The 287,660-nt window shown below is 49.2% G+C and overlaps 1 protein-coding gene, 1 long non-coding RNA gene and 1 pseudogene across 6 annotated transcripts; 2 read left to right on the top strand and 1 right to left on the bottom strand.

The window, feature by feature from the left end:
- The first annotated feature begins 9,431 nt into the window (after window positions 1-9,431).
- LOC114710571 lies at window positions 9,432-9,803 on the top strand (annotated as a pseudogene).
- Window positions 9,804-45,212: 35,409 nt separating this feature from the next.
- On the top strand, window positions 45,213-237,697 carry Pax5 (paired box 5). 5 transcript variants are annotated; one of them, XM_037202570.1, is made up of 12 exons: window positions 45,213-45,361; window positions 52,023-52,219; window positions 67,121-67,318; window positions 78,216-78,280; window positions 81,294-81,422; window positions 114,722-114,897; window positions 149,050-149,106; window positions 154,755-154,884; window positions 193,701-193,802; window positions 226,481-226,567; window positions 232,359-232,481; window positions 232,591-237,697. In XM_037202570.1, exons 3-11 carry the CDS (start codon window positions 67,233-67,235, stop codon window positions 232,433-232,435), a joined length of 909 nt encoding a protein of 302 aa, XP_037058465.1. In that variant the 5' UTR covers window positions 45,213-45,361; window positions 52,023-52,219; window positions 67,121-67,232; the 3' UTR covers window positions 232,436-232,481; window positions 232,591-237,697. The 5 variants fall into 5 exon arrangements, with proteins under 5 accessions (XP_037058465.1, XP_037058464.1, XP_037058466.1 ...); XM_037202569.1 differs by having other exon boundaries at window positions 232,359-237,697; XM_037202571.1 differs by lacking the exon at window positions 149,050-149,106 and having other exon boundaries at window positions 232,359-237,697.
- On the bottom strand, window positions 93,219-97,096 carry LOC119087396. Its single transcript, XR_005090825.1, has 2 exons — window positions 96,878-97,096; window positions 93,219-94,950 (listed from the first exon to the last, which is right to left on the bottom strand). It is a non-coding gene; the product is annotated as an uncharacterized LOC119087396 (long non-coding RNA).
- Window positions 237,698-287,660: the final 49,963 nt, after the last annotated feature.

Genomic DNA, 287,660 nt, shown 5'->3' with positions numbered 1-287,660 from the left:
ACTAAACTTTTGTTGACCATATAAAAACAAATCTTACCTTGTGCTGCCCACTAACGCATGGTTGTACCTTCACAGCTGTTCTCTTCTGCAACACACATCAAAAACCACACCAAGGCCTCATTTAAGCCTCTCAGCAACTCTGAGACATAGCTTCAGAACCCACCACACTCTTGGGTGTGTTCTGTCCGTTTCCTAAGTGCCTCTCTAATAACCCCATGCTTACTTACATCTATATTTAAATCTCTTCTTAGTAAGCTCCAATTCTGCTTGTAAAACAAAAGAATGGCAGGAGTTCATGGAGAGATTTCTAAGAGAGTAATGTATATGTGTATTTATGTACATAAACACACATTCTTTATATAGAGCAAGTTCTCATTTAGAAGATCTTCAGAAATCATGAGCTCCAGCTCTACTGCAGTGATTTAGAAACTGAGCCAAGAAAGAAGAAATTTGCCAAGAGTTGGTAGAGGCAGAGCTAGGTCTGAATCCAGTTCTTGGTTAATCTAAGTCTGCTACAGCTATACACATATGTGCATGTGTGATACACACACATAGTACATTTCTCTTTCCACTTCAGGCTGACTCTAGTCCCTACTTAAAATCATAAGTGGTAGGCCAGACATGATGGTGCACACCTTTAACCTTAGAACTTGGGAGGCTGAGGCTGGCCAATCTCTGTGAGTTCAAGGCCAGTCTGGTCTACATAATGAGTTCCAGAACAGCTGGAACTATCTATATAGTGAGATTCTGTTTCAAAAGGAGGAGGAGGAGGATGAAGAGGAGGAGGAGAAGGAGGAGGAGGAGGGAAGGAAGGAAGGAAGGAAGGAAGGAAGGAAGGAAGGAAGGAAGGAAGGAAGGAAAAGGAAATCGTAAGTGGTAGTATGTATAAGTATCCTTGAAGCGTCTCTTGAGAAGAACATTCTAAAGAGACCGTTTATTTGAAGAAGCACCAGTTTTCTCCCCAGAGCAATGATAACCTTACATCAGAGAGCAACTGAATGTGATAAGGAACTGAGACAAAGAGAGCTGCTGCAGAGGAGTAGGTGGGGGTATGCATTATTCAGCCTTATCCTTCTCAGTGCGGAGGGTACAACCTCCTTTCCTCCCCACCCCAGTTTGTTAGCAGATCCTGGGAATAATTATTTAGGCCACATTAAAATGTCTTCTTAGAGCCAGGCATTGGTGGCACATGCCTTTAATCCCAGCACTCGGGAGGCAGAGCCAGGAAGATTTCTGTGAGTTTGAGGCCAGCCTGGTCTACAGAGCAAGATCCAGGACAGGCACCAAAACTACACAGAGAAACCCTGTCTTGAAAAAAACAAAACAAAACAAACAAACAAACAAACAAAGAGAACTTATGCTATCTTCTGTACTGTAAAGTGCATTTTAAAACTAAACTCCTTAGCTGTGATGATGATAATGACCTGCTTCTGTATCTCCACCAACACCTAACCTAAGGCCAGGCACACACTGAGTTCACGGCTGACGCTTGTGAAATAACTGAGCTCATGTGATGGTTGGTAAATGAAGCATTGGCACAGTGGAAGCAAAGCTCTGGGGGGTCAGAGGAGGGCACAGCTGGCTGCCTCGGGAAGGTGGGAAAGCTTCACAGAGGTGGGCAACTGAATGAGCTCTGAACAAATAAGTAGTCAGTCAGTAAAGGAAAACTGATCATTTCAACAGCAAAGAGCATTGGCTGGCAACTCACGAAACACGAAATCCAAAAGATCATGGTGCATGTATGATAAGAGGTATTCAGCATCACTAACCATCAGAAAAGTGAAATTTATATCGTAGGCAGTGCATGGGAATACAAACTGAAAGTGTGTTTTGGGAAATGCTATTCGATAATATGTATCTAAATGATAAGTGAGCTATTTTCTTGATTTTTTTCTATTTATGCTATGGGAGTAAAAGACATATCTTTATTTTTCCTGAATAATGTGTTTGTGACTCTATCACAAAATATTGTGATTTTAGGCTGGACATAGTGGTACATGCCTTTAATCCCAGCACTTGGAAGGCAGAGGCAGGCAGATCTCTGAGTTTGAGGCCAGCCTGGTCTACAAAGTGAGTTCCAGGACAGGCTCCAAAGCTACACAGAGAAACCCTGTCTCGAAAAAACAACCAACCAACCAAACAAACAAACAAAAAGCAAAACAAAAATAAAGTGTGTGGCTGGGCAGTGGTTGAGCACCCCTTAGTCCCCAGCACTCAGGAGGGAAAGACAAGAGGATCTCTGTAAATTCAAGGTCAGCCTGGACTACAAAGGAAGTTCCAGGACAGCCAGTGCTGTTACACAGAGAAACCCTGTCTTTAAAAAAAAAAAAAAAAAAAAAAAAAAAAAAAAAAAAAAGTGTGTGCCTGCATATAGGCTTGCATGTATATAACTGCATGGAGAAAATGCACTGTAGATTCCGTGAATCACAGTGATCATCTTTCTCTTAGTGGGAGGAAGAGTAGGAATGAGGAATAAAGGATTTCACTAAAAAAAAGAAAAAATAAAGAAAAGAAAAAAGAGAGATGAGACCCAATAATTTCCTTCGTCCCTCTGTGGTAGTCCCACCAAAAGTGCATCATTTAAATATAACCTGAGAAGATGGTCAAAGATTGTGCAAAACATTCACCAGTCTTTTCATAAGGAGCAGGGTCAGGCTGGGATGTAGCCCACTCAGTATTGGCGCAGCATGTGTGAGACCCTGAGAAGGAGGAGGGGGGAGGGATGGAAGGAAGAGAACGGAGGAGATGGGAAGAAGAGTAAAGTGTCTGGTGTCATGAGGCAGAGACTAACAGAAGAGCTACGCCACGCTAAAGCACCTCAAGAGACGTGATAAATAAACTGTATTGAGTGATCTGGGATTTTCCTTTGCTATACACAGGATATTAGGGCAGTTAGAGCATTCAAGATGGCAGTACTGAATGCATGCTGCTCTCCTGGTTTCCACATTGTGCTATGAGGTGTAAGATGCCTTTGCTGTTTTCTCCCATTGGATATGCATGCTGAAGTACTTGAGATAAATGGGCATCATGTCTGAAACAAGATTGTTAAGGCTTGGAGTGGGAGGAGAACCAGTAAGGAAATTGATATTTGGGTGACTATAGGTAAAGGGGATGTAAGAATTTTTCTTCTGCTTTTGTAATTCTTCATTCTAAGTCTGAAATTATATGGAAATATAAAATTAAAAGGGGAAACAAAGAATGGGTGAGAGGGGGAAGGCAGGAGACTCTTCTGGCAATGAAACAGTGAGTAAAGGAAACCTGATAAGCACGAGTCTTCGTCTGTGGAGAAATGGTGGGTGGCTCTGAACGTCCCGACAAGACGGTGGTGTCGGGGAGGAGGGATAAGAAGCAGCTGACTCAAGGTGGACACACTTGCTCGCCATCTAGACGCGCTAGTTGAGATAGGATACGGTCTCTGTAGCTGCCCTCAAGCCCTGCACGAAATGGCCAGAGGGCTTACCATGGCTCTGGTATTTCATTGTCAGTTTCATCCAGTGAGCCTGGAGTGCAATCAGAAACCTTGGTGTCACGGATGAAAGGGACATCTAATCCAGCACTCCCACCCCGTGCCCATGGTGCAAAAGGGGCAACGAAGATCCCAAACGCAGAAGGGATTTGCAAGTTCCTGGCTAGACTTAAGTCCTGTTCAAACTGGCTTCCAGTTTGCAATCCTCTAGCTTCTGCCACACCGTGATCTCAAGGATACAGCGGACAATGAAGGCTAGCAAGCGAGCGACAGCGTGTTACCTTTAAGTTTTGGTGTTTCTCATTTGCCCAAAATACAGACTTATTGTTTGTACCATTTTAAAAGTAAATGTAGGTGCCAATGTGATAGCAGCAGCAGTTATCACTTAAAGTCAATACGCTGCAACTGGTAAGTGATAATCAATTTAGGCTCCTACATCTGAAGCAGCAATCAAGGTGATTCTTAGGAATTCTCAATGACATTGGTACCCATCTGGATTTGCTGAAAAAGTTTAACGCGCTTTTTTATTATTCATGATTTTGCAGTTCTTCAAATTGCAAGGTGATGGAGAGAGCATGCAATTTTCAACCAGACTATGAAATCTTCCTTGAAAATTTGGACATTCATATAGATAGATGGCTTTTAATTTTTCTTGGAGACTGAAATGTAAAAAATGCATATACCATAAATTAAGCTATATATATGATAATATTTTCATTACTACAAAATCCTAGGGATAAGGAACTAGTATGTCATGGACTCCATTCCTACTTGTTATTATTCCTAGTTGGAACTGTTTCCCTCAAAACGTAGGTCTGAAGAATTCAGTAATAAACATGAACTCATGAAACATCTGCCATTCTAGTATATGCAAGAATGATTAAGCTAGGGACACAGCTCAGTGGGAGAGTATTTTTGCTTATCTTACCCAAGGTGCTGGATTCAATGCTCAGCACCCCTCTCCCAAAATAAGAATCATTAGAATAAGTAATCTTGGAGCATGTCATCAGTAGTATATTGCAAAACTGAATATGTCATACACAGTCTCTTATTTTAAACAAAATGGGAAGAGATCTTCACCAACCCTACATCTGACAGAGGGCTGATGTCCAAAATATATAAAGAATTCAAGAAGCTAGACATTAAAATAATGAACAATCCAATTTAACAAATGGGTTACAGAGCTAAACAGAATTTTCAACAGAAGAATCTCAAATGACTGAAAGACATTTAAAGAATTGCTCAACATCCTTAGTCATCAGGGAGATGCAAATCAAAACGACTCTGAGATACCACCTTACACATGTCAGAATGTCTAAGATCAAAAGCACTGCAGACAGCTTGTGTTGAAGAGGATGTGGAGCAAGGGGAACACTCCTCCACTGTTGGTGGGAGTGCAAACTTGTACAGCCACTTTGGAAATCAATATGGTGGCTTCTCAGAAAATTGGGAATCAATCTTGCTCAAGACCCAGCTATACCACTCTTGGACATATACCCAAGGAATGCTCAATCACACCACAAGGACACATGCTCAATTATGTTCACAGCAGCATTATTCATAATAGCCAGAACCTGGAAACAATCTAGATGCTCCTCAACTAAAGAATGGATTAAGAAAATGTGATACATATACACAATGGAGTACTACTCAGCAGAGAAAAACAATGACATCATGAAATTTGCAGGCAAATGGATGGAACTAGAAAATATCATCCTGAGTAAGGTAACCCAGACTCAGAAGGACAAACATGGTATGTACCCACTCATAAGTGGATACTAGAAGTAAAGCAAAGAATAAACAGACTAAAACCCACAGCTCCAGAGAAACTAGCTAACAAGGAAGACCCAAAGAGGGACACGTGGATTGCCCTGGGAAGGGGAAATAGATGAGATCTCCCTGAAATATTCTTATATTTGTGGATAGTTTTATGTCAACATGACACAAGCTAAAGTCAGCTGAGAAGAGGGACCCTCAATTAAGAAAATGCCTTCATAGAATCCATAGGATGGGCTATAGGCAAACCTGCACAGCATTTTCTTAAATAATGATTGAGGGAGGAGGGCCCAGCCCACTGTGGGTGGTGTCATCCCTGGGCTGGTGGTCCTGGGTTCTATAAGAAAGCAGGCTGAGCAAGCCATGGGGGAGCAAGCCAGTAAGCAGCACCCCTCCATGGCCTCTGCATCAGCTCCTGCCTCCAGGTTCCTGCCCTGTTTGAGTTCCTACCCTCACTGCTTTTGAGGATGAACTGTTATATGGAACTCTGAGTGAATGAACCCTTTCCTTCCTAAGTTGGTTTTGGTCATGGTGTTTCATCACAATAGTGACCCTAACTAAGATATATATGATATTTAAATCACCACTGTCATACATTTAATGAACATACCACTTTTTATCATTTTGCTTTTGACCTGTATTTAGATAAAAGCCATAAGCTTAATGACAGATGATTCTGCAGTCCTTAAAAATAAAGATAACACTGGTTGAGGGGAAATCCACCAGCATGCATACAGCGCGTCACTCTATAGTGTATAGTTCAGCGGCTCTCACTGCTTTCCGACTGCCGTGAACCACGGCCACCACTGCTTTTCACCTTTCTGCCAGCCTCTCCCTCTCCTCCCACAGGACAGTCCATATTTTACTTAACATTATTATCTCCAGTTCCATCTATGTTGCTGCAAAAGACAGAATTTTGTCCTTTTTGTGGCTAAATACAGTTTTTCTGTGTATTTATACACCATTTTCTACATTTTTTAGATTTTCTTCACCCCCTGTAGGGATTCAACAGGATATAGCCATCTGGTCATAAGCAGCATCTTGCCCATGAGGTGACTGGCTCTCATTCTAAACCTTACGGGATAAAGCAAGCCGCTAGTACAGTCAGATGAACATTTGGTGCTGTTGACCAACACCTGGATTGTTCCTTATATGGCTCTTGACATGTTAATAATTTTCTGACACAGCCTAGATACAGGGGCTAGAGAGATGGCGTAGCAGCTAAGAGCACTTAGTTCCTGCGGAGAATCCAAGACCAGTCTCCAGCACCCACACAGCAGCTCACAATTGCCCATAGTTCCAGCTCTAGGGGATGTGAAGACTTTTTTTGGCCTCCAATGAAACTGCATGCATTTGGTACACATACATGCTCTGGAATAATCCCCTTGTCCACTGTAAAGATTTGTCACTCTAATTGATTCCACCTCCTTTGGGATTGTGGGTTATATGGAACTTCTGTATTTATTTACTTACTTACTTATTTATTTATTTACATGACTGATTGATTGATTGATTGATTGAGACAAGGTCTTGGTAAGTAGTCCAGGCCAGATTGGAACTTGCAATGTAGCCCAGACTGGCCTTGAATTTGTGATTCCCCTGCCTCAGCCTCCCTTGAGATTACAAGTGTGTGCCTGCCACTATTCTTAATTTTTTGAGGAATCTCTGCATTTTTCTATAATAGCTATTTTAATGTATGTGCCTCCCCTCCCTGGGATTGTGCATTGTCTCCTAAGTGCTGGGATTGGGAGTGTTAGTCACCACACTTGGCCCTTAAATATTTTTAAATTATTTTTATGTATATAGGCATTTCCCTGCAGGTATGTCTGTGTACCACATACATATCTGATGCCCACACAAGCTGAAATGGGCATCAGATGTGCCATTGCTGGAGGTACAGATGGTTGTGAGACACCATATGGATCTAGGAACTGAATCTAGGCTCTGTGGGAGAGCAGCCAGTGCTCTTAACTGCTAAGCCATCTCTCCGGGCCCCAATTCACCTGATTTTTAAAGACAGTCTCTCAATGAACCTAGAACTCACTGTTCTGCTAGACTGGCTGTTCAGTAAGCCTAGGGATCCTCCTGTCTTCCTCCCCTCCCTGGGATTGTGCATTGTTATATGTGGCTTTTCTGTGTGTTGGGGGTCAAACTAAGGACTTCATGATTGTGTAGCAATCACCTTTCCCACTGAGCTATCTCCCAGCTCCAAAGGTTCTTCTTTCTATACATCTTTGCTGGAATCTGTCAGATTTTGTCTTTTTAATTGCCATTCTAACTAGGAGCAAACACCACTTTTTGAAGAGACTATTCTTACCCCATTGACTCGGCATGATACCATTGCTGAAAATTAATTAATCCTATGTGTATAGGTTTACTTCTCTACTCTCAATTCTATTCTGTTAAATGTATGTCTATATTTATTTGTGTATCCTATGACAGTACCATGCTGTTTTGAGTACTATAGGTTTTGTAGTAAGTTTTATCAGGAAATAGGAGTCCATCAACTTAGAATTTCTTTTTTAATATTGCTTTGGCTTTTTTGGAGCTCTATTCAATTTCATGGGAATTTGAGCATCCATCTTTGAATTTGAGTTCCATCTGTGTAGATTTTAATGAAATTTACTCTAGATAACATTAAGGTTTTTTTTTTTTTGAAAAAAAATATATAATTTCCACATAGTTAGATCCTCTTTAAATTCCCTCAGCAGTTTTGTAGTTTTCAGTATATACAATTTTCTTAGTCTTTATTCCTAGGGATGGAGGGTTTATATCAATATTACAGTGCATGCTTAGCAAATGCAAGACCCTAAGTCTGTGCCCGTGGTGTATGTGTGTGTGTGTGTGTGTGTGTGTGTGTGTGTGTGTGTGTGTTAAAATTCTTTTGGTTGCCATTTTAAGTGGAAAATTTTAAATTTTCCTTTTTTGTTGGTCCTTAATGGTGTATAGAAACACAGTGGTGCTAGTGTGTTGGCCTCATTCCCTGCAATTTTGGTTAGTTCACATATTCACTCTAGTGTATTTATAACATGTCCCTTGGGAATCTCTCACTATATATACAAAATCCTGTCACCTGCAACTATAGATAGTTTACTTTTCCTTGAAAATTTGGGTGACAGGGTTTTTTTTTTTTTCTTGCCAAATTGCTCTGGCTAGGACTTCCAGTAAAATGCTAAGCAGTGGAGATGACAGCGGCCACCCTTGACTTGTTCTGCTCCTGGGGAAATGCTCTCCATCGTTCACTATTGAGTATGATGTTAGCCATGGGTTCCTCATGAATGCTCATTGTTATGCTAACAAAATTCCTTTGATGCCTAGTTTGCTGAAAAAAATTTTTTTTTATCATGAAAGGATAATGTAATGAATTTTGTTAAATGCCTTCCCGGGTCTATTGAGATGGTACCGTGGCTTTCCCTCCTTCTATTAATATTGTGTATTACATCAATTGTTTCCCATGGTGAACCACTCTTCCCTCCCTAGCATAAATCCCATTAGTCATGGCGTATAATCCTTTTAGTTTGCTGTGGGATTTGGTTTTCTAGTATTTTGTTCAGGATTTTCCTGTCTATATTCATAAAGAATATTGGTCTGTCATCTTCTTTTCATTCAGTATATTAGTTTTGGGCCTTAGAATCAAAGAATGCTCATAAAATACATCTTCAATATTTTGGCAAGACTTGAGTAGGGCTGGTTTTAATTCTTCTCCAAGTGTTAGACTTCACCAGTGGAATCGACTGGTCTTGGAGCTTTACTTATTGGAAGATTAGTTTTTAAATTAGTAATTCAGTGGGTTTAGTTGTTATAGACTTTCAATAGTTTCCTTTTTTTCTTGTGTCAGTCTTGATAATTTTTGTTTCTAAGAATTTATCCATTTTATCTATGTTAGTTTATCTATCACTGTGCAATTAATTGTCTAGAGTACTTTCCTATAATCCTTTAATTTATATAAATTCAATAGTAATTTCTCCACTTTTGTTTCAGATTTTAGTTATTTACCTCTTCTTTCTTTTCTTCTAGGTCAGTTTCAATTTTTGTCAATTTCGTTGGAAGTGCAAGGTTGGGAAAATTCATTTCACACAAATAGTAACAAAAAGAGAGCTGGTTGGCTGCATTAATATCAGACAAAATCAACTTAAAATAAAAACTTGTGCCTCTCACCCTCTTTCCACCATCTTTCTGTGCCCTTACCATGGTGCAAATGAATGTCCTAGCAGATGCACTCAAGAGCATCAGCAATGCCAAGAAGAGAGGCAAACTCCAGGTCTTCATCAGGCCCTGCTCCAAAGTCATCATTCAATTCCTGGTGATATTAGTGAATTTGAAATCATTGATGATCACAGAGCTGGTAAAATTGCTGTGAACCTCAGAGGCGGGTTGAACAAGTGTGAAGTGACCAGCCCTAGATTCGATGTGCAACTCAAAGACCTAGAAAATGGCAGAACAATCTGTTCCCATCCTGTTAGTTTGGCTTCACGTACTGACAACCTCAGCTGGCTTCACAGACCATGAAGAAGCAAGACGAAAACACACAGGAGGGGAAATCCCTGGATTCTTTTTCTAGAGATATAAACACATAAATAAAAAGCCTATGTGGACTGTTAAAATAAAAATAAGAGCCAGGCATGGCAGTACAAGCCTCTAATCCCAGCACTCAAAAGGCAGGCAGATCTCTGTGAGTTCCAGGCCAGCCTGGTCTACAAAGCAAGTTCCAGGACGGTTAGGGTTGTTACACAGAGAAACCCTGTCTCAAAAAACCCTAAATAAATAAATAAATAAATAAATAAATAAATAAATAAATAAATAAGATTTAAAAATAAAAATTAAAACTTGCTACTATGAATAAGGACATGACATATTGCTAAAAGAGCCAACTGAGCCGGACGGTGGTGGCGCACGCCTTTAATCCCAGCACTCGGGAGGCAGAGCCAGGTGGATCTCTGTGAGTTCGAGGCCAGCCTGGGCTACCAAGTGAGTTCCAGGAAAAGGCGCAAAGCAACACAGAGAAACCCTGTCTCAAAAAAACCAAAAAAAAAAAAAAAAAAAGGCCAACTGACAAAAATGAGACAACAATTATATCCACCAAACAGTGGAGCCCTCAAAAGCATGAGGCAAATGTTGACGTGTTTAAAGAGAAACATTCTATAACACTCCATGATGATAATTAGTTTATATAGCAATTCGACTAAGCTGTAGGCATCCACATATTTGGTCAGTGATCCTGGATGCATCTACAATGATGTTCTGGGGAGAGATTAACTTTGAATTGGGAGAAGAGGAAAAGCAGGTTGTATTCCCTAACATGTGTGGTCCTCATCCAGCAGGCCACATGTGAACAGTGCCTCTGTGAAGAGCATGTCATATTTTCCTCCATCCTGCCAATCTTTCTTTGAATTTCTGAGTCTAATCACTTATGTTTAAAATGATCACTGACAATGCAGAATCTTCTGCCATTCTAAGTTTGTTTTCTCTGCTGACTTTTTTGTTTCTCCATTCCTGCAACACTTGTTTTGTTTTGTAAAGAGTACCATTTTTTGACTCCTGTTTAGTTCGTGCCGTGCATACAGAGGCCCTGGGTCGATGTCATGTGTCTTCCCTGATTGCAATCCACCTGATACATGGAGGCCGAGTCTCTTGCTGAACCAGAGCTTCTATTTCTGCTGGTCTTGCCAGTCAGCTTGCTGACCCCTCTCTTTGTTTTTGTTTGTTTAGGAATGTCTTATTCTTCCTCCATGGATTTTGAAGAATAGTCGTGCTAGGTATAGAATTCTTGGTTAATAGTTTGTGGTTTCTTTTGTTTTCTTGTCACCTTAAATATATTGTCTGATATAAATATATAATCCCTTCTGGGCCTCAGTGGTTTCTGATAAGTAATCAGCTATGAACCACACTGAAGATCCTTTGTATGTGATAAATTAGTTCTCAATTGGTCCTTTCAGATTCTCTTTGTCTTTGACAATCTTATAATTGCCTTGGTATAGGGCCCTTTGAATTTACCTTGTTGAACTTGAACTTCTTAGATATGTATGTTAATGTCTTTCACCAAATCTAGGACTATTTTGATGATCATTTATGTATTCTTTATCTTTCTCTTTCTCTTCTTTTGGAGCTCCTTTAATGTCTACATTAGTATAGTAGATGCTGGGTTGGAGAGATGGCTCAGAGATTAAGAGCACTGACTGCTCTTCCAGAGGTCCTGAGTTCAATTCTCAGCAACCACATGGTGGCTCACAACCATCTGTAATGGGATCTGGTGCCCTCTTCTGGCCTGCAGTCATACATGCTGCATACATAATAGATAAATAAATCTTTTTTTAAAAAAATGTAGTAGATGCTGTCCCCTATGGTCTTGTTCATTTTCTTTACTTCTTTTCTTTCTGCTCCTCAGATTGGGTGATTTTAGTAACCTACCTTCAACTTCCCTAATTATGTCTCCTGCCTTCTAACATCAGCCGCTGGACTCCCTCTAGGGCTATACTTTTCAGCACCAGATTTTCTATTTTGTTCTCTCTATGCACTTCCTGCCCTTTTATTGACTCCCTTTCTAGTTCCTACATTGTTTCCCTGGCTACCCTTAGCATGATGTGATTTTCCAATAGGTTCTTTGAGCACATTAAGACAGTTCAGCTCAAGTCTTGGCCTAGTGTTGTATGTTGAATTATATGCCCCACCCCCAGTCTCCAAGGCCTCAGCATGTGACTTTATTAGGATATAAGATTTGAGGAATGTAACTAGTTGAGTTGAATTCCTTAGGACAGGCCATAATCAATCCAAGATGAGTAGAATTCTTGTAAAAAGGAGAACTTGGACACAGAGGCACATACAGGGGGACACCTTGTAAAGATGAAGGCAAACATTGGAATGATGAATCTATGCCATGGATTGCTAGCAATGTGGTAAAAAGACACCGATTCTCTCTTAAAGCTCCTAAGAGAAACCCAGCCTGCTGACAGTTAGACCTGACAGTGACAATGTTGGGAAAACTGAGCTACCCTTGATATCTCTATGTAAGTCAGGCTGGCCCTGTACTTCTGACCCACTTCTCTCCAGCTCCAGCTGACCTGACTGTCTCCATCACTAATGTAATGAAATTGTAGGCCACTGCATCTAGTTCCTTGCTACAAATATGTATTCATGCTTTAACTGGAAAAAAAAAAAAGTCTAATCAGAGTCCAGTAAGATGACTCAGTAGATAAAGGTACTTGTCACCAGGACTGATGACCTGAGTTTCATCCTCTGGACCCATATGGTAGGAGAAAACTGACTCCCTCAATTTGACCTCAGACTTCCTCCACATGTGTCCCACAGTACACACAGACACAGACACAGACACACACACAGACACACACACAGACACACACACACACACACACACCAATCAATGCAATAAAATACTGATTGACACTTAAATGTTGGAGATATATATATATATATGTATATATATATATATATATATATATATATATATATATAGAGAGAGAGAGAGAGAGAGAGAGAGAGAGAAATCAGAGGAAAACTTAAAAAAATCTATTTAAATTAACTGTTATTGGTATTGCTGTACTCTGGGGCCCACAATGTTTGTTAAAATGTTAGAAAACTTGAGTTTCAATCCTGGGCTTTGTGTTTTCTCTACCTCTCCAGATCCACTCTCTTTTATCTATGAGGGCTTATTTCTTTTTTCTTTTCTTTTTTTCTTTTTTCTTTTTGGTTTTTTGAGACAAGGTTTCTCTGTATAGCTTTGGAGCCTCTCCTGGACCTCACTCTGTAGATCAGGCTGGCCTGGAACTCAGAGATCCACCTGGCTCTTCCTCCTGAGCGCTGGGATTAAAGGCGTGCGCCACTACCGCCCAAGGGCTTATTTCTATAGATTGCATCAAGAGCTTTATTGTCTTCCATTTTTTGGTTGTTGTTGGCCAACAGGAGGCATGGGCTGGATTTACGTGATTAGGAAGGGAGTGAAGTTGGGTTCTTAGTCCATTGACTCCCCCTCTGGTGAGTTTTCATGAGTTGATTGTACTCGTTTATGACCACTGCTCCTATGAGATACCTTTTGCATACAACCACTCTTTTTCTTCCTAGAGTTGGTAAAGTTTCCCTGCAACCACTAGCCTTGAATTACACCATCATGTTGTCTCCTCCTGAACCCTACACACTGCTTCATACCTTTGTTAAACTCTCTTCAGTCAGTCATTTAGAGTATATCATCTCTTTCCTGCTGGTACTCCAATGAATAGGTCTACCACTTAGGGTGAGCATATCTCTCTGGACTGAAGCTAGTCAGCAGCAGTCCAGTTAGCCTCCAAAGTCAAGAAGTTTATCAGTCACTTTGCAAGGTTTTTTTTTTTTTTCCTTGGCTTTTAAACATCCAGAAGTCCTTTGATGGTTGTAGGGAAATGTCTTAGTCAGTGTTCTATTGCTGTGAAAAGAAATCATGATAATTTTTTTTTCTTATAAAGGAAAGCATTTAATTGGGACTTACTTACAGTTTCGGAGGCTTAGTCCATTGTCAGCATGGTGGGAAGCGTGGTGGAAGCATGGCTCAGGCAGACATGCTGCAGGAGTAGCAGCTGAGAGGTCTACATCAGGATCTGCAGGCAGCAGAAAGAGAGAGAGCCCCTGGGCCTGGCTTGGGCTTTTGAAACCTCAAAGCCCATTCCTTGTGACATATTTCCTCCAACAAGACCACACCTACTCCAAAAATAATGCCACTCCCTAAGTATTTAAATATATGAGCCAATGGGAGCCGTTCTTATTCAAATGACCACATGGTAGGAGGAGTTTGGTGAGAGACTGGACCTGCCCAAACCATCAGTCTTTCTTTTTGTTTTTCGAGACAGGGTTTCTCTGTGTAGCTTTGTGCCTTTCCTGGAACTCACTTGGTAGCCCGGGCTGGCCTCGAACTCACAGAATCTGCCTGGCTCTGCTTCCCGAGTGCTGGGATTAAAGGCGTGCGACATCACCGCCTGGCTTTTTTTTTTTTTTTAATCCAAATCAGAATCACTGAATTAAAGATTTTGAATTGAATTTCACATGGAAAATTGAAAAAAAAAAAACCCTCCATATCTTTTTTTCTGACTCATTGCCAATATTCTGGTTCTTGGTCATCTTCTTGTTAATAAATGAAGTCCCTGGACACAGGCTACTAAAAAAAGAAAAAACAAAACAAACAAAAGAACAACCAGAGGTTTATATTAGTTCTGGAGGTTTGGAGGCTTGAAATGGTGATGAGTGTCTCACTGGCAGAATTTCAGGCATTCAATGGTATCACATGGCAATAGAGAGGGACCTTCATATACCTGTATGATCCTCTCCTTCTTCTCATAAGACTACCAGGAGTTATAATTCAGTGGAAGAACACTTGCTTAGCATGTGTGGCACACACCCACACCCACGCACCACGCACGCACCCACACACGCACGCACGCACGCACGCACCTAATCTAAGGGGTAGACATATTATCTGGGTAGAATGCCCACTTAACACGCAGAAAGCAATGGGTTAGATTCCTCTTGCACATAAAACCCTGTATTGGGCTACATGCCTATATTCTCAGCACTCAGGAAGAGGATGTAGGAGGATGAGCTCAAGGCTATCTTTATCCACATAATGAGCTCAGAACTAGCCTAGAATTCATGAGACCCTGCCTCGGGAGGCAGAATTGGGAAGATTCAGTCAGAAACTAAATGCCACAGTCAGACTAAGTATTCTACCTTCTTTATACTATTAACACAAAGACTACTAGGATTCAGTTTCCTGCCCCCAAGTTCTGCAGGACAGACTCAGACTCTGGTACCAGAGTTTGCTCCTGGCAATGACATCTATACTCTGGGGCTTAAGGCTACTGAGAATTTGATCCCACCCCAACTCTTGGCCTGTAATACCTCTACCCTAAAGCCTTCATGGACTCAGCTTCTCTTGACCTGGGGAAATATAGGCATGAGCAACATTTCCATATTTGTTCCCTAGGGTTGCTGAAGCAAATTACCCAAAACTAGGTGACTTTCAAATAATGTGCTTTCTTGTCGTTCTGGAGTCTGGAAGTCCACATCAAGATGCTGGCAGGTCCACACTCTCTTTAATGGGCTCTAGGGAAGAGTCCTTCCTCGCAGCATGCATGCAGAAGTCAGAGGACAACTTGCAGGAGTCAGTTCTCTCGATCTACCACGTGGGTCTTGCAGCTAACCTCAGGCCGGCAGGCTTGGCAGCAGGTGCCCTTACCTGCCCAGCCTCCTCCATCATTTTCTAGAACATCTCTACTTCCTGATTGATTGCAAACCTGGGAAGAAATACTTCCTACCATAAGAAGACATTTAGGAGCCAGTGAGGGGACTTAGCAGTAAGGTCACTTGCCTCACAAGCCTGACAACTGGAGACTCATGACAGGAGAGAAGGGACTCCTGAAACTTGTCCTCTGACCACCACATGCACACACATAACACATTTTTAAAATGTTTTAAGACCATAGATCATCCTTTTCCCCAAGAAAGCAATAAATAAGAGGTTAAGTAGAGGCCTAAGACATGAGCCAGAACTCCAAGGACAGGACTATGGAGCTCGGTGTGACTAGATTTTGTGTGTGTGTAAATGTCCAGGCCACTTCATCTCTATGAACATCAATTTCCTCATCTATAAAATGAGGATCTAGATTTAATAGTTGTTGAGGCAGTTCCCACCGAGCTTTCAAATTCTTTTAAAAATTACATTTATTTAATGGTGTGTGTGTGTGTGTGTGTGTGTGTGTGTGTGTGTGTGTGTGTGGTGTACCTGTGGTTACACACATGACATTGCATAGGTGTGGAGATCAGAGGACAACCCTTGGAAGCTGGTTCCTTCCCTCTACCATGTGAGTCTCAGGGATTGAACACAGGTTATGAGGCTTGGTGGTAAGTGCCTCTACCTGCTCAGCCATCTTGCTGGCCCAGAGCTCCCAGATTCTAAGGTTCTTCAACACATGCATCCAGTGCTAATACATCTCTCGGTTGCTTAGTTAACCTGCTTCCTCCGACTACTTATGCTTGAGATCCATCCCGGCTCCTTCTCAGTTGTTCTGCTCTTTGTAAGCTGCTTTGCTTATTTGAAGGCACCAGGAGGATCTCCCGGCCTTAATTCCAAGTGTCAAGTGTAAAAACTCCATAGTTGGAGCCAGCTGTTTCTCTTAACTGCATCCGACTTTCTTATCTATCCTTGATTCAAAGAATATCGCAGTGTTTCCTCTCAGAGAGGAACAAGTTACCGTGGTCAGAGGGAGGAAGAAGAACTTGAGGCTTAGAATCCTGCTCTGGACCACCTCCATCACCCCACCTGTGAACTCGGCTGCGTTCCACCCCTCTGATCCACAGGAGGAGTCCATAGCAGTGACCCCTCCAGGGCTGGCATTCTGTCCTCTTAGTCTCTGAATGCACACACGCAGTTTCCCTGGAAACTGGCCCCGGCACAGAGCTGGTGTTGGATGGTAAAGAGATCAGTCATAACACCAGTTTCAGCACCCACCTGCCTGCCACCCTCCTCTGATCTCAGGTCTAGTAACTGATGTTTTTAATTGTGGTAAAAGACACACAACATGAATTTTTTAAACCAGATTTTTAAAGTACATTTACATTGTTGTGTAATCATGACTGCACTTCATCTCCAGAACTTTTTCATCCAGACTAAAATTCTGTTCCCATTAAACAATAAAGCCCCATCTGTCTGGTCACCAGCCCCTTGTAGTAGCCCCCTTCTACTTTAATCTACCTATCTTAGTATCTCATACCTGTGTAATTATTCAACATGTGGCCATTTGTGTGTGGCTTACTTCGTTCAGCATGTCGTCAAGGTTCATCTATGATATGGTGTGCATTAGAATTAGAAAGGGACTCTTCTTGAGATAGCAGAGCCTCTAAATTCCCTCCAGTACTGAAATCCTCCACCTTTGGAGGAAGACATGTCTTCTTTGGTTCATTAAGAGTGAGAATAGTCCTCTTAGGACTGGGAAGTGAGTGTGGTCGTGTGCATTATGTGAAACTTCCAAATAATCAATAAAAATATTATGTTGAGGAAAAAAAGTGAGAACAAGATTTTCCAGCTTCTGTCTTTGTCCTCAGTCCCTTGTGATGTGACCTTTAGCGTTTCCTTGACCCTCTTCCATGGTTTTTCACTTAATAGGCACCTACTTGAGTTTCTATTCTGTTATGGTCTTTAACTGAGTTTGATATCTGAAAGAATGAAACAGAGCTACACGTACCCATGAAAAAGGTGCTGAAACAAAAGTACTGTGGAGTTCGTGGGGTCACAAGAATGGCAAGTTTGGAAAGCACCAGAAGTGACTATCTGCATCTTGATGGGTGAGTGGGTGTTCTCTGTGGTGGAGCCAGATCAGGTGTGAAGCATCCTAGGCTTTGCCAGGGCAGTGGCACAGAGGCACAATCAGCCTTGTGTGTTGGGAAATGATGAGAGTGAGCTGTTCTGACTGGAGCCCAGTCTGCCTGCAGGAGGAGAGGGAAAGCACCTGAAAGAACAGCTACAGGAGATGCCGGAGGCAAAGACTGGGTAAGGCTGGGTAAGGAAGCTGGTTTTCTCCTCAGGACAATCCAGATCCATGGAAGGTTTTAAGAAGGGCACACGGTCAATCTCTGTATTGTGCGTCTCTCTGCTGGCTCATGTGAGGAGCGGAGTAAGAAGCCAGTTAGGAGAGTCTTGCCTTAGTCTTCTTTAGAGGTAACACAGCAAGGGATGAATGAGAGCAGTCATGTGACTGAGCCAGCTATTCCTAGTTCGTGAAACCTGCTTTTCACATTTTTAGGAACTTTGAAAGCTGACTTCTAAACACAGCCATTGTTCACAATCAAATCATATAAACTTACTATCTAATAAATAGCGTTTTTCAAGTGGTAGTAAATATTCAAAACTCATCTTTTCCTAATATCATACTATTATTTCTTCTCTATGTTGTATTACTGAGGATCTGATGTGACTTGATTTTTGATTTTTAAACGTTCCCCACAGGTTCATATTTCAAATACTTGTTCCCCGGATGGTGGCACTGTCTTGGGAGGCTGGGATCTCTCACTGAGCCCGGAGCTCACCATGCTGGCTAGACGGGTTGGCTGGATCCACCCGTGCCAACCTTCAGGGCTGGGGTTGCAGGTGGGTGTTGAGGATCCAAACTCAAATCCTCGGGCTTATGTAATAAGTACTCTACCTGCTGAATCATCTCACTAGCTCCAAGAGCTGCTAAAAGTCGTAGCATTACACACACACACACACACACTCACACACACACACACACACACACACACACACGAGCACTGAGAGTCCGCTATCAGTGCATGGGTTCACCACAACCTGAATGTAGTATGATCTGGACAGGTGGTGTGATAGTTTAAAAAAACAACCAAACAATAGAAAACCTGCTTTCAGGAGCCCTCCTCCACGGGAGTGCTGTGCTAACTCCAGCAAAGACCAGCAGTAGGAACAGGTAGTCTTTCAATTCCCAAGAACATTGCTGCATGTTATTTATTTTGGTAATTCACAACTAAAAAGAGAGGAATCACCAAAATTCCCTGTCTTCACCTTCCTTCCCCAAGATTTTGATTCATGGGTCTGAATATTCTTGGACAGGTATATTAATAGTGACAACATGGGTAAAATAGGGATATTTGCACATTATAAATAACACCAGCACTTGACTTTGGAGGATTCAGTAAGGAGAATTGAAGCAGGGTCAGGAAACGACTAAGCACTGTGACTGTCATCCTGGGGAGAGGTGACAATAACTGAACCAAAAAATGGCAACAGGGTATGGACCCCAAGGATGAGATAGGAAGAACCAATAATACAGGTTGACTGTGTGAAGGGAAATGAGAGTCACTGGGTGATTGGTGGGAACATTAATTAAGATAGAAGCCAGAGAAAGAAAATAATTTTTGTGGTAATATATTGTATCACCCAATATATTGTGTTCTCTAATAAAACTTTTATGGGGTCAGAGAACAGAACAGCCACTAGATTAGACATAGAGGCCAGACAGTGGTGGCACACACCCTTAATCCTAGCATTCTGGAGGCAGAGATCCATCCCTATCTCTGTGAGTTCAAGGCCACACTGGAAACAGCCAGGCATGGTGACACACACCTTTAATCCCAGTACTGGGAAGCACACACGCCTTTAATCCCAGCACTTAAAATCTCTTATGTCTTGCTTGGGAAAGACACACACCTTTAATCCCAGGAAGTGATGGCAGGAAGCAGAAAGGTATACAAGGTATGAGGATCAGGAACTAGAGGCTTTTAAGCTTTTAGGCTTTTAGCATCAGTTCAGTTGAGATCCATTCGGGTGAGGACTCAGAAGCTTTCAGTCTGAGGATTCATGGAAACAGGATCCGATGAGGCGTTGTCGAGGTGAGGTTGACTGTGGTTTGTTCTTCTCTAATCTTTCAGAATTCACCCCAATATCTGGCTCTGGGTTTGTTTTTTGTATTAATAAGACCTTTTAAGATTTGTGATTTAAGAATTCTGGCTGGCCTAGAACCCTATATGTAGACCAGATTGGTCTCAAACTCAGAGAGAGCCACCTACCTCTGCCTCCTGAGTGCTATTAAAGGTGTATGCCACCATGCCTGGCAGCCAAGAGACTCCCAGAGTCATCTTTAGAGCCATCTGAGTAACCAGCTATGAGCTGATGCCCAAGGGCTCTGGTGAAAGGAGGCGGCTGGAGATGGGTGCTGGTGGGAGTCTTCTTATGAGGACCACTGGAGTGAGGGACCCATCCTTGGGGACTTCTTGGTCTGTGCGTATGTTTGTGGTTGTGGGAAAGATAGGAAAGCTGAGGAACTATCAGTCAACTGACTTGCTAAAGTAGACAGGGGTGGGTGGAATTGATAGGATCTTGCTGTGGGATGGTCTTTCTGTATGCTGTGAATAGATGTTGCAACCATTGGTTAATAAATATGCTGCTTTGGCCTATGGCAAGGCAGCTTAGAGGCAGGTGAGAAATCCAAGCAGAGATAGAGGGAGGAAAAAGGCAGGGTCAGTGGAGACATCATCCAGCCTCCCAAGGAGCAACAAAATGCCAGCAGACTGGTAATGTCATAGCCAAGTGGCAATACACAGGTTAATAGAAATGGGTTAATTTAAGATGTAATAGCTATCAATAAGCCTGAGCCATGGACCAAACAGTTTGTAATTAATACAAGCCTCTGTATGCTTATTTGGGACCAAGTGGCTGCTGGACACAGGAAAACTTCCAGCTACAGATTCTCCCAAACTTTTACTGTATGCATGAATCCCTCAGGGATCCTGCTAACATTCAGGTGATGATTTAGTAGGTCTAAATGAGTGGGGCAGAGTACACGGTACAGGGGAGAGAAAGCTAAGTGTTTTTGTTTGCTTTTTGTAACTGTGATAAAACACCGACCAAAACTAAGTTGGGGAGAAAATTATTTATTTGGCTTACATATCCCAGGTCAAAGTCTATCAATGAGAAAAACCAAGGCAGAAATTCAAGTAAGGCAGGAACCTGGAGGCAGGGCCTAGAGCAGGGGCCACAGAGGAGTGCTGCTTACTGGCTGGCTACCTGGGCTCACTCAGCCTGCTTTCTTCTACAACCCAGGACTACCTGTCCAGCCAGGGCTTGCACCACCCACACTGGACTGGCCCTCCTACATCTATCACTAATCAAGAAACTTCCCACAGGGGCTAAAGGGATAGCTCAATGGTTAAGAGCACTGACTGCTCTACCAGAGGACCTAGGTTCAATTCCCAGCACCCACATGGCAGCTCACAACTGTCTATAATGCCAATTCCAGGGGACCTGACATTCATGGCAAAACACCATGCACATAAAATAAAAATAAATATTTTTTTTTTTTAAAAAAGAAGCCCCCTACAGACTTGCCTATAGGACAATCTAACAGACACATTCCTCTGCTGAGATTTCCTCTTCCCATATATGGCTAGGCTTGTGTCAAGCTGACAAAATCTAACCAGTCAGTACACTAAGCTAAGTGAATTACAGTACAAGTATATCTAGAAATATTCCTAAGTCTTTAAAGCAGATGTCGTTATGAGGTCCCTGTGATAATGTGGGGAAAGTGATATTTTAGAACTAGAAATAGAATTTTGGAAACTGTGTGACTTTACTTGTTCTGGCCACTCTCTGAAGTTATGCCTTTGAGTAAGTACTGGCACAGAGCAGGAAAACGGAGCTACATTGATTTGTTCAGCAAAGACGCATGTGTGGCGTTTACACCTAGATTTCTGTGGATGTTATAAAGATTCAAACAGAAGGATTTGGAAAGATGATTCAGTGGTTAAGAGCACTGCTGCTCTTCTCGAGGGCCGCGGTTCAGTTTCCAGTCCCCACATGGTGGCTCACGGCTATGTGCAGCAGTTACAGGGGATGTGATGTCGCTGACCTCCTCAAGCACCAGGCGAGTGTGTGGTGCACAGACACACATCCAGGCAAAACACTAAGCTAAGCACACTAAGCTAAGTATATGTTGTGCAATATACTCATACAAATAAATAAATAAAATTCAAACAACAAAAGCATTGTTGCACATATGAAAGAAAAATGAAACATGAAAGCTTCATCTTTAGGAAGCTAAACAGAGGTAAATAGCATGCGTGCGCACACATGCACGGTGGCTTGGATTGGGGATTCTAAGTACTGTTTTATGCATTGAGTTTTCTTTACACAGACGTTCTTTTATTCTGGTTTGACACTGTCTCCCTTCTCTCCTTTTCTTTCCTTGTTCCTTCCCTCTCCTCTCCCTCTTTCAAGACATCTCTCCCTTAAGGAATTCACATACCCAGCGATCTCTCGTCGCAGGAGCACATGAATAGCTGACATTATGTAATGCTTTGACATTTGGCAATCCCAAGGCATCACCCTACCCCTGATGCAGAATAAGCTGTCAGAGCATGAAATTGGTATTTTTACATATTCTTAATGTACAGATGTCAGTCTGAAAACCATTCACTAGTATTATGATTGCATTCTTTTGTCTCATTTTCTGTCTATGCCAAGATCTGTTCTTGTGATTTCTTTTCTTTGGGGAGTTCCAAAGAGGGAAGACAAAACTTTAATGATCTAGTTTGGGATTCTGCCAAAAGCTACAAGTAAACTTTCCCGTCTCCCACCACCTTTAGCCATGATGCTTCTGGTGCAGGGGCAAAGGTGTGACATGAAGGACCAGATGCAAGCTGGCAATGCAGTCAGTGTGTCCCAAGCCATGGTTGTCGTCCTTGTGTGATGATACACGTGATTAGTCTGGGTTGGAAGAGGAATAGCATATCTAGAAACAATAGCATCATAGGAAATAGCAAGGTGAGAAGGGGAAGCTTGTGGGACACTGACCAGTGCTCTATTACGCAGCCATGTCCCTATGGGACCCTTTTGTCGGTAGACATCTGGCCTCTGTTTGGACATGACCAATGATGGATGTCTTACTACTCTACAAAACAGTGCGTTTCATCCTTGTACTGTTGGAAACACTGCTCTGGCTCCTTCCTTCCTTCCAATAACGGCACCACCTCCCTCAATGGAACAGCAGCTGCTTTATCCACAGCAGGACAGCAAGAGCTCTCCGCCCCCTTGGCCACAGAGATGGTTAGAAAAGCATTCCCTGAGACAGCTTTCCTCTTCCTAGCGACTTCTCTGGGGTCAGTCTGGTCCTCGCCTCTGAACCACACTAGCTCCTCCCACTCCTTGCAATCCTTCCCACCTGCAGCTGGGACCTTCCTGTTGCTTTCTCCAGCTCCTTCCAGAAGGCTTTGCTTACTCCATCCCTAGTTCTCCCCTTTGAGGAGAGATGCTGACCAGCCAGGAACTGGCTGGAAGTGTTTTAACCCTTTCTGACACAGAGGACCTTCGTAGCTTCCTTTTCGAGGCCTCAAGATCCTAACTCAGTTAACCTACTCAGCACTCCCTCACAGGCATGGCCAGAAACTTGTCTCCTGGGTGATTCTAGATCTTGTCAAGTTGGCAATCAGTAGTCTACATCCTTAGTGGGTATTGTTATTCCCATTTATCAGATAGAGAAACTGAGACATGTGGAGAAGTTAAACAACTTACTCCAAGTCATACAGCCAGGAAGAGGTGAAGCTGAGCCTTTCAGAAATCTGGAGTGGCTGTCCCTGTTCTCTCCTCCATGACTGTCTGGCTATTTGAAACCACACAGAGTGTGCACCTCCTTCCTGCTACAAAAGCCTGGGTGTGTATTTCTCGTCAAAATACAAGAGATTCCATGCAGAGTGAATGGGGTGTTCAAGGGGATGTGTCATCAGATTTCTGCAGAGAATGGCTTTTAAAGGGGAAGGAGTGGACTCATTTGTAAAGTGTAAATCCCAAATCCTTGGCCCATGTGACTTTGGATTTGATCTACAGAGTGCACTCACCTCTGGGCATTTTTAGGAATCTCAGCAAATGAGTAAAGTCCAGGAGGAAAGGGTTTGATTGGGTTTTATAAAGTAGAGGCTGAGCCAAGAGCATACCCAGGGCCTTTGAGTGCTGACTGGAAGCTCTGCTGTTTAAGTAGAAAGGGAAGAGGCCGAGTCCTGGGCAGAGTCAACCAGTTCAGCCAATATCAGTTTCAGACACTGGTGTAACACCTCACCTCTTAGACGGATCCAGCCACCCTTGTCTCTTCTCTCTGTGCAGATCTTCAGATGTCCCACTTCAGACCCTTCAACATACTGATGGAGACAGTGAGACCAGAGAGAGGATGGGGTTTTCAAACACCTACATTTTTTTTTCTGGGCTAAACACTCTGTATTCAGTGAGCTTTCCACCTAGATAAAGGGGGGGGGGGCAAAAAAAACAAAAACAAAAACAAAAAAAAACCCAAAACAAAACAAAACAAAACAAAAACCCCAACCAACCAACCAAACAAACAAAAACAAAAACAAGTTAACTAACCAGTACAGAAGTACAGTGAGTATTGTGAAAATGTGAGCTGGTAGGTCAAAGTAACTGGGGTAGGGAAAACCTATTCCAGGAGATCAAGGAAGGTCTGTCTAAGGAGATGTTTCCCTGGAGATGAGGGTGAAAGAGAGCTGGGTGTGCGTATTTTTAAAAGCCAGGGACAGCTCTGTACAGTGTGCACACCCATATTCCCAGCACTTGAGGCTAAGACAGTAAGATCATGAGTATAAGGTGAGTCTGGGCCACAAAGAGAGCCCCTGCCTCAAAATCAATAAACAGCCAGAAGAAAGAACTCTCCAGATAGAGGAATAGCATGAGCTGAAGTTCTGAGACAATGAATCTTAACACTTATTTAACACTGTGTACCTAAATAGATCATATGTATTCGTGGTCCATGCTGCTCCTAGAAACCATGTGGAAGTTCATGATCAGTTCAAGTTCAGCTACTGGCTGCTGTGGGCAGGGAAGCAGTGGTATTGATGACTGTAGACTCAGAACTGATAATGAGAGACATTGAAGGCTTCTGTGACAAAGCCCCCTCCAAAAATAAAGGAAGGAAAGAAGGAAGAAGGAAAGGAAGGAAGGAAGGAAGGAAGAAAGAAAAAAGAAAAGAAAAGAGAAGAAAAGAGAAGAAAAGAAAACAGTCCAGGCAGAAAGCTATTGAAGAGAGTCCTTAAAAATTGTGATAAAGAGCTAGACGGTGGTGACACACACCTTTAATCCCAGCACTCGGGAGGCAGAGGCAGGCGGATCTTTGTGAGTTCGAGGCCAGCCTGGTCTACAGAGCGAGATCCAGGAAAGGCACCAAAACTACACAGAGAAACCCTGTCTCGAAAAACAAACAAAAAACAAAAACAAATAAATGTGATAAAGATGCTAAGGTGTAGCTCTTCACAGTTGATGGCTTCTGGTGGGGATGGGATGGGGAAGGAATTTGTATTCTTTAAGAGGTTGGCCACTGGAAGTTTGGCATATGGGCAACACAAATTGGTCTTCTTTTTCTTTCTTTTTCTTTCTTTCTTTTTTTTTTTTTTTTTGCAGGGGGAAGGGTACGAGGGTGGGTGAGTAGACTTGGGAGGAACAGGAAACTAGTATGATCGGGGTGCATTGTATGAAATTTCCAAATCATACATAAAAATATTATGTTGGGAGAAAAAAGGAGTGTCCGTGTGGTGGTCCTGAGGGGCTTCCCTTGAGCACTCTGTCTCTTTCATGTGGCAGAGCCCATGCTAGTGAGTGGTGATAGTCAAGGAAGTAGTGGTCTCTATGCTAGAGGAGCTCACAGTCTGTTGGGATCGGGTGGGCATGATTTAGAGACGACTTTCTGGGAGAAACAACATCAAGCAGAGCCCTTGAGGAAGAGCAATTTGGACAAAAGGAACAGCAATTGCAAAGCTACATTGATTCAAGGGAGCATGCCTCAGTTGGTTAAATGCAAAGCTTGTGTCTACATGCCTACAAAGCCCAAATGGGGATGGTGTGAGTATAAAGGGACATGGAGGAAAATCGTACTCCACCCTTATTGCCAGGTAACTGTCATGTCACCCATGGATAGGGACACAAGACTGGCAATAGAAGATGCTAACCTGAGCTTTGCCACTGGCTTAGTAGGTGACCTTGGGCACGCCCCTGCTGCTCTCTGGACTTGAGTTTGACCCTCTGTAAAAATGACGAGGGAGGATTATGATGATGTCTTAGGGGCTCTCTTCCTAGCTCTATCGCTCTGATTCTAAATCCCCTTATAACAAACTCAAGGAGAGCAGCTTTGCCCTTGCAAATGGAGTGTAAAGTTAATCCTGCCTGTGCTGAGGCTAACTAATGTGTTCGTGTGGTTTATCCTACTTCATTAAACCCTGACTCCCCACAGAGCTGAGCACAAGGCAGGTAATACCAAAGTGTTGCTGAACTGGTCTCCTAATGGAAAAGGATTTCCCCTCACTTTTCCTCTGGTTTATCAACACAAAGCCTGTAATGGTCATTTTCCACGCTGTTACCTGGTCATAGGTACAGATTCAGACCCAAGCAGGGCTCTGGCAAGCTGGGTTCCCATACTTTATGACTGTACCCTGCCCTGCCCTGAACCATGCTGCCAAGCATGCCATCATTTTACCTATGAAGGAACGGAAGCAGCTGAGGTTATTTGCTAGCAGAGGCATACATAGTCTCTGTGCTGTGTGGAGTGTAAGCAGAGCTACTGTTGACCTAAAGCTCACTGGGCCCGGGGTGGGGTAGGGAGTGATGGGGTCACCAAGGCAATGGTTTTCCCCAGTCATCTTGAAGACAAACACAGTTTGGGACTGCCTCTGTTTTTTCTTCTTTCGTTGTGATATATGACACATTCTGAAAAACCAATTCTAGGTGTGTGTGTATAGTTAAACAAATAACTAAAAACCAACACTGGCCAGGCCTTCTCTAGAAGTAGGATGAAGTGGGTGAAGGAAGTCAGACACAGAACGCTTCTGTGATCCCGCTTCTGGAACGCTGAAGGTGGATCTGGAACGGGTGGACCCACCGTGAGGATGGAAGCAGAAGAGATTCCCTGGGCCTCAGGAAGAATGAGGGGGGGCGGTTACCGATGATGAACACAGCCCACCTTTGTGACCGGGCTCTGTTCTCCAAAGTCAGCTAAAGGCTACTTTTCTACACATGTGGATAGATTAAAAAATGTCTGAATTTGGGGCTGGAGAGATGGTTCAGTGGTTTAGAGCACTGACTGCTCTTCCAGAGGAGTCAGGTTCAATTCCCAGCACCCACATGGTAGCTCACAACCATCTGTAATGAGATCTGGAGTTCTCTTCTGGTGTGCAGACATACATGTAGACAGAACACTGTATATGTAATAAATAAATAAATCTTTTTTTTTAAAAAATGTCTGAATTTAGACTCTAGAGTATGAAATTAGGGTGGTCTTGTGACATTCCTGTTCTAAAGCATTATTATTATTATTATTATTATTATTTTATTATTTTACATAAAGACTGAGGTCCAGAGTAAAGTGACTTTTCCAATGTCTCCAGGTAGCTTGAGAGGACAGATTCTAGGCTCCTGCTGCTGCATAAACAATTCTCTTCCTTGCCTCGATGTTTGGAATGGTATTTTCCAAGGTAAATGTTTACAAATCACATTTTTAAAAGGATTTATTTTTGGTGTGTCTCTGTGTGCCTGTGTACATATGCTCATGCCCTATTGGCCAGAGGGGCCATCAGATCTCTTGGAGCTGGGGTTGCAGGCAGCTGTGAGCCTCTTGACTTATGTGCTGGGAACTGAACTCTGGTTGTCTACAAGAGCACCAAGTGCTCTTAAGCACTGAAACATGTCTTCAGCCCCAAATTATGTGTTTTAATGACCACAAAATCAGAAGGAAAGAAGAACTGCACAAAATCTTAATGGAGCCAGGTATGGTGACACACATCTTTAATCCCAGCACTCGGGAGGCAGAGGCAGGTGGATCTCTGAGTTCAAGGCCAGCCTGGTCTACAGAGTGAGTTCCAAGACAGTCAGGGCTACACAGAGAAGCCTTGTTTTGAAAAACAAACAAACAAACAAACAAACCAAAAGATCTTAATGGTGATCCATTTATCTGTTCCACTGGTCTCCAAACCTAGTTGGTTACAGGTCATTTGATGAAGCTGTTTTTTAAAGAACAGATTCCAAAGCCGGGCCCAGTGGAATATTCCTTGTGGTAGTTTGAATGAAAATGGCCCATAGGCTCATAGGGCCTGGCACTATTAGGAGGTGTGGCCTTGTTAGAGGAAGCCTGTCATTGGTGGTGGACTTTGAGGTCTCATATATGCTCAAGCTACACCCAGTGTGACACACAGTCTCCTGCTGCCTACTGATCAAGGTGTAGAACTCTCCACTCCTTCTCCAGCACCATGTCTGCTGCATGCCCACCATGCTTCCCTCCATGATGATAATGGACTAAACATATGAATTGTAAGCCAGCCTCAGTTAAATGCTTTCCATTATAATTGTTGCTGTAGTCACTGGGTCTCTTCACAGCAAAAGAACCCTAACTAAGCAATAGAACCCTAACTAATCAATCCCAGCACTCCAGAAGTAGAGGCAAGAAGATCAAGATTTCAGGCCAGCTTGGGATACAGAAGACCCTGTCTCAAAAAGAAAATAAATACATGAATGAATAAATAAATAAATAAAAATAGACAGACACACAAGCAAGTAAGCAAACAGATTACAGGGCTTGCCATGATAGTGCCTGTTTGTAGTGCTAATACTTTACTTTCAAGGCAGAGGCAGGAAGATCTTTAGTTTAAGGCCAGCCTGGGCTATCCAATGGGACTCTATCTCAAAAACAGAAAAAAAAAAAGACAGTGTAGTGGCTCATGTCTGTGATCTCAGCACTATAGAAAGCTGAGGCAAAGAACAGAAAGTTCAAGGCCAGCCTGGGCTATGTAGTAACTTTGTCTCAAAATTAACAACAATAATAACAATTATGATAAGGATACTTTTTAAAAACATACTAAAGAATCTGAGACCCAGAGATGAGTGTTTGTGGGTCTAAAATGACTGGGATTGAGGAGAGCTGCCTTGTGGGTGTGAATTCTTACAACACTCACTGCCCACCCTCCAGCTGATGCTCATACAGCAGGAGGGATGTTCACAGTCCTGCACAACTCTGTTCAGCTGGTAGAGGAAGAAACTGAGGCCCAGATGCGGAGCTGGAGAATGGCTATGCAAACTCTAAACTCTTCAGTTACCCCAAGGTAGAGCTAAGCCAGGCTGCATGGCTAAGAGCCTTTCTGATATATTAATAGTGTTTTCCCCCAATATTGTTTTTGTGGTGAGCATGTTTCATTTTCTGAAGCAGCTTAAAAGATTCCCAGCCATGCTGTGAGGCACTCAGATTTGTGCAGTGTTTACAATGCTTTTGTTGTTCATTAAACAAATTTACCCAGAATAACCCAACATGAAAGAAATCATCATGTTTACAGTGAGCTCCTGACAGAAATATGCGTAGCAAAGACAGACAAACACACATAAACCTGCATTGCCGGGTGGGACATGATTTGCTGCCGAATCCAATTTTTCTCATTAGAACTTGTTTTATTTGAATATGACTCAGTACCCCGTGTAAATGCAAGGTTGTTAATCTTATTACTATATGGAAAACAAATTAATTAGTATGCATGCAACTGGAGATGAGCTGTTAGTTTGGTGTTAGAAAGATTAGGAAAATACACTCATTATTCCAAATGATATCTGATACACACGTCTGACTCTCGCTTTAAGATCAGTGCCAATATATGGGCAACAGATATAGCTAATAAAACTCAGGCTTTTGTGCTCAGCATCTAAATGTCGGTGTTGGCCAGAGCTACACAATGCTGCTACATGCTAGTTTCTTTTGTTTTAAAACAAAGGTCAGTGTGCCGAATAACTGCTTGTTGCCACACATCAACCAGAGATTCACCTACAGCAGACACCTCTTCAGGTCCCAGTTTCTACCCAAACCTGACTGAGAATAGTCTCTTTCTTCTGCTTGGCCACCACATGTCATATGCCCACCCTACCCAGCAGCTGATGCTTTTCTTTTTTTTTAATTTCTTTTTATTGTTTTTAATTACATGTATGTGTGTGGATTTGTGTATGCGAGTGCCAGTGCCTTCAGAGGCTAGAGGTGTCGGATCTCCTGGTGCTGGAGTTACAGGTGGTTGTGAACTGCCTGATGTGGATGCTGGGAGCCAAGTACAGGCCCTCTGCAAGAGTAACAATAACTTTCCACTGCTGGGCCATCTCTGTCTTCTTTTAGTTATAATGAATAACTCTCATTCTTCCAAGGGCCCATGTGTTCTGTAACATGGAGTCTATTTCTATTTGGAGAGTCAAGGCATACTGATTAGATTGCCATACTGGAATATTGAGTGTGGCATCACACACCTGTAATCCTGGTACTTGGAAGCTGAGGCCAGATGATTTTGAGTTTCAGGTCAACCTAAGGTATACAACAAGAACCTATCTCAAAAAAACATGCAAGCAAGCAAACAACAACAACAACAAAACCCACTCCTTTTTGCGATAGTGTTGAGCAATCGCTAAGATATATTGTCAGGCATACACACACACACACACACACACACACACACACACACACACACATCTTTGCACACACATAGCATACAGACAACCAAGGTAACCAGGGAGGGATACTGGGTGATTAAGAAGCAGATATTGATAAGAATAGGTTGTCTTGGTGGTAGTGGTGGTGGCGCACACCTTTAATCCCAGTATTCAGGAGGCAGAGGCAGGCTGATCTCTGAGTTCAAGGCCAGTCTGGTTTACAGATGGAGTTCCAGGACATCCAGGAAACATACAGAAAAATCTTGTCTCAAATATATATGAATAGGTTGTCTTTCAGATTCCTGCTGACCTTTTGAATTTGAGCTATATGCATTTACCCAGTAATTTCTTTTAAAAGGAAGAAATAGAACAAATGCAAAATTTAAAAATAAAACCTAATAAGTGAGAATTATTTCTCAAATTAAAACAACCAGAAATGAATACAACAAATAAAAGGAAAAAAGTCATTTGGGATATGGAACTTTGGAAATTCCATTAGTAAATAAAACTCTTGTTCACTTGTTTGCTTGTTTTTGTTTTTAAGACAAGGTCTCACATAGCTCAAGGATGGCCTTGAATGTCTTCTGATGCCATCACACTTCTAGTTCTGGGATCACAGACATGCACCAACCCACACCTACCATGTGGAGCCAGGGATCACACTCCAGTATTCATCCTGCTTGGTGGCAAGTGCCCTTACCTGCTGAGCCATCTCTCTGGCCTTCTAGTGTTTCTCAAATGTTTTTGACTAAGGTATTCTTTAAAAAAAAAAAAAAAAAAAAGAACCAAAACAACATTCATTTACTAACATAAGATGTTAGTAACTCTCTCTAGGCACTAAGCAGCATTTCTGACCTGAAGATGAATCTCAATTCTGCTGTCATCTCTGTGATGAACCTAGTCAAGCCCCTTCTGTCTTGGGCCTCAGGGGCTCCATATGCAAAATAAAACAGTGGCATGAAGTGATCCCTTTCATCCCTGCTGGGCCTGAAAGTCAGGTTTTGCAATAATGAGTCAAGGGTCTCTTCCAAAGAATGCACGTGGTAGTGAGAAGAGCCAAGAGATCTATGGTGCACAGGGTGTAGATGTATTTTCCTGCTTTTCTAACAATCCCAAGGTGATAGGGATGAGAGAGCCTAGGGATATAATTCATTGGTAGGGCACATGCTTAGCATGTACAAGGAAGGCCCTGGGTTTAATCCCTAGGACCAAAACTGCAGAGAATCTTCCAGGAGGTTGTAAGAAACCGATGGAAACATTCTTGTTCCCTATCAGAGTCTCAGCATTTGTTCACTGACAGCCTTGAGCAAAACCCTGAGTTAAGACTCAGTTTCCTCAGCTATAAAATGGGTATAACAATTATTCCCACACTTCCCCTAATTCTTAGTGTAGACATTACAGAAACAGAGCTAAGAGAAAACAACCCACAGCAGTTTTGTCAAGCTGTTTTAAATGAATTAAAACGGTTGTTTATCAAGTTTTATTTCATTTGTTAATAGATTTTTCTATGCTATTGCAAGGTCACAGTATGAGCTATGGTAACTGTCCATTACCAGAGGCAAAAATACATTCACAAAAAGACTTTCACAGAATAATTTTCCCATGTACATACACATTAAGAATCAAGCAGGAACTCAGACCCTTTGACCCAGAAAATCTTGATCTGGGGATATTAAGGAAATGACAAAAATAGAAGAAAGTGATCTGTATGAAGACACACGCTTGGGATTATCTGTGAAAGTGAAGAACTGGAGTCCTTCTAAATATGCAGTTCAAGAGGATGACAGAACCCCTCACGAGGGTATTATTAAGCAGCTATTACAATTATTATTAAAACATTTATTTTTAAATGATAATTATGAAGAGCAACATTATAGTAATAAAATGTTGTGTGAGAGAGCTGAATCCAGTGATGTACACTAATAAATCACCTCTGTAAATCCCACCTGCCACTAAGAAAGGATGGAGAAGCTATACAGGACAGTTCATTTGTTAGGATGGCAGGATTATGGATAATTTTCATTCCTTTAATTTCCTTCATTGTTCAAATGTTATAAACTAAACAAAAATCAGAGAAAATGCACCGTACACAACAGATAGGTATATTCTGTTGTAGCCTTCATAAATCCCTCCACTGGAGAAAGGGATTAGACATGGCTTACCATCCTGAGTCGTAAAAAAAAGACCCACAGATTGCATTTCCTCTAGACCCTCCTACCCTCCCAAGAATAAATTAAAATATAAACAGCAGATTTTAAAATCCAGGATTAGTTCATTATTCTACTTCAGACACATAAAGAGAAGGAATGCATCCTTTCTCTCCTTTGGGTTAAGAGTTTCCTCAGCCAAGTCTCACCATCCGCGCTTCCCCTCTCGGCAGGGACTGGGTCATCATTTCTATGTTACACGTTTCTTGACCTGCTAGAGGCTGTGGTGATAATGGTCCAGTCAGAATGAAGGGACCCAACAGCGCCTGCGCTGTGACATGAGCATCTAATTTGAGCCAGCTGAGGCCCCGTCTGCTCTCAGGATTCCTTAAGGACTTTGCAGGAAGGGATAGAGAAACTGGTTGGATCCTTGTTCTTTGAAAACTCAGTGTGGTGTGGAAGAGAAAGGTTGCAGCTCAGGGCTGAGTGCTTGTCTAGTGAGGCCCTGGGTCCTTTCTCCAACAGGATCAGGAGTTCATGACCAGCCTGGGCCAAATGAGGTCTGGTCTCAAAGAACAAATCAAAAGTCAGTGTGATGTAATGGAATCGGGCCATGTCTGAGCCTCAGATGAGGTCTCATCTGTGAACCCGTCGTTAGTAAAAGCTGCTGAGTATGGTGACGGTTGGTGATAATAAGGGTGAGGCATCCACTGAATGTTCAAGAAATACCAGTTCAGTGAGAAAGCAAGACTAAAGTACAGGCAGGCTGTGTGTCTATAGCCTCACTGCTGGAAGCCAAGGCAGGGGGATCACGACTTCAAGGGAAGGCTGGGCTACACAGTGACAGCTTAGAAAGAAAGAAAAAGAGGAAGGAGGGAAGGAAAGGAGGGGAGGGAGGGAGGGAGCGGAGGGAGGGGGGAGGGAGGGAGGGAGGGAAGGAAGGAAGGAGGAAGGAAGGGAAGGAGGAAGGGAGAGAGGAGGGAGGGAGGAAGGAAGGAAGAAGGAAGGGTAAAAAAAAAACAAACACCAAAACTCTAAATATGAACCAAAAAGAACAAAAGTAAAGCAAAAACAAACATCAGTTACTGTGGGAAGTGACAATTTTGTCTTCTCTGGGTGTCTTATGTCAACATCTGTTGAGTGAGAAGGCTGGAGTTGGTGTTCAAGGGGCTGTCTTATCGTAGGGCAAACCCACAGCTTCCCACTGCTGTAGCCACGCCCTTCCTGAGGCCTTGTCCACGATTTGCTACTGAGCCACACCCAGTCCGGCAACGCCCTGGTAAGATACATTTGTGTAGGAGTGTGTGTTCAGGAAGACACAGGCACAGGAAGGGACAAATTCTAGGGATTTTCTACAGATCCGGCTCCTGGCTCCGAATCCTGGCCACTGCTTGCCTCCTGAGTGTGCCCTTTCCAGCTGATATTTCAAGCCCCCATGATTGTTTGGAGGTTATTCATCCAATGAATGACATGGGGGAGATTTTGGAACTTCCCTCACACTCGTTGAAGAGATGCTACCAAAAGAACCCTCAGTGAATCCCTGAAGGGCAGAACTAGGAACATTGGACAGAAGGTATATGGAAGCCTTACTCTTGAGGAAAAGATGTTCTGTTAGTTATCCCACAATGCAAAGGGCTAGAGAGCTTACTGTCCTGGGAGTATTCAACTGTAGGCTGAACTTCTGTCTACTGGGATGGAGGAGAGCCCCAGCCTAGAGGCAAACGGTTAATTTAATGTGCCTCGCTAGCCCCATTCTGCTGCTGTTAATGAATGATTTATCAATTATTGCTTAATCATCAGGCCACTAATTGATAAACTGCTGGTTACAGCTTCTTGGAGGATGTCTTCATTTTTTTTTTTTTTTTTTTTTTTTTTTTTTTTTTACGTTGTTGTGACCAGATATCTGACATCAACAAGGGAGGAAAGATTTGGAGGGGTAAATAGTTTGAAAGGATATAGTTCATAATGGCAGAGAAGACATAATGGAGTTCATGGCTGTGGTAATGTAGAACTGGGTCTCCTCATGCTTCATATCTTTGAGGAGTAGGAAGCAAAGAACATAGGCTATGTGTGCCCAGGCTAGTGCCTCATTCCCTCCAGATAGGCCCCATCTCCTGAAGGTTCCAGAGCCTCCCAAACAGCATCACCATCTGGAGATCAGGAGTTCAAACACATGAGCCTGTGGGGAACATTTCAAACCGTTTACAGAGGCTCTGCCCTTTTCTAACTTCTCCCTGAAGAGAATGCCCATTGGAAGGCGGAGGATGAGACAGAATACTCATGACTCACCTACTTCAGCCTGGTTTTCCATAGTGTCAATTTTCCCCCTCAATTTCTAGGGGTGGTGGTGGTGATGGTGGTGGTGGTGGTGGTGTGTGTGTGTACATACATATACACAGTGGAGATCCCCTCATTAATGTGCTGTTGACTGCTATCATATCTTCGTTTTCCCTCCACGATCCCAGGCTTTCTTCTTCCTTCAGCTCTGCCCAGCTGTGTGTTAACCCAGCAAGTCTGCACCCGACATTGTCTTTTCAGAATTCCAGCAGCAGTATCATGACAGCTGTTAACCTCACAGCCCTCAGATGTGCTTGAGTTGAATTTCTGTGCGTTCTTCCTTCCAGTGTAAGAAAAGGATCCTTTCAGAGGAAACATACAATTTTTCAACACATGAGTCTGTCGGCCTCTTCCTGTACAAACCTTACTCTTAGCGCCTGTCAAATGCTGGCCCATAGGTTCCTGTACTAACAGAGAACTATATCTAGTCAACCAAAATAGACTTTCTTTAACAGCACCAAGGCATCTGAACCCATCCTTATTTTGTGGACGGATTAGCCAGGCATTCTGTCATTTGGTTCTCAGGACTGCACTGAAGGGCGAGGTGAGGGGAGAGCAGTTATCCCCCCATTATGAAGGTTAGCAGACGGAGAGCGGAGAGGCGAGGTTGTGTTTCCAGAGAAGGGATGGTTAGCATCTAAGGAAGCCTGAAGAGGGTTAATGAGGCCAGGGTAGAGGAGCTTTATTCATTCATGAGACTCACCAAAGCAAGTGTAGTGCTGCTCACAGGGGCTGCAGAAGTGGAGCACGCACAGTGAAGGCAAAAGATAGACAGCAAGCTATGGCGGTGTGGCAAACTCAGTACCAGAAATGTGGGCCCCAGTAGACAGCCAGGTACTTGAAATCTGTGAAAGCCAGGGAAGTGGGCAGCTCTGGATCAGCCAGGCAGGCTGTCTTGTAAAGCTCTGGCAGAGGACCTATGGATGCTACTTAGGACTGGCGGGTAAGTGGACCAAACCTTAAGATGAACACAATTCTATCTAACTGTTTCTTCAGCTGGTTCCAGTTGCTTCACCAAGGAATTTCTCCATCCCCTGCCTTGACAGTTCCAAAGCAGGCTAATATATTTGTTCTTCTTCTGCCCCACTGCTCTTACTGAAGCTTCAGGCTGTAGCAGCCTGCTCTCATCTTCTCTTTCTTCCTTCCTTTCCTTTCTTTTTTTTTTTTTTTTTTCCGAGACAGGGTTTCTCTGTGCAGCTCTGGCTGTCCTGGAACTTGCTCTGTGGACCAGGGTGACCTCAAATTAACAGAGATTCACCTGCCTCTGCCTCCCAAGTGCTAGGATCAAAGGCATGCGCCACCACCACCCCTGGGTCAGATGCTATCTCATTTTGGAAATTTTGTAAGCGAGGTGCGGTGATGCATACCTATAGTCTTAACACTTGGGGGAAGAAAGCAGAAGCACCTGGAGTTCAAGGCTAGCCTCAGCTATATAGTGAGTTTAAAGCTAACCTGGGCTACACGAGACTGTCTTAACCTACTGTGGCCCACAAATCTTCAAATCTTTATGAATCCCCGTAGCAGGAGAAAGGAAAACCCTCTCTCTCTCTCTCTCTCTCTCTCTCTCTCTCTTCTCTCTCTTTTTTCCTGTACTTAATCAAAGCCTGTTGAGTTGTCCCACATCACAGCTTATTTCTGCATTCTGACTAGGAGGGAGTGAGGGTAGGAGACTCTCGTCTCCCCGGAGCATTCGGCATTAAAGCATGTTGCTCTGTTTGCTGAAAGGAATCAAATTAAGAACAAGAAAAGGGAACACATCCATCTCCAAAGTCGGGCGTTTCTTTGGTCCTCTTGAGGCAGGGTGGAAATAAGTGTAATAAGTCTGACTGCTGGTACTTAGAGGGGTCTGCATGCCGCCATTCCAGTAAGTTCCAAGTTCTTGATGTTTGGACAGTTGCAGACCTGGTAAGTGGGGCAGAGGCAATCAATAGATACAGTCTTCCCTTGAAAAGAATTCCTTCATCTCCTCTTTAGTCCCCTCCCTCCCTCCCTCCCTCCCTTCTTCCCTCCCTTCCTTTCTGTTTTGTTTTGTTTGTTTGTTTGTTTTTGAGGCAGACTTCCACTATGTATCCCTGGCTAGCCTCAAACCCATGATCTTCCTGCCTCAACCCTCACAGTCAATGCTTGGGTTGCAGGCCTGCATTACCAGATGTGGCATCGCCCTGGAAACATTTCTAAGTCACTATCTCTCAGTGGATGGTCAGGCACTTCTGGCACCTGTCTGCTTGCTTGGGGAAGTCATAAAATACTCAGGCTCTGAGCTTCGTCCCCCTAGTGCTGATCAAAGCTCTCTGGGATCTTCAAGTGACTCTCCTCACACTGAAGTTTAGAAGCTCCTATTAGAAGGGAATTTACCAGCTAAAGAGCTGGCACCAGAAGGAGGAGTCTGGTCAGGAGCTTACAATGTAGGAGGAGGGCTGAGGATAGAACTCAAGTATTTCATCTCCAGACCCCAAGATGACGGAAACGAGAGTTCCTTCTGCCAGGCCCAGCAAGGACTAGCAGTCACAGTCTATGACTCTCACCACCTTCCTAGGATTTAGTAATGTGTGTGAAGGATATTTCAGTCTGCTTTGCTTGCTTGTTTCCCAGGCTGAAGTCTTTGGAGAATGTCTCTCCCACCCAGGAGAAGGTAAAAAGGAATAGAAATGGAGCTTTTTGTCTGACTTCCTTTTGGTCCTGAAGCCATTCCATTATCTTCATTTAGTCCATCTGGTTAAAGGAGCAGGACGCTTTGGTGGATGCCAGGGGCCTGCCCCCATGCACCCTGCTTCCTTTGCTCTGCTCTCCTGAACATGAGAATTCCTTCCCTCCAAAGCACTTACCGTCCACCCTCACACCTCTCATTTTTAACCAGCTTTTTTCCCCCCAAAGCATTTTGCTTGCACATTAATACCCAGTAGTTTTATCTGCAAAATGAGATGTTAATTATGTCCTCTGTGTCCTTATTTACCTGTGTCTTAGTTAGGGTTTCTATTGCTGTGAGAAAACACCAGGACCAAAAAGGAGGTTGGGGAGAAAAGGGTTTCTTTGACTTACACTTCCATATTGCTGTTCTTTATCAAAGGAAGTCAGGACAGGAACTCAAACTGGGCAGGAACCTGGAGGCAGGGGCTGATGCAGAGGCCATGGAGGAGAACTACTTACTGGCTTGCTTCCCCTGGCTTGCTCAGCCTGCCTTCTTACAGGACCCAGGACCACCAGCCCAGGGATGGCACCACGCACAATGGGTAGGGCCCTCCCCACATTGATCACTAATTGAGAAAATACCTCACAGCCGGATCTCATGGACACATTTCCTGAACTGAGGCTCCTTTCTCTCTAATAACTCTAGCTTGTGTCAAGTTGACACCAAACTAGCCAGTGCTCCTAGTGAAGTCTTACTAACTAACTCTTGTAGTTCACTCATCTGAAATCGTCTCCATCATGCCTTTCCAGAGTCTGGCTTGCCCACCTTGCTGTCTTGTTTACACCTAGTCTTCCACTCTTCCGGTCTGAGTTATGGCCTATCTCCCTGGACACAGCCTGAGTCTCCAATGATGCTGTTCCTTAGGTTCTGACTTGTGTGTGCAACCCTTCCACACAGCCTAAGAGGAGCCGAGGAGGCTATGCCAAGAGTACCCGAGGCCTGAGCTCTCAGCAAAGGTTTTGCTTTCCACCCTGGCTCTCTTGATAGTGAAACCCACTAGGCTGAGAGAGCAAGGATCTCTAGTACCTCCGGCTGCCTGTCTGGTTCCGGGGAAAAGAGTACATTTGGAATATGTGGTCCTTTAAAACTCGCAAGCATGCGAACACTGCCCTCCTTCCCCAGGTCACTTCCCCAGGAGTCCGGCATAGTTCTGGGTGGCCAGAAAAGCTTTAGGAGCAGTTTTCCCTGGATCTTGGAAGCTGTCCTGGCTGGTGCAGAGCATGTACCAGCCAGCACAGAGGGCCTAGGAGGTAGGAGGGACCAAAGGCTAGCTCCCTAAACAGGCTTTGGTGAAAGCAGCCAGGACAAAACCCAGCTCCAAAGCTTAATTAAAAAGAGTGCTTAATCCCTCCCCCAACAAATGCAAATCACCCACAAAGGAGAACAGGAACCCCAGTGGCCAGGAAGACCCACTGCCTTAAACACAAGCGCTTTGGCTTTGGCGGTGCCCTGTGCCGGGCAGCTCAGCTATGATCTGATACAATGACTATTGTCAGAGAAGGCTGTTTTTCCATGTTTTTTGTATCCTTTTCTTCGAATTTTCTTTTACTACCTAATTTCATGCATCAGAGGTCAAAAGACAAAAGGTTGGGCTCAGTTTAGAGGAGGCAAACTCCCCACCACCAGGAACGTGTGTCCAGAGGAGTGCTCTGAGGTCCTGCCTTGAAGGCGCTGGCAGGTTTTCATCCTTGCCTAACTCTTTTGTCGCTTCACGGGGTACATGAGTCTGTTCCAATGGCATATGAAATGAGATGCCAAACTAGGAAAAACCGGGTCCCCTTTAAGCTCACCAAAATGTTTCCCTCTCCCATTCTTTTTGTATAAGAATTTGTACGTAAAAATAAAAACCCATCTGAGTCCTAAGCCCATATGTGTAGAGAGCTAAATATAAACATGTGTATGTATATGGAGATAAGTTTATATAGTAGATAGGAATGTGTATTGTCAATATAAAAGTTGAGTGTGTGTTGCTTGGTTATTTTTTTTCCTGGGGGAATTGATAAAGATTTCTCCAGAAAATTGCCAGCACCTGTTCTAAAACTCATTCGAATGGAAGTTATGGCAGGATTTTAGCACAAATAACTTGGCGTGATTACGTTAGAAGGAATTTTCTTCCTTGCACATCAAGTCTTTTCAGTGTCCCATCTTGGTTTCTTGGGTCTAGTGGGCTGCTAGGGTTTCCTTGTGTGATGAGTAGACCCCTGGGTATTCATAAAGAGAATACCACACCATGATTTTTCAAATAGACATATATGTATATTTTTCGATTTCTTCTATGTTTACAAGCTCCTCAAACTAACCACATATTCCAAATGGCTTCCAGCTGGCTGAAAATTTATTTGGAGAGATCTTTAGTTTTCTCCCTTTTAGATAATTGTTTTAGGTTTAAATAATGTAGGGAGGTCTAGCTCCCGCCTCCACTACAACGCAAAGTTGAACATTTTGGAAGTGTCCCTGTGACCGTGGGGCTGGGTCCAGGGCTCATCTCACAGACCTTTTGAACCCCAGTTTTTCTTCTGTTTTCCATCGTACTCTAGGCTGAGTTCTGGAAGTCTGCTATCAGCAAATTGCTGTTTAAGTTGCCAAAAGCGGGTATCCACTGAAAACCGGAAAGACTTTTAGAACACTGTTTTATTTCAGGCATATCTTCAAGCCCAGACCTTATTACACTCCCCCACCCCCCGCACAATGTTCAGACCACCCCCATAAGGTATTTGCCCACAAGGAAAAAAAAAATCAGCCCACAGCTCGCCCTGAAACATTGCAGATTCCCACTTCAGGCTTCAGGAATGCACTGCTTCCTGCTGTCATCCCCTGCCATAGTTCCTAAGTTGTTCCAGGGAAACAGAATAAAGTAAGTGAGAACGTTAAAGGGCCTACTTGGGTCGAGCTTCACTTCCATCTAGCATTATTATCGGCATTAAAAAGCAAAAGAATGGTTTAGCCTGGTGTTTTCGCTTCACTCCAAACTGCCTGTGAAGTGGGTACCTTTATATTCCAGTGCTTCATGGATTCAAATTACATCACATTAATTTTTTATTAGTTTAAAACACATTGAATAAATGTAAGTCTGGGCTGGTGTATGAATATTTAAAGCTCACATGCAACAACGAAGAAAGAAGAAAAAAACGAGCAGAGAGAGCAAAAGGCTCATTTACAAACACTGACAGAAATAAAAAAGCAACGTTCTTTAGAAAAATATGATTTGTTACTGACAGTTCTGGTATGGCTACTTTTCAAAGAAAAATTACAAAGAAACCAACTGATTCACAGTTGTTTTCAATCAGAATCCCTGCAAATCTTTCAGCGCCTCGCTTTGGATTCTTAGGTTATACTGAATTGCTGGGACGTGCTGCCAAATTTTAAATACAGTTGATGGTTTTCCATATTCAAATATTGCAAGTGGAACTCTAGGAGAGTAGATTTAATCTTAGAATTCTCCAAGAGTTGTCGTCACATCGGGTCTCTGTGCATATAGACTTGCCGCCTGTCATGTGTTCCTGGGCACTGGAAACCAGTCGTGAAACTGAATTGAGCTATTAGATTTGAGTTGAAATGAACCCATCCAAACGACCCTGGTCTGCACTCTTTGAGGCTTCTCTCAATACTTTTTCATTAAAACAAGAAAAGCAGTAAAGAAAAACAATCGCGATAACCCACCATCAAGCATCAGTTCCCCGGAGCACAGTATTCCGCACTACCGGAGTATTTCCAGTGGCTGGTACATGGCACCCCAGCGAACCAGCAGCCAGAGCTCCAGAGCTCGAAGCCCCCTAGAAGCAGAAGAAGTTAACAGCAGCAGAAATGGGTGTTTTGACACAAGCCAGCTCTAAAAACCCCGCCGAGGCAAGTGACCAATGTCGTGTCCTTTTTGCACCTTGTGCCCCAAGAAGTGAAGGTGGAGGGCGACCCCATCCATCTAGGCACAGTCCCTAGGCAAGCTCCAAGCTTAATGCAGTGGCCCTACTGGTCCTGACTCCGTGTCCACTTTCCCTGTAGCCAGAGTCTGTGCCTTGGCACACGGCGCAGGGCGGGGCTGGGCTTTCCCGGCACCGCCTGCTGTAGGTGCGGTAGCACGTGCGCGCTGCGCGGACTCGGACTCCTGCAAGTCCAGCTCAGGCCACGGATCTCACTGACCTAGGGTCTGGACTTTAGGGCGGGGCCTATTCCTCGCCTCCAGCCTGGACAGCTGCTTCCACCCACCATCTTCACCAGCTCCAGAGGGAAGCCCCGGGACTAGAGTCGGTTCGGGTGACTGCCCCCCCAGGACTTGCCCAGGAGGCCCAGCGGCAGCCAATGATGACCCAAACCCTCGCTAGCACCCCCAAGATCTGGGGAGGGAGATCGGCGGGCCAGAACCGAATCTATGTCTCTCTGCTCCTGGGTAGTGTTCCCAGGCCGAGTGGAAGAGCTCGAACTTAGCCCCTCGCCTTGTGGGTCTCTGTTCCCCTTGACTCGAGCCTCCTGGCTGGGGGGAAGCTCCGGCGCGCCTCGGCCAACCCCTTCTGCGGCTCCTTTCTCTTCCTGTCACTCTCTGCTCTCGGTTTCTGTTTTCTCCCTCCTACACACTGCCGGAGCATGCCATGCGTGGTCCTTGAAGCCTCGGCACCAGCCCCTTTCCTGGGCCTCCAATCTGCCTCTGCCATTCTGTCTTTCTCTATAGATTCTACTCGCATTTCCTAGCCCGCTTAGCTAGCATGACTCTCTGCCTCTAAGTGCCCCCCACCCCCCGCCCCCGTCTCACTGCTTGGTGTAGCATTAAAACACAACATATGTTGAGGTTAGTGTGTTGTTTCGGCAATACGGCTAGAAAAAAATTGCCTTATTCTGTTCTTAGAACATTTCCGGTCACTAGAATTTGGTTTCCCCTCCAGGCGATGCCAGCACTGGTTCCACCTTGCAGGCCTCTGCTGCTGCGGAGCCCGCTGACTGTGGGTATGCAAGTGTTCAATTGTGGATACACCGACCTACGGTTGCAAACAGGGCGGGCCCTCCGAGCCGAAAGCTGAACACAGGTTTCTAGAGTTTTAGGCGAGGAACTAGGGTGCATTCAGGGATCCTGACACCTTTCTAAGCCTAGACTCCTCGCTTTCTGTATCTCTAGGGCTGCAGCATCAATTCCGTGTCCTCCGAAGTGGTTTAGTTTGTCACCTGCTCCGCAGCGGGGAGCTGCCTCTACGTTCAACGCTGCTGGCAGGGGGTTTAGGGGAGTTGAAAGTACGCTAACCGGTCGCAAGAAGGCGTCAAGCCACAGCTGGCCGAGTGAGCAAAGGAACGGTGGCTAGGCCTGGGTACCGCGGAAGGGGATTTGGAATTGCGATCCCAGCACCAGGACCGCAGGACCCGCGAGGTTGTGGCTTGCGACGACGGGCGCCCCCTCGGGAACGCACGTTTGTTCCACACTGGTCCGAGGCGCAGAGCGCAACGCCGCGTCAGCCCCCGGGTCTGCTATTTTTGGAGTCTGGCAAACCCGCCATTCCTAGTGTTTGGCCTAATCCTGGTTTCTAGCTAGATGTAGGCAGGAACGAAATAGTGGTCGGTGTGCCCTCCCTTAATCCCAAAGCCCCCACAAAATCAAAATATACATCCGAAACTCATCAAATCCTCTCACAAACACACAACTAAACCCAACACAGCAAAATAAACCCCAAACCCTCATCCAAGAGCATAGCTCATTAAAAAGAATCAAAATCGAAGAAAACAAAATAAACGCATTTACCAATGCAGCACACACAAGGCACTTACAGATACAGAGCATATCCCAGCACTGCTCAGACGAAAAGCCTGGCAAGGAGACAGTCTACAAGGGCAAAGTACAAAACCCATACGAAATCAAAGCAGGCAAGACAGACAATATCCACCCCAGAGCTAAACCTGCAAAAATCAGTTCCACAAAGGAAAAAAAAAAAAAAACAAAACAAAACACAACAACAAGCAAAACGCAAGAAACAAAAGATTCACAGATAATGGAAACTCACAGGAAACAAACAACAAAACAAAAACCCTAAATAGGAAGAAAAGAAAAGCCTACAACTCCCGCCCCAGCCCAGGGTGAACTGTCAATTCCGAAAGGGCTTTTGATCTCCCGGCGCCGGCAGGCCGCTCCTCCCCAGCGCTGCCTCCCGGCACCCGCGGCGGAAGGGCGGGAAGCCGGAGCAGAGGCCCGGAGGCGGACGAGAGTCTAAAGCTTCAGGACCGCCAAAAATCAAACCGCGGAGTAGGGACCGGGACCCACAGGCTGCAGAGAGGAGGTGGCACGGGAGGAGAGCTCAGACCACTTGGTGTGGGGGCCGCCAGGGAATCCTCAGCCACGTTTCCGATTGTGGCGAAATCTGCTCAGTGGATTCGTGATGTCCGGTTCCCACTAACCCCCTCCCCCCATCCTCGAACTCTAGGCTCTTCCCCCTAGGTTGCAGCCCAGCCTCGTGACCACCCCCTCAAAAAAAAAAAAAAAAAATCAAACAAACACTCTCTCTGAGGACGCGATTCACTTTTCGAAACTGCCATTGTCCAGCGGGCCAGGAGTGCTCCCCCGCCCTGAGAACCTTCCCCTGCGACCACCCCGCGGCGGGGCTCCCTAGGCTTCCAGTGGCCAAGAGAGCAGCTTAGATTCCAGACTGGGGAGGGGACAGTAGGGAAGGCTTGAGCTTGGGCCGCTGGGAGCTGGGTTGCATGCGCCACACCTTTGCCTACTCTCTTCGCCTCTGATTTCACCTCTGGAATCAAGTCTGGGACTCGGGATGCCACAAGGTCTCCTGGCCTGAGGGCAGTGGGATTTCATTTAGGGGCCTGGGTAAGGTGTTCAGAATTTTCGCTTGTTTCTGAACCTACTGAGATGGTTCTGCTTGGCCCGGGTGTTCCAAAGCAGAGGTCCGGGTTTTATCAACAGCCTTTCTGTTGAACCTCTTGGGCTCTGGGCAGAAAGGGACGGCGCTCTGGAGAGATCTGGGACCTAGAAGCTGAGTGGAACCTGGGGATTGTAGGGATCTGAAGTTGCCCTAGAAGCAGAGCCCAAAAGACCTACGGAGGTTGCAAATGGGTTGGGGGTGGGGTAGTTGGGAACCCGACGGCTGGCGCCGCCCTAGGGGTGAATCTGAGGATGCTAGAACGTCCCCTGTGGCTGACAATTGTGCTAGCACAGGGTTCAAAATCACCTGCTTGGCAGAATTGTTCTTTCTTTAAAATAAAAAATCGGGCCTACTGGCACCCACGAAATAAGGTTTGCATGTAGGGCGAAAGCGCACAGGGCCGCGACCCCCAGACGCAGGTTTAGAAGCAGGTGCGACCGGGTGGCTGGGGTTCAGCCTCAGTCTGCTCCTTCCCCTAGGCGCGCGACTAACGCGGGACGCAGTCTGAATCCTTCCTTCCCTCCCCCCAACCCCCTATAAAAGTCCAAGGCGGCACCGAGGCGGCACTGCTGTTCTCCGGGCCTCTCGCACGCCTTTGGCCCGGTCCGCCCCGTCTGGCACGCTGGGCAGGCCGCAAAGTCAACACCCTTTCCCGGCTCCTGGCCCGCGGTGCGGGGCGGTGCGCCGGGGGCGCGGTGTGTCTGGGGACATCTTGTGATGTTGGCGAGAACAGGACATGATCTCACATGGCGAGAAGCTCTTTAGTTCCTTAATCATTTCACGGTGCCTTCGGACGCTTTTTTTCCACCTAAAACGTTTAGTTTCAGCTCAGTGATCAGCTACCCCAGCTCGGCGGGGGAGCGGAAGGCTTGAATTATTCCGACTTGTGAGCGGCCCGGCACCAAAAAAAAAAAAAGAAAGAAAGAAAAAGAAAGAAAGTAAGAAAAAGAAAAAAGAAAAAGAAAGAGAAAAAAGAAAGAAATAAAAGGAAAAAAGAAAGGAAGGGGGAAAGGGGGTACAAAAAAGTGGAAACTTTCCCCCCTGTCCATTTCATCAAGTCCTGAAATATCAAAATGGATTTAGAGAAAAATTACCCGACTCCTCGGACCATCAGGACAGGTAGGACCACCGCGAAACGGGCATCAACCGTGCTAACTCTGGGGCACATTCTCCGGCGCTAATGTCCACCTAAAGGAGAGGGAGTTTGCTCAGGGAAAGGCCTGTCGGTCTACATCTATTTGCAGTGTTTTCACTGGTCTGTCCAGGTGTCTTCAAGGAGAACTGTTTTCTTTGGGGTTTATTTGTTTCTGTTTCTGATACTTATGTTGGTGTTAATCTGGAGGTGTGCACGTTTGGGTCTGGGTGTTTGCCTAAGAGGCCCAGGGAGTGCAGGAGTGCGAATGAGTTTGTGTGCCCCCAATTAAGTGTTTTGTTTGAGTTTGTATGCCTGCTTGTATCTTTACAAGCTTGTATCTTGCCTTGGGTGTATTATTGTGTGTGTGCGTGTTTTTTTTTTAAGCCTCCAAAACCACTGTCTGTGTAAATATTTCGTATATAATTTTGATAAGCATCTCACTCATGGTACATCTACTATTTTGAGGGTCTGTTCACCTCTCATAACCCAAGTGACTTTGGAAGTAAGAAGTGGTGACTCTGACCCCTTTATATTTTATGTCAACAGCTGTCCAATGTGTACATGCCAATACACACAAAAGTGCGTGTCTCCAGGCACACACATGGCTCTGGGGCCTACTAGGGGTACAGTGCACAAACCATGTGCTGCCAGCCCTAGGTCTTATCTTATTGAGAGATAGAATCAAAAGGGTGATGTGAATTCATGGCAATTAGGCCCTCACTGTGCACTGGGCACTGTTTCATTCTTGGGGTACTATATTGAAGGTAGCATTTGTATACAAGGGTCTCTCCTATGGCAGGCACAACTTTGGTGAGTGAGAATAGTCTGCGGGCTACTGATGACATTTTGACATTTACTCCCCACCCTCACCCCAAATCACTTGTCTTTAAGTTTCACCTAGACTAGCCTGACATTGTATGTGTCTATGTGTCACACTGTATGCTCAGTGCTATGTCCTGTGGGTCCTGCTCCAATGGAAGAGAGTTCAAGGGGGTGTATACATGTGCCTAGCCTGGTCATTTAGCTGAGGTGACTGTATGTTCATAGGTCTTCTTGGCACAATGCCCCTGTGTCTCTCAGAGGCCCAGGCACTGGGTAGCAGGGTGTGCTTATGTCTGAGTAGATGTGGCAGAGCAGTAGGCCTCTCTCTACCCTAAGGCATAGACCTGGTATGACATCCCCCTTTTCTCATTAGGCCCTTGTGCCAATGTGCACACAAATACTCTGAACTATGGCAAGAAACACACTCCTCTCCTTCCTGGGTCATCTGTGAGACCCCCAATTCTACTCCAGCTTTCGATAAAAAGTCAGAGTGCAGAGAGGAGAAAACTTATACCCCAAACCAGCATGACTTCCTGGCACAATTGTGGGTTCAGGAAAACTATGATTTTCTGATAGGAGCCAGAACATTGTTGTGATGGGTACAGATGCAGAGACCTGGAACTCCATCCCCTTTCCATTCTTAATCCCAAGACAAGCTTCCCCTCTCCAAGTGGTGGGATACCCAAAGGTACCTCTGCCTGGGTTGTTTATTGTTGGAAATGGGTTGGATGCATGTGAGTCTAGAGGGGTCTGGGTGGCTGCCTCTCCCGACAAGCTGTCTACTACGAAGAATGTAATTCATGGCGGTCGATGGGCTCTTTGATTAGTTCAATCGCCTGAATAATCATTTAATCAATAAAGCATTTCACTCTTCTGTGCGGTTAGACTGGGTGGGGTTTGTGTAGGGGGAATTCTAGGGGGGTTTGGAGCTTCAAATCCTAAGAGCCACACCCCTTACTGATGGGTTAGGGTCAAGGCCACCTGCTTTGGAAGGATCAGCAGCTCAGGTGAGAGTACCCTTCTGCCAGTCTTCCAAGTCCTGAGGCCCAGCCTAGGGAAGAGGAGGGAGAGGACTGAGGGACTGTCCAGGTACTCAAAGGCTACCTTGGTCTACTTTCTGCCCTCAACTTCTAAGCCTTTCATGGGCCACCAAACTGTTCTTTCCTTCCTCCAGAATTATACAGTATTCCTTCTCCAAGCTCAGCTTTCCCAGCTGCAGTGTCTTTAGAGCTCAAAGCCCAATACCGAGCAAGGCCAGCACCCAGCAGAGAACCACTTAAGCAGTTTCTCCCTTCCTGGGAAAAGAGGAGACACAGAGGGCAGGAACTGAGGATGCACATCAAACAGGACTAGATGTAGAAGTAGGGAGAATAGCACTTCCAGTGAATGGGACAGCATCTCCAAAGGCTCCAGGAGACATCCCAGAGGTTCATCTCTGTGTTCCAGGCACAAGAAGCTGAGGTCTTGGGAGAAAGGACTGCTAAGTCTTAAGTCTTAGGGAGAGAGACTTTGTCCAGGTACTCCAGATCTGCAAGGGCAGGCTGGTTGGGGTACTGAGCCCCAGCACAGGAGGTCTGCACTTCTCGAAAGACTTGGTTTAAGACTCTCCTTCCCAGGGATTCCTGCAACATAACCCAAGCCAAGTAGGGCAGATTCTTGATGCACTCTCAGGAACCAGACAGGCATCTCTATGGCCCGTTGCTGTGCAATCACAGACCGGTTGCTTTTCCTCTTTGATACTTTTTCAAATTAAAGGTTTAAAAGAACCCATCAGGTTAGAACAGCAGTGCCCAGGCATCTCCGATCCTTCCCAACTGAGCAACCAGTCTGAATCTTGAAAGACCTTCCTTTATTGAAAGAAAGAGCAGGCAAATGGGCTGGAATTGGACTGCAAGAGTGAACCCCAGGCCAGAACTCCATGGCAGCACCAGCGTGCTGAGAGCCTGGCTCTTCTGTAAGCTGGAGGGAATGTTGGGGAGCTGGGGAAGAGGAAGTGGGGATGGGGTGGCGGTGGTGTGTGCCCCATCAAGTAAAGTCTCCAAGTGCAGAGAGAGAGAGATAGATGTCCCCTCTCCAAAGGTGTTCTGGCTTCTGAAACATTCTCAAAATGGCCACTCTTCCAACAGGCCAACCTTTCCACAGCAATTCAATTGAAATAAGTTGTGCATTTTTGTTTGTTTTGGTTTGCCACTCCCCCTGCCCCCCCCCCCCCATGGTGGTTTTGTTTCACAGGTCTGTGCCCTCTGTCTAGCTCTCTGCTAGCCCTTCCTGGACCCAGGCTGCAGATGAAGGCAAGAGTGAGGCATGGAAGCACAGCTCTGTTAAGGAATAGCTGTGTGATCTCAGGGTGGTCATTTAACCTCTCTGTGCCATTGTTTGGCCGCTTGTAAGGATGGACTGGGTGGTCATATCAGGACTCTTCACTTCTTTGGGGATTTGAAGTTCTCAGAGCTCAGGCACTCCAGGAGTGACAAGAAAAATCACTCAGAAGGAAATTTCCTCTGGCCCAGGATCACTAAATATAAGGAGGGCTCCCTTCCTCCTTTGATTAGGCTGAGTCCCACAGAAGAGAACATAACCCAAAGCTGAACAACACCACTGTGTGAAAGGGGGAATCCGGGCTGTTCCTCTTGGAATGGTCTCTGCAGTTTCACCCTGCCCTCAGAGCGCCCTAGGGATTCTGTGCAAACAACACAGGACAAGTGACTCCTCCAGACATCATCCAGATGAATTATTTGGCTTGACGGCACCTTCCCTTCCAGCCTCCAGTCTTCCTTCTATTCCAGACTTGCTCCAGTATGACCTCAGACAAATTATATCCTGCCTCCTGCCCTCAGGTTCCACATCTGTAAAATGGGGAAAACACTGCCCCAGAACCCTTTTAGTTTTAAGATCCTAGATCTGGGTTTGGAAGTTCAAGGAGCATGATTAGGAGCGTGAGGTACCATTGACTGCTTCTCTAGATCAGCCCCAAACCTTGAACTTGCTGGTGGTGGGAATTAAGAGTCCCATAACTGTCTTGGAACTGAATTCTTGTGGAATTATAGGATAAAGCCCATGGAAACCCCATGCCACCAGAGCCATTTTCTTCTTGTAACCTTCCTGCTCTAAAGCAGAGGTGATGTGTGGGGGGGGCAGAGGTCAGGACTGGGAGGGGTTCCAGACAATGGAGAGAGAAAGCTACCACCCCACCACCTTGTACACCACAACCTTCTGAGTCCCCAGAGACCGGTCTTTCTCGGCCGGCCGTTTTCCTGCAGCTGTGCCCTAGTGGGGGTGGGGATGGTATGAGCCAGGGGAAACTTGCCTATTTGTCCTGGGCAGCTTCGATCAAGACAGCTATAGAGGAGTGGACCCAAGGATTGACCTAGTATAGAAATGTTAGAAGTGGGGCAAGGGGGAAAAAGTGAAAACTGAGGAAAATTTCAGGCAGGAAGTAAATAGAGAAAATGGACTGAGGGTCCTCTAGAAATCTGCCTGAGTTCTGTCCCCTCTGAATATCACTGAAGCAGACATCTCAGTGTTCTTATTCTGACGGATTTATGTTTTATATCAGAGGAGCATCACTTATGATTCAAAGGGGTGAGTGTTTAGTTTTACTACCACAACTACTGGGGCAGTGGTCGGGTTGGATCTTAGTACACTAGAGGGGTCACAGAACTATAGCTGCTTGGGTGAAGACACTTCATTTTTTAAAACGTCCAGCTGCTTTGACTGCGGTCTGAGAGCTTTACACTCCCGGGAAACTGAGATGGTCTGGTTAAAGAACTTTGCTGGATCAGGAGAATTCCACTAGAAGCCTGTCCATTTTGTCCTAAAATCTACAGGTACTCTGGTGAGGGAAAGTCAGCTTTTCCTGGCAGCTGGGAACTGCAGCGTTTGTAACCATGTTGGTGCCACAGGTTCTTTAAATAGAGGCAACCACACAGCCGCTGGCTTCAGGTGCAGGTGCTCTCATTAGCTCTGGATGCCAGCGGACGCCTTCCGTTTCAAAGGAGGCCTTGCACCAGATGCGGAAATCCTCTTGTTGACAGAAGCTTTGAGCTAAGAGTATCACCAGCTCCCAAGGGACCTATCAGCTCCTAGGCTGAGAATTGCAAAACGGATCTATAGCTCTGTTGCTTGAGACAATCTGGTCCAAGCTTTAGAGACTCCTCAATTTCTGGTAACCTTAAAGTAATATTCCCGCAACTCTGCCTTTGGTTAATGCAGCACTGGGGCCTCTGTGGATAGAATGAGAAGGGAGGATACAGAGGAGACGGCCGTCCGCTTAGTAGATTCTTGATAAAATTAGGAAATGTTTCCATTGGAAGGAACCAGCATCAAAGACCCCTTCACTAAACTCTGCCCATTTTACAGAGGTGCGAAGTGAGTCTGAAGCGACAGGCATACACTCGTAAATCAGCCACCTAGACTGAAAGCCGAATCTCTACTGCACTTCTTCCTCCAACATCTGTGGGTGTTTTTCTTTCTTTTTTCCTTCTGGAGACTTCGCTCCCAGTCCCCACCCTGTCTTGGTTGCCCCCAGTCTCTAAGCGCATCCCAGAATCCCAACGGCCGGCAGAAAGTTTGGCTCTGTGGGACCAAGAGCCGGGCTCTCCAGCCGCTGCGTGGACCCTGTTCTCTCTCTCCCCCTTTTCCTTCCGCGATCCACTAGGCCTTCTCCCCACGCGTTTGTCAATGAACGTGGCGCCGCCGCTTGGGCCCCGCCCCCCATTCTCTCCCATTGCCCAGGTACCGGCTAATCAGGCGGAGCCCGTGGGTTGCTTAGCCAATAGGACAGTATTTCGGGCTAGGGCCGGATGTCCCCGTTCTGATTGGCTTGATGAGGCGTGATTGGCAGGTGAGCTCCCGCCCCGCCCCCGCCCGGAGGGAGGCTGAGCCCCGGGCGGCGCTGTCCACACGCAGCGGGTCCTGAAAGCGGCTCCGGGGCGGCGCGGTGGCGCACTGTGCGCGCCGAGCAGGCGGAGGGCTAGCGCCGGCGGCGGCGGCAGCAGCGCGGGCATTCGAGCCGGCAGGGGCTTCATCTCAGCACCGACAGCCCTGGCGGCCCCAGCAGCCCCGGCGGCAGGGACCTGCATCCTCTCCTGCGCCCCTCGCTCACCGCTGGGCAGACGCGGCGGCTGTCCCGGAAGAGGCAAGCCGGGGACAGTCCCACCCGGACCCCCGAGAGCGGGCAGCGGATCTCCAAGAGTTGGTAGCGTGAGGCACAGCCAGGAGCGAAGGGGCCCGGAGCCTCGAGGCCCGCGGGAACTTTAAAGGCGGCGGGTCCCGGTCTTCGAGGGCTGCAGTTCCGGGGCGCTCTGGGCTCCCAGCCTCAGCAGCTGTAGCGTCTCAGAGTCCGCCGCGGTCCCTGCGCGGCGGGAGAAGGAGTTCTCTGCAACTTCGTTGGAGACGTCGGAGAGCCGGCGGGAGAGAGGTGGAGGGGCACGTCCAGCCCCAGAGACACCGAGCAGCGGGAGACAGGAAGGATCTGGCGGAGGCCGAGGGGTGGACAGACCCTCGTAGCAGCAAGACCGAAGCAGCCTGGCAGCCCGCGGGCCTCGCTGCCCCCAGAGTGAGACGAAGGGCCGTGTGCTCGCGGCCTCTTGCAAGCTTCTGCTCCGGCGCCGAGCGCCCCTAGTTATCCCGGAGGTGGGCCCCTGCGCTATGCCCTCGACGCTGCGGGCGCCTGGGCCTCAGCTTCTCGGGTGTGGGCCGGGAGCCGCCGCTTGAGCCCGCCGAGGAGCAAAGGCAGCTGGAGTTGGGCGCCCGCTCCCAGACCCCCGACTGGCTGAACACTGTTTCCCGCCTCTCGGCTCAGCTCTCGGTGATCTTCCGCAGGAGGCTTGGAGAGGGACCCCACGGCTGCAGAGGTGTTTTCTGAGCCCAGCTCACACGGTGCCTGGCCTGGTGGCGCGGCTCCATAGGCTCTCTGAGCAGCCCTTTGGCGCCGAGAGGCAGCGGCGCGGGCCGACCTGCAGTCTGGAGCGCCCCGATGGAAATACACTGTAAGCACGACCCGTTTGCATCCATGCATAGTAAGTAGGCGGCGAGCTCGCTTCTCTCACTCTCCGGCCGGGGTCGGGTTGGGGGTGCCGGACTGCGGGGCACGTACTAAGTTCTGGAGAGCTCGGGACCTCTGTAGCTGCGAAGACAACTTTGCAAAGTGCAGGGCTTTCAGGCAGCAGACGCGGAACGCATTTAGCCGCTAAGGCCGAAGCGCCTGGTCGGTAAATCCCGCCTCCAGCAACGAGATAGTAGTGTAGGCAGCGAGCTGCAGCCTTCCGGGTCTCCAGCAGCTAATTCTCAGAACCCTGGTTCATACTCATAGACGGTTCGAAATTGGGCCAGTTGGAAGGCAGGAAGTTTTAGCAGAGGTCAGTGAGAGTCTCAGACAGCGCCCCAAACCCCAACTCTGTTGGTGCCCCTTTCAGCCATGGGACTGACCAAGACTGATGCTTAGAATGAAAAGTGGGACCCCGATCAGTCCCTGTATGTGTGAAGAAAAGACGTGAGCGTTAAGAAAGTACACCTGGTGCAGGGTTCCAAAGGCATCCTGGGTCGAGGAGAGGGGATTTAAAAAAAATAATAATAAACGAAGTCCGGGTCCCTAAGCTACGCTTGAGTTCAGGCATCGGCCAGTACAGACAGAGACCTTTAAAGACACCATTGAGTCGTTCTCTGTAGGGTGCCTGCCTTGAGGTGGCTTCTCTCCTAGAAAGAAAAAGAGAGAGAGAGAGAAAGAAAGAAAGAAAGAAAGAAAGAAAGAAAGAAAGAAAGAAAGAAAGATAATTAGTCACATGCAGGCGCGCCTGCCTTCTGAAAGCCTGTGCGGCATAGGAGACCGGCAGGGTCATTTCGGGCACCGGCAGGGCCCTGCTGCCTGACCCGCAGGGATTCTGCCAGTTCACCCATTAACACAGCCTCCTGTGAGATGAGCGCTCTTCTCACGGTGAGTTAACGCTGGATTAGATTCGGAGATTTCAAGGAAATTCCAAGTGGAACGAATCGCGTTTCCCTTCTGTTGGCTGTAGAATCGGCCAGGGGAAGGCGCCAGGCTTTGGCAGACTGCACTCGGGTGCCCAGCTCGGGTCTCTGTGGACTGCATATCGCCGAATAACTCCGTGGCTGGCAGTCGGCTCCAAGCTCGCTTAACCTCAACCAGCCGGGATCCCTCTACTCTAGCCGTGGGTCCCCTATTTAACAAAGGCAGCAAGCAGACACCCCGCTAGAGAGAAGGCAAGCTGGGGCAAGAATCTTCGTGTCTTCCACGAAGGGCCCAGTGGCCTGGCGGCAGGGGAAGGTTTGTTTAGGCAGCGGAAGCGGGCTGCGAGCAGGTCAGCTTCTCTTTGTGTCAACATCCCAGTCGGAGGTAATCCTCCCAAGCGGCAAAAAGATTCGAACGGTGAAGCGGCTTGCTCTGGTCCCAGCCCCAACGATTCCTCCCCATTTGGGGACTGGGTTTAAGCGGCTTCCAGTCCACCTCGGCTACAGCGTCTTCCACAGCATTTTCCTGCCCAAACTGGCTCTGGAGCCTCTCTGCTCTTACTCAGAGAGAACCTGAAAACAAACGAGTTGGGGGCAACACTCTGAGAGGTGGGCAAGCTTTGGCTCAGCCAACAAGCAACTGGGAGACAAGATGGGTTGGTCTGGCTCCCGTGCTTCCTTCCTTCCTGGCGGAAATCCAAAGGCCCGCGCTGCCTCTCTCTGTCCAGAGTTCTGCTGCCCAGAGGTCATGCCCAAGCCCTTGGGGAGACAGACTTGGTGGTCTTCCGGTGCGCATCCGTGTGGAGAAGCAGCTCCTTCCAGGTGCTGGTTAACCAACTGCTAATGTCTAAGCCTTGCTGCCGGGCCTTCAATCTGCCCCCTCCTCGGGAAGTGCTCCCTCCTCCCATTCTCAATCTCCCTGGCAGCCCAGTGGGGGCTGGGCCAGCCTAGCTTCCAGAGCTAGTGGAAGCCCTTGGCTTCTCCAGAAAGACCCTCCGCTCTCATGCCCAACGCTGTTTGCTTGCACAATGTAGTCGGTCTCTGGGTCCCAATTTGCTGGTGATGGGGGCAGAGAAAACAGGCTCTGCAAGGTGGCTGGGTCTTTCCCTTCATCTTTATTTCTGGCTCGGGTCAGTTTTTCCTTGTGGCCTCCCTTCTTCCCCCACCCCACCCCCAACCAATTCTGCACAGGACAGCTTCAATTGGCAGGGACAGGCACTGCTATATCGTGGGCTTTCTGAGTTCAGAGGTGCCCCACACCCTGCTCAACTTCCATCAAGCACACTGGTACAATGACTCTCTGCTACATGCTTCCTTCCCCCGAGCATTTTACCAGTTAGTTACAAAGTACTTCTGTGGCCAATGTCACACCTAAGTGTGACCCAAACCCTCAGTTACCTCCATTTTACAGAATATGATACTGAGGCTAGAGAGATAAAAGAACTGACAGAAATCAGCTATCTGGTTTTTGGGAACAGAGGCATACTGTTAGGCTTTGGAGAATTAATGGAGAGGGGTAAGGGAAGGATTTATTCCAGAGAGGTCAGTGGACTGTTGGCGTGTATACACACGCAAGGCTCTATCTACCTCTGTGTAGTCCAACTACGTCTGTATTCACAGCATGACTGTTAGGTGTGCCAGCACCTGGCTGTCCACTCTCTGTGATCCTGTTTGCATGTCTATGTGTGCCCCTTCCTCTGCTCTGGTGCATTTAGGAAGAATTTCAATGATCCAGGCTCTGGTAGTTCAACCTTCAGCTAGCAGCAGACATCTCCTTAATTATCTGTGCCTAGCCATAGTTTTGGGGTGTGGGCAGTGTCCTTTGTGCACAATATGTCCCTAACAAGGTCTGAGGAGCATCTACAGAAGCCAGTTCCTTCCAGAGCAGAGACACAAAGGTCCTAGGGTCACCCACAATTCCATCGTTCCATCAGCCTTCAAACCCTGCTCAGATGGGGCCATTCTACTTTTGCTGTATCTGTGTTTCCCAGTTTTTATCTAATTTGTTTGTGCCCGTATCGGTGCCAGTTTCTAAATTCTGCACCCCTTAGGAATGATAGCTGAGTTCATGTCTCAGCCCAGTGCCCTCCTGGCAGATGAGCCCTCACCTTGCTGGAATCCACAGTAGAAATTGGGACTTGAGTCTTGTAGCAGATGCAGAGCTGGAGCAAGACCTGAGATGGAGGGAGAGGAAACAGATCCCCACCCATAGAGATCTGTCTTCTAGAGATCCCTTCCATTTGTTAATCTGTTTGGACTTTCCCCCCTCCTCTGCCTGCCTAAGACTCTGTGTCCTCTCTAGCCCTCCCTTCCTTGATATCTGTCTCATTCCGCCCTTCCTCTCTATGGTACAGAGAGAATAGAGAGTCAACAGCGTCTCTATCCTTTGCACATAGCTCTCCTTTCCTGTCTCACTTCCACTCTCCTTCAGACTTTGGACTTCCCATCTTGTCAGTCCCAGATTAGTTCCTTTCCTGAGGCCTGTGATAAAGTGCTCTGTTGGGTAGAATCATGAATGAGACAAGAGGACCAAGGGATCTGGGGGCCTGTCCAGAAAGTTAAGAAAAGTAAGAGTCCCCTGTGCCAAGTCTGTGTCAGCTGTGGACACTGGCCTTGGAGTCTGCAAATTCCTTAGTATCTTAGCCTTGTGGTCAAAAGGAGGTAGTCTGGGGGGGAGGTCTGCTGTGATTTAGGGAGACCCGACTCTAGGAGACTCTTGGCATTTTTTTTTCCCCTCGATGGTACAAACCTATGAATTCCCTTACAGAATTGCTCTTGTCATTGATGTCCTCTGAAGGTTGCCACTGTGTTTTGGGCTGGAAGTCTCCATTGTTAGTGGTATAGCAAACAATAATTGCAGGTTGGCTACATTAGATCATATCAAAAGTGTGCTGGGTCTTTCCCCTGCCCTTTCCTGACATTTGTCCTCTCAGTCAGCACACACCAATTTTGGGTATACTTTGTTTTACTTAAATCCAGCCTGTTCTGGGAAAATTGGTTCAACTCTTTTTCCCCCCTTAGATGATCTCTGTCTTAGAACAAAGCTCTTGATCAGGGTTACTGTAATCTTTCTGTTTTAGAGAAACTATGCAATTATGTCCCTAGCTGTAAAACTCTGTTCAGGAAAATTTTCCCTCTGTTTTTTTTTTTTCTGCTCCTGTGTGCAATGTTTCAGAACAATCAAAATTCCTTAAAGACACATTTTGAAAATCAGAGGAAATTTCAGCATAGTTTGGGACTAAGTAATGTAATTACCTAAAAAATTATGGTTTTCTTGGACATAACCTGAACCTGGAGATTTGGGGAAGTAATTTGTGAATTTGTTAGATACTTTTAAGGATAAAGGCTGTTTTTAGGAGTGTTTTATCACTCAATTTCAGATGTTGTCCATGGGCCTGGTTGTAGCTAAGTCTTGGACTAGGATGGGGTGGTGGTGGCCAAGCTGTGGTGGCTATGTTTCTGTTTTAAAGTTGGAAGGTGTGACCTTGGAGGTGCCTCGACTTCCCTTCTGGAGCCCAGTCTGTCCCAGGTTTCCCCTCCTGGGCCTCTGAGCTGTCAGGAGCATCAAATACATTCTCTTACTTGACTTTAGCTTCAATCCTCAGCAATGCCAGTTAGAGACTGCTCGCAGCTCTAGATCCAATGGTGTTGCTACATTGTATCAGTCTGTTTCCTGGCCTGGCTCTTTAGTTTGCTCAGGTCCTGTTTCCCTTCAGCTGGGCGGTGATTACCATTGCCGAGTATCAGAGCCGAAGGGGCACTTTCTCTGACTCCTTTTACTTAAAATACATGTCATGGCACTCGTAAAAATCTGGTACTCGGGAGTTTTCTTATTTCCTCCTAACCAACTTAAACCTGTTTGCAGATTGCAAAACATGCCCAAAATTTCAGGGGCACACCTAACAAATCCTGATTCAGTGGAGTGTGCTGTGTGCAGAAGACCCTGTGACCCATTTCTTTTGTGTGCTCTGAGAGGGTACAATGGTCAAGCCTGCACATCAACCTCATCGTCTTAAAGGAAGGCTTTAATTTTTTTTTCTACTTTTAAATTAAGGCAGCGGTTAGGTTTTGTCTCAGTGATCTGAAAATGCTGGTCATTAAAAAGAAAGTCTTTAGTTCTTTGAATTAGATTGCTGATTTAAAAAACACTTTTCCCCTTGAGATGTAGATATTAGAAGAACCCGTTTCACTTTTGAAGACATTTGTTACAAGAAAACGAATTCCACTAATTTTCTTCCTCCTTAAATTTGATTATTTTAAGACATAATTTTCTCCCCAGGATCTTCCTCAGATTCAGCATTGTGTAGTAAATCATGCTCCTTTCATATAGATTTCTTTTACATATTCCCTTACCGATTCCCCCAAACGAAGAGGAACATGCTAGCAACTAAAAGAAAGCCAGTGTGGGGAGCGATCAGTGGCTCAGTTGATGGCCTGCAGATGCGACACTCAATCCTGGGTAACACAGCTTAGATATGGCCAGTACTCAGCGCTCGTTCGTCGTCGAAACCGGCCCGTGCACACAGCATACAGCCCCCAACTTCCGTTTGTGCTCCCCTTACACTCATTTCGATTCTGCATTTTTAGATATATTAGAGGCTTAACTCCTTCGGCAGGATGCTTAAATGATCAGTTTTAAGTGCCATGCCCCTTAGGCTCATTTGATATTATATTTTCCGGGAGGGCCTATGGGTGACTCACCAAGAGCACAGCTGTTCATAGGACTGTCTTCCACAATTAGTAGAGTAACATCTCCAGGAGATCAGTCTCTCTGGCTCCTCTCCCACCAACGGTGGCTTCCCTTCTCACCCTTGCGACTTGTGTAGAATCCCTGGTCTTCCTCGTCATGCGTGTTTCTATGCGGCAGATGCACTATCCCTGTGGAAGCCGAGTGTTGATGCATCAGTCCCTTGTTTGATGGAGATGAAGGGTGTGCACATCATAGGTGACAACCACTGGACGAGCCAGCTCCTACGACTACTGCATGAGTAAGTTAAGTCGCGCCCAAGAAGAAGAATGAGTCCCTGAAGTTTCACAGCATTGGCGCCCACTCAAGTGTCAGGGCCTGCGACACACTCCAGGCACGCTTTCGAGGTCACACTATGGCTTTCTAGTAATCGGTGCATGCAAGAACCAGCTTTCTTTGGCAAGGTAAATTCAATGGCATCCGGCTCCAGGACTCTCCTCAATGTTATTAGATATGCAAAAAACTAGAGTCTAGATAAATAACTACACGCCCAGACAATAGCTATTCAAGGTAGCACCATGTGTTCATCCAGATGGGTAGGCTCTTCAGGGACATGCAGATATATTAGTCTCCGACCACCATTGCACAATCCAGCACTTCTTGATGAGATTGGTCGAAACGTTGTTCTGAGATGCGTTCGTCGCTCTATTCAATGCAGTCCAGCAGCATGTGGAAACCCCCGCCACTACAGTACGATCCTGTTTCGTGTGAGTGAGTCTTCTAACGGAAGATAAGGCTCCGGGCTCACACATCCAAGTCAGGTTCAGTGAGAGCTCACGGAGGCGGCTGGCACACTCACTTTGGCTGGCTCGCCTCGTTTGTCGACGCTGGACGTGCAGAACCCCTGAGTCTCTGGCAAGATTGCCACTGTCTTTGATCACTGTCTTTTTCACAGGCCATCTGCTGTGCCGCAATTGTCATCCAGTTAGGCTACCAAGTTAACACGTTTTGTTCACTTGCCATGGGAGGCACCACGTGCAGAGTTAGTGGCGGAGACGCAATTGCTTTCACTGCGATGATGTTGTTCCCTACACCCACTACCCATCTCGTGTAGGAGTATGAGCTGTGTGGGGTCGATGAGCGGAATGGGCTGCTGTCGTGTGCGCTCGCGGGGGAACCACTCGCACAGGGACGAGGTTTGTATGTTCTTCTTATTTCATTTTCCTCTTGTGTTGTCTGGCTGCTGGTCGGGACAGGATGTGTATACACCGTGTATAGTCCACCAGACTGGCAGCTACTACTGCGACCAAGCCCCTCCTTTCCATGAACACTTGTCTTCTTACCTGATTTTTCAACATGACCACTCTGCATGTATGCTTCACCGAGATGACCACCCAGGCCGCCCATGGTAACCGCTCCTGCCTCAGCCATTAGGGGTGCACCCACAAGCAGTGCTTATGGGTGGCTTACTGACACCACTAGGGATCTCTACTGCCACAGGGGACAATGTGACCCTTGTATCTGAGTCCTCCGTTGTCGAACATACGTAGGTGAAGTTTGTTATCTCATTTTGTAAAAGAGGTGACTTCAGTATCCTAAGCACCACAACAATATAAAATTAAGAAGAGGATGCAGAAAATAACGAACAAGTAACTCTAATTTTCAAGTACCTCAGATGTTTCGCAATTAGTCACATTAACCTTCTTCTAATTTCTTACTTCTCCTGCGAGTTATATCAATTAATTATAACACAGTTTGACACATACTTAGATACCCCTAAGTTCTCTCTTGCATTTTTCTTTGATGATCACATATGCTGAGAATTTTCCAAATATCGTATAATCTAACCTAAGTAATAGTGAATCTTATCAACTAGTATAGTCCAAGAATCCCAGTTCTTCTTCCCACTAAAAAAGGTCTCTAGCTCCCGCGAAAAGTGAGTTTGGATCTCTGGAGTTTGACGCCCAATCTCTCATCCCGCCTCTCCCCTAAGTCTAGATTTTCCCATTTCCTACCCTCTAGGTGACCAATTTACCTATTTTAAGACAAGTAGAAAAGCCACGGAGATAACCTGGAGTAGGCCTAATAATTAAAAGAACTCGATGCGAAGATCGTTTTGAGTGTCTCTGAAAAGCCTTTTAACTCTCCAGTAGCTAGGCTGTTATGACCTGTGTGGGGAACTTCACAACCTCTTGGTAAACCCTTGTTGCATTACACTTCAAGAGACAAATGTCATGAGCACTAGAACACCGCATCACCCCAGCCTACGATGCGGCCTGCTGGACTGCGCGCCTGGCACTCGGTTCCTACTCTACTCCCTTCTCGACGTCTGGCTGACCGTGCCCCTTGTACTGCATCATCCAATATCTCCGCACCACAAAGCAGTTATGGTGTGACTAGTCACCCACTTATAATTTTCCCTCGTCGGGCATGTCCGCAGATCCACTAGCATTGGTGTCCATGGAAAGGTCATTCCACGTAGGACCAGACCAAGGAACATTGGCCCGTCAAAGCTGTCTTGTCAGTTGGACTAATCCTTACTTTACTATTCTCTTTCCTGGAGGGTGCAGTGGTCCTACCTCTTCTTGACTGACACTAGTAGATTCTGGACCTTAATGGCTTACACATAACTGGCATCACACCTGACCCATGTAGCAAGTGTCGTGCTGTGCATTGCATGACACAGTTTTTGAACTTGACTTTCTATGAATGCTTTTCATCGGAAGTGACCACTACATTGAACTTTTTCTGGCTCTTCGTTGTTACAACCTCGCTTGGGCAGGTTTACACGCCAAGGATCTGCTACCACCACTACTTCTTTAGTCTGTTTGAATGAACCAATAGGGAGGATCTCGTGTTCGTACTTTAGTGGCAGTCAAGAGGCTAACGGAGCACTACTCATGGGTGTGGCGGCAACCAGGCTTCCATGGCAGTTCACGACGACTTCATAGGTGGCCTATACCTATGCAACTCCGTTGTTCTACTCTTTTCATCTTCTCAGCTAGCGTGAGGTCAAGCATCTATGCTTTGAGACGGAACGAGCTCAATCCACTTCTGCTTAGAACAGCTCAGCCAAGGCAAAGAATGAACGTCTCCAGCCCGATTGTTAGATAGGAGCTAAGGTAGAAACATAAACAAGAAAAAAAAAAACAAATAACAAAAATAAACAAAAAAAAAAAAAAAAAATGATAATAACAAAATAAACAACAAAATATGAAGATGAAACAAAAAAATAAGATAAAACAAAAATAAAATAGAAATAGAAAAACAAAAGAATAGAAGAAAAAGTAGAACTATCGAATATGATACTAAAGAGATGAAAATGTGATGAAGGAATAAATCAAATCAAATAAATAAAATAAAAAAAACAAAAAAATAAAAAATGAGGGAATAAATAAAATATAGGAAAGTAAGCCGGATAAAGAAAATACAGAGGGAGAACGGAGACGTCATTGACGAAGAGGAAAAAGGATCCTAAGGGCTGCGCACGGAACGGATTGGCAATACCCAGCAGAGTTAGCGTTTTCAAAGGTACAATTAGAAACTGTAGCTCGTATAAGACCTACAGAAGGGGAAGAAGGGAGCCGTTTCTATGAGATAAAGGCCAGGGTCTTAATTACAAAAACAAACATAAAAACCTTAACTATGATAAGAAAAAACTGAAACCAAATAGAGTCAGAACACAATACCTAAGTAACAGTAAGTACAAATAATAGAGCAATGAAAATATCTTCTGTGAGAAAAGCCGAAAAAAGAAGTCGAGGATGAGGGAAAGGACGACAAAAAGAAAGAGCACACTAATAAAAAAACCATAATAAGAATACTAAATAAAAAAATATTAAAACTAAGAGAAAGAAATCTCTCTAAAAAGAACATGAAAAGAACAATAAGAACAAGATTATTAAGTAAATACGAATACATAGTATAATAAAAAGAGATAAATATAACTGAAGCATAATACAAAACTAGAAGAGACCAAGTATACACAGAAAGAACTAACAATCAACAACACTAAAGAGCAGATATAAAGACATAAAAATCATAAGAACGTAAGATTACTAAAAAAGCGAAAAACAAGCACAACAAAGCGAAAAACCGTTCCCTTCCCGTACAAACCAGGGACATGGGAGATTGATGGACAAGCGACCGAAGAGGTCCCGTGCTTGTAGACTCCTTTAAAATGAAGTATCCAGCGAGCAAGCCGCTGCCACAAGCACTATCCTACATGGAAATAAGACACAAAGTCACACTTCATAGATATTTTTGTCATCACTGGGTGGTGGGCAAGCAGGACTGGCACTCGGAACGTTATGCGCAAACGCTCCGGTGCCTTGGCCGTTTAGTTGTCAAACAATAAATTGGAATTTTCGAGATAGCTCATCATCTATTTTCATATACTTATAGATGGACCACCCCAGACTCTGTGATCAGCGACAAGCACATTGAGACACAGGATGTGCAACGTCTCTTAATTATCCAGAACAATAGCATTTATAAGAAGAGAAAAACTGAATACGAACAGGAAGTTCAGCCCGCAGTTCAAACAACGGTAGTGCACCGTGAGTAGAACATATTTGTGAAGACTCGGTGCCTATCTTCTCTTTTGGAAACACACAGAGCTGCCCCCACCCCAGACTGGAAAGAATTGAATGGAAGATGCTGCACTAGAGGATAGACAGCATATAGAATAGGAGTGCTGAGTAGTGAGTAGAGTAGCACTACAGTTATTCAGAAGGCTGATAGTAAAAGCAGGCAGAGATGAAGTCCACACGCGCATAAGGAAGCGGCTCGAAGGATAGCAGAACGGATCCATCAGAGAAGAAGGAATGGTGAGAATAGTGGACTTGATTTCAGTCTCTCAGGTAGGAATTATCGCTGTCTAGTTAATTCATGGCTTTAGTAGAACTGTGATGTTTACATTTTTTGAGCCTTTAAGTCAGAGGTCACAGTACCGGGTCTGGTGCGTAGCTCAGCTGGCCTCAAAAATCACTGCCTCTCCTCATGCCGTAACCTCGCATCAAGATGCATCTTGAAAATTTTGGTGCACATCATCTACTGATATGATATAATCCACTACACAATTCCAGAGTGCGCGCGATGTTAATTCCCACAACTGCGTTCACTCTATCTATTATAGCATTCAATGTCCTCTTTACAATTTTTATATATTAAAACTCAGTCTCTCAAAGTTATCATTCTGTTATCGCTGTTGTTATAACTCGTCAATTAGGAATGCATGCCGCTAAATATCCTCCGGCCTAGGTTACAGAATGAGAGAGTGCGCGTGAAACTCCAGGAGCGATAATGAGGGCCGCTACGGCCTAAGCTGTAGTCGCGATTCTCAAGAATTCTACATCACGTGGTCTATTTTGGTGTCAGTGCTCGTCCGCCAGTGCGAGGCATGAACCGTACTTGTTACTGCCACGCGCTAGACGCTCTGGTTAGCTATGCTTATTGCCTACTGATAGGGCGTGCTGCCGGGCTCACCGTGATAGCCCGCTATACAGTTCATCTATTTCGGATCTCAGTGTAGCCAGAAAATCGAGCTCACGGCGTACATTCTTGCCTGGATCTCATCAGAGGAGTAGTAACAAAACAAGCGTCTCTGTCAGAGTTCCTAAGTTGGCAGCTGTTGATTTACGTCTGAATCCTACAACTTGACACAAAAAGCCGTCTCTGCTCGTTGTGCCCAGGTTTCCGGGCAGTTCAGTCATAGATGTTGCCTAGGCATAAGAGCTAGGCTCCCTTGTACTGAGTCCTCGGATCTCAAATAGCTAAGGACAGTGTTACATACGCCTGGTCATATGTCCAGATCTCTAGGAATTCCCTAGCAGTTGGCATATGCGATCGTCGTCCTCCTAGTCGGTGTGAGCAGGCTCGCGCGCGTCCCACACAGCGCGCTCGCTCCGCGCGCTCTCCTCTCTCGCGCCTCTCGTGACTCTCCTCTGTGTGGCTCACTAGTCGTGTGCCTATTAAGCACTCTTTGGTATATTGTAAGAACACACTGTGCGTCCTGACATACTCTGACTAGAGGCCCTAAGCTCTCCTCGAGACTGTCGCGTGCCAGCGGTTTATGAGGATGAAGGCTGATCAGGACAGCTCTCCAAGCGGCTAGTATCTCTCAATGAGATGATCGGAGTGATAGATGCCCTAGACGATACTCACGTTGTGAGCTCGAAAACCGAGTGCATTGCTCACTCTTGTAAGACATTGCCTCCTAGCTGTCATATCTTACAATCGTTATAGTTCAAAGCTCAGATAACTCTGTAAGTGTATGAGTAGAAAGTCTCCTGCCGTGAGTTGCAAGTCTCTGCCTCTCGACACGTGCTAGTGACTGACTCTCTCTCTCTGCTAGTGCCTAAGAGAGAGGATGGAGGACAAGTTGACCCTAGAGTAGTCCAAGCACCAGGGCATTCTATTATACCTGGGCTTCTATAAGCATCCTTTGCTGACATCAAACGACTGTTAGTACTCGATCGTCGCGTACATTTGAGAGAAGACTGACGTAGAAAACTCTTAGAGATGTATGTTGCCGCAGCATAGATCGTATCGTTGTATATGAGATGATGAAAAATGAACTCAGCATGTTCTCAGTCACTGGACAACCGTCTCAGGCTGACAAGTCGGCCGCTTAGCAGCGGACACTGGACTCAGTTCTGTCGGCTCGCACAGCCAACATAGAGGCCGCGTTCTCAACTAACAGCACACCACACATTCGGCCCCAGCATCATCTACAGCCTCGTCTTGCTCCAACTCCTCACAGATTCGCAGGGGACTCCTACGCACACCCTGGTCACCACCTTACTACTTCACAGAGACAAGGCCCCACCATATACCACAACGGCTGCTCCATCCACCAGACAGGCCCACACCACACTAAAGCGAACCACCCTAACCAACTCAGCAGTCTTCAAAACAAATCAATCCGGCCAATTCCATCTCTCTGTGAACGTTCACCCGGACTTAGCGTACTCTGCCCCACCAACATCCCCGTTCACCGGCCATCAGTATGCCTGCTTGGTTGGCATAGATATTTGAGAGGCGTGCTTGCTACGGACCTGTATTTTATTGCACGAAAATTACAATGTTTGTCCTTATGGTTATCACACTATAGACCCCTGTTTGTACATTGTACAACAAAACTTTTCTTAGTTCCGGAGATACCATCATGTATGTCTCCTGTCACAGAGTGCGAAACTTTTTATGTGGTGCCAAGAAATGTTAGGGACTGGTTATGCGATTCTCTCTATAGACCTCTGGGATTATAATATTTCCTCCTCAAACTGTATGTTCTGACCTCTTCATGCAATGAGCAAAAACCATTTTATAGGTATTTGGATCTACTCCAATTCTACACACCTCTGCGGGTACTGTGGATAGCTTATTTACTTACCTTGGCCTTTAGGTCTACAGCGAACTATCCAAGCATACGCCACGTAATTCAGCCAGGAACCTTAGAACAAACAGAGTTCTGGCCATACGTAGACACAGGAGCCTCCCATGCAAATGGTGGCCTTGTGGTTAACGTAAGGTTGCCGCATCCATGTCCACGCTAAGAATGCAACTGTCGAGTCTCGACTAATACTTTCGCTCTTTACTACTGCCCGACATTCCTCACCTCCATTTGCATTCTCTTCCTCCTCTTCTCTTCTCTTCTCTTCTCTTCTCTTCTCGTATCTGCTCTCTTCTCTTCATCTATCTCTTACTGCTTGCAATCTCTCTCTCTAACTCGTCTCATCTCTCAATCCAATCTAGTGCTCTCTCTCTCTCTCTCTCTCTCTCTCTCTCTCTCTCTCTCTCTCCACGCATCTAGCCAAGTCTTCTCCTTGAAATTCCTTATGCTCCTGCCTCCACTTCCCAAGTTCTAGAAATACAGATGTGTGCCAACATTCCCAGCATCCCCTTACTTCTTATAAATATTCTAGGTTTAAAACGTATCATGTCTAAAATGTCTTTTGATTTAACATTTTTTTTTCAACCACAAGATAATCTTCTTTGGAAGAGGGGATCAGAAATTCTCCGTAAACACTGAGAAAGACATCCAGTGACGTCTAGGATTCAGAGAAAGAACCAGGTCCCTTTCTCCTCCCCTGAAACGCTCTTCCATGTCACTCTTCTCCCTGGTCTCGGTTTTGCTGTGAAACCCTGACATCCTATTTGCGTTAACGAGGAAAAGCTGATAGCATGGAAATGTCCTTAGAAACAGCCATTTACCTCAGGGGAGGCCTCTGGAAGAACTGTCGAGAATCGTGGTTGGTTTTTCTGATTACTCAGGATTTGATCTCTAATACATATTTCCCATTAGCGCTGGAATCCAACACTCCCTTTAATTTTACACCAGGGTTATTGTTTTTCTCTGTTGGAGAAAAAGCTGTCGTACAGGGACAGCTTCAGAGAATGCTGCAGTGCTGGGGGTGGGGGTGGGAAACCGGTACACTGAAGGTCTGTACCGACTCTCCACGGAAATTTTAGTTCAGGAGGCTTGGCCAGGGTCCTGGCTAGGTACCTTAGTTCTTTGTGACACCAAGGAAAACATTTAACCTGAATAAAGCTGTGTTTAGTATCACAGAAGGCCACTTCACCTAACTGTCCCGTCACTTACTCGTTCACTTAAGACAGTTTATGTACTTTAGAGCTGTTAGAGAACCAAGAGGAAAATCTAACTCGCAACGTTTTTATAATCTGTAAAATGGTGGATGAATGTGAAGGCATTTTGCTAATATGTAGCTTGCTGCTAGCATTGTCCAATATAATATATGTATTTTATAATTATATTATAAAGTATAATACAAGCCATGTGAGCAATTTGAAGTTTTCTCATAGAACATTAAGAAAAGTGAAAGGAAAGTAGTATAATTTATTTTAACTATGAATTTTATTTAACCCAATGGATACAGATTGCCGTTTCAACATATAACCGACATAAAAATTATTAGTGGGCTGGCCAGATAGCTCTGGATAAAGGCGCTTGCTGCCAAGCCTGATGGCCCAGGTTCAGTCCCTGGGATTCCATGCTGGAAGGAGAGAACTGACTCCTGAATGTTGTTTTCTGAGCTTGGCACACACATGCATACATGGAGACACGCATGTACACAAAATACGATATTTTAAGAAATAAGATTTAAAAAATTATCCATCTATTTAATAGCTTTTTTACTACGTTTAAAAATCTGATTCACTGTTTACATTTCCAGCACGTCTTGACTCGCACTTTCCACTTTGCGGGCTCCTGTGTCTAACTATGGCCCTGTCTTCTCTGGTCTAGGTATTATGAGACAGGAAGCATCAAGCCAGGGGTGATTGGAGGATCCAAACCAAAGGTTGCCACTCCCAAAGTGGTGGAAAAAATCGCTGAGTATAAACGCCAAAATCCGACCATGTTTGCCTGGGAGATCAGGGACCGGCTGTTGGCAGAGCGGGTGTGTGATAACGACACAGTGCCCAGCGTCAGCTCCATCAACAGGTGAGGGCGGGGATGTGGTGGGGCCGCTGTAGTGGGGCCGTGTGGTGGGGCCGCTGTGGTGGGGCCGTGTGGTGGGGCCGCTGTGGTGGGGCCGTGTGGTGGGGCCGCTGTGGTGGGGCCGTGTGGTGGGGCCGCTGTGGTGGGGCCGCTGTAGTGGGGCCATGTGGTGGGGCCGCTGTGGTGGGGCCGCTGTGGTGGGGCCGCTGTCTTGAGGGTCTGCGCTTGCCTTCTCCGAAGGTCTGCTCTTCTCTTTTCACTCCTTGGGGATAGGAACAAAGCATGACTCCAGTGATGCTTGCTGGACTCTGTCACCTTTCTCCTCTCTAGAAGGGACAGGAGTTCTCAGTCCGGGGGGGAGGACACCATGCCAATACCCAGGACACTTGAATTCTCAGAGCCGGGGAGTGATTGGCATCACCCGGTTCACTATCTACCTATGTGGGGCACTTTGTATAAACTGTCCTGATCAGGCCTTCACAAACACCCCTGCCCCTGCCAGGGGCTCCAGGTCTGAGTGCTAGCTCATTCCAGAGGTTCCCAGGCAGACAGTCCAGCCTCCAGTTTGGACAGAGGTTGAACCACTAGGTGTGGGAAAACAAAGTTTCCTTTGGGCTGGGGACAGGGAGCTTTTTGTTTTAGCTCTGCTGCCAACTTGAAGCGAGAACTCTGCAGACGCTTGTTTGTTTTCTGAGAGCCCAGGGATTCCCTAATGATTCTAATGTGGATCTTTAGGGGTATCAGGTGCTTCAGAGCCAAGAGATGCCTGCTCCCACGCACCCTCAGATCTCACCCATGGAGAGACAAAACCAGAAATAGACCATGACACCAGGCGTAGCCTTTTCCTGGAGTTCACGTGCTATTCTTTCTTTTTTCTCCCTTAGGCTGATCCAAAGCATATTGACTGATACTGCCAGAGCTTTAAAAATAAATTTCTGACCTGGAATAGGTGTGGAAATACATATGTGTAATTCCAGCACTCTGGAGGCGGGGAGGGCAGTGATTTTGAGGCCAGCCTGAGCTATATAGTAAGACCCCAACTCAAAAAATAAAATACTACATAAAACGAAAATTACATTCTAGAAGAAAATTTCCTTTCCTTTCTTTCTTCCTTCCTTCCTTCCTTCCTTCCTTCCTTCCTTTCTTTCTTTCTTTCTTTCTTTCTTTCTTTCTTTCTTTCTTTCTTTCTTTCTTTCTTTCTTTCTTTCCTCTCTCTCTTTTTTAAGGAGACAGAGTCTCACTATGTATCTCTAGTTGGCCTGGAACTCGCTATGTTCTTGAAAAGACCCTCCTGTCTCAGCTTCCTGAATGCTGGGGTCACAAATGTACCACCACCTGAAGAAGGTGATTTTCTATTATAGATAGTGCAGTCTCTGATCCATTTAAGGCTACAAGCAGGAGCTTCGGATATAACCCAGTTGGTGGAGTGCTTGCCTTGTGCACAGGAAGCCCTGGGTTACATCCCTAGTATGACCTAACCCTGGTGTAGTGGTACATGTCTGTAATCCCAGTATCTGGAGTTACAGTAGAGTTGAAGATCATCCTTTAGCAACATGGAGATTGCTAAGTGAGAGACTTGAGATTCTGCCTCCAAAACCCAAAGAAATAAATAATTAAACAAACAAACCCACAGTCAGGGATGAAATGATGAGCTGAATATAAACAATTGTTCTCTAAAACCCACATAAGAAAAAGAAGCCAGAAGTCTTGGAATTGAAGCCTGCTGTGGCCAGTGCTGAGACTGAGCACAGAGAACGACTCACTCTCGAAAGAAAGAGGTGGTCAGACTGGCGTGTCCCTGAGGTCTCCTCTGGTCCTGATGGCAGCACGGTGGCCCAATGCACAGCATCCCCATGTGATGGATGTGTTGACTTTCTGAGTCCCACCAATTTATCAACACTCGGCCCATTTGCGTCTCTTTTTCCCTGCCATCTTGTGAGATGCTGAAGAGGGAAAGTGGGCGCAATCTTTTCAGATTTGTCCTAGAGGGTAGAGCTGAGGAGAGGAGGACGATGCCAGCAGGCCAGGGGTCAGGGGTGTGGTGTCTATTTTTTCCTTGAGTTATGAAAGGTTACAGTTGTGAGTTCTCCACACCAGGCTCACTGCAGGATTTTCAGGACACAAAACAAACATGATTTTTTTCTGGGTATCCAGGTTATTGCTTTTCTTTTTAAAAATAAATTGTATCTCAGAATGATGGAAATTCTGCTAGGGGGGAGAGAGTTGGCAAATCAGAGATCCAAACCACTTTTCCGGTGAAATTTTAGTGGAAGATGTGGATTTTGCTAATACATATCATTCTATTACTAGTAGATACAATTTGAAAATTTCTAGCAGATATTAAGAAAAGCAAAAAGAAATATGTATAATTAATTATGGTTATATTTATTTAATCCGACATAGAAAAAAGTATTTCAATGCAAAATCAGTATGAAAATTATTAATGAGCTATTTAGCATCCTCTTTTTTTGGTACTAAGCTTTAAAAATGTGATTTACGTCACAACTGGACTCATACTAGGCACATGTCCCTGTGCAGTGTCCCTGTGGTTAAGCACCATACTGCTTAGGTCCCTATGAGGCAGGAGGTGTCCAGCTGGGGGTCACTGGAGAATGCAGAGGCAGGAACAGAGGCAGTATTGGAGAAGTTGGTCCGTTCTGTAGGGTAACCTTGCACAAACACCTGGTCAGTGTTTGGGAGGCCCACCCACTTCCCAGTGTAGGGTACACACACACGGTGACATGGTCTACAGCATAACCTCGGGTGCCCCATGGCAGTCACAGACTTTATTGCCTATGGGGATGGGACAGGCAGATGGCTAGTGAAGGAAGCGGGTCAGGTGGGACTCCAGAGACTCCAGGGGCTGAGGCAGGTGAGACAGTGCAGCCCTGTGAGTGGCAGCCGCTCCTGAGTCTCAGCTGAGTGCTGCTGGGAGTGTGAGCCGGAGCCTTTTTCTCCTTAAGAGACTCTAGAAACCAGGATCTCTGTGTGGGTGTGGCTGCAGATGCACACGATTGAAAAACATCCAGACTTTCAAATGGTGACGATTCATTTGGAGTATAACACAGACAGGTCTCCAGTTTTAATCTTCTGAAATGCAGTGAATTCATGGTCACACGATTTAGAAAGATCTAAGTGCCGTACCACACCAGGGCGTTTGTGAACACTGGGAGCTTTCTCCTACCTACTTGCAGTAGGGAGGTCTAGTTGCCTATGTGCTTCATCTAAGGGACAGCAAGATGGCTCAGTAGGTGAAGGCATTTGCTGCCAAGCCTGAGGAGCCAGGTTCCATCCCTGAGGACCCACGTGGTGGGAGGAGAGAACTGACTCCTGAGAGTTGTTCTGTGATCTCCATATGTGCTGTCACCTACTCAAAATAAATAAACAAGGATCATTTAAAACTACATTTAAATCCAGAGTAAGTTATTTCAAAGTAACATGTGAAGCAAAGACGGAAGTGGTTATGGCTGTGGCACGGGCCGTGGAGGGTGGACTGGAATCAGGGGCCCAGGAATGACTGTGGCACGGGCCGTGGGGTGGACTGGAATCAGGGCCCAGGAACGACTGTGGACGGGGGGGGGTGGACTGGAATCAGGGGCCCAGGAATGACTGTGGCACAGGCCGTGGAGGGTGGACTGGAATCAGGGGCCCAGGAATGACTGTGGCACAGGCCGTGGAGGGTGGACTGGAATCAGGGGCCCAGGAATGACTGTGGCACAGGCCGTGGAGGGTGGACTGGAATCAGGGGCCAGGAATGACTGTGGCACGGGCCGTGGAGGTGGACTGGAATCAGGGGCCCAGGAATGACTGTGGCACGGGCCGTGGAGGGTGGACTGGAATCAGGGGCCCAGGAACGACTGTGGCACAGGCCGTGGAGGGTGGACTGGAATCAGGGGCCAGGAACGACTGTGACAGGCCGTGGAGGGTGGACTGGAATCAGGGGCCCAGGAATGACTGTGGCACGGGCCGTGGAGGGTGGACTGGAATCAGGGGCCCAGGAACGACTGTGGCACAGGCCGTGGAGGGTGGACTGGAATCAGGGGCCCAGGAATGGCTGGCATGTCTGATTCTGTGCATCTAGTGCTGTATGACGGGAGCTCCTGAAGCTGGGACCCGGGGCCATGGCTAGCTTCTGGGACCTCAGGGTATCTTAGATGTGGTTGGCTGGTTGAGTCCCCACATGGACTCTCTATCTGTGGCCTCCCACAGCCCTCAGGCCTGGTGCTGTCCTGTGGCAAGTGTAGAGCTGACGCCCAGATAGGAAGGCCAGGGGAAAGGTAATGGAGGCAGAAACTAGAGTCGAGTCAATGAATGGTAAGATGAGGTCTGGTGTTCTTCTACCAGTGTCCTATAGGTCTCTGCAAGCCATCTTCTGTGAGAAGGAGGCCAGGAGGAGACGCCACCGTTCTTTCCCTGTTTCAGAGCATCATGGTATGCTTTGCTGCCTCCTGATCCCTGGCATCCTTAGCTCTTTCCGGTGCATTTTCCCGGGGCTCCTCTTGGGGACTCCTCACTGCATCTTCCATGAGAGTGCCCCAAACGTGATGCAGTCTCTTACCAATGCACCCTCCCCAACCCCAATCTCCCGGGAAAGCCTATGCCATCCACTACAGAATTTCTTAATTTTTTTTTATAGTAAGGCAGAACCCATTGCGTTGAGAATGATGTACCTTCAAATAACCAGCAAGCAAGTGTCAAAAGAAAGAGAGTCCACTGCTCTCTCCTAGCTGTTCTCCCACCAAGGCAACTTCTCACTATTCCTCTATTTTAAACAGCCAGAGGGAAGGTAATGTCTGCATTTGTAGTTACTCTAGTGGCCACAGGGTCCTCTCTACTGCTCACCCCGGGAGCAGGTACCATCCTGCTGTCTTCAGGAACCAACTCTGGAAACAATGCTGATGTGGAGCTAAATATCACGGAAGCACTTGTACCAGGCTAGTGTGCTTCCTGGGGGTGCTCACGTCACCTTGCTCATTTGGGATGCTGGACAGACGGCACCGGAGAGTCCTGAAGTCCAGGCAGGGTGTCAGCTGGAGGTGGCTGTCTCAGAGCTGACTGACATGGTGGTGGAGTGTGGTCATCCCTCTTCGGTTCCAGTTCTGTGTCTCTAAACTAGTGGCCAAGTGCTGGGACAAGTGGCATTCCCAGCTGAGGGGGGCAGGCTCTGTTCAGCACCAACTGGCTGGTGTGCCTGTGAGGATGTGGGGCCAGCATTTACTGGTTCAGGTTAGGTTTTGTGGAGAAACCCAAAGCTTACACATAACTTGCTATTTACTCAATAAACAACAAAATAATCTCCCCGGGAGCTGGAGGTAGCCTGGTGAATGGTAGTTTGTTAACTACTTATTTTTGTTTTGTTTTGTTTTGTTGGAGACAGGGGCTCACCCTGTGGTTCAGACAGGTCTCCCCGTGCTGATACACCTGCCTCAGCCTCCCGAGTGCTGGGATAGCAGGCATGTGCCACCATGCCAGCCTTACTTCTGCTCTTTACCCTTAACTTTGGCAGCAAGTCTTCTGAGATGACTCCTCACTCCCCTTTCCTTCTCCATGCTGGTGGCAGGCTGTGGATCTACCCAGCTTAGTCTCAGACTTTTGGATTCTTGGTAAAGCTGATGGCCCACACATCTGTGTTGATGGTAGCTTTAGCAATGTGGTTGAAGGGACTGGTATTCGGCATAAGACAACCCACTGCCAACTAGTCCCAGCCTGCCAGAGTCATGTTGGCCATGCTCAGGCTGGCAAGAGTCCTTTCAGTGGTATTTTTCTCTTTTTAGCATTGTGTGTGTGTGTGTGTGTGTGTGTGTGTGTGTGTGTGTGTGTGGTGGGGGGGCGGGGGTTGGTGGTTTATGTATTCTCATATAGAAGCTGGAGCTTCATGTCAGGAATCATCCTCAGTCTTCTACCTTATTTACTGAGGCAGGGTCTCTCAGACAGACCCAAGTTTGCTGATGATTAGTCTAGCTAGCCATCTTGCAATGGTCATCCCCTGTTCTCTGCCTTCTGATGCTGGGATTACAGACCCAGTACCCAGCACTTACATGAGTTTCTGACATCTGAACACTGGCCCTCACGTTTGCATGGGCAAGCAATGTAATTGCTGAGCTAGCTCCTCAGCCCCTGACCCCTCTTTTGAGACAGAGTTCCATGTAGCTCAGGCTGGCCTTGAACTTACTATGCAGCCAAAGATGATCTTGAGTTTCTGACCCTCCTCCCTTTACCTTAGGGTACTGGGATCACACCCCACTCAGGTGGTTCTGGAGCCTGAATGCAGGGCCTGTATATATATGTCCTAGGCAAGCCCCACATCAGCCAGCTACACCCAGACCCCACCTTCTCACCTTTTCCAACGCATCGCAGGGATCTCTCTCAGTAAAGTTGTGGGAGAGGCGATGGGAGATGGCAGTAAGAGGACCTAGTTTTTCAAAGGGCTTGGGAATGATGCTGAAATGGAATCCTTAAATGCTTATAACGGAAAGTCCCTTAGAGTTTGAAAAATGGATTCTGAGTCTGAATAGCTTCTATGTCTCATACAGGACGCGATTAGCGGAGGATTACATTCTCCAAATGTTGCTCATGGAAAAGTGCTCACACCTGGGGGCTAGGAATCTGGACTGACCCTGTGCTGAGTAACCCTGGCTCACCACTGGAGCATGCTGGACTTTAAACCAGAGCATGTTAGCATGTTAGCCTGGGCCATGCTTATGCTCGGCAATATAGGAGGCGTCTTATTCATTTACTTTAGATATGGTCTCACTGTGAAACCAGGCTGGCCTTGAACTCAGGATCCTCCTGCCTCAGCCTCCTGGGTGCTGGTATCACAACTGTCCCGTGTGCCTTAGGCACATGTGAAGCATCTGAAGGTTTTAAAGTTGAAGCTGCTCATCCATCATTATGCAGACAGCAATGGGAAGGTGACATGTGACATTTATTGGGTGTTTGATATGGCTTAGCTGCATCTAAATAGTTTATTAATTCAGCCCTAGTAATAATAACTCCATGGCATAGGGATGATTCTTTCTCTCATTTTTCAGATGAGGAACTGAGGTATAAGGAATGTACTCCAGGTCATGGAGATGGCAAACTGAAGGCTGGGTTTGAATGCCAGGGCTTTGGTTCTGGGGTCTGTGTAGTTACTCCCTGTGCTGCAGGGGCCTCTTAATGGTTTATGGCCTTTCGTGATGCTTTGCCAGTGATTTATAGGTATTTATAAAGAAATGTGAAAAAAAATAGACTTTGTTTTGTCTCCAGACAAATTCAATGAAAAGTCGGGATTTTATGCTGGACTTAAGGAATAGGACATATCTCTAGCACATCTGAATATTCACTTAACTGCTACATTTTTGTAGACACACACACACACACACACACACACACACACACACACACATACACATTAGATCAAGGCTGGCAAGATGGCTCAGCAGGTAAAGTTACTTGCCACCGAGTCTGACAGCCTGAGTCTGATCCCTTTGATCCACATGGTGGAAGGAGACAACTTCTGCAAGTTGTCCTCTGGTGCGTGTGTGTGTGCGCGCGTGTGTGTGCATGTGTGTGCGAGGTGCGATGTGAGAGATGAGTGTGAGTGTGCGTGCGTGTGTGTGTGTGTGTGTGTGTGTGTGTGAAGAGAGAGAGAGAGAGAGAGAGAGAGAGAGAGAGAGAGAGAGAGAGAGAGAGAGATCTTAAAAACATCTTTAAAAAAAACTAGGTTGGTTAGCAACATAATTCAAGAACTTCACTCCTGGGTCTTTAGTCTATATATTCTGTGTTTGCTCAGTGGAAACAACCACTTTAAATATCGTGGCAAACAAACAAACAGATGTATGCATATGTTGTCTATGTTTGAGGAGGTGTTTAAGCTGACTCATCAGAAAAGGACAGAAGGCTTCACCCTGGTGGCCAGGATGCTGATGCTCTATGGTTAGGCCTGTAGCGTTGAATGAACAAGTCTACTCCAAGATAACAGCTAATGATGTCAAGTGCCCTGGGCGCCTAGCTCCAGGCTGTAAGGTCAGGCAGGGCAGAGCCGTCCACCCAGTGAGGTTAATGGGAGGACCTGCCACTCCTGACCCTCCCGTGCAGAGGCTGGAAACCCAGTGCAGCCTTGAAACGGACATTTAGATACAATAGTTTCGCATGTGAAGAGTTCTGGTAAATGTCATGTGAAAAGTGCAGGGTACGACACTGTGTGCACAGCTTGATTATGATTCGTTGGTGGGAAATGGTGTTTCTAAACAGCAGCAGGAAGGTGGGTATAATAATGTATCCAATGTGAGTGATTTTTTTCCCTGTTTTTTGAGATAGGGGTCAATATATATAGTTCAGACTGGCCTCAAACTTTCAATCTTGTGTCTGAGCTTCCCAAGTGCTGGGATTACAGTGCAGCGCCATGCCCAACAGATGTCTTCTTTATACTTCCCCGCGTCACCCATGAGTCCACAGTGGAGCTGGGGAGGTAGCTCAGGAGACAAAGGGTCTGCCCTGTGAAAACAGGGACCTGAGTTGGATTCCTCAGAATCCACATTTATTAAAGCTGGGTAGAGTTCTGTGAAATGGCTCAGCCAGTGATGGTGATTGCTGCCAACCTGAGGATTGTTCGGTCCTCGGAGCATACATGGTGATGGAGAGGACACACGCACATACACATGCATCCACGCACCAACTGTGGTGGCACACACTTACAGTGCCAGCTACGTTGTACCAGACACAGGCAGGTCTCTGGGGCCACTAGCCTAGCCTCAGCAACAGCATCCGGGGTTGTCTTTTGGCCTCTACACATACACACACAGGAGCATGCAGACACACATGCATACCCAGAAATGTGAATAGTAGTCTATAATGGACACACGGTATTTTAATAATGACGTAAAATTCTACCAAGTGTCTTGTTGAAAAGTTAATAGTTTGGAACAGCGCTTTTCTTGAGAAAGTCAACATTTTATTATATTATGACTCACCCATCTCCAAAATGCCAGGGAGGGAGCTCTCTTGCAGATCTCGCAGGGACTTTCGGTTGTCTCTGCTCTGTGTTCAAAGACGTGCTGTGCTCATGGTCTCCGTGTGTGAGTCCTGCTGGAAGTCTGCCACCAAGGCTCCCCAGGCTCCTGCAGAGCGTCAGCATGGTCGGGCTTTGGGTACAGGGAAGTCAGTGCTGCTCTGTCACTTAAATACAGCAAGCCTTCCTGCAAGGTTCTCACTTTTGTGAAAAGTATTTGATTACTTCAAATAAGCAGAGAACGATCTATGGGAACTCCCTGGTAGTGCTGAGCCCCATAGTGGAACGGACTTACTCAAGGTTATTGTCAGGTTCATGTTAGAACAGCAACAGCGTTCTGAAAGGTAAATCGGGACACTCCTGGCTCCCAGCTGCTTGGGTCCTTTCCAGAAAATGTGTTGGTTTGAATTTAATAAAGTTTTGTTTTTATGAATGTGCAGTCTGTTGAACCTGCTCCTGCTTCTTTGGCAGTGGCTGGGGCATCTCCATCCTTTGTGCTTCTGTTGTAAATTACTTGGGCCCTGTGCTTTGAAGTCAGTTTGATGCATCCTTTCCTAAGGTGCTCCTGAAGGCTGCTCTGGCCAGGGAACGAGAATCTTCAATCTCTCAGAGACCACAGCTGGAGTGGTATGTTCATAGTTGGAAACTCTTCCTGGGGCCTCCAGGAGACCATGAGCACAGCATGTCTTTGAACACAGAACGGAGACAACCCAAAGTCCCTGTGGGATCTGCAAGCGTTTGGCAAACAGGACGGGGTGGTTGAGTTTGTCCTGCACTTGCTCTTGGGTCACCTCTTTTGGCCTCACCTGACGGTTGTTGCTGGGTCTTTATCTCTTTGGCTAACTTTCTTTCTTTGGCCTTTTTCTTTTTGTTGTCATCTCTGGGGGACACGGAGAAACCCCGGGAGCAGTGGCAAGGGCTGCAGCTTCATTGAGACCCTCCTCCCTGTGGGGTGTGTGTGAGCTGGCTTCTTAGGAAGCCAAGCCAAGCGCTTTCCCTGGGCAGCACTTCATACCTTCAGTGACACACATCCTCTTCCTAGCAAACTTCCCTGGTGGGTGTACTAATCTTATTTGTGGAGTCTTTAGGGCACAGAAACCAGCACGAGAGCGCTGCCAGAGGGCAGACAGGTTGCCTGGTTCAGTGCTTTGGTTCCACAGGTGGAAGCCGAGCTCCAGTGAAGGGAAGGATCTCTGATGGGACTGCAGGCACACTTGAGCGTCAGCTAGGCCGACCTGGACCAACATCACATCAGCTCCGTTCTTCAGAAAAGGAGGTGCTCAGGCAGCTGTGCTGGTGCAGCCCTGTCATCCCAGCCTCTAGTAGAAGAGGCAGGAAGATCAGGAGTTCAAGGCTAGCCTTGGGTAGATAGGGAGCTTAAGGCTAGCAGGAGTTACATGAGATTGTGCCTCAGAAAAACCTAACACACCAAAACACAAAAAGTGAAAAAGTGAACAGAGAGGGTGATGCAAGCCACCCAAAGACACCCAGTGAGGAAACTCCTCAGAACTAATTCCCAGTCTGGTCCCATAGTCTCGCACCCCAGCCCTGCCCCTTTCCTGTGTCTCTGCATAACTAACTAAGGTCTCTTTCTTCTTCCTCCTTTTTCTTTTCCATTTTTTTTTTTTTAAAGATGGGGCTCATGTATGCCACACTAGGCTTGGACTTGCTATGTAGCTGGGGATAACTTTGAACTTCTGATTTCCTTACCTCCTCCTCCTGCCTAGTGCTGGGACTATGGGTGTGTACCAGCTCAGGCAGTTTCATCCTTGCTGGGGATGGAACCCAGGGCTTTGCTCATGCCGGGCAAGCACTCTACCAAGGGGGCAATGTCCCAGCCTCAGGGTCTCTTTCCTTCTCAATAGTAAATCATCATTTGTTTTCCTTTTTTCCCCCAACTGCCTACAGGATCATCCGGACAAAAGTACAGCAGCCCCCCAACCAGCCAGTCCCAGCTTCCAGTCACAGCATAGGTAAGAACTTTTCAAAAAAATTTGAAAATCTAATGGGCTCCAAATATTCTAAAGAACTTTTAATCATTCTTATGGACAGATAATTCTGCATAAAACACTTCACACGCGTCCTAATGCTCCTTCTTTGTCATTCTCCAAGGGCTGAACCTGGCAAATGAATTTTATAAATACTGCTAAAAGGTTTTGAATTTTACTGATTATTATGATAAATAGCTTTCACCATGAGACAGAAAATTGAAATCTAAGCCAAAAAAAAATCCACTAATGGGGGTCTATAGAATGTCAGATAATTAAAGTAATAAATCAAGAAAGGGATACTTATTCATAACATTTTCTGCATCATTAGTCAGTAAGTAGTTTTGAATGTGTTTTTTTCTTCTATAACCAGCCTTCTGCAATTCTTTGTGCACTTGCAGTCTTGAGTGAAGATGTAGCAAAACTTCCCAAACTTTTTTTCTCTCTTGCTCTCGCTTCGCTCTCTTGTACACTGCCAACCGTTGAGGGCTGCCTGTGGGGTTTCCGAGGTCCACAGGGGAAGTCTAAGAGTGACCATGACTCATAAGGGTGGAGTCACACTCAAAGGTCTAAACTTTTTCCTTGCTTCCTCTTCAAAGAGGAGTTGAAAATGACATCTATAATCAAGGCATATTCTTGATGTCATTTCTCCATTTAGGACAAAGGAATACTTCTGGGTTGCTGGGGAAAAGTTACTCTACTGTAAGGAAGCAGGTGGTTATTCAGCAAGCCTCTGCCAGTTTGGGTGCTACAGACCCCAAGAATTCTGCAGCACTGCGTCTCAGATGGTGCAGTATTCCAGTCCATTTATCATTGCCAGTTACATCTGTGTGTATGTGCAGTGTGCATGCGCTTACTTGAGGAGGCCAGAAGAGGGCGATGGATCCCTTGGAGCTGGGGTTACTGGTAGTCCTAAGATATTTGATATGGGTTCTGGGAACTGAACTCAGGTCCTCTGGAAGAACAGCAAGTGCTCTTAGCCCACAAGCCATCTCTCCAGCCTTCACTGCCATTCTTTCTTTAAATAAAAACCTGAACTTCTCACGGTGTTGAGGAAGAAGACTGGCAGGGGCCTGTTATAGTTTCAATTCTGGCATTATCTCACCCAGCAACCAGACAAGTATCTCATCTCTGAGCATCAATCTCCCCCTTGTTATATGGTGTCCCCTGAGTTCTCTGATCCTCTGAGGGTGACTCTTTGAAGGAAGACAAGTCCTGCCTGCTCAAGACCATTCTTCATTCTGTGCTGCCATTGGAAAGACTTTACTGTGCCCTTGCTATGTGGACCCTGGGGTTGGAAATCGATGCCAGACAAAAAAAAATCCCTGTTCTCAAGGGCTTCCAGTCCCATAGGAGAATGTGGGAAGGTAATATGAAAAACAAGCAAGCAAACAAACACCCTACAAAACAAAGCAAAAAATGAAAGCCCAGGAATCGGGTCTGCATGAGTAGCAGGAAGGGCCATTTCTTTGCTGGTGGAATGACAGGGTTGAGGAAGGTTTCCTGGGTGGGGTGAGGGGGGTGTTTGTGGCTGAGATTTCACTTGTGGCTCTAACTGTCCCAGGGTATGTAGCATGAAAAAATAAAACTATCCTTCATTAGCGTGAGAGGAATAATTCTACAGTAATTCAGCGGAGTGATATGTTTTGCCCCAGAAGTTTCTATGAAAACTTTATCTCACATGTCTACAGCCTCATATAGTTCACAAACTTATTGAGCCTGGAGGACAGCCGGAGCTCACAGGTTGGGTGACTGCCCTAAAGCCCTATGTGAAGCCAGAACAGGGCCCTGGGTCCTCTGCACCCAGTGTGTGACTGCAAAACACCTGAGCAGTTGTTGGCGACACAGCCAAGCCTGTTTTCCATGTGGCTGTTGTGTGAAGCGCCAAGTGAGCTCTCTATTCCTTTGTCCTTTGCACCTCAATACAGAAGAGGTCACGGGATTTGCATAAATCTATTTTGAGGAGCTTTTCTGGTGAAGGGAAAGAGAAGTTAGCCATTTCTGCGTTGGTGTCTCTTAAGGGAGATCTAAACTCAAGCTCAGATGTGAGCAGAAAGGTCCTGCACCCTCTAGGCCTGTAGAGCTAGGGGCTGCCTCTGCTCCAAGGAAAGTGGCTTATGGCTCCAGCCACATCCTGCTCTGCAAAGTAAAGGCTCCAGCTGCCTCTGGCTAGCTGCTCACGGAGAGGTGTGTGAGAGCAGTCTATTGGTCTTAACGAAGGGAGGAAGAACCCTCACATCTCACAAGTGGAAATCCAGCCACATAGCTAGAGCGGATCTTCACAGGGCCCCTGGACTCCAGACTGGGAGTCACTGTGAAACTTGCCGCAGGCCCTCCCCTCCTTTGGGACTTAGAGACCTGGCCCTGGCCACAATAAGTCATCACCACCTCTGTTTCCGAAAACTTGTAGGAAGGAACATTTTAGGCCTGAGGCTAACTATGAGTGCTGCTTAAGCTAGATCACTTGGAATATCTTCACCTTATGAAACTAACTTTCCTCATTTGGCAAATAGAAAAATAATCAGTAGCACCCTGGGCTGTTGCAACACCCGAGTGAAAAGCAGGATATCAGTGGGAGACATGTCTTTCTCCAGTGTTCACCAGTGAAGAGCATACTTCTTATACTTTATTTACTGTGTGTGTGTGTGTGTGTGTGTGTGTGTGTGTGTGGTGTGTGTGTGTGTGTGTGTGAGAGAGAGAGAGAGAGAGAGAGAGAGAGAGAGAGAGAGAGAGAGAGAGAATCTGTATGCACGCATGGCTGGAATGTAAGCAGAGATAAACACGGCTCAAGTATGCATCTAGGTCTTTCCCCTGCACTGCAGAGGCACCAGCTGCCCCCCTCCCACATCCTCCTGTCTCCTGCACCCTTGGGCTGGCTGAGATCTTAGCAATCCCCTTTTTTTTCCCCGCGCTTGTGTTCCTTTCTGCTCGGTTGTACCCAGCCCCGTGTTTCTAGTGAGCGCCCTGGTGACTGGCCTGCACCCCTCTCCTTCCACAGTGTCTACAGGCTCCGTGACGCAGGTGTCATCGGTGAGCACCGACTCTGCAGGCTCCTCGTACTCCATCAGTGGCATCCTGGGCATCACGTCTCCCAGTGCCGACACCAACAAGCGCAAGAGGGATGAAGGTAAGAGATGGCCGCGCATCCCGGTCCGGGGTGCACCAACCAGGGTCTACGAGGGGCACTCATAGAGGGCGGGCAAAAGTGCCAGCTCAACACCCTCACCTGCAGAGGACTGGAGTTCCCAGGGCTCTGTCCTTTCCTCCGAGACAAGGAAGACAGACAGGCACCCATCAGGACTCGTTCCCTGCTGGTCTCTACCCATGTTCACTCCTTGGGTGAGAAGAGCCACTGCGGCCCGCGCTTTGCTGCTTTTGAGAGAATCCTGAGGACAGATGGCGCCCAGGGCTGCTGTGTAGACGGTCTTAGCTCAGCGACAATGTCTCCTTTGTGGGTTTTGGAGGCAAGAGAAGGGTTGGGCAGGGCAACCACTGCTTTGCTCTGCAGTGAGGGCCACGTGTGGGGAGAAAGGGCAGGAACTGGGAACACTGCTCTGTGGGGAAAGGGGAGAGACGATGATGAAGGGCAGAGGGAAGTCAATAACCAACTCATCGCTGCCCTTGGACCTGAGATGAAGGAGTGCTGGGTCTCCTGGGGATTACAGAGATGACAGCCTTCTCCTGTGCTGTCGGGGCTATTGGAACTGGCCACCTCTGTGTAGGATACAGACTATAGTGACCAGGTCTCCTTCCACTAAATGACCCCCTGGGAGTCTGTAAAACCTTAGTCAGAAAATGTGTGTGTGTGTGTGTGTGTGTGTGTGTGTGTGTGTGTGTGTGTGTGTGTAAGCTCTGGTCTGGGGCTGGAGAGCAGAGTGACAGAAACTTTGATTCAACTGTCTGTCTGCTGGCACAATGCTTCCTCAGCGTCATGTAAGGGATGAATGTTGTCATGAATACATGCCTAACTACTTAAGATTTGTAACTAGAAAATGTAGTCAGCCCCGTGGTGGATTGGCCTGGGGTCTTGAGGGCCCCAGGCATTGGAGCTGGCCTCAGTGTGCAATGGTAGGCCAAGCTGGCATGATTCACGGCTCTCGGAGTGTGCTTCACCCCCTTCCCCTGCTCCCATACTTCGGAACAGATGTCAGAAGTCTTTAGCTCTGTGGGTGGCGGTGCCAGCTTGCTGCGGGAGGCAGTGGGCCTGCCATCTCTGTTGGTTTATGGGGTTGATGGTGTTATCTTTTTCCTCCATGTCACCTGGACTCTAAGCAGATGTACCAAGCTGGTGCCTGGCTGTGTTTGATCCCAGTGAAGGGATGGCTTAGAGGATGCGCCTTTGCAGCTGGAAAACTCAGGCAGAGAGTTTTGGAGAAAGCAAACAAACAAACAAACAAACAAAAAACTAGCTTAATGTTTATTAACGGACAGATTCTGATGGGGCATGGTGCTAGAGAATTCTATGGGTTAACTTGATCAGAAGAAGCTTTTGACCCTCCAGCCAGGCACACAGTAGGTCATAGGTGGCACATAGTAGGTGGTTGATGTCCTTGAAGGTTCTGTTTGTCAGCTTGTTTACTGAGGATGGTGGCTGCTCTGGAAATACTAATTTTAAAACATTTATGTATGTATGTATGTGTGTGTGTATGTATGTATGTATTTATTTATTTATGGGTGGGGGTGCACAGGGCCATGGTGTGCACGTGGGGATGAGAGGACAACTCTCAGGAGTTGGGATGTGGTGGTGCATGCTGTAATCCTAGCACTTGGCAGGCTGAGACCAGACTCTGAGCCCAGAGTCAGGGTGAGCGACACGGTGAGTGAGGAGGGCCTGTCTCAAAGACAACAGAAAACCGAGACCGAGGAGGGTTCAGGATGAGATGTAGGACTGGACGCTCTGCACTCCTGCCAGTTCTGAACTCTAGGAGAGTCTTGAAGCCTGGGAAGACGTTGGGTGAAATTTCTGTCTGTGGTACAGAGGCCAAGACAGGAAGACTTGGTAGTCTTGGGAGGTTCACAGGATTGAGAAGAAAGAGGACCTGAGTGAGGCCCCTCTCGGCTGCCCTGCTTCAGGAGGAGCAGAGCGGCTGGAGCCGAGAAGTGGCTCCTGTTGGGGAGATGTCTCAGGGGCGGGGGCACTGACAGGTCTCCCCGTCCTTTCTCATCCTCCCTCTGTCTTATGGATCCCTGAGTTAGCCTCAAAGAGAGGTGAAGGGGCAGAGCCAGCACCCCCACTTTATCAGGGACGGTAACCAAGGATGCAGGGTGCTCTGTGCCATGGACAGTCGCGTAGCTTGTGTAGACTGGGAAGCAGAGGAACTGAAGAACCCCGAGGCTTCACCCCCTGGTGTTATCCGGAGGCTTGTCACTGCCTGATCTTCCAGAGGGGAGCTGCGGAGGTGAAGCAGCCTGTGGCTGGGTAGAACCTTTGGTGGGCATGAAAGAGTGGCAGGCCGCAGAGCATGGTTAGTAGGCTGGATGATGTTGAGGGTGTGGTGAAGGGAGACCTTGAGGGAGCAGAGAGAGTATGATTCAGTAACCAGGGCAATACAAAGAATGGCTGGGCCCGCCAGGGGCCAGCTGGGGTGAGACTTCACACTGTGGATATGGAAGGGTGCTGATCTCCAGTATGGTAAGCAGGCTGCAGGAAGAGAATCTGCAGGAAAGGGGTATTCAAGAGTCAGGAGGAAGACAGCCAGGCACCCCATTCCACGTCTTCATGAGGTAACTAAGACTTTCCAGTGGAGTCTCCCACTCAGCTCGCTGGTGCACTATCATCTCCAGCTTGGACTCGGGTTTTGCCCTGTGGGTATTTCCTGCCCAGACCCCAGGTTTGGGGAGCCAATGATGGGACGCAATCTCATGCAGAGGGCAGGCTAGGGGGATCAAGACTGAAGGCTCCAAGTCTCTCCAAAGGGCAAAGTATGAGGTGACACTCTCCCCGGGGGTGGGATGAGCAAGGCCAAGAGGGGTCTGTTTTGATCCGAAGGGTCTTGGAAGACTCTTCTCAGGAGATGCATCAGAGGACTAAGGAGAACGTGCCGGTCAAAGGTAATGGAGAGCGTGCCCGGTCTGGGACTCCAGTGAGCAGGTACAGAGAAAGATCAGCCCCAGGACTTGGACAGGGAGAGAGGTGGCAAGCATGTCAGGTGGCTCGATACCAACTGTAGCCCCTGAAATTTTAGTTTGAAAAATTGGAGACTCAAGAAATACTGTGCTGAATGTTTGGGGGTGTTGGTGTGGTTTTGGAGGTGATTGGCCCACCAGCCCTGTTCTGTAGAAACAGAACAAAGGCCATAGGTGGCATTAACCACTCTCTGGAGACCAAATAGTAACAAGAAGGGCAAGAGTGACCGTGTCCTCCTCGCACTTGAAGGTGGGATTGAGTTCAAGGCCAGCCTAGCCACACCGCAAGACTGTCTCAAAAAAACTAAAACCAAATCTGGGTGTGTTAACACACTTGAGGATCAAGAGTTCAAGGTCAGCTTCTGACTGTTTAGTAAGTTTGAGGCTAGCTTGGGCAATGGGAGCCTAGTCTCAAGAGATAAACAAAAACAAACAAAAGATCAACCAACCAATTCCCCACCCCAACCCGATAATGAGTAAAAAGAAAAAGAAAGTAAGGAGTTAGAGGTTGAGAAGATGGCTAGGGAGGTAAAGTACTTGCCACACAAGCATGAAAGCCTGGGTTTGGACCCCCTGCACCCTAAAAAGCAGCTTCAAGCAGTGGTGTGAGCCTATAATTCTGCTCTGGGGAGACAGAGGCAGATGATCATTGTGTTCACTGGCTGACCAGCCCAGCTGAACTGCTAAGCTCCAGGTTCATTGAAAACCCTGTCTCACTGGACAGCGGTGGCGGTGGCGGTGGCGGTGGCGGTGGCGCACGCCTTTAATCCCAGCACTCAGGAGGCAGAGCCAGGCAGATCTCTGTGAGTTTGAGGCCAGCCTGGTCTACAGAGTGAGATCCAGGACAGGCACCAAAACTACACAGAGAAACTCTGTCTCAAAAAACCAAAAAAAGAAAAAAGAAAGAAAGAAAACCCTGTCTCAAAAAATAACCTGGAGGGCGATGGAGGAAGACACTCGGCGTGACTCTCTGGCCTCCCTATGCTTTTACACCCACACACACTTGTGTATGCTCATACACACACTTGCATAGAAACAAGTGGAATTAGTCTTAGTAACGTGTTTTCCTAGTCTGAACATTATCACTTCGACATATAATCAAATCTTCAGATATGCCATGCTGTCTCTTTTTGTTTGAACTAAGTTGTTGAAATATGGTGTACATTTTACATGCATAACACATCTCAGTTTGGACCCCAAACATCTGAAACCTCCAATCAGATGTTGTCAATCCTGTTTTTTCTGTGGCTTTTGTTTTTTTATTGCTATTTGTTTTAAATTTGTTAATTAGTATTACTGTTGTGTACGTGTGATGTGTATGGGTTAGGGCATTCACATGCCACAGAGTGGAGTTTAAAGGTCAACTTCGCAGACTCGGTCGGTTCTCTCCTTCCACCTTTCTATGGTTGAAGTCCTGTCAGCCAGCGTGTGCCACAAACACTTTGACCCTGAGTCACCTCGCCAGCCTAGTTTCTGTTTGAAAATTTAAGTACATTGAAATGAAATGAAAAAAAATTAGACAAACGTGGTCGGTAGACCATGCCTATAATCTCAGCACTTGGGGAAACGATGCAGGAGCATGGGTTGCTGCGGGTCTGACGGCAACCTGGATTGTTTCGTGAGTTCAAGGCCAGCCTAGGATACATAGCCAAACTGTTTTAAAACAAGAAGAAAAGCTTTAGTTCTCAGTTGTACTAGCCGTATTTCCAATGTTTGCCCATCATAGTAGGCTAATGGCTACTGTATTGAACAACGCTGAGTATGTCATAGATGTTCAGTGAATGCTTACTGGTAGAATGGGTCACTCACGTGCCTTCAGAGGGTTCAAAATTAATGAGGAGGGCAAATGAGGTCTCTGGTCTCCTCAGTCACAGGGCTTCTGTCTAGCAGGTTAAGGCCTCCACAGAAAGCCCTACTCGAGGAGAGTCCTGGAGCCACAGCAAACAACTTAGGACATTGGCAGACCAGCATATGAGCAAGGGTCCTTTCAGACTAGAAATTCCAGGTTTCTCTCCAGGATGTGTCTTGGACCATACCTGGGGATATGACCCTTATGCCCAAAGCTCAGATGAAAGCTCTGTGACCGAGGCAGCATCAGGCAGGTCCCTGTGTCCTCTGAGGGCAGAGCATGGGTGGTTAAAGGGGGCCATGGGGAGCAAGAGGCTGCTAGAGTAGTATGCATTTCCCTCACAGCAGCTAGACTGGACCAAGGATAGAAGAACTCACTATTATCAACGTAGTGAGTTCCCCGTCACTGGAGGTATGAACAGGGGCTGGACAAAAGAAAGGCAGCAGAATCAAAGAAGGCATCTGTTTTGGTTACTGTGACTTTTGGAGGCTGTGACAGCTGAGGGGTGCATCTGTGACATGCAGAGTTTGAAGTGGTCTTCCTATTCATTTCTCCCTTTGCTGTCATGCCTGGCTCCGAATCTGCTTTTCATGGATGGAACTGGGTAAGGGCCCCATCTTGGGTGGCTCCACCCCTTGCCAAACCCTTGCTCAGAGATGCCTGGGAGTCTTGGGGAATGCCTGGACCCTCAGGTTGAGTTGGACCTTGTGGAGAGGCAGCCTGGTCCCTTGGTCTCACCTGTGACCTTTCGGGGAGAAAGCTGTGGTAGTGGACCTAGGACCCTGCTGGGTTTGGGGTTCAGGGCCAGAGGTGGGACATCTGTCTCCAGAAGACCTAAGGGAACTGCTGGCAGGCTGGACTTGGGAGCACCAGGCAGGGCTGTGAATAGCAGCCATGAGTGAAAAGGTGGCCCCTCTGCTGCTTCCTGGGACTTTGATCTCCCGTGAGGCCTTCTTCTGCACTCTCCTGTTGGTCTCAAGGGCCCCATTCAGATCCCCTCGACCTTCCCTTCCTGCCCGCCCTGAGTTTGAAAAGCCTTGAATACAGGAGGTCAGTGGAGTGAGAATCCTTTCATCAGCTCAGAAAACCAAATGCTCCAGCTTCTGGTGAGGCAGCCAGGGTCGCTGCAAAGAGGCTTCTGGCTTTTTAGGGAGGACAGGAAGGACAGCCAGGACCTTGAGGTGCCAGTGTGTCTAAATAACGGCAACTTCAGTGTGACCCCATAGCGAGGTTGGGGCAGTTGGCTGGGGCTCCTCTCAGGACTGTCTGTTCTTGGTGCTGGGGGTTTTTGTATCTCTGGTGCTTGGTGCCTTTTGTGTGGGAGTGCCTCCCACATTGGGTTCTCCTAGTCCTGTGTGTTTTCTATTAGTCACCCACCCCACACTTGCCTTTCTTTGTTTATTTTTCGATCTCTCTCTCATCAATGCCGATAAGAAACTTCTGTCGTTCAGTCAGAGCCCTACCCAGCAAATCCCTGAAGGACTGTGTGGTGGAGTGATGGGCCGACAAGGCTCAGCACTCACTCTAGCCATAGGCTGGCGGGCCCTGGTCTGTCTGTCTTTCCCTGGACACATTTCCTGTGTTCTGGGGAGGGTGGAACAGAGTAGGGGAACTTCCTGTCAGATTTCCTAGAAGAAATGGAGGACGGGCAAAGCTGGGGCTCTTTTGTCAGGAGTTAGTGGCAGCCCTGGCCCGTAGATCTCAAGATTTCACAGACCTGTGACCTCTGGGGAGCCCTGCCTCCTAGAGATGCTGAGTCTGGGACACAGGTTCTGGGGCATCCTAGAGCAGGAGTAGAATGGTCTGAGGACTCCCTGTTTTGCCATTTGGAAAGGAGAGGTGGCCAGAGCCTTGTAGATATCCTGAGGTTAAAGGGAACTGGTTCCCCCAGAGGGTTTAAGTACCGGCATTATAAACAGCCCTGTGGGCTTGAGGATGTGAGGCCCATCTCAGGCGTAGGATGGCGGGCACAGTTCGAGCTGCTTGGCAACTGAAACTCACAGGTCTGCCCGCTGTTGACTTCCTGTTTATAACAGTCAGGGGTTGGGGTGGGGGGCACTGAAGGAATAGGAGGAAAGGAGGACAAGCTGGGGAGCCCATGGACCTCCAGGCTGAACAACAGCGCCCCCAGGTGTCCGCCACAAAACCCGGGGTCACTCGGCGTTCTTTTTCTTTGCCTTTGGGAGTTTACCACGCTCCTTCACAGGAGGGGAAAAAACCAGACCTGAGCAAGCCTCATTTTTCCGTGGAAAGAGATGCAGGGTGCCCGCCAGGTGGTGCCCTCCAGGGTAGAGGACAAAGGCAGGGGCTGGAGGGCTGGTGTCTCAGGTTCTTAGAGTCACCAGCTTGTGTCAAAGAAGGCAGCCAGGAGGTTAGGGCCCCCTCCTCCAAGGTCATTATGCAGATGAGAAACGAGGCCGGGATGGAAGAGGAGTCCGAGTGGATCAGAGGGTAAACCCTAGAAGACCTGGCTCCTCAGAACATCCTTGATGTCCTCTGTGGTCCTCACTGTTCAGAGCCAATGTGACCTCACCTTAAGGTGAGCGCCTCACCCACTGATCCCCAGAGGCACTTCACCCCGAGCTCTGTCTGACCTTCCTATGTCTCCTCTCACTCTTCCACTAGGGTTCTGTGAGCCCTGTGTCTCAGCCACCCTGCAGCAGCACCCTCCATCTGGCAGCCCCCCCCCCCAAGAAGTGGTTTAGCCAGCCTGTCTGGGTTGTCCATAGCCAGCTCATTCCCCTGTGTGGATGCTCAAGACTGGCCATTCCCGCTTCACAACTGGCTATGGCCGTGGATGCTCCCAGGGTGAACTTTGCCTGAAAGGAGGCATCCGTTCTCATGGTAGCTTTTAGGGGGTAGGTAGCTGGTTACTGCCATTTTGTAATGGCCCCTGTTGTGGCTTCCCTGGCCCTGGGAGGGGTGTCCTGTACACTCATCTAGATGGCCTCTTCCGAGTTCTCTTGTTGTCCAGGCAGGAACCATGACGAAGGTCCTCGCCTGCAGTCACTGTTCAGACGGTTTCATCTGCGGGCTGAAGTCAAATCTGGAACTCGGGTGATAACTCACAGGTCTGGCCGCTTTGGGTTTCTGGGTGGCTGCTCTCAGCCTGCTCTAGCACCTCAGCTGTGCTGGTTTCTAAGCCCCAAGAACCTAACGCTCTTAGAATCTGAGCCCAGACCCTAGAGAAAAGCGTTCCACACAGCCAAAGGCCGTAGGAGGCAGGTCCCAGAAGTGGCAAAGGGTGTATAAGCTTGTGTGCAAGTGTGTGCACCCTTGTGGTCAGGGTGTGGGTGGGCCAGCCCAGGCCAGAAGCAGGTGGTTTGGGAAGTCAGCGTCTTGGGGTGAGGCTAAGGAGCCATGCTGCAGATGTCCAGAACAGTGGGGCTGGGGTGACTTGTGTTATATTCCCCCGGGGCATGAAGCTCTGGAGTCACCCAGTGATTGTGTTGGGGTCCACAGACATGCTGTTCTGAATGTCTAGTTCCCAGCCTGGCTCTTCCTCGTCCTTCCTTTGAAACCGTGAGCACCCCAGCGGAGACCCAGGCAGCCAGGGTTCCTGGGCGAAGAGTCCAGGTGGTCTCTTGTGGGGCTTCATGGGCCTTTCCCTCGGGCTTGGGGCCTGTCCCAAGGGTGGGGGGCCAGGTTTCAGTTCCTCCTAGCTCTGGTCCCTCAGTTTCACTTTGATTCAGTGAGGGAAAGCCTGTGTGGGAGCCGGAGCCACTGAAACCCCTCACCCCTCTGTTTACATGCCTGCTTAGCCCAAGCCTCCCCAGTCCCCCAGACTCTAGTGCCCATTCACTGCTTTTGGGTTCAGGGGAGCCCTGGGAATATGACAAGCAGTCCTCAGAGTTTGGGTACTGGGACCCCTTTAAACTTAAAACTTATTGAGGACTAATTAAAGTATTGGGGCTAATTAAAGTGGGTAAAATTAAATGATTAGTTTATTAAAATAACAACAATCAAGAAGTAACACATATAACAACCATAAACAAAACATGTATAAGAACTGTTTTCCAAACTGAAGATTTAGTAGGAGTGATGCTGTTCTACACCTGTGCAAGTATTTTTAGGTCTGGTTTGACAGGACAGCTGGAGTCTCAGGGGTGCCTCTGAACTCACTGTCATAATGCCACACTTCCTAGGCTCTGGAAAACTCCACTGTGTGCTTGAGTGAAGGTCAATGACACTGTGACATTGTGGTGAAAATAGTTCAACCTCACAGACCCCCTGGAGGGTCTTGGGAACCCCCCGAGTCTCTGGGTTCCACCTTGGGGGTTTCTGCTCCTGACTCTGATCATGCTCATCTCATACAGACAGGGAGAGCGGATCTGTGGTTCTAGTTAAAGGAGAGGTAGCGCTGGGATCTCCCATTCTTAACCGGGAGGGAGCGGCAGGGCACACCTGGCTTTGGCCATCCTCTCACAGCGGATGTGTAGTTTCTGACTCTCAGCCTTTACTTCCACAGGGAGGCGTGACCACTGAGCATTTCGTATTCCAGCAGAATGTCTGTAGGGTCTGAGGTCTGACTTCCTTCCCTCCAGTTTTCATCCTTCTGTGCTCCCTCCGAGCAGGGGAGGGGGCCCACCCATCTCTTCACCCGGTTCAGTTCTGCACTAGCTTGCAGGCCCCACCCTGGGCATATTTTTGGTGGGAGGAAAATCCAGCTATGATATTGATTGGGAATGAAATATAATAAAATAAAATAAGAAAGTGCCTTCAGTATTTATCTTGATGCCCAGTACTAGACGAAAAACGAATCTGAAAGGAGATTTTTGAACTGATTACATAGGGGCTTCTGGGCATTTCTGGGACACTAGGGGAGAGTGACTCACACACATGTGTGTGCACTGTGCGTGTGTCTGATTTCACTTTGACCCCCCCCCCCCAGTCTTCACTTTCACTGGCGTGAGTATCATTTGCATTCATCTCTGCTTAGCTGGAGAAAGAGCCTGCCCTGAGGCAAGCTGAGATGTTCCAGGGAAAGAAGATTCACTAAAAGAAGTTGTAAAGAAGGTGATGGTGTGAGAGACATCGCTTGTAGTGAGATCAAGGGAGCTATGAGCAAACAGAGAAAGGTGTGGCCCCTTGGGGAAGGGTTAAGGGAGGAGGGGTTAGAAGTTCCCAGCACCAACCACCAGGTGGCGCCATTGACCCAGGACAGCTTAGTTGCTGTGTAGGGTACCCGGGCGGTGGGTACTGGCCATTTGTGAATTGCTATGCTTGTTCCTGGGCAGGAGTGGCATGGCTGGGTAGCCCTGACTCTCACTTCTCTGCCAGAGGGGAGGGTGGCCGTGGTTGTTGGGGTAAATTCCACCCTTTTCTCATCCTGTGGCCCCGACGTCTGGACACAAACCTTTGCAGGAATTCTTTGGTCTAGCCTGAGCTTTTACTTGGTGTGTGACCCTGGGCAAGTCACCGCTTTCTGAGGCTTGCTTCTCTGACGCTAGAACCAACAGTTGGATCTTAAGGGTCCCACACTGGGTGGTGTGTCAGGAGTGAGAGTGGTGTTGGAGCTCCATTCTGGCTCTTTCTGTTTGCTAGCTGTGTGACCTTGGGCAGGTCACTTCTCACAGGAAATATCTTTCAGTAAACCTTTCCCTGGTTTTAAATACAATATCTGATTGGAAAATGCCTTGAAATGTGTGTGTGTGTGTGTGTGTGTGTGTGTGTGTGTGTGTGTGTCTGTGTGTCTGTCTGTCTGTCTGTGTCCCTGGGGACTGACTGTTAGATAGGGTTCTTAATGTCTCTCTCCTTAGGTCTGAATCTCTGCCTGTGAACACAGAAAAAGGCCTTTTGGCAGATGTCTGCTTGAAGACACTGGGTCTCTGTCTTAAATATTTCTTCAACCTCCTTGCTGCTCTCTATCTCCACTGCCCTGGCACTGGCCAGAGATTCTCTTTGTTCCCTTTGGACTATTGCTACAGTCGCTCTGCTGGTCTCTGTCTCCTGATTTCTCCAAAGAGTCTGGCTTTCACATAGCACACTTAATGTCTCCTCTGCAATTCTGTTCTGATGCATGGCCCTCAGGAGAGTTTTAACAGTTCTCATCCACACACTGTCCTCAGAAGCCCTTTGAACTTCTTAACAAAGCTGGCTGCCTCCTGAGAGGAAGTCCCTCCCCGCTCCGTGCTCAGTCTGTCAAGATGGAAGCTCCTTCAGCAGTGCCTCGGTACCTCCTGCCCTTTCCTGCTGACATCACGCAGGTGGGCTAGAGTCAGGCAACCTGGGGCCTTCTACTTCACCCACTGCTATTCCTCTGAGAGCCACCTGTGAGCCTCAGTTTCCCCATATGTAAACAAAGGCACTGGTTGTACCTGCAGCTGAGCCACAGGGATGGACTGAGCATGTGGGGTGCTGAGGAGACTCCCAAGGCCTTCCACTGTGGTGCAGTGTCCCTTCCCTGCCCCACCATAGCCCAGGTGACATTTTATGACTTAGGATCCAGCTTGATTGCCACTTCCACAGAGAGGAAGTGCTGCCCACCTGTCCCTGCAGCACTGTTAATAAAAAGGAAACATCTGTCACTGATCCATCCCCCTCGATTCCCCAAAAACCGAGCTCCATGGGGGCAGGGTGTACATCTGTGGCAGTCACCATGTCGCCATGTGCCCAGCTCAGGGCGTATGTGTCCTGTACGGGAGACTGGATGTCTGAGGCGTGGGTTTGGCTGCCCAGTAAGGGCAGCCTGTGGAGTGGAACTCGGAGCCTTACCCGTTCGTTATAACGACTCCTCCTTCCAGCATGGCGGCTAAGCCCATAGAAGGGAGTTGGGAAGACCATTCTACAGGGCGCGGAGCACCCTCTGGCCTAAGGCACACATGCATACATGTGTGTGCCTAGGATTCTCTTGATGGCTGAGCATGAGCGTGTGCACCTAGTGTGAGTGGACTGTGGTCCTGACCAGGAACTACCGTAAGAAACAATACAATCACCAGCACTGAAAAGTTTTGACGACGTGCATTTAAATGACTGATGCAGTTAGTGCGACCAGTTTACCAACTGGGTACTCTCATCACCCTCCCTTTTACAGAGATTCAGAGAGCTCAAGGAAGTTGTCCAAGGTCACCCAGCTCAGCCCGGAGTTTGGCAGAATGGGTGGGGACCTGGTTTGCCTCCCAGTGTCACAACAGGATAGTGCTGGTGTAGGGTGGAGTGTCCTCCAGGGCGTGTCCTCAGCTGTCTCCAGTTCTGCCCTGAGGCTGGACTTGGAAAGACACAGCTCAGGTTTGTTTCACCTCTCGGGCCTCCATTCCAACACATCTCCAGCTCTGCACTCTTCCCGGCCACATTTGAGCCAGTTAGCTCCAGTATTGCCCGGCCACTCACATGGATGACGCCATGGATGCATGGGATCCCTCCCAGCAGTCATGTGTGCTTTCACAGCTGAAGGTCTCCCTTGATGCCTGGTTTCTTTATCTGTTAGAAAGGGGGCTTCCCCATCTTTCTTAGTAACTAAAAATGTTACCTATAATATCTGATTTGCGCTGGCCCAAGGGAATGATTATTATTTTTCTAATATCAGAGCAGAGTGGTTTTACCCTGAATCTAAGATTCCACATGAAAGCCTTGAGGAGACATTTCTCTATTCCCTGTTCTTTTGCCTAACCCCCTCCCCCCGCCGCCCCCGCATCATTTTTCTCTCAAGATCTCATTGTATAGCACGCTGGCCTCCAACTCACACTGAATCTCCAGCCTCAGTCTTCCAAGTGCTAGGATTGCAAGCACCATGTCTGGCTTTCCCTCTTGTTGAACATGGTATATCAGCTTGATAAGGTTATTCTGGCTAGGTTCAGAAGGAAAAGAAGAAACAATCAGAATTTATTCACTTATTGAGATAGGGGCTGGTGTTGCTCATGCTGGTCTTGAACTTGCTTTGTAGCCCAGGATGATCTTGAGCTTCTGATTTTCCCACCAGGATTACCTGGATTAGAGGTGTACCACACACTCAGTTTACAGAACGCATCAGGATCTTTCCCGGTGCTTGTGCATGCTGGGCAAGCACTCCAGACAGGTAGCATTTTAACCCCATGCTTCGGAATCTCAGCTGATTCCAGCTGTGCCTGGTGTGTGTGTGTGTGTGTGTGTGTGTGTGTGTGTGTGTGTGTGTGTGTGTGTGTGCTGTTGTAGGCTGTGAGCGCATACTCAGGTGGAGGAGCCCGAGTCCCCTTGTTTGGTTTCAGTATTGCCTTGCTGTGTGATCTTAGCTGTGGTCCTGTCCCATCTGGGCCCCATTTGGATGCGGGAAGCCTGACAAGTCCTCTAGCTCCCGGTTCCCTCTCTTCTGTCCTCCTACGCCGCCCCCCCTTCTCCATCTTCCGTTCATTTCTTTTCTCTCTGAGACACAGACTCCATCCAGTACCTCTGAATGGCACTTTTGTTCAGTGAACATTTCTTCTCTGCAAAGGACGACTGGCCAGGTTTGTAGCTTTTAAATGCTGGACATTTTATCAGTTAAGAACTCTTGTAGCTCTCTCTCAAGAGACAGCCTCAGGGAAGCAGACAGAAGAGGCAGAGGGAGAGGTACACTGGAGACAGTTGACAGGCCAACAGCCAAACCTCTCTGGGGCCCAAGGCTTCATCCTTCCAGCGAATGGCTCCTTCCTGGACCTCCTTCCTATTCTTCCTCATGGTTCAGAGAATCTTCCAAATCAATGTCACATGTCTTCCTCTCAGCTCCCTGCAGAAGGAGAGAGGGGTGAGAGCAAAGCCCAAGTCTGAGCTGTCCTTGTTCAAGGCCTCTTTGAGATAGGGCTGGAGCACTGGACTGGGAGTCCTGAGCTCTCAAGTCTTGCCTCTGCTCTCCCTTGCTGCTGATCTTGAGCAACCCTTTCTGGGCCTCAGTCTCCCCTCCCTTTCCCTCTCCCCCTTTCTTCTTTTGGGTGTGTGATTGTGGCATGTATATGGCATATATGTGTGTGGTAAATGCATGTGAATGTGTAGGTGCACACACCCATGCACACTCATGGGGAGGCTGTAGAAGGTCATTAGGAGTCTTCCTCTATTGCTCTCCATGTTTTTGCATGGAGAGACAGGTCTATTACCAATCTTGTTTGCCTAGGCTTGTAGGTCACTGAGTTATCAGGATCCACTACCTAATGCTAAGGTTACAGACACGCACAGCCATGCTCTGCTTTTTATGTGGGTGATGGGGATTCAAATTCAGAACTCTATACTTGAAGAACAAGCAACCTTACCCACTGAGACATCTCCACAGCCGTTTCTCTCCTCCCTCTGCTTTTTGAGACAAGGTCTTGACGTGTAGCCTAAGCTGGTCTTGAACTCCCAATCCTCCTGCCTGGACCTCTGAGAGCTGAGGTTTCAGGAATATGCTACCACACCCAGCCCCGTGTGCTTACCAGCAAAGAGAAAGTGCACGATTCCCTCAAAGTCCTGGCAAATTTGGTGAGCGCCAGTGCCCAGGAAAGTGCTCTGAGCACCTACTGGGCATCAGTGCAGTCCACCTTATGGGTCTGCTTTGGGATCCTGTCCAAGCAGGAGTTTTGCCACCTCTCAAGTGGGGACAAACAACCATGAAGCCACCGCTTTCTGAAGAAGGCAGGCCCGACTGGTCACTTGTCCTCTGGGAACTCTGGGACAGTTTTCCTGCCTTGTCCTCCAGGCAGTCTCTTGGAGGTGGTAGTGGTGATGGCAATACAGTCTTTTTCAGGAGTCAAGTCATGGTGGTGCTCACCTAGCATTCCAGTGGGAGAGGGTGGAGGCAGGAGGATCACTATTTCCAGGCCTACACAGAGAGATCCTGCCACAAATAAAAACAGAGCTTAACAACAACAACATAGTACCTCCCGGATGGGTAGAGCCTTTGCTTAGGGCCTGTGAAGCCCTGAGTTTCCTCCCCAGATCCACACAAAAAGGTGGTGGTGCACACCTGTAATCCCAGCTCTCAGAGAGTAGAGGCAGGAAAATTCCAAGTTCAAGGTCAGTTTCATAGTGCGTGCCAGGCCCGCCTGGGATACAAGAGACCTTGTTTCAAAGCAAGCAAATGAGCTATCCAGCCACCCACCAGCCAGCCAGCCAGCCAGCCAGCCATCCAGCCAGCCAGCCAGCCAGCCACCCAGCCACCCAGCCACCCAGCCACCCAGCCACCCATCCATCCATCCATCCATCCATCCATCCATCCATCCATCCAGCCAGCCAGCCAGCCAGCCAGCCAGCCAGCCAGCAAGCAAGCAAACAGAATCTGCTTCAGAGGGTTGTTGGGGGCTCAGGCCATGCCTTAGGACTTGGCTCTGCGAGTGCACCAGGCTACTGGCTGATGCTTCCAACCCTTGCATCCAGCACACTCAAACCCGGGCTTAGGCTAGAAGATTCCAAGCCTTCAAGTCTTTCTTAACCTTAGCAGTTGAGGAAAACCAGGCGGGAGAAGCAAGAAGGGGTTTATTAAAGGCCACGCCAAAAGTTGCATCCCAAGACCCTGCTTTGCCACCTAGCGAAGGTCCCTCCTCTCAAAGCCGGAGCTATTCCAGAATCAGGGCTGGTTCGGCGCCCCGCGGGCTTTCCTCCAATTCCCAGGCTAACCTGCGGGCTCTTGGCCCTGGAGGGCTCGGCCTTGTCGCGCGCGGTGTGGAAGGAGAAATCAAACCCACCACGGCAGCACCGGGCGCCCTCAGGAAGGGGCCGCCTGCCATCGCGCCCCGCGCTGGGCCTCCGCCGAACATTTGCAATTTAATTGACATTTGGCGGCTGGAAGCCAATCAGTATAAGTCAATTGACGTTCCGAGATAAAACTAATCGGCGACCGGGAGCTGCTCCTGCCGGCGCCGCTGCGGCTGGGCCTCGGGGCGCAGCGTGGCGGCCGCTGCGCCGCGGGCTGGCCCCGGCAGGTAACGGCGCTGGCGCGTGTCTCGGCCCGCGAGGGGGCAGCCCGCGGCCCGCTGATTGCCGCGCAGCCCACGGTGGCCGGGAGAGGCCCGTAATGAATGACTTTATTTGCTGGGGCCCTGCTGAGAACAATTGAGTTTGTTATGGTAACAACGGATGCCAGCTTTCCGCCGCCCCGGGGGGCGCGGGCGCGGGCGCAGTGGCGGCAGGAGCTGGGCAGCGGAGCAGATGATGCGCGCGCTGAGCAGAGGGGCGCCGCCGGAGCGGGGGCTGGGGACAGAGCAAGTGTTACATCCGAGCCTGGCTGATCAGGAGAGCAGCTCCGGGCCGCCTTGGACCGTGCTGGATAAGGGACACACAGTGCAGAGCTGGATGGGAATTCATCCAGTTCCCTGGTTTGTTGGACCGGCCAGTCTTCCTGGTTGTATCTGTGACCGTCCGTCCCCTTTTGCCTTGAGCTTGGAAGCAGATTCCCGTCATTTTTTGTTATTTTTGCAAAAGGGACAAAAGGCATCCCTTCCTCGAATACTGTGGCTTGAGGAGTCGAGGGACAGCATTTCAGATCCAGTATTCTCTGTCTCCTGTCTGCATCCCCATGCTTTCTGGCGTGGCGCCTGCCACGGGAAGCCTTCCTTGCCCACGCAGAGAAGGGTGCCTTCGAGCTCTTTCAGCCTTCTGCTGCCTCCTCTATCGGACCATGAATTCTGAGGGCAGGGGGTTGAAGGTGCATCCCAGAAGACTTCAGGGCTTGCCCTGAAGCTGTGAGCTAGTCGCTTCTCTGTCTCTATCTCTGTCTCTGTCTCTCTCTCTCTCTCTCTCTCTCTCTCGTCCTCAGCGTCTGAGAAAGCAGGGTGACGCACTGAGAATGCACCACAGGCTTGCAGTGTGAACCTTGTCCCTATTCTGTTCTCCTTCCAGGCCTCAGTTTCCCTATCTATAAAAAAGGAGGACTTGAAACTGACTCTCAGAGCCAGTTGAGTGGGAGACATCAGCAGGGAAATTGGGGCTGGGATCAGGTCTCTGCTTCTGCCTCAGGTGTTGCATGCAGTGTGACCACTGGAAATAACTCGTCATCCCCCCCACCCCACCCCAGCTATCTGAGGCAGACAGTGAGATTGACATGCTTTCTATGTGACAGGCATAGCTCCCTGCAGCTCTCAGAAGCACGGGGACTATTACTGTCTTTGTTTGTGTAGAGGGGAACTAAGAGCGGTTAAATAAACAGCCTAAAGTCACAGAGGCCGTAAATTGAGGGCTAGCTGCACACCCAAGCAGTTGGCATAGACAGCACATACCCTTGGCCCCTTCCCTGCCCTTCCCTGCTCACCCGAGTTCCACTCCTTTTGTTCTTGTGGCCCCCAAACTCATTGTCCACATCTGCAGGACAGCAGGTGAGTGACATTTCCAGTCGCCCTGTCTGTTTTAGAGGTAGGGTCTCATGGAAACCTATATTGCCCTGAACTCACTGTGCAGCCAAGTCTGGCTTTGACCTTCTGATCCTCCTGCCTCAGCACTCTCAGCTGGGCTTACAGGCATGTGTCACCATGCTCCGTTACCCAGTGCCATTTCTTCCTCTGGCTTTGCCCTCTGTACCTGGCTGTGGCTAGCTAAGAGTAGGCTCTGATAGTAAGGGCAGCTAAGGCGGAACCCAGGGCCCTCCTCAGCTTAGTCTAGCACGATTTTGAATTTCAGAAATCATTCTTTTTTTCTACCTCACTTCTTGTTTCTTTAGACCAGATCTCGTGTAGTTGAGGGTGACCTTGAACTGCTGCTAATCCTCCTGCCTCCACCTTCTGAGAGCTGGGATTGCAGGTGTGTGCCAACGCACTTAACTTTGAGGTTTCCTGAAAAGCAGAGTGGAGGATCCAGGCCTTGCCTTTTAGGAGCAGGCTTCCAGAACAGTTTTTGTCTTTTGTCCCGACAACAGCTTCTGGAGAACTCTTTGCATCCCTGAGATAGCCCTTTCTCAGATGGATGGACTAGGAAAATGGTCCCCAGTCGGGAGTAGTTCTAAATGGCAAGACTGGAAAGCGCTGGGAAATTGTTCATCCCAGCCAACTTTACACCCTGTCAACCCAGCATCTCCTCTTGGCAATGGATGTGATGTAGTGCCTCCTTTGCTGCCCTAAGATGAAATTCAGGTAAAAGATAACCTACCAACAGACATCATTTTAAAAAGTAATACAACGCCCAACTGTAACAAAAAAGGGAACGTACAATAAAGTGATAATGAAATGTGTATTTCATTATGCAGAGGCTCAGGCGTGACAATGTGAGGAGACACAGGGAGGTGGTTAGCGCCTGTTTTCACTGTGGAATCATCATGAATCAGCAGCTGCAAATGCAGACAGCTGTGGCTTTATGCAATATCAGCGCCTGCGGCCATCCTGCCACCAGTAAACAGAGTCTCTGAAATTGTGAACACATCCTGATAAAATTCCAGCCAGGGCAAAGCGCCATCTCCCTCTTATTTATACGGTGGTTGTTTTTTTTTGAGTCAGTAGATATTAGAACACCAAGGGTTTGTGGATATGAGTAAAAGAGAGTTAGGTTCTTGGCTCGGATGTTTATACACGGTCTCTAACAACCCGACAGCTGAATGTGTCATTCTAAAGATATCTGGGGTTCGTGACAATGTTGTTTTGAGACATGTAGGCTTGCCCAGCCTCTAGCTTGATGCACAGCTGAGGATAAACTTGATCTTTCTACCTCCCTCATCCTAGTGCTGGGACGGCGAGAATGTACCAGCAAGCCTGGCAGCACAGGGCAATCGTCCTCCAACCACATCGCGCTTCGTGGACCTCTGGTCCCTCTCATTCACTGTCCTAACTCCCCCACCTCCCTGCCAAAATGACAGTGATTCACAGGCCCCCCAAACCTCCCACCCCATCACTCTTACTAAGAGTCACTTGAGCAGGGCTGGAGAGATGGCTGTCCATAAGTACTTGCCACGTAAGCACCAAGACTTGAACTCACACCCTCAGCACCCACACAAGAAGCTGCGGGAAATCCGTCCTCCCAGTGTTGGGGAGGGGAGACTGGAGGATACCTGGGGCTTGCTAGCCAATAGGTCTAGCTGAATTCTCGAGGTCCAGGTTCAGTGAGTGACTGTCTCCAACAGAAAGGTGGTGGGCAGTAGAAGACATTGCCAACATTTCCTCTGACCTCCACATGTGACCTTATACACACAAATACCAGACCCCTCCCCCCAAATGCACACAGAGGGCTGTGGCTACAAAAGGTCTCCTCTGTGTCATCTTCCTATGGGAAGTTCTGCAAGTCTTCTTAAAAGCCAAACCCTGCAGTTGGGGATGTAGCTTAGTTGGTAGAGCGGGAGCTTGCCTAGCGTGCAGTAGGGTTTAGTCCGTTCCCTGGAACCACATAACCCGGATATGGTGGCACCTCAACACTCATAGAGCAGAAGTTCAAGGTTGTGCGCAGCTGCACAAGGTCGTGTCTCCCCAAACCAAACACACACACACACACACACACACACACACACACACACACACACACACACACATTCATATGTTGTGCAACTACTGTGTGCAAGAACTGAACTGTGAAAACAAAACCAAAACAAAACAAAAGCTTGTCACTTGATTTATATGTGAGCTGTGAGAGCTGCTGGACTCCCAGGGGATCTCAGTCAGAAAGTGCAGTCCCCTCACCTCTGTTCTCCAGGGCCCCCTTGGTCTCTTTGTTCATGCCCCCAAATCCAACACTGGCTGGAATATCGCCTTCCTCCAAGAAGTCTTCCTTGATTCCAGGACCCAACAAATGCTTGAACCAGAGGATTCAGTGTAGCCTTCCTCTCTTTGTGTATCTTGTTATTTTATTTGTTCATTTATTTAGAGACAGGGTCTCATGTAGCCCAAGCTGGTCTTGAACTTACTATGTAGCTCAGGAGGATGACCTTGAACTCTTGATCCTCCTGCCTCTGCCTTCTAAGGGCTAACATTACAGGCATGGGCTACTACACCCAGCTTTGGCATTTTAATTAATTAAAATATTTAATTACTTTTGGAGGCAGGGTCTCACTTGGTAGCCCAGGCTCGCCCTAGCTTTCATTCCTTCTCCATCCTTCAGAGCGGAGGATTGCAGGGCAGGCCTCCAGGCTCCTCTTTCCCTCTGTGCTCAGGGAAAGGCTGGTTTTCTTTGTCCTGTTCTCACTGAGTGACCCCGGGGGCCTTGCTGTGCTCCCTTGTTTGGGGTCTGCCTGTTCTGACCTGCTGTGCCTTACTCACCCCAGCGGACAGACGAGGTAAGGGACAGAAAGGTTCCACAGCTAGAGCTGGCACCTAAAAGCTAGACCTTTGCCACTTTAACATTGCCAAGGCCAGGCCTCCTGAGGAGAGAGTCACCAGTTGATCAGCTCCTCATGTGGTACCGGTCTCAGTAGTGGACAAGGCCCTTCCTTTTGGAAATTCAATGGTACCTTGAGCTGGGTGTGGAAGCCAGGAGGACACCAAGGGGCAGCTGGACTGTTTGGTTCCACTTTGATCCATCCTTTAAGTGTATGCCTGCTCTGTGCTGGCCTTCGTTCTAGGTCTAGGAGGCAGGGATGCTGCAAAGGATGAGGCAGATGGAAGTCCTTGTACACAGGAGTGGCCTTCCACTGCAGACAGGGAGAAAATAAGAATGACCGATGTTGTCTTGTTAAAACGCTTTTTTTTTTTTTTTTTTTTTTTTTTTTTAACAGAGCTAGGCATGGAACCCAGGGTCTGTACACACATGCTTGGTGGTTGTCAAGCAGGAAACAAAATTAGGAAAGAGTTAAGGGATGCAGCGACCCTGTGGGTGAGGGGCCCTGTCTTATGGAAGCTGACCTGAATGTAGAGATGACATTTGAGTAGAAATGTTAAGAAAAACAAGAATAAGCCAAACAGATATCTGAGAAAGTTCTAGAACAGCAAAGGCTGTAGTACAAAGGCAGGGTGTACTTTACAGAGCTGGGAGCAGTGAGGGGAGATGTGGGGGATCGGTGTCAGAGAGGTGGGGTGGGGTCAGGGAGGCGGGCAGGGGGATGGTGCCCTGGTTAAAGCACTTGTGGTGTGAGCGGAAGACCAGGAGTTTGGATGCCAGAACTCTTGTAAATGCCGGATGGGCGTGGCCGTTCACTGGTCACTCCAGCCACAGAAGGCAGAGACAGAGAGCAAGCTAGTTAGCCGGACAGGCAGGCTAACTCTTGTTCTCAGGGTGGTTGAGGGACCTTGCCTCAAAGATTATAAGGCATACGAACAATCAAGGAAGATACCCTTTATCAACCTTAGGCTTACATATGCGCACGTGCACACATTCATGTGCTTCTACCACATCCATTTAAACATGCACACACATACACACACACACAAAAAAAAAATAAGAAGAAAGAGGAAAAAAAAGTAAGGGAATGTGGGGCTGTGGTGGAAGCTTTCAGGCCCAGTAAGGCCACATCAGCTGTGAGCAGTTGTGGATCTTGCTGAGAGAGCAGCCAGAGCCTCCGAGGTCCTCCCACCACCTACCCCTAGACAGCCACCACTTCTAGAGACGGTCCTCGCTAACAATCTTGCACCTGCCACTTCTGTGGGTAGCCATTCCCCATCATGACCTTCTCTCTGAATAAGAAGTTCCTGCTTGCCTGGGCGATGTCTGTCCCTCCCCAGCAGGCTCCCCACACTGCTGTCACCTCAGACCATGCAGGGCCCCTCCCCAAGTGTCTGAGACAAACTGAATGTATTGATAAGGTCGGATAAGAGGCTGGCTTCCTAGGACAGAGACTGGGGAGCCTGGATGTAAGAACTAAGGCTGCTGGAAGATGGGCTGTTGTTTTTGTGCATGGCGGAGGTGTGGTGTAGAGGGTGTCCTGAAACTCTCTGTCCCACCTCCAAGCTTCAGACCTGTGCCAGCTACCTCAATGGCTTCCCTCAGAGACGCTAGCTTTTATTTGTGCTTCTTCCTCAAGCCCTCTGAGTGCAGACAGTAGTTCTCACCAGATATAAACCCTGTTTGCAAACTGCTATTGCCTTGATCACTTTGGAGACCCCATGCTGTGGCAAGAGTCTCTTCCTCCAGCTAGCCCCACTGGCTACAACCTCTTGACTTCCCGAAGCATTGTCTTGGCTTGCATTGGGAAAATGAAATTAAATGCCACAAAGAAACCATAACAGCACATTGGACCATGTGGAAAATGGAGAGTGAAGTTCTTGCTGTGGATGCAGGTGGGCACTTTTGCATAAATTAGGGAAACTTCTAGGGAAAGAAAGGAAGTCCTGAGTGGAGCGCTCAGGGCAAAGGTATCATCAGTTCCTGTGAGGCTGCTGGGTGTCTGGGTGGCTTTGGGTGACTCTGAGCTTGACTTGTTCCTCAAGTTTATAGGTTGCAGATAATCTTAGAATCCATCCTGAGTCCAGAAGTTTTCAGAAGGAAAGAGCAAAGATCCAAGAAGTCGGGATCAAAACGGCTTGCCTGAAATGCCTGGGCATTCTGAAATTGCCTATGGGGTGGCCTCTGAGGGTCAGAGGCGCTGAGGAACTGACAGACTGGGACTTTCGTCTCATCTGGCCTGGTAACATTGTGATCCTAGGCAAGCTACTTCGGCCTCAAAGAGTCCATTTCCTGTTCATCGGCACATCGGGGGCCATAATCTGTTGCTAGTATCTGAGGTCATCATTAGAATCAGATAAGCAGGTAAATGTCCCACTCAGCATGAACATGTCTGAGGTGTAGAGGTTGTTATTTTTATCATTTTCTAATGTGCCTTTCCCCTAGGCATACCACTTGACTGTCTAATATAGAAATAGGCTCCTGTTGAGTTCAGAGCCCAAACAAGTCAACTTGCTCTCATAGAGAAGAGGGAACAGGGCTTCCATGCAGAGGGAAGAGCCTTCTGGGCACGCGGGATGGCTGTCCTCCATAAACCCACCCCTCTCATTCAAGTGCTTGGTGGGAAAATATGCCAGATACACACAAAAGCCTCTTGAGTTCTTTTCAGCTGGGACGGGAGATGACACACATTGTCAGGCAGAGGCTGATCTCTGTGTATCCAAGAGAAGTCGAGCCAGTCCGAGTATATCTAACAGGTCAAGCTCTGAAATGAAGAAGCAATAAGCCAGTGAAATGGTACTATCACCGAAACATGATTGATCAATTGAATTCTATCAGAGACAGTGGACAGTGAGATTAACTCAGGCCTGATAGGTTCAATGAGTTAAAGCATGATGTTCATTTCAGCTTCATTTCACCAGTCTTTGCTTGTGAAATTGGTCAATCAATAGAGGTTGAAGATCATATATATATATATATATATCGGGGACTATCTTATGGAGAATATCATCTCTGCCGTTGGCTCCTGGCTGGGGCTGCCCGAGGCAGGTAATGGAGACAGAGCAAGGATTCCATCAGTCCCAGCAAAATGGCCTGGTATCTTCTCCAAATGAAAAGTATTTTTGGATCTCTGATGATTTATCTTTTTTTCCTCTCACTTTGATCTATGACTAAACCCATACCCATCTTGGAGGAATATAGTGATTTCTCTGGAAAGATTTGTGCAATGATCAGACAGATACACTTCAACATATGAATCTAGTTATATTGTCCTTGGATGGGGGGGAAATAAAGACAGTGATTTAAAAACTCAAATAGGGGTAATGTGAAGATTGCAGGCTGTATATGATTTTAAACTATTATTTATTTATTTATGCACAGCAGGGGGATGAGAGACAGACTGCTGTATGCTGGGGGTGGAGGTTACATTCTGCATGAGGAGGGAAGCCCTGCATGGGTTTGTGGACTTTTTTTTTTGTTTTTTGTTTTTCGAGACAGGGTTTCTCTGTGTAGCTTTGCACCTTTCCTGGAACTCACTTGGTAGCCCAGGCTGGCCTCGAACTCACAGAGATCCCCTGCCTCTGCCTCCTGAATGCTGGGATTAAAGGTGTGCGCCACCACCGCCCGGCTCGGTTTGTGGACTTTTTATAGTACCTCTCAGTCCACTCTTTCTTTGGCTAACTCTTTCCAGCTCACCTTAAGACTCAAGTTGAATTGTTTCCAAGGAGTCCTTTTGGACTATTCTGTCCCAGTGTGGATTATGTGGAGTGGGTTAGATTGGGTTCAGAACACACGCTGGAATACCTGCTTGCGTTTGGATCCTACGTCTTCTACTTTTCAGCTGTGGCGCTTGAGCAAGGAATTCAACCTCCCTGTTCCTCGCTGCCTCATTTCTGAAATAAGGACAGCAGCGCACTTGCTGTCCTTGGGGTTTGTTGAGTTAGCTGCTTGACTCCAGGGCTGTCTGCTTTGCAGGCTCCCGGCACTTCTCTCGGCACAATAGCATGAGTGTCCACTGTCCGCATCCTCCTCCCCAGGGTGGGAGTTAAGACCTGGTACTCCTGCATGATGAACTGAGAGATTTGGTGCTGGCTTCAGGGGCCTCATGGCCTGGGCTGGCAGCTTGGACCTGCTATCCGGCCCCAGACAGAGTGCTTTGCCATCCGGCCTCACTGCTACCGTCCTGGAGGGAGTGATATTTAGTCCCTTGAGTCCTTTCCATCGCCAATGCCTCTGACTCATTGCGTAATGCGCAGCACAATCAGATTCGCTCGAGTCAAACCTGAACGCATTTGCCAATTTTACAATTTCGTCTTTTCCTCCCGTGAGAAGAAAGATTGAGTGAAACTAATGGCTGAATCGTGGTGGTTCCAATGGAATTTTCCTCCATGCCACTTCAGATTTTCTCAGTCTGTGGCCCTAGTTTCAGGAGGGATGTATAAAATCATCTGGAACGTTAGTTGGGTTCTGGGCTGCCGTGGGATATTTCCTGCCCTGCCACTCTGGTGCCTAGAAAGATGTCTGGTCCCCCGTAGATGCCCTACAATGGCAGCCAGCTGGCTCTGACTGCCCCTGCCTGGATTCCCGTGGCCTTGCCTGGCTTGGTGCTTTGTGACTGTTCCCTCCTCCTGGCATCAGGTAGCCCCTCCTCAGGACCCCTTAGGTTGTTAGGCTGTCCCGGCACACCCCAAGTTACCCCAGAGGACAGACACTCTGAATTAGCTGGAGTAGAAAAACCACATGTGCGGTTAAACAGGCTCCAGACAACCGGCTGCCTTTGCCTCTCGGTGTGAACTCTCTCGGAAGTCGGAGGCTCAGCTCAGTCTGGGTCCTTTGTCTTTGTCTCAGTGTGAACATTTTGTGAACAGCTTCAGATCCTAGGTAGAAATAAACCTGTGCTTGCTGTTCCCTCCGGAATCCCTGAGACAGTGGGTGACTTTCTGAACTCGTAGTGGAGGCTGGCCATTGTGGAGTTCCCCTGGAGTGTGCAGCCCTGTGGTCCCTTGCGTCTCCTTAGGTTACGCATCTAGTCAGCAAGCACTGAGCAGAAGAGCAGCATCTCCTGTGTGAGAGAGTCCCTCAGAGCCTCTGCACAGACAGCTCATACTTCCGTGAGGGAATCAGACTGTCACGTGATCTTAGAACCAGCACCTACCACGCACCAGGTGCTCTATGGTGGTTTACAAGGACTCTTTCAGCAACCCCAGGTATTATGAGCATCCCATTTTGCAGATGAGAAAATTAAGAAATAGGGATGCTAAAGAAGTCTCCAGGCAGGACCTCATGGCACAAGCCTGGAATCTTAGCTACTCTGGGGGCTGAGGCAGAAGGATGGAAACTTCAAAGCCTGCCTGCAGAGTGAGCTCACAGTCAGACTGGCTGACCTAGTGAGACCCTGTCTTAAAATAATAGGTGAACTGGTAGGGGAGCGGAAGGAGGATGAGATGGGATGTGTGGTGGGTATGTAAAATGAGTAAAAATATTCTTAATAAAGAAAAAAATAGGTGAAAAAAGTTCAGTGGTAGAGTGCTTAGAAAGTATGTGCAAGGCTCTGGCTTCAATCTGCAATCTGAGTAAAACACACACACACACACACACACACACACACACACCAGGAGACCGGAGAAGTTGCTTAGGTACCATGGGTTTGTAAATGTGGAGTCCCCAGGCTTCCCCAGTATTCTGAAACACATCACTCCATCCTCATGCACAGTTAAGAGGCCTGGCAGTGCTCTGCTGGGCATTTACTGTGTGATCTTGAGCGAGCAAGACCTCTCAGGTTCCCTTGACTATAAATGGAGATCCCCCTCCCTGAGACCGAGCCCGCAAGAGCGGTGGGTCAACTGCAGACCATAGTTGTGACCTGTGAAGAGCCCTCTAACAGAGCCAGAAGGAAGGGTGTCTAACCCAGCCTTTGGACTTTCAGACAGCGCTTCCGCATCACTGCCAAGTCCCTTTCTTTCTTTGCTAGGGACAGATGCAGAAATGTTTTTGCTAAGGTAGCCCTGGCTAATGTAGCCAGCCTTAGCCCCTTCTGGCGGCTTACCCTTGGTGAAGCCTGTGTGACCTTGAGCTCCTCCTGTGGAGAAATTCCACAGTTGATTTTGCTCATAGCAAGGTTCTTGTGAATCCCACCCAAAACATTTAAGATGTGGATTAACATGACTGGTCTGTTTTATAGATGTTGCTTTTATTTATTTATTTTTTGTTTATTTTTGAGACAGGGTCTCATGTATCCCAGGCTAGCTTTAACCTTGCTGTGTAGCAGAGTCTGGTCTTGAACTCCTGACTTTCCTGCCTCTACTTCCCAAGTGCTGAGAATTCAGGTCTGGGCCACCATGGCTGTCTAGATTGCTTGCAGAACTGGTCATTATACTTGCAAAGATCAACTCCAAGTTTCTTAAGCTCATCTGACCCAAGTTGGAATGTCCTAGATGACATCCAAGGCCCATTAGGCTGGCTCAAGACTCCGGGGCAAATGATGGGTCTGGACTTTCTCTAGTGTTCTCACTGTGTGTTGAGGGGCATTCTGGGAGTGTAGTGGTACCACAGTTGTAGGAGGAAATGACAAACCAGTTGATCTGGAAGACCTGGGGCCAGAGTAAGGATGGGGAGTCTCTAAGCACAGTAGTGGGGTCTGAGAAGTACTGTTAGAATTGGAAAAGGCTCCAGGGAATGTTCCAGGGGAAGAAGGAGAGACCTTAGGCCTGGGTTCCATTGCAGGAAAACACACACACACACAGAGAGAGAGAGAGAGAGAGAGAAGAGAGAGAGAGAGAGAGAGAGAGAGAGAGAGACAGACAGACAGACAGACAGACAGACAGACAGACAGAGAGGTTCCTTCTTTTCTCTGACAGGAGCCTCTCTCCCTAAAGAGATCTCTTCTATACTGCTTGTCCATTTCTAAACAGAGCATTGACAATTAGATACTGGTTGGCTGAAGCAATAGCTTAGAGCATTGGTAGTGGCGTGTGTGTGTGTGTGTGTGTGTGTGTGTGTGTGTGTGTGTGTGTGTGTGTGTGTGTGTGTGTGTGTGTTATTGCCTACAAAGCAATATAGAGAGGACAGTGATCATTTGATATTACTTAGCAGATAAAATCTAAGTCAGTTTTGAAGGAGAAAGGAGTTAGAAATGGTTTATGTTTTCTCTATGTATTTTTAAGGCAGGGTCTCACTTTGTGGTCTGGGCTAGCCTCAGACTCACTATGAAGCCCTAGCTGGACTCAAACTCCTGATCCTCCTGCCTCAGCCTCCCGGGAGCTAGGATTACAGGTGTGTACCACCATAACCTATTAGAAAGGACTCACTCAGCCTCCCTCGTTTACTGATGGGGACTCTGGAGTCTGGAAAGAGAGAGAGAGAGACACTTATCCAAGCACACATAGCTAGAAACCAGGTTTGCTAGCTCTTAATGCTTTTCCCGCTGGGCCTGGCCGCTCGGCTGGGGACAAGCTGTGAGGATGAAAGAGGCTTGCATGGGGCTGGTCTGGTCCCAGCTCTGTGGAGAAACAGAACTTTGAGAAAAGCTAGAGGTTGATCCCAAGAAGCTAGCCTGGTTTCTCAGGGCTTCTCAGTGCCAAGCTGAGGCCGAGTCCCAGAGGCCATGATACCAGAAGGGGTTTTGCAGACCCCTGTTTGTCCTTATCTTTTTCCTCCCAGCAAGCACCGTCAGACATAAAATGTTCGATGATTTTTCAAAGAAACAAACCACAACCCTGCAAGAAAAATGCAAACTCCCAGAATCCGCTGTGCTTTGAAGAAAACGCAATGGCTTTATGATCTTTTAAGACACACAAGAGACAGCTTTCCCCCGACAGATGGGAATCTCAGGCCATCTTGCTTCCTCCTGCTTTGCGTGACCAGACCCAATTGTATAAAGCTTTTAGCTTCAAAGCCGGGTTCTGAATAACATTGGCTTAACCTGAAATTTGAAGCCAGAGTTGCTTTGCTTCCCGAGAAGGGGCTTCCTGCCCCTTGCTCCCCTGAAGCTAGCTTCCAGAATGTTAATTCTACGAGCCATGGCTGACTAAGCCCAGCACCGTGTCTATTACATATTATTTGATTTGGAGCAGAGAAAAAAAAGATTTAAAGATACCGTGGCCCTGTATCCTTTGCGCTTTTGCCTGTATCTGTCTATATATTTAAGCATACTATTCACAGTGTGAGTTTAGAGTTTCTCCCTGGAATAAAATGGGTCTGAATTTTTCTGTAGCCTGCCTCTGAGAGACCACAGCCTCCGATGAAGTCAATATCTCTTGAGTGCCACAGCCACACTGCCGGCCTGGAAGTTCAGACTTGCCCTCGTGCTGGGCATGATTTGTGTATTCATTTCTGTAGCTGCCTCGGAGCATGTAATCTCTTTGTGTAGCTCGTACCCACAGTGCACCCACGGTGTGCAGCATTCAGAGGCAGACTGGTATGTCCTTGCCTTCTTGGAACCAGGTACCTTTTTGCAAGAGTGCTCATCTTGGGGATACTCGCTCCTGGCCTGGCCTGATGAGTTTTCAGTTAATGCTTTCCTCGTCCATTGATGGAACTCCAGGAAGGAAGGGCTGTGTTAGCTCTTGTCTATGGCTGCATCCTCTGCATCAACACTTGCAGAACGTGGTGGAGGGAAGAGTGGATGTTTGAGTGAAGACACACGGAGGGATCCTGATTCGTCCAGACCACATTTGCTGAAGGAAGGTGTCGGTCATAAATTTATTGTATAGGTACTTTGTCTGGCAGCAACAGAGGTGAACTAGTGAATAGGCCAGTGTGAGTATGTCAGGCTGGGGCTTGCTGCAAAGATAAGGGGTGTTTAGAGCCCTAAGAAGGGGAGCTGGGAAAGTCCTGGGGCAGGACGGAGAGCATCCTGGAGGAGGAGGAGGAGGAGGCGTGTGCACTTGCAGGCTGTGTCTGTCCTGGAGAATGGGGCACGGGGCAATGAGAAGTGTAGTCTGTGTTCATGCTGGGCTGAGTGGCTAACCTGTGGCTAACAGGCTGATAGCAAATGCTGTCTTGATTGGCTCCTGGTCTCCAAAGATGCAGTTGGAAGCAGAGTTTAGGAAACAAGGCCTAGGATTGAGAAATGAAGTGGGTAATGGTTTCCCCAGCTGCTCAAGTCTGCTCAGGGATCCTTCAGCAAGACTCAAGTCTTCTGTGACCTCTGGGCCTCTCTGTAGTCTCCGGGGGTTTCGTCCCTCCCCTCTCTGTTCCTCTCCTGCCCATCCTGTACTTGTGGTTCAAACACAGCTTCCCCTTGGAAACTCTCCCCCACTCTCCCCAGGGCTGGGGCGTTCACTCTAGCTTTCCGTGGTTACACGTGCATGTTTCTGTGCGTTGTTTTATAGTTACCGCCTGTCAGTTTGTAATCACGCGTTGATTTGTTTGATTACTTCCCTGCGGTGGGCTGTCCTATCTAGATTACACCCCTCACCACTGTACCCTCTCTTCTTGTTTGCTTTTTAAAAATTCAGTTTTGGTGACTGGAGAGAGGGCTCAGTGGCTAAGAGTATATACTGCTCTTGTAGAGGACCCAGGTTCAGTTCCCAGCTCCCATATCCAGTGGCTCACAACTACCTGTAACTACAGCTCCAGGGGATCTAAGGTCTCTGGCCTCTGTGGGCACCCACATTTGTGAACACATAATCCCCCCACATACAACATATATACGTACACATAGTTAAAAATAAAATCATCTTAAGTTTTTAATATTACCTGATACAGAGTAACTTTTTAAATATTTATTAAATTGAATGTATAATTATGTGTTTAGGAGTCTCCTAAGTCTTTTTGCTATTGTTCGTTATGTTTTTTTTTTTTTTTTCTTGACAGAGGATCTTTTGACAGGCTGGCATGGAACTCTCGATCCTCCTGCCTCCGCCTTCTGAATTTTAGGGTTACAGGCATGTGCCACCACACCCAGCAATCCCATGACTTCTTAAGGAATTGTCACTTAATTCTTTCCCCACTCAAGCAAGCATGTGGATGGAGGTGCTTGCTGGGGACAAGCTGGTAGCATCTGGGTCATCGAGGCAGCCTGAGTTCCCTTGAGTGCAGCCCATGGGGACCAATACTGACCTAGAGAAAGTCACAGCTGGACGAGGCTGGTTCTTTTCCCAAAAGACTCTGCAGAAGTGAATACATGTCCCAGCTAGGCTGCTTGGACTGCAGTGTACACAGTGTTGTATTGGAGTCCAAGGACTCATTGTATGTAACTTGAGTTGGCTCCGTGCCCTGAGCCCTCCCTCTGTGCTGGGCCCTACTTGGTGACCAATGACCTTGTCCACAGGGATCCAGAGTCAAGCCACCCTCTCTGGGCTTCCTCAGGAGATGAAGCTCTACCCTTTCAGGGCTCTCAGCTGAGAGGGTCTGATTGGCTGGGAATCCTCCAGGCAAGGCAGAGTTGGATCTTCTCAGGAAACAACCAGGAGAGAAAGGGTGGAGACCTCGGTGGGAGTTGGAAAGCTGGTTTCATCTGGAGTTTGCTGGCTGCCTGGGAGGCAGCCTGCAGGCTGGAGAATTTAGCTGAAGTAGGGAGGCAGAAAACAATCCCTTAAAAACTGATGTGATCTCCATGGCAGCAAGAAACTTGCTGAGTGCTCTAGAGTGCAAAGGTCACTGTGGCAAGAGTGGCTGGGACAGGGTGACTGCACAGAGCAGTTGCTGAGTAGGAGCAAGCTGAGCAGCGTGCGTGCGTGCATGTGTGCGTGTGCGTGTGTGTGTGTGTGTGTGTGTGTGTGTGTGATGTGTGCATGTGTGTGTGATGTGTGCGTGTGCGTGTGTGTGTGTGTGTGTGTGTGTGTGATGTGTGTGCGTGTGTGTGTGTGATGTGCGTGTGTGTGTGTGTGTGTTCATATGTGTGCATGCACATGTGTGCACCTAGGTCCATTGGACCATTGATAATAAGGTTCTCTGTTGGTGCTGGCCAGCACAAGAGCATTACTGGGCAGTAAGCTTCCACATCTGCTATTCTTGGTGACCTTATAGGAATGATCTCCAAGGGGATGGGCCACGATGGAAGAAGGGGCACTAGGGAAGACATACTGTAGGCCAGAGCAGGCATCTGGCTTGTGGAAGGCCAGTGTCACTGCCAAAAGAGTGACCCAGGTTTTATGCTGAGAATGTTGTTCAGAGGGACCAGCTTCCACTTTAGGCCACACTTATCGGGTCGTGTAGGCTGTGGCCCAGCCTTGCTTTGAAACTGATGAGGCACCTGTTTTCTCAGGTAGCTTGTAAGCAGTCCCTAAAAGCCCTTCCTGTAGAACATGTGGGGTGCTCTGGGCCTGTCAGCCCTCTTGGGGATCCTGAAAGGGCAGTGCTCAGGTGAACCCCCAAAGTTGGTCTCTATTCAAATTTCAGGCTCCGCAGACAGAGGAGTGGCTGGAACTCTCTTCTGCCTGAGGTCCAGAGATACAATATCCACCACTTCAGGTTCCTTGGTTTGGTCTCATTCCTTACATGGGTAGGGGGTTGTCATGACAATGGGCAGTATGTGCTTCTTGGGGCAGAGGCTGAATGAGGCCTGGGGTATGTGGTGGGGTATGTGGTGCCTCTCAGTAGGAGAGCTGACCTTTGGTGGTGCTCTCACGGATTCAACAATACAAGCAGAAGCCCACCAGGGCCTGATTTCTACAGCCTCTCATCAGCCAGCAGGGACGACTGGTCCTTGAGAACCCTGGGCAATGATGAGCCCCAGAGGCCATGTGCTTGCAGGGACCCTCTGTTCTCGCGCTTACTTTTCTCTTGAACAGGTCAAATCCAAGACCCACAAAAGACAGTTCAACCCCATTTTTTCAAATTAATAATTCATTATATTTTCTTTGAAATATAAACACCACCCCCAGAGACAGACACAGTGGGTAGTTAACACAGCAGAATACTTTCTTAACTTACACTTCAGAATAGGCAATGCTCTCAAGTCCTGAAAGAAGACAGCTGTTTTGCATGCACTGCTCCTCCTGTGTATATTATATGCAACATTTCTATTATGTAAGACTTTACACAGTATACATATATCTGAAAATTAGAAAGAACACATCATACCACCTTTTCTTCTCTTTTGTCACCAAACATCGTGACCATCCTGCACTTCGCTCATCCTTCACCTAACCCTGGATCCTGAGATCTCGCTCATCCTTCACCTAACCCTGGGTCCTGAGATCTCGCTCATCCTTCACCTGACCCTGGGTCCTGAGATCTCGCTCATCCTTCACCTGACCCTGGATCCGGAAGATCTTGGCAAAGATCTCACTTCCTTTACACTGCTGCATGGCTTTCCATTGTCCAAGAAATGCCATGGTCTCTTTAGCCAGTTCTCTATGAATGAACTTGGGTGGTTTCCAGCCTCTTGTTCCAAGAACCTTGTGCATCCATCACTTTCCATATACACAAGCCAGCTATAAAGCACACTCCCAGAAATGCAGTCTCTCAGGGACAGTGCCCACGTGATGCTGATAGGTTTTTGTCAAGTCAACCAGCACAGGTGTGTGACTCGAATTGTACGCCGCTGCCTGCTCTCCCAGGACAGTGTGTCACAGACTGGCCACGATGGTATGACAGATGTGCAGGGTGAGGACATCAGGGAGAGGTACAGAGGGCCGATAACACCCATGACTAAGTCCTTGAGTCACTCTGAGCTGAAATCCTCAGGCAAAGAAATTGTTTCATTTCTCTAGGCCTGGAATTTTCATTTGTGATAGGGGGAAATAGTAATATCCCGAGTTAGTTCCTTTTTTTTGCTTCTGTAATGAAATTCCTCAGGGCAGGAAAGTTTATAAAGGAGCTCATGGCTCTGGAAGTTCAAACCTGTGGTGCTGGCTCAGCCTTGGTGAAGACCTTGTGTGAGTGTGCACACGCTTGTGTGAGAGAGAAGAGAACTGAGAGGAGGAGGAGGAGGAAGAGGAGGAGGAGGAGGAGGAGGAGGAAGCAGGAAGAATAGGCACCACCAGACTGGACCTCCTCCAGCTCTTAAAGGCCCCATGCCTTTTAAACAACCACTGACCATCAAACCCCCAACACCCAGCACTAGGGGCATGAATACAAACCACAGCGCTCGTGCCGGGGCCAGTGCGGAAGGTAAAGGACATAACATCTAACAAAACGGCCTTTGTGCAGTGCCTGGCATGTGACTAGGAGAGGCTGGCTCTGCGCCGGCAGCAGGTGGTCTTGTCCCGCAGCCCCTTCCCTGAGTCCCTGTCATGGGCAGGGAGCAGGGCTGGAGGGTCGGTCAGGCCCCCTTCCCAGCCTCAGGGTCTGGCCTTTCCTCCTTTGGCGTCAGAACAGCCTCCACTCACCCTTTCTCTCTCTCATGCTCACCAAAGGTATCCAGGAGTCTCCAGTGCCGAACGGCCACTCACTTCCAGGCAGAGACTTCCTCCGGAAGCAGATGCGGGGAGATCTGTTCACACAGCAGCAGCTGGAGGTGCTGGACCGCGTGTTCGAGAGGCAGCACTACTCAGACATCTTCACCACCACGGAGCCCATCAAGCCAGAGCAGGTATGCCCGTGACTCCCGCCCGCCACACCGGCAGCCACCTCGCAGGCCCGAGCCTTTCCGGGAAGCTGGGGCATCGGCACAGAAAGGGTGGGGGTCTTTGCAGAGTGGGAATTTTGTTTTTGGCCAAGCTTGGTTGGTCACAACACCCCACCAGGCCAGGAGGATTTGCTCAGGGGGGCCTCCGAGGCTTCTTGGCCTGGTGGCTCTGTTTCTGGCCAGCCACAGAGGCACGTGACTCCTCTGGTTGCTCTGCTGCTAGGGAATGGTTTGCTTTCCAAGGGCTTTTTGGACTGGGGTGTGTGTGGTGATCTTCTGGGTCACTTCAGGTGGTTTTGACATCCTGTCAATTAGGAACATGATCTAAACAGATAAAATCACTTTGTGGCGTCAGGCTTACAGCCGTGGAGTATGGGATGATATCTCATGACAATTGGCCTATGCTTGGCATTATGGGATTGCTTACAGGTGTGGATTGCCCAAGCATGGGGTCAGCCATCAGAAGGCCCTGCTCTGACAGGTAAGTCAGACAGACACCAGCCTTTCTTTCATGGCTCTCTCAGAGCTGATCCTGTGGAGACTTTTACAGACCATTTAGACAGTTTGATTTCGGACAGGGACACTGAGGCCCACAGAGACAAAGCAACTTGCCTAAGGCTGCCCAGCGAGTATTCACTTAGCAAACATTGGCAATTGTCTAGTATGGGTAAGGCATGGAACCTTACCTCACTGTGTGTCCACCAGTGAGCAGACAAGCTTGGACTTGTCCCCAAACCTACAGATTTGTAGGAGAAGCATAGCTCGGTGCTGGAAAGCTGTCTGAGGCAGAGACTGAGCCAGCTTGGAGGCTGCCATGGTAAACAACCGTAAAGGATGTGGGTGTGGAGGAATGTGCCTGGCAGAGTGAATGGCAAGTGCAAAGGCCCTGAGGCGAGAGGGAGGTAGCAGAAGTGGAAAGATCCAGTGTGCCCGGGATTCAGGGTCAGGGTGGGAGGTGATGCTGGAGGCATGAGTCTGGTCTTACGGACTGTGGGAGAATGTTGCTCATTCCCTTACAAGTTAAATGGTATCTCCCCTGCAAGTGGCATGGCCATGGGCACTGGGCGAAGCTGATCCCATTCTAGAGCCTGGGTTTTAGGGATAAGAGTTTCTTCTATCACGAACAGCTGCCTTCCACTGCTGAGTCTTTCTGAGAGATGGTAAAAGCCACACTTCATCTGAGCTGTCTTGAGGTGTGAGTAAGTGACCAAGGGTGAGGGTCCAGGGCTCCGTGCCCGGCCTGACTTTCCCACACAAGGTTGCCAGCATCTCCATTAAGGCAGGATGAATGAAGCATAGACACTGAGTGTTGTGAGTCCCTCTGTGTTTCATGGGAGTCTTGAAGAAGGCCTGAAGCTGTATTCTACTTTATCCATTTAAATGCCTGGGAAGATTGGCTCAAGACCAGTTGTTCACTGGGAGGCATCCCAGAGCTGTCCAGCACCTCCTCACCCACTCAGGAGCTCACGGGTCCAACATGTTTCCTGAGCATGGGCAGCGGGCCCAGGACAGTGCCAGGCTTGGCGGGGACAGAGGCACAGACCAGATATCATCTCTGTTCATTCTTGTGCAGAATGGTGTGATGTGAACTCAGGAGCCACAGACACACGAGAAAGCTCAACAGACGATGTGGCGTGCTGTGGGTGGGGGTGGGGGGTGGGGCATTCACTCTGATGTTTGCACTGAGGGCAACAATACTGAGGAGGGAATGTCGCACTGGATCCCAAGGCCAAGGCCATATGGACTCAGGTGGAGATGAGGCCCAGTAGGGAGGAGGCCTGTGCTGCAGGCTCCGGGAAGCTGTGTTTCTATGGTGTCCTTCAGAACGCTGTGGCCTGGTGCAGGTCTGGCTGTGAGTTCCGAGGCCGGTCTAGCAAGGCTAAACGCGGGCGGGATAATGACTGACTCAGTGTTTTCTGGTTAATCTGGTTCACCTCTCTGTGGCATGCTGTAATGAGGAGAGATGGAAGGTGAGGCTGTAAGGCTGCCCTGCGTGCATGCAGGCACTGGACTATGAATGACATGCCCCCGTGCCCTGTTCCCAATCACTATGGACAAATGACGGCCTGAGCGCGGGGCTGCTGCTGGGAAAGGCGCGTACATCAAGCGTATGAGTTCCTCAAGTCCCCTCCTGCTCACTGTCTTCTGACTGACTGACCACGGGCCCTGCCTGTGACCCTCGTGATCCCCCAGCGTGAAATGGTGGTGACACTAAGAAGTGGGCCCTGAGCTGCTGGCCATGCAGACTGGCCATCTCATCCAGCGGCCTGGCCCAGGGCTTGCTGTTACTTTCATTGAATGATCTAATGGGGGAAATAAAGGGCACCTCCTGCCTGAGGAGCTGGGGACCCTGGCTCTGAGCCCTGCCTCTGCTCTGTTGAACTCCTCACTTTTCTCTGGACCTTGGTTTCTTTATTTGTGTAATCATCGTGGACAATGGCCGCGGCTGCAGTCAGCTCACAGTAAGAGCAGAGGTTACTCACCTATGCGTGATAGTGTTCAGCTTTCCAAGGACTTAATGTAGTCCATGCTGGACCTTCCCTTTAAATGTCCTCTAAGCAGCTGGGTCACACCTGTGAGGCCCTGTTTATGGATTTGAGCTTTAAAACAGACTGTATATACCCATTTTCAGGGCCAGGATTGTTGAGGCCACAGAGCTGGAGTCTGACCTCAGGCTCTTCTCTGTCCTCATGTTGTACAAGATGGTGTCATGGGTGTTTGTGTTCCTGGAGGTTTCTGGGATCAGTCCTTGGACTGGCTAGTGTTCTGCCGGGCCTTCCTCAGACTGTAGGTCATTCCAGGACGTACATGGACCTGGACAGGTCACCCACTCCATTCCTGGGAAAAGCATTGCCAACTGAATGTCAGGGTGGTGCTGAGGCCACTGCTGGGAATGTTTCCCCGCTAAGTTCTACTCTGAGTGGGTGGCCAGCTCTGACTCTTGGCCCTTTTCATAGGGAAACTCAGAGTCCCCTTTGCCTTGGTAGAAGACGTTAACGAGACCCACTCTGGGACGATGAAACACTTCCTTCTCAAAATGGTTATTGAAAAGGCAATTTTGTTTTCTCTACATGGGGAGTGAGTAAAAATCACCCCAGAGGAACAGAAGGGGGGTGGGGAGGCAAAAAGAAACTGCTGTGTGTGCATGTGTGTGTGTGTGTGAGTGTGCATGCTCACGTGTGCGCGAACGCACATATGTGTTCAGCAGTGGAATCTGTTTCAGTAAAACTCAAGTTGATGCTGGCTGTCACTGTGGTGGGCTCCGGCTCTGGCAGAATGGGTCCCTCCTCCGGCCACCGAGAGGACGCAGCCTGCTGTATTTACCCTCGGCAGACTATTAACCAACACTAGGCTATTAATCTGGCTTTTGAGCCTTCACTAAAGCCCATAAAAGCTCACAGTTGTCAAATGGAGTTCATTTTAATTTCCTTTCAATCACAGTAAATTATTCAGGTGATAAATCAGCTGGAGCAGCCTCCTGGCTGTAATAGAAACCCTAATTCCTGGCTAATTATCCAGCCCATTGCTGCCAACAGATCAATACGGGCGCAAAATGGAACGGGCCCAGGGCCCTCCCTCCCATTGGGCCAGAGACAGAGAGACAGCTGGGGAAGGGGACGTGCTGCTGACCTCCTGGGAAGTTCAAAGGTCATGGGGGGTTAAATCAGGAGATGGCCTGTCCCTTGTCTAACAGAAAGCCACCAGAAGTGCCCCCTGTTCTCCCGAGCAGCTTTGTCCACTGCATGGTGGCTCTGCTGTCGGCCAGCAGGTGGACTGGCTTCTAAGTCTGCCTGATCCCATGAGCATCCCTGCCCTGGGAAGGGGCTGGTCTGTTGGCATCACCCAACAAGACTGATCTGGGTCTTCAGAGACAGACTCAGAAGCTACCAGGAGCCAGATAAAGGTCTGGGCTCTGTGGGGGACCCGAGGCCCTGGCTTCAGGGGGCTCATTTTCCCCCTGGTGCATGTGTGTTCTGTCATGAGGAAGTGGAGGGGGGAGAGTGAGACAGGCATGCCAGGCCAGAAGCAGAAAGGTGCCTGGAGGAGATGCCCTTGGGGATGCCTAGAGAGCTGGGCAGATCTGGGCCGGTGGAGATGGCAGCGTTGGCTGGAAGGGTGTTCTGGAGACTTGGAACTGCATGAGTCAAGGTCTGGAGGAATGCCAGCATGGAGCTGGAATGCTATCTGAGTGACAGGAAGTCAGGGACTCAAATCCCAAAAGGATGGAATGCGGAAGTAAGGACATTTGATGTTGCTTGGGGAGCAGAAAGTCTCAAAGAATCTGGGTGCCGAGGCCTGGACCATGCTGTGGGACTTCTTGCTTCTCGCCCTGCCCCTGCTTGTGGCCACTGGAACTTCCTTCCTGCAGCCCATCCCTCCACAAGAGCTGCTTGTGGCTCTCTCCCTGTTCTGTCTTCCACAGGACCTTTTCACTGCCCCGTGTCCCTTTGCTTGCCCATAGGAAGAAGCTCTTGCTCTGGCTAGGCCTCACCCCACTGCCCTCCAAGAGCTGGGCTGCTTCTGTGTCAAGAGGGTTGCTAACCATGTCTCTCAGGCTGGCATGTGCACATGTATGAGTATGTGTGTGGACACCAGGAACAGCTTGGCCAGTGCTTGACGGCAGGTACCCTAATCACAACTACTTTCTTATGTTGTTTACACTCTCAAGTGCTGGTCACTGGCTCCCTGCATGGAGCATCACCCTACAACTGCATATATATATATATCCCCTTTCCCCTGGTCCAGGCTGAGCCAGAGTCCCACCCACTCCTGTGAGTCACCCACGACCCCATAAGGCCACACCCACTGTCTCCTGTTTGAACTCAGGCTCCGAGTGCTAACGCTTGCGGCAGAGTCACGGCCAGTGTGAACTCACTGCTGACCATCTGCCCTGGAAGGTCCAGCACAGAGCCCCTTGATGCATCTTCCCCCCGGGCCACAAGAACCCCTGTCAGCCCTCCGTGCCGACAGGACAGCAAAGGTCCAGTGAGACTGCTATACAGTGACTTAGCTAAGGGACACAGCGAGCCCAGAGTCAAGATGAGAAGAGAGCACTCATCCCTTGGCAGGGGGCTGCAAGAGGGTAGAGGGAACGTCTATGGCAGGACAAGAGGAAGTGAGTCAATAAGGAGGCCTCATCCTCCAACATGAGGGGAGAGTACAGACACCCCCCCCCCACACACACACTATTTCACTTGAATGTCTCCTTGTCTTTGGAATGGCATGGTGGCATGGAGTGATCAGTAACTCTTGCTTTCTAGAGCCCTAGAGGCACCCAGTGTGCCTAGACTACCCTCTCTTCCCTTTCCATCATCATTGTGTCTAAGAGACCCGAGTGTGAAAAGGACCTGGGTCTGGAGGGCTCAACCTTCTTGACTTTGCTGTCTAGAGACTGTCTTGGAAATACCCATTTGTTCCCTGGCAGCTTGGAAAACATTTTCTAAGCCACTGGGCATTCTTTGTCTTCCTGCGGATCAAGCATAAGGGTGGATTCCCCCAAATCATATGTCTGTTTCGTGAGGCAAGGGAATTCTTGGGGGATGACCAATTGGGGTTTTACAGTATGAAAGCATGGGGCCCCTCGTCTTCAGTAATGCTTTTCCCAGGGCCTCTGCATTTGTGGTGTTGGATTAGCCTGGGTTATCCTTGAGATTCATTTAAGCTCCCGAATTCTGTAAGGCCTAAAATTAATCGGAATCCATCTCTTATTTTTATTTTGACATGTTTACATTTTCCCCCTCCTGTCTTTTCTACTCTTTTTGATGACAGGCAAATTCCGTGTCTGTGGGGTTTAAGATTACAAGGGAATTGTCACAGAGCTGCCTGCACTTGGCTGGGTTGTTCTCTCATTCATTTATTCATTCATTCATCCAGGAAATCTTACAGACATGCCGTGTCAGTGACATTGGCCACCTGTGCTATGGTGTGCGGCATAAAGAAATAATGGCTGCCACAGCCTAAGGTACTATGTGAGAACTGACTCCGGGTAGAGATGTTTCCCCTCAAACTATGCTGGCCGATATTTGCAATTTAAAAAGGAGGAAAGGTCTGGGGATGTAGCTCAGCTGCTATAGTACTTGCCTAGCATGCACAAAGCCCTTGATTCAGTCCCTGGACCATGGGAACCCGGTGTGGCAGTGCCTAGAGTTCCAGCACTTCTGAGGTAGAGGTAGGGGGCGCAGAGGATCAGGTATCTCTGGCTACGTGGTGAGTTTGAGCCATCCTGGTCCTGATGAGACCCCAGCTCAAGGAATAAAATACAAATTAAAAAGGGTGAAAGAACCAGCCATTCTTGTCCAATGGCTTCTTTAGTTTTGAAGCCACGTTGGAAGTTTGGCTTAGGGAATTTAGTATTATAAAGCTCTTCATTTAATTAAGTCTAAGAACAAACCTTTCCTGGTTTGCAAATTATATTTTAAATGCCCACAGACCATTAACATGGTCAGGTCCATATCAGGTTCCCTTCACATTTCAAAGGATAAGAGCGCTGCACCAGGAGCAACAGTAAAACACTTTTGCTGGGTCTGAGGTTGGGAGAGAGGTTAGCTCAGGGGCTGAAGCTAAGCGGGAACGCGGAGCCAGAACTCTCAGAGCTGGTGCTCAAGTCCTGGTGGCCCAGGGTGCCTGTTCTCGGTTGTTTCCAGTGAATGGGGGCGGGGGTTGGAGCCTGCTGCTCATTTTGGCAGAGGCCTGGCCTAGGTGATGTGGGAGCTGAAACCAATCTACTGGCCAACTGCCCAAGAGCTGGAAGGCCCACACTGTCTGTGAAAAAAGCCGTAGGCCAGGTTCATCCTTGTCTTGAGAGAAGGCGGCGGCACGGGACTCAGAGTAGAATAAAAGCTTCCAATAAGAAGTGGAAACCTCGAACCTGTGCTATATCCAGGTGTGGTTTCTCATGTCATAGTGTGCATAAGGAACCCAAGAGTAGCAATTCATACTAACTGAATTATGTCAGTGTGATCCCAGTGACGCCTCAGAGAAGCTCATGCAACGTGCTCCTCTTGACCCTTGACCCAGGTGTGTATCGTGCCTACAGAGTAAGCCACAGCTAGTAAAAATGATCTCACAACTTAAAAGATGTAAACCTGGCAAGGAAACGAGAGTGAGTCAGGAGAGAGCCAGAGAATCCAACTCCAAGAACCTAAGGTAACAGACGAATTGAAAGAAACTATAAAACGACTGAGGCAGTGATAGAATTGGAAACCATTATAAAATTCCAAAACATCTTTTTCAAAAAGGAGAGAGACAGAGTAGAAAATCGCATCTAGAAATAAAAGTGACTGGTACCCATTAGAATTAAAGGTTCAGTGACAGGGTAAATGCCCGCTAAGAAACAGCTGAATAGAAAATTAATGGTTTGGGAGACAAGAGTTGAGGAACTGGAACCACCGAGAAAGGTAAAGAGTGGGGGAGATAATGTCATAAAATACCTAAGTTCACCCTAAGCACCACCTGTGCAAGGCGGGACTGAGGGTGTAGCTCAGTGGTGCAGCGTTTGCCTGAGGTCTTAGGGTCGGTCACCAGCACAACACACACACACACACACACACACACACACACAAAGCCCTGAAATGTATTGTCACGTGTGCATAGAACCCCAGGGCTGGGGAGGTGGAGACAGGCAGATCTCTGCGGCTCACTGGCCATCCAGGTCACACCAACTTGGGGACCCCCAAGACCCAACGAAAGACCCTGTCTCCACAAGGTGGGTGGAGGAACGGCATTTGAGGCTGACTTCTGGCCTGCACGTGCACCTGCACACGTGTATGTACTTGCACACACATGGCCATGAGCACACACCCGCATATACCCTGAGCCCCCAAGAGAGAGTCACAATTGACTTATAATTAAATAAATCACTTCCCATTTAAGGTGGTGTCTACCGCCAAAGACGCACTGAATGGCTAACCAGTGACTTCAGTGAGATATTAGGGACGTCCTGTTTCAGCTCTGAGAGGTGAAGTTTAGAAGTTGTCATTCCCACCTTCATGGCAAAAAGAAAGCTGAATACATGGAAAATAAACAGACTTTGTTGGCATATCAGAGAACTGAGGTCACAGGGTTAACAGTTGCTGCAGAACCTGAAGAAGCATGCAAAAACAGAGCTCTCCTGTGTAAACACTGACCCTCACACTGAAGTCCTGCCCACCGCCATTGCTACTACTTGATGTATCACATGGACATTTCAGGACCTTCTGGTGAGTGGGGTGCTGGAGACTGGATGCTAGGACCGGGGATACAAACACTGTACTACTGAGCCATAACCCCAGTCTCCCATGTGTGTATTTCAACCAAAAAATCAGGCAAGAGGAAGCAAAGCAAGAAGAGAGAAAGCATCCTATGAGAACGACACACAACACAGAGTCTGGAAACATTCGAGAACTTAAAATAAGCATAATTGTTATGTTAATGGCACCAGCGGAAAAAGTAGGCAGCATACAAAAACAGGTGGGTAACAGCAGATGATGGGAAGACTCAAAAGGAAATGCTAGAAATAGAAAGAGGAACAGAAATTGAGAATACCTCTGGTGGGCTCGTCAATAGAGTGGATACAGCCTAGTAAAGGATAATCAAGCTTGTTGAAGATACAGCGACAGGAAGTTCCCAAACTGAAATGCAGAGAGATGGAAAAAAGGCCAAAAACAAAACTCTGAACTGCGGGGAAATGTAAGGAGGAGCCACATATATGTACTGTGAGAAGAGAAAAACAAATAAATAATTGAAATAGTAATGGCCAAGAATTTTCCAAATGAGTGACAAGCGATTTTAACCCACAGATGCAAGAGTCTCAGAGAACCCTAACCCACATAAGCACCAAAATATCTACATGGAGCCATGTCACAGTCAAGTGTCACAAAAAAAAAGAGAAAATAGAAAACCACCATTGTATCTCCTGGCATAGAGATGCATGCCTTTAATCACAGCACTCAGATCTCTATGAGTTTGAAGCCAGTCTGAGCTGTACAGTGAGACCCTGTCTCAAACAAACAAACAAACAAACAAACAAACAAGTAGAATAAAAATAAAAACCCACTATGTTATCAGAGGAAGAAGGCAAAGAACTACAGAGATTTCTGGTCAGAAACTATGTAAACAGAGAATGACGTTTAATATTTAATGTGCTAAAAGCTTAAGGGTGTGCCTCCTGGTAAGTCAGCCACACTCCAGCAGATGGACCATCCCAGAACCAGAAGTACACAGGAAGTTGGAGTTAATAAGAGATTGAAAAAGAAAAAGTATAGGGAGTTGAGGGGGTAGGGAGGAGGGAGTGGATCTGGGAGGAGTTGAGGGGGTAGGGAGGAGGGAGTGGATCTGGGAGGAGCTGAAGGCAGGGAGGAGGGAGTGGATCTGGGAGGAGTTGGGGGTAGGGAGGAGGGAGTGGATCTGGGAGGAGCTGCCAGGGAGTGGGGCTCACTATGACTAAAGTGCATTATATGGAATTCTCAGAGAACTCAGGGGCTAGGGAGATGGCTGAGAGGTTAAGAGCACTTGTTACCCTTGTACCCACACAGTGGCTCACAGCCGTCTGTAACTCCAGTTCCAGGGAGTTCTGACATCCTCCTATGACCTCCATAGGTACTGCACACACTTGATGCACATATATGCAGACAAAGCACTCATACACATGAAATAAGTCAATTAATCTAAAAACACTAGAGAGGGAACATTTGAGTACTTAAGGGAGAGGGAAATTATAGGGTCAGAAACGAAGCTACACGAAGAAGGAGGCCAGAGAAGGGATGAATGGAAACGAAATCAAACCTAGGGTGTTTATTATTCTTAACTGGTCTACACCACTAGTGTAAATTAACAACAGTAACAATATAAAGGGGGATTAATACAGATAGATACAGGAAATGAACTGCAGCAATGTCCTGGGGGCAGGAGGGAGGAAGTGGGAAGTACCCGTGCTACCGACGAACAGAAATAATGGCATTTTGGAGTTAGACTGTAAATGTCTATTACAAATTTCAAGGAAAGTACGGTAATTTATAAAACTTTGTAAAAGGAATAAGTGAAATGCTAACAGAAGAAATGAAGTGGAATCCTGGGAAAAGGAACAAAGCAAGGGGAGGATGGAGCAAAGGACGAGCCTGCAAACCAGACAGCTAACACAGTAGCTATCGATCCAGTTCTGCTAAGGATCACTCCGAACGCAAGTGGTCTGCATGCACCCATCAGAGGGCGGCAAAGGGCAGTGTGTGAGAAAAGCCAGGGGACGCAACTGTACATTGCCTACAAGAAGGACACAAAACCCAGGAGAGAGTAGGCTTTATGGAGTCATGGTAACCGATACGTTGACAAATTAAGGATAATCTATTAAACCGGATTATTCAATAAGTTGTATTGCCTGTCAAAAGCATGGCTAGTTTGGGGGATTTAGAAACAAGTAGAAAAATAGATAATAATGGCAGGCAGTACTGACAAGGGCATGGTTTAAGCTACAGCATTCCAAGATGGCACACTATCCAGGGAGAGGGCAGACATGTGAGGCACTGGAGGAGATGGGCAGTGGTTCAGGGTCCCCACTAACACATGTTGTTAGATGTGACAGAATGCATGGCTTCCAAGCCAGAAGAGACACAGGGAGACACAGAGAGTTCTCAGTAAGTCCAAAGAAGACAAAGGGAGGAAGAAGGACGCAACAGAAACGCAAGGTAAACGACAAGTTAGAGATCGTAAAGAAGAGAACTACGTGGACATCTTCAAGATGGAAACTTCCAGATCACAAGCCGTGTGAAATAACCAAAACATGCAAGCGTGCTACTTGTAGAAAACAACTTCAAACAAGATGGGTAGAAAGAATCTGAGTAATGAGATATGGATGATATATAATATGGACCAGTCAGTGCTAACTGGAAAAATCTGTCTGGTCGCATCACCACCAGAGGAAATAAATTCTAAGGTCTTCCAAAGACAAAAGGGTCATTGTTTAATGATAACAACAACAACAACAACAACAAAATTCCTAGGAAGATAGTAGAGCAATCCTGAATTTCTACACTCTTACCCACAGAGCCTCAAATATCGAAAGCAAAATTACCACCGAATAATCCTGTGATCCCTTTTGAAGACTTTAACAACCCAAAGAAGAGCTCATGCTGACAAAATGCTGGCAGGGATATTTGTAAGACTCAAGCAATGCAGGGAACGAGCTGCATAGAACAGCTTGCACCAGGGCCACGTAGCAGAACCACAGGCTCTTACGTATGGTGACGGAACTCCGGGACTGACAGTTCCCCAGGTGGGACAGCAAGCCTGAGCAATCCCAGAAGCCCACCCTAGACACTGTGTTCTCTGATCACAATGCAGTAAGATTAAAAATGTGCAGTCCAGGGGCTGGAGAGATGACTCCATTGTTAGGAGCACTGGCTGCTCTTCCAGAGGACCCTGGTTCAATTCCCAGCACCCACATGGCAGCTCACAGATGTCTGTAACTCCAGTTCCAGGCGATCTAACACTCACACACACAAATGTGCACATAAAAATAAAAATAAATAAATAAGTAAGTAAAATGCATAGTCCAAAGAAGATATATTTAGAAACTCAAAACAAGGTCTTGGTGGATAAAGATGCTTAAGGCCTCGCGGCCTGAATTTGATCCTGGGTACCCACGTGGGGGAAGAACAGAATTTCTACAAGTTTTTCTGTGATTTCCACCTGTGTGTCATGACAACTCAGTACTCACACATGTACGAGTACACAGACAGACAGACACACACACACACACACACACACATATACACACACAGGTAATTACAAACAAAATAGGGCATCCCTTCTTTGGAGTCCCTCCTACTTGTGAGAGGGACTTGTCCTATCTTAGTTTTTCTTAATAAATCTACACTTGATTTGCTCAAAACAACAACAAAAATAAACCCGGAAACACCCAAGATAAACTTTCTGGAAAAAAAAAATCCACGTACCAAAAAATTTAAATCCTGGTGAAAAACCATAAAAAATGAGAGCATCTAGCCATGCACCTACACACACAATTGAGCAATGAAGGCAGACAGCACGTGGAGCAGATCATGACCTTGAAAACGTTTATAAAATACATGTGTTTGCGTACCTGAATGTATGTCTTCGCACTGTGTGTGTGCAGTGCCCTCAGAGGCCAGAAGAGGGCGTCATATCCCCTGCAACTGGAGTTGCATATGGCTGTGAGCCAGCATGTGGGTGCTGGGAACAAACCTGGGTCTTCCGCAAAAACGGCTGGTGCTCTTCATTGCGAGCCATTTTTTAAAGGTTTATTTATTTATTTAGTTAGTTAGTATGTATTTATGTATGTATGTATGTATGTATGTATGTATTTATTCATTCATTATGTATACAGTATACCTGTGTGCCAGAAGAGGGCACCAGATCTCATTACAGATGGTTGTGAGCCACCATGTAGTTGCTGGGAATTGAACTCAGGACCTCTGGAAGAGTAGTCAGTGCTCTTAACCTCTGAGCCATCTCTCCAGTCCCTGAGCCATTTTTTAATACAGCCCCTGGATGCATTTTACTTAAAAAGTAAAAGTATAATGACAATTAGAAAGTATCAGAAAATTTGAAAAAGGCCAGCAGAGTCTATTCCAACAAGGTAAAGCAGAAGGAACATAATGCATTGAAAAAACAAAACAAAATATCCAAACATAAGGCAGTAATACACAAAAATGAAAGGCTCTCTTCCTGTTCCTCACCTAGTCCGCCTCCTCAGGATGCCAGTGCCTGCTCACACCACCCAACTTCCCCACCTCCAAACTTGTCTTTCAAGGAACTGGAACTGTCTAGCCTGGAGAAAAGAAAACCCAGTGACTGCCGCGGGCATTGTCTGCCTCAGAAGGGCCCTGTGGGAACGCGGAAGAAACTGGTATCTTTGTGGCCCAAGGGACAGAACCAGTCTCAGGAGAAATCAAGGAGAAGCGACTTATGTCTTCCGTCTTGGGGAAATGATGGATTTGTTAGTCACGCCTATCACCTGCTGCAGCCTGGTGTTCAAGCTTTTGAGATGAACCTGACAGTCCTGGGGTCTGTGAGGAGACTGGCAGCATATGGCTCCACAGCAGTGACTCACGGAAGTTAAGGGCAGGTGAACACGAAGTGGGAGGTCTGGGGGACGCTGGAGCGGTCAGGTGTGTGAGTGGTGTGGCAGACTGACGGGGGCAGGTGAGTGGAGACCTAAGGAGGCGTTACAGCAGACAGCGATGTGTGGTAGCTGTGGCTTGGATAAGGCACCGAGGAACAGGGAGCCTTGAGATCCCAGCCCCAGAGATAGGAGAGAGGCAATGCCTCCCACGGAGGAGGGCATCAGGGACCTGATAGTGTCACCACCTCTCACATTGGTTGTGAGCTTCCTGGAGGAATCAAGGCTTCCTTGCAGCTTCTGTGGGAGCCTCCTGCTCTTGGGTTTGATCACTGATCACCCTCACTTCCTGGCAAGGATTCACTTTCCTACCCTTTTGGATAAACACATTTAGACATCCTCAGATTACCAATGCTTTCCCCTCAATCTCCTCATACCTACCGTAGGGACAATAATAGTACCTTTGTCCCAGGTGCTGCATGGATTAAATGAGATGAGTACAAACAGGGCTTACAGGGTCGTTCTAGAAAAGAGCACTGGAAATCCCAGCAGGTAGGTGTTGCATTTGACTAAAATCTCAGTTGTTTGATTTTTACCAATAAAGACTCCAGAGCCAGATGCTGGGGTGAAAACCTGCTAGTCCAGAGAGCCAGAGAAAGCAGCCAGCTGACCTTCCTCCTGAGCCAACTCCCAGAAGCCTCCTGCTTCCTCCTCTGCCATCTCAAACAAATTCAGTGTCCCTCCCATCTACTTCCTGTGTGTCTCTCTATCCGTCCTCCTGACTCCCTCTTACTCTATATGGTATTTCCATAAATAATTTCATAAATTATTTCAAAAATAATCCCATTTTCTTCCTGTCAACTGGTTGCTTCTCTGCTTCTTGACCTGTGGCTGACTTCACTTAATCCTGTAAAATAGTCAAGGAGAAAGCTCTTGGATTAAAGGTGTGTGCTAGAGCCAAGCCACACCACAACTAGAAACAGGTTATCCAGCAAATAACACAATCTCTGGGTTCACAGTGTGATCAAATATCCTGCAACAGGTAGGGCAGTGTGGGGCAGGATCCGGTTTGCATCAGAGTGCCTAGAACTGGGGTGGAGAGGAGCGATGGTCCAGAGGTCCCATCTGCCTGCGGTGGTAGAAGAGCCTTAGAGCCGTTGTGTGGCTGGAGCCTTATCCTCCCCAGGCTTTCTCTGCTTTTACTGGCTGTAGCGAGAATTCCTAATTGGTCTTAATAATAAAAACCTGGAGCCGGATATTGGGCTAAATGCTGAAAGATCAGAGAGACAAAGGAGCAGCCGCAGCCACCTCTGACCTTTCTGACTCCACAGCTGAAAAGGGCTGAGCTCCTGTTTCCTCCTGCCTCATATTCCTCTCTCTGTCTAGTCGTATCACTTCCTCTCTCCACCTCCCTAGTGCTGGGATTAAAAGCTTGAGATCCCAAGTGCTGGGATTAAGGGTGTGTGCCACCACTGCCTGACCTCCATGGTTAACTAGCGGCTAGCTCCGCACTCTGATCTCCTGGCAAGCTTTATTTGTTGGAGCACAAGCAAAATATCACCACAGCTGGCTATAGATTATCCAGGTAAATGAACTCAGGCTTCCCTGGGAAATCCCGTTAAAGCAATCAAAATAACAATTTGTATCACTTTTAGGACTTCTGCGGAAGGAGCTAAGAAACCTTGTAGTAAATTATTAATTCTGGTCGGACATGAGTACTTCTACAAATCAGTGCATTCCTGATTCCTCTTTGGAGAAACAGAGGACATGCCAGGAGATGGCTATTCCTCAAAGGGAGGGAGAGGTTGCCAGTGAGGCTTGGAATATCCCCTCTGGAGGACGGGAGGGAGCATGTTCAGGAGACGCTGGTCACTGTCACTCACGCTCAGATTGCACTGCCATTGCCCACATACAGGGCCCTGAGGAGAAGCTCAGGATGAGCCTGGTATTGGAATCTATCCCCACACTCAGGAGACACTTGCATGTTACTGATCCGTCGTCTTCTGACGCCCCCGGAGAGTGTCTGAACGATACAGACAGGGCTCCTGCCTGCCCCAGCCTACCATCTGGGGGACTAAACATAAAGTGTTGGGGAGGACAGTGAGGAAGGGATTGTCACATGGAAGGAAAGGGAGAGGGGACTTGTGGGAATGCGTGTGCTCTGTCTGGAAAAGGGGGATTCTGGGGGCTAGAGTAAGAGGTGCAGCAGGGGTGTAGACGATGACTCTGGAAAGCTTATTTTACTCGCATATACAAGTTCAACATACCGTGTTTACTTTATCCAGATGTATACACACGTGCATACACATAATTAAATGTTATATATGTGTGTACATAATCTGGACAACTCACACAGCTAATTACTTTGCATCACCTGATTTCATCCTTATGAACCTTTCAGGAAAGTATTTCCATCCTTTAAGCTTCAGTGCTCTTTGCCTCTGGTTGGTGACTATAGATTGGTGGCCTCCCGAGGCTGCATCTGGATCTGCTGTGGCTTCGCTGTGGGACGTTCTCTTAGGAACAGGCATATTAATTTATATGAATGCGTTTATGATGGAATCTGGGCACCAAATTACAGGATATATGGGATGTCTGGAGAAAACCTCCCTTGTTACCTGTGTCCTGGGCAGCATGGAAGAATCTCTTGTTAGGGTGGGGGGTTCTTTTCATTCTCTTTAAGAACTGAGGGAGAAACTCGGGGGTGAGGTGCATGCTCAGTATATATAAAGCAGCAAGAATAAAATAACATGAACAGAAAAGAAAGGAAGAGAAGGCCAACGTCGGTATTCGGGATTTGGTGAAAGTGACCCTTTGCCCCTTTGCCTGTGGCTGACCCATCACTGTGTATTGTTCTCGAGGCTAGGAGCTCGGTGCAGAAAGTGGCCAGGGATTCTCACAGTCTGTTGTGACCTGCCTAGTGTTAAAGAATTTGCTTCAAGTGTCTCCAGGGGGTGTGTCCCAGCTACCAGAATATTCCAGATGACCCAGTATGATTTTAATCCACAGAGGTCCTTATGAACAATGCTTGGCTTTCTTTTCCATTCTCTAATAGTCTGAACATTGTGTTTATACCCCAGGGGCAGATGTGACCTTGACAGATGACCCCACAGATTTGGGGTGATTGTCTCTGAGTCTGGGACAGGTTCTGGATTGCTATAGGGAAGCTTGTTTTTCTAGAACTACAATAGAATGCTTGATTTTTCTAGGTTCCTGACTGGCTCTAGGAGCTAGTCCTTGGCTTAAACATTCAGGTAGTCCACTTGTGCCCTGGGAAACAGATGCAGGAATGTAGGCCCAGTGATGCCTGCCTTGTGGCAGAATTCTTGAAGCTCTTTGCAGCCACACCATGGTACCCAGGACCCTCCGGGCTGGGGAGTCACTTCCTGGTGGAGCAGTGGCATGCAGGATCTTGTTTTATGGTGTGGTGTATGTGTGCGTGCTTTCTTCTATGGTGCTGTGAGTGTACAACTCACACTTCAGGGTACTGTGTGTGTGAACATACTTCTCCTGTAGGGTGAGGTGTAAATGTGTGTTCTGGTGTGGAATACTCTCGAGTACTTGACCACATTGCTTTAGAATAACTGAGTAGCACTGTGTGCAAACATTGGTCAAACCCTTCACATACACTAACTCATGTGATACCTTCAACAGCCCTCTGGTGGGGGTGGGGCTCGTGGGGAGACATTTGTTACCTTAATTTTACAAAATAGGAAGCTGAGGGACAGAATAGCTGAGTGACTTTGTAACAGTCGAGAAGCTAGGAGGCTGTGTTGCTGAGATTTGGAAAACTGGATGTACTCCTATTCGAGGGGTGACTGAAAGACTTGGACCAGTGGATGGAATTTGCTAGAGAGAATTTAGTATCCTCAAAATAAAAGTTACTAGTTTCTGTTTGAACTGTTCTATAAATAACAATCCCCACTGACCGTCTACTTGATTTGCTTATCTTGACATGAATTCCGTGTTGGAAGATTCTGGAAGCAGTTGGTCAAAGCCAGCTATCCAAAGGGAGTTTTTATTTCCTTTGTTTTTTAATGGCAGAGACAGGAGTGTGGTTACATCTGTCCCAAGTGTCTTCCAGAGCAGAGTCTTCTGACAGTGCTAAATGGGTAAGGATTCTAAGGTCTTGACTGGAGCTCTCTGTGTTGGAGAGGATCCAAGACACTTCTACAGACACTCTTCCCATCATTGTCTGCGGGTCACTCTAGCCTGGGACTCTTTCAGGCCACTTGACTCTCCCAAGAGGGTACCAGCACCTCCGCTATTCAGGTCTGCATCTACCTGAAGACAGAAGCTTCTTTGCTGCCATTTGTTAGGGCTCAGAATGCTTCCTACTGTTGTTAGTTTAGCTCATACATGTGATATTTGGAGAAAATTGCTGAGCAATGTACAACCTCTACATCTTCCACTTATTCTAAAATTTTTCAGTTGCATAACTGGGCCACCTGGATGGTGTCCTCAATGTTACTTCCACTAAGATGCACTTTGAGGTGATCTGTGACCCCATCTGTATAAGGTCACCTATGGGAATCACCATGTAGAATGCATCCAGCAACATCTTAGTCAATTCTTAGGGGGCCTGAGAGAAATAATGCCTGGATGAGACTTGGTCAGAGAATGCTAAATAATATGCAGGTCTCCTCTCATGGGCTCTGTGAAGTTGCTCATCATTCTCTCTTCTCCAGGTGGTGGTGAGGAGGACCAAGTGTGGCTCCTCCTGCAGCATCTTCATCAGCCTCCTGTCTTGATTGTGGTCTTGGGGGTGTGGAGAGTGGGACCATTGAGAGTGTAGGTTCTATCCTTGCTTCAGCAACCACCAACCTCAGGATCTTGGAAGGCTAGGTAGCCCTGCTAAGTCTCAGGTTCTTTATCTACAAAATGGACACAACAAGAGTCAGCTTTCCTGAGCTGTGGGAGATTTAGCCGAGGATCCCTATGCGTGTGTGTGTGTGTGTGTGTGTGTGTGTGTGTGTGTGTGTGTGTGTTCATTACTGGTTACAGTTGTTATTTGTTTCTACACTTTATTCGTCTGTATGCGTACACATGTGGAGATCAGAGGACGACTTTCAGGAGTCATCTGTTCTCTCTACCCTGTGAATCCTGATGATCAGACTGTTCTCTCTACCCTGTGAATCCTGATGATCAGACTCAGGTTACCAGGCTTGGTGACAAGTGCTTTTTCCTGTAGAGTCATTTTAAGCTCTGCTTTGGCCTTTCCTTCTTCCCTCTACACCTCTCTGCATTTCTTGCATCAGATGAGCGCCCTTCAGCCTTTCCTGGAAAGCGGGAAGTGAGTGACGGCGCAAACGAAGTTAAACTTGACAGCCTCCAACAGACCCTAAGGGTTGTTGGAGGACTTGTCTGTCCCTCCCTAAGTTTCTCTTGCTTTTTGGGTACAGGGACTTTAAGTATAAAAATTCTCTTGAGATCATTTTTACCCTCATTCCTTGGACAATGATCTAATTCTTTCCCCCATACTAAGCCATATTCGAAGACGTGGCTTGTGGGTGTGCAAGCAGGTGAGGGCTGAACTAACTAACCCACAAGCTCTCAGCTACGTCTCCAAGAACACCGAAGGCAGCAAATGCAATTAGCTCCATTGCAACACCAAGTTCTGGCTTTGAAAAGCTGCTCTGGGTGTGTGAAACTCCAGGCTCATACCCTGGAGACCAGGGGTGGCCATTCGAAATGAGGAATGGGAGATGGGACTGGAGCCACTGTCTGTGGGCTACTGTGAATCAGTCAGGTCAGTCAGGTAGGCACTGGGGAGTGTCTGGGCACACCCTTGACCTGCACCCACCTCAAGGCCATGTCTCTGGGAATGCATGCTTCAGTTGTCCTGTAGACAAACCCAAATCCTACAAGACTGTGGGATCCTGGTCATATGATGGAACGCAGAGAAAAGAGTATGAATCCATGGAGTTGGGGCAGGGAGACCTGAGATGGAGAAGACCTAATGAGGCTGGGTAATCTGAACCAGAACAGGTTCTTCCCAAGGATGCAGGGAGCCCCAGATGTGACAACTGGAAGCTTGGTGCAGAGAAGGAGGGCTACGAGACAAGGCTGGTGGGAATTTCTCACTCTGGTATTCTGCAGGGGCCCTGGCAGCCTCACCAGACCAGACTGCCCAGTTTGTAAGGACCTTCCATGCGCACTCACTTTGGGGGAAAGCCAGGTCCCACCACTCCAGGGAGCTGTCCCGCTGGGTGCTTCGCCTCCAGCACAGGCATGTGAGGCATCACAACCCAGGATGGAATTGTGCTGTGTGTTCCCAATACTCTATGCTCAGCTTCTGCACCTGGAAGTGAGGAGATGGGACAAAGCCCGGGACAAAAGCTGTGAGCAAGTGAGAACCAGAGAGACACAGAAACATTTCTTGGTGCCTCTCATTGACATGTATTGCTTTTCCTGAAACCTGAGTTCTGATTTGAGGCCACCTGTCATCATACAGTGTCCCCGGAACAAATGTTCCTCTTCAGTTTTCACCTGAAACTCAGGGAGGCTGGGAATGATATTGCCGAGTCCCTTCCAGGTCAGACACTATGCGGGACTGCAGGTCAGATCCATGAGAGAGTTGGAGCTCTCGCCCTGGGCTCCTGGGCACACAGATTTACATACCAAGTGTCCATTGCTGAGCTCACTGTCCTGCAGACTCATGCCAGCCAGGTTGGGTGAAGTAAGGGATATCAAGACAGAGGGGTCCTGAAGGACCTCTGACCACAGCCATGGCTCAGTTCCAGTCCAGATGATACTTACTCATTGCCACTGTAGACCACTGTTATTTTTCTCTTTAAAAATTTTAGCTGGAGCCGGGCGGTAGTGGCACATGCCTTTAATCCCAGCACTCAGGAGGCAGAGGCGGCTGGATCTCTGTGAGTTCGAGACCAGCCTGGTTTATAGAGCAAGATCCAGGACAATCCCAAAACTACACAGAGAAACCCTGTCTTGAAAAAACAAACAAACAAAAATTTTTTTTTAGCTGGTGTGGCAATGCCTTTCTGTAATTCTGGAGAGGCAGGAAGATTGCAAGTTCAAGACTTGCCTGAACTATATTATAGCAAGACCCTGTCTCAAAAACTAAATAAAAAAATTATAAGAACATAATAGGGGGTATTGCGGAATGGCAAAAGTTTGAAATACTACAGAATGTATGCAACAAAAATTAAGTCTCTCCTTTCTTCTTCTCCCCCACCTTCTTTAATTAATTAATTAATTAATTAAGCCTCTGAAAGATAGTCCTATTATCAGTTACTTCTATATCTCCTAAAGACCATGGGGTGAGAGGGTGAGGGAGACATCTCTGTGTTTGCTGCAAGAACAAGGACCTGAGTTCAATCCCTAGAACACATGACAAAAGCCACACATACAGGAAGGAAGATCCCTGGGCCCACTCGATGGCCAGAGTAGCCTACTTGGCCAGCTCCGGGCCAGTGGGAGACCCTCAAAAACCAAGGTGAAAGGTGCCTGAGGAACAACCAAGGTGGACCTCTAGCCTGCAAGCACACAGGAAGAATGCTTTGTAATGGACACACAAGTATCTGTGGGCACAGGCGGCCCGGCCTACCTCAGTTTGACTTAGAATTTTTCAAGTCAATGAAGGTATGTATGACTGTGTCGGTGCAACCAGCCTGCTCCTCACTTTTAGTGCTTGACAACTTTAATCCCCAAGTGTAGGTGGGCCCTGTGACAGACACTTTTACCTGAGTGCAGGCACCAGCAAGTGTTCTGTGCACAGCCAGGGCAAGCGAGCCTAAGCTGTGGTATTCAGTAGGGGAGGGAGCTGAATGCACATTGACTTCCGTTATTTTCAGTTTATTGGGACACACTCCATTATAAGTTGAGGAGTGTGTAAATCCCATACTTTGATGAGGCAAAGGATATACGCAAACATGTATTTAAGTCTCTGCCAACAACCCCCCTTTTTCATTTCAAGTTTTTATTAGCAAATATTAATCATATATAAATGAAAAAGGGGGGTTGTTGGCAGAGACTTAAATACATGTTTGCATACATCCTTTGCCCTCATTAAAGTATAGTTGCAAAATTCTTTCTCGTTCTCACACCCCACCCCTACCCACCCCATATGTGTGTGTGTGTGTGTGTGTGTGTGTGTGTGTGTGTGCAGGGGTGTATGGTTTGCTCATTTGAGATGGGGGTCTCTGGCTGGCCTGGAGCTTGCTATACACATCAGGCTGGCCTCAGACTCCCAGAGACCCGCTTGTCCCTGCCTCCTCGGTGCGGTGATTAAAGGTGTGCCCCACCACATCCGGCCTGCATCTCATCTGCTTTGGTCATATTTACTCCCCATCTCTGTTCCTCCTCCATTTCTATTGATCCCTTCCTTTTCTCAACTAGCACTCTCTCTTGCTTTAACGTAATTGAACTTTAGTTTATGAGGACTCAGTAAGTCCTTAGGGCTGCTCTCAGACTTACAGGGGCATGGGTGAAGGGATAATGACAGGGGAGTGCCTGTAAGTCCTCATGAGCCCTTCCCCTATCCGTGATGGTGGGTCGACAGGGCCCAGTCTTGTCCGGACCTTTCGAAGGGAAGCATAACTAATGTGACCTCCCGCTTTGGGGCGCAGACGATCACACACTACGTACAGTGTTCTATTTTTACCATTTTCTATTAATGAGTATTTCTTGGGATTGTTCCGCATAAATAAAATACCGCTTTTTGGAGCTGGCAAGATGGCCCAGGGGTAAAGTCACTTGGCCTCAAGCCTGACTACCTAGGTCTGGTCCCCATAGTCCACATGACAGAAAAAAAAAAATAACTGACTCCTGCAAGTTGTCCTGTGACCTCCATGTGCATGTTGTGGCCCTAATGTGCACACATGCACACACGCTATATAGATGTTTTTTAAAAATGTGCTGCTGCTTTTCTTTATTTTAAATTTTGAAACAAGGTCTCATAAAGCCCCATGCTGGCCTCGAACTTGTTAATGTAGATGAGACTGGCCTTGAACTCCTGATCCCCCAGCCTCCGCCTCCCAGTGTGCACCACGACACCCAGCTTTGCTTTATTCTTGTTAACAATGGTCATAGCATTCTACGAAGCTCGTTAGGAAGTGTGCTTTCGGTTGCTTCTAAAAGTTTTCCTTGTTAAAAGTCTGTAATGAGCATTTCCCCTCGTGTTTAGTTATGTCTGTGAGAGACTAACCTGGCAAACGTCCTCAGGGGTAGAATGGCTGGCTCGGTGTGTGAGCATTGGGAATCTTTCTTTTTTTCAATGTCTTTTGTTTATTTTTGATGCTGTAATTTAATTACAATAACTATCCCTTCCCTCCCCTCCCCCTAACCCTCCTGTATACCCTCCCTGTCTCTCTTTCAAATTCATGACCTCTTCTTCCACTAATCGTTATGATAAGCATATGTGTATATGTTTATACCTATATATTCCTAAATGGAACCTATTGAGTCCATATAATGTAACTTGTATGTGTGTTTTCAGGGCTGACCATTTGGCACTGGTCAACCAATCTTCGTGCTCTTCTCTGGGAAGGACCACCTCCCCACTCCCAGATTTGCCTGTAGTTCCTTTGTGTGGGGCTGAGGCCTGGTGGGCTTTTCCCCATGCATGTTTGTGTATGTTGGTGTCCTCCTTGTTCAGCTCATGTCTGGGCGGTCATGGTGGTGAGACTTCACTGGTGTAGCTTCTGGTGTGACTAGGAGACACAATCTCACAGCAGACTTCCTGGTCCTCCAACTCTTTGCGCCCCCTCTTCCACAATGTTTCCCTGAGCTCTAAGTGCAAGAGTCTTTTGTAGATGTGTCCACTGGGATTGGGCTCCACAGCTCTGCATCTTGATTGGTTGTGGTTTTCTGTAGTGGTTTCCATCTGTCGTCGCAAAGAAGGCGTTTCCTTGATGAGAGGAGAGAACTGCTCTGAACGTTGGGTATCAGGAAAATGTTTATAGACTGTGGTTAGGGATTATGCTAGTTTAGTAAACTGAAGGTTGTAGATTCTCCGCCAATAACCATGATTTCATTAGCACCGAGTAGTTATCTGCAGCACCAGGCATGATCCCCCACTTGTTGAGCAAGTCTCAAGTCCAACTAGAGAGCAGTCGGCTACCTTTGAGGTGTGCATGCCACTACTGCATCCATACGTTATCCTGCCATGCTGGTTGTTGATGCGATTCATAGGTGCCATCGCTGGGTAGGACTGCTGCTTGCCTCCCTCCTTTGGAAGCTTGCATGGTGCCTTCCGGTGTCATGGAAGCTGGTCTTCCGGGAGGAGGCTTTCAGGCCAGTTCCAGCTCAGAGGTCTCTGGCCCTGTGTCTGAAGTGTATGGTGTCTTCAGCAATAGGACTCACCTTCCACCTTTGAGGCCAACCAAGGGTTACATCAATAGGCTGCGTGTTCCGGGACTCTCTTAGACAGTCCTGGCCAACAAACAGAAGAGGGCTTCTCATGTCTGGGATTGGGGGTTTTGTTAGGCAGTCTTTGGCTCTTGGGGGGAAGATTATAAACCTAGATGAGAAAAGGTCATTAAAACTGTATGTGTAGGTTGGGTTGTGGTGGTGCACACCTTTAATCCCAGCACTTGGGAGGCAAAGGCAGGCAGATCTCTGTGAGTTTGAGGCCAGCCTGGGCTACAAAGTGAGTTCCAGGACAGCCAGGACTGTTACACAGAGAAACCCTGTCTCGAAGAAAAAAAAAAGAGAGAGAGAAAACAAAACTATATATGTATATTATACACTGAATCACATGCATTATAGTTGTTTTTTAGTTAAACAATTAGTAGAATAATTCTTTATGGCTTTTTCAGATATCCATATTGTTATTATACCCATCTCTCTTCTTCTCTTGTATTTACCTCCCTCTCCCTTCCATAAAGAGCCTCTCTTTCTTCATTTCCCCCATCAGAACGTTATGAATTTTTTTTTTAACATAGATTTAAACTGCTCCCCTAAGAGGTTCATGCCCCTGTGGGAGAAAGACCTGGCTCTATACACTATGGTTTCAGCCTTCTGAGTCTGAAAGATGAGAAATGAGATGTTGTGGTCTTTGTTCTTTCTTCACTGTGAGTGGGGTCTACCCCACCTCATACACTTTAATTTTGGAAAAATTACAGAAAGTTTTCAGAAAAGTTGTAAAGGTAGATCAGCCGGTTCCCACATACCTCTCACCCAGTTTCCCCTAACACTGATGTCCGACCTAACCACAGCTTGCTTGTCAAAACTGAGAAACCGATGTTGGTACAGTACTAAAAACTCAACTCCACGCTTTCACTTTTGAGCAAAACTGTGCATGGCTTGGTGAAAGCAGGAATGGAATATAAAGCTGAAGATGGGGTTGCGGGCACAGAGCCCCCCTCTTTCCTGAGCTCAAGGCTACCACACCTCAAACCTTCACTCCATACCCAGCACTTCGCGCTCATCACCCAAGCCTCTCAAGGCCAGAAAGGTTGGACTCCATGGAGCAACGATCACTGTTTCTTTTCCTTATTTGGGGAAACTATTGCGGCTTCTGCTGTTAAATGTCTATTGTCTCTTCTTTGCCGTTCCAGCAGCAGCAGCAGCAGGAGGCCAAGGCGTGGAAATAGGGTACTCCATCTGTCAAAGTCTCAGTGAGACAAGTGGGACCACACAATGGCTCTTCTCCACTTGTTCACTGAGCTCGGGGCAGGATGGCTGGGCTGAAACTCAGCCCTTTCTTCTGTCCAGAGGCAGCCCTAAGTTTGGTTTGTTGTACATCCTGCTAGAGCTTTCTCAGGGAAGCGTGGACTTCTCAGGACGCGCTGTCAGGGGATGAGAGGGGCAGAAGAAGACACTGGTTCTATACACTATGGTATATATATTTTAAGGAATAGAGAAACTTCCTTCTGCAAACACATCAGGAATGTCAACCCTTTGTGTAAAGAATAAAGCACTTCATCGCACAATTGCAGGTGTCTTCCGGTAGCTCTGGGAGGCCCGTGGGGACCTAATCATTGTGTCCTTCTCAGGCAGAGGAATCTGAGGTGTATTTGCTCCAAAACACACATAGTAAGAAGCTGAGTCAGTCCTTGATCTGGCTTTGGCCTCTGAGAGAGCTGTGTGGTCCCTCTGCACGCAGCCTGTGGTTTACTGTTCAGGGTTGCTCTGAGCAAACACTGGATTAGGAGTATTCCACAGATGAGGAAGTTGAAGCTCAGAGAGGTGAGGCCATAGGTCTGACAGGAAGGGCGGGAGTTCCCAGCCAGCCGTGGGCTTAGCTTTCCTGCGGGCTCCTGCCTCACCGTCTGCGTGCTTGGCCTCAGGCACAGCTGCCTGCAGTGTGACAGGGGCTCCTGGGCATTTTTGAGCTGCCCCCACAACATCGGGGATACCGGCTCCTCGGTGCCAGTCCAGCATGGACTCCTCTTGAGGGACGTGCCTCAGCCTGCCTGAGCTTGGTTTCTGGCCTGTTCTCATTGTCTTATTGCCCAGGCCGATCCCTTTCTCTCATTACCTGTCTTCAGGAATTTTCCAGAGAATGGGCTCTAGAAACTGTACCGGGTACATAGGAGAGGAGGAGGAACATGACAGATAAAAGTTGCTGCCCTGGGGGAGCTTCCATTCTCCTGGAACAAAGATAGCAATCTGACCTAGAGGCCTAGAAACTTCTGTGGGTCCAAATGGATTCTCCCTCCTGCTGGGCTCTGAGCATCCTGCCCCTTTCACCTGCTGTTTCCCGGGACAGTGGCACATTCTAGTGGCTGTAGTAGAGGCTGAGGATGATTCCCCCCTGGAGGCCTGGCATTCTGCAGTGCCCCAATATGTCACCACGGGCTGAGGGCAGGTCCCCAGGCTGCTCTTGGGGCTCATGTGCGCACGCACGTGATTTACCGCACCTCGCCATGCCACATGTCTTTGAAATTACAGTGCCCATTTCCTGCTGAAATAATTTCCACAAAGAGTGGCTCCTATTACCACAAGAGGCGTGCAGACGTCATGATTTATTATTATTTATGGTCCCAAGGCCTTGTTTATGCAAGACGGGTTAGGTGCGTGCGATAGAAATGCCATTATGCAAATGACATTGAATGTCCTTACTGCGCCTAAATAATTTTTGTGTTGGACGATTAAACCTCATCTGTTATTGATATGGGCTGCAGTCGGGCTATTACAGAGTCCCAACAGTACTTACTCCCAGTAATGGGAAAATTGAGAGAGAGAGACCAACACAATTGCCTCAAGTGGGCTGTGATGGTCTGGAAGGAGCTAACACCTCTGAGGCCTGAGTAGAGAGAGCCATGGGCTCCTCGGGATAAATAAGGCAGGCAGCATGGGCAATAAATTAAGTCCGGGTTGGACTGGACGCCTTGGAGGATTTGCGGCCCCTCAGTCTTGTGATTTAGCTATTTGATTTAGCCAGGGGACCAGAGCTGGGGCCGAGGGAGATGCCAGGGTGGAGGGGAGGGGACCAAGGGTGGCCTCCATGATGCTGGGCATCCAATCTGCTTCGTCCACGTTGCTTCTGCGCTCTCCTGCCCGTGTGCGCTCCCACTCCCACCTCCCCCTTTTTGACACAGCTGTGAAGTCCCATTTTGATCAGTGTTGATAGCTTATGAATTCCAAAATTGACAAAATTTACAGAAAAATGAGGATAATCCATCTTCCTTAGCAGCCTGTCAGGAGCTGGCCATACTTCATAATCTCCAATTACAGATGCTATTTTCCGACATTTACATGCAGATATTAGAACCAAATGAAAATGAGAAACAAAGAGAGAATGGAAATGCAGCTATTTATATGTATAAAAGACAAACAGGTAAATTCGAAACATTTAGATTGGGTTTGGGGGTCCCTCTAGGAGGCTGGAAAGAGACAGCCGGAAGCACGTGGGGTTTGAGAACAAAATGGTAAGACACGTGGTCTGCCTGGGTTCTGGCAGTTTGGGCTAAAAATGGGGTAAAAACTGAGGACATTTGTCTGGGAGTAAAGGGTATAATAGGATCCTCCCCAGGGCTGTTACACAGATTTCACAAAAGGACAAGCTTAGAACCATCCACATTTACGGGGGTGGGGGGAGGGGGAGGGAGAGTGTCTGCCACTGGTGTTGACTTTTTCTCCAAGGCAGAGATCAAAAAAGTTGATTCATTCTGATGACAAATGCATAAACTCCCCTTGACACAGGGACTTGGGAAGGTACCACTGCCCGTCGTCAGAAGGGCTCTGGCCAGGCACGCAAGGAGTTGCCAATAACTTTTCAAACGGGGTATAAATAATAAAATTAATGAGGAGCGATGGAGTACTGAGAGAGATCATCCCTGCTTCCTTCTCGAGGCTAGTCTGGCAGAGAGGAGGGCATGGGAGGCAGTTTAGTGATGAAAATGTTCCTCCCATAGAATTGAAGGGAGAACAGCCTGGTTGCCCTCGCAGCTGTATGTGGCATTGGCTTCTGGAAAGCCAGGGATATTAATTAGCACCGCTTTGGATTAAACTCTCCCAACCATGTCGGATGGTACGATTTTTCTCTTTGTGAGCTTGACACGGGGTGGCAAGGAGAAGCCTGCCTAGGTTTCTCAGCCTCCCATCACACCAAACTTGTCTTCCCCTTAAGAATCAAATCTCCTCCTAGTCTGGAAATGAAAATGAGATATTTGGAGGCTTTGCCGGGCAGTTGGGCTCAGAGGCGGTTTTGTTGGATGAATGCAGGGATTGGAGGCGGGTCTCAGTTGCCTTTGGCTTGAGAGCTTTTGTTTGTTTGTGCAAAGCTTGTTTCTAGCCTGCATGTTTGTGTTATCTGAGCCTTGATTTGTAGGAAAGAGCTAAATGGATGTAAGTATCTCTGAAAGGGGAGCAAGGCATGCTTTAAACCAACTCCAACCGAGCCTTTAGGAGAAGTCTGTTTGTTTACATGTGTGGTCTCAAGGCAAATGGTTTGCTTGTTTAAATAAATTATAGGCATTAGCCTTGAAAATAATTACTATGCTTTGTTTCCTGTTCTGAGGTACAAGCTTCATGAAATTAACACATAACTGCAAAGTGCAAACAGTGTGTAATGAAAACCAGAGGCTCTTAAGTAAACTTAACCTTGACAAAAAGGCACATAAGCAGGAAACGCCATTGCCACTGAGCCTGCTTTTTCTTTACTATTAACTCAGGTAAAATTTGGGCTTCTCCAGAATTGCTTAGACCTAAAGCCAGCCAGCATCTTCTTCCATCAGCTTCTAGCAACGTGAGTGTGTCGTCTTCATTAAAGAACACAGAGGCCGTGAGCCAACTCACGGGCAGGGGCCCAGCTTCTCCTTAACGATGCTAAGAATACTACGCTCCTTCTTTCTCTATTGTTTCCCATGAGCATTAGGATTAATTGTTAATGTTGACATTCGATCTGAGCGTGGCTGTCCTTTGAATTTGTCATCTAGGAGCTTTCTGGGGGCTGGAGCTATACCTCAGTGGGAGAAGGCTTGCCTAGCATACATGTGGCCTTGGGTTCAACCCTAAGCATTACAAACACCCAAATCCTATAAAAGCTTACTGTATTAATAGCAAGAACGGGAGGGGAGGAGACAGTTCAATGGTTAAGAGAGCTTGTTGCTCTTGCGGAGGACCTGAGTTTGGTTTCAGCACCCACATGGTGGCCCATAACCTCCTGTAACTTCAGTTTCAGGGAGCCTAATGTCTCTTCTGCCCTCTTAAGTCACTGCATGTATCTGGTGCATATAAATTTGCATCAGCAAGCACACATACACAGGAATTAAGAAAAAGAATAAACAGTAAAGTTAGTGACATCTGTGGTTGGGTCAATCTTAAAGTATTTTGTTTTAAAAAATATTTTTAAAAAATTGTATTCTTTGTTATGCATGCACACAGGTATGTATGTGTGTGGGGGTGTAAAAGATGGAGGTACGGGTGGGTTCGTGTGAGTGCATTGCCCATAGAGGCCAGAAGAGGGCATTGGAGTCCCTGGAGCTTGGGTTATAGAGCTTTGCAAGTAATCCACCACAGGTGCCGGGAATTGGGTCCTGAAAATGGAACTCTGGTCCTCTGCAAGAGCAGTATGAACTCTTAAGCATCAAGCAACCTCTCCACCCTAGCCTGGTAGTGTCTTCCAGAAGAGGTCGTTATTGGGCCAGGATTGAGGGCCAGAGAGACAGGACTTGGGCAGAGGAGGGAGTGGCCACAGACGGGGAGGTTCAGTTAGCAGCAGGTTGAAGATGCTGTAGACCGTGAAAAGTCGTCGTATCTGGCCTTGCCGCTGGCACTCCTGCCCCGGGCTGCAGCGCTTCATCACAAGGCAGTCGAGAAGCAGAGTAATGCATGTAGACTTGGGAATCAGCACATGCATTTTACCCCTGCTCTGTGTGCTCCTCAGCCTCAGTGTCCTACCTGTGGGGTGACAGGGCTAAGGACAGTGACCGAGGATTGGAGGTGTTCATCCCTTGCACTTTGGAGCCGTACTGCTGAAGGAGGTGGTCTTCACACGTTCATGGGGCTTGGCACCAGGTCCTTATGTTCACCATCTGTAAGGGGGTTTGCAATACCCTTCGGGGTTGTTCGGGAGATTAAGTGAATCAATACCTTTTAACCTGCAGCAGTCCCCTGTGTGTGGGAAGCATGCAGAACACGCACGCTATTTCCAGTTTTTAAGGTGTATTAGGATTTCTTCGAGATCCAGCAGAGTCCTCTAAACTGTAGGCCGTGGATCTGTGTTTATGGCTTTCTTAGCCTTCTTTTTCTGGACGTTCCATCGCAGTTTCTGTTTGGCCGAGGGAAATCTTTGGTGACAAAGAGGGCATTCCCTTCAAGGCTCCCTGTGCTGGCCTTTGCGGAGAATTGTCTGTTAGAAAGTCCTTTCTGATAGGGAGCAGAAGGAGCAGAGACGTGACCCTTTGGCCTAAGGGAGGGGGTCGGAGAGAATAGGCATGGTTCTACTCTGCTCTGCTAGTGGAGGGGGTCAGAAGAAGGGTCTGCCCCCGCCCCGCCCCACCCTTAGCCTGCACCTACTCTGTCTGAGGGAAGTGTTCCCTTACCATTTCTTCATGGTCCCAGGAAAACCTCCCTTTCCTCCTCACAGCTAGAAGGAATGAAAGAGAGTGAATTGTGGGCATCTTGGGATGGCTCCTCTCCTCCCATGTCAGGTACCTGACATGATGAAAAGGGCCCCCCTTTTTCCTCTCCCACTCAGACCTCTTGGTAGATAACAGTCCCACGTGTCCTTGAGAGGAATGACCCTCCCAGCCTATTGCTAGCTTTAGAGCAGGATGGGGAAAGCATGGAATTTGGCTGCCTGGAGATGGAGCTTTGTTTCTGGAACTTTCCTTCCTTCCACACATGAGGACCTGAACTGATCGATCAGCCGAGCAGAGTTGGGGAAGGCCCAAGCCTCCAGCAAGGCTTCCTCTCCTATCCTCAGGCCTCAGCCCTGCAGGTGGCCTTTCAGGTGGCCCCAGATGTGGGTGTCAGGTCTCCACATGCTCCAGGACTCAGAACTTTGTCAGGACAACGAGGGTGTCCTTGTCAGGAGAACCTTCCTGTTTGTGTCTGGGGACACGTGTGGACTTGCCCATGCCACACTGGTTGGGGGGCAAGGAAGCAAATGCTTATTTACTCTTTTGTCACATGCACAATTTCGTCGCACTTCTAATAAAGTTGGAGTGAGTGCTCATCTGTGAGAGCACCGTGAGGAGCCAGGAAACGGAGGCCCGGGAAATCAGAAGCAAGCACTCTACACCCCAAACAGAGAAGGGGTGCAGGAGGGCCGGTGGAAGTGCTGGAGCCCTGTCTGGAATCAGACAGGAAGTCACCAGCCTGGGACGCTCAGGGGACATTTGATGGAACTGGAGCAGAGAAAGCTCACCCAAGGCCTCTGGGGACAGACTGAGCACCGTTCCCAAGGCTGGCTATGCGGCCGTAGAGTGGCCCCTCAGGAAGTAGCGAGTCCCTTGTCACCAAGACACACATTTGTGAGCTCTGAGCACCAGATAGAGACTGGCATCTTACCTTTGGGCCCCGAGGCTTGAGGCTCATCTAAAGTCTACCAAAGGCCAGAGAGAAGGGTTTCTCCGGCACTCTTTGCTGAAAGTTTTCCCTGAGACAGAAGGCATGCCGTCTGACCCCACTGCCCCCCTGGAATGTCCCTGCTTTTCCCATCCCACCTGGAAGGTTTTTGGGGTGCTCTGGGGTTGCAGAGAGCAGACACGGACAGAAGCAAGATACATCATCCAACTTTGCATGTGTCTCCTTGGAAACCCTTTGCTCTGCTGGGAATCGTTTTGACCCGCAGATGGCCACAAACAGAGGATTTGCCAGCCCTGCCCCTACCATGTACTTCTGCTAGCAAGCTGAAAGAACTTTGACATTACTTATCCTTCCCTTGACACTGTGAAGCCTCCCTGGCATCGCGGGCAGAGCTCGGCCATGCACCTGTCCCAGTTCATTTGGTTCCAGATGTTTGTGTCACCTGTTTTGAGCTGGGTCAGGAGCTGCTGCCACAGAGATAAGGGAGACTCAGTCCCTCCTTTTGAAACTGGCCCTCTAGCTGGAGAATGGGGACCCTGAGTGGTTAAAACTGCAGTGGTGATTTGGGCTCGGTTGAGATCTGCACACTGAGCTGTTTTAGGAACATAGAGGAGGGAAATCAGGGAGGACTTCCGGGAAGAGGGAGGCCTTTCAGAATCCTTGACAACCCTTGCCTCTGGTTGACAGTGACAGTCGTATTTTGTAGACGATGGATACCATGACTAGCGTCATTCACAGTCTACATTCAACAAAAAGTTTATTTTAAAATTTTGATTTTTTTTTAAAATTTGGTTAGTAGAGACAGAATGCTAAAGTGTGTTGGACTGCGGTTGTTATTTTGAGATCGCCGTAGACACACATAGAGTAATGCAGAGGGATCTCATGCCTCTCTCACCCCGTTTCCCACAGTGACCTCACAGCCGGGCATGGTAGCTGGCAGCTCTGCCCATATGGAGTCAACAATCCCATGTCTGCGCCTCTGCTTCTAACCCATTTTATTGAAGTATTTTCCACCCTAACATTTTTGCTGCTGTCCTGTTTAGCAGGTGTTTTTCAAGTTTCTTGTTGCTCGCTTGTCTGTTTGTTTTTAAACATGCCTGGTCCTGGGGAGTAAAAAACAAACAAACAAACAAACAAAACAAAAAAAAAACAGAGAATAGAAAAAGATCTGGCCTCCAGTACTGAGTTCGTATTACTCCCTTTCTATGCTTCTGTGGCCTTCTGAAATTGGTCACAAATCTCCAAATTCCAGGTAAGAAAAGGAGCCGAGAACAGGAAGTGTGTGCCCATTTTCGCGTGGCATGAACTTAGGTGAGACCTAGTGCTGGCCTGCGGCTTCGGCAATGGCACTGTCTGAGAGAAGTCTTCCCCCACTCCACCTCGGCCCCTGGGTTTGAAGGACAGGCACCCAGCAGACACGAGAACACCTGGGCTCCCTCCTGAGCTTCTCATCTGCTCACACCCCAGGGTCCCAAGGACATAAGGGACCTGCGGGGATGTGTCAGGGAAGGTGCCAGGCAGGAGGAAGGTGTGAGGTCTCCTTTCTCCAGAACAGTCCCGGAAGGCAGAGGCTGGGGTAGAGGTGTGGCAGCCTGGAAGAGCAGGGCAGGCACAGGGGAGCGGGGGCAGAGAACAAACTCTGGCTGTCCTTGGCCTCTTGGGTGCTCTCATTATGTCACAGGTGCTGGGGACTGCTGGTGAGAGCGCCAGGATCACTTATTTCCTCCTCGCTGGGGCTGGATACCTGAAAACAGCCAGTTAGTGGGGGGACTGAAAACAGCCAGTTAGTGGGGGGACTGAAAACAGCCAGTTAGTGGGGGGACTGAAAACAGCCAGTTAATGGGGGAACTGAAAACAGCCAGTTAATGGGGGGACTGAAAACAGCCAGTTAGTGGGGGGGACTGAAAACAGCCAGTTAGTGGGGGGACTGAAAACAGCCAGTTAATGGGGGGACTGAAAACAGCCAGTTAGTGGGGAGGAGTGAAAACAGCCATTTAATGAGAAGGACTGAAAACAGTCAGTTAATGGCGGGGGGTGGGGGTGGGGCGCGAATTGAGAACAGCCAGTTAAGGGGGGTGGGTTTGTTTTCTGGGTTCCGAGGGATGCAGTCTGTCCAGCAGCTAAGGCATGGCGGCAGAAGGATGAGGAGGCTGGCTAACCAGCATCTCTAGTCAGGATGCAAAGACAGGAATGCGGTGCTCTGTTCCTGGTAGACGCTGTCTCACTTCACTACCAATGTTTGAAGCAAATCTTTCAAAGATTTGTTTTAAAGATGTTGAGCAGAGTGTAACCATCCCATTCATCACACCTGAAAAGTTAGCAAATTCCTTGATGTTATCAAGCACAAGTTTCCCATCATACGGCATGATTTCTTTTTTTTTTTTTTTTAAATTTTCTTCATTTTATCTATCAACCACAGTTCCCCCTCCCTCCCTTCCTCCCGCTCCCCCCCACACCTCCCCCCACCCTATCCCCCATCCAGTCCTCAGAGCCTAAGGCCTCATGGGGAATCAACAGACCCTGGCATATCGAGTTGAGGCAGAGCCAAGCCATGCACGGTCTTTTCAGTTACGTGTTTTACAGTTTGCCTGCATCAGGGTACGCACGGAATTGACGGACACATCTCCGAGTGTCCTTTAGCTTGGTGGCCCCCTTGCCTCTCTTTCCTCACCTTGGAATTCACTTCACGGAGACGGAGATGGTATTTTGTCTTGTGGGCCATAGATAACAGCAAAGATTAGAGATCATAGCGTGAACGGCCCCAGAGGGAAGTCTCTAGAAACCATGAGGTGTTCTTGGGGGAAGAACCCTTAATTCCCCAGTCTCAGTCTTGCGGCCAGGCCCCAGGACTCCCCTTTGCTACTCTAGCCTCCTCTGGGTAGGGGTGGAGATGAGCAAGTGTCTGGTCCTTCAGGATGGGAGTGGGTGTCCTGGCTCTGACTGGGCTCCCAGGGGCCATCTGAGGCCCACAGTTCCCCAGCATGGAAGTCCCCTGCGCAGGGCTGGCTGAGTCACACTCCCCAAGTCTCATCCCTGTGCTGTGCCCCCATTCTCCCCGCCCCCTTCTCACGTGTCTGTTTCTTCTCTCCCTCATGCTATGGCAGTGGTGCCCGGTGCTGATGAGACAATACTTGGTGCAGCCCCAGGCAGTCCTTTTCCAGGTAATTTCCTAGGGACCCAAATGACTCCGAGCCTGCGGCTAGGATTCCTCAACCTCTCAGTACTTGCCCCCAGCTTGCTTCCCCTCTCCCACCCATCAGGTTCTCAGGAGCTTCCTGCAGGCAGGCAGCAAGGCTTTAGAACGAACACACCATTTCACCCTGTCTCGCTTGCATGGCCTTTCCCTCTGGAATGGGCCTAGGAGAGACCGAGCTGGGACAAGAGTCCCGTGTGGTCACCCCAAGCTCCATGTCTGGCTACCATCGGGCTGAGACTTCAAATGACAGAGAACAGTGAAGTGCCCCCACCTCTCTGCTCCTCAGAGTTGTCGCCTCAGATGAGGTGGCTCTGGGCATCTTTGTCACTCTGTTGTTCAAGAGCAAGTGAGCGAGCGAGCGAGCGAGCAAGGCCAACCGTACACTGGAGCCTACTGTCTGTCAAGGAGGGTGCACAGTCTGAGCTGGTGGTCGCGGCCTCTGGGAACTCAGGGGAGTCTGTGGCTGCAGGCGTAGGGGGTCGAGGCTGCTGTGTGTGTGGGACTGAGCAGTCTGTGAACTGCTGGCCTCGGTTACTGTTTCTTTCTGGGTCACGGGCAAGGACAGCAGCAGGGTCTCCCAGGAGAGGGAGCGGGAGCTGACATGACAGCTTCAGACACACACTGAAGGACTCAGAGAAGGGGAAGTGGGGAACACAGCTGGGGTCTGTGACAGTCTGTGGCGGGGGCGGCTGGGATGGGGTGATGTACCCAGGAGTGTGGGTACATCAACACACACTGTATGCCCTCCACACCCCATTGGCTAGCCCTTGGCTTCCCAACAGTGAGAAAAGCAAGAGGACAGACATTGCTACCAGGAACCGGGGCACCCGGGAGCGCTCTCCTCCGGCTCATCTTTCCCTCTGTCTGTCTTCCGTTTTACACGTGTCTCTCTCTCTCCCGGGTCCCATTTTCTACAAAGGACTTGCTTGCAGTGGTCTGAGAAGTGGTTGAAGTTATCTAAGTCAGGCTAAGGAGTCCACGTGTAGCCTAGAGAGAAGGGGAGGCTGTTCTTCCAGGGCCCAGCAGTGATGTCTGGGTGCTAGTTGAACACTGAGTTTGACTGAGCTTCCTGCCAGCCAAAGCAAGAGGGGATATACAACGGTTTCTAATGTTCTAGTTGTTTGATCAGAGGCAAATTAACAACTCAGCATGGGAAATAACCTTTTTTCCCCAGTGAATTATGAGAAGGAAGGGCAAGGAATTTGAATATTCTAATGGACAGTGTCTCCAGAGGTTAAAAAATACCTTTGTATGACCCTTTTCTTTTTATTGTCTTAAATAAATATACTTCTCCAGGGGCTTTAACCAATACTGGACAGGGGCCTAACTTCCTTGTCACCTGACTTGATGCGGAGCCCTGGTGGGAGGAGGCAGGGCATGTGACTGGGTCACTTGGAGCTACTGTTTAAAAACTTTCTAATTAATTCCTTTGTTAATTTCTGCTTTTTGAGATAAGATCTCACTGTGTAGCCCAGGCTAGCCTGGATCCCCCTGTCTCATGGCTGCTAAGATTATAGGCATGTGCTGCTATTCCTGGCCTCCAGTAAATTCTTGAGATCTGTAGTTTATATTATGTGGATGGAAAATCCATTCATTCATTAATTTATTCATTCATTCAATATACACTCGGGTGGGGGGGAGGCTGTAGGGAGGCCCTATGTTCTGAAAAAGGAGAGACAAATAGTTGTTATATATGGAGGTGCTACGGCAGAGTCCTAGACAAAAAGCCACATAGTGAGGGAGCGTAGGAGGAGCCGTGATTTTGGTGGTGGCTATAGAGTCAGGGATGGCTTCGCCAGGGAGGTCATGTTTGAGCTGGGTCTTACGGACAGTGCAGGAGCTCTGGACATACTGAGATGGGCCCTCCAGGTGGAGACAGTTCGGAGCCTGGAATGCCGGAGGCACAGCCCGTTCAGCCACGTTTGTGGAAGCCCAGGAGATCTGAGAGAACACAGTAGCCCTTAAAACATCTCAGGCAGCTCTGAGGATAGACTGGAGGGAAAACTGAACACCCACACAAAAGATGATAGCATCCTGCTCCTAGAGGAGCAGAGGAAGGATCCCAACAACATGCTGGAACCCTGCTGGGTGGCCACAAAGTTGCTGAAGCCTCGTTTGTTTGTGAGAACCATAGCCCACCAGCCTGGGCCCCTTAGTCAGGTTCTTTCTCTTGCCTCCTGGAAGCCAGTGGCGTTTAGGGACTGGCCGAGTGGGCCTCCCCCGCGTGGTGGAAATACCTAGTCTTGCAAACCCAGCTGTTTGGAGTGACTCCATGCACTTCGTCCGACACTGAACAGAATCAAATACTGGTTTCCACCTGGAAATTTAGATACATGAGGAGGCAGGAAATCTCTATCAGCCACGCTTTCTGCACCTGGCTCTGCCTGTCTCCTAGGGGGAATCCTAAGCTTTCCCCCACAGGCTCAGCTGCCAGCCACATCTGCAAATGAAGTCCGGAAGGCTGCTGCGGCCAGGGATGGGTGTGAGGGGTGTGCTGACTCTTGGCTGGAATGCTGAGGACCTGGAGGAGCATGCTCATTGTTGATCTTTGTATCCATGGAAGAGGTCCAATGTGGTCCACTTCCAGCCGGTCTCGGTCTATCTTCATGTCCACTTCCTCAGTTGTGCCCCATCTTGGTCTTTCCCTTCACCTCTCAGCTCTGCTCAGCTGTTCCAACCCAAGGGATGGAGCTTGCTCAGCCCATCCCCCAGAAACCTTTCCTGACCACACCACACCCCTTGAGAATGAATGGCTCTGTGCTTTTCTCCATCTTGGATGGACTTTCTGGGGCTCTGCATCTTTCTCTGGGAGCTCGTGGAGGGTTGCTTCTGTCTCACAGACCCGCATGCACACAGCAGGGCCTGGCATGGCTGAAATAAATATCCACTCACTGTGTTCAGGCATCCAGGGAGACACGGGAAGAGGAACTAGGACCCACGTCCAGGCATCCAGGAACTGGATCTCAAAAGAGACCCTCCCGGAGGCATAGCAGTGCGCTGAAGGAGGTAGCTGCCTCTGGTGAGCTTTTATCTCAGATGCAGTCTCAGCAGACTAGAGGCTAGGGCATGCTCAGTTCTATCCTACAGGGAGGGAATCTAGACAGTGACCTCCCCCCAACAGCTCCCTGCTGCATGGGATGCAGACATGCTCTTCAAACGCCACTGTTTCCACCTCACAGCAAGAAATGTATTTTCCTCTCTACCCACTGATATGTGAACCATGATTTACAAAATAGGGCTTAACTTCTCTAGGTCTGGAAGCCTCGGTCTCTGTTCTTTTCCTTCTAATTCCCTTACCAATGAGCTGGGGAAATAGCTCAGCTGGTAGACTGCCTGCCTGGCATGCATGGCGCTTTGAATTCAATCCCCAGCATGGCAGGAAATTGAGTGTTCTGATCCATGCTCGCTATCCTGGCCCTGGGGCGGTGAATGTAGAAGGATCAGAAGTTCAAGGTCATTTTCAGCTACACAGTAAATTTAGGCTAGCCTAGGCTACTTAAAAGCCTGTCTCAAAACAACCCCAAAATAGCAGCAACAAGAAGCCACTAAAAGAAAACAAAACAAAAAACTCAACTTCAAACAGTTGGAACCAACTGTTTGATTTCATCACTGTTATGGGTTTGGGCCTCACAGTTGGATAATCATTAGGGTAACTGTCAAGATGCTGGGGTGAGATGGACCCATGTTTGAATCCTGGTGCCTAGGCGCTGTGTGGCTTTAAGCACATCCCATTTCTTCTAGAATTGACGTCTCAAGCTCTTGCATTGAGAAATGGAATAACACAGCCCCCTTTGTGGGCAGAGCTTGCGGTTGAGATGGAAGTCACAGGTGAAGCCCTGGACACAGCAGTCGCTGAAAGTCGGAAAGAACTTCCTGAGCAGTGGTGTCCCGAGGTGGTGCCCATTGAGGACAGCTCGGCCAGAACCCCTGGGGCTTATCAATCATCTTCCAGAAGAGGCCGATTCCAAAAACATGTAACGAAGAATCGCTAGGCCCATAACAGGCCCAGGTACTCCAAGAGAGAAGCCGGGCTGGGGGCCAGGTCTACCTGCACCAGGGACCATTAGAAAAGTGCAGTAATTAACATGGTGTGCTATTGGCACAGGGGTAGATAAATAGACCAGTGAAACAGGATCCAGGCTGGGAAGCCATCTGTGCACATATGGAACCTTGATATATGGGTAAGGAGATGTACAAATCAGCAGGGAAAGATGGGCTCTTAATAACCAGCAAGGGGCACCTGGTTATCCATTCAGAAGTAGGGAGAAGGAAGAAATTAGATTTTTATACCAGACACAAAAATCAATCCCAGGTGGATTAGAGGCCTAAATGCAAAAGGCACAGCCACCTAATATGGTCAGCTCCAGGTCCTGCCCAAACTCCGCAGGTACAAACATGGCCTCATGGGAGAGAGAATGAGGCCTTGGGGAGGGGCCCAGGGATGCTCATACAAGGTGGCCTGTGACAGTGAAGACAGGAACAGGCCTTAGTCATCTTCCCGTCTCACCTGCTCTGGAAAGTCTTCTCCTGGTGACCACTCTGCAGGTGATGTGTGTCCCGCTCCACCTGCTGGTCCTGCCAAGTGACGCCTCAGAAATAGCAACCATCATTTCCCCAAGTACACAAGGAGCTCCCTATCTCAGGCTCTCAGCCTGCTCACCCACCTACTACTGCCCCTGCCTGCCAAGTATATCATCTGGAACAGATGGGGATGTGACCTCCGTTGGCAAGGCCAGGCTCCAGAGAAGCCCCCAGCCAAAACTTGGTACACATAACCGAATTCTTTGGCTGAGGGGTTTGCAGGGGTTTGGGAAGGAGGCAGAGGCATGCTGTTTGTGGCTATAATGTAGTCTTTCCTTGAATGGGAAGGTCCAGCCTGGTATCTTTTCTGCCTTCCCTGGAGGCCATTCTGCAAAGGTTTCATGACTCATCACAGGCTTGGATTTCATGACTTAGAGAAATGGACACGACTCACTGCCCAGCACATTCGGTTGTCGTGCGTTTGATAAATCTGACGTCTGTACCTGGAATATTCAGCACGCAAGTGTTCATATACTTCCAGAATCCAAAAGTCACTCATCAAACTGTGACTCAGTGGCTCTGTATACTGAATTAGGGCTGGGAACCGTCGGTCAGCTGGCCCCTGGACTGGGATTCTGTCTGATCTTACGTAGACACAACCCTCCTCCTCTTGAACCCCAATTTGTCCATCTGTGAAATGGGTCTTGATTAGGTGATCCCTCCAACTCCTTTTTAATGCTTGTTTCGGGGGTCCCACCCTGTTGTCTGAGAGCCTGCAAACCAGAAGCCATGTGGCCCCTGTCCTTGGAGGTCGACTCTTATTTCTGCCTTGCTTGCTTTGGCCCCCTCCCTGGCCTGTGGGGCTGAGCCGGGAAATCTGCCGGTGAGATCTGACTTCTGGGGATGCTGTGTGGACTCCTGCCCACCTTTTCTCCGGGAACAGTGGTCGGTTCTGGATACATGTGCTGCTCCGTTGAGCTGCATCTGCCCTTTCAGCCTGGGTTTCCCAGAACCTCTATGGACAGATCATGGCCCTGCATCTGATGAGGGTGCCTCTGGGCTACATGCTGAGATGTCTGCTTCCTCTTTCAGACCACAGAGTATTCAGCCATGGCCTCGCTGGCCGGAGGCCTGGATGACATGAAAGCCAATTTGACAAGCCCCACCCCTGCGGACATCGGGAGCAGTGTGCCGGGCCCACAGTCCTACCCCATTGTCACAGGTGAGCATGCTTGAATGGGGATTTGGTGGGGGGAGAGAGAGAGAGAGAGAGAGAGAGAGAGAGAGAGAGAGAGAGAGAGAGAGAGAGAGAGAGAGAGAGAGAGAGAGAATGAATGTGAGGGGGGAAGTTGTTCTTGATGCTTTTGGATATGACTGGCCCCGGCTTTAACGAGGTTATAAGGTCCCAGCTCAGGTCAGGGGGCAGACTGCTGGGGAACACAGGTTGTGGCTGAGATGCGACATGGCTGCATGCTGCTTCGATGTATCTACAGGAGAATAAGGGCTGGGAGAGGCTGGGCTTGCCCTGTCAGAGGGACCCCTGTGGTGGGCCAGGCACTCCAAGGACTGGGATTTCTCCTTTTCATGAGCTGGGGAAATCTTTTGGTCGGCATCAACCTCCAGGAGTAAAGAGACTCTTTGTAAGTTATCACTGGCATTTCAGATTTCCCAGCAGAGGCTGGGTGCAGAAGGGCTGGGAGGGGCTGGGTGTGCGCCAAGCAGCTGGCTTTCCCAGCAGCCTCCACGATCACCCTCAGTGTGAAGACTGAGAGCTGGGCCCTCAGGCTGGTGGTGCAGCTCAGCAATAGAGTGCTGGGCCTGAGTTCTGTCCTCCACACAGGCCTCCTCCACTCCCTGCAGGGTTCCAGTTGTGTGTGTCAGCCATGGCAGCTTGGGTGAGTGGTATCAGAATTCCAGCTGTGCTTCTCTGATCTGTGTGCTGGGAACAGGGACAATGGCTATAGCGTGGCACTCTTGTGAGGATGACTAGGTTCCCCTGCACGAGGAGCTTGGACTCTTGCCTAGCACAAAGTCATCAGCCAGCAAGTGGTCTGCTGTGATTCCTCAGACCCCCTCGTGTGGTCACTGTAGCTTGCTGCTCTGGGGAGCTCCCTTCTCCAGCCCAGCACTGTGGAGGCCTGGGACAGCCACTCTACCAGCCCTGGGAGGGTGTCTCACCCAGGAGGCAGGAGGGTCTCCAGAATATGGAACAGACAGATGGTGGAGCTGGGAGGCTATACTGGGGTTTGGAATTAGGGATCCAGCCAGACGTCTCTGTTGGCTGATGGACATAACCTCAAAGTAGTAACAGAGCCAAGAAATTCTCATGTATTAGAATTTGAAGAGAAGGGGTGAACGAGGCAAGAGCTGAGGCCCAGGGGTCCCTCAGTGACAAGACTAGAGGCCTGTCTCTGGGACCTAACAGTTAAGTCAGCCCTGGGGCTCAGGGGAAAAGTAATCGTGTGCAGGTCTGGGTACAGAACAAAAGTGACTTGTCCTCAGTTTGGCTAAGATGGGGAACAGCCTGAAGCCAGGTGAGCCTCAGGGAGGGGATGCACAGAAGGGATGCCAGCCAGTGAGCTGCAGTCAGTGAGGTGTTTCCTGAGGACCCCTGCCGAGGCTCACCAGGGACCTCAGTGACAGTATTCCCATTATACAGGGGCAGATGCCAAGCTCAGACATGCCTGCTGTATGGAGTGAAAAGCTGAGTTACAGTCACCCTAGCCTTCTAGAAGACCACACTGCAGAGGAAAAGTTTTGGGCAGGATTTAGGAAATGAATTTGGGCACATGCTTATCTAGGTGGCTAATAGTCCAGTGAACACTGAGGCTTAAGATCCTTGTCTGTGGGAATGAGATGCATGTTTGCTAGCTAAGGCTAATCTAGCCTTCAGATAAATCTAATTGGGCCTCATGGGGCTTTTAGAGAATTTGAGCCAAGACTTAAAAAAAAATAAATCTAGCCTCCTGTCTTCTCAAAAAATTAGAAGAGCTGGCCCCATTGGGCTGTAGTCCCATGGGTCATGGCAGGTGGGGCTCAGTGTCAGCAGCTCCTCAGACAGGCCTCCATGGTCCCCAGCCAAAGGCCACCTCATTCACGTGAGAAGCCATGCATGAGGAGTGTGTCTTATACTTGGATCCACAGAGTTGCAGAAAGTCAGCTGGGTGCTTCTGTAGCTCCCAGTATAAACATCCCTGACCAAAGTTAGGGGTATGCTTAGTTCTGAAATGTCAGCGACATTCCAGAGCAGGGCATGGGAGTGTGCACACCTGTGATACCAGTGCTCAGGAGGCTGAGCTGGAAGATCAGGAGTTGGAGGCCAGCCTGGGCTACATAGTAAGACCCAGTTTCAAAACACACACACAAAAAACGAACATACAAAATGGAGGGCATATTCTAATTGTCAGTATAATCATTAGCTTTCTTATACATAAATAATAATTAGCATAATAGAGCAAACCCTTCAATGACAATACATACAATACCAGAGAATAAATTTAGCTGTAGAGCTACAATGATACGGGAGAATAATGGAGAGATGTTTGTTCCTAGACTGTCAGGAAGACGTTCTTTCCCCAAGCCTCCTCTTACCTTAGAGCAATCCCGAGGAAAACGCAACAGACTTTGAGAGAAATCATCAAAATGCTGCTAAGGGCTGGCTAAATAAATACGATAGGATAGCTAGAGACGTTCTGAAGTAGAGCTTCTGGGACATTCCAAAACATGACAAGGAGCCAGCAAGCTCAGCCGGTGGGTAAAGTGCTTGCTGCCAAGCCTGATGACCCACACACACACGCACACGCATGCACACGCACACGCATGCACACACACACGCACACGCATGCACACACAACCAAACAAGCAAAACAATAAATGTAATAAAATTTTAAATAAAAAGAAAAAGGTATAATAATTCTATAGTAACTAAAAAACTATTGTAGAAGCCGAGGTTGCAAACACATGAGCCAGAATGGGCAGGATACAAACAGGTCCAAATATACTCTAGTCAGATCCCTGCTTCACTGTCTCCACTGAAACCAGTGGGTTGTGAGGTAACAGACATGCTAATTAGCCAGGTTTAGTCATGACACATTGTAATGTATATCAAGACATCACTATGTACCCCATAAACATGTATATTTATGTATTATTTATAACAAATTCCCAGCTAGCTAAATCTTTAAAAAAAGCCATAATAAACTAGGACAAAAAAAAAACAGGAAAAATTATAATTTTAGGGTAGAAAAGGCCTCTAAAAATGTTTCAAATACAAATGTTTGAAAAATATTAAAAAGTAAATATTTTTTATGTAAAAACATCCAAAGACAAAAAGAAAAGCTAGGGTAGGAAATGCAATACAGATGGTAAACATTAATTTATTTAATATATAAAGAGCTTTTGTGTACACACAAAATATTGCTAGGCACTGTTTTTATATGGCTGTGTGTGTCTCCTTCTCTGTATGTGCACCATGTGTGTGCAGGTGCCCAAAGAGGCCAGAAGAGGGCGTCAGGCCTCCTGGAACTGAAGTTACAGGTTATTCTGAGCTGTCTGATGTGGGTTCTGAGAACCAAATCCTCTGCAAGAGCAACAAGTCCCCTTAACTGTTGAGCCATCTCTCTAGCCTTTATATAAAAGGCTTTTAAAAAAGAATAAGAAGGGGCTGGAGAGATGCCTCGGCAGTTGAGAGCACACTCTGCTCTTGCAGAGGGCCTGAGTTCTAATCCCAGCACCGGTGACAGGTGGCTCACCGCCGTCTCCAGATCTGATACCTCTGACCTCTGCAGGCAATTCACTAGTGTCCACATACTCTACACAGACACTCGTGCACACACATAATTAAAAATAGTAAAAATAAATACTTTCAAAATTAATAAAAAACAATCTGTGGAAAAAACTAGACAGTGAATGGGCAGTTTGTTGGCAAAAACACAATAAGAGTGTATGGGGAGATGTGCGCCTGCCTCATTGTCTCCAAGCTGCAAATTAAAACAGCTCTGAGATGCTTGAACTGATACTACTAGCTCTGCATTAAGGCTCAGTGTTGGAAAGGGCACAGGAGAGATATTTTCCTATATCGCTATTGTAACTCCTGTTGGAGGGAAACTTGACAGTGTCCATCAAGGTTTTAGATACATTAAGTACCCTCTGACTCAGAAGCTTTTATATCCTTTAAGGAACTTATTCTCCAGGCCTGCAATGATGGTTTTGCCTGTCATTTATAAAGGCAAACAAATGGAATCAAAGCAGGCCCTGCCATAGAAACTGGCTCAGTAGATTGTGGTGCTTCCACACAATGCAATATTAACTACTGTGAAAAGAAGGCAAGAGGCTGGAGAGAGGGCTCCGTGGTTAAGAGTGCTTGGCGTCCTTTCAGAAGACCCAGGTTCTGTTCTCAGCACCCATGTCAGGTAGCTCACAACCTCCTGAAACTGAAACTACAGCTCAGGGGATCTATTTTGCCCCCCCACACACCCCCCACCCCAAGCATGTAGAACTAGAGGCAGTGGTTAAGAGCACTTGCTGCCCTTGCAGAGGACTCAGGTTTGATCCGCAGCACCCATCACATGGCTCACACCTGTCTCTAACTCCAGTGCTCTCTTCTGGCCTCTGCAGGCACCTGCATGAATGTGGTGCACATAGAGGCAAGTGGGCTCACACACATACAATGAAGTATGATCCCATGTATAAAAATGAAAATGCAAAACATAACATAAAATTGTACTGCCGTGAGTGGAACCACTGAATTCACACAGTGGGCAGTCACATACTTGCATACACATTGTATGGAGCAGATGCTTGTGCATGAAGTTTCAGTAGGAGGCTTCTGCACCCCTTCCTCCGTCTTAGTGGGCATTGAATCCCTGTCCTATCACAGTGAGTGGGGTTTTCATTTTATCCCCACCAGACTCTCTTTGGATTAACCAATGTTTGCAGAATCTCCCCCCGCCCTTATGTTCTCGATATCTGAGTTCACACAGAATATAGCCTATTGTCTTGTTTACTTTTCTAGTGCTGGGATAAGACACTATGACTGAGGCAACTTATAAAAGAAAGCATTCAATGGGGCTAATGGTTCCAAAAGGTTCAAGTTCATGACCATCATGGCGGAGTCTGGCAGCAGGCAGGCTTGACACTGAGGCAGTAGCTGAGAGCTTACATCCTGATCCACAAATAGGAGGCTGAGAAAGAGGCACTGGGAATAATGCCAGCTTTTGAAACCTCAAGCCCACCCCCAGTGACACACCTCTTCCAACAGGGCCACACCTCCTAATCCTTCCCAAACTGTTCCACCAACTGGGTACCAAGCATTCAAATATATGAATATATTCAAATATATGGGGGCCATTCTCATCCAAACCACCACATCTGTTTTCATATCCACTTTTAAATAAAATCAAAACAGTTCCTGAACTATGAAGCCAAAGAGGAACTAAGTGATATGTATTTTCTAGGTACACATTCTGAAAGTCCATACTGCAGGACGTAATGAGGCGAGCTAGGGCCTCCCGGTGCACAGAACACATGTACGAAGGAGTGTGGATGGAGGACTTACCTGGGCTCATCCTGGCATTATGGTTTACCAGCAGGCTGGGGCACTCCTGGCACAGCTCCAAGTGAGACACAGTAGCTGGGGTCCTAGGAAATGTGAGGTGTGTGAAGCCTGGAGATGGCAGGTTCACACTTAAATGGAAACAAACTCAAATGTCTGCAAACAGGTTTCCACCTACGTGGATGTTTGGTGGGATGAGGCAATAGTGGAGGCAAAAGAGAAATGTGGTCTGTTTGTCTGTCAGCCAGCAATGTCCCTCAGCACAGAAAACCCCACAAACGTTCCAGGCCTTGAAGGAGAGACTGCGGAGCCTTGGGGCCCGGATCTCCATTACCTCAGCCTGTGGTAGTGGCTGGCTGCAGAAGTCCAGAGCTCTTCGATCCTCCAGCCCACCTCTGTCCCTCTTTCCTGGCCACAAGGAGAATGGGGGAGGGGGTCCCTGAGCTAGCCCATCCTTGCTTCCACAAGTCAGGCAGCCCAAGGAAGGTCTCATTAGAGACCGAGTCAGTTTCTCTGTACCGTTTATATGCTGCATTAAATATTAAGATAAACCCTGCTCTGCTGGCCAGGGCCACGCTTCAGAAACCGCTCACCATCTGCAAATTTGGTGACATGACTAGCCAGTTCCTATACTGTCAGCAGTTTAGGCCTGACCTGATTGGGACTAATTATCTGCAGGTGTGTCCTTGGGCCACAGGCCTGCTGATGGGGCAGCTCCTGGGTTTACCTACCTACAAGAGGGGGTGACAGGTAGGGTGCCAGGCTCCTAGCTTCTGCCTGCCTCCCCACTGGTCAAAGAGCTGACAGTCTTGCCCTCGCCTGGGCCCACCTGACCTTTTGCCTTTGAGAACAAAGGAGTAGGGCCAACATATGACCCTGTGGTCTCTTTCCTGGGGACCATTTCTTTGCATCAGCAGATTGGCATGGCACTGAGAAAGGCTGCTTTTGGCCCAAGTGTGGGAGGCTCTTTCTGGTAGTGGCCTGGGCCCCGGGATCTGAGACATCCTGGCTACTGCTCCCGTCAACCCACAGAGGCCAATCTATAACACAGTGGATGAGACTCACAAAAGCAGAGAGAGTAGCTGCCAGGTCCCAAGTCTCCAGCTCTGCCTGCTACATCCAATGTTTGGAGCATCAGGACCCCAAACATGGCCGCCTAAGAAAGCACACTCCTGCCCTCTTGATCTGAGCAAAAGCTGAGGCTAGAGGAAGGAGCACCTGACTGGGAGTCAGAGGGGTGGGATTAAGTCTGGACTTGCCACTTAAGTGCTCTTAGGTTGGGTCAGATTCGGCGTCCTCTCTAAGCCTCAGTTGTGAAATGGGGCAATGGCCGTTTCTGCTGCCTGCCTTCGATGTTTGGGGTTTTGTCTTATTTTTAATTTTCTGGTTTGTGATACTGGTGATCCCAGCAAGCCCCACTGCATATTAGGCAATTGCGCTGGCGTGGTGGTGGTGGTGTCTGTATTGGCATCTGGCATTTGTGAGGATCATTTGAATGGACCTTGCATAGGGCTAAGAAGCATGGTGCCTAACGTATGTCTTATTCATTATGTAAATGAATCCTTTACCTCCATCCTCGGTGTTTAACACAAAGACCCTCCCAGTGCCAGCTTCCTATAGAGGCGAGTGGACAGGCAAACTCCTTTGGGGACTCTCCAAGGGTCCTTATTCTGCCTGTATAAGTCCACACTGAACGAGGTTCAGGACATTTGCTGTCAGGACATCTGGCTGAGGGGCTGGCAGGACAAATGCCTGAGTGCATGCACGGATGTGTTCTCATATGTGTGCCTTGCAATTCTCTGTGTGTGTGTGTGCTCATGTGGGTGTGCACACCTGTGTGTTCTGACATATGTGTGTGCATAAGCATGGAGGCCGCAGGTCGATGTTGGGTGTCATTCTTGATCCTTCTTGAACTTATTTTTGAACCAGAACTTTTCACTGTACCTGGAGTTCACCAGCTCGGCTGCCCTGGCTGGCCAGTGAGCTTCAGAATCTGCCTGTCTCTGCCGCCCCAGGATGGGGGTTACAGATGAATACTGCCCAACTTTTAAACACACGGGTATCGGGGAGATGAGCTCAGGTCCACATGCTTGTGCAGCCAGCAACTGCCACCTGGGTCATCTCCCCAGCTGAGAAACACTGAAAACCCCTACATTGCTTTTGGCCTGTGAACCGAGGGACTTGGACCCTTGGGTGGTGTCCAGTGTTGGGAGGCAGTTCCAGGCCCCTGGTGGGCGACCTCCTCATACTGAGTGGCTCGGGAGCTTTCCTAAGGAGGCTTCCTGCTCGGATGTGCTCCGCTTCCCACTCAAGCTCCGTCTGGCTGGCCGCCAGGCAGCTCTGAAGAGCCAATTGTTCATCTTTCCGTGGGGAACACCTCTTTTGACCCACTTTTTATGAGGCTTTTGGAGGCTCATCAGACGCAGCTAAATACCTCTTCCCTCAGAGTGGAGTCATAATGAATAATGAAAGCAAGACTCTGAGAAATGTCTGTGTACCCAGGCTGCTGAAAGGTGCCGGGAAAGCGACAATAGAAGCTGTCAATACAGTATGAGAGCTGGGACCCAGTGCCGGGCCACCAGCTTCCAGTGGAAGACACTGGGCTGTGGAAGATGCTCTGTGCATTGGAAAGGGATGATACCTACGCACTCTGTGGGGCCTCTGGGGTCAGTCTCTGCCCTCACTGGGTGTGCCTGCATGCTAGGGCGAGTGTGAGGGGAGAAAGCCAGCACAGAGTGAACACACAGTGTGCTTCCATAATGTCAGGGGCTCTGGAGACAATGCCAAGGGGAGAATATGGAAAGACCCAGCGGGGACTGAGGGGGAGGGTGGGGAGGCAGTCTTCCCAGAATGTGATCTGAGGTTTAAATTATGAGAAGTTTGGGGGTTCTTTGGGGAAAACAGATTTCCAGCAGAAGACACAGCCCCAGGAAGTGTCCTATAAATGTATACATGAGAGAATGAGGGGCCTCCGGGGTGGGGCTCTTTCTCAGTTCCCTCTCTGCCACCAGTGGGGACCAGCCTGTAACTCAGACCTTGGGGATTTTCGGGCTCAGTAGAAAGTCCACAAGCAGGGTAGCGTGACTCTTTACATGGCTCTGGACAATTCCTTTCCAAAACTTGGTCGCCTCTGCTGCCAGAGATCTTCCTTCCTCAAAAGCAAATGTGGTACAGGCTGGAAGCTGCCCTCGGTTGAAGTCACTTCAGGTCAGGAGCTGAGGCTGACACCTTTGCTGTGAGCTCACAGACCCAAGCATTGTCCCCAACACCCCTCAGCGTGGCATGTGCCCTGGGCATGTGCCCATCCCAAAGAGCTTTTGATCTGTATGCCATGTTTTTAACATTAACAGTATCACCTATCGTTTTGAAGATTGGACGCAATGTCCACTGGGAGGAGAGGTATGCAGTAGAGAGCCATTCCCACAGCGGAGCAGCAGGCAGTTGTGGAGAAGACTGAGGAAGCTCCCAGTGGCCTGATGGGGAGCCGTCTTTGGGATGATTAGCATCATTAGCATCTTACCTGTGAGGCAGAGAACAGTGCGCACAGTAGGCTGCCTTTGGGTAACCATGCTCTTGCACACTGTAAATGCATGTTTGTATTTGTGCATCTTACAGACTCCCTGAAAGTAGCCTTGGGAACAATATGACCATGTTTAAGCACAGGGTGTGAGAAGAGTACGTTTTTTACTGAACTGTTTATAAAATGTTAGTGTGGTTTGTATGTGTGTGGTGGGGCACAAGAGCCACAGCACTCACGTAAAGGTCAGAGGAAAGTCTCCTGGAGTGGGTCTCTCCTTCCAGCTTTACAAAGTTTCCAGGGATGGAACTCAGGTCACCAGGCTTGCTTGGAAGAACCTTCACCCACTGAACCAAGTCCCCACTTAGGTTTGAAGGCTTTTGAATGTTGTCTATTTAGCAACTACCAAAACAATTTAAAAGTGGCCTGAAAAAAATCAGAGGGTTTGACCTAAAGATTGAAACACCTCTCTTAGCCAGACAGTGGTGACACACCCCTTTAATCCCAGCACTTGGGAGGAAGAGGCAGACAGATCTCTGTGAGTTCAAGGCCAGCCTGGTCTACAAAATGAGTCCCATGACAGCCAGGGCAAAAACCAAAGGGGAAAAAAGAACAAACAAACCCCAAACGCCTCTCTTGAAAGCTCGGTGGGTTTGCTCCTCTTGGGTCAACATGGGGGATGTGAGAGAAGCCACCCTCCCTCAGATGCCCCAGGCAGCTCCTTCCTAGCCCTCTAGCTTACCTGACTTGCTAGCACTCTGGGGCAGTCGGGTGTTCAGCCCTGCCTACTTCCACTGCCCCGTCCCTCCGGTCTCCTTCACTAACTGCGGAACCTCCAGCTGTCGGGAGCCCTCTGCGGTAGCAGGAAGCTCTTTCTGTACATCACCAACAAGACAGTGCTGAGACTAGATTGCTGCATAAAAACCTTCAACACCCAAGATTGCAAAGTCCCCTCTCTCTCCCCGAGACATCAGGCTATTTGCCTTCCAGAATGATTTGGGGCAATTTCAATTGGATTTAAAATATTTGTTTCCACATTAGGAAGGGTACCCATAGTGGTCGGTCCTTGGAATCTTAGTATTTGTAAGACCACTCCGAGCCGCTGAGAAGCCAGAGGTCTGATCATTTGAAAGCCAAAGTGAAACACAGGCCTCTCCATAATTAACATGCACACTGAAGAAACGGTGCCTTGCTTTCAGGCTAGCCCAGAGTTCCCAAGAACTGTTTGCTGAATAAATGAATTAGTATTTGCGTAAAGTGTGATGTCAATTAAAAAAAATAATTTCAGCTGAAAGTGCTCTACTTGTCTCTGACCTTGTATTTTGTAGGATAAAAATAAACGAAGCTGGATGGCCCTCCTGGTAATGCACTCATAGATTTTTTTACACTTGCAGGCAGCTTGGAAGCCGACCTTTCCAAATAGCCTTCCAGCGGGTCTCTGGGCCTCCAGCTTCCCAGTCCACCTGCTGTGATCCATCCTCCTAAAATAGTGATTTCATTAGCCAGTTCTGGCCAGAGAGCTCCCAGACCTTCTCATTGTCTGCAGGAGAAAAGCTCCTGGCTAATTTGTAGAGGTGTTTCCATGTATCATTCATTCACTCATTCCTTCATTCCTCCCTCCATCAAGACTTGGGTCTTCTTGCGTATTGGCCTGTGTTGGGTCAGAGGGTCCTGGAGTTTCTGCTGTCAACACACTCAGTCTGATGGAGGAAGCAAATATGGAAACCTGTTCAAGGCAAAACAAAGCAAAGCAAAAGTGTCAGACTCCTGGGAGACACACGTGCAAGAGAGCCTGTGGTGAGGGGTGGGGGTGGGGTGGTACTGTGTGTGACTTCTCTTTGGCCAAGGATTTGAGGGAAGGTTTTGTGGGGAGGCGGTGTCTAAGAGAAGCCATGTGTCCCTGCTCTCAGGGGTTAATTTTTCATCACCTCGTCTGTCTGTCAATAGGATCTTGTTATGTAGCCCTGACTAGTCTGGAACTTACTCTGTAGAAGGGATGGTCCTAAATCAGTGGGCAATCCTTCTGCCTCTGCCTCCCCGAGCGCTGGAATTTCATGCCACCGTGCCCTACTTACCATGCTCCTCTCTTAAAACGTTCAGGGTGCTTGCTTGTTTTGTTGTTGTTCAGTTTTCCAAGACAGGGTTTCTCTGTGTAGCCTTGGCTGTCCTGGAACTCGCTCTGTAGATCAGACTGGCCTTGAACTCAGGGATTCACCCGTCTCTGCCTCCTGAGTGCTGGGATTAAAGATGTGTGCCACCACCACTGGCTAAAAGTTCATTTTTTAAGCGAGGCATCGTGGTACATGTCTTTAAACCCCAGCATTTAGGAGGGAGGTGTAGGCAGATCTCTATGAGTTTAAAGCTAGCCTGGTCTACATATCAAGTTCCAGGATGACCAGAGCATCATAGAGAGACCTCGTATCAAGAAAAGTTTCCTTTTTAACCAAAAGCAATCCAAGCTCATTCTAAAGGTAATTCCAGAGGCACAGAAATACATACAGCAGCCTGTGACCATGTTCCTGCACATTATTCCCGAACCATTCTAGAATGCAGATGTTAGCAGAGTTGATGGTGTGGTATGTGTCTTTCTGGAACCTTATCTGTGCATAATCAACATGTACCACGTTACATGCATATGGCTGATTATCTATAATTGCCTTTATACTCTATATAATGTTAGCTTTTTAAAAATTTTTACTTCATATTTTTATAGAGACCCTAACCCAGTAAAGAACTGTCCCCTCTAATGATGTGGACAAACCACTGTGGGTTTTTCTCCAGCAAGACATTGGTCATGGCCCATATCTTCAGAAACACTGCATAAATGGCTCTTAGTATTTGAGGCCAGAGGCCAGTGGGGAATCCTGTTGTCTTCAGCTGGCACAGGGCTGTGTGTAGAGACAGCTGCTTTGGGGGTCTGGCTGCCACCTCCCTGTGCTCAGTGCTGTGGGGTGAAGATGTGAAGTTGTGGGGAGCCCTGGGGAAGCCACAGTGGGGCCGACTTTAGATCAGCTCCTAGGAGAACAACTTAAAAGTTTTTCAGCTCGATTGTTTCAAGTGTACGGCTGAATGTATATGTCTGTGTACCACATGTATCCCTGGTGCCCACAGAGGCCAGAAAAGGGCATCTGATCCTCTGGAACTGGAGTTATAATAGTTGTGAGCCAACATATGGATGCTGGGATTGAACCTGTGTCCTCTGGAAGAGCAGCCAGTGCTCTTAACCACTCAGCCATCTCTCCAGCCCCCAGGAGCCCAACACTGTGTTCTTTGAGAACTGAATAGGCTGCTGCTGGAGCCAATCATGCCCTTGTGTGTGCTTTGGGTCTCGCCGCCCTTTACTCTTTGAAATGTAGACACTATTTTTTCCTCCTAACAGTTCAAGAGAGTGCCTGGGGTCCCTCAGCTGGAAGGGGAAGGGGTTTTCTCCTGCTCCCCCACCCCTGCCCCGTCCTGCTCTTGATAGCATTGAGCTCTGCGTCATCACAGGACTCTGAGCAGAGTCTCTGTGTTCTCGAGCATAGCCTGGCTGGCACTGCGACTGTGAAGGCTGAGCACATGGCATGGTGCCCATGTAGACTCCAGAGCAGTCTGCCTACCTTTGGCCTGCAGCTCGGTGACTTAGGATGGGAAGACCTCTGTTTCTCAGCTGTCTGTGTGTGAGCCTCCATTCTCTCTAGGCATGGGGTAGGACCTTGCTGTGTGACCCGTATGCCTGCAAGAACAGTTGAAGGGGGGAGAGACACACTTCCGCCCGCTGTTTCAGAGGTGTCCCTCCATCCTATGGGAGGAGGATGGCTAAGAAGAGCAGTTCACACCATGGCAACCAGGAAGCAGAGGAAAGCAATGTGGGGTGAAGCGATGCCAAAACACACCCCAAGGACATGCCTCATGGGACTTCCTTTTTACAACTAGACACCATCATCTCCTCCCTCCGCCTCCCAAGAATGCTGTCATCTATCAGTCCATCAATGGGTTCACCCATTCTTTAGGCCAGAGCCCTCAGGAAACACCATCATAAATGCTCTCCGAGGCAGGCCTTACTGATCTCCTAGGAATTTCTCAATACAACCAACTGGACAATTAAGATGAACTATCACGTGGTTAAATGAGTTGATGCTGAAAGGCTTGGCGCCTCCTCCTGGGCTGGTTAAGTCTTGTTTTAAAAATCTGGAGTTCAGGAAGCTAGCCGGAGGCAGAGGCAGACTTTGAGGTCTTCACTCCAAGGGATGGCTGCGGTGGAACCAGGGACACTGGTTTTCTATTCCAGATACTCCTGTGTCTTAGTTTCTAGTTGTTGCTATAGCAGACTACCTCAGTGGTTATCTCAGTGGTTAGAACATGCAGCCTGGATTCAGGCCTGTTTTCACCTTCTTCCATTTGGCCACACTGAAGCCCTTGCTTCTTCTGGACTCCAGACTAGAAAGCTTCTGTTGTTTGCCCAGATGTGGTGGCCAACTGTGAAAGGAAGAATGGATGCCTTGGAGTCTATCAGATCCACACCCTGAGCCCCCCCCCCCCCCCCCCCCCGTAACTTCTATGGACTCTTAGAATGCCTTTCCCTTCTCTGAGTAATGCTTTTCACTTCTTCGAAATGGGGGTCACAATCTCAGCTCATCTCTAGGACTCTAGGACTGTATCGAGGTGTCCCTGGAGATAAGGCAAATGTCCCATAAACTGTAAGCACTGTGCCCTTTCCTATGAACCCAGAGAGCCTGTCACCCTGCCTGCACCAGGTGTTCCAGGCTTGACTCCCAGAAGAAACGTGGAAGCTGGTCCAGGGCTTTGCCTATAGATCACTTCCGCCCCAGGCCTTAGGAACCAGCTGACTCTCCCTATGTGCCTTCAGCAAAGGTCTGCGGGGAGCAGTCCCCCCGTGTGTTACTTTTTCCAGGAAGCACTCTCCGCCCCGCAACTATCCGAGTCAGAAGTGATGCTCTCTCATCTGGCCCTGACCAGGCCACCGTTAGGCTGATATCCCATTGATCCTCGATTCGTAATTCTTCAAGCCCTGCTTAACTTCCTGTGAGATTCCCAGCCCTCTCTGCCTCCTCGGTTCAGTCTGATGCAGGGCTTCGCGATACAGTGGGGGCTCAGGAAGTGGAAGACAAATGCATAGATGAGCTATTATGATTGGTTGTTGCTAATCGCCCCCCACTCCACCCTTCTAGGTCATTGTCAAGGTTATTGATATGATTCACACACTCACATACATATCTTCTGTGAGCAAAGAGGCACATTTGATTTTGAGATATTATCATAATTATTATTTCTTCCCCAATCCATTGCCTTCTACTATCTGCTGCCTCCACTGCCCACCCTGCTGCCAATGTTCCAAGCCCAGGGAAAAAAAGCCTCTCTAATTTATCTCTATTAGCTTTTATTTTCATTATCTGAGACTGTAGGACTTCTACACTCTGGGAATGTCTATGAACGCCCGGCCAGGCTGCAGCCAGCCTGAGACTTGAGGTGCCCTCTGTTTATCGGATGGGCCTGTCTTCTTTTCTCACTAATCTCTTTGTATACCTCGAAAGTGCCATGTCCAGGCTGGTGTCTCTTGCCCACCTGGAGGGAGCTGGTAATCTATGTGAACTCTGTGGCAAGGCCTCTCCCCTGAGAGATGGTCTCAGTTTTGAACAGCCAGAGGCACACCCAAGTTGGGGGCCGGGCAAGCTAAGGTCACCATAGGAGAGAAAACACACACTTGCCTCCAAGTGCCAGGCAGTGTTCTCGGTCTCTGGGTTTCTCCTGGCTTGTCCGTCTGCATACTCACTCTGGAGGGAGTTAGTCTCACTGTCTCCATTTTACCGTGTGATAACAACAGGGGCGAGGTGCATAGAAACTTGCTGAATGCCTCCGGCTTGAACATGGTTGAGTCCGGATCCAAATGCAGACAGCCAGGCTGCAGAGGCCACCATGGAGCCTCTCACCAGGCCTGCTGTGCTTGTGACAGACAGGAAGTACGGCAGAGGAGATCTCAGTGGGGCAGACCGTGGACAGAGCAGGCGCAATGCTGATGGCAGCCGGCCAACGGTCCTTTTATCTTGGGAAACCGTATTTGCTATTTTCCTCGTCTTCGTGACAGAACGCCTGAACGGAACAACGGAAGGAAGGGCAGGCTTGCGCTGGCTCACTGTTTCGGGGGGATTTCAATCTGTCACCGCGGGGAAGGTGCCACAGAACAGGTGGCTGGTGGCAGGTGGGCATGGCGGGTCCCTCACACTGTGGTTTAGACAGGAAGCAGAGGATGCAGACGAACCAGGAGTGCGTGGACCCTCCCGAGATTAACTCCTGTGGAGCCTCTTTCCACCAGCCATGTCCTGCCTCCTACAGCCACAAGCTGGACCCAGGCATTCAAACCACGAGCCTGTGGGAGGACATTTCAGACTCAAGCCATAACAGAAATCTGGGCCCTCTCCGTTCTAGTGTATTCTTACCTGGAGCAGGCTACCTGAGATGTCCAGCAATCCCGGGATGCTTAACTTAGCCCTTGTAAGGCTTCCCCACCCCATAGGCTGTCAGTGGTGAGCCCACGCCAACCCAGCAGCTCCTACCTAGACCCAAACTTTCCTTGGTTCTTTTGTTTTGAGGGAGTGGGGAAGCACTAGAGAAATAATTATCACTATGCTCCTCTGTCAACTTCCTGGCCAAGCCTGGGAGGGGGCGCTCATGACTTCAGGTCTGGTTCTCTTCAGACATGGTCTCAGTTCTTCACCTTCAAGCTGAGAAGGCTTCCTGCTTCCTTATCCTGTATTGCCCTGCCTGGCTGAGAGGCAAAAGGGGGGGAGTGCAAGAGCAGACCTTGAGGGGTAGAACCCCCAGCCGGGCGCCTGACAAGGATAACAGGAGGATGAGACGGTGGGATGGGAAGGACGGATGGACTCTCTAACCCGAGCCTTCATTTGTCTCCTTTTCCCGTCTCTGTGTACCATCAAGTGGTTGGATGTGGGGGTGAGGTGGGAGCATGGGGCTGAGAGAGGAACAAGCTAAGGGTGCGGGGATGCCGCCAGCTAGATGGACTAGGAATATTTTAGTATCCTTCACTATCGGGACGCCAGCCCTGGTGCTGCTGAGAGGAGCAGCATTGACATGCATAGCCAGTGTGGGGCTAGGCAATGAAAATGTTCTGGTCGGATCATTAGTTCAAAATCTCCTCTGGATGGAGGAACCAGCCCTGAGGCTCTGGGTTCCTCGTGTGCTTCCCCATTCCCCGGAACTCCCAGTTCAGGTCTCCTGTCCCGTATTCCTGGGGTGGCCAGCCTCTTTGGGACTGGAGCTCACCTGCAGCAGGAAGTGACTGAGGCCGACCAGGGCACCCTCTCGGGTGCATCCCTTCCTTGACCTTTGTAATTATTCCTGTTCAGTCTCCCCTCGTGTTTTTCCCTCCCCGCTTTGAGGTGCTCAACTCGGCACCCTCTCCAGGGTATTAAGGATGTGAGTGAAATTGATGACCAGGATGTCTCGGGTCTTTATGATGATGAATGGCTTTCACTGCCAAAGCTTTTATTGTCTGTGATTTGGGGAGAAGGAGAACTGATATATCAAGGCTGCCTGTCACACCATTTAATACAGTTATAAATCCTGACGTCACTAACTGGTGGTCAGGAGCTGGCGAATTCCACCGGCCTCCACTTTGCAGGGCCTTTATGGATTTTCACCCCCTCTCGTCCCTTCGTTTGCTTGACTGTCACAGTTGTGTTGGCGGGGGGGGGGGGGGGGGGAGATGTGGGGGGTGGACACAGTAAGGTGGTTTTAAATATCCAGAGACGCTCTGGTCTAGGGAGGAAATGGGAACCTCTCCCTCACCTTTGGTCTCAGTTAAAAGCCTCGGGTTCTAAGATGAGCAGGAAATTCCTCCCTGGGACAGTTCCTAAAGCCTACTCTGTCACCTGGCCGCTGACTGTCACTACCAAGTGACTCAACATCATCTACCTGCTGGAGCTCCTTCCCTCCGAGGGAGGGTAGCAAGGAAAGAGTTAACTTTTGATTTACAGAAGGGGAAACTGAGGCTAAGCAAAGTGAAGTGTTGGCATGGTGGTGCACACCCAAGTGGATACCAAGGGAAATCGCCCAGGGTGAAGCCACAGAGCGTTTCCATCAAGATTTTGGGGTGCCTGCCTCACTGCCAGTCCTAGGAAGAATCCTTGACCCCTACCTTAAGATCCTGGGAGGATTTTAAATTTTCTGACCCACAGTTTCCACACCTAGAAACAAGAAGAGCGTTGTCCTCACAGACTGTTAAAGGAGTCATGTGGAGTCATGTACATACCGTTCCTAACGAGTTCCTGGGACAGCAGAAGTAAATGCTTCTAAAGGTTGGAGCTGCAGAGAGGGAGGCATGTACCCACAGGAGCCAAGGAGGCCACCTCTGCCTTCTGAGGTTGTGTGGAAAGCAGCCAGGGGAGGCCTCCTACGAAAAGCTGCAGGAGCCTTGAAAGGGGAGGAACTAGCCAGGCTGGGACAGAGCTGAGGAAGCTTCTAAGCAGAGGGAACAGTGTGATAATGGTGAGGGAATGTACCCAGCAAAGAGAGAAGCAGGTGGAGACGGGGGAGGGGCGGGTCACAGGCGCTCCCAAGGACCTGGATCAGATGTTAAGACGTCTCCAAGGCCTCTAAGTAGCGAGTGGCATCCTATAGGAATCTCTTGGGGGGGGGGGTCTTGGCAAAGGATGTACGCAATAAGGATGAGACGCAGCGAGAAACTCGGATAGCTTGCACACCCTCAAGAGAGAGAGGATGAGGATCTGGACCAGACTGTAACCATGCAGATAAAAGGGAGTGATAGGGCTAGAGCTGGCTGTAGTCCAACCCGGGGGTTGGGGGCAGACAAATTGGAGACTGAAGTCAGGGTAGCTCCCTGGTTGGAGCTGGGAGACTAGGCCGATAATGAAACACAAAATAAAAGCCTCCCATCCACATGGTCTCAACACCCCCAGCACCTCACCCAGAGTCCAGTGGTGCGACTGGGAAGATGTTCTCTGGGCTAATGGGCACTCAGTCTCAGCTCTGTGCCAAGCGTGGTGCGGGCACTCGCAGGGGACAGGTGACAAGGTCCCCGGTGACCGTTGGAGGCAGTCAGGCTTGCGTCTTCTAGGGAACAGCTGTCCCAGCCATCCCACAAGTGCTAGGATGTGAGCATGTGTGCAGGGCTCTGAGTGTGCTCACGGTGGGGAGTGTGAGGGGCAGGGCTTCGGTACCTGGGGAGGGGGTCTGCCCAAATGGAGATGGCGAGGGCATCACAGAGTTTGCTGAGGAGATGCAGCGAGGAAGAACAAGTTGTCTGTGGTGTGGAGCGAATATACACCTTCAATCAAAATGGTTGGGAAAAGGGCAGTGGGAGTCTGAGTGTGAGCTGCAGGCCCTGAAGAGCCACAGGCAGACCTTCAGAAGGCTGGAGCCAGGCAGGGGTATGCTTCAGGGTGAGCAGCAGTGGGAGCCTGTGTCGTGACTGGAACTGGCTATGAGGATGTTCCCTAGTCCCCAGCTGGAGGGTACGGCAGGAGAGGTGGGTTGGCCTGTGCCAAAGTGTCCAGGCTGGGCCCTCTCGTCCCGGGGTGCCACCAGAACCTGCTGGGTGCCCTCATTATGCCTCTCATGTGTTGGGGGAGAGACATGAGCATTGCCGGCTGCCTCCTGCTGGTGTGCGGAGCGCCGGGCAAACCACATGAGATCCCATCTCGCGCATAATGTGCAACCGAGGACAAAATTAGATTGAGAAGTAAATGGAGCCGAAAATTTCCAAAGCATTTCCCGTCAAGACGCTGTGTGATTGCATGTTTTAATTCTCTGCGTTTTGGTGGGGATGGCTGGAGAGAAAGGGACTTGGATGGGAGGGAACTTCCGGGTTCCCGGGGGCCTGATGGCCAGAGGGGAAAAGAGATGCCTTTTGTGCCTGTGAATTGAGACTCCATGCAGCTCCTTCTGACTTGCAAAAAATGTACAAAGTGGGCACTATTTTCTCCATTTTGGAGCTAAGGAAGCTGGAAGTGGAAGCTACCTTGCCTGGGGCCACATAAACAGTGTGCAGGTAGTGGACTGCCAGTCCCGGAATGATGAGCTTTCAAACTCTAGGTGATACTATCCCCACACACACACACACACACACACACACACACACACACACACACACACAACAGCACACACACTGACTACAAACAGGGGTGATAGCTAAATGTAATCCCACCAAGCAAAGCCAAACTCAGCGAACAACGGGACTCCTCTCACCTCTGCCCCCCCACCTCCCCTCTAGTTCATCTGGAAATCAAGCAAACGCAGACACTCACCTTTGCAGGTATATAAAATGAGGATTTTTGTTTCAAAAGGAAAAAATAATAAAATAAAATAAAAGGTGAGGCCAGTGAGACAGTGAAGATGGCTCAGCCAGAAAAGGTGCTTGTCACCAAGCCGGACGACCTGAGTTCAATCCCTGATCCCTACATGATGGGAAAAAAGACCCAACTCCAGCAAATGGCCTCTGACCTCCACACATGCGCTGTGGAGCATAAAAGCATGCATGACCCTTTCACAATAAAGCAATTAGGAAAAAATGGTGGGCAGGTGCTTCTGAGGAACAATACCAGAGGTTGGCCTCTGGCTTACACACAAACAAGCACACCCATGTACACACACACACACACACACACACACACACACACACACACAAGATCATGTCTACATGCCCTCAGAAACACACCAACACCAAATAAATAAGTAAGTGAGGTTTAGCAGGGCGCTATCATTTGTTGGTAGCACAGAGGCAGAGGGCAGCGGCAGATCTTCTTCTACCAGGTTTCTCTGTGTGTTACCCCATCTCTCTCTACCCAGTAGCTTCCAGAAGGCTCCAGAGACCCTTCTTACTTGCCTGCAGAGCCCAAGAAGATACCAATATTCTTGGGGTTCTTACCAAAAAACAAAATGAAACAAACAAATCGCTTCTGGCTCATTTCATCTGGGACCCCAGGCCCCAGACGAGTGAAAAAACTAAGATTCAGTTTCCGAAGCTGGAGGAATGGATGCTGTGTGATTGGGGGAAGAAGTGGAGTGGGAGAGAGCTGGAGAAAGCGAAGGGAGGTCCCAGGGAGCAGCGAGGTGCGGGTGGCTCCAGAGCCCAGGCCTGGCTGTGCTGGCTCTCTGCACACAGCTGTACCCTTGCTGCGTCTTCACTACTCACAGAACAGGCACTTCATCGTCTCCGGTATTGATAAGGCCTTTTGAGACTTTGTTGTCTAGACTGGTCTTAAATTTCTGGGCTCAAAAGATCTCCTTTAGTAGGAAGTCCTGTAGGATCAAACCCAGGATGATGATGATGATTCTTCTTCTTCTTCTTCTTCTTCTTCTTCTTCTTCTTCTTCTTCTTCTTCTTCTCTTCTCTCTCTCTCTCTCTCTCTCTCTCTCTCTCTCTCTCTCTCTCTCTCTCTCTCATTTTAAACTAAGAAAACTTGGTTCATCTGGAATCTTCCTGGAGAATCTCAGATAAGCCAAGTGATGTTCACTGGTGGAAAGCATGCATCTAAGTCCTGACATCATAGAGGCTCAGAGAAGTAGACTGAAGCCCCGGGCTTGACTTCCACTGTCCTTTGGGCTCTAGTACCCGCTGTCTCTGCCATGGTTCCAAGTCAAGACGAAGGCTACTCAGAGGACGTGCATGCCTGCTGTGTTCTCAAGTCCTCCCTCCCAAGCCCCCTATCCTTCCCCCCAACCCCTGCCGGCCTTACATCTTAAACCCAGCTGCCTCGTCAGCACTCTGCTGCTGTCTCAGCTTCAAGCACACTGAACCCCCACATTCTGAACTCACCCCAGCCAGGCGCAGTGAGAGGCAGCAGACCAAACCTCACAGAAGCCTGTGCTTACCCTCCCTTCCAGCCCCTTCTGAAGGAGGCTGGCTGTGAAGACTGGCTGGTGTCTCCTTTTCCAGGAATGTCCTCTCTCTCTCTCTCTCTCTCTCTCTCTCTCTCTCTCTCTCTCTCTCTCTCTCTCTCAGACCAGGTCTATATATCCCAGGCTATCAAGCTAAGGTTAGATTTGAACTCCTAATCTTCTTACTTCTGCATCCCAAGTGCCGGGATTACAAATGTGTGCCACTTTGTCCAGCTGCTCCGCTCTCAGTTATCATGAGACCAGAGGCACGACCTTAACCTCTGCTGTGCTAAGCCTAGCTTCCCCGCTCCCCCTGCCCCCCCAAGACAGGGTTTCCCTGTGTAGTTTCGGTGCCTGTCCTGGATCTCTCTCTGTAGACCAGGCTGGCCTTCTGGCTCTGCCTCCCGAGTGCTGGCTGGGACTAAAGGTGTGAGCCACCACCACCCGGCCAAGCCTAGCTTCCTTTGCTGAGGGCATTAAGTTTGTGCAGTAGACAATAAATTGAATCCAGGCCGGATGACTCCCACGTTCCTTTCCCTGTGGTGCTCCCCATCCCTGCACTGCACAAGCCACCACCCCTTCTGGGAATCCCACTTGTGCCTCCTGGTGACCTGTGAGGGAAACAGGGCAGGGGTGATCAGCTGCATTTCACGCAGCAATCAAGGTCCGAGCCGGCAAGCCGGAGTCTGAGCAATGCCGGGGCTCTGAGAACAGGCAGGAACGCCGTGACAGTCAAACCTCATACTGCTTCTCTGGTGCCAGCCCAGCAGTGGGACTGAGTGGGTGTTCTCTGCAGCCCATTCATTTGGTATGCCCCCCCCCCAGGAGGTGCCCCAGCAGGGCAGGCTTGGTTTTCTTTGGCAAGCCGCACACCTGCCCAGCCCTCCTCTTGCTCTTGGCCATAGGTTAGCAATATTGGCCTTACTAATTGGATTGGGAAAAGAGTTGAGGGTGAGAGTAGGTTTTGCCAGATATCAGCATTGCCCAGATGTGCCCCCCAGGCAGGGCTCCGTGACATTGACATCTAGACCTCAGGATGTGACAAGGACAGGCTGTGGTGGGGGTTCAGGGTGGACCGGAGTCCCTTGCAAGCGATCACTATTATCAGTGGTGTGGACATTTACCTACTGGCTTTTTCTTGAGTCCTTAGATATTTCTGTAGCACTGTTTGATCTCTTAGGTAAGCAGACCAGGGTCCAGGTTCCAAGGCAGGGTGTCCCAAGAGGGGAGAGAACATCCTGAGGTACAGTAGGGAAGGGGTGGGCTTTCTCACTCTCAGGCCCAGGCTGGCTCTGCCTTAGTGGGCTTTGCACATGACCTGCTAGCTCTGACCTCACTCCTTAGCTTAAAAGGACCAGCAGGCCCCTCCCACCATGCTTGATCTATGCTAGACTAGAGAAAGGCCTTGGTGGCTGAGAGTACAGGCTGTTGGGGTTCTAAGTCAAATCCTCCTCACTCCTCACATGCTCCAGTTTCTGCCCATGCAACCTTAGGCGGATCACACTGTCTCAGCATCACTTGGCACCTTCATTCATGGGCTAGGTGTAAGAACAGCCCAACTGATACGTACAGGCATTTATTTGCACACGCTTTATGCGTGTGAAGTCTTCGATCCTTTCTACCAGTCTGAGTTTGTAGATGAGGGGGCTGATGCATGCCCAAAGCTGTCAATGGCTGGAGCTCATAACTTCTAGGCTCGGCACCCCAGTAACAGCACTGGTTACTGTCTTCCATAGGGCTGTGGGGTGACTGAATGGGACAATGCACTCAAGTAGGAGTGTCTGATAGACAGTGGGAGCTCCCCGATGTCACCAGTGTCCCACTGCTCTCCAGCCCCAGTGCATGCACAGCACAGGCTGCACCCCTGTGGGACGGGGTGAGAGGCTCCCAAGGCCAAGATGGGTCCATCTCCACTCACTGGCCTCCAGTTCTACCATCACCTAATGCACACAGGTCCCAACCTGGCGGAAGAACAGCAGAAAGGAGCTTTGTGTCAGGAAGGGCTGGTCCTGTGGAGAGTGGGCCAAGAGGGAGGCTCCAGGCCAGATGCTGTCCACATGTGTCTTAGAAAAGCCTCCTAACTGTCCCAGCAAAGAGGAGCTGCAGCCGCCCTCGCCCTCAACTCACTGGCAGTAAGGACAAGAGGCAGTTACCTTTGCAAAGTCTAGTAAGTGGCAGAGCTGGGGTTTGGGCGCCAGTAGGTGGAGTCTCTAGAAAGTTCTTTCAACTTTGCCATATAAGTGGTGAGGACCAATGGAAGGTTTCCAGCAGTGACCTGATGCAAAGCAGAACAACACTTCTGAGACCAACAAGGACAGACTGAGGGTGGCTGTAGAGCCAGGGTGCCACAGGGACGACAGAGGCATTAGGAGTGGACATGCTGAGTTGGGCCCAGTGCTGTGTGCACATTGTTCATGTAATCCATGCAACAATGCTGCAAAGCAGAGGTTCTTCGTTTCATGAATTTGAGACTGGGATGTGGCGAGGCAGCTTGTTCAGGACCACATGTCTAGCAGACTTGGAGCCAGGAGCTGAATGGAGACCACAGTCCTAGGCCTTTGTCCCTAACCACCAAGCCATACCACCTACCTTATAAAGATGGAATGGTCTCAAGTATTCTCAAATCTAGACAACATCTTCAGGAGAACTCTGTGCTTCCTGTGCCTTCATTTTCCCCCCATTTAACAATGAGGTATCAGATATGGATGCCATCTCCCGGGGGGCAGGCTGTCCCGCACGTTAGGTCAGGGGAGTGTGCTCTGCAGTAGCAGGAGATACCAGGAGTGGCCAGAGTGATTGGAGAAATAGGTGAGAGCCGTGCTGGCAGCCTGGGTGGAGGACGCTCGGCAACCTTCACACTTCAGTCTGGGCTAGCAACTGTGGGATCCTGAAACGTCAAAAGACAAAAAGAGGTCAAGCATGGTGACCCACATCTGCAATCCCAGCACAGGAGAACCAGGAGTTCAAGGTTACCCTCAGCAGCATAGTGAGTGAGGCCAGCTTCTGTCTCAAACAAAACGAACAAACCAAGAGGCAAAGATGTAGTTTTGTTCTCCAGTAGCTCGGAGATGGCTTGGTCTGGGCAGGAACAGACAGGAGAAGGGGTGTGGCTGGCACCCTTCAGCAAACCTCACGGAGGTTTGTCCTGGTACCACCCTCTGCACAAAGAGCTTTCACCCTCTGTTAATGACAACTATGGGGGGGGGGAAGGCACGGGGGGGGTGCTTACCAGACACTTCTTTGTCTAAACAAGTCTTGGTAAGAGATACACAGCCAGTCTGGACGGCAAGGCACCCCCTGCTTCTGACGACCTCACCCAGGCTTACCCTGTGACTAGGCATGCCCCCCCCCGCCCCGTACAGCAGCAAAGCCTTGGGAGACTGTGGGCAGTCACTGGTGTCACCACTAATCACCCTGACCCCTGAGGTTTGGGCTCTGGGTCTGCTCCTGTCATTTTCCTGTCCCCACCTGTGACGGTGAATACTGATGGCCACCTCGACTGACCCTAGCACCACCTAGCAGACAAACCTCTGGGCATGTCTGTGAGCAGTGTTCCAGATGGGATTACCCGGGGTGCGATGACCCACCTAAGGTGTGGGGAGCACCATTCAGGGGGCGGGGGCCCTGGACTGAATAAAAGCAGAGTTGAGCTGAGCAGCAGCATATTCCCCTCTCTCTGCTTCCTGAGTGTGGAAGCAATGTGACCAGCTGCTTCAAAGATGCCGCAGCCACGACTCCCCGCCGTGAGAGACAGTACTCTCAAACATGAGCCTTCTGGCTGCTCTGGCCAGGTAGTTTGTTACAGCCATAGGGGAAGTAATCAACACACCACGGTCCTTGCTGCCCACCGGCCACTCTTCCTAATGGCAGTGTGAGCAGGTCCCAAGTCTCCTTCCCCACTTTCCGCCCTGCTGTTTGCAATGCATTGGTGGCAGCCTGGGAGCTAGGCCACCAACTCTGTTGGAATAATGTGCCCCTGAAGATTCAGTTTTCTAGAGCTGGAGGCAGGAAGGACTCAGACCAGGTCTTATACCTTCCTTCTGGCTGCTCATACCCACGTAGAAAGGAGCTGATGTTGGTGAATGGGGTATTTCGGACAGGCAGGACAGGCCACCACTGAGCATTGGGTACTGGCCAGGAGAGGCCTGGTGAGTTGTGGATAAGTATTTGTTACATGTATAAGTGACATGGCCAAGACACTCCTGGCATCATGAGGCTGTCCTGAAAAGCAAGACTGTCTCCTATCACAGCTCAGTTCCAGAATAAGGGACAGCAACTTCATGCATCTTAAATATCATTCTCCTAGACTGTGAGTGGGCCCCTTGGGGTATAGACATTGTCTGGCTCTTAAGAAAAAAAAGTTAATTTTAAATCAAAATGTTAATTTTGAATAGAAGGTAATACATTCATGTGATTAAATATTCAAACTTTACAGAAAAAAATATAACGAAACTGTTATATGGCTGTGATGCTTAAATAGAATGTACACAGAGCCCCTGCACTGAACTCAGTAAGAGCTACATGTATGATGTTGTTGTGGTTGTTTCAAGGACTGTTCTCCTGTCCGAGTCCTTTGGACTCAGGGGCACCACATAGTGGATTTCAGATAATGCGTGAACAAGTAAATGGACCAGTCTGCAGTTGCTTTGTGACTCCTCCTGCGGCAAACATGGCCTCCTCCCATCCCTGACTCAGGACCCGTCTTGGCAGAAAGGCCCAGAGCATAGGTGTGGTGGGGCTGCTTGTTGGCTTTGCTCATGGCAGCTCTGTCTTCTTCCTTTCACTGGGTTGGGTCAACAGTTGCCAGTGCAGCCAGAGTAAGCCACCAGGTGCACCAAAATACTGAGTAAGCCCAGCATCTGCTCCAAAACTCCAGGCAGATGAAAGCCACTCTCTCAAACCCCAAACACAAGGACTCAGTGGTCCATCTTACCTAGCACAGGCGAGTTCTGGGTTTAGTCCCCAACACCCTCCAAGCACACAGGCTAGCTAGTCAGGTATAGTAGCGCACACATATAATCCCAGCACTTGGGAAGCAGAAGCAGGAAGATGTGGAGTTCAAGCTACCTAGTGACTTTAGAGTTTGGGCTACAGAGGACTATCTCAAAAACCAAAACAAAATCAATAAAGAAAAGAAAAAAAAATCCCCAGAACACCGGACTGGGGAGATGGCATGGCTCCCAGCGACTTCAGGGAAGTAGATGAGGTCTGCCCTGATGGAGGACTGGGCAGTCTGGAGATAGAAAAGTAAAGGTACCCAATTACTTACTGAGTGCTCATATTTGTCTTTCTGGCTCTTCAGATCCAGGCTGCACTTTTAGTCTGGCTACTAAGAGACAGGGCAGTCAGAATTAGTTACATGTGGGGAATTAGTAATTTGGGAAAAAGAAATGTAGGCTTATTGTTTCTAGATAAACAGCGCTCCCTAAACGAACGGCTAATAAGCCTGGCATTAGGAGCCTGCCAGACCTCCTGTGATGGCTAGCTGCGGCTCATCTCAATTAGCTGGTCACTGTCTGTAGGCTGAGGTGGGCTGAAACAGCACATCCTTTAATAGTGACAGGTCCAGAAGAAGAGGAACTCCTGAGCAGAGGTCTGTTTGTCCATCTCAGCTGCCAGTGGGGGCTGTGAGCTCGTGCTGTGTGCACTGGGTGCAGGCAAGAGAGGCTGAGTACCAGGCCTTGTTCCCTCTCCGAGTCCTTGGCATTGTTCTTCCATTTCCCCCAAAGTGACAGTCATCCGTCTTGCTAAAAAGATCTTCAGTTCACGTCACCCTCTCAGGCATGGTTCCTCTAACAGGTGTCAGATACACCCTTGAACAGCTACAAACATAATTGCTTTAGTCATAATTGCTATAACAAGATACTAGGAATAAAGAACCTCCAGAGAGATGTGTACTCAGCCCACAGTGCTGCAGTTCCCAGCCCAGGATCCTGCGGACTCGCCACTTTGAGTCTCTAGTGGGGATGTTGGGTCACGGTGATGTGGCGTGTATACGGAGGGCATTTTACATTCATAATGACCAGGAAGAAAAAACTAAAAAAGCCAGGGTCCCACAATCCCCTTCAAAGACACGCCCCAAATGGCCTGAGGACCTCCCCCTAGGTCCGACTTTCTTATAGTCGCGCCCTTTCTCCAACGGTGCCTCGCTGGGGACAAAGCACAGGACCTCTGACAGACACTGACCCATGCCACAGCATGAATAGCCTACCGATACAAAACTGACAACACACAAAATGAAGATCTGATTCTACTTGTTAACTAACTGGGAAATTTGTTGATTCTCAGACTACTTGAGAAACAGGGATTTATACCCTCTATCAGGAAAAGCCTTTATAAACGTCTTTGTGGGTTCAGTGGGTGACGGCATTTGCCACAAAGTCTGATGACCTAGAACCCACCCGGTGGAAGGGGAAAATCAGCTTCCACAAGTTGTCCTCTGACTACCAGACACATGCTATGACATGCGTGTACACACAAACACTCATGCACAGACAATAAATGTTTTACCTGCATGTATGTCTGTGCAACGCATGTGTGTCTACAGAGGCCATAAGAGGGCGTTGAATTCCCTGGAACTGAAGTTACAGACAGTCACGGGCCTCCATAGCTACACAGGCGCGGAGACTCAAACCCAGGTCCTCTGGAAGAGTAACTAGTGCTTAATTACTGAGCCTATCCCTTGAGCCCCCGAAATCTTTTTTAATTAAAAAAATAAATAAGCCAGGAATGGTAACACACGCCTTTAATCTCAGGTCTTAGGAGACAGAAGCAGGCAGATATCTGAGTTCGAGGCCAGCCTGGTCTACAAAGCAAGTTTCATGACAGCCAGGGCTACACAGAGAAACGCTGTCTCAAAAAACAAATAACATTTGTGGGTGGGGAGTTCCGGGGATTGAATCCAGGTCTTGTGGGTGCTAGGCAAGCACTCTATCATTGAGCTGTACTTCCAATTCCTCAAGAAAAGCTTTTTAAAAAGTCAGCCTAAGAAGCAGATTGAAAACAAAACTGGTTAATAATGTTCTATGAGGCCTCTCTGCCAAACCTGGAAGATCATCTCTCTCATCCGGCAGAAATCCGCTCATTAGCCTGGGCCCCCACTGACTCACAGCTCAACTTAACACACCGCTCTCCAAACAAGGGACATTCCCTGAGAAACACAGCCTTTGGTCTGCCACTGAGGAATGCCCTGCGACACTGAGGGGTCCCGTCCACTGCCCACCTTTATGACTTGTTTAAGTTGTGAGGGATGTTCCGCAACTCATAGGAGCAGGGTCTCTTTGACTGTGAGCAGGGGGCTCCTGGGAAGACACCATGAACAGCCCTGGGGGAGGAAGAAGTGTCTGCGGTCATGGTGACAAGGACATGAGGGGCAGGAGCAGGTGTGTTACCTTTGCCCTCTTCGGTTCGGCCAAAGTGGACCTTGGCATGGCGTGGGGGTGGGGAGGTCTGGGAGCAGCTGCTAGAATGGTGGGGAAAAAGGGGCCGTGTGGTCCGGGCAAGCGGATGTCATGGAGCAGGGGGCAGAAAGTCAGGAGGGCCCAGAGACTGGCTGGGTGTGGAGAAGTCTCACTTTCATAAGGAATTTTCTCACTCTGAAGCCAGAGTGACCAGGCAGCGAGGAGTGTCACCCACAGGGGTGAAAAGGCAGGGGAGCCCCAGGACGCTGACTGGCTCCCACCCGTCTTCCTGAGGGCTGTCTGTGTTTTATTCGGCCTCCTCCACCACCAGGGCTTTCCTCTCTGGCAGGTACCTGGGCCCTGGGTAGCAGCGGGGTCTGCTGCCTTGAGGACGGGTACTGGTGGAAAATTGGAAGTCTAGGGGCTAAATACTTGGACATATTTTCTTTGTTTTCAGGACATATATTTATTTTAATTTTGTTTAATTTTTAAATAAATTTTATTATAAACCCTTGGAAAAAACAATTCTTTTTAAAATTTTAAAATCACATTAGTTATGAGCATTGACATAGTTGAAATACTCCCAGTGAAGTGGAACTCTGTGGAAAGCAGGACTCCCACTACCCTCGGTTATCCGAGAAGGTACTGCACACCCATGTCCACACTTAGAGAGGAGACCGTGGTGATGGTATACAGGTCAGCAGCCCCATCTCCTTCACGAAGTTTCTTTCCTGGGCACGTGGCAACGAGACTGACTTCGAACCTCTTTCTGCTGGGTGCAGCTCAGAGGCTCTTGGAAGCAGCCGTAACCAGCCTCTCTGCCTGTCCCTAAACCGATAAGGAGCCCACCAACTTGTAGGGTATTGCCATGGGAAGAACCTCTTCCAACCGGTTCCACCATTGTCCTTTATAGTTAGGACAGAGGGAGAGACTGCGCGCCGAGACCTCCCTCCTGTGGGCAGGACCTCCCGGCTACCAGGGGCTGTCAGGACCAAGGACAGCGTCCCGTCCCCCCACTTGGTTAAGAAGCCATCTCTCACTTCCTGTGCGCCCACCACACCCACCCCAAACCCATTCGCAGTTAAGGGCTGCCCTCCAGTGAGAACGGAGTGGTATGTCCGTCCTTTGCCTCTCCCTCACCGTCAGGTAGGTGGAGGGGGAGTTGAGTCTGTGCCCCATGGCATTCACCGTGAAGGCTTTGCACACTGTCAGAGTAATGAATTCTGCAAGGGCTGAAGCGAGGGCTGGAGGATTTTTGTGTCATGTGTCTAAGAGTGACAACCCCCAGTGGTTAATTACTGCCACACGACGAGAACCGAGCTGGTAGCAAAATGAGATAAGTTCATTATGAGCTAAATTTGAAGTTAATTGGATTCACACACTCCCCCCCCATTAGTATACATACAGACTACCTAGGAAGGGGGCTGTGTAGAAAAAAAAAACGTTGCATCTGAGCAGAAACTGGTCATCAGGCAGGTCTGGTCATTTTATGGAGGTGGCGAGGAAGAGCCTCTGAGGTGTGAGGAAGAGGGAGCCATAGCTCTTTCAGCTGAGCAGAACTGAATCGTTGGGTTAAATTCATCTTAGCGGACACTTTCTGAGCACCTACTGCATACCAGGCCAGGAGAGGGAGGCAGGGGACAACAGTAGCTCCTGATCTCTGGAAAGCTCCAGTCCAGAGGCAGAAGGACATGAGTCAGGGTGCAGGGAAGGAATGGGGAGGGATCTGGTGTCAGAAGACCCAGGGTTTGGGTGTGGCTCCATTCCTTACCAAGGGTGTGAACTTGAGCAATCGATCGATCGATCAATCGTCTAAACAAAGCCTCCGCACCTTCATTCTCATGTCTAAATGGCTGGTAATGGAGCTTGTCTCAGGACGGCGTTGAGGGGTAAATGAATGAGTATCTACAAAACACAATGTGACGTAGAACACAGCCCACGCTAGAAACATAGCTGGCATTGGAGATTAGGCACAAGAAGTATTGGCCCAAAGTATGGCTCATAGGAACCCCTGTGGCTCTTTTGATTGGCCGGTGTCCAGGGATGCCCAGAGTTAAGGTGAGGGAAAATAGATCCCGGATCCATTTGAAAACAGTCATAAAGAGTGCCATTGTTTCATCCCCTAAAAGAACTTTTTCCAATTATAGAAAGAAACTCAGGTAATTTTATTACTTTCCTAAAAATCACACAAGTAGTAAGTAGTGGAGGTAAGATTTGAACTCAGGCCTGTGTGTCTCCCAGACTGGACCCCTCCCTGCCACATTCTAAGGTCTAGATTTGGCTCTAGAGGTAACTGGGGAAGGCGTGTGAAAGGGAGTGGTTAAGGGGGTGGTGGAGGGGGGGTGGGGGGGTGGAGTTGGGGGGGTACGGGGGGGGGTTGCTTCCTGGCTCTTCAAGCCTGACCCTCAGAGAGCTGACCCCGCATCTCCTCCCTGGAGGTAAGGCTGCCCTCTGGCGGCCATGGCCCTCAGGTCAGCTATGGTTTGTCTGCCCACCCTTGCTCTCTTCCTGAGGTACATCCCAAACCGGCTCACACCTCCCCTTCAATTGTTCATCCATAGTCACACCCCTCTTTGTCCCTCCAAGACTTTCTGTGACTTTTGGAATCTGACCTTGGGTTTTCTCCGCTCATCAGCTGGCGGGTACACGAGCAGTCTCCATTGTCTGGCTATTACAAATAATGCTGCTATGAACCCTCACACACAGGTTTTCACAGGGACAGTTGGTCCCATTTCTCTTGGTGATACAACTGGAGTGGAATTGCTGGGTCACGAGGGAACTCTGTGTCCAGACTTCCTGAAGTATGCACACCCTTTTACATTCCCTCCAGTGGGAGGTGAGAAATCCAGTTCTCTTCATCTACGGAAGATTATATTCTGTCTTTTAAATGCACCGTCCCGGTCGGGGAGAAACACGGTGTCACCACGGCTTTGATCTGCATTTCCCTAATGGCCAACGGTGCTGAGCTGGGTCTGGGCTTAATCTGGGCTTCCATTTGCTCCTTTTTGTCCACCTATGAACATCCTTTGCTCATTTGAAACTGGTTTGTCTCTCTCTCTCTCTCTCTCTCTCTCTCTCTCTCTCTCTCTCTTTATTAATTTCTGACTTTTTAATATATTCTAGAAGAAGCCTCTTATGAGAAACTTGATTTGCAAATATTTTCTCCCATGCTATGAGTCATCTTCATTTTCTTTTCCTTTTAAAACTTTTTTAATAAAAAAAATTTTTTTAGACTATGTGGCCCTGGCTGTCCTGGAACTTGCTCTGTAGACCAGGCTGGCCTTGAACTCACAGAGATCCACCTCTCTCTGCCTCCTGAGTGCTAGTATTTAAGGCGTGTGCCACCACCCCCAGCTCATCCTTATTTTCTTATTGGTGTCTTTTAAAACATAAAAATTTTTAATTTTAATTTGCTCCTTTTTAAATCATTTGTGTGATTTTTAGGAAAGTCTGGCCTAACCCAAGGCCATGGATGTTAATTTTTTCTTCTGAGGGTGCCTTAGTTTGAGTGAATACACTTAGGCCTTCGGTCCATTCTGAGTTATGTTAAGGCAGCTTGAGCACCTCTGATTGTGAGTCATCATTACCTGCCTCTCCACACATCTAGCCTGGAGGGGAGTTCAGCCGCTTTCTTGGCCATGTGTAGCTCTGGTTTTTGTCTCAGAAGCACATGGAGTTTGTTCTTCTGAGTGGTGTAAGGAGCTACTCACTTAATCTCTTTTCCCCAATGGTGAGTGAGTTATCCAACACCACATATAAGGTCCCCTTGTGCCCCAGTAAGCTGGGATCCTTCCCTCACCCCAGGCAGGAGCTGTGTGCCCATGATGGTCTATTTCTCATCTTCCTATCCATCCCATTGGTTTCCGGGTCATGAACAGATATCATGCCTTTAATTATAAAGACTTCCTGGGAGGTTTTAGCATCTGGGAGGCCCAGTTTCCTTGTGGGAGACACTGAATAATCCAGCTAGAGCTGAATTTCACTGGACATCAGGACAGGTGAGGTGAAGTCGCCACCATCCACTTCCTCTGAGACTTTGAGCAGTCATGACCCTCCTCTGGGTTTCCTCAGTGATACATCAGGAGTAGGTACCAACTCTTCCTTTCCTCCCAGAATTGCAAAGAGCAAGGTTCCGTCTTGAGTTTCAAAATCACTAGAATTCCTTGCTATTAGTCTGTCTAAGAGAAGGCTACACAAAGTCGGACAAAGTCTACTCACATGTGGGAGTTCTGTGTGTCGGGAATGCGATTCTTTCTGCTCAGTTATCAGCAGCAGCAGCACAGCGGCACAGCAAATGACGTAACTCATCCCCTTCTTGGTGAGAAGGGACAAGGACATGAGCCTCCACGTCATGCTGTGATTGGAGATGTTGCTTCTGTTTGGCCTCCCAGCCCAGAGCTGGATCAGCTAAGCAAGAGCTGTAGTGTCTCATCAGCTGCTTTGACTGAGGCAGTGATAGAGAAGCAGGGGAAATGCCCATTGCTCTTGGGTCACGGGACCCACAGCTCCAGGCCAAGAGAGTCCTCAGAGGTCAACATAGCAAAGCTGAGCTTTGAATTCTTTCTATGTTTCCTCCTTAGGATGTGTCCAGCTTCTGCTTGGATTCCTAGGTCTCACATACAAATCTTCTTTTTCTTTGGTTTTTTTTTGTTTTTGTTTTTGTTTTTTTTTTTTTTTTTTTTTTTTTTTTTTTTTTTTTGAGGCAGGGTTTCTCTGTGTAGCTTTGTCCTGGAACTCACTCTGTAGACCAGGCTGGCCTCGAACTCACAGAGATCTGCCTGCCTCTGCCTCCCAAATGCTGGGATTAAAGGTGTGCGACACCACCACCAGGCCTCACATATAAAGCTTGATTCAGTCATCAGTTATCAGACCACACTGCAATCAGGGCCGGCCATGACGTATCTTGCTCATGCCTTTGGGGGTCAGCTGGAAACTGGCTGAACTAGGGGAGGCTGAGTCACTCTCTGCTCTAGCATCTGCTTCACGGATGAGAGGCGAGGTGACACATGCTCTCATGGTGACACAGAAGTGTGGCATGTGACGGGGTGCCACACCCAGACACGCACTCATGCCTCAAGTGCTGCCTGGGGAGTAGCAGCTGGTACCCTGTTGTCCAAGGCAAGCTACATGCTGAGGCCCCACAGGGCCAAAGAAACCCTCTCTGTTCAGTAAAGGGAGATAAAAAACCAGTCCTTTCTGTTTCATTAGTTTTTAAAGGTGGTTATGTCCTTGCAATAGTTTTTTGGAGTCACATCATCATTTCTTTTTCAAGATGGCAGCAAAAAAGATGAAGCGTTGCTTTTTGTAGAAGAGGACATTGAGTCTCTCCCAAGGTCATACAGGGGTTAAGGGTAAAGCAGGACTGGCAGCTTAGGAGTTGATGCTCCTCCTCACTGCTCTGCTGGCTGCTCCAATGTGTTAAAGATTATATCTTTAGTGATAAAGATAACATGGATAGTGTCCATCAACAGCCTCCATCCTGACTGGTGCTGGTACCCAGCGGAAAAGCAGGAAGTTGAGATGACACAAAGAGCTGTCGGTCTGACTTCCTCAGTCTGCCCAACAACAAGTTGTATGTTCCATGGGGGTACTCGTAGCCACAGGATGGAGCCTCTGTCCCTAGGGTGTTCTCTAAGTGAAAATGGATATGTGGGTAACACAAAGGAGCCCCTAGGAACCAAAAGACTCAGTGGCAGGGTTCCTTGTAGAACACACATCACCATTTGCCAGCTTCTCACAGGGCACATTGTTGGAAAGGAAAGGAATGAGTCCCAGTACAACGGCAAGTTCAACGACAAGGCTTGAGCCAGCATCAAGCCCCACTGAGCCTGAACTTGGGAAGAACCTGCCACCAGCAGCCCAGGGCACACATGCAGCCCTCCAGGCAGTGCTACACACCTGCAGGAAATTAAGGCTGTGAGCACTTACAACTTTACACTCATAGCCCTTCATACACGTGTGCACACTTCAGCCAGCAAGAGCTTCAGGGGCTCTGGGAGGCGGAGCTTTAAAATCAGTGTAAGATTGGAGTGAGTTTGATCTTATTTACTAGCGTATAAGGAATGAATTTTGGATGCCGATGTCTTTTCGATCTCTTTCATATAGTCAGACAGGTTTTTTTTTTTTTTTAATAGTGATAGGATGTTCTAACCAATATTTTGATCTTGAGCCATCCTTACATACCTGGAAGAAAACTCATAGCATAGGAGTTGGTCATAGCACATCACTGCGTTGCTCAGTCAGTGTGACAGTGGACGTTTGCTACCACTGTTGGTCGTAGCAAGAATGAAGTAACTTGGTACCGTGTGAATAAGTCATGATGCTAGCCTTCAATTCTTAGTTTTTCTGCCGTGTCTGCTAAGTGCCTACGTCACAGTTAGGCCAGGTCGGTGGAATGAGTTAGGAAGACGCTCTTGGTTTATAGACTAGACCGTTTAATAACATAAGGATGTATCCCTTGAAGATTTAAAACAAGAACAAATAAAAGCTTGCTCAGGAAGCTAAGTGGACAAGGCCCTTATTTTTAATAGAGACATTTTTAATAGAGGAGCTCTACTTCTCCAAGACTGTCTGTCGGGCTACTGGTATTTTCTAGCTGCTCTTGTGTTAATTATGGTAATTTACGTTTTCCTAGAAAATCGAACCTTTTGTTGAGAATTTCATATTTATAAGTGTGCAGTTTATGTTCTTCTTTATAAATGTTATTTCTCTATGATTTTAGTTATATCTTTGTTCATTCTTTATCTTTTTAAATTTTAACATAATTTCTTTATTGATTCTTTGGGAGTTTCACATCATGCACCCTAATTTTCCTCACCTCCCAGTCCCCCATATCCTCCCCTCACCCCGCAGTGCCCCCCAAATAGAAAATTTTAAAAAACCAAACCAAAACAAAGCAAGCAAGCGAACAAACAAAAACAAGAACAAAACAAAATAAAACAAAACCCCTCTTTTCTTCTCTTCTCTTCTCTTCTCTTCTCTTCTCTTCTCTTCTCTTCTCTTCTCTTCTCTTCTCTTCTCTTCTCTTCTCTTCTCTTCTCTTCTCCATCTTTCCCGCCTCTCCAACCCCTCTTCATTCATCTGCTGGCATTGGGAGCTGCGGTGTGTCACAGTGTACCCTTTGTCCAGTCAGCTTTACTAGCAAATGTTCATTGCAGTGAGTCACTGGTCTGGTTCAAGGCCTCTGGTGTCTGATACACCGTCATCACTGGATCCTCACCGGAACTCCTCTGGGATACCCCGAGGCCGCCTCAAATCACGGAGATCCTGCCGGTATCATTCCACAGGACCAGTCCCTTCACGAGCTCCAGCAGGTCCTAGATGGGGTAGACGTTAGGGTGGCCAACCCCAGGCCTGGGTGGTAGCTGAGCTGGTCAGTCCAGGCCACTGGGGTCGCCCGCCTCAGGCGAGGAGGCAGGGCCAGCTCCCCAATGCCCATGCCATGAGGGTCAGTTCCCCCTCATCTGTGGTGAGGGGTAGGGCCATCTCTCTGGAGTGCAGGGAGCCAGCTCTCTTGCTACCGTGTACAGCAAGAGGCAGGGCCAGCTTTCCCAGGGCCCTCGAAGGCCAGGGTTGGCTCAGCATGGCCCTCTGATTTCACCACGCATGGTTTCTATGGCCCCTGAGGTGACACAGGCCTCAGACATCAACACAGAGCCCAGCTGCAACTGCACCACAGACCCAGACATGGCCCTCGGCAGTAGCTTGGGCCCATTTATCTTGACAATTCTTCGGGATTTGTTTTGTCTTGACTTAGATCTGTCTGTTTTATTGGTCTTTTCAGGCGAGACTGGGCCCATTCAGGGTGGTCTGGCTAAAGATGTCACTTCATTTTCAAATAGTGACTCCCGGTTGTACCTGGGGTGGTGCCTGTCTTTTTGTTTCCTCTTTTATGTATCGATTCCTTCCTCCTTCCCCGAGTTTCTTTTATTGCTTTTTCATCCAGTCTTCTGAGTCGAGCTCTTTGCCAAGGTTCTGATTTTCTGAACCTTTGTTTGAAGGATCAAGGTTTTAAAGTGTGTGTACCAGCAGCAGAGACTGTTGACCAAACATGACCCAAAGGGCAGACACTGGTTGAAGAATGAGCCAGATCCCAGGAGGCAGGTGCCCCAGAGTCCAGGCCAAGCCTTGCTCAGATTCTCTGAGTTTCCATGGGTCCACCCTGCCCTTCTCGGGGCCCTGGTCTCCATCTCGGGCAGCTGGGAAGTGCGTGAGCAACTGTGCTAGGTGGACCTCACCACACACCCTCATATTCCGGGGGACATGTCTGGCACCCTCTTTTGTCTTTACCCTCAGAAAAATATGTTCACTATAAAAAAAAAATCTATGTAGTCAAATTTCCTTCTGGAAGACGGAGCCAGTACGTAATGGTGATGGTGTCCCAGCTGAGAGATGGGACTTGAGGAATCAAGGCCAGAAGTACAGATAGTCCCAAAGCAAGGGAGAGTCACGGATGGATTGACCAGCCATGCAGACATAGACACTGGCTCACCGGGGACATCTCCTTTCCTGTAAGAAAGGACTCATATCAATACCTCAGCTCCCCGGGTGGTTGAGGGCTACAGGCATTAACCTTTTCAAAATCTTGGCAAGAGCCTCACGTTTCCTAATTTCTTTGTAAGTGTTCTTTGCATGCGATTGTCATCATTAGGTGGGAACCTGGGGTCAGGGACAGGGTGGGGAGATGCTGCCCAACTTGGTAGAGATGCTCCCACGATCGACAGAGATGCCCCTCACCAAAGCAGGCCCTGACTTTGGTTGTCTCACAGCCTGGCTCATGACATCTCAGCCCTGTGCCGAGTGGTCCGATGGGTGCCCACTCCCCTTCCTGAGACAGCGTCACAGCTCTCCGCCACCCCCATCCCTGGTCACTGACTCTGTAAAGGAGACTGAGGATGAGACGGCCTTGGGCTGGGGTAGGCACTGGGCTGACGTGTCTGCTCTGCCACAGTCCTTGTGGACCCCAAGCCAGTCAATCCCCTTCCTCCACCAGGCCTGTTTTCCATCTGTAAAGTGGCAAGAAGAGCCTGGTCCAGAGTCCCCTCTTGAGTCTGTCCTTGAACAGGAGAGGAGGGGGCTGAGTGGACCCCCAAGACCCTTGCTTCTCCAGCAGAGTGGCTTCTTTCACTAAAATGATGTAGACCTGTGCACTTCTGACCTGGGGGTACAAAGACTTGACTTGGAGCTCCGACTCTGCAGAGAGGCACGGGAAGCCTAATAGGGCAAACCTCCTCCATCGCCTCTGGTCCTGCAAGCTGGAGCTTTCAGTTTCAGCCTGGCCCTCCTTGAGAGGCTTGCCTGGGTGCAGTTCATGCTGAAGATGAGGGACTCCCAGAGTTAATCCTGGGGTGTTGGCTCAACTCCAACATCTCATGTAAAGACACATGAGTCAGGGTGCCCAGCCCAAAGCCAGGGAGGTGATGAGCTCGGGCAGGAAGGGGACTTCTTTTGGGGATTGTCAGGAGTGTTTGAAGTTCTGGAAGGCTGGCAGACTGGGAGTTGAGGCAGCTTCCAGGATGGTCACTGACGGGGGGCACTAGAAGGGCTGTGGAGTCACTCATGTTCCTGTTGTCACACTACACACTGGACTCTGTTCTTTGGGGGGGACATGGTCAGAGATGGCCCTCCTCTGTGGAGTCACTCATGTTCCTGTTCTCACACTACACACTGGATTCTGTTCTTGGGGGAGGACATGGTCAGAGATGGCCCTCCTCTGGCCACCTCTTGGTGGGGCTGGGCTCAGAGTCCCTACTGAGCCTGCTGGTTTGTAGGAAAGACCGACAGGTACTCTGGGACTCATCCTGGCTCTGCACGACCAGCCGTCACTCACTGTCTAGCCCACGGGCCCCTCATGACCCCCCCCATGCTCAGTGTCCACTCCCTAGTCCCAAATCTACATCCTTTCCCGTCACTTCCCATTTCCCATCACTTAGCTTCTTAGGGTTAGCTGTCCGTTCTCTCCCCTAGGACTGCAGCTTCCTTCAGGGGAGTTCTCGGTGCTCTTCTTGCACTGATTCTTGAGCAAAGTGAAAGACTCTTAATGGATTCCTACCTCTCCAGCAGGGCCATGGTGATGGACATGATGTCATCCCTGCCCTCAAAGAGCTGGGAATCCCCACTTGAGATTCAGGGCCTTCACCTCCACGTACCAGTATTGGTGTTGGGAGAAGTGCCCTGCACGTTCACTGAATAAAGGAACAGCTCTGGGTCTTGGAGGGAAAATGCAATACACGGCCAGATCCGGTGCTGGGAGATTGGAGGTGTTCCCACCATGGGCTGTTGGGAATGGAGGAGGGAGGTGTGTGAGCCTGGCAACGGTGGGCGACTCTATGTGGCTGGAGGAGGGGGCACTGTATGCTGAGAACCAATGGGAAGCCACAGGGTGGAGATGGAGCAGTCTAAGTCACACTTGAGGAGCACACAGCCCGCTATGTGGCACGGCCATTGTCGCACCCCCTGAGCGGTTCTGATTTCTCAGAGATGGACCACAGTTCCAGCTTGTTCCTCGCCAAGTAGAGCCGGGAGAGCTAGCGTGGAGTGTGTGTGTGTGTGTGTGTGTGTGTGTGTGTGTGTGTGTGTGTGTGTGTCATGGGGAGTAAGTAGAGCATGCTGGTGTTCAGCATCCAGAAGTGACAAAGGATGTCCAGGGAGCTGCGGCCGGGCAGCAGTCTGCAGAGATGCTCACCCTGTGATCTGTTGCTTTGATTCTTCAGGCCGCGACTTGGCAAGCACGACCCTCCCTGGGTACCCTCCGCACGTCCCCCCCGCTGGACAGGGCAGCTACTCTGCACCAACGCTGACAGGGATGGTGCCTGGTGAGTTTGCACTGTCCTCGTCCCCACAGCAGGCAGCAGACGGGGTTGCTGTGGGAGGGCACTCTCTGCCCCAAAGCAGCCCAGGTGACCTCTGTGCTTCAGAGAAGCCAACCTGAATAAATCAGCACAGGTCGACTCAGCCTCTTCCGCAGCAGGGTCTGCAGTGGGGCCAGGCTAGCAGAGGCTCCGCTGGGGAGGATATCAGAGGCTGGGTCCTTGTCTGACACTTAAAAAGTCCCTGGCCAGCCACGCTGGGCACCAGAACCCATGGGGGTGCCGGGCCAAGAGTGCAGGGCCAGCCAGTTGGGGTATCCCCCTAGCCTTCCTTCCCTCCTCCAGCTTCTCCTTTATTCCTCAATCTGTGTACCAGGAACCATATAGGAGCCCCGCAAGGTGCGTGCACTTGGTGGCCTTATCCCTTGAGCGTGAGCCCAGTGTGTTTTCATGACTGGTAGGTTGTTGACGGCTGAGTTTGCCACTTGGACTATACTGAACTCCATTAAAACCTCAAACCTGTTCCTCCACCAGTGAAGTGTTGGTTTTGACACTGAGATCTCCATTCCTTAAAGGATGTCCTCTGTTTCCCCCTCTCCATCCATCCCGTGGACCAGGGTGAGTCCACAGAGCCGAGGGGCTCCTTTCTCCACTCTGGAGGCCCACCTGGAGGGGGCTATCTGTGTTCCTTCTGGCTCTACCTCAGGGCTGTCCTCTTGAAGGTGCCATACTGGCCTGTTTGTGAACCCCTGATGGTGAGCTCTTGGTGGGGACTCACAGGTGTGTGTGTGTGTGTGTGTGTGTTGTGTGTGTGTGTGTGTGCTGGTGGTGGTGTGGTGTGTGTGTGTGTGTGTGTGTGTGTGTGTGTGTGTGTGTGTACACATGCCAACAAGTGGAGCAGTTTAGGGCACAGGCAAGTGGAGTTTCCCACACTGCCCACCCCGGCAGAGAATATCAAGGAACCCCGGAATTGGAAGTCCCATCCTGGTCTAGTTGTGTGCGCCGTGTATTTAACAAGGTAGGAGGCTGGAGCATATTTCATTTAACGGTTTGTTAGCTTGATTTATGCCTTTTAAATATGAGACATATGGGAAATGGCCTCGGTGAGCACTCTTGTCCTGGGCCTTGCCAACACCGGGGAGGTCTGCCAGGTGTTACCGCAAAAGCTTCGCCTTTCCTGCTGCAAGGATGGCCCTGTGGCAGACGCCAAAAAAATGCAGTGCCCAGACTAACAGAGGTGGTGGGCACACACTGCCACCACCACACCCTTGGGCTCCTCATCTGCCAGCCTCTAGCCGTTGAGGCCACAGACCACATTCAAGAATGGCTCTTCACCTTTATGTGGCACTTCCATACCAACAGGCAGACTTCTTTCTCTGTGCTCACACGGAACAGCTCTGTCAGATGGGCAGGCTCGAGGGTGTAACCCCATTTCTCTAAGTGGCTGGAATCCAAAGAAGTTAGCGGACTGCATGGAGCTGCGAATGAGCTCGGCCCCTGGCAAATAGGCTCTCTAAGTCCCCAACTCTAGCTTTTCAGAAGGGGATTATAGTAACCCTGGGTCCTGGTCCCAATTAGAACCGGTGAAAGGGAGACCACATTGATGGCCCTGCCAGAGCCTCCCCTTCTCCCAGAGAGCTCGTTGAGAGAAGCAGCCAAACCTCATCTGGTTTATCCAAAGAGAACAACCCTTGGGCCCTGCCATCCCTCCAGCCCCAACTCCCAGGCCGCACACACCTGGCTATGGGCTGGCAGAGCCCCCACGGGGATGGTAGCTTCTCATCCAGTAGGGATGGGAGCAGGAGTCACAGGACCATCCAAGGGCACAGTGTCCTGTCTGTTGCAATGGGAACACAGGGCCTCCGGGACTCAGTCCCTCACCACAGAGGGCAAGCGCACAGAACCAAAGAGAAGAAAGCAAGGACTATGACTGGGGGCATGCTGCTCAAGGACCCTGAATTCTTCCTGCTCCGTATCTCTCCCCCTGCTTCCTGCCCCTTCACCGCCCCTTCCTCCTCCTGACTGGCTCCGCTCTTTCTCTTGTCCCACACTCACAGCACTTAATGCCAGATCAAGACAGCTTAGCTCTTGCTCCTCAGTGTCCTGGCCACTGTCATGTCCTGTTTCTACGTTGTCTCCAAGCCTGTTTCTTAGATGGCTTACATCCCCAGCACAGAGGCCCTCACCCTTCAGCAGAACAGTGATCTGGCCTGCCCCCCATGCATTGTCAAGGGCTGGCCCCAGCTAGCTTTGTGGGCCCCTATTCCAGCCCTCCTGGTCCTGAGTCACCCATCTTCATTCTGTATCCTTGGCTGGACACTTCCCACCTTGGCCTGTTGCGATCCAGCCTCACTCTTCAGGTCTGAGCACAAGCGTCACTGCCCACAAGCTTCCAGGATGCTCCCACCTGGGGCCAGTGTTTTGTGTTCCATGGGCTATGTGGCGCTCTCACTGGAACCTTCTTAGACTTGGTATCATCATAGCACCAGGCAGGCTCTGGGTATTCCCTGTGAGTGTTGGCTAGGGGACGGTGTCAAGGCAAAGCAGATAAACCTGTGTTTTAATTTCCTGTGACAAGTAGAAGAAAATCCTAAACGCAGTGCTCAGGAGAGTGGGAACATTCTCTCACAGCTCTGTAACGAGTCTGAGGTCAGGATCACCGGGCCAAAATGCTGGTGCTGTCACAGTCCCCCTCCCTGGGAAGCCCTGGAGTGGCTGTCCCTCAACTCGTCCAGCTTCGTCCTTGCTGGAGCTGCATCACCTCAAGGCCAAGTCTCTACATCACCCTTCTTTCATATAAGGGCACTCATGGCCCGTGTAGGCAATCAGGGTCCTTCATAGCTGAAGGTCCCAACTTCTGCACATCTGCCACCTTGTCTCGGCACTCACAGGTTTCACATAAGGAGCTCACACGTCAGGTTCCAGGGACCAGGACGTGACTACTCTGTGATCTGTTTGAGGGCTTCGATCTTACATTTGTTCAGATTTCTGCCGCTTAACCTCTCAGGTTTCCAAGTCCATGAGGTATTTACTTGACGGGATCCAGTTATCATAGCCGTGGGGGCCTGTTGGCGTGTTCTGAGGAAACAGTTGACATGACTCTGGGGGAGCTGTTATCTAGTTTCCCAGCTCTGAGGCGGCCTCACTGGGATGGATGGTCTCGCTACGTGAATCAGTCTCCCGCACTTGCCGCGGGCCTGCAGGGCAATCTGCAGGGAAACCGGAAACCCCATAGCTCTCTGCCTCCATGGGCTCTAGGAATCGCTCGGCTGTCGCTGCTTTCCACATGTAAGTAGAGCCTTCCATTTATAACATATGCTTTCAGGACACACAGAAGAAGGACTGCCTCCAGGGTATACTCAGGCAGTTGAACTTTGGGATGTGAAAAAAAAACCGGGCCCAGCGTGTTCTGGGTTGAGTGGCAGCTTGTTGGCATGCCCTGCTTCCTGGTCCTGATGCTGTTTACCGTGTTATCTGCCTCCCCTGCTCCAGGACGTTCTCATGTCCGGCAGCACACGGCATCCAGCTCCTCTGAGGTGTTTGCAGACTCCCTTCCTGCAGCCCTTTGCAGATTGCTTACATTGAAGAAAGCAAAGCCCGCATATTGTATCCGCTTAAGGTGGAGACAGTTTTCAGTTTCTATTCTCATCAAGTCTCAGCAAATGCCAAAAGTTTTGCACCAAAGATTCCATAGTGTCTTGACTGGTGAGTAAGTATCAGACGCCTGCCTGAAGATATTTGTGCAACCTAACAGATATTGACATGGCATTTGGAACTCTTAAGCGCCCCAGGCTGCAGGGAAGGGAGTTCGCTGCCCTTTGGCTTCAGTGAGTCTGAAAACAGGGCAAGCATCTTTGAGAATCACTCAAGGGATCAGGGACTCCCGCCCCAGCCCCTCGCTTGGCTCCCGCTTTGGAGCTGTAGGCCAAGTGCCAGCAGGCCTGACAGTGTCCTGTCCTCCCCAGGCTGTGGCGGGTACAGAAGCTGATAGACAGGAGGCCTGTCAGACAGTGTGGACAAAGGAGCATGGCCGTTCCCCGCGGTCCCCGTGGGCCCTGCGGTCCCCGCGGTCCTGGGCACTCTAGTAGTCACTAGTAGTCAAGGATTGGGAAACATTACTTCTAGAAGCCTTGCAATTAAGTTACATGCTGAAATGAGAGGTTTTGGTCTCTTGAGGAGGTGGTATCTGAGGACGAGGGACAGAAGGGGCATCTGGAACCAGAAGGGATGTCTGGAGCAAGCTGCAGGGGTGAGGCAGGAGCCTCCTCTGCTCTGCCCTGATGGTGAGGGACCTGATCCTTCAGCCGCGGCACCTGTGGCTTTCTCAGCTCCTCTCTGCCATCCTGCCTGGCTCATTCACGCCTTTCTGTTCCTCTCCATAGACAAGCCTTCTCCAGTAACCCAAGTGTATTAATTTCCTGTTCCACCCATAGCAAATTATCATAACCCAGGGACCTAAAACAATGGAAAATGTTCTCTTCCAGTTCTTAAAGTCTGATCCCCAAACAGTCTCATCGAGCCAGCGTCAAGGTGTTGTGTTCCCTCTGGACCCTCGGAGGGGAGAGCTGTTTGCTTCCGTTCTCTGGCTTGGACCCCATTGTTTCCATTTAAGGTTGGCAGTGTTGGACCTCATCACCTATGCGGCCATCCTTCTCTCCCGGCCTTCCTCTGTCTCCTGTTAGAAGGAGTCCTGTGCTTACCTCAGGCTTATAGTCAACCCAGGCTAACTCCTTTTTCTTCAGGACAGTTCACCAGCAACCTTAATTCTCTCTATCACCTCCGTTTTCCTCTGCTCTGGGGATTAGGATGTCAGGAGAGGAAGGATTTTTCTGTTATGGTGAGACTATGCCTGATTCTGAGTTCTGCTAGCCAGGTTGAAGGGGTGGAGGCTAGAACCTGGCAGGATATGGCCAAGTTTGGCAGGGTCCCGTGTGGTCTGCCAATTTTTACTGGTGGGAGTAACGGACACTTTGCACAGGTGGTAGATGATATACTTCAGACATTTTACCCCCACCTTGTGTAGAGACTCTTCCCACAATTAGAACAGAACCCAGTGAACTGGACAAGTTTAGAAAAGGCCCACAGAAGCTAGCCAGCAAAGACTTGGTGGAGACTCCAGCACTGATGGGAGTTTGAACCTTTGCCCTCTGGGTGCTTCTCTAGAGAATGAAAGGCTTTTTGCTCTTCGTGTGTGCATGTTGTGTGCACGCACATGCGTGTGCATGTGTGTGTGCACGTGTGCCCCGCTTTCTCCTCGAGCTCTCCTTGGGCCTGTCTTCCGCTGGAGCTCTCCTCGGGCCTTCCTTCCGCCGGAGCTCTCCTCGGGCCTTCCTTCCGCCGGAGCTCTCCTCGGGCCTTCCTTCCGCCGGAGCTCTCCTTGGGCCTTCCTTCTGCCGGAGCTCTCCTCGGGCCTTCCTTCCGCCGGAGCTCTCCTTGGGCCTTCCTTCTGCCGGAGCTCTCCTCGGGCCTTCCTTCCGCCGGAGCTCTCCTCGGGCCTTCCTTCCGCCGGAGCTCTCCTTGGGCCTTCCTTCTGCGGGAGCTCTCCTTGGGCCTTCCTTCTCCTCGAGCTCTCCTTGGGCTGGCCGCAGCACGCACACCTGTTGCTTGTCTCTGACTCTTTGCTGCCCTCTCGTGGCCTCCAGTCATTCGGCCGTGCTAGGACTAGAGGAAGGAACCCAGACACAAACCGGATGAAGCCACAGCCAGTCCATTCTCCTGTCTACTACTCACTCCTCAGACATTTCCTAAGATACACTAAGTGCTGGTTCTGGGTCCAGTGTGTTGTTTCAGACCTAGTTGCTGCCCTCAGGGAGCTTCCAGTCTAATTTAGGAGACAGATTAAAAATAAAATCACTCCATGTACTATGTTAAAAGGTATGGCATTGAGGAGATGACTTAATAATAACATTATTATTATTATATTATATATTATTGTACAACAGGTATTAATAACAATAAAATACCTGTTGTGCAAGTGTGAGGACCTGAGTTCAGTCCTCTGAACCCACTTTTAAAAAAAAAATCCAGACATGGTGGCACACACTTGTCATCCTGGCTCTGGGAAAGCAGAGACAGAGGATCCCTGGGGCCTGCTGGCCACCTTGCTTCTTTGAGTGAGCTCTAGACCCGTGGGGGAACTGTCAAGACAAGGTGAACAGTGCCTCCTGAGGAGTGACCCTGAGGCTGGCTATGGCCGCCACATGCATCCACATGAGCGTGCACACTCGATAGGTAGGTAGATAGATAGATAGATAGATAGATAGATAGATAGATAGATAGATAATAGATAGATAGATAATAGATAGATAAATAGATAATAGATAGATGATACATAGATGATAGATACGTAGAAGGATAGATAGATGTTAGATAGAGATGGATAGATGATAGATAATAGATAGATAGATAGATAGATAGATAGATAGATAGATAGACAGACGGAAGATAAACTCCAGGAATGTACTCAGTGCTCAAGAAGTCAGAGGGAAGGGATTGTTGAGTTGCCTGGGGCAATGGGATGGAGTGGAGGCAATCAGGAAGGTGTCTTAGAGCTTAAAGCTTGAAGGCTGGATTTGCCAGTCAGAAATGCCAATACTGGGTAAGGAACTGGTATTGTCATCTAAGAGGGACCAGAAAGCGTGGGCACCTGGGAGGAGCTGGGTCTGAAGCCTTGGAGGGCTAGAAGAGAAGAGCAGGAGAGGCAGGCTGGCCCTGATGGAAAGGCCTCTGCTGGCACCCTCGACACTCCCTTGTGCGTCAGGACATGAGACAGTGCGCTGCTGCAGATGTCCTCCCAATAGCTCAATTCTGTGTGGGTAAATCCACTGAGGTGTCTCTGGACTTGGGGAGAAACGGGCGGCCACACAGGCTTTCTGAAGTCTTGCTACAGTTGGGGAAAGGTACCCTAAAAGCAAAGACTTGGAGTTGGAAAAGCCCCTGGGCCTGAGGGCCCTGTCTAAGCCAAGGAGACCTGGGTTCTGATGCCAGCGACCAGACTGTCTGACACTAACGGGACTTTGGGCCTGACCCCGGGGCTTCCTGCTCCTAAAACAGGGGGCAGTGGGCGGGGAAACAGGACTGAATGCACCTAGGGCGTTTCCTAGCCCTGCCACGCCAGGCCAGTGTCCACGCAAACGCCATCTGGCCAGCCTAGGGAGCTCTGGAGTCCCACCATCTCTGCTCGCTCTAAATGGGCAGTAAATGCTTCCAGGTTCTCTTGATATTTGGGGCTATGATGTGATAGAGCCCCTCACCCCCACCCCCGGCTGCAGGGTGACTCAGCAAGGACCTCTAGGGATTGCTGAAGGAAAGAGGCCAAGGATTGCAGATCTTACATAATCCTCCCACACTTAAACTAGAAAGGTCCCCAAAACTGCCTTGCAGGCCAGGACTGGCTCTCAGGACCAACACACCTGGAATCAGTGCCCAAAAGCTCGGGAATCTGGAAACTTAGGGCACTCTTTTGCTCCATCGGCATAAGCTAAGTTCCTTTCAGAAGCGTAAAGGTGGTGAAGAGGGAGCGTATCCCGGGTGCCAGCAGGTGCTGGGAGTCTGTTCACACAGGTCAATCAGAAAAAAAGCTCCTAGCTGAGAAAGACAGCTCAGCCCAGGTATCCTTGGCCTGCCAGGAAGGGAAACACTTGGCCACACTAAGGGAACTTAGAGCTGGTAGATGAGGAAACCTTATCTTGGGTGCTTGTCTGGATCACAGTCAATGGCTCCCAGGTCTCTGACCCCTCTGATGGTGGTGGTCGACCCCAGGCTCCAGTCACGGTATGTGAGGCTGTGTTGAGATTCTGACCAAGTTTCCACCAAAGGCCCTTGTTTAGTTACTTTTCTATTGCCACGATGAGATACCATGACCAAGGCAGCTTATAAAAACAAAAGCATTTAATTGGGGGCTGGCTTACAGTTTGAGAGGATTGGTTCATTACCGTCATGGCAGGCAGCAGGTTGGCTTGGTGCTAGAGAAGTAGCTGAGAGCTTACATCCGATCCACAAATTTCAAAGGAGGGAGGAGCGAAAGAGAGAACCTTTGAGCCTGCTATTGGCTTTTGAAACCTCAAAGCCACCCCCAGTGACACACCTCCTCCAACAGGCCACATCTCTGGATCCTTCCCACTCCCTGGGGTCCAAGTGTTCAAACATAAGGGCTATGGGAGCCATTCTGGTTTGAAATCAGCACAGACCCTCTACTGGTGGTTTCCTTGAAAACAATACAGTGACTAGGTTGTAGTGGTCTTGTAGAGAAAAGGGCTATGGTCAAGATCTGCTTTAGAAGGAATGAAAGTGTTTTTGGGAGCCTTGCACACTGGATATATAAGGATGCCCTCAATGCCCTCCCCTGCTGAGAGTTTGGAGTGTTTGGTTGGTACTCAGAGGAGCATGGGAGACACATGAGGTTCTAAGGGGGATCGATGGTCTCACTGGGCCTTGGGTTGGGCCATCAGCTTCTAGGTCCTGATGATCAAGGTAGATTCTGATGAGAGAGAGAGATCAGCTGTGAATCCAGTACAGAGGAAGAACTGACATCCCTAGACACTGGCCCCAGTCAGTACAGAGCAGCTTGACTCCAGGCCTAGGGCTCCAGGCTGCTCATCTGGGAATGCCTCCAGTATCACTGCCTGCCAAAGGCCAGCCAAGAGGGCCTATGGCAGTTCTCTCTGGTTACCTGCCTGAGTCTTGCCTGGGGGCAAATGAGGAGGAGCAGATACAGGCCTGGCTTAGCAGGGATGGGGTGGAGCAGAAGAGGCTGCAATCATAGGAAGAGCCAGGCCAGAGGGCACCCCACCACCACTTTCTTGTCCTTACCACCCGGGATGCTCATGCTGGAGAGCCAGGGCTCACACCAGCCTTTGTCCACTGGACATCAGTGGTCTGACCACTTAAGGCTGAGGACCCGCCTCACACCTGCCCAGCCTTCCTTCTGGTTTCCCTCCCATTATCGTGAGTATCAGCCCCTCCCAGACTGGAGAACCTGCAGAGGACCCATGCTGGATGTCCCATGAGACTGTAAAGAGGGGTGCAGGGTCCCAGACAGGCCCTGTGTGAAAGATCTATTCCCTTTTTTAGGACTTTACAACAGTCTGATGCCTGAGGGGGGAATATGTACTTTGCCTCTGAAATTCAAAAAGGAAGCTGGCAGGCTAGCATTAATAAACGCTATGTGAAATGTCTGCATATTGCAACATTAACTTTTATTAACTATTACATTTAATGCTCATAAAAATTTCATCACACTTGAAAACAATTTTAGGTTAGAGTGTTTCACTTTGTAAAAGTTCCCGAGTCCACACCATGATTGCTAAGAAATCACAGCTAATAATCACTCACATTACTCATGGTCAAGTGGTTTCAAAAGCAAGAATATAGATAGAAGCTTTTGGTGATTTTGGAGCAGGAATTAACAGTGGGCTGTAGTTACTGTGCTGTGGAACAGAAGGGGCCTTCACAGCATGGTACTTGGGCGCCTGGGGAGGAGGGGCCTAGGATAGACTGAATTTCGTGTTAAACCATGTTGACCACATGAATAAAGGCAAGGCCTTCAGACGATGAGGTGTCAGCAGCTCTCAGTCCCTCCCTTCAGTTCATTGACCATCTACTTCTACACATGAGCCTGAGGACACCTTGTCAGGCAAGTCATTCAGGGCCTAGAGAGGAACAAGTGTGGTGTCACATAAGCCCAGGGATTTGGCCTAGCCGGGGGATGGAGGTGGGGATGGTGGGGGGGGGTGTGTGCTAGGCTCAAAAGAGGGGGGCATGTGCTTCTACAGAGGGCTGTGTAAAGATAGGGAACACACCGTGGCCCATATCCAAAGGCAGGGAAGTGAGAAGCCAGCTAAGGCCTTCAGAGGGGTCTGTGTCGCTGTCCTACACATGGGAGGGACCTGGCAAACCAGTCCTCACCTGGAGACACCAGGTGTGAGTCAGTGCGGGGAGGGGATGAGCAAAGGAAGGGCCAGAGCACGATGGCCTTCACAGAAAGGGCCTGAGCCATGTGCTGTCCTGTGCACTGGGGCCCTCTGTATCAGCTCTGTCCTGTGAGGCCACCCTCTTTGTGTGCTTGAATCCACAACCCCATTTCCAAGACTTTGTCAGCCTTCAGCTGGACCAGCCACCGCCTCTAGCTCACTGCACCTAGGACACTTCTTTCCAGAGCCCAGAGCCTGCAGAAGCAGTGGGAGTCAGTGGGTGACCTCCAAGGGAAGAGCGTTCTCAAATGGCACCAAATCTCCATGCTTCTGCCAACCTAAACTCCATGGTGTTGACCGTCCAGAGAGGTGACACACACTTGTTACCCAAGTTGCCGCTGAAAGCACCTAATGAGAGCGGAACATTCACCCCAGTTCAGAAGCCAGTTAATAGCTCTGGTGGTGATGTACCTAGTTTGGACCACACCATAGGCAACCTGGGAGCAACCAGGCTGAGTGAGGTCTAGAACTCCTGTCCCAAGTTCAGCCAGCCTTGGTGCCCCTGGAGACTAGGAGGGCATGGAGCCTATTTTAGAGCAAGTTCTAATTGGTCTTAATAAAAACCCAGAGTCAGATATCAGGGTAAATGCTGAAAGATCAGAGAAGGAAAGGAGCAGCCACTAGAGAGACTTCTCACCTCTACAGAATCCTCAGACCGAAAGGGCAGGCTGAGCTCCTGTCTCCTCCCGCCTTATATTCCTCTCTCTGCTCAGCCATATCACTTCCTGTTTCCTCCTCCCTAGTGCTGGGATTAAAGGCGTGTGCCTCCCAAGTACTGGGATCAAAGGCCTGAGATCCCAAGTGCTGGGATTAAAGGTGTGTGCCACCACTGCCTGACCTCTATGGTTAACTAGTGGCTGGCTCTGCACTCTGATCTCCAGGCAAGCTTTATTTGTTAGAGCACACACAAAATATCACCACAGCCTATTTAATAGGCACTGGGCCCAGGAGAAGAATATGGCTTCCCTGGTGTTCCCCTGAGGCACCAGACCCACACTTCCTTCCAGGCCCAGCAGAAGCACTTCAGATTCTGGGATATTCCTTTCTCCCTCCCTATCCATCTGTCAATGTTGAGTCTGCCCTGGGCTAATCAACACTTACTCTTTCAGGGTACCTATTTGTCATTAAGGACCTCAATTCCCCTGTGAGCACCCAGGGCCTTGTCCATGGTCAGCTCAACCTCAGGCCACCAACCATGATCTGCTTGCTTGGAGCTGTTGGGACTATGTGCCCCTGTCTCCCCATGGCTTCTGGGGTTAGACCCAGCCGGGAGCTCCTCTCAGAGGAGGGACTATGCCCAGTCCGACACACAGTCGATGTCTGGGAGATGTAGGTAGAACTTACTGAAATACGGCACCCACTGCTTCCCCGCTTAACTGGCCTGAGTGGAGTCCAGGCTCAGGGTCCAGGGTGTAATTAAACAGGGCTGGTGCTCCACTTAAATGCTGCCCTCATCCTTCCAGTATTTGCTCTGGCTGCTCTCTGGAAGATACCGAGACAATGGCCCTTGTTACCCTCTGTTTGAGCTATTTATTTTTTTTCACTTTTCCTCCTTCCCCTCCCGGGGGACTCGCCTCTCGCCCTCATCCCTCATGTTTCCCCTTTCACTTGGCTGTCACTCTCATTGTCCCCCTGGGGCCGGGAAGGCAGGGTGACAGGCAAGAGGAGTCCAACCAGGCCAGGGAGGCTGGAAATATAGTCATTAATGGGAGCTGGGAAGCCCAGATGTCCTCCCTGAATGCGGGTAATTTGTTTTTAATGAAAAACCACGCGGTGACCCTGAACAAATGAATGTTCTTTATAAGGAGTCTATGTGCAGAGGCAAAATAAAGGACTTAAGGGAGGCTTAAAGCCAGGCTGGGAAGGAAGGAAGGGAGGAAGGAAGAAACAAGGAGAAAAAAAAAGTGTGAACTGTCTCCTCGTATTCTTTTGTCTAAAGAACATCCCAGCTCAGAAATGCTTGGGAAGTGTCCCTCCAGACCAGGAGACAGGACAGTTGGGACCATCTTGAGCCGCTTTTCACCCAAGTACTAAGAACATCACCTCTCATTCGCACCCAGTTTTATGGTTTCCAAACCTCCCAGCATGACTGTTGGTCCCAGTTTACGGAGATGAAAACTGAGCCCCAGGAGAAGGGGTTGTTGGAGTCACACCGCAAACAGAGACTCTGGCCGACAGGGGAAGGACTTCACCCACCTGAAGTTCGACTCCTCGGCATTCTTGTCTAGAGGGGGCTTCCTCTGTGAGGCACCAGACGAGGGTTGTGGCGTGAGCTGATCCGCAACAAGCGAAAAGTGCCATGTTAATGTTGAGGGGACTTGGGGAATGCCCTGCTTTTCCAAGAACATGTTAGGTAAGGATTCATACAGAGAGAACACCCAAGAATGAGGCTGGGGGGATGAGGGGGACAAAAAAAAAACAAAAAAACCTGATTGACACAAAAAATTCTGTGTCTGACTTTCACAGCTCAGGAACTGGCCCTGCAGCCTCCACTTCCCAGGCTCTTTTCTGAGGGTATGGAGCAGGTCATGGTGGGAGGGGGGTCATTCAGGCACTGTCTCAAGAGAGGCTGCAGCTAGGGGCCCTGCCCACGGTGGGCAAGTCCACCCTGTTGGAGAACCATGACAGGTGGCTGAAGCAGGCCTGGGCTGAGGAGTGTGGGTGGAATCCATGTTAACACAGGCCTCTCAGGGTCCAGAGAGGCCTTCACGTGGTCTACAGCAACTTCACCCTCCATCGTGGAGAGAGAGGCCTGGAGTCCCAAGCTGAGGACAGGAGGCAGAGTCACAGGGAAGGCTAAAGGAAGAGCCAGCCTGCCTTCATGTCTCCAATTGCCTCAGTTCTTCCTGGAAGCAAGGAAGGGAAGCGTCTTGCCTCCCACCCACACACAGACTTGGAGTTTCCAGAATACTCCCAGGCACCAGAGCTTCTAATAAGTGTTTGAAAAACCCTTGTCCCACTGGCCCTCCATCATGCTCCTGCTGGAGCCTGTAGGCCTGGCCAGCTCTGAGAACCCTTCCTGCTCTGGCCCAGGGGATATAAATGGTGTCCTCCCCAGGCCAGCAGAGCAGGGCCTGGAACCTGGGGCATTGTCGGAAGGGTTGGTGGGGGAGGCCCCGCTCCTTCCAGCTCTGCTTTTCACCCTCATCAGGTAGCTGGACAAAATGCAATGATTGTGTTCTTTCTCTGGGTTCAGTCCCTCTGGAAGGGGTAACCCAGCCAGAAAACCAGGCAAACAGCAAACTCAGAGCACAACCTGTGCCTGCCATCACTAGGTCTGCCCTCTGGGTTAGGCCTTTGCCCCCCAGCATGACAGTCCCCAGCCTCCAGAAGCAGACCTTCCTCACAGCAGGCTTCGGTAATTGAGGGTTTGTTTATTCTTCACCAACTTCCCAGGCGGATTTCAGCCACATCAGGCTGGCTGGAAATCCTGATCACAGAATGGGAGGGTTGCCAACATTCCTTGTAATGCTGCATCTATGACCCCGCCCTTGGAAGGCGACCTCACTGCCTTGGTGGCCAGCCCTGCTCCTGGAGTGGCCACCCCCCTCCCCACTCCAGCTGGGAACTGGGATCATGCCAGGAAACAGCACCTCTCTGGATGCATCCCAGAGCATCCTTCCGGAAATCGCACTGCCAACCAAAATGATCACGAGACACACGTGCATGTTGCTGTTTCTACAGTGGACAATTACAAACACCCGGCAAGGTTTGCCAACTGGCAAGTGAATTCCGGAAATGGCTTGGCTTCCTTACGCTGCCCCTGGGCCAGCTGGGTGGGGTCCGCATTTGTGAGCGAGGTTCTGGCTGTCTCCCTTCATGTGCACTCTACTCATTCATTCCCCGGGTACTCAAGGCTCTTCCTCGATGCTGAGCCCGGTACACAGTGTGGGCACAGACCACGACCACATGATTCTGAAGCCCTAAGAGCTTCTAGGAGGAGAAGCGGCCATGTTTCGTGTTCAGAATGGAGGGAAGGCAACTTGAGCACGGTGCTTGGGAGTGGCTTTGCTGGAGTGATAGGCCCAGGAGATACAAGAGGGCGAGGTTGGAGGGGCCCAACAGCTGGAGGCTGGCCTGCCCACAGGGACGCATGCCTGACTGGCGACCAGCTCCAGGCCCATTCATGATGGGAGGGCTCCGAGGGAAGGCTGCTGCCTGGAAATCTCAGGCCCGAAGCCGGGGCTGACCTGTGTGTACAAACAGGAGGCTCCATATTTAGGAGCAGGGAGGAGCAAGGGAGGTGCCCTGAATGGCTGCCTGCTTTGGAAATTTCTATGCATTTGTAATAACAAAATTACCATAATTTGCTCGTTAACGCCGCTAGATCAGTCAAGCATTGTTCCTTCGCAGGCGGGCTGGGAGGTGTGCGCCTCTCTGCACACTCCACACACCCCAGCCAGCCTGCCAGCCCGTCGGAGCACGAGAAATTAGCATGCAAATGGTCCTAATTCGGTGGGCGAGCTGTCAGGCGGGCCTCTCCGGCCTCGTCTCTGTGAAGACCCTGACAGCCCAGCTCCAGAGCTGGCCCACCCTCCTCGCTCCAGCCAGGAGGAGCTGTGAGGGGCACCTCCAGACTGACAGCTCGGTGGGCTCCCTCCCTCTGCTAGTGCCATCAGGCCTGGCGGCAGACTCCCTAGGGAGCAAGCCGGGCCTGCCACCATGCTGGCCCGAGGCAGGCTAGCGGGTGGGCTGTGGGGGAGGCTGGCCCATGCTCGGGCCCACCAGCCTTGGCTGGCTTGAGCATATGGGGCAATGTGAGAATGGAGAGGTGTCCCCCGACTCAGGGTCCAGGCCTAGCCGATAGGCTCCAAGTGACCCCATGGGACTCTGGGAGTACCTTCTCTCTCTGTCCATGTGAAGGAAGGTGGGTCAGCTGCTGATTCCAGGGTTACTGGCCTCTGGAGGAGCTCGGCTTCTATCCAGGCTTGCGGTGGACACCTTCTCAGTGACGTCATCTTTTTGTTCTCCTGTGAGGGGGTGACGGCCTTGCATGGTAGAGGCAGTGAAATTAACTGAGACCTTCCATGCACTGTCCTTTTGTTGACTCTTCCCACCCCTCAGCCCCTGGCCTTTCTCTGTCCATCTGGAGGAGGTCAGGTGGGCACTACCCCATTTCATGGAGGATGGAGCTGGGCATGCTTCCCCCTTGTGACTCAAAGTACTAGGATATAAGCCCAGAGTCTCATAGAGCCCTTTTTTTTTGTGTGGAGGAGGCTGATTCTGTTGCCCAGGCTAGCCTGGAACGCCTGAACATTTCTATTTCAGTTTTCTTGTGGTGCTCAGGGTGGAACCCACGGCAAATGCTCAATCATGGAACCTTCCTCAGAGCTCTTTGAGGAAAAAACTCAGATCACCCTCTACCTGGCACGTGACCCGTGGCTTATTCCATTTACCCAGAGCTGTCCTCAGGCTGTTTCTTAGGACCCCATTCCTTCTCCTGAGCAGACAGAACTATTGCCAGGACTCAGAGTCTGGTGAGCGGAGAGCAGGCTAGATCTTAGTTCCTAAATCATCCTGCCAGTCATCTGGCTGTCCTTGTTCAGTAAGCAACACGGTCATTCCTAGGCCAGAGATGGTACCAGATGCCCTGGAACCGGAGTTACAGACAGTTGTGACATGCTGAGTGGGTGCTGGGAACCGAACCTGGTCATCTGGAGAAGCAATCCGTGCTCTTGGTGATCGAGACAACTCTCCAGCCCTCACTGGGCCTTTTTAAACCTTCAGATAAATGAAGAGGTAAGGGAGACCCTAAGAAATCCAAAGCCTTGCTTCTCCTGCTCTCTGGGGGACATGAACTACTGCTGCCTCACAAGGCTGCTTCATACTCAGCACAGAGCCTGACATAAGACACCAGCTCATGGGCCGTTTAACCCACTTTAACTAAGCTGGAGATCCACCCAGGAGGCACTCGGACCGTGCTTGGCCACCAGGATGCTCCCTCCCGGTGCCTGGGGCAGCATATTCTCCTCCTACAACTTTCCTTTCCCACTTATTCCGGTTGGACTTTGGGAGGTCATGAGAAGACACTGGGGAAACTTGGGTTCTGTATACCAACCTCTCAAGTCGTGCCAACCACAGAACCCCGGCACTATGGCAACATCTCAGGGGCACATCTGTTTTCACCCAAGAGCTGCTGGGAACTTCTGAAAATCCTTGCATGAGTTGGGAAAGAGGCTTGCCAGTTTAATTTCTGCTGGAGAAAGGGTTGCAGGGCTCCCCCTAGTGGCCAAGTAAGATGCCTCACTCCCTGCACTCGGGTGTTTGGTAGGATAATAGACACACACACACACACACACACACACACACACACACACACACCCTTGGTTTACTCACTTTCTACATCTATTCTCTGCCAGATTCCTCACCACAACCCTGGAGTCACATCTCGCTCTGCTCTTGTCATAGGCTCAACGTGAGGACGGGGCTGGCCAAGCACAGCCAGGACGAGACCAGAGTATTTGCCGTCTACCCAGCAGCCCACCACCATACTTGGTCTTAGATTTTTGCCAGTGGCCATCTGCTTGCATGGCATGTGTCCTGGCCCTCCCCCATCTTATGGCATAAGGCCCCAGGGGCCAGAGATTTTTACCCTTTGGAAAAATCAGTCTTGCAATGAATGTTTGTGATGGCTTCCATGTCTCCTCACTGACACCGTTGTTCCTACAGACCTTTGTTTTATTTTATTTCATTGAGACAGGGTGTGGTGGCTGGAATGAAAATGGCCCCCATAGGTTCATAGGGAGTGGCACTATTTGAAATGATTAGGAGGTGTGGCCCTGTTGGAGTAGGTGTGAGCTTGTTGGAGGGAGTGTGTCATTGGGGGTGGACTTTGAGGTCTCAGCAGCTCAAGCCAGGCCCAGTCTCTCTGACTGTTCCTGCTGCCTGCCAATCCTGATGTAGCACTCTCAGCTCCTCTCCAGCACCCTGTCTGCCTGTGTGCCACCATGCTTCCTGCCATGATGACAATGAACTAAACCTCTGGACTGTAAGCCAGCCCCAGTTAAATGTTTTCCTTATAAGAGTTGCTGTGGTCATGGTGTCTCTTCACAACCATGGAAACCCTAACTAAGACACTGGTTACTGGCCTGCCAAAACTTGCTGTGTAGACCAGGCTGGCCTCCAACTCACAGAGACCTGCCTGCCTCTGCCTCCTAGGCACTGGGATTAAAGGTGTGCACCACCATGCCCAGCTTCCAGGCCACTTCGAATAGCCTCTCCAGTAATCTCAAGCCGGGTCATGTTCTTCTTTGAAGTGTGGATGCCAGAGTCCTCCCATGACTCTTTGGCCACTTCTCTCCTCATCTCTTCCTTCCCTCCCCCTCCCTCCATACCTCTTCCTCCCTCTTCTTACTTCACCAGCCATACAGAACTCCTTGCTCCTCTGCCCACACTCCAACCACAGGGCCTTTGCACATTCTGCTTCCTCTGCTCTTCCCACCCTGTTCAGTTAGCTAGCTCTTGCTTCCTTTTCAGTCACAGGGAAGGCATCCCTAGTCACTCTGTCTAAAATCCCCCCCACTCCCCCTCCCCCGGCCCCGCTCTGTCTATTCTGTTCCTATGCTGTGGCCCCTCCTTACGCAGCACCGGCTAGCACCCCGTGTGCTCTGTTTTTATGCTCTGGCCTCACAGTGTGATTGTTTCCCCAGAGCGTAAGCTCCAAAACGCCCAGGACTGCTGTCTGATGTGCTCAGGCCTGCGGCTCCATGTCTAGCTCAGGCACCTCTCTGTGCCTGGACTATGAACGCAGGGGTGAAATGGTGACCTTGTTGAGTACCTGACCTCAAGGTGGGCACCTGTCAGGTCTCCCCAGCACACTGGGGGGCTTCTCCACCTGCTCTGCATTTTCCCCTAGGAAACATCTCCGTTCTTCTCCCCTCACCAAGATATCCACCACGCCCACCCCACCCCACCCCCTGCGCTTCCTTCCCCCAAAGCCGCCTCAGGCACGTCTGTGGGGTAGTCACAGAGGACACAGGAGTGAAGTGTGGTAGTATTTAAGAAGGACTAGGTCTCACGCAGGTAAGATGTTCAGAGTGTCAAGGCACCTGCTGCCCAGGCTGATGACCTGAGCTCCATCTCCAGAACCCACATGGTAGAAGGAGAAAACCAACCCCAGAAGTATCCTCAAACTTCAACATGTACACACACACACACACACACACACACACACACACACACACATATACACACACACACACAAATACATGCATACACACACATCATACATACATACATAGATCAATATTTTAAAAAAATATTTTAAAGAAGAAAGCTTTCCGTCAGGAGAGCCAACTTCAAAGTGGACCTGCTCACTATGTTCTTGGGGAAACTGAGGCCCAGGCTGGGAAAGGGCTTTGATGTAATGAGTTTTGAAGTGGAGACAGGACCATGCCAGGTATCTGCATTTGTTCTAGCCAGGGGTGGTGCAAACCCAGCCACCTTCACAGTGCCTACCCCTCACCAAACACCCTAAAGAATGGTAGCCCCAAAGTATGGCTGGAGGCCTCCTATACAGTGAGTCCTTCTTGGTGGTTAGTCTGCTGGGGACAGCCTTCTTAGCGATTGACCTCTGAGGAGCCCGTTTCAGAGGCCCCAGAGGATGCTGGGAAACTACAGTGTTGACCAGCGTGCCTCCGACTCCATTGCACATAGCCACAGGGACATCTTCTGAGCAGAAGGTGGCCAACTCTGCAGCTTGCTAATTCAGGAATCTACATTTCCAATAACTCTGCTGGAGGCCAGCCTGGCCGCTCTGAGGACCAGGCCTCGCTCCCTCGTTTTCACACTCACTGGATGTACCCTGACAGCTGGCTCCACTCATTCAAATAAGCTAGGCTGGTGGGGCTTGTTGTCGTTTTACTTTGTTTACTGCTGCTTTGGGACAGTGTGTTACTGTGTAGCTGATCTGGAACTCACAAAGATCCACCTGCTTCCGCCTCCGGAGTGCTGGGATACTGCGCAGCCTAAGCTGAGCATCCAGACTTGAGCCCTCCACAGCCCCAGCCCCGTCCCCATCACGGACTATTGCTCCCGCCCTGGGGCAGCTCTGCAGCAGGGTCTGGGGAGCAGAGTCTAAGAGGGGCATTGTTGACACAGTGAGGGAGGGTGAACAGCAAGAAGTGGGTGCGTCCACTACCTCCTTTAAGAAAGCAAAGCCCAAAGGATTGTGCAAGGATGTAGCACTGTAGGAAACGGGGGGGGGGGGGGGAGGTTGTGACTCCGTGAGGCCAGCGGGGAGGGATGGGAGCCTTGAAGCCGTTCTCACAAGGATAAACCAGGAGAGCCACAGCAGCTGAAGTTCGGCTCCGAAGGCTCTGATCTCTGGCTTCCTTTTTAACCCTAAATCTGAGAAAAGAAATAAGCCTCCTCTCACCCGCCAACACGCACCCCCAAGCCCCATCTTGTCTCTAGTATCTGTCTCAGCACACTGGTCCCCAGCCACCTCAGAGGAAGGTAATTTATGTGTGTACAGCCCCCTCCTGCAGACTGTGGGCTCTCCATGGGCAGGAACCGTATCTGATTCATCTCTACTTCCCAGTCCTACCCCTGTATGCTGGGGGGCAGGCAAGGTGTGCAAAATTGAGTATGTTCCTCAGGGTGCGGTGGGGCTCTGGGCTTTGGAGTTCCCAGCCCACAGCGAAGCCACGCATGGCAGTAGTAATTGCAGAGGTAAATCTTGTCTGGTCTCCTCGCAAACACTTGGGGAGGCATTCCATAAATATGTCAGCAGCAGCATTAAAATTTGATGGCAGGCAGTGCAGGTCGGGACTAGCACTGTGACTTCCCAGCAAGGTATGACACCTTCACCTCCATCTCATTAGTCAGCCCAGGATGCTCAGGGAAAGCCCAGCCTCGCCAGCAGAGGGGACCGGCTGGCTCCCAGACCCACGGCTGCTTTGAGGGACAGGCCAGGTCAAGGCCACAGGAAGGTACATTTGCTTTGGGCTGGCACTGTGCTGGCACCTGGCTGAACAGAATCCCTACAGGCTCTGGGAATGTGCTGGGACAGTAGAGGCTCTCTGACTTGGAGTGGCCTGGGGCAACTTTTTGAGACTGGGAGCTGGTGGTAGGGACCAGGATCTTGGTGATAAAGACCAGGTCTTTACAGTCAGCCTGGAGGAAATTGTCTGTTTTTGAAACACCAACAAATTAACAAAGAGAGCATGTTAAAGGGATGGAGATTGGTATATCGTAAAGCAAGCAAAGAATCACTGGCCCAGGGTCCTGTCCGGGAGTATTCCCCAGGGGCGGAAAGCCCAGACACCAATCTCATCTTGCATCTACCTTACCCACAGTGGGAAACTGAGGCTAAGACAATCTGGAAGGGAGGGGCAAACTGGAAGAGACACAAGATCAGGAGCCCTGGTTCCTAGTTTGAGGCTTTCCTTACAATCAAGAATTTTAGACACTTGTTGAAACGTGAGAGAAACATCTGAAATGTATTTTAATATTATATTTTGTTGATTCTTTGATAATTTAATACTTACAAAGAATTTTGATTCTATTACCCCCTCTGCCCTCCTCACTCCTCCCAGATCCACCCTCCACTCCTCACCCCTTCCCAACTTCCTGTCTTCATTTTGTTTTTAATAACCCACCAAGTCCAATTCATATACTAATAGGTGTGGGGCCGTCTACCAGAGCAGGGCAGACTCACCAGGGGCCGCACCCTTAAAGAACACGGACTCTGGGCTGGAGGGATAGCTCAGCCGTTAAAGGCTAGGCTCACAACCAAAAATATAAGAAAACGGACTCTTCTCCCAGAAGCAGTCAGCCGTCTACAGCTCCTCAGCTGGGGATGGAGCTGTGGGTCCCTCCTCCCCCATTCTCGACTGCCGACTGCCTTGGTCTTGTGCGGGTCTTGCGTGGGCACCACAGCCGCCATGAGTTCGCGGTGCAGTGTCCTGTCCTGTCCCGAAGACGCTGTCTTGCTCCAATCCTCCCTGACCTCTGGCTCTTAGAAGCTTTCTGTCCCCTCTCCTGAGATGGTCACTGAGCCTTGGAGGGAGGGAATGTGGTGTAGACGTCTCATTTATGGCTGAATATTCCACAGACACTCATTTTCTGTACTTTGACCAGTCGTGGGTTTTTGTGTTAACCCTCTGAAATATATCTTTTAACACAGAGAATATAAATTCCCGCTATGTTCATTTTTCCATCAGTCGTACAGAGCATTGAGTTTAATATCAAACAGCCTCTTACATCTGTGTCACACTTTTTAATTTACAAAGAACTTTCAAGTATGTCAATGTTATTTGGCCCCATGAGTGCTGGGATAACAGCCCCCCAGATTCAGTTACATTGACTTTTCCAATGCCATTCAAGTAAGTGCCCGTGGGCAATGGCCAGGCCTGGTGGTGGCCTCCCAACTATTAACAGAGAGGCAGCCACTACGCTCTTAGCCTGTGTAAAAAACTGCACACACCTGTCTGTCACTAATTCTAAACTCGTGCTGCAGCTCAGAGCTGCCCCTGTTTCCGGGTTTGCCAGCCAGGGTCCAGTCCCTGCAGCTGCTGTGACACAGTGTTGAGAGAAGAGCAGGTGCGTGGCCCATTGTTTGCCAAGTGTGTACACCACCCTGGATTCTCTACACAAACAAACAAACAAACAAATGCCCGAGACAGGCTACTCTCCAAGAAAAGAGGTCTATTTGGGTTCAGTAGTTATGAATATTCAAGTTCAAGATCGGACAGGCTCCCCGGTCTGAGCCTGTGGCAGGAGTGGCATGTGCATTTTGGTAAACATGGTGAATAAGGAAGCAGAGGGAGGAAGGGACCAGACACCCACCCTCAGAGAGGTAAAGGCCTCCCACTAGTCCACCCCTGAAAGACCCACAGCCCTGCTCCGGAGCACCACTCTGGGTGTTAAGTCTTTAACAATGGGCCTTTAGGGAGGCATCCAACATCCTGCTGAACTGGCCTCTTGACAGGGAAGAGATGGGACTTCCTCCATACTTGTCCATGCTTCAGAACATTGCCTGGGCTGGCAGGTGGACAGGGATGAATTTTGGAAGCAAGTATATGATGAGATTCCAATGTCCTCTAAGACCCAGACAACAGCCGCTTCCTGGCTCTCTTAGTTAATGTGATTTTCAGCTTCCACATTGCTCCTGAATCTACTTTTACTTCTGCTGACACCCATGTGCCTTTGATACAGAAGTTCTCACAGGTCTGGGACCTGGGCCCCTCCTCCCGAGGGTATTGATCTCTGGGAGAAAGGCCACTGTGAATGCTGAATGAGATGGGTTTGCTGAAATAAAGTCCATCACTAGTGTGTGGCCCTAACAGTAAAGATGCAGCCCTGAATCGGAGATGGCAGGCGAGTTTCCCTAAGTTCTTGTCTGAGATCCAGGAGTCTCGGGACTTCAAGGGTCAGAAGAACCGTTTTACTCTTTCTTTATCCAACTCATAGCTTCCCTGTGTTCTCACAGTGAGCACAATGAGTCCAGTGTGGACCTTGTGAGATCATCAGACACCTTCGTGGACATGTGGGTGGGTTTTCTTGGTAACTACTGTAGTCTAGATCTGGAGGGATCCTTAAGACCCTTGAGTTAAATGTCCAGTCTAGTGCTATTGACATGTAAAAGAACCTGTAAGAGGTGGGGCCTATGGGAGTTCTTTAAGTCGCTGGGACATTGAGGGGGATTCTAGGCACAGATCTTTCTTCTTTCTCCTTTCCATTTCCCAGGCGTGAGGTGAGCAGCTTCGCTCTGTCATGTCTTCCGCCATGACAGGCTGCCTCCGTTACAAACTTCAAACCAATAGATTTGAAACCTCAAAACCGTGAGCCAAAATAAACCTGTTTTCTCTTCAAGTTAGTTATCTCAGGTCTTCGCTATAGTGAGTGACAGACCACACCTCAGTGTCATTCCACCTGAGCTGTGGAACTGGGGGCGTGGGGGCTCCTAGGAATAGTTTGTGACCACCGTAGGCCACACTTGGTGCCCACAGGCAGCACTGATAATTCAGGCAGGGCCCCGTGTTAGGGCTAAAGGGTCTGTCGGTGGCCAGAATCAGCCTGGAGGAGCCACAGACTCAGTGGCAGGGGAGACCAAAGCAGTTCACAGTGGCCCTGAGTCTGGCCAGAAAGTACAGTGATGGAGCCAGGGCTGGGGACTCAGGGGACAGAGGCAGAACTCTCTCACTAGGGAGGGTTGTCCAGAAGAGCTTCCTGGAGGAGGTGGCATTTGAGCTGGGTCTTGATGAGTTGGGGATAGGACATGAAGCTGAAAGGAAGGCAGAGCTTGGGTTGAAGAAAATGGCACATTCAGATGGGGATGACTGTGCATGGGAAATGTCAGCAGGGTGGGAACTTGGAACACGCCGTGTGGCAAGGGGCAGTGAAGTGCGGCTGAACGGTCCATTGTAAGCAGATCCCAAAGGGCCTTGACCAGCCCACATGAGGCAACTTGGGCGCATCCTGCTGAGGCATGGCGGGGTTCCAGGCTCCCTTGCCCCGCATTCATACCCATAAAAATCTGGTATTATCCGGCACCATAGGGAGTAGAAGGAGGTCATGTGTGTTGTCTTGCCCATTGTTTGCTTAAACTGGAGCGTAATGGATCAGAATTTTGGAATGAGACTACGGTTCATTTACAATGAACCAGAACTGCTGAAAATGTGCTACAGCATAACCAATGGTCCCAAATGCCTCCTGGACAAGCTTGTCTAAGGAAGAGGGGAAATAAGCCACAGGACAAGACAATAGACCTACCTTGCTTGGTCTATGGCTAATGCACATTTATGCCTTTAAAACTTAGTTATTCATCAGTCAATGTCAATAGGACTGTGCAGCTCAAGGCCCCATTCCTGCATCTGATAGTCCATCACAGGGTAGAGTCTGGGCGTGCCATGGCCTAAGGTGGGGGTGCTCTAATGCAGCCAGGAGTCCCTGGAGAATCTGCAGGTTTCTAAGTGTAGACATGGGAAGCAGAGCACGCACACGCACACCACACCACACCACACCACATCACACATACACACACACACACACACACACACACACACACACACACACACACCAGGGCCAGGAGGTCACATGACGGCCTTTGGCTGGCCAGTAGCAGAATCAGTGCTCAGGCCTGTGCTCACCCGGGTCTCTGCAGCTCTCCAGCACACCGTGGGCCACCAGCAACAGACAAGAATCCATTGTGCATTCTCTCCTCATGGCCACCCTCTCGCTTGGTTTTTCTCTTCCTCGGCATTTCTGAAGGAAAGCCTGAGCTGGTAGGAGTGGAGTTTTTTTCCCAGTGGTGGATCGATGCGTACCACACAGGGCTGTCCGCATTGACAGGCTGACCTTTCCTGAGCTTGGGTTTTTGCCTCCCTGTTGGGAGCCCAGGAGGGTCTTGCCGTGGAGAGGGAGGGCAAGCATCCCTTGGCCTGGGAAGGGCCGGGCTGGATGCAGGCTGGGTGCAGGGAAGTTGGGAAAGAGAAACCTCTTGGAGGTCATTTGCATATGTGCCACCTTCACAGATAAGAAAACTGAGGCTTGGTAAGAAATTAGTTGTTTATTGGTCACTCACAGTGACTCTGACAGAGCTCTGTCAAATACACACATATGCAAACACACATACCTATGCACATGGTGTGCCTATTGCTGTATATGTAATATGTATATAATAACATAATGATGCATAGGCTGGCTATGTCTGTGTCCTGTCCTCATTTTGATCACTGTGGTTACAGACAGTTCCGAATGGCAACAGCCCAGGTACCTGCAGATCCCTGATCCACCACCTGTCACGTGGCTCTACAAGGCCCTGGGAGGAGCTAAGGTAGCCTCAGCTCCTTTCAGATCTCTTCTCCTTCCTTCTCCTCCTCTTCCTCCTCCTCCACAAAGATTTTCTCTCCCAGCCCAGTTTGACTCCTTCAGAAGCAGAAGTCACTTTGAAGGACTTTCCGTATGTTAATTGCAGCTGGCCAAGGTCTGGAGCGGAGGTGGGAGCCCACCATCTGCAGACAGGTCCGCCCCCAGCGAGCTCGCAAATCCCGTCATCTGGCAGGTGTCGTTTTGGGTTAATTAAGAGCTATGCGGAGCCTGGTTGCCTGTCACTTCTGAGAATTTTAGGAAACTTTGACTTTCTTGCCATCTCTGGGTTTGGAGCGAAGGGGAAACCGGAAACACCTATGACGCTGGAGCCCAGGCTTCCCAGGCAGCCGCAGCAGAGCACTTTGTCACAGCCCCCTCCAAGCTTAATTGTCCTGAGAGTTCACTTTTGTGTTCGATGCATCTGTATTTGGAAGGCTGTGGTGTCTGGGGGAATCCCACATCTATCCTAAGTGTTTTGTTTTGTTTGTTTTCCCTTTGGTTTCTGTGTTTGTTTGACACATGTTTTTATTGCACATGCCAGACGAGCACTCTAGGCCTCCCACCCTTAGTCCTCTTCTTTCTGTTTTGAGACAGACTCTCAATATGTTGCGCAGGCTGGCCTTGAACTCTCTCTGTGGTGTAGATCCTGAACTTACTGTCCTCTTGTTTCTCAGCCTCCATAGTGGCTGGGATGAAAGGCCTGTACCAGCAGGCTCAACTTGTAGTTACATTCCTTACACTTCTGAGAAGAGCCCTTCCCCAACGTAGTCTGCTTAGGGACGTCAATGGGGCTCTGGTGGCCATCAGGAGCCTCCTTCAGTGACCAGAGCCCAGATCATCACTGCTAACCCAAGAGCATATGATGTTATATGCTGGCTGGGTTCTCCTCGTTCTCTGTAGGGTGATATTAACATTCTAGAACTTGCGAGACCTGAGCTTGGGTAACATGGTCCACACATTTGTCAAATGAAAGCATTAGTACGCTTATATTTATTGGTTTCATTACATGTAAACTTTATATCCAAAGGGAAAAATGTGTTCATTACATCAGTTATGAGCTTTAGTTCATGACGTGCATGCTGGAATACTTAAGAGAAAATGTACTGATGTTGGTAACTTAATTAAAATGCAAAAATGATAATTGGCAGCATAGAGTGGTGGAGAGATACAGCACAGACCAGCCTGGGGTAGCTGAGGGTAGAAAGGAAGTCCTCTGAAGTTCTAGGACTGCTGTGCTGGGGGAGGGGGTCTGGGGTGCGCTCCCTTCTCCCATGTCTAGAGTTTTCTCTAACAGTCATGAAAAAAACTGTTGAAATCCAGCCCCATCTCCTCAAACTGGGGTCTGCAAAGATCGTTTATTACCATGATTCCACTTGACCTTCTCCACAAGCTTAGGAAGCTGAGACTTCCCTTCCCTGCTACTTAGAGAGGAAGACACTGAACCTTAAGGAGTAAATCCATATGCCCACAGCCTACAGGTGGTGCAGCCTGGGTCCGTGTGACATCACAGGCCATTTTCTTTTCTTTTAAAAAGATTGTGTTTTCATTTGTGTGCATGTCTGTGTGTCTGTATATGTGTGTGGGTGTCCTCAGAAGCTAGAAGAATCCACAGGAGCTGCAGTTACAGGCAGTTGTGAACTGCCAGATGTAGGTGCTGGGAACTGAAATCTGGTCTTCTGGAAGAGCAAGCACTCTTTCCAGCGGAGTCCTCTTTCCAGCTCCACAGTTTTGCAGTGTTCCCAGGCTTCTCTCCCACACTGCCCTGCGACTCTATGATCTACCCTTTGACCATATGCCTACATCATAACTCCATTGGCTACACAAATATGGCACCCAGGCATCCCCTCTGACTTCCATGTCTGGGGAAAACACCAACTCTAGTCTTGGGATGTTGTCCCGGGATGTTTTCTATTGCTATAACAAAGTACCTGAGGCTGGATAATTTGTAAGGAAGAGGAGTTTATCTCGGCTCACTGTGGATTCTGGAAAGTGTAAGGGTGTAGCAGTGGCATCTAGCCGGGACGTGATGATGTGAAGGAAAGCTGAAGGGTGAAGGGACACACAAGAGACATGCAGGAAAGTTTGGGTTTGCTTTCTACAGCCCACTCTCCTGAGAAGTCCCTCTGAATGACCTCATCACCTCATAAAGGCCACCCTCAAAATAGTTACGTGACATACAAGTTTCTCCATAAATTTTGGAGAGGCATCCATGTGGAAATCACAGCAGTGAATGGCCAACTTTATGAGTGCATGAGAGATGAACAGGGGGTGACTTTCACCCCTACCAGGACACCTTAAAGCTGGATCTAGGACTGGAAATCTTCAAATGTTCACACACACACACACACACACACACACACACACACGCACGCACGCACGCACGCACGCACAGCACGCACGCACGCGCACACACACTATGCTCACACACATTCCATGTGGAGCATGTGCATCTTCAAGTCCCTCCAATCAGACCCTTCCATTTTCTCAGGCACCCCTCAGCTCTCTCTACTTTCACCCCTAAACCCAGGTCTTGGCTTCCTTTTGTGGATCTAAGAACTCAGTGAAATCCGTGAAATCCCAGTAGTACCTGGTTCCGATTTGTTAATGGGGCTTTTTTCCATTTTCTTCCCAGTAACATCCTGTTACCCCTTCTCTCTAGTCCTGTGATGTAGATGCTCACCTTAGTCCATTTCCCGTTGCTATAACCGAATGCCACTGACTGTACTTTATAGATAATGAGGGTTGATTCAGCTCACGGCCCTGAGGACTGGGAAGTTCAGTCAGGTAGCTATATCTGGTGAAGTTCTTCATGTTAGTGGGGAGCCTAGTGAGTTTGGAGATGGTTCAGGACCTCAGAGGACCACAGAACTCCCAGTTCAGGCTTCTCTGCTCGTAAAGCCACAGTTCCACCATATTGATGCCCCTCACCCATGGCCTCTGCTGTCTTTAATTACTTCCCCAAAGGCCCATCTCCAAAAGTCAGATCAGGCTTCCACCCTCTTACGTTTCTTAATGGAGATGAAGGTCAACTTGACTCTTGTGTGGGCACATTCAAACCATAAACAATGCTTTCCTTAGTCTGTATTGGAGATGAGGAGATTGCTCAGAAAGGTTCAGTCACTTGCCCAAGGCCACACAGACATTGAGGAGAAGGGCTGACATTAAGCAAGCTCTCGGCCCTCCTCAGGAGTCCTGCAGCCTGGTCCTCCCTCAAACTCCCATGGCACCATGTGGAGCCAGCTTGCCTGCTAACTACAGGCCTGCGTCCATATGGTTTCCCTTCACGGGACCACTTCCCTGGCCAGGATGGAGAAGACCATGGCACTGGTTTCTTTTGGAGAGTTCTTAGGTGATTCCATGCATCCAACTCTAGGCAGCATCTGGACTTGCCTTGAAGGAGAGCCAACGAGTGTTCTTCCTGAGATCACCACAGAAAACCAGTTCCAGCACTTGGGGCCAAATTTGAAGCAAGCTTTATTAAAATATTAAGTACTGACCAAGATGGAATTTGGTCGACCACTCCTGGAAATATCCCAGCTGAGTGGCCCTGAGACACACACTGTGTGGGCTTTGTATGGACAAAATCCATAGGCCACTGTACTTTCTCCATGAGGCTTTGTTGTTACTTTTTAAGAACTACAATTCCCGGCATTCCAGGAAGTTGCCTGGTCCTTGGGCAGGTGGGGCTTACAGGTTAATTTTGGGTCTTACATGTGCCTGGTGCCTCCTGGATGGAGGTCCCGCAGACCAAGTGACAGCTATCAGGACACAAACTCACCCCCACTTGGGCCTTACAGAACCTTACTTGTTAAAAAGAAAGAAAAGCTAGGACTTAGGAGTTCACAGCTTTGAGAGGTGCCCAGAGGATGAATCAGTAAAAAGAGGCGAGGAGCCCCAAGGCGGGGCAGTCCTTTTCACCGGGCAGACTCACAAGGGAAGGTGTTTCCTTGTGTGACCTTTGACCTCGGGCCTGCTGGCTTCACCTCTGGCAGCCCCAGCAAAAGCTAGAAGGAGAGCCTTGGGTTTCCTGCTCCCAGGAAGCCCGCTCTGGAGGAGGATTTCATACCTGCGGATGGCCAGTTCCCTCTGCTGTGGCCATGACTACTTCCATTGGTAGCTTCCACAGCCAGGGGCATGCTAAAGAACACCCTTCCACCCTGGCCCTGACATACCCTGCTCGGCAGCTGCCTCGGCTGGAGCTTCTTGGAAGGCTTCGCCACCTCATGTCACACACTGACTGGCCTCAAGCCTCAGCCCCGGCTTTCTGCTCGGCCCCGAGTCCCTACATCCCTTTGCTGCTGGAGTTCTACCCATCCTTGAGGCCGGGCTCAGTAACCCTTCAGTGGGCCAAGGAGCTGCCCCAGGACTCTAAAATATACCTTGCTTTTACAAGCTGCTTCTGTGAAGTTCTGGCAAAAAATGAGGTGCCCCTCAGTGTTGGGATGGTGGTAAGGAGTTTGGAGCCCCAAAGCTGCTGAGTGGATCCAGGAAGGGTCTATAGCAGTGGTTCTCAACCCAGGGGTCCTGACCCCTTGCGGGGTCTCATATCGGATATAAATGTATATACAAATATATAAATCTCAGATATTTACATTCCAGTTCACTACAGTAAAATTACAGTTATGAATTAGCAACAAGATCATTTTATGGTTGGGGGTCACCACATGAGAGCTGTATTAAAAGGTCACAGCTTTAGGAAGGTTGAAAACATTTGGTCTGCTCTGTTCTTTGACAAATGAGGAAACAGAGGTCCAGGGTGGGAAAACAATGTCTTAAAGATAAGCAAGTTCAGGGCCAGGAGACAGGAACAGGGAGTTGTGTTCTGGCCTGAGTGAGAACATTTCACATCTGAAATGCAGCTTTATCAATATTGTGAGCATCGCAGGGTGCCTCGGAGGTTCAGTGGGATCCTGGACTTGGCGGAGGGCTTGGTGACTGACTGGCGGAGGAACATGAGCATCCTCTGAACGCTCCACAGTACCACACCAGCTTGAAATTGCCCTAACTTGTCAGAGAATGAGCTGAGGCAGAGGAGTTGCGTAACCCATTGAGAGTTCCAGAACTTTGAAAAGGCAGGCTCAGGATTTGAACCCATGAAGCCTGGCCCCACTTCCTCGACTTTGTGCCAAATTGACCAAGGACTGTGGTGTCCACCTGGTCAGTCTGCTGTCCCACAACCAGCTTTGGGACTGCATGGACCAGATCTGTGGATAGCTTCCCTGGTCATAAGACTGGCTTCTCCACTCCGAAAACTCTGCTAGATTACTACATAATCAGACCATTGCAGAGTCCCCAACAGGTGACTGGAGAGCCTCTAGGTCAGCCTCATGTCCCTAAGATGGCCAAGCTCCCCTTACCAAGAATATACTAGTCTAACAGGGCATGTCACAGGATAAGGACCCAGGTGCCCACCTCACCCTGACTCTGAGCACACCAGGTAGGGGTCCTGGTGGGCTTGTTTCCTCTGGGCACAGGAGGCTGTGGGACAATGAATCAGAAATTGCTTTAAATTGTGGAAGCTAATAATGGAAGTAGTGGTGGCCACTGTCCAAGTTAGAGGTCCACTTGGTAATGGGTCCCTGGTTGACCTAGGAGTTTCATTCACTCACTCACTCACTCACTCACTCACTCACTCACTCACTCACTTAACAATTAGTCATCCATGCATGCTAGATGGATGCCAAGCCTGGTGATGAAGCTTGGGATCGAGACATAAACAGACAAAACTCTGTCCCCAAGGAGTTATCAGCCTCGTGGAAGAGACAGATAATTAACAAGATGAGCGTGGTGAACAAGACAGGTTGGGATGTGATAAGCTCTGAGGAATAAACCATGGCAGGACAGAAGGATGGGCTGGTCATGGAACACATCCAGGGAGGGCCTCTCCTGCATGGGGCCCAGAAAGAGGGTAGGAGGGAGCCTCAGGGACTCTGTGCCATGGGGATACCAATGAACTATTGTCTGCTGGAAACAGGGTGATTTGTGGGGAGCAGGCAGGGCACAGACCAGCAGGACCAGACTCTCCCACGCTGTGGGGACTTCACCCAAGGCAAGGCCAATGAGACACTAGAGGATCGTGCAGGAGACTGTGTGCCAGTGGGGGGGGGGGCAGGAAAGGGTGCCTCCTGGAACCACATAGGTGGAAGAACGTGGCGGTGCTGACAGGCTCACCTTCTGCCAGATTTGGAAGTTGCTTAGGCACCTTCACAGACCTCCAGGGGTCCCTGCCAGCTCACTCCAGCTGAGTGGCCCTGGGACTCGCCCCGCCCCTTGGGGGGATGGAGCTCAGAGGAGCTCCTGGAAGAGGCGGCCTATGAGCAATGGTGCTACTCAGAGATAGACCAGGCTCAGCACTATCAGGGTGTACCTCTGACGGGCAGTTTATGGTGTCAGAGCCTTGGGGACAGTGTGTCCCCCTATCCAGGCCTCCTCCAACCACATTCCCCGCAACCTGCTTCTCAAAGAGAAAGAGGAGGAGGAAGAAGGGGGGGAAGGAGGAAGGGGGAGGAGGAGGAGGAAGAAGGGGAGGAGGAGGAAGAAGAGGGGGGGAGGCACTGTCGCTGACGGGCATTCGGAGGCTGGGCTGTGCCGCCCAACACTGTCACTACTTTCTCCCTCTGTATGCCGGAACCTGACACCCTGACCACTGAGGCATAAAAAACAGAGAATTGGAAGGCTCAGCCTGTCAGGCTGGGAGTGGCCCCAGGAGAGGCCTGAGCAGGAGTGTGTGTGTGTGTGTGTGTGTGTGTGTGTGTGTGTGTGTGTGTACACTCTGCCTGTGCTTGCCTATGAGGTGGGCGGAGGACTGGCCTCCTCCACAGCCTCTTGCCCTTTGACCTCTGTGCGTTCCCTTTCGGGGGATCATGGAGTCATGCTTGGCCGCAGGTTGTCTCTCAGGACCATGTACCTCCTGTCGTCTCCGGCAGGGGAGGGCCCTACCTGAGGTTTAAGAAAACCGTTCAATGCCCCACTGGCTTTCGGTGCCCTGCTCCAAAGCCTCTGCTAGACACACCAGGCTCTCAGACACTGGCGTGGAGGCTGGAGAACCCAGTCTGCCCTCGGGGGGCCCAGCTGTAGGGAGAAGGGAAGAGGAAATGGGCAGCATCTGCGGCTACCAGAGTGTGGGGACAGGATTTGAAGCTGTGCCCTGGCCTAGCTGGCGGAAAAGAGACTCCCCTGGGACTACTGCAAACCCGGGGGACAGCCAGGGGTGGGTGCTCAGCTCCTCGGGTTGCTGGATCTGAGCAAATTGTCCTCTGGGCCCACGCCACCCTCCCTTCACCCACGCGCACCTCACAGTGCCTGCCTGAGCATGCCCACAACTTGAACAACTGTCCTCCCCAGTGCCTAGAAGACCCCAGCCCACTCCCTCTTTTGGATTTCACAAGCATTAGCCTGTCCCTTCATGTCAGCAGGGTGCTGTCTGCATTCTCCAGACACACGGGGTTGGCCCTGGGTCTCATGGCCCTGTCCAGCCGGCTGCCCTTGGCACAGTCACTCTGAATTCACAGCACAGAGTGGCCACACTAGAGCTGAGGCCGTGGGGAATGGGATCAACCCACACTAGGGTCCTTAGGAGCCTCAGCCAGTGTCAACAGCCCAGCAGGCTAGGATTGAGCTTAGGCAGGAGTACCAAGTGAGACCCCCCAACCCTGCACATGATGACTCTGTGACTTCTCTTCCCATTGATACAAAGTGCTCCAGAGTGGAACAGACAGCTCACTGCATGAGGATATAGCCCCAGTGTGCTATAGTTGGTTACCAAAAGTACCTGAAGCTGGCGGAGGAGACAAGCGCCTTCCATATTCATTCAGTATTTAAGCTGGCTTGAACCCACAGCCTTGTCTGAGCCTAATTTAACATTTGTCTCCTGTTTGTCTCTCTTCCCACCTCCTGCAGGGAGTGAATTTTCTGGGAGCCCCTACAGCCACCCTCAGTATTCCTCCTACAATGATTCATGGAGGTTCCCCAACCCAGGACTGCTTGGTGAGTACTGTCCTATGGGGTCCCTGGGTGCTCGGATGCCTTACTTGGCTTCCTCATGGGGCCAGGGTCCCTCTCAAGGTCTGGTCAGCTGGGGTGAGATGGGTATTTTGCCCCATGAATGTGGAATATAGGTGGTCTTAGGGCAGTTAATGCCACTGCAGCTCAAGGGAGCAGGAACGTGAGAAGGAAAAGGAAGCAGGGAAGGTGCTTGCCCATAAGTAATCTGTCTTAAGAACTATTAAACATAGTGCAATTCCCTAGATAAAAGGCACTGGAAATACAAACTTGGATTGATTGGTGCTGGCTGCCTGGAACACTGTCTTGCTAAGGGCTCTGAGGCCCAGTGATTGATTAATGATGTCTGCTATGGGCACAACCGGTGCCAGCTCTATTAGGAACCAGCTGCCCTGTGGCCTGCCAAGGCACGCTGTTTAGGGCTCAGCTGGTGGCCTAACCCTTATCCAAGACTCAAATTGGCAGAATGTCCATGGCTGGAACAGTCTAGTCTGTGACTATCCTGGTATATTTGTACACACACACACACACACACACACACACACACACACACACCCCAATCAGGACTGACTTTGCCCTCCAAGCTCAAGAAGAACCATTTGTTTTGTTAGCCTAGCCCACATGAAACCAGCAGATGAGGGTCTGTCAACGCAGAAGTAACTTGAAACAGAGGTCCTGGATGCAGATGTTGCCCCTTAACAGATAGAACCAGCCAATCAGCTTGCAGGTTACAATACTGCTCTCAGCCCTAAGTCAGCTAAAGATGTTCTACTTGGAGCAGTGAAAGGAGGCGCTTTTGAGACTGCTCTGGCCTGTCTGTCTGCATTAGCAAGACCTCCTCCAGCGAGAGCCCACTAATTCCCTGGCTCCTTAATTATTGCCATTCCGTAGGCCTGTAAGGTCTCAGCCTTGATTCCTTCCCTGGTCTGGTTTGGCTAAGACAGAGCATGGTGAGGATGCCACATTCCTCAGTACCACCAGACTGGGCGTGGGATATGCTCTGGGGACCTTGGCCTACTCCAAGCATTCCGGTGTGTCACACACAACTGTGGACAGAAGAGGGGCGCCAGCCATTGATGCTCCATGTGAGCGAGAGTTCCAGCCTGCCTTACAAAAGACTTCCTGGCCCCAGTTCTACAGGGAGACTCACAGGGAATGTATCTCACAGGAGGTCTGGGGCCTGCGGGAATGGCTTTCTAAGGCCACACTGGCCCAGGCCTGATTTCACAGCCTAGGGAACACAAGAAGGACAGGAATGCAGCCCATGGTGGCACAAAACCCTGCCTGCCAAGAGGAGTCACCATGTTGTGCTTTTCACAAGACATCCCAGAGATTAGCAGTGACGCTCGCTTCTGGGGATTTAAGGGGCAGAGCGGTGGGGATGAAACTGCCCAGGGGTGGTATCGGAGTTGGGATGGTTGTGGAATATGCAGGAATGAGGGACTTTGAACCAGGCTGAGAAGTCGGCAGGGCAGTGACATGTCCAAAGGGTGGGTGGGGACCTGAGGCTTTTCTGCTCAAGTCTAAGTAAAAGCCAGTTCACAGGCCGTAATGCCAGGCTTTGTCCAGTGATCTCACAGGCTCGGGTGAGGGAGCCTTGTGCAGGTGTACCTGTGCCAGGTGCTGAGGGTTTTCAGGAGGACCAGGGAAATGGGGAAGCAGCAGAATCCGAACTCTGATTATCTGCAGTCTATCTAGGCACACGGGAAATGCTTCACATGGTCATCTCATTTTATGCTTTCAAACGCCCTGTGGGACCATCCTAACATCTCTGAGATACAGTGAAGTGAGGCTCAGAAAGGCAGACTCATGCACCCACGGGCAGATGACAGACAAGGTATCTATCACCTCGGCTCCAGAGTCGGCATCCTTAGGCAGTGTGTGGTGGGAGTTTCTCAGGCTCCCTAACTAATTCAGGCTGGGCAGCCACAGCTGGAAGGAGGCCGTGGGCCCCTGCAGAAACAGGTGAGGCCCTCAACACTCAAGCCTTGTGTGGGGTGAGGACAGCAGGCTGGTTTTGAGAGCCAGGTTAATGACGTATAATTGCAAACAACAGAATCCACTCTGGCTCATTTAAGCAGAAGCATATTTAGTAAAGGACATCAGGGAGTCCCAGACTCTCCAGACTGACTCAATAGACGGGCACGGGACAAGGGCCAGGAACACACCCAGTTGCACGGCAGGCCTGCTCTGCTGTAGGCACCCCATTGCTGCCAGCCGGCACCCCCCAATTACGCCATGATGCAGCTTCCCCTAGGGGCTCGACAGCATGGGAAGCTGTTCCCTGCCACCATTCAGACACGGAGGCCTTTGACACCTGTTCCTAGTGACTGGAGTCCCCCCAGCCCACTTCCTTAAGTGGCTTTCCTTCTCCATCAATGTCCAACACAAGAAAGTCTAGTAGGCAGCCCTCAGGTAGAACGCCTGAGCCCCAGCCGCAAGGGAAGCTGGGGGGACAAGTCAGAGGCGGGCCTGTGCCTCAGGAAAAGTGCCACCACAGGAGGTGTGTAAATCCTGCGGGGCTCGAGTCCATAACCTGGATCCGTCAGGCCACCCACCAGCCTGGGCCTCAGTTGGCTCGGGGATAAAATGAGGATGGTTACCATGGTAGCCTCTCTCTCACTCAGGCCCTGAAGGTGAAGCTCTCGAGGCATGGGGCTCTGGATCCACAGGGATCCTGCTTGCATGTAGATGAAGACACGTGGCTCACCTGACCACAAGCCCTGCAAACAGCGCCAGTCTGCTCCCATCATACAGGCCCTGCCACAGACTTTTCAGTGGCTTGGCCAGACAAACCCCGTGGTTCAGCCTAGAAAGACCCAGTCTGATGATTCCTCTGATTTGGGGTGAGGGAGGCCAGGAATGTGGTGACCTGTCCTGTGTTTCCTCAGGCTCAGGTGAAGACACACGTCACAGCTCACTCTTCCCACTCAGACACAGCCTTACACCGGCCCCTCAGGTACCCTGGCTGACCTGACTGAAGCCTCCTTTACCAACACAGTCAGAGTGAGGACTGAGAGCCCCCCTCAGCACCTCATCCTGTGGGACCCCCAAGCTGGTGAGGGGCAGCAGAGGCAAGCAGAGCTGGCAGGTCTGGCAGCAGAGAAGCGGGCCATGGTCAATTAGGATTAGAATAGGGCGGCCTGTGGCCGCTGTAAAGGGATTAGGGAGGGGACCAGGCCTGAGCCAGCCTGGAATGGCGGTGTCACGAGGTAAATTGATGATAATGTGAATTAGAGAGGAAAAATGACAGGAGGAAGGACAAGTTTATTCTAGTGGAGGTCTAATGGGCACCAAGAAGACAGAGTGCTTTATGAGGTGATGTTTTCATTTTCTGTGGTAAATCAAACCCTCACAGCCAGGGCTGCCACCCCGGCTGGCTAAGCCCTGCGGGGTGAACAGAACTGTGGGAGGAAGTTGGAAACCTCACCACAGGGCTTCTAGAGAGCCATTCCCTCTACACCTGCCCCTTGTGGACCCTTTGTGAGGGCAGCCCCTATGATTTTCATATTCTTGTGCCATCTCCAGACCTGCAGGGAACGAACCCCACCCCCACCCTGTTGCTGGCCTATCCCATAGACGAAAGAGTCAGGGCTGGAGTGGGGAGGTGACCTTGGAGGCCGCAGGAGAGTGTCTTTGGGGATTCCTGGGTGTGGAATGCTTGCCTGGGTTTTCTGGAACAGCAAGGAGAGGTACGGCACTATCGATGCCTGAGGCTATTCCGTCTTCCTGAGTCAGGGGCAAGAGTGGACCAGCCTGTGAGGCTGAGTGTAGAAAGGGAGTCCGGATGCCAAAGTGTCCCCTACCCCATTGCATGCTAGCCAAATGGCTTTGGCAAGTGTCCCTCATCCATAAAACAGGGACAGTCGTAGTTCCTGCCTGAGAGTTAAGTCCTTAGAAGAAAGTGACCGTTCCCCACAGCCCCATCACACCCTCATTCCTGGGTGCCCTCACTTTGCCCCCCTGTGACCCCTTTTTAAAGATGAAAACAACTGAGGCTCAGGGGAGCAAATCCGCCTGGTCAAGGCCTTTTACTGAGACATGTTTGGGCCGGTGAAGAAAACCCCACAGCTCCGCCCCTGTTAGGGCGTCTGGGAGCACGGCCGGCTCCGCCCCCAGCTGGGGCGTCTGGGAGGACAGCCCGGGTTGGTTTGGATTCGAGTGAGACTTCAGAAGAAATCCAAGCCCGTTCCTCTGGGAATTCAGCTCATTAAGTCCACCCCACAAGACTGGCTGACAGCCCCAACTCCTGTCTGCTACAATAAGCCTGTCCCTCTGGTGTCGACCTTGAGCTGTACTGTGGTGAATGAACCTCTTGCCAAGGACACACGTCCTGGGTTCACGGCCAGGATCCAGTACTGAGGGACTTTGTGACGTGAGTGGGTTTTTATTTTGCTGAACATCCTCACTGTGAGAGATTTGAAGCTCTGGCCTCTGTGGTCTGAGAAGTCCCTGGGAAGAGTTTTAGTGTAGATAGGACTTCTGGGAGCTTCCTTAGAGAACATGTCCAAAAAGCAGGAAAGAGTCCAGAGGCGTGAGAGGAACCCAGGGACCACTCTGTCCTGAGGTCACAGGAAGGGGCCTTATCCCACACACACCCCCTCCCCCGTCCATGTCCATGCCTGAGCCCAGACCAATCCCCCTTTCTGTCAGTGGTCACCAGAGCTTGTATGAAAGCCCCGCTTCCCAGGGCACAAACTCCTTTTAAAATTTTTCTTCCCAAGACAGGGTCTCAGTATGTAGGCTGGTCTTCAACTCTCGGCAATGTTCTTGCCTCAGGCTCCCAAGCCCTGGATTATACGTGTGAGCTAACGTGCCCGGGGTCAGATTCCCCTGAACTCTGAGCGTCCAGCCATGTTGAATTGGTGGCTGCCCACTATTGCCCATGCCTGCAGCCCATGAGGTGAGGAAGTGAGGGAACCAGTGGGCGGCTGAGCAGGATCCCCACTGCTGCCTGTTCACTCAGGGCCGTTGTTCCTTCACACCGGGATCCTCACTGAGCAGAGCTGGAAGCTGGGGGCAAACGCCAAGAAGGCCAGAGCCCAGGCCTTCACTCTTTAGGATTCTCTGCCCCAGGAGAAGGGACATGCACAAGGGAGAGGTGGTCACCCCGTGTGGCTCAACCTGTGAAGGAAAGTGAGCTCATGGGAGAGTCTTCCCAGAGGAGAAAGGCAGGGTTCTAGGACTTGGAGGGAGCCTAGGCAGGAAAGAGGATAAGGGCCCAGGCCCGGAACTCCAGGCAGGAGTCCCGAGTCTGATAAAATGGGGCCACTGGCCCTGCCCCCTACATTTGAATGAGATGACGCATGTAGACGACAGGCACAAACTTTGGGTGTGGTGTGGAGTATGGCCGGGAATAATGGGCAGATTGGCCAACGAGCCCAGGGAGGTTGGCCAAGGCTTGTCAATCAGACAAGAAACTGAACACTTTTATCCTTGCTGTAGGTAAGGCCTCAAAGACATTTTTACACATGACCAGACACTAACTATTTTAGGCTTTGTGGTCCATCGGGACAACTACCCAGCTCTTCTCAATGACATGGAAGCAGCCAGAAGCCACACAAAAGGAGGGGAGACCACGTGCAGCAGCAGCCAGGAGAGAAACCAGGGCCTTCAGTCTGCGTGCAGCTCTGGGTGGCCTGATCCGACTGGCAGTTCAGGAAAAAGATCAGGACAAAGATCTTAGGGAGAGTGGACAGTGGCCCTAACTGGATGAGGGGAGACTGGTGGGCAGGGGACCCCCGGTTTCACCTCAATGCCCTCTTGTCTCTTCCAGGCTCCCCATACTATTACAGCGCCGCAGCCCGAGGAGCGGCCCCACCTGCCGCAGCCACCGCCTACGACCGCCACTGACCCTCAGAGCCATGTGGGCACCGATTCTTCAACGCGTTTCATTGAGGTAGACAGCTTCCTAACCCCCCAGACAGACAGAGGGGCCCAACAATGGCGTCTCCCATCCCATCCCACACACAGCTGAAGCATCCTCCCCTCCATTTTTCCCTGCCTAGGATCCAGGTAGGGCGGCTGGACTTCTGGATTCTTATCCATGTCAAGAGTCAATTGACAAGCTTCTCCGAAGCGGTGACAGGGTCTCTGCTGTTCTGAAGACCAATGCAGCCAAGCCCAGCCTACCAGTCCTCCTGACTGTCTGACCATCTGTGGGTTTCAGCCACGGCAGGCCCGCAAAGGAGAGCTGGCTTTTGTTGCTTCCCAGAACCCATGTATATACCTTCTCCTTCCCTGTGGCCCTGAAGGTCTGACAGAGCAGATTACCCACAATGCACAGGCTATCTTCCACCTCTGCACAGAACACCCTTCCCTCTGCCCTGGTGCCCTGTCAGGTATCTCAAAGCCGTCTTTGAAACTGATAGTGGCCACCTTGAGGATGCCCAGCCTCTAGTCCACTTCTCGAATATCTACAAGGCTCACTGGTGGTCATGGCACAAGCTTCCCCTGAGGTTCCCCCCAAGAGGAATACACTCCGGGGAGACACCCTGGCCTCTTGCCTCCATTTCCACGGAGCCACCGTAGTGTCAATGGTCCTTTTCTCAATCAAGGGACTCCAAGAGAACTGCCTGGGACAGCTGCTGTCCTAAAGAAAGAGGTCATCCATCTAAGCACTGATGGCATTGTGACTCTGAATAGCGATCTGGATCAAAAGATCATCGGACCCAGGTCAAGTCTGATGGCCCCTGGAACCACCAAACTGAGTATGTTTGCCGAGGCACGCCCAAGCTCAGACCTCTTTGGACATCAGCCATGGGCACTTTGCAACCATCCTTTGGGACCCCAATGGATCCTGGGAGAGTCTGTCCCAGCCACAGAGACGGTGGCTGGCAGAAAGGACCGATGCCGGCACTGGGGACCAGCACACCCTGCAGGCATCAGCCAGGACCCGAGCTTCCTCTCAAGCAGCGCTGCCACCCTTGGGGGGCACCGAGTGTGGCTGGGCACGGAGGTGCTGGGGATGGGGGCAGGGGCCCGGCCTACACCTGCAGGTCAGCTTGTTCATACAAGGTGTCGAGATGGAACTCGCTGTGGGAAGGCAGAGGAATCCATGGGAGACAGAGGAAGGGCCAGGGGAGGGTCAGGCCAAACACTGAGGAACCGGTGGGCGACTTGAGGGTGGGCTTGAGTCTGGGGGGCCCGGTGATACAATTCATTCATCTGGAACCTCTATTCTCTGCACAGTCCGTCCTGCCAACTCCAAACAGCAGAGGAGAACCCCTGTCTAAACTGAGGCTTAACACGACCGCTTTCACATGACAGCGTCCCTAGGGTCTGCTGTCTTGTGGGACCTCAGACCCTTGACCTCTCTGAGCCTCTGCTGGGCTGACAGCTGGCTGAGCTCACTAGTTTTCCTCCTCTCCCTTCCTCCCTTCGTCCCAGGGCTGAGGCAGGGCAGTGTCACCTGGGGCAGGCCCTCCCTTTTGAGCAAGCACGTGGGATCTTGCTAACGTTCCAGTCAAGTGTAAAGGGTGGGAACCGAAAAGCCTTCAGAAAGACCTGGGGTAGTTCTGAGAGGAAACTGAGGCCCAGCTTAGGGAACCAGAACCAGATGGGGAGACCAAACAGACCCCCCCCACACACACACAAGTGTTTTGTGCCTCAATACCTCCCACAGGGCAGTGGGACAAAAGAAGAAACTGAGGCTGTTAAGTGGAGTCCCCATTGACTGGCAGAGGTAGGGCTGGGACTTGGGCCCCTTTAGCACATGGCGGTCGCTGTCACCTCCATCTAGCCATCTCTTGTACCCGGGAGGGAAGGGACCGTGAGGATGGTAGGAGGCACCATTTGTCCCGGTACTCCAGATCAGGCTTCCGAACGGGTACAACTGCCAAGGCTTCCTGTCACCCGGCCAGAGGCAAGGCGCGTGAGCTCGAAGCAGGCTTAGTGCTTGAGGAACTTGCTGGCAAAGGAAGGTAGCCGGGGCCCCAGCCCACCTCCAGGAGCTGAGTGGGCTGCATTCAGCTTCCACTTGTCAGCTAAGGTAGGAGAAGGCCCCATCCTCATCTCTCCTCTGTCCCGTGCCGCTGGTCTCTTAGAGTGGTGTTCACCCTGGGCTCCTGGCAGTTCCAAGCTGCAAGAGGGCAGCCTCCCTGTGCCAGCCTTCCATGTGTACACCTCCCTCCCTTCCTCAGCAAAGCCCACCCAGCCCAGCAGTGGCTCCCCCTCCCCCGCCACCTGATCATGCCCATGTAAGGAGCTCCGTCTGTGTGTCTTTCCTCTCTCCCCTGAGGTGCTGCTGGGCCTCAGATTGGAGCCTGTATTTGTGAGGCACCCCATGGTTCCTGGGGTACCAGGGAGAAGCACAAGGGAGCAGAAGCACATGGCTGCTCACGCACACACTGCTCTCGCCGGCTCTTGAGGTGCAGATGCACGTGAGTGTTCTCACATTTGCACACCTGCTCTCTCCAGCCAGCACGCGCACACTGCAGAGACACATGCCAGAGAATTCAAAACGGAGTCTGAGGCTTCCCCAGCCCCATGGCAGGAGGCCTGGTGAAAAGAGATCTTTTCACACCATCTGTCCAGCTCCAGCCTGAGCACTTGTGATGATATCCCAAGCCCACCTTTGCTGAGGCACCTGCTTAGAGATTGTGCCTTCCTAACCGACACTGCTTTGTAATGCTCCACTATCCCATGGGGCAAAAATCCTGACGTCCAAGGCTCCCTGTGAAGATGAGGATGAAGAGAATCCTCAGATCCCCGAGCCACATTCTTGGCACACAGAGTTCAGCTCCTGTCGTGAAGTGCATGACCTGAAGACTCCCACCCTAGCACTCCAGATTTCCCCCAGACCCACGAGAAGGAAAGAACAGAGCCCAAAAGTTGGTCCAGTAACAGGAAGGGGCTGGGGACTGGTGGCCCTGCTGGTCCCATTAACACTGACACTTTCAGTCTTTACCTAAATTCACAGGAACACTTTTAAGTGTTCACATGGAGCCTTTCCCTGATGTACCCCGAGGCTCCCAGGACAGTGTGTCCAAGCCCATGTCACAGTCCCTGGCAGGGCCTAGACACGAACAGGTTCTGGCTCGCAGCGCATAAAGCAACAGTTCCATGAGCCATCTCCGTTCCCTTTTCTCTGCCCTTTCTACTTTGGAACAAACTGTGGCAATGTGCAGGGATGCCTGGGCTATCCAGATTGCAATGTCTGAGCCCAGCCAGACATTGGTTCAAAGCCACCCTCTGGGCAGGGTACAAAGCAGCAGGGTATGGTGCATCTCCCTGTGTCTAGAGCATGATGGGCATCTCAATAGTGAAAACTTTAAAAACACCCCGTTAGTCAAAGGAAAGGCACCCATGGGCTGAATGGAGCCCATCAGCCACCGACCTGTGAGCCACAGTCCTGTCAAAAGCCCTTCTGGTCTCTCCTCACTCTTCCGCGAACACTTGGAGAAGACAGGAGGGGGATGGGAGATGTGCAAACAGTTTGAACTTGGGAAGTGGTGGTGGGGTGAAAGATGCACGTGGTGGGTCTGAGGGGAGCTGGCAGTCTTCTGTGTATGGAGCCCCAGATGTGGCCACAGGGCATTGAGGGGTGAAATCCCTTTATGAGGAGTCAGGCTTCAGAGTGACGGCTGGTGCCTTTGGCAGCCTCAGCTCCATCCACCCCCTTGTGGGTGACATTTCAGCTAGAATTTAACTCCGAGCCATGGGGAGCAAATCTTAAAAACAAACCGAGCACTCCCAAACAAATACTAGGAACAAGTGGAGACAGAAACGCGGTCTCCCAGGAGACCCCTGCACAGGCCAGGCCAGGCTAGAGCAAGCTGACCCCGGAAGTCTCTGCGTTAGACCAGCTCCATGGTGGCCCTGGCCTTGTCGCCCATCTGGAGTCTGCCTGTGATGGTTTCCAGGCACAAAGTGGTGCACCTGGGTAAATTTATTCCTTTAGTGCTTTACCTCCCAGAGGTCCAAGGCATGTGCATTTCTTAAAAGGAAACAAAATCCGTGACTGGAGACGTGGACAGTCAGGCCACGACATCTCGCCTTGAGTCTGCCCTACCTCCCAGTGGCCGCTTCAGCCCCTTGGCCCTGTTGTCCTGGGCCTCAAGATTCCTGTCTGCATATTCATGAGGGAGCCACAGAGTCGATCCACACTTGCCTGCTGTCAGCTAAGGCTGTTCCTCCAGTGGCAGCCAGGTCCCCAAGGGCCAGCTGCAGGGCACATAGTGAGTCCCTTGCCCAGGTGCTGTTCGGGTGTAGATGCAGTTTCTGTAGAGAGAGGGGCATGCTGGGAGCAGCAGGCACCCACCTATCGGTCTTTGGTGATTCCTCAGCACTGAGGACCAGTTCCTGGACACTCCCAGGACCAACAGGGAACTCATATCTGATCACTGCCAATTCCTGGGTTTTAATCCAGAAGTTCCTCTGAGTTCGTCTCCAGGTGAGATGAGGTTGAACACAGCCACCCTTTAGTACCTCTAGATTCTTCTGACCACACCTTAGTCTCCTGAGCAGCACCAAGTTGCTGTTTCTGTCCTCACTGTGGGAGTGGCATGGCATGTTGGTGACCTCTCAGTGGGATCAGGCTCAGCCTGGACAGCTTTGAGCCCAGAGCAGAGAGGGCAGAGAGAAAACAAATAAAAGACGAGGGACTGGCGGTTCTGTGCTTCCCACTGACTCTAAGACCTGGCTTCAGGAGACCAATCTGTAGTCTCACTTGACCTGGTTCACTCACCTGCTAAGTTGCACATGGGGGTACAGTCCCCCAAACCACCATTCAGGCGGTGCATCCCTGGTCTTCTCCAAAAGCACCACCGAGAACATGTGACGATGAGCTTTTGATTTACAAATGGTACATTTCACTTAGAGTGGGACAGAAAGGAAACCACTTAATGACCCCCTCGTTTCCAAGCATGAGTACATTTTAATGAAACGATTTTATTGTATTTGAGGAAATGGAGAGTTGAAAATTCCAACCAATCAATAGCCAATTAGTTGCTATAAAGTTAAAAAGAAAATAAATCCCGTCTATTTCAAACATCCTGCAAAACTCAGAGCCTCATAGTCAGGCCTTCCTCTTTATGCCGTGTGCACACGTGCATGGACAAGGGAGTTCACACACACGTGCGCGCACACATACACACAGACATAGTCTCACCACATATACAGTCACACACACTCATACACTCACATACCTCTATCACACACCCACACACATACACACTCTCTCTCCAATACTAGGACACGGAACTCAGAAGAACTGCTGTGTCTCCCGGGGCCAGTTCTTGCTGGCTCTCCTTGCCTTTGGTCACAGGTGAGCAGACCCAGCAGCAGCCTGTCCTGAGGCTCAGAAAGGGACAGAGTTGACCCCAAGGCCTGAGCAACCAGCACAGGGTGGGTAGTGGGCAGTGAGGGCCTGCTATTGCCAATGCGCCTCTTCTCTGCCAGGCTACAGGGTCCCCCTCACAGTGGGAAGGGGGTAGAATTTTGTGGCCCTGGCTCCTGCTGGACGATGCTGCCCTGGTCTGTCATCCTCTAGTGGCCTGAGGACATTGAGTATTTGTAGGAATGCAGATGACATTCTGATGGAACTCGTGGTTTTGCTTCTCATTCTTTTAGATGGTTAACACTGTCCTAGGGACTGGCCCAGCATCAAAGAAATGCATATCTACTGTATCCGCCAAAGTTTGTGATGCCTGCATAGACGCTTGTTAAAAAAATATACAAAAAAAAACAACAAAAAATAAATAAAACCACACAATTGAATTGCCTTTGAAAGTGGGAGACGATCTGTCTCCAACAGATTGAGAAACAAAAAGCTTCTTAAAAGTGTGTATGTTTTATATTCTTTTTTTTCTAGTAGAACTGACTTGAAATATTGGTGGTTTTTTTTCTTAGTGATGTGTGTTGCTTTTGTGTGTGATAATATTTGAATGTAATTACAGCCGTGCCAATTTGCCAAAGATGTTGGACATATTTTTCTTTTGTTGGGGGAGGGTGGGGCTTCGGGTGGGACTTGGGGGGGCACCGGGATGGTTTAATTTTTTAATTTAACTTTTTTTCTCGTCAAACCTGGGATTTGTGGTCTTATGTTAAGTTAAATGGTTGACTGCAACACCTTTATTTTAAATTAGCTGGAGAAACATGCAATAAGGTTGGCGTAGTTTCAATATCTGTGTCTTTTCATGAGTGACTGTTCCTTGTGAAGAATTGATTTTATGTAACCTTTATGTGAGATAATTATTTGTAAATATTTGCCATAATTTTATTGGTTCCTAAAATAAAAGTAATTTTTTAAGTTCAGAAAAAGGATTTGCTCGTATTTGTTCTTTCTAATCCGTACATGATCTGTGACAGCTTTGGCTAAGTCACCTGGAGTAGTGACCAGCTTGACGGCTCCTGGTTAAATTGGGGTCGGAAGCAAATTTAGACACCCAGTATGTACGGCAGCCGGGGCTGACTCTGCACTTGAGGGGACCCCAGGGCAGTTAACTAGGGCAGTTATGGGTGATACCCACCCACCCCCACTACACACACCACTCACACTCTTACACACTCACACACTCTCACACACTCACACACACTCACACACTCACACACTCTCACACACATACATACACACACACACACCACACACACTCTCACACACACAAACTCACTCTCTCACACACACACTCACATACTCACACACTCACACACACATACACTCACACACACTCATATACTCATACTCTCTCACATGCATACACACACATACTCACACACACACTCTCATACACATACACACACTCATACTCACACACTCTCACACACTCACTCTCTCTGACACATACATACACACACACCACATACACCACACACACTCACATACACACACTCTCTCATACACACACACTCTCTCACATACACACTCTCTCTCTCTCTCTCACACACACACACACACACACGCATTCTCTCTCTCTCTCACACACACACACATGCATTCTCTCTCTCACACACACACACACACACGCATTCTCTCTCTCTCTCTCACACACACACACATGCATTCTCTCTCTCTCTCACACACACACACTCACACACTCGCATTCTCTCTCTCACACACACACACACACTCACACACGTATTCTCTCTCACACACACACACTCACACTCTCTCATACACACATCTCTCTCACACACACACACTCACACACACACACACGCACTCTTTCTCTCTCACACACACACACACACACATACACTCTCTCTCTCTCTCTCTCTCTCTCTCACACACACACACACACACACACACACACACACACTCACTGTGTCGCCCACTGGCCTGGGAACCTTCACTAAGCTCTTTAAGCTCAACTTCTTCAACTCAGACATCATCGGACTACCCACATCATTTGTTCCATTTGTTCATTCATTCAACAATTGCCTGAACATCCATTCTGCCCCCATTACATCCGTAAACAGCAGTGGAGAACCCGGCGCACATCACACTCATAACCCGGCGCACATCACACTCATAACCCAGTAGCTTGGGAACGCTGAGTTAACACAGCTGAATGAGTGAGCGGCGTGCGCCTGCACCTTCGCCTTTAACCCAAGCCCGGGCTGAGTCTCCTCGAACCTGAAGCGTCTGGGTGCTGGCAGCTCAGAAGCCGATCACACCAGAGTACCTTGCCCACAGTCTCCAAAGCACGGCTCTGTCTGACCTGAGCTGGGTGCCCAGGCTCTACAGTCTTGAGAGGCAAACCCTGTCCCTGAGCCTTTCAAACTGAGCAGCGGGGCTGCATGGGAGCCAGGGGTGGCTGGTTTGTTTTTCATCAGGGGGAAGGGCAGCTGTAGACCCGAGCCATGCCCCTGCCGGGCTCCGTCAGTCTGCAAGGGCAGGCGGGGACCACTGTGCCCCTTGGCACAGTGTGTGCAACTCAGTAATTGCCAGAGATGGAGTGGGCGAGTGACCATGTGGGGCTGTGGACTGCGACTCATTCATATTTAATAAAGCCGGCTGCATGGCCTCCATTCGTTTTTGCAATGGATGGTGACGATGAAGATGATTCCTCAGGGAGGGAGAAGGGGAGGTGAGCATGGAAGAGCCCAGCTCTTCTTCCTCCCAAGCCTCTGACTTAGAGCACCAGCTTTAGAGGAAGCGCTTGTGTTTGGGGTAGATAACACAGGGAGGGAGCCACCAAGGCTCGTGCTTCTGCGTCCCTGGGGACCGAAGCCTTGCTCCTGCTGTCTGTGTCAGAAGCAGGGCAGTGGTGTCTGTGATAGCCAGGGCAGGTGCAGCCCCACGTGAGAGCTGAGTGAAGGTGAGGGACAGAGCCCCCAGGACAGGAGGGTGACTGTAATTGAATTGGAAATGTTTCCCACCGGTTGGTGTTTTGAAAGTCTGGAGCCCAGCTGGAGGAAACGGGTGGGTCTTTGGCAGTATATTTTGACTGGCCATTTCCTTCCTGCCTTTCTCTGCACATCCTGGACCACCATGTGGACTTGCCTGTTCTGCCCCATGCTCCCACCATCATAATGTCCGGCCCAAGCACACGGGGCCAAACAAATATGTCCTGACCCCTCTGAAATGGTGAGCCAAAATAAAACTTTTTCGTGAATAAGTTCTTTCTCTTAGGGGGTTTGTCACAGCAAAAGGAGAGTAATAAATTTAAGATCGGAAGTGCCAGCCGGCCTGCATCTTTCTCCACCTGGAACAACCACAGAGGGAGAGAAGGGAGGCCTGAGGTCTGAAGCGCAAGGTGAAGCCTCAGGTCTGTTCATTCCCCGGACTCCCTCCAAGCCAGGCTCTGGCAGGTGCTGCATACAGGGATGCCCAGAGTGGGGAAGGAAGCCTCCATGAGACAAGGCACAGTCAGTCTCTTAAGGGGCTTGGCAGGGAGCCATTTTGTTGGTACAAGCACTCTCTTAGCTTACAGTCGTCCTCATTCCTTCTCCTGTACAATGGGTGTGTGTGCTCCTTGTCACACTTGCCTCAGTGTTGTGAGGGAGGGGTAAGGGCTGTGCAGTGTGTGAAAAGGTCTTCTAGATGATGAATGTGACATTCACCAAGATGTCTTCTCTGGTGCAAAGAAGTCAAAATGTGGGCTGGGGGATGGGTCCGTGGCCAAAGCGCATTCTGCACAAACATGAGAACCTGAGTTCAGGCCCTCCAGAACTGACGTGAAAGCCAGGCATGACGGTGTGTGTCGATAAGCCTGGTACTAGGAGAAGAGAAGGAGCAGAACCAGGGGCTTGCTGAACCAGCCAGGCTAGCCTGAGCTCCAGTTCCCCGAGAGCCCTGAGCGTCTCAACAGAATGAGGTGGGAAGTGACAGAAGAAACCCGTCTGGTGCAGGTGAAGTGTATGTTTTAATTCTAGTCACCACATGACCATAGTCATCTACATTTGGGCAGACAGGGAAGTGTGTATCCTCAGAAGGGAATTTCCATTCCGTTTTGAGAGAGTTCGCTAGGGAAAGGCTTCCCGGAAGAGGTGCCTTTTGAGTTGAGCCGGGAAGAATGCACAGGATTCCAACAGGGGCTTTAAGAGAGGCAGGAAGGAGAGCCTCCCAGGCTAAGGTGTGTTGGGTGGAGACCCCAGACTGCTCACCCAGAACCCTGTGGTCCTGCCCTCCGAGGCTCTGTATGTCAGACTCAGTGCTAACCTGAATAGGGACCAAAAGAGATGGTTACCTGGGCACATGTCATTTCCTAGCACCTAGAACTGCCCAAAGAGTAAGAGAAGGTGGCAAGTGCAGGCCGGGGCTGAAGCCCCCCCTCAGCCGGCTGCAGAGAGCGGGAGAAGCCAACACACCCAGCACATGGCTGTGTGGGGAGGGGGCCCTCCAGGCCTGCTTGCCACAGCTGACCTCAGGCGACCTACTCTGCCTGCCAAGTCCAGAAAGTGGGGTGCTTGGCACCCGGAAGCCTCCTCACAGCAGACACAGCCATTGTAGTTTTAGACTACTAGAGATATTGACGCCCCAAGTGATCATATTTGGTTTGGGTTTGCTTATTGTTACGTGTCTTACTGTCTCTAGCCAGCACGCTGTGTCCTGTCTGTGCTGGAGACTTTTACCCCACCGCCCACTTCCATTTCTTAGCTCCCCAGCATGGTCCCCGGAAAGATCTTTCCTCGCACTCCACATTTAATCCAGTTTCTGCGGGACTAAGTAAGGAGTTACTTTACAATTTTCCATGAAACTAGCTGGGTCATAGGGACTGCATGCAACATGACTTTGTAGCTCAAAAAGAGAAACAAAGTCTCCAAAGAAAAGAGTGATGTGTTTGGATAATATATTTTATATAATAGAGATAAAACTTTATGTGTGATTAAAAAAATTTTTTTAACAAAATGCAAAGGCAAATGGCTCAGTAAAATAAATCTAAGACATGTGAAAAGACACAGTGCTCTTAATATACAAAAGTTTTGCATGTAAAATGTGAAGACAGTGCCCTCCTCCACAGAAAAATGATCGAGACACACACAGCTCATTCATAAAAGGACATGTACTACTTATCAGTACAAGCTCAGCCTCTGATTAAAAGCATAACGCAAATTTACAGGAATATTTATTGTTTTGCTTTATGGTTTCAAATGGGATTTCACTCTAGCCCAGGCTGATGCTCAAACTCAGGATGATCCTCCTGCCTCAGCCTCCCAGGCATTACAGGTGAGCCAACTCACACAGTTTTTAAAAGAACAGGGGCTCTGTCAATACTGGAGACGGTACAGAGAAACAGACCCCACCGGGCTGCCGCTGAGCTGTCTGCGAGTGTGAGACCAAAGCCATCCTTCCATGTCTGGTCCCTCAGTTGCCTGAAAGTGGGGGTGGGGTTGAAAGGGGCAAAGCAGAGACCCCGAGCTCAGCCTGACCACCCCTGGGTGTGGGACTCTTCCAAGAGGCTGCAGTAGTCTTAGAGGACATGGACAGCTCAGGTTGGGAGGGAGATGTGGCTTTTCCAGATCAGTGGTGTCATCCGGAAGGGCACGCGGCGGAGGCGGCGGCGGCGGCAGCAGCGGCGGCGGCGCTTCCTCCACCATCCACAAACATGTGTAAATATCGCAACAGCGCTAATGTAACCAAGAGAATCACTTCCTGTTGTTTCCCCTTCAGTGATATTTTCTGCTTGGCTGGCTTTGCTTAGCACGCTGGAAAGGCCAACTCATCAGTTCTTGGTGTTAATCAAGAGCAGTAATTGTCCGAGTGCAGAGCCCTCCTGACTTGCACTCTGCTGAATAGGATAACAAGTTCCAAAAATGCTAAGCAGCGGTTTCTACAAGCGGGCCTCTTTTAATAGGGGAGGCCCCCAAAGAGCATTTATAAAGAAAGCCCTTCTGTGAAGTGGAATCAAAACATTGTGTGTATTTTACAGAGCATGGCAGCTAAGTTGAAAACTTGGAGAAATTCTTAAACTATGGACTCCATAGATGCTCTCGTTTTCCCCCTCATTGGTAAACTTGTGGGCTGGTTAAGGCAATGCCAGCCTATGTAATAAAATAAGCATAGCCCGTAACTGCAATGGTAACCCACTAGAAATCTGCTTGGGGCCCACCTAACTGGCGTTCCCAGAAGGCAGACAGCCATTCCACAAGGTGACCCAAGGATCCAGGCTCCTTTTTTCTCTGGGCTTTGCCATTTTCAAGTTTGCCTAATTTGAGAGCATTAGACCTTCGAAGAAGGAAAGAGCCTGCTCATCTCCATCAGCAGGGCTGAAAAGGTCTACCTTCACAGACTTCTAGCCACAGCCTAGCCCTATGGCCACACACCGTTGCAAGGGAGACAGATGCGGCCTAGCTGTGTGATGAGGGAGACAGGAGACAGGTTTGAGGCAGGACCAGCAACACCATGAATGCTGAGAATTGCCACCTTGGCTTCTTCACTCAGGATGGCCTGAACACGCTCTCCCCAGCTCCAGGCCTCACCTCTGCCCTGCCCTCAGCTGAGCCCTACCTGACACCAAGCTTGAAGGCTACCATACCTCTGTCCTGGGAGGATGGAAGGCGTTTCACAGTACAACCTCAGCAAACCTGCTCCAGACCCACTCTGCTCAGCTGGCCACCTTCTGAACAGAGCTCTGGGTTAAGCCATGAACAAGAACTCCTGTTAGCATTTACTGAGTACTAACTGTTTACCAGGCACTAATACTTAGAGGACTTTTCCTGTTGCTCCAGAATTACATAACCAAGGCCCATAATTGAAGCCAAGCATTCACGTCACTTCTTGCAGTACTGATACACTGCAGAGGCTAGACCTGATGCTCAGTAACAGCCTCCATTCACCATCCGTGACCACAACCATTGACCACAAATGCAAGAGGTTTGAGACGGAAGGAAGTGGACACTCAGGTTCATCAGAGAGGCCAGACACTCCCTCCCATTGAGGAGGATTGCTGATTCCTCCTCAAGCCGAGCAGCAACAGCTAAGAGAACCCTTTGCAATGTAACTTCGAGAAGAGGGGACTGGAATTTCCACTTCCTGTTTGTGCATCTTCTCCACCAGCCAAGATTCTGGCCCCGCCCTTCTGCTTACTGGAGCAAGAGAAAGGATATGCCAACTACATGCCAGTACCTTGTGGGCAATGGAATGCCACTGGTGATAGCTACAGTTATATTGCCCTGCTGGGACCCCAAAGAGCCTCTCCCTGGCAAAGGGGCACTTAGACACTGCAGGCTGTTTTGGGTGGGAAGTCTTCATTAAGGGGCTTGGGGAGAAATAGAGCCTCATCTTCCAACATCCATGAACTGGGCGCAGGAGTGAGGAGGGGAGGAACATAGGATTTATCTCCACAGGACCACAGTAGGCAGATGATGCAGGTGTAATTCGGGTCCCTAATACACTGATCCGAATTGAAAGAGAGTATCCTGAGTGGGCCTGACTTCAACAGGCCATCACTTTATAAGAGGGTTTAGGATCAGAGAGGCGGATACTTGCCACGCTGTGGGCAGAGTTATGCTCCAGGGAATGGCCAGCAGCCTCCAGGAGCCGGGAACATCAGTTCTAGAGCTGTTGGAACTTGATTCACTGTTCTGGGTGAACCAGGCTCTATCAGCAGCTCAGGGATGGAGAGGGAGGGTCCCGAGCTGTAAAGCAGTGGCGGCCTCGCAGGAACCTTGAGCTCAGCCTTGGCAGCCCCAAGGAGAGGATCCAGCTAAGGAATGACCAAACTCCTGGCCCACAGTAACCATGAGATAATGATAGTTATCTGAAGTCACCATCCATGGTTTGCAGCACCAGAAGAGGAACTCGGAGTCTCTTCAGGCCACAGAAAGGCCCAGCCTGCACTGGAGAGGGAGAGAACACCAGTTTTGAATTATGTCTGAGACAGAGGTTTCCAAAAGAGCAGAGCCGATGTCAAGATGAAATTGTTCTAGTAACTGGAAATAATCAGAAAGTTCTAGAATCTAACCCAGGATGATAAAAAATCCCGCCACTCCACCAGAAATGGGAAAGAACAGCTTTACCTAGTGAAGAGTGGAACTTTATCTCATTTCATGTTTACAGCTCAGAGTGATGCCTCTTAAACAAATTGATTACACACACACACACACACACACACACACACACACACACACACATACGTGTCGTCTCATTTAACCCACACAATAACATGGTGAGTGTAATTACCAGCCTCCGGGATGAGCTTGGAAAGAGATTTCACCATTATGCAGGTGGTAGGCAGTGTGGCCAAGACTTGAAGCCAAGTGGTGTGGCCCCTAAAAAGGAAGTTACTGAGCCTCTGCACCCCAACTAAGCACTCCGTTGGTCTTAGCACCCCAGCCAGCTCTGCAGGAGGCAGTGAAGGCCTGGAGGGGGGTGCCAAGGCTGTTCCACTCACTCTTCCCTAGAGGCAGGGTTCTTGGGACCTTCTCATACTCTTACGCCGCCTCCGCAGGCGCAGTTCAACTGGGCCAAACCAAAATGCCAATAAAACCACAAATCCGCTGGGCGGCAGAAGGCTGCCACGCTCTGCATTTGTTACTGCGGCTGTCATTGTTTCTTTGTGGTTTTTCCATTTTGTTGTTATTGTTGATTGATTGATTGATTGATTTCAGACCATATGGAGTCTCCCAAGTGCTAGGTTGGCAGGCAGGTGCCACCACACCTGACTGGATCTGTACTTGAAATACATTGCCAATTTTCCTTGTTCCTCAGCCAGCACGGATTCCTTGATCTCCACTTCACAGCAGGGTCTCTGCAGGGTACAAGGGCTGCAGCACAGAGGTGAAGTATGCCTGGTCCCTGACTCGGGAGAACACCCCTCCTGGTGGGCGGGGGGGAATAGATGGGGGTTCAGGAGCTCAGAAACGGTGTCTGCAAGGTACCGGGGAAGGCAGGACTGCGTGGAACGGGTGTCCTCTGGGAGTCGGTACCTGTCACCAAACAGCAGGAATAGGCCACCCCTGCTAAGCATGCTCACTCAGCCCGGTAAGGACTTACTGTGTTTCCCCAGGTGAAACCTACTGTCCTTTTCTCATCTGGGAAGAAGGTGGATGCCTGGTCACCGAGCACTGAGCAGGAGCTGGATGGCCATTTGGCAACACCGAATGGCCCATCTGGTGCACCTGGGCAGGGCCTTCGAAGACACAAAATGGGCTTCCATCTGTTCCTCTCCTGGTGCTTTTTAAAAAGGCCAGCAAATGGCTCTGTGGTGAAGACCCTTGTCACCAAGTCTGATGGCCTAAGTTCAGTTCCCAGGACCACTTGGTAGAAGGAGAGGACAACCTCCCTCGGACTGTCTCTAAACTCTGCACACACAAACACACAATAAGTACATAAACATGATAACATTTAGAAAAAATAATAATACTGACCGATGATGTTCTTCAGCTGGCAAAGGTGATTGCCACAGAAGCCTGGCAACCTGAGTTGCATCCCTGGTGCCCATATAAGGATGGAATGAAGGAATGAGCTCCACAAAGTTGTCCTTTGACCCCCCCCCATGCATGTGCCATGGCATTAATGTGCACACACATACACTATGCACACAGTAATAGACAGAAAGATAGATAGATGGATGGATAGATAGATGATAGATAGATAGATAGATGATAGATAGATAGATGATAGATAGATAGATGATAAATAGATAGATAGATAGATAAATAGATAGATAGATAGATAGATAGATAGATAGATAGATGATAAATAGATAGATGATAAATAGATAGATAGATAGATAGGTAGGTAGATAGATAGATAATGGATAGATGGATAAATGGATGGGTAGAAAAACAAATTCAAGGGGCTGGAGCAATGGCTCAGTGGTTAAGAGTGCTTGCTGCTCTTCCAGAAGACTGGCATTCAGCTCCTAGAACCCACGTCAGGTGATTCACAACTGCCTGTGACTCCAGCTCTAGATGGTTTTCCCCCCATAGGCACTCACAAGCATGTGTACACATCCACACACAGGCTCAGAGACATAAATACAAATTAATATAGGGGCCAGCAATATAGCTCAGTGGGTAAATGGACTTGGCTGCCAAACCTGAAAACCTGAGTTCCATGTCTGGAACTCACACAGTGGAAGGAGAGAACCAACTCCTGCAAGTGGTCCTTTGACCTCCACATGTATGGCACAGCATATGTGCAAACACACACACACACACACACACACACACACACACACACACACACACACGCCAATCAATCAATCAGATAAATAAATGTAAGAAAATCTCTTTAAAGTAAATCCAAAAGGAAGTTAAAAAGCAGGCAAGTGGCTCTACTTCCTCCCAACCACAGGCTCTCAGGTCTCTTGCCTCTGACCACAGCCTCTGTCTAGTCTCCCTGACGAGCATGTGTAGAGAGGGAATCACTTTATTTGAAACTACTTTTGGCCATAGTCTAGTTTCTTAGGAGTATTTTGTTGTGAAGAAGTGTACTGTTTTTCTTGGCAAAGCTAAAAGAGCAGACTTTTTTTTTCCAAATCCTTGTTAAATATTTATTCTACCGCTGGTAATAGTTAGTTATTCTGCTATGAGTGACTGACAAATTCAGAATAACAGTGGCTTAAACAGGACAGATCATCTGCTCTCACAGATGGAGCCTGGAGGTCAGTGATCCATGGCTGATATGGCAGCTTGGCCAAGGAGCCCCACAGGGAGCAGACTCAGTCAACCTTGGCCCTCCCAAGGCTGCATCTCTTCAGCCACTTGGCCCAAGACAGAGCATCGGGATTCCAGCCTCCAGAACAGAGGAGACAAAGAAGGGGTGTCCCTTCAGCAAGGTTCTAGAAAACCACTGCCTGGCACATCTGCCTACACCCCACTGGCTGGAGCTGAATCAGGTGGTGACATCTAGTTGTAAGGGGATGCCAGGACTGAGACCTCTGTCCTTAGATGTGTGTCCATCTGCATATTCTATTAATATTACTGAGAGGAGCTGATGGAACATAGCTATTGTACCCTCAGGACCCCATTGCCTACCCCACTGATTCAGTTTAGAGACATATTCCTCCAGTGGAGTTGAATTGAAAGGTGATGGGGGACAGGGGAGTCTTGTGCAGAAATGTCAGAGGACTTGGGCCTCTTCAGAAACCCGCAAAGATCCAGATGAGACCAGACCCCAGGGCACTGTCATCTTCTTGCCCGATTCCTCTCCCATCCGGATTAGAAGGTCCTCCTCTGGGATTCGATGTCTCTTCTGCACAACGGGGACTTAGATTGAGCCTTGTTATCTCGTCTTCACTTCAGAAGTCTAGGGGGACTATGGTTCCATATTGGCCACAGTCAAGTGACCAAGAATCACCATGAGAACTCAGAGGCAAGGGTGAGTCAGAGATGTGAGGGTCACTTGTGTCTGGACTCCTGTGGTGATCCTGGTAGCACAGAGGCCCTCTGCAGCCCCAAGTGCTGTGCTGCTGAGCTAGTGAGCTGGATCTCTGAATACTGCTCCCCACATGTGATGGTAATGCTGTCATCTTGACCAGATCTAGACTCACCTCGGAGACAAACCTGTGTGAAAGAGTTTCTAGCTGGGCGGTGGTGACGCACACCTTTAATCCAGCACTTGGGAGGCAGAGGCAGGTAGATCTCTGAGTTCAAGGCCAGCCTGGTCTACAGAGCAAGATCCAGAACATGCACCAAGACTACACAGAGAAACCTTGTCTCAAAAAAAAAAAAAAAAAAAAAAAGAGTTTCTAGACTGAGTTCACTGAGGTGGAAAGCCCAGCCCTGATCGTGGGTGGCACTGTTCCGTGGGCTGGGGTCTAAACTGAAGGAAAAGCCAGCTGAGCACGAGTGAGTGTCCATTTCTTTCTCCTTCTTGACCACAGAGACAACGTGAGCGGCTGCCTCACACCCCCGCCACCTTGACTCCCCCACCATGGAAGACTGTACTTTCAGACTGTGAGCCAAAACACCCCCTCCTCCCGTACATTGTTCTGCCAGGCTTTTTGGCTGCAGCAATGAGCCAATAACTAACACACCCCCAGGATGAAATTGCAGTTGCCTGGCCACAATGAGGCATGCATCTTAGGGATTAGCTCCCCAGCTAAAGAAGTACCAAGCTGCCAGGGACTGCCACTCAGTTCCAAGGGGAGCTATTAAAAATAGTGATTTAGGGGTCCATGAGGGGCAAACTTTGAGAGAAGTATATCAGTTACTTTTCTACTGCTTTGATAAAACACTGTGACCCAAAAAATTCATAGAAGGAAGGGTTTGCTGGGGCTTATGGTTCCAACAAAATGGGAGTCCATTATGTCAGGGAAGCATGGTACAGGCAGCAGACACGGCAGAAGGAACAGTGAAGAGCGTGCATCGCAAAGAGCAAGCAGGAAGCAAAGAGAGCTTACTAGCACTACATAGTGTGAGGTTTTAAAACCTTTTTCTCCAGCAAGGCTACACATGCAAAGCCTCCCCAAACAGAGCCACCAAGTGGGGACCCAGTCTCCAAATGCCAGGGCCTATGGGGGATATTTTCGTTCAAACCACCACAACAGGAAAGTCTGTTCTGCAGAGACACCTGTCTGACTTGTGGTATCCTTGAGGAAGAACGGTGTGTAGATGAGAATGAACCAAAGGTATTATCGTTTAGTCTTTGGCGGGCAGCTTTAAGAACATTCTACAGAACCCCACTAACAACACTGAAGTTCTCAAGAAATACTGGGACCCTCCCTCATGACTAGAAAACTGACTTAGGAGAAGAAAAACCAAACGTACAATTAAACGGCCACTTATTTGAATGGACTAGAGTAACATTCTCAAATTCTCTAGAGCCTGGGATTGGCTGATGTTAGTTAATATTAACAGCTATTGGGAATTTTCTGGTAAGGAAGGAGTTAAGTTGGGTATTGGAAAAATTCCTAGGCTACATGGAGGTTTGAAATGAATCAGGTGAGCTTCAGTGGGGGAAGAGTTAGTTATGGGTTTGGGAGATGCATTTCAGGAGACGTGTGAACACGAAGACTGTTCAAAGACTTCCCCTGAATCAAACCTAGGCTTAATTAAAGAAGTTTTGAGTCATTTTACTTTATTCTTATTTATGTATATGTGTCTGTTCATGTGTATACCACATGTGTGCAGGTGCCTCAGGAGGCCAGAAGAGGGCACCAGATCCCCTGGAGCTGGAGTTGCAGGCAGTTGTGAGCAGCCAGATGTGGGTGCTGGGAACTAAACTTGGGTCCTCTGGAAAAGTAGCAAGAGCTCTTAGCCACAGAGTCACTTCTCCAGCCCCTAATTAAAGAATTTTTAAGATGAGAAGTGTGCCTGCGCTATTTTTAGACAGCGGTGACCCCTGCCTATGTGAGCAGTCAGTCACAGAGAAATTCGGAACCCCTGCGGGCGAAAATCCGCTGTCCGTGGTACTGAAGCATCCTTAGGTCCTAGCCCAGCCCACAGATGTTCCTCCTTCTGCCAGGATGCTAGGGTTTCTATCCAACTTCCCCAGTGACTTGGAACCTGGTGGGGGTTTTAATTTCCTATCTTGATGAAAAATGTGTGGTTTATACACTGTCACGGGACAAATGGAATTAGGATTTATTTCCACAACTTACATGGTGTGTTTGGGTTTTTTCCATATGTCTTTGGCAGTCCTATCACATTTCTGACAGTTACAATATTTTTTCCTTTCTAGGAAGTTGAGAAGAGGCAGAGAACATGTTTCCCTGCTTCCCTAAGTCTTGAGAGTACCTGGTACAACACAGCTCTGTGCAGATGTGTTTAATGTGTGTGTGGGGTGTGGGGTTATGTTTGTGTGTGGTGTGCTGGGCTACAGTGTGTGTACATGTATATGTTAGGTATGGCACTGTGCATTTGCATATGCATTTGTGATGTAGTAGTGGTGTGCAAATGCACCTACAATAAAAAATTAGCCAATTAGATGCCATTCCAGTTCAGATATCATTAATAACAACCCTTTCTCCTCACAATGTCATGCACTGATGTGTGTTGGGCTTGCCAGCAGTTGGGAAGGGTCAGATTGTTCTCCATGCAGATTCCATGTGTTTTCAATTAATCTCACATCTGTGTTTGCAAGTGTGCTGCTTTAATTACGTAGGTGAAGAAAAGTCTCACTCCCCATTATTAATGGAGGAACATTCCTTCACTGCACGACGAAGAGCCTTCATCAGGAAGAGCCGTTAAACATGACATCAGTCCCAATCCTTCGACTAATTCCTTTTTCATTATTAGAGCAGATTTACAACTTAGGAGTCAGGGTGTTGAGCTTTTTTCTCCCGCTAGAAAATTCGTCTGTATCCTAGAATCAGCTTGTAGCTCAATGTAAATTCAGTGTAGAATTCAGTCAGTTATTAAGTGGATTTAAGTGGCTGAACCCTGGTGTAATCTGACCAGCAATGCATGAAGGAAAGAGTTGGAGGTGTAAAAAATGTCAAATAGCTTTCTCAGATGCATTAAACTATTAATAAAGATAAAACGATCTTTATGTTTGGGGTTTAGAACATCTCTTTTATGATAGCAAGAAGCCACTTTGATTCACGACTCGTTGCTTTCAGGGTCTGGTGTCATTATTCAGAAGGTGTCAGGAAGAAAGCGAGACAAGCTCCTCACAGAGGGAGAGCCAAGAACGAGGCTGGGGCTTAGGAGTGCTCTGGGTCGCTGTGCTAGGTGAGGCAATGACAGCTAGGGGCTGAAATGAAAGTGTCCGGGGGACCCTCCACTAGGCTCCGAGACATCTTTTTCTGGGGCCCTTCTGGGTAGGTTTTGACCCAGAGTGGCCTGCCTGAGGCATCTCACAAAGATGCTGTGCTGGACACATTCCGTTGCTCTCATCCACACTGGTTCCCATCTTCTTGCTCTGTCTGTCCTGACCTGTCCAACTGGTCTCTGGACTAAATCACCCAGACTCCCTAGGCCTCTGGCTTCCGATGGATGGATGTAGTCAATTGGGGGGCGGGCATCAGTGGGACACTGGAGGGAGAGAGGAGTGACAGGTCAGAGTTTGTCCCCTGTTCCTGCCTGGCCTCATCCCAATGGCTGCTCTCTGGAGTTTGCGGACCCCCTCCGCGGCTGCCCTGTCTCTCTTTGCATCCTGAGTCCTCTTCCCACCTCTGCCTCGCAGCTAAACTGTTTAAGGGGCAGCCATTTCTTCTGGGAGCTGGGAGGAGGGAGCCCCAACACAGCACGTTTGTTAAGTGGGGACCACAGGTGCATGGCAGCTTCTCAAGGCTTCTCGGGCGCATGGGCACATCGCTGCATGTGCTGGTGCCGGTCTTCAACGGATACTGCCCAGGCAGCTTCCAGAAACCAGGGGATCAGGGTAGGCAGGCCCTGCCCTCAGAGAGTTTACAGCAGCAGGTTAGTCCTGTGTGTTAGACTATGATGGGGTGGCTCAGAATTAAGAGGAGAGGTACATGAAGGCCAGAGAGCAAGGTTTCCTGGAGGAGGGAACATTCAAACTATGAACTCAAAGGATGAAAACAAGTCTGAGAAAGGGAGTCGGGGGCAGGACCAGGGGACACAAAACTCCAAAGGCAAGGGAGAGCTGGGGTGTTCCACAGCTGCAGGAGTTGGAGGACAAGAAAGTGTATGAACAAAGGAGAGGCATTAAGAAAGCACCACAGGGTGGGCGGTGCCTCCTCCGCCCTCTGCCCTCCCCAGGCCCTACGGGACTTTCAGAACCCATGGGCTCTGGGACACAACCTGGTTTATATCCGCCTAAGAGCCCTGGTCTACAGTGTGTAGCACAGAAACAGGCCAGAACCAAAGTGGCTCCATCACCGGCGCTGGAGTGAGATGGATCCTAGCAGTACATCGAGCCCCACATTTTCTGCATGGGGACATGAGGTCCGGGGAGACTCAGGCCTTACTCAGGTCGTGCAGGCAAAAAGCAGCTGCTAAGATCAGGGTGGAAGGGAAAAGCCATGGTCTGCCTGGAAACCACCTCATCTGGGAAGGAAAAATCATGGAGAGGTGTTAGGGGGCAGGCTCTGAGCCCCTCGTGCGTCGTGGCCAGCCTGGATTGTCTTGTAACCCAGGAGAGCCGGGACCTTCACCTGGATGCACCCTGGGTACCTCTGCCCAGCCCCTGGCTCGGCACAGGTGACTGGCGCTTCCCACTGAAATCATGTGAATATTAAGCTAATCAAAGCCTTGCTGGAGGAGGGATGGGGCCAGGAAGGCGGCCCTAACGAGCCGCGTGTCACTCCCTCCACCCCACGCGTCTCGTGCTGTCCCATTTGTCTGGCTGTAATCTACATTTCAAATGATTACATGGGAAGCTGAAGTGGTAGTGACAAGGATAAACGAAGCTTGTTAAACTAATAGCTGCACTAATGCCCAAATATGTGAACTTCCCGACGCAGGCCGCATCCCAGCCTGGCGGAGCTGTCAGCCCAGCTCCCCCGGGCTCCGCCGCCAGCCGCGGCCACATGATGAATGGCCCTGTCGACCAAACTCATCCGGGGCCCAATTAAACAGGCAGAAATGAACTAGAGCCGTCAGGCAGCCGGGGAGGGGGGAAGTGGGATGGGGGAGGCCAAAGCAGACACACAGAGAGGCTGGGGGAAGGGGGGAGTCAGTGCAGATAGGGGGAGCGGGGAGAGAGAGGTACAGGGGGCCAGGGAGCGGGTGGCGGCATCCGAGAGGCAGCAGCTTGGGAGCGGGAAGGCAGAGCGCTGAGGACGGACGACATGGCAGAGTGGGAGAGGAGGAGAGAGGGAGAGGGGGGGGAGGGAGAGAGGGAGGGACCAGAGACACCAAGAGGGCGCGAACCAGCCCCCGCTGAGATACACAGGCACCCAGAGTGGGAGAGAGACACCCAGAGACAGCCAGAGACACAGCACAGGAGAGGCACATGGTACCCCTTAACTCAGCAAAGCAGACAGCGCCTGGGATGGAGGGAGAGAATGGAGGAAGTCGGGGTGAGGGGGGCAGGCGGGCGGGCAGAGGAGAGGATCAGGGAAGAGAGAACAGTCCCCTGGCAAGTCATTGCCGCTCAGGCAGCGGCAGGCAGCGGGAAGTCGTTCTGTCAGAAAATGGTCATTTAATGGTTTGCCGAGCCTGCGACAGATATGTCATGTGAGGCGGCTGGGCGGCGGTCCCAGGGCATTTCATTTATTAATTACCAGTTTCCAACAGCTCCCCCATGGCTGCCTTACACTCATCATCAGCCTAGCCCCCTGACTGGAGCCCCCACCCCACGACACCACTGCCAGGCACTTGGTCCCATTTTCCAGAGGAGGAAGACAGAGGCAAAGGCCAGACAGACCAAGCCTTCCTTTCTGCCAGTCTCTGGTGGGCAGTGGACCACCTCCAGGACAGAGAGTGGGCACCCAGGTCCTTCCTAACCCAAGGCTAAAGGAAGGCTGCAGCCTTGCTCCTGGCCCTTCCCTTTTTAAAATACACATTACATTTTCTTGTTTATTTTCGGTCTTGGTTTTTGAGACAAGATCTTTTCATGAAGCCCAGGCTAGCTGAGAGCTCTCTCCTCTCCTCTCTGGTCTCTCAAGTGCTGGGGATACAAGCAGGTGCCACAATTCTTGGCGATACATCACACTTTGTAAGCCATAAGTATAGTCAGCTAGCCCTTGTAACATGATCTTACACCTTTCCTGCAACTCAAGTTTACTGTGTTCTGGTCCATCCTTCCTCCTTCCAGAAATCCTTAAGTCTTTCATTCAGAGCCAAGTAATTAGAAGGCTAGTCCTTGTCTGTGGCCCTCGCCTAGAAGAAATGCTTCATCAGAATATGTATTGAGGGGGCTGGAGAGATGGGCGGTGGTGGCGCACGCCTTTAATCCCAGCACTCGGGAGGCAGAGGCAGGCAGATCTCTGTGAGTTCGAGGCCAGCCTGGGCTACCAAGTGAGTCCCAGGAAAGGCGCAAAGCTACACAGAGAAACCCTGTCTCGAAAAACCAAAAAAAAAAAAAAAAGAACACTGGTTGCTCTTCCAGAGGACCCAGGATCCATTCCCATCACCCACATGGCAGCTCACAGCCCTCTGGGGTGTTCTCAGGGATGGGAAGGAGGCTGGGGAGGAGACACTTCATCCAGGGCTCAGGGCCCTCTGGTCCAGGGTCCCTGGATCTGCTTTTTTTTTTTTCCAACCACAGTAGTAAGGCTCCTCTTTGTGGGCTCTTGTTAGCAGGCCCAGGACTAGGAGCTTTGGGAAGACTGGCTATTAGTTCATTCCCCCACCTATACAGAAGTCATATGCTTTAGATTCTTCAGTGGGATCATCAGTGTTTGTGGGTACAGTGGGTCTCCCCTGCAAAGTACCTTAACCAAGAGGAAGCTCGTACTGCAGGAACAAGCCTCAGCCCATGAGAGCCACCAGCAGAGGAAAAGCCTCTCAAATGTGAAGATGGGTAAACTTGGGACCATGGAGAGCAAAACAGCCCTTGGGGAGGGAGTAGTTTTTGTCAGCTCTGATTTATCTCTACTGGAGCTCTACTCTCGATTTGCTTATTTACTGGGCTGACAGGCAGTCTTGGCACAGGCTTGACCAAATGCCACAGACACTCCTTCTTTCTACTGAATGGAAGGGTAGAGCTGTCAACAGCTTTTCTTTATTTCCTCTTTCTTTCTTTCTTTCTTTCTTTCTTTCTTTCTTTCTTTCTTTCTTTCTTCCTTCCTTCCTTCCTTCCTCTCTCTCTTCTCTCTCTCTCTCTCTCTCTCTCTCTCTCTCTCTCTCTCTCTCTCTCTCTCTCTTTTTGAGACAGGGTTTCTCTGTGTAGCCCAGGCTATCCTGGAATTTGCTTGGTAGACTCAGCTTACCTTAAACTCAAGAGATCCACCTGCCTCTGCCTCATGAGTGCTGGAATTAAAGGTGTGAGCCACCACCTCCACTGAGGAAGTGCCACCCAGGTGGGAGATAATGAGGCCAGTATACAAAATGAGGGAACCCAGGAAATTGTGGAGGAAGAATCCTGAGGACATGATTGATTCAGCCAGGCCTGAATTCAGGGGGCATCTCCTAGAGGTTCCCATTCCTTTGGCCCAGTTATACCTGTCCTTTCTTACAGAATGTGTCAAAATCCTTTCCCTTGCATCTGTAAAGAGGCACAAAACTAACACAAGGCCCTTGCTTGTGTCATTCTGTTTTGTGCCACAGTTGGCACTCCGTGCCCTGCTCTGAGCCACATTGGGTATCATGCTCAAATACACATTGTCTTGTCACTAGGGAAGAAGGCTCAGCTGCAGGACTCTGTGTCTCCAGCTGCCTCTCTTGTGATGTCTCCTTAAGGCATCAGGACAAAAGAAAGTTGACCATGGTATGGTATCCCTTCTCTGAGCTCAAAGGTGGCTAAAGGCTTTGAGGACTTGACCGGAATTGTGTGTACCTGTTCCTGTGTGCAAAGTGTCTCCCTGAACTTGCTGCTGCGATTTGGCTAGGCTGGCTGGCACACGAGCCCCAGGGACCTGTTTGCTCTGTTCCAGTGTTGGGATTACAGACATGCACTCCCAGGCCAGGCTCTTTACGTGTGTACTGGGATCCAAACTCAGGACCCCACACTGGTGCAGTGGGCCATCTCCCCAGCTTCCTTGGGATTTTGTAAAAGTCTGTCTCCAGAAAGGATGAAGGGAGATGTCTCAGCCAAGGACTCCAGTTCCCCACACTCCTGTCTCAACGCCTTCAGTGACTCCTCACTACCACAGAGGAAGCATGGCACCTGAGCTTAGCAGTCATGAAGAGCCACAACCTGTCACAGAGACTTCATCCCCTCCTTCCTGCCTCTGTCCCCCATCCTCCTTCTCAAACACCCAGAAAGTTCTTTGTAGGCCCAGCCCAAGTACTATTCTTATGGTCAGCCTTCCTCAGCCCCCTAGAAACAAAGCAACTCTGCAGGGCCACCCCTGAAAGCAGCTCCTGACTCTAGTGGTCCTTCACAGTCTGCTTTACGCCAAGTGCGTGGCTTCTTCTACCTGGCTTTGTTCTCCTCCCTAACTGAGCAAACACTAGCAACCCTGGATTCATCCTTTAGGCACTCAGTGGCCAGTTGACCCCAGAGGTTTCCCTTACCTGCTTCCCCGATACAGTCCGTTCCCTTCATTTTCTTACCTTATCCTCTCAGAATTTTAAATCATTCTTCAGTGGTGTTATTGCATTTTATAATCAAATATTTATTATCATGAATATTTGATTGATGTTTATATCATTTGACCAGAACATGTGCTCCCTAAGGGCTGAGATTTGTGTGTGTGCGCGCACACACACACACACACACACACACACACACACACACACACACACATGTGTACGGGGGCCAGAGGTGGATGGTGAGTGTCTTCCCCAATTTTTCTTCACATTTTGTTTTGGTTTGTTTGTTTGTTGTTTGTTTTTGTTGACGAGATCTCTCACTGAACCTGGAGCTCAATCACTTAGCTAAACTGGCCAATAAGCAAACCCCAGATGTCCTCTTGTCTGGGACTCTCTAGTGCTGGCTTTACACGAACATGCCACCATGCCTGGATTTGATGTGGATGCTGGGGATTGAACTCAGGTCCTTATACTTGTGTGGCTTCCTGGCTGAGCCGCCTTCCGGGGCTAGAAAGTGTAGCTAGAATGCTGTCTGACTTATCAGTCAATGTTGGCAGACTTGGTACTGGTAGAAGCAGTGACTAGACAGGTATGCAGTGAATGAACAAGCCTGGATGACTGTCTCTCCTAGCCTTTACCAACTGAACCACCAGCTAGGACCAGAGACTTTGTGCCCCTCCTTGTTTCAAGCACGCAGTCCCTGTGAGTAGCCAGGGAACATGATTTTAACTATAGCAAGTGCACAGTCTTCAAGCATCCCTGGATTCTATTGATGACTATCTCAGGCACCGGGAAGCTTGAGCACCAACTCAAGCTAGGCCAAGAACTGAATCTTGCACACTGGGACTGCAGGAATGCTGAACAAGGCCTTCTGCACTTAGAGAGCGCATGCGCATTTTTCCTGAGATGTTCTGACCCATCACCTCTCCAATGGGCTATGACATCGTTCTCAAATTTTATTACTACAAGATGGGCGTCCTCAGCTCCTCAGTAAACAGCATTACACAGGCCCCACGCACACACATGCAAATCCAGAATGGACAATAACCCCAGGCATGGTGGAGTGTTTGATGGAATGACCACGGGAAAGCAAGCCAGGAGCCGGCTTTAAAAACAATATTTATTTATTACAATTGGCAGAGCAATGGAGAAAATCGCCACTTAGATCAGACTTTACATTTGCAGAGCATTTTGTAATCAGCACAATTTCTCCGGACAATTTTTGAGGACAGGTTCTTTTTGTCTTTCCCATTTGCAAGCAGGGAGGAAGTAGGGAAAAGAAGATGCCATGCTCTCAATTATGCAGAGCACATGCTGATAGAACTCTGGCTTGCTGGAATGGAAGCATCTTTTTCTCATGTCTACCATGTTTAGGTTCTTGTTTACGTACAAGACCTTTATTAGACAGTCTGGGCCCCAGTTCCCTGCTGGTTTCTCGGGGGGGGGTATGTTTCTCTTTTCCCACTCAAAGAAGAAAACAATGTGTTGTCATACTCCATTTCTACTTACCACTTTCCTTGGCCACCTGTCTTTGGAAACATCATGCAAGTTGTATGAGTGAGGTTAGGCTAGGTAATGCTGCTGTAACAAATAATACCAGGTTTAAGTGCTTCAAACAACAGAACTTTATTTCTATCTCAAGCCGTGTGTACACTGTGGATCAGCTGCATGGGCTTTGCTAATTGTAGGTGCTCAGAGACCCAGGCAGATGGAATAGCTTCCATCTCATATGTTTAATGCTCTGGTACAGATGCGCTATATGTCATCTCAGAGACTACTTTGGAATAGCCATACAGCACTCAAGAAGGGTAACAGCTCTGCCAAAAGGAGTAGAGGACTAGAAACACCTGGCAGCTCACACTAAAAAATTTAAGCTGTTTTTTTTCCCCCTTAAGTCTAGAAAAATGCCAATTCTGTGAATAGAAAGATGTTTTACAACTAATTGTACATTTTTAGGAAGGCAAGGGAGGGAGGGAGGGAAGGAGGGAGGGAGGAAAAAAGACAGGAAAAACTAAGAGCTTTGCAACGATTGCTTTTTTTTACCAAAATAAAGACATATTAAAGAGGAAAGCCTAGATAATGAAGTAGGACAAGAAAAGCAATAAAAGGCATACAGATTGAAGAAAAACAGCAAAAGTTGTCTCTCCTTGTAGCTGCCACGACCGTGTGCACAGGAGAACCTACATGCACACAACACAATGAAACAACCCCACTGGAAGGAGAATGTGCGTTTAGAGTCTCACTATACATCGAGTCACAGAAAAGACAATTGCATTCTACATACGAACGATTTAAAAATGATATTAGAATAAATGCCATTTGTAATAGCATTCAGAAACACAAAACACTTGTGTGTGGGTGTAATAAAAATGGTATGAATCTTCTACACTGAAATTATGAAACAATGCCTGAAAGAAATATGCTTTTTTAATGACCAAATGAAATGGAATAAATTAAAATGTAAAAATCCATGTGACATAAGACTCAATAGTTTTATGATATCAACTGTGGGAAACCCACAGAGGTTTCCTAGTGAGAACTTACTCAGGGTCAGAGAATCTGAGCTTGCTTTACCCAGCAGGGCTGCATAAAGGGATGATTTGACCATGGCCGTGTTTACCAGGTGTTTGGAAGCACACTTGACTTGCAGTGTGCTTTGATCTAGCGGGGGGGGGGGTGGGGGGTGTCTTTTGCCCCACCCTTTGGCATTGTTATAAAAAGCCCTTTTGAATAAACAGAAAAGGCAGTTGGGTATTGACCCAGGCCCTCCCAAAGTTGTCCTGTGTTTCTGTCTTCTCCTCTTTGTTATCTTTCTATCTAATATTTTCTTATTCCTCTCTCCTCCTCATAAGAACCCTTGAAAAGGTGGGAGCTGGCCGCCTACAATCAACTGACCTAAAACTGATCTAAAGATCCAAAGTATCCAAGTCATAACCAAGACATAAAGATCCTTAAATTTTACTGGAAAGCCACGTGTGATGGCAATCACCTTTAATCCCAGCACTACAGAGGCAGAGGAAGGCAGAGCTCTGTGAGTTTAAGGCCAGCCTGATCTACCTAGTGAGTTCCAGGCCAGCCAGGGATACATAATAAGGCCCTGTCTCAAGCAAAAGACCATTAATAGCCAAAGGTATTTTGAAAATCAATTAGAAATGAGAAGAATTACACTACCAAACTTCACGTTAGGCTACAACAACCGAAACAGTGTGATTCTGATGAAAAGAGACAGCTATCAGTGGAACAGAGCAGTGGGTCCAGACATGGGGCCATATATATATTGTCACTTGGTTTTTGTCAAGGAAGCCTAGTCAGTTAGTGGAGAAAGGAAAACGTCTTTGACAGTGGTCTGGAACAATGGTTATCTCTATGAGGAACAAAGATTCTAGACTCCATCTCACCCCACACACAAACACTAGATGGAATGTGGATGTAAAATTATTAAGAGAAAATGTAAAATATGTTTATGTAAAATATGGTAAGCAAACATTTCTTAGAACATATAAAATAAATTATGAAAGTGGAAAAAGACACCATGACCAATGCAATTCTTATAAAAGAAAGCATTAATCGAGGGCTTGCTTACCATTTCAGAGGGTGAGCCCATTATCATCATGGGAGAGAGTGTGGGGGCAGCAGGCACAGTGCTGGACAGGTGGCTGATGGCTTCCATCCTGATCTGCAGGCAGAGAGAGAGGGAGGGAGACTGGACCTGAGCTTTTGAAACCTCAAAGTCCACTCCCAGTGACACACCTCCTCTGACAAGGCCACACCTCCTCCAATAAGGCCACACCTCCTAATCTTCCCAAACAGTTCCACTAATGGAGGACCAAGCATTCAAACATATGAGCCTATGCAGACCATCTTATTCAAACCACCACAGCGGGTAAAAACACTTGCTGCATAAGCTTGATGACCTGAGATCAATTCCTGGAGCCCACAGTGGAAAGAGGACATTATCCTCTGACCTCCAGGTCCATGCTATAGCATGCATACACTTGCACACAGGCACACTAATAATAAAATAAGTAAATAAAAAAAATAAAGCACCATCAAGAAAAAGTATGTAAACCATAAAATGAGAGGATGGTCATAGCACAATCATCCAATGGAAGTCCTAAACAATGCAGAATTGGGCTTGGAATGTAGCGCAGGGTAGAGAGCCTGCTTAGGATGTGCAGTGCCCTGGGTTCAGTCTCTAACACCAAATAACAGCAAACATAATTTCTAAAGAAAAAGGTAAAGGTATTGAACAGATACTTTACGAAGAAGATCTATACAACTGGCTAAGACACATCCAAAGTGTCACTTGCCAGAAAAACGCAAATCAAAACCACAGTGAGCCATCACTCCTTCTCATGTAGGAAGGCTGAACCGATAAACACCGACCGCAGAAGATGCTGGGGAGGGTTTGTGTGCTTTGCAGTTTGGGATGTCAATGGCGCAACCACTTTTGAAAACTGTTCCACAGTTTCTTGAAAAGGTAAGCATATATCTTCCCAGCAACTTCATTTCTAGGTATTTGTCCAAGAAAAATTAAAATATGTTCATGAAGGCTGGTAAAAGCAATTGTCATAGAACTTTACCCATAATAATTAAAAGCAGAAAACAATTGAGATGTCCCCCTGCAGAATGAGTAAGCTGTGGGCTAGTCATCCAATGGAATGTCGCTGAGCAATATAGAGGAACGGGCCACAGTGACGCGCACTGAGGACGGATCTCAAAGCATCGTGACAAAAGGAAGCCAGGCACAGAAAGTGTGCAGTCTTGTTGCGGGATATTTGAACAAACTGTCTAAAGATGTGTCGCTGTATTACCTCACCTGCCTAAGGCACCTGATTGGTTTAATAAAAAGCTGAATGGCCAATAGCTAGGCAGGAGAGATTAGGCAGGACTTCCAGGAAAAGAGAGGAACTTGGGAAGAATCTAGGTGTGCGAGAGCCGCCAGTGAGACATGGAGGGCGTGGGACATCTAGAATGGAGGAGAGGTAAAAAGCCACATGGCAGAATGTAGATTAATAGAAACAGGTTAATTTAAGTTATAAGAGCTAGAAGGACAAACCTAAGCTAAAGGCCAAGCTTTCATGATTAATAAGTCTCCATGTCATTATTTGGGGGTTGGTCCAAGAAAGTCCAGCAAGAAAGACCCGCTATGCAATCTACGGTGCCACTTGTTCTGGAATGGGAGAGCTCACTTGCATTAGAACTCAGAGAATTTCTATGTAAACAAGTTCAGTCTTAACCTGCATCCATGGCACTGATGGAAAACACGCATGCTCACAATGTGAGCCCTTTACTATACGCACGCAGATTATTCCTCAGGGTCAACCCCCACCTGCGGGGAAGCTGGGCAGCGGTGCCCCTGAGACGCTCTGAATCAAACCATGGATCTGTCACTATGTAAAGGGGAACAGTGGTATCAAGCGATGGCGTCCGACACCCTTGGGTGTCAGAGCATGCTCTCACAGCACCAGGCATTCACTCATAACCATCCTCACAGTGACTGGGAGTGTTCTGCACACGACAGGGCTCTCTGACAGAAAGTATGGAAACTCAGCCCCATGGCACGCAGAAGAAATGGAAACTGCTGAGCCCTTGTAAGCAAGAAAACCCCAGAATTGATTACACACTCCTGACATTCCCAAGGCAAGGCCCCTCCACGTGGCCCCATGTGTGGATTAGTGGAGTCTGGGTCCAAGAGAGGGAAAAATGTCCCCCTGAATGCAGCCACTCCTTCCTCAGAGACCTCTAAGAGCCCAGTGAGGAAGACATGCCTGCTAGTGTCCCCACCCCACAGACAAGAGACTGAAGCCAGGAGAGGTCACATGACTTGTTACACAGTCACAGAGTCCAGGCAGCGGGAGATCTTAATGCTCTCTCCTGCCCACTCAGCCTATCCCCATTTAAATGGCAACTGGGAGGCAGTATGGCGCAGTGGGTAAGGCTGGAGAGCTAGAGCACCCAGACTTCGGCTCTTGCCTCCAGTAACAGTGGGGACCTTGGGTTAGAGAACCATCCTGGGCTTCGGTTTCTCTTCGGTAAAATGGGAATGAAAATATAATGGCAGCTAGCTATCTCTCAAGACGGAACTGAGTAATTCAGGAGAGGGAGCGGGGCCCCAGGTTCATAGTAAGTGCTCAGGAAGTGGTGCTCCATCTTGTTTGGTGTGGAGATCCACTTGATGGCACAGTACCCAGGACCAATGACTCTGACACCACCTTAAGCTCTCGTCCTACAAGACTAAAAACATCTGGATCGTGTATGATGTTCGCCACCCCAAGGAAAGCTGGGGCCCTAATTAAAATTGCTGCTCTGTTTGCATTATCAGCTGTCAAGATTTTTTTTTTCTTCCCACAGAGCAAAAATTTTTCTTATCAAAAATCTATCCACTAAAATGCTAATGATCGCCAGTGATTAGAAAGTGTTGCTCAAGTTTTGAAAGTTCCCAGTGGGCCTCTCAGACATGGCTTATAACTCGTCAGCTGGAGAAACGTTCTCAAGAAATCAAAGTGTGCTGTATGTAACCAAAAAAAAAAAAAAAAAAAGGAGAGAGAGAGATATTTCATTTTTTTAACGCTTCACTGTGCCGGTCCAGGAGGGACTTCCAGTTAAGTGACAGAGACCACATTATTAGTTGTGGAGTGATTTCTTTCTTTCTTTTTTCTTTTTTTTTTCTTTTTTGGTTTTTCGAGACAGGGTTTCTCTGTGTAGTTTTGGTGCCTGTCCTGGATCTCACTCTGTAGACCAGGCTGGTCTTGAACTCACAGAGATCTGCCTGGCTCTGCCGCCGGAGTGCTGGGATTAAAGGCGTGCGCCACCACCGCCTGGCTGTGGAGTGATTTCTAGTAGAAATCTCTCAAGGCAAGTTACTCAAGATAGACCCCCAAACAACCCCCAAAGCCTGTGTGGCTTACCTTAACCAGGGAGCATTCTGGTTGGCCACACAGAGGGGTGGTGTGCTGTCCACACAGAGGGATGGTGTGCTGTCCACACGGAGGGGTGGTGTGCTGTCCACACGGAGGGGTGGTGTGCTGTCCACACGGAGGGGTGGTGTGCTGTCCACACGGAGGGGTGGTGTGCTGTCCACACGGAGGGGTGGGGGGGTGGTGTGCTGTCCACACGGAGGGGTGGTGTGCTGTCCACACGGAGGGGTGGTGTGCTGTCCACACGGAGGGGTGGTGTGCTGTCCACACGGAGGGGTGCTGTCCACTTTTCCTGGCTTAGTTCAACCCCTGCTTCCCACGTTCTTCTCCTCTGCCTTCGTCTTCAAGAGGAAAGATCTACGGGATGTGTCCCTCGGGGTGCAGCCATGATCTCCAGACCATCAGCTGTTCCCCATGGTCAGACCTGAGTACCTGCGGCTTCCTGGGTCAGGTCCTTAGAGGCCGAGCAGGGCTTGGTGAGGTTCAGCTGGCAAAGGCCTTTGCTACCGAGCCTGACCACCCGAGTTCAATCCCCGGAACCTACATGGTGGAAGGAAAAAGCTGACTCACACAACTTGTCTCCCCCCACCAAAGAAAGAGACAGACAGACAGACAGACAGACAGAAATACATGCACACATAAATGTGATGGAGCCCCAGCAGGACCAGATGGGCCAATGATGCGCAGGTGGGCTCATTCTATGCTCCTGGCTGCCCACACACTGGCTCTGTCAGAAGCCAGACACCGGGCACTTGAGATACCTCCTCCTGACTGTTGGGCCTCTCTGGGCTTCTGGAGCTACCAGAATCCAGAGCTGAACTGTCAGAACAGCCACCCAGGACACAGGAGTTCTGTGTTCAGTCGTCTGGTGAGAGCAGGCCCGTGCAGCTGGAGGGGCAAGGTCAGAAGCACACAGCACCCGGTGGCGTTTATGGCATCCACTCAGCAGACAGGCTGGGGCTTTGTCTCAGCCCGTCACTACCCATTCAGTCAAGAAATGTAACTGAGCCTCGGTCACATGCCAAGAACTGTGCTGGAACCAGAGATCCAGAGGTGAACAGATGTTGTCCTTGCCATGTCCTGTCCCCCAAGCTTCCAATCTGGTGGGTGTGGTAACAACCAGCAAAATAAACAAATCAATCCCATCGTTACAGACTCAGATTGGTGTCTTGAAGGAAACAGTGATATGTTAGGAATGAGTCTTCCCTGTCTGGCCACTGAGCCAAGTCTTTCAGTGGTACCTGGGAACATGTCCCAAGTGCAGATTCCTGGGCCCCAACTCAAACCTACAGGACCAGAAACTCCGGAGTGGGATCCAGTAACCTTCAGTTTACCAAGCTGTTGAGTGTCCTAGGCACATGGTTGAGTTTGAGGCCCTGGTGATGACATGTTGGGTGGTGTCTTGGTGTTCTATTGCTAAAAAAAGATGCCATGACCGAGGCAGCTTACAGAAGAAAACGTTTAATTGGGGGTGGCTTACAGCTTCAGAGGGTCAGTCCATTATCATCATGATGGGGAGCATGGTGGCGTGCAGGCAGACATGGATGCTGGAGAAATAGCTGAGAGCTACATTCTGATCTCCAGCAGAGAGAGAGAGACAGAGAGAGACAGACAGAGAGAGAGAGAGAGAGAACACTGGGCCTGGAGTGGGCTTTTGAAAGCTCCAAGCCCATCCCCAGTGAAATGCTTCCTCCAACAAGGTCACACCTCCTAATCCTTCCAAACCTTGCCTGTGACTGAACATTCAACTATGTGAGCCTCTGGGGGCCTTTCTTACTGAACACCACAGGTGCTGAGCAGCTGTGGGAGGTTAGCCTAGGAAGCAGCATGCAGCGAGGCTGCAGGAATGAGGAGGATCCCTGAGGAAAGCAGCCTCAGCTGTGTGTCCTCCGGCCTCAGTTACCTCAGCTGTGAACCAGGAGTCCCTGGGAAAGGGCCTTAGCACAGACTCCGGCCAAGTGTGAGCTCTCCAGTAATACCTATTCTAGCAAGGACAGTAGAGCGACCTGTAGCCCCCGTTCAGGGCAGGCAGGGATGGGAAGATTGCCAGAGCTCCCTGGACAGCCGGTCTAGTCCAGTTAGTGAGCTCCGGGTTTGAAGAGAGACCCTGCCTCAAACAATGAGATGAAGAACGATAGGGGAAGACACTCAACACTCTGACTACCACATGCACACATACACCAACCAAGGTCGTTTTTAATTACTGTGGTCATGTAGGGCATGATGCCACTGGGTCCCAGTTCCAGAGTCCCTTGCACTAAGAAGTGCCAAGGAAGCTTTTGGAGAAGCCCATGCCAGCACCCTGGGCCTGTATTTAGTGCCCATAGCAACCAGGCCATAGCAATGAAGCATCCAAGGGTCATTCCATGGACCGATTGAACCACTTCTAACTCTATAATGTATTCTATATCCAAAGAAACCCAAAGTCCCAGAGCTTTTATGTAAAAATTCCTTTAAAATGAGTTTTAAATTTATCTTATTTTTGAGAGAGGGTCTCACTATGCAACTCAGACTGTCCTTGAATTTGTTATTTTCCCACACTGGATTTGAACTCATGGCCCTCCCGCTTCAGTCTCCCAGGAGGTTCTGGGAGCCATGTTTGCCACCATGCCTGGACCTTTCTGCAGTTTTAAAGCAGCACGGATCCTGGTGGTCCATCCCACCAAGATGATGGGGACACTTCCATCCTTAGCACCAAGGTTTGTTTCCTCTATCCAACTAACCAACAGGCACACCACAAGAGTCCTTCCCAAGAGCTAAGTGCCCAGTCACTGACCTCAGGGGGCTGGGACCTGGTTGTGGGACAGAAGATACAAGGAGCACCTAACTCAGAACATAGGCCGGAAAGGCTGTGGGAGATAGACAAAGCATTCAAGGGGCAGGGCCATTGATTCCTGCTGAGGCCGGGGAAGACCTTCCTGGGTCTCCCTTCCCTCGAGGGCATTCACCATTTCTTTTAGGAGCTTCCAGGTCTGAAGAACTTATTGTTCTCTCCTGCGCCAAACTGCTCTTGGAATTGTAAATCAAAACTTTCAGTTTATAGAAATCCTTAGTTCTCAAGTGGAAGAAAGAGAGATTGTAAGTCAGTTTAACCTCTCTGCCAGCCCTTTAGGGGGGCGGTGAGGTTCGAGGGGTCCCCCCACTGTGTTGCAGAACCAGGTATTCCTTGGGAACTTTCTCCCACCGACAGGGTGGAACACCACACCGCATCGAAGTGAGCAGTTGAGAAGACTCCTTAGCCGGGCCCTCAGCCCCAGGGCCTCTCAGGTGGACAGGCTGGAGGGGAGGAGCCTTGTGAACCACCCTTGAACCTCCTGCTAGAAGCCGCTGGGTCTCCAGTGCTGGCTTTTTTTGGGTTTGGTGGTTTGGTTTGGTTTTCTGTTGTTTATTACTACCAGTTTTAGATTCCTGCATCAAGAATCAGGGCCACCTACCTAGAAATGCCCCCATAAGAGCAGACAAAAGCCCAGAATCTTCTAAAGCACCCTTCCTGCGCACCCTGCTTTGTAACATCTTTTTGTTTTGTTTTGTTTTTGACAGGGGTGGGGGGGGGGTTGATCTTATATATTCCAGGCTGGCCTTGAACTCACTATTAGCAGAGGATGACCTTGCCTCTGGAGTGCTGGTTCCAGCATTCCAGGATTGCAGGCATGCACCGTCACACCTGGCTTATGCAGTACTGGGGACAAAAGGCAGGGCTTTGCGCTTGCTAGGTGCACACTCTACCAATGGACTGCTGCATCCGTAGCCCCCAGCTCACTGCCTCTTGGCCTGGGAGCTTTGAAGAAGCATGCTACCATTCCCTGGTTTTGTCCTGCTGTTGCAGTCTGTTCCCACAGGTGGGACACGCCTGGTGTGTGTTCCTGCTGGGCCTCTCTCTCCTGTGGTTCCAGCTCGCCACCAAGGTTCCTGGATCCTGCCTGGGTCCAACCTGAGATGACTGGTTCCCTCCTCCTGAGGCTGCCCCAGGAGGACAACACTCTGCCTAACACCGGGGAAACTGCCCCATTCAACATCCCTGTAAAAGTTCGGGAAATTCATGGAGCTGGTGGGAAAATAACAAAGCGGCAGGCTTGGCTAATGAAAATTACACTGCTTAGAATCAATGAAGTGAGCTAAGGTTAGTCGATTGTCCAGGTAAAGCTTTTATTTGCATCATTATCATGTGTCGGACCAGTTTGGCGATGAGTTTAATTCGATGATGCCACTGAGCTCCCATTTAGGCCTTCGAGCTGCAGTATAGTGCTGCTATCCACTCCCAATTATCAGTAGGGGAAAGATATATTAGTGTAAAGACGTTTTTCCAGGGCCACTGAGATGCTTCAGCAGGTAGAGGGGCCTCTCACCAAACCTGATGACCCGAGTTTGGTCCCCAGAACCCACGGGATGAAAGGAGATAACCACCCTCATACATTGTCCTCTGACTTCCATGCACGCATGTATGATGCACATGCAAAAGAAAGAAAGAAATGTAAACAATAAAAATTTGCCATTATCGGGTATCTGGACCTGTGTTGTGCTTGGAAAATTCTCCTGTTAAAGGATAGCAGAAATGGGCGGTGATGGTGCACACCTCTAATCCCAGCACCCAGGAGGCAGAGGCGGGTGGATCTCTGTGAGTTCAAAGCCAGCCTGGTCTACACAGCAAGTTCCAGGTCAGCCATCACAATACATTGAGACACTCTCAGAAAATAGAAAAGGAAGGAGGAGGGAGGGAGGGAGGAAGAGAGGGAAGGATGAAGGGAAGGAGAAAAGGAGAGAGGAGACAGGGAATAGCAGAGACCACCCGAGTCAGGGCAAGCCAGGAAGGAATCTCCTGTTGCTGTGGTCACTCAGTCTATTCTTGAAGATTTCTGGACATGGTAAGCTCACTCTCTAGAAGAACCCGGACCTTAGAGCAGCATTGGTTGTGTGGTTCTCTCTTAGGTGGATTCAATCTGTCTTTGTGGTAGACACCTTTCATCTACTTTTGTAAAATTGAGAAAAGATGTACGGTTGGTGCTCTCCCGTGACAGTCCCTCCAGGATTTTAAGACACTGTGGAGGCCCAAATTACTCAAGGGCTCATAAGGGGATGATTTTACCATGGGCGTGGTTACCAGGTGTTTGGAAGGGTCTGTACTTGGCTGTATCTAGCAAGGAGGAGGTCTTTTGGCATTGTAATGAAAAGCCCTTTTGAATAAAGTTCTGGGCTGGTGGATATTGATCCAGGCCCTCCCGAAGCTATCCTGTGTTTCTGTCTTTCTTCTCGTCGGCTAGGTCTCTCTTTCTATCTGATCGTTTCTTAACCCTCTTTCTTCAAGAGTACCAGGGTAAAGTGGGGGCAGGTCCCTCACAAGACACTGAGATGAACAACGGTCCAAAGCTAAGGACCTGATGACTTACATTTGGGGCTATAATTCTGGCTCCACCTCACTCTTGGCTACGGTTTATGATGAGGGAGTCACACAATCTCTTCACACCAGTTCCACTAATGAGAAAGCGGGGCACCACCCTTCCCGGTCCTTGAGAGGATTGATGAGCCAGGACACCCAAGCGCCTACGAGATCACTTCCACTCTTGTGAGCTGCTGCTGTTTTCATTAGCCTGCCTGACTAGATATCCTGTCTCTTCACTCTCTCCCCTTAAAGACTGCTCAAGCCTCCTTCCTGCTCCTCAGATACAAGGCACAGTAAAGTGTTGTTCTAAAACGTGAAAGAGCCATCTCACGGAAAAGGCTGGGTGAAGCTGCTTAGCCTGTGTGAGTTTCGGTAAACACTTCACACGATGGTTCGGGGTGCTTTTGTAACTCTTCTAGAACGGGGGCGAGAAACTGACGACAGACGTGTCTCAAACCGAACTGACTTTTGAATAACTTGGATGTGTACCTAAGTGAAATGTCTTAAATAAAGATTAGGCATGTGTGCAGAGCCTTGCTCTAATTACTCGGCTCGCGCAGACACCTCCCTTCTTGGGAGACGCGCCGAGTCTCAGTTCCCATTTCCCCCCAGGTATTGCGCTTCACGGTGATGAATGGGAACTGATTCTTGGCATAAAAATGCTATTTCCGTGGGGCTGTGGCAGCAGTGGGAACGTTGTTGTGCTATTTGAAATGCACATTCCTGGCAAGGAGGCCCGCCGCCGCCTCCGAGAACACCCCCGGCTCAGCCCGAAGAGTCTCGGAGGACCCCGAAGCTTTTGGATGGCAGGCGTTTCAGGAGCATCGGGGACTGCTCCTGGGTCGCATGCAAAGCCGCAGCTCCCACTACAGCTGTTCCAGGCACACACAGCAGCTTTTCCTTGGCCAGTCAACCATGGCATCTAGGAAACCCCAAAAGCAACGAGTGCCTCTCTTTTCTCCTCTGGTTGCCCACGCCTTTTTTGGTTTGGGGCTGTGGTTGTTTGAGTGTGACTCTATTCCACGGAGGCTGCTGCGCGCATTATCTCGTTAGACGCAGGGTGCCCATCTGAGCTTGGCAACGTTATTCCCACTGTACAGGTAAAGCAGTTGAGACTTGGGTCTCGGTTGGATTGCTCAGTTACTTCAGCTCTCGCTTCTCCATGCCCTGTAGAGAAACGGTGACTGAATTGGTTTCAGCAATAAAACTGGGGTAAAAATGAAGCGGGTCACTTTAAGAACCAGGAAGTGTCATCCTGTCCTTTCTGCATTGCTCTGGCCACCTGAGAAGCAGTAAGAAACAGAAGCTTCCACAAACCTACTCCCAAGTTACCCTTATGAAAAGCAGCGCCAGCAAACCCTAAATAAAGAACACATAGTGACGCGGCGGCTTTAATCCCAGCACTCGGGAGGCAGAGCCAGGCGGATCTCTGTGAGTTCGAGGCCAGCCTGGTTTACAGAGTGAGTTCCAGGACAGCCAGGGTTACACAGAGAAACTCTGTCTCGAAAAAACAAAACAAACAAACAACAAAAAAAAAACACATAGCAAGCTGTCATTTCAGCCCATTAGATTTCAGGGCTATTTGTTAATGCAGTATAACCTATACTATCCTGACTGGTACAAAAATGGTCAAAATACTGCCAAGGTTGTATGGATGACATCTGAAGCCAGGCTTGCCTGATTTTAAAGTTTATGCTTCAGGTACTACTTACCACATTGTCTCCCTTTCTTCCCTACTCCCTGGTGCTCTGCCCTGTCACTCCCTGTCCCAACCTGCTGATTGGATAACCACACTCCCAGGGTTCCACTTTTCCTAGCTTGAAGTGCTCCTGGGTTCCACAAAGGCAGTTGTGCCCACGAGAGGAAGAGCATGGAGTGACCTCTCCACCTCTGCTCCCCTGTGCCCTTTGCCCTGCCTCCTGTCTGGGCTCTCCCCCTGAAACTCCAATCTTACTGTGTTCTCCACTCTATTAAAACGCTTCTGCGGCTGGACCTGGGGTGTAGGCACTATTCCAGTTGCCTAGGAGACTCAAACAGGACGGCACAAGTTGAAGGCTGTCTAGAATACAGTGAGTTCAAGACCAACCCTGGGCACCTTATAACCTGGGCAACTTAACAAGACTAAATGTAGCTCAACAGTAGCACACCTGCCTGGTATATGCAAGGCCGTGGGTTCGATTCCCAGTGCTTCAAACAAAGCAAAACACTCCCTGTCTCCCTGGTGCCTTAGGAGAAAGGGCTGGTGCTCTCTGTGAACAGGTTTCCGCTTCCTGTCCAGTTGGTTCTGCATAGACCATGACATAAGAACATTCAGAGCTGACAATATGGTTCAGTGGGTAAAGGGGCTTGCCACCAAGCCTGGCAGCCTGAGTTCAATTCCTAGAACCCACATGGTGGAAGGTGAGAACTAACTCCTGCAAGTTGTCCTCTGACCTCCACATTTGTGCGCACTCATGAACATTTACACACACAAAATAAATAATCGTGATTTTTTTTTTGTTTTGTTTTGTTTTGTTTTTCGATACAGGGTTTCCCTGTGTAGCTTTGCGCCTTTCCTGGAGCTCACTTGGTAGCCCAGGCTGGCCTCGAACTCACAGAGATCCGCCTGCCTCTGCCTCCCGAGTGCTGGGATGTTTTTTTTTAAAGAAGAAACAAAAATTCAATTACCCAAACCTCACAGGCACAGGTATCTCTCTAATTCTTCAGTCTTCTTACACACACACACACACACACACACACACACACACACACATCAGGTGTCCCCTCCCTTCACTTCCCGCACCTCTGTCCCTCTCCATCACACACACATGTCACTCTGCACCATCCTTGTCTGAACATGCTGCCTCCTCAGCCCACACTGAAGCACCCAGGACAATGACCACACCAGATTCTTTTCTGTGTTCCCAGAGTTCCCTCAAGGCCTCATAGGGGGCGGGGGGCTTCTGACATTGCCAAATACCAGCCCCCACAAACTTGAACTGCAACTGAGGACAAAATGGTGTGTGTGTGTGTGTGTGTGTGTGTGTGTGTGTGTGTGTGTGTGTGTGTGCCTGTATGTGTCTGTGTGTGTGTGTCTGTGTGTGTGTGCACGTGTGTCAGTGTATGTGTCTGTGTGTGTGTCAGCATGTGTCTCTGTGTGTGTCAGTGTATGTGTGTCTCTGTTTGTGCCTGTGTGTGTGTCAGCAGGTGTGTCTGTGTGTGTGTGTCAGTGTATGTGCCTGTGTGTGTGTCAGCAGGTGTGTCTGTGTGTTTGTGTGCCTGTGTGTGTCAGTGGGTGTGTCTGTGTGTGTGTGTCAGTGCATGTGCCTGTGTGTGTCTGTGTGTGTTACATTTTGCACCTTGGCTCCATTCTCTCGAAGATCCTCTGGAACAAACAAAACAAACCAGCGTGTTCTGTTCTCTGAGCTCCAGACTGGTTCTCCCCGGGCACCGCCGCGTTTTCAAACATCATCTGCTTTCCCACTCCCAGGTCTATCTATCATCTTTGCCAGCATCTGTCCCTGAGGGGCTGTGCCATGAGAATCGTCAACATTTAACACACTCAGAGCTGGTTCCATCATGAGGGAGGCTGGCAGGCTGAGAACTGCTTGTCTTCTCCGAGGAGCAGGAACTCCAGACAGGCTTCGCTGCGGAGGCCTCATCTTCCTTCCTGCTTTCTAATTTCCTTTTATCGGAGAGATAAGGCAGGACAGATGCAGGAGAGAGAGAGAGAGAGAGAGAGAGAGAGAGAGAGAGAGAGAGGGAGAGAGAGAGCACTGTCCCCTGCTTCAAGCACTGGCTTTCCCACCAGCTCACCACTCCGACACAACCCTGTGTTGTGTTCTCACTGCCCACCACCACATGGTATTGGTGGCCAGGGCCCACGTGTAAAGGTCACCTGCTCTCCCTCGTGCGTTCAGTAGCAGCTGCTGTGCCCGAAGGGCTGGACCATGACAGACCGCTAGTGGTGGGATCCCAGGGGGGCCTCTGGCAGGCTGCTGTGAATAAAGACAGAATGAGGAAGATGGGGTGGAAACAGACAGGTGAAGGCCTTGTCGGCAGTGTCTATGCTCAGGATCACTTCCTACCCTTTTCCAGTTCCAACACTTACATCTTCCAGGAAGATCAAGAAAGTATGGGAAACTATTCCACAATAATGTCTGGGTGTGAAGAAAGATGATTTTGGTACTTGACCCTGGCCAGACTCATGCTCAGGAGCAAACACAGATAAGTATCATAAAACAAAGGTCAAAAGAAAGGTCGAGAGAGAGTGTCTGCCTCCTGGGATTCCCTCCTACTTCCTGGTGGAAAAGTCCAAGACAGAGATCCATGACCAGAGAAGTAGCCACAGCATGACCTCGCCAATCACCTCTAGACATTCCTCAAATGGAAGCTGAGGCGCTGTCTTGAAGCTGCTCTTGGGGAGTCTCAGCTTTGGAGGGACAGAGAAAGAAGACAATTGGAGATGCATGTGCTAGCCCAGAGCTCTGCAAGCTTCCTGTGGCTCTGGCGGTGCAGAGTCTGAGCCCCCGAGAAAGGGTGCTTCCCCCCAAAGCACCAGGACTGGGCTGACTGATGGAGCCGAGTTCATTTTTCCTCCTGAGGAGAGAGACAACGCTTACAAATTGGATGGGATTGATACGGTGTTTGCAAGTGAAGTCACTCTGCTTCCCAAGGCCTCATTCAGAGGTTTGCACATGCTCCTTCCAGTGTCAGGGCAAATGATTTTTGTTTGATCCCTGCATAGCTCAACCAGGTCAGTTTCCACGAGACCGGGTGGTTACCACGTGAGGCCATCCCTCAACTTTCACCTCCTCTACCTGCTCAGCGTACCCCTCGCTGTCCACCATGTTATCAGGCCCCTGAATTCCCCCACCACACTCCTAGACTTCCCAGACTCCAGAGCCATGAACCTAGCTAGATAACTTCCTTCCTTTATAAATCACTGAGCCTTCCGTATCATTTTATAGCAACAGGAGATGGAGAAAGGAACCAGGGCACTATGACTGTGAAGCTGATGTGACCTCAGGGGGTCACATACAGCTACAGGCATACCCAAGCTGTTGACAGCGCCTCCAGGTGGTACAGGAAGGAAGGGTCTTCATTTGAGCCAAAGGACAGCTGGACTCCACGAGGACATGGCAGTCACAGCACTGGAACCAGGCTTTCCGGTGCTCAGTCCTGTGCTCAGACCTCAGCTGCCCAAATCAGGCATTCCTACTCTCCTTAGGCCCTGGTTTGCAAGTGGCTTTTGTTTTGAGTGAGTGGGAAGGGGTGTATGATTGATTAGTAATGTCTGCCCGGGAGCGAAGGCCAGGGTGACACCGGAGGTGAAGTATATTTATGGACCCTTCTCCAAACCCTAAGCAATACACCTTTTTTTCCTCTTCAGAATAAAACAGTTTTGAAATTACCTCCTCCTTCCTGTCTCCAGCTCAATAAAATTTTCTGACCGAATGGCCAGAAGGTGGGAAACTTCAGTGTAATGCTACCTGGGAAGGAAGGTTTGATAAACAATTTAACATTGACTTCAAGATTGCAAGGGGAGTGTTTAATTTGCTCCAGAGACCCACTGTCCTCCAGGACTCCAGTCCATTAGCTTTTGTCCAACTAATGACAAGTGAGTTTTCTGTATTCATTAGAGCAGACTTGGGATTTGGCTTCAGGGGCAGTGAACTGGAGAGGAAATCACACCAGACTCAAGAGGAATGAATGTTCTTGATTGCTTGTTGTACGTCTGGAAAAGAATAAAATGGTGTTTTCTAGAATCCTTGTAAGTCAGACATCCCTGTGATGTGGAGGGGGGTTTCAGGGAATCAGGACCCGCCCTAAAAGGTCAAGTCAAACTGGCTGAACCCAGCTCAGGTGACCTCACCAGCAGCCGGCTGCATCCTTTCTCCAGGCCATGCCGATAGACAGAGAACTGGATCTGGTGCTGGAGAACTCACAATTTAATCAAGAAACCGAGGCAGCACCCATACCCTGCCGGCGGGAGCGGTGAAACAAGCCCCTGGTGCTCACCGTTCCTTGAATCCTAAGCCCTGACTCTCCCACTGTGGCTCACAGCATTCGGCTGCTCTCAGAACAATGGTCACAGAGATTCTGGAAGACAACAAATGTCTTGAAAAACAAAACCAAACCTCCAAGCCCTGGCCATAATGCACTGCTGCGTTCTCTGCGTCTTGGATTCAGCTGCCCCACGAGGGTCAGAGTCTGGGCTGTTCTCTGAGCCCTACCGCACCCCACCCCACCCCCAGTTACCCCAGAATGCTTATATAAGGCCAGGAGGCTGCTGAGACCGCTGTTTGTCTGAACAGTATCGTTGTGAAAATCATGTCCCTAGACCATCAGTGGCAGGCAGGAGGTTGGTGGCTAACCCAAACCCAAGAGAAGAGGGAATCTGGTGGAGAGGTTCACAAAGATGTGTGGCATGATTAAGAAAAATCAGCAAATAGCCTGGTATGATTACGTACACTTGTAACCCCAGCACTCAGGAAGGCTGAGGCAGGAGGCTTATGAGCTCAAAGCCAGCCTGACCTACATAGCCAGACTTTGTGCCAAAACAAACAAAACCCCACAAAGGCTTGGGAGATACCTCAGTCAGTAAAGTGTTTGTTTACAAGCACGAGGTCCTGAGATCCACTCCCAGAAACCACTTAAAAACCTAGGAGTGTTGGGGCTGGAGAGATGGCTCAGTGGTTAAGAACACTTGCTGACCTTCCAGAGGACCCAGGTTCAGTTCCCACACCAGGTGGCTCACAATAGCTTGTAACTCCAGTTCCAGGGAATCTGATGCCCTCTTTTGGCTCCCAAGGGCACTGTGTCCATGTTATGCATATACACACAGTCAGGCACATACATACATACACATACATGAAATAAATAAGTATGAATATTATTTATTTATATATATATATATATATATATATTTAAAAGACAGGACTGATAGCACACACTTGTACTTTTAGTGTTGGGGAGGCAGATGCAATAGGATCCTTGAGGCTCCCTGGACAGCCAGTCTAGACTACCCAGCTCACTCCAGGCCAATGAGAGACCCTCATTTCTGAGAATGATACCCTAGACTGCCCTCTGGCTTCCACGTGGCTCACACATGTGAACTCTTATACACATGAACATACACAAGAGAGAGGAAGAAAGAGAGAGGGAGAGACCGAGACAGAGGAACAGAATACCAGAAAATGTTGGCCACACTGTCCACTAGGATCGGAAGGGAGCGTCATTAGCCTCGTGAGGCCTGAAAGGACATCAGGAGAAAACGACATTAGGAGAAAGACAGCCACTGTCAAGTCAGGAAAGGAATGAGGCGCTGATACCTCACCCTCCATCGCCACCCTCCCGCCTCCTGCTGGTGCCTTCCAGAAAGCCAGGGAGCAATAAGTCCTGCAGAGTAGAAAGTGGGGCACGAGGGCAGAATCAGGACTAGGGACAGGCCCCAGCACCCCCTCCTCCTGACAGCCACTGCTTCCTGAAGTGTGTCAAGACCAGCATCCCGTCCTCACTGTTCCCGCTGCCTCCAGTGGAGGAGATGCCGTCACCATCGGGGCTGAGGCCAGTCTCCCTTCTGCCCCAACACAGCCCACCCTTTAGCACCTCCAAACATCCTGAACAAGAGCCCTTAGTGTCCTCCTTATCCATGAAAGATCAACTAGAAAATCCAGTCCGGGACAAATGCCACTTCCTCCGCGAAGCCTGTCTGAGTCTGCCCGCCAGCTGGAAGTTGAGATTCTTTCCTCCAAAGATTGTACCATCATTGCTCACAAGGGGCTTGCTGCGTCCTTCTCTCTCTCTCTCTCTCTCTCTCTCTCTCTCTCTCTCTCTCTCTCTCTCTCTCCCAGTGTGTTTCTCTGTGTCTCTTTCTGACTCTGTCTTTCTCTGTCTCTATCTCTCTCTGTCTATGTCTCTCTGTCTCTCTCTCTTACACACACACACACACACACACACACACACACACACACACACCTGGCTTCTCTGTGGGAATAGAAAGTGGCACTTGTTCATTTTAGAATCCATCCTTTGAAATAGCCAAGGCCCCGTTCCTGAGGAGAGCATTCAAGAGGCCATTCACTGTCACAATTTTGTGAGCACTCAATGACATTCTGCATGTGCCATTCAGTGACAGACTGACTGTCTCTAAGGGCAAAAAGGGATTCCCATGGCCATCCTGGAAGCCTGGACTCTCAGCAGGGCCACGATTCAGGGGCTGGAACCTATCCAGATCCTTTAAAGAGTCCCAACACCACTCTGTGTCCTCCTGCTTGCCTCACCCAAAGCAAATAGAAGCAGCAATAGTGTATCTGTCACATCTCCACACAGAGCTCCAAGGACACCTTCTGCTCAAGGGCAGAGTCCAGGAGTCCACTGGATGGCCCAAACACAGCATCGGGTGGTGTGGTTGCTTTCCTGTGCACGTAACATTTCCAGTTCTCCTCCGGGCCCCTAAGAGGACCACATCTACCTATCCACTTAGATCTAGGCCTGGCTGACTTGCTCTGGCCAAGGAAGTGTGAGTGGCGGTCAGCTTGTCGCTTCCAAGAGGGAGCTTTAAGAGTCCACACACGATCTGCCACTCTTTCGCTCTCTGTTACAGTGAGCTGCAGTGTTCCATATAATAGTTGTCCTGTCAGTCAGGGCCTGGCTGACGACGACAACAGCATGGACCAGTGCCCTTGGCTGATTCCTACGCAATGTGCTGTAGGCCACTGAGACCTGGGAGGTGCTCGTTACCACAGCACAGACTAGCTGACCCTGACTGATACCCAGGGGCCTGTTACCTTCTCCATTTCACAGCAAGGAACTAGTATCTATTGCATGGGCACATCTGAATATTACCTGGTTTGGTCGGTGTAAAACTAGAACGTAATTAGTTCTTAATAAACATTAGCTATGTGGATATAGCTCTATATATCCTCACTCTACCTAGTCACAGAACATGCATAAATCCAGATGTAGATATGATATGACTTTTTTAGGCTAGCTAGTTTTCCCGAGGCATGTCTCAGAGAAGTCCCAGGCCCTCAGCCGGGAAGGAAGGCCAAGATCTCCACAGGCACCCGCAGGTTCTACTGGGAGCATTTTTTTTTTATTCACCAGAAGCCAGAGCTCAAGAATTAGCAGCCTCAGCAAATGCCAGCCCTTCCTTGGTTCTTCCCATCTGTCTAGCCATCGACCTTGACTCGTGAGCAATTGCTGCCGACTGCGGGTGAGCTGGCAGCCATGGATTTTCTTTCCTTCTGGGTTAAATTTCTGGCCGTCAGTGGATGAGTGTCTATTACCTGCAATTCCCCGCCTCTGGAAGAACTGGAAGGCTAAGGCGTGAGGGGGCTGCAACAGCCACAGAGCTGGGTACCCTGGAGATCCAGCCCAGGACCATACTCTCCCCTGCAAGCTCTGATCACCAAATGTCTTAAGCTTCTTGATTGACAAAGGGCAATACGATCCACCAGTACATTTGTAGCATGCTCTACCTAAATCTACTATGTAGCGTTCTCCTCTGTTTTTGTTTGTTTTGTTTAAAGATTTATTTATTTATTATGTATGCCTGCAGGCCAGAAGAGGGCACGAGATCTCGTTGCAGATGGTTGTGAGCCACCATGTGGGTGCTAAGAATTGAACTCTCAACCTCGGGAAGAGCAGCCAGTGCTCTTAACCTCTGAGCCATCTCTCCAGCCCCCTCTCCTCTGTTTTTTTAAAACATGTTCAGTACTTGGTGGGCACCAGGCACCATAGTAGGCTTAGGTTTCTGCCCCCACCAACTTGCAAATTACATAGTAACAGCAACAGCTGCAACGTCAAGCATTTTGAGTGTTACACTGTGCCACACGTTACCTGTCAATAGGAGACTAAGATGGCCAAGCATGGTGGCGCACGCCTTTGATCCCAGCACTCAGGAGGCAAGGGCAGGCGGATCTCTGTGACTTCGAGGCCAGCCTGGGCTACAGAGCTAGTTTTGGGACAGCTAGGACTACACAGAGAAACCCTCTCTCAGGGACAGAGAGAGAGACAGACAGACAGACAGAGACAGAGACAGAAACAGAAAGAGGGAATCAGGCATGGTGAGATACTGTCACCATTTCAAAGATGAAGAAGCTGAGGCAGAGAGGTTATGACAGAGCCAACGATGGTTAGAAAATGGTAGATCCAGGATTTCGGGCCAGATGGGTCTGACTGCAGAATTCCCATACCCTGAAGAGTTGCCAGAGAAGGAGCTGGCCTCTCGGATACTGCTGACAACAGCCCGTGGGTCTTTCTTGCTGCTTTCCTGTTTCAGGCTGAGTTATTGGGCCGGAGTTATGAGGGATTCCTGCAGTCGCACAGCAAGCAGGTGATGGTGGAGCAGGATTCGTTCCCAAGGGCGCGACATCCGAGCTCCTTCCTTTCAGGAAGTGCCTCTGCATGAAAAGTGGAGATGGAAGCATAAGGGAGCCATATCAGACAGGGTTCTGTGGAGGAACAGATCCAAAAGGCTATGCACACATATGTACGTGCATACTTCCATGTCTATGTGTGTTTTTATGGAATCTGTGAAATGGAGGCTCTCTGTACACAGGAGGGCTGGGTAGTCAGCAATGGCAGCAGTCTGCACGCTGCAGAGCCCGAGAGCCTGGCAGTCGCTTAGTCCACTAGGCTGGACACCTCAGCAGTCCCCACCAGCCCTGAAAACCTGGAAGTGCCCCCAGAGAGTCATGGCCCGTGTCTGAGTCCATGTTGGAAGGCCAAAGAAGATGGAGCCTGAGCTCAGCAGCGAAAGATGCCCTCATTGAGAAGGAAGTGAAGGGGCGCACGTCTGCCTTCTCCTCAGACCCTTTTAAGTACCAGCCGCCCCTCAGAAAGTGCTGCCCACTGTGCCTCGGGTCCTCCCTTCCCTTCAGTCAGTAAGTACCCTAGCCGACATGCTCAGAGGTGAGTCTCCCTTGTGACTCCGAGTCTCCTCCGGTTGACAATCAACCATACAGACACCAATGACGTTTAATGGGGACATACGCAGAGTCCGAGGGAGCAGTTGGAAGTGACTAATTCCAGGCTGATGAAGGAATACTTCCTAGGAGGGGATAGCATTCGAGGAGAGAGGAGAGAAGAGAATCCTGAAGGAACGGAATGGTAGGGGAGCTGGTACAGTCACACCAGGGCACAATACTGGGACCAAGGCAGCCTGAGGCTGACACTGCCCATGCCTCTTGAAGGCTGGCACTTGGAGAGACCCTGCCTTTTCCTCTGCTTTCCTTCATTCCATATCCAGACAGCTCCCAAGAGACAGCAGACTTCAGAGACCCTGATTCCCTTCCCCAGAGCATGGGGGTGCATGTAGGGAGCATAGGGTGGCCAGGGAGATCCCAAGGACACACCCACAGAGACCTGAACAAATTCTTCAGCCACATCCAATTTCCCCCACTGCATTAACGTCTCATCTTCCTGAGTCATGATTCATTTGTTTTCTACCTGCCTGTCCCCACCCTGGGAAAAAAACAATGGACAAGAGTAAGGAGGGGATAAAATAATAGGGACTTTTGAGTCTAGAGCATTCATTAAATACTCTCTGCCCATCCAGCTGCCTTAAAAAGAGGAGAGACCTGGGAGGGCAGAGGGCATTGTTAAAACTGCCTTGGTGCGGCAGCAGGAGACAGGAGAAATAGGCTTGGAGAGAGAGGGCTTTCCAGACTGTGCTGAAGTGATGGAAAACAGTGGGTCCCCAAATGGAAGTAATGCTCACAGACCTCTCCGGATCCGGATCCGGCAGGCAGTGGCGGAAACCCTCTCCTTGCTCCTTTTCAAGCAGGACTGAATTAATTCAGGGACTATGCGGGCTTTGTACTCCCTTTTCGATTACAGACAGACCTAGTTTTTGCAGAACTCATTAACTAGCAGGTCTATGGGGACCTGGGCTTCCAAGCCTTGCTGGACAGGTCTCAAGAGCGGGCTTCCGAGGAATCCAGATGCCTGGCATTGGGCAAGGCCTGGGAGGATATTTGTGCTTCAAGTGCTGCTCTAGCTGGTCATGTGTATCCAAAGAAGGTCAAGGTGTAGAGGAGGCAGGAAGAGCCCAACGGGCTGCCTCTCCTCCCCTTGGCATGCCAGGCTGTGGCCACTCAGTGTCTCACACCGGGTGACTTAAGCTGAGAATTTCCTATCAGTGCGAGCCTCTCCTCACACCTCTGTTGATGACCCTGTCTTAAGGCATATTGACACTCACAGCGTGCAGTGGGTGTGTCCATCCCCTTCCCAGCTCCTGCCAATTTATCAGTTCCCAAGGGTCACCCCTCTGAGGCTTTGCTGTCCCAGCCTCAGTGTGTGGTGTGCTTATCTACGGATGAGCACCTCAACCAATAAATAAATGCAAAGGAGCAACTTTGGGGAAAGAAATGGTAAAAGCATGCACTATTTCACACAAAACTTCCCGAAAGCTTTGTACTAAGAGGGGAGTGGAGGTAGCCCAGTTGAGGGGCCACATTCTAGGAAGGACCCAGACAGGGGCCAGATCTTCACAGGGGCAGCACAGCACAACCTGTCCGCTGAGGGCATTTCCCAGCTCTGAACTTAACCGCTGCCTCATCTGCAAACATGGGGTGATATAATTTCTTGATCGAGCTGTTGTTTTTAAAATACTTACTGTTAGTGCTTGGCACCAAATGATGAGTCACCTGTTGCCCTCATGTTCTTCAGCACCTGCACAGGCTGCTGGCCGACCACAAACACTGCCTCGGCTGCCACGGAAACCAAGCTGCACTATGTCAATGGGGACCCCTGGTGGCAAGAACTGGAACTGTCGGACCACTGTTTCTTCACTGTCTTTGATCCCAGAGGAGAATAATGAAACCATTAAGCTCCTCTTTTCCCCACCCATTTCTGTTCCTAGCTCAGTTTGTTTCCGTAGAGACCCTCTTATACATAAACAGCTCTTTCTTAACTTTAGCCCAGTTACCTTTAATTAAACTCTTTCTTAGGGGGCTCTGTGGACCTGAAACTTTGTTTCCTTAGCCAGCTCATAGCTACACTGTTACTTCCCTTATCACACTGCCACTGGATATGATCTGGAATACAGGCCTTATGCTCCCCAGGAGAAAGGATGGGTACATAGGGTTGCTGGGAGTTCCCTTTTAACTCTAAGAAAAGTTTTCCTTCTAGAATTGTCTTTCCAACAGAGGTTTTTATTAAATGGGCATCGGGAGCCACAAAAGATTTACTGCTGTGTAGCTTTCTGGACTGACCTGAAAAGTAAAGGACCACTTACTATTGATTTCCACAGGACCACCTGCTCTGAGGTCTGAACATTGTTAAGTCTCAGCTGGGCAGTCAGTCCTTAGAGTCTATACCTTAACCACAGGCACCTGGGGCATGTGTGAGCACTGTTAAAGGCTCGGCCTGCCGGGGAGGAAGGAGGAAATAAAGCCACCCACCATGCCCACTTCCAACACAGACATAAAATGCTCTTTCAGCGTGGCCTGGTTGGCTCTAGAGGGAAGGTGCAGGGTGAGCCTCGGCAGACAGTCTCCTGCTCCTGTGCTGGTGTGACTGTCTAGCATCCTGACAATGTCAGGAACAGGCACAGGCTTCCTGAGGGAGCTGAAGTCTGAAAAACAGACTCAGGGAGGCCCACACTCCATGTGGCAGCTCAGAGGATGGATGCTATTCTTATTGGAGACGCCTGTCGCATCCTTCCTACCTTTTCTTAGAAAAACAGCTTAGACGGGGTCACCCTTCCCTGCTCCCAGCTGACTGGGCCTAGGGCCCATCTCTCATAGGCTTCTCCCCGAGAACAGACTGGAGCAGGAGGCTTTACAAGCTTGAGACTGCCCTACAGTGGAGGCCCTGGTGGGCCATGCCTGAGCAGATGAGCAAGCAGGGAGCTCAGTGAGAGTTACAGCAAAGGACGTAAAGAGCCTCCAGAGCAGCAAATGCCAACAGCCTCAGAAATAATGGAGGTGGCTGAGGCCTTTCCCGGCCTGTGAGGCCCGCCTGTGCCTTTTGAAAAGGAATGTCCTGAGTCTCTTGTGACCCCTCCCCTTTTTAGTGCCTAAAGATGTTGGGGATTAACCTCAGGGTCTTGCACAGGCTAGGCCCAGGACACCATCACTGAGCTATCTCTCAACCTTCTTTTCAACCTGAATTCCTGGTGGGCTCTACGTCTTGCCTCACAATGACTCCTGGCCAGGCTCTCTGTCTTGGAGCAGAGCTGTGAGAAAATGATGGCATCTGCTTGCCTTTGTCTCTCTGCTCTCGAGGATGATTCTTGTAAATACTGCATGAGGCCTTAATGACCCCAAGGGAGGGAACCAGACACACAGACAGGAAACTGGCATTTGTTTTGCCAGATTTTCCGGGTACCTGTGGGTAAAGGACAGAGGTGTGGGTTTTGGGAGTATACAAGACAGAGAAGCAAGGCGAAGCCCCAGCTAACTCTAGGTGGCTGGTCTCTACAGAGAGTGCTTGAGCCAGGGTGTGGGACCATCTTTCTGATTTGACTGATACTACCGAAGTGATGAATGGGCATTGTCACCTCCGTGTTTAGGGATGTAACGTGGGGAGTTCAAACATTCATCTATATGTATTTTCTCACAGTATTGAGCAGTCAAGGGACAGTTCAACATGACGTCCAAGATGTGAGAGCCTCTTCCGGACCCTTGTGTATATATTCTTCTAATGAAAACACTGTTGTGGAATATTACTTTAACTAGGCAAAGATGTGCTACTTTGTGCTATGGAATGTTACTTTAACTGTATAAAGGTGTGTTACATTTATTTAGGCTCCATTTGTTTAATTATGTAAGGATACATTGCATTTGTTTCACCTTTCCTGCCTAAGGCACCTCATTGGTCTAATAAAAAACTGAACAGCCAATAGCTAGGCAGGAGAGGGATAGGCAGGGCTGGCGGGCAGAGAGAATCAATAGGAGGAGGAATCTAGAGAACAAGAGAAGAGAAGAGAGAATGAGGGAGAAAGAAAGAGAGATGTCTGGGGCCAGACAGGCAAGGACCAGCCAGCAGAGAAGAAAGTACAGAAGGTAAAAATCCCCGAGGCAAAATGTAGACAAAGAGAAACAGATTAATTTAAGTTAAAGGAAAAATAAAGCTAACCAGAAATGAGCATAAGCTAAGGCTAAGCATTCATAACTAATAATAAGTCTCCATGTCATTATTTGGGAGCTGGTTGGTGCACACGCACACACACAACACAAAAAAAAAAAAAAAAAAAAAAGAACCCGAAAGCCTGGTGCAACACTACATACAGTAATCCTCACCAACCAATTACCATGAAAAACTGTTGCGACAAGCATCAGATTAACTTCCGGCATGCAAACTAAATCCCTATAGTTTTTTTTTTAATGTTTATTTTATTTGTGTATGTGTGTGCCTGAGTGTATGTGTGTCCACAGAGACCAGAAGAAGGAATGGCCCCCTAGAACTGGAGTTACAGATGGTGAGGAGCTGCCATGTGGGTGCTGGGATTTGAACACCGTGCTTTGCAAAAGCAGCCAGTGCTCTTGGCCACTGAGCCATCTCTGCAGCCCCAGCTCTGATAGGATTAAACACTCTCATACCAGTTACGTTTTGATTGCCTCTTTGAGATCAAGGGTGGTAAATAGGGTGATGGCTTGAATATGCCTCCCAAAGGTTCATGATTGAAATGCTTAGTCCCTAGATGGTGGTACCACTTAGAGAGATTCTGGAAACTTCAGATGTGGGGCGGAACCAGAGGAAATGAATCACTGGAAACTGAGCTTTGGAAGTATATTATCCCTGGCTGCTTCCTGCCTCACTGCTTCCTGGGTGGCATCAAGGGAGCAGCCTTCCTCCGTTAGATACTCCACCACCACGATGGAGGGTGGAGGGCTTGACCAGGAGGAACTGATCCCTCTAAAACCAGGAGCCAAAATAAATCCTTCCTCTTCTAACCTGTTTCTTCAGGTGTTCGTAAAAAGCTAGTTACTGCGTGTTTCACCCCACTCACCAGTGGAAGCTGCTTGGTGCCTGTGTTGAGAAGGATTCTGAGGACCTGAGTGAGGGGTTGATGAATGAGTTTACACGGTGAAAATTGGTACATTGAAGAAGGTAGCCACAGGTAAAAGCCACATGGGAACATCCCTACTCAGAACCCTGGGGACACTTGGCACCTGATCCAGCAAAGACCAGGAGCCTGAGTTTAGTGTGGAGGCCAATGAGAAACAGCTGGAACACTTGGAATCGGTGGATTTGGATGTGAGAGCACACTTGGAGGGCAGCAGCTGCCCTGAGACTCCTGTCAACTGTGATGGCAGGGAACTCGGAGGAGAGCCAGCTGCAGTACAATCCTGCAAGGTTGCTGTGACCCCTCCTGCCAATGCCCCCCCCCAACTTATCCAGGGGGTGGGGGTGGGCAAGCCTGTGCCTGCTTCATCAAGAAACTCTGTGTTCATTAAAGCCGTGACTCCCAGCCTGGCAGCCCTGCCGACGTGATGGTCCCCAAAGCCCTTCATGTATCTGTTTATCGAACTCAGGGACTGTCTAGGTCCCCAAACCCAAGGAAGCTCAGGGCCCTGCATTGCAGCCCAGGTCCCAGAGGGGTCCCACAGTGGGGCTTGTACCTTGTTTCTCACCCCCAACCATCCCTCTCCCAGCACCCCCACCTCCTGCATCATTCATCCCTCAGCACCCCACCCCTCCATCAGCATCCCCACCACCCCCTCACCTCCAGGAGAGCACTGACTTCAGGCTTTGAATGAAATAAAAGCTGACAGTAGACAGCCATGTTTAGGTCTAAGCTACAAAGGAGTCATGCAATTATCTTTGTCAGAATTCATTTTGTCACACCCTCTACTCCTTAGGTTGTAGCTACTGAGCTCTTTGAGAAGTTTGAGGAATCTGGGGGTAAAATGAAAGAGAGTCAAGGAACATCTCTAGAAGAACATGGCTTCAGAATGGAGTAAGTGAGGTCCAGGGGCAAGGCGTGAGCATGCGGGACTGAAGAGAGGACCCCAGAATCCCAACAGGATCTTAGAGGCAAGTCAACTGACTGGAATTTCAACCCCCTGTCACCTCCCATCTCAGGGACAGGGTTCCATCAAAGCTCAGACCCCTACAACACTTGGGCATGGGGGACTCCTACAACGTTCCCTTAGAGTTTGACCTAAAACACTGTGGAGACACCCCCCTGCTTGAAAGAACCCAGTCCAAACCTAGAACAACCCGGGGAAGGACAAGCACAGACAGGTTTTCTCACCACCCCCCAATATCATCACACAAATATGCCCTGCCAGAGTCCCAGAATCACTGAGCTTCAGGGACCTCAGAGGTCATCCAGCCCAGGTGTCCAAATTCCGGGCTGGGAAATCAATTTACTGAAGTGAAAGTGATTTTAAAATGAAATAGAAGAGAAGGGATAATGTCAGAATATATTGTTTTCAGTGAAAGAAATTGCTTTGTGAAACTTTTG

This window comes from Peromyscus leucopus, chromosome 2 (assembly GCF_004664715.2).
Source record: "Peromyscus leucopus breed LL Stock chromosome 2, UCI_PerLeu_2.1, whole genome shotgun sequence".
Classification (NCBI taxonomy): domain Eukaryota; kingdom Metazoa; phylum Chordata; class Mammalia; order Rodentia; family Cricetidae; genus Peromyscus; species Peromyscus leucopus.
The sequence above is the reverse complement of the archived record's forward strand: the minus strand, read 5'-3'. Positions and strand labels throughout refer to the sequence as shown.

Bases quoted from the DNA above. Each gene is read 5' to 3' on its own strand.
- Pax5 (XM_037202570.1), top strand. From the start codon at position 67,233: ATGTTTGCCTGGGAGATCAGGGACCGGCTGTTGGCAGAGCGGGTGTGT. The intron at 81,423-114,721 runs GTAAGAGATGGC...TGCTCACCAAAG, and splicing joins CAAGCGCAAGAGGGATGAAG to GTATCCAGGAGTCTCCAGTG. The intron at 114,898-149,049 runs GTATGCCCGTGA...ATGCTATGGCAG, and splicing joins AGCCCATCAAGCCAGAGCAG to TGGTGCCCGGTGCTGATGAG.